The 288,358-nt window shown below is 38.6% G+C and overlaps 5 protein-coding genes across 8 annotated transcripts; 3 read left to right on the top strand and 2 right to left on the bottom strand.

Annotated features, from left to right (window-relative positions):
* The first annotated feature begins 1,904 nt into the window (after positions 1–1,904).
* On the top strand, positions 1,905–89,411 carry RNF128 (ring finger protein 128). 2 transcript variants are annotated; one of them, XM_012751144.3, is made up of 7 exons: positions 1,905–2,544; positions 68,107–68,354; positions 78,786–78,857; positions 81,850–81,932; positions 82,859–82,955; positions 84,069–84,237; positions 87,967–89,411. In XM_012751144.3, exons 1-7 carry the CDS (start codon positions 2,139–2,141, stop codon positions 88,098–88,100), a joined length of 1,209 nt encoding a protein of 402 aa, XP_012606598.1. In that variant the 5' UTR covers positions 1,905–2,138; the 3' UTR covers positions 88,101–89,411. The 2 variants fall into 2 exon arrangements, with proteins under 2 accessions (XP_012606598.1, XP_012606594.1); XM_012751140.2 differs by lacking the exon at positions 1,905–2,544 and adding an exon at positions 36,068–36,786.
* A 5,555-nt stretch (positions 89,412–94,966) lies between these two features.
* On the top strand, positions 94,967–167,875 carry TBC1D8B (TBC1 domain family member 8B). The gene is made up of 21 exons (XM_012751124.2): positions 94,967–95,244; positions 108,616–108,726; positions 111,181–111,299; positions 112,152–112,377; positions 113,440–113,680; positions 116,196–116,403; positions 118,076–118,243; positions 134,453–134,602; positions 135,194–135,344; positions 136,215–136,429; positions 146,438–146,555; positions 148,747–149,032; positions 150,285–150,414; positions 151,298–151,396; positions 156,196–156,264; positions 156,431–156,671; positions 157,419–157,484; positions 159,409–159,492; positions 160,515–160,571; positions 163,880–163,977; positions 165,351–167,875. The coding sequence occupies exons 1-21, from the start codon at positions 95,115–95,117 to the stop codon at positions 165,744–165,746; spliced, it is 3,363 nt and encodes a 1,120-aa protein (XP_012606578.1). The 5' UTR covers positions 94,967–95,114; the 3' UTR covers positions 165,747–167,875.
* A 22,409-nt stretch (positions 167,876–190,284) lies between these two features.
* Positions 190,285–193,532, bottom strand: RIPPLY1 (ripply transcriptional repressor 1). 2 transcript variants are annotated; one of them, XM_012751110.2, is made up of 4 exons: positions 193,317–193,532; positions 192,320–192,395; positions 191,644–191,708; positions 190,285–191,086 (listed from the first exon to the last, which is right to left on the bottom strand). In XM_012751110.2, exons 1-4 carry the CDS (start codon positions 193,448–193,450, stop codon positions 190,837–190,839), a joined length of 525 nt encoding a protein of 174 aa, XP_012606564.2. In that variant the 5' UTR covers positions 193,451–193,532; the 3' UTR covers positions 190,285–190,836. The 2 variants fall into 2 exon arrangements, 1 of the variants encoding a protein (XP_012606564.2); XR_012915949.1 differs by lacking the exons at positions 191,644–191,708; positions 192,320–192,395; positions 193,317–193,532 and adding an exon at positions 191,490–191,569 and having other exon boundaries at positions 190,974–191,086.
* Positions 193,533–217,101: 23,569 nt separating this feature from the next.
* On the top strand, positions 217,102–219,946 carry CLDN2 (claudin 2). The gene has a single exon (XM_075999457.1). It carries the CDS (start codon positions 217,283–217,285, stop codon positions 217,973–217,975), a length of 693 nt encoding a protein of 230 aa, XP_075855572.1. The 5' UTR covers positions 217,102–217,282; the 3' UTR covers positions 217,976–219,946.
* Positions 219,947–228,837: 8,891 nt separating this feature from the next.
* On the bottom strand, positions 228,838–285,049 carry MORC4 (MORC family CW-type zinc finger 4). 2 transcript variants are annotated; one of them, XM_012751072.3, is made up of 17 exons: positions 284,650–285,049; positions 284,459–284,531; positions 277,303–277,435; positions 271,884–272,101; positions 271,011–271,158; positions 267,957–268,089; positions 267,507–267,635; positions 263,602–263,721; positions 261,564–261,664; positions 253,416–253,514; positions 249,680–249,808; positions 248,268–248,336; positions 247,813–247,864; positions 246,253–246,425; positions 232,757–233,450; positions 232,211–232,456; positions 228,838–231,713 (listed from the first exon to the last, which is right to left on the bottom strand). In XM_012751072.3, the coding sequence occupies exons 1-17, from the start codon at positions 284,749–284,751 to the stop codon at positions 231,621–231,623; spliced, it is 2,712 nt and encodes a 903-aa protein (XP_012606526.2). In that variant the 5' UTR covers positions 284,752–285,049; the 3' UTR covers positions 228,838–231,620. The 2 variants fall into 2 exon arrangements, with proteins under 2 accessions (XP_012606526.2, XP_012606517.1); XM_012751063.3 differs by having other exon boundaries at positions 228,839–231,713; positions 232,173–232,456.
* Positions 285,050–288,358: the final 3,309 nt, after the last annotated feature.

Genomic DNA, 288,358 nt, shown 5'->3' on the forward strand with positions numbered 1-288,358 from the left:
TCCATTAATGGAATATTATATATCTAATAAAGCATTATCTACAAAGATTATAGAATAAAATGTAAAATGCTTGAGACGTATAGTAAAATTTTTAAAATTTAAAAATATGTAGCTATAACTGTAAGAAAAAATTTCTACATAAAATAATGAAGTTTTAAAAAAAACAAAATTATTTAACAAAATTTGACTTCTAATGGATTTAGCTAACTTCTCACTAATCTGTTTTTAAACTATTTCATGAGAAGTTTTTCTTTAAGGGGCAATTTAATAACTGGTAGAAAAGGTCAAATCAAATTTCTGTGACTTTACTAATTATTTGAATGTTGACTGCTGATACTGAATTTATCATAAATGACTGTCCATCAGCAATCAGCAAGCTAATGGCTTTGACAATGATATTTATAACAGTAATAGCATTTCTGTTTTCAGTCTGATGATATTCCTTGTCTAGTGAATATCAGCTTTATTATGAGCTTTAAAAACACATCAAAATGGTAGTGTTAATAGCAAAATTATCAACTATTTATGTTTACTCTTAAATAGACCATAAGCTAATACATAAGACCTTTAAAATTTTCAGTTCAATTATATGAATTACTAGGTGATTACTATGTGTAAGATGCTACTAATACCAGGTATTATGGGAGGATACACAGATGAGTAATTAGCAGCTATGATATGATAGAAATGCTCATATTTGTATTATGCATCTGTTGGGATTTATTCAGCCAGTTCTGCTGCTGATTTCCTGAACTCTTCCCCTCTGTCAGGTGGTGGTAACTATTCGTTCCCACTTTCAGGGTCCACCCCAATGCTGATGTCTCAGATGCTTAAGAACAGAAAAGAAGTGGGAGGAAGAAACAACTATTGATCATCTCCATCAACAATGTCTCCTATTTTCTTATTTCCTGTTGTTGTGTCCCCTTGACTCTGGTAGTTCTCCTGATTCCAGACTACGTGCCTTGGACTTTGGACTGCCATTATGCCTGCCTTCCCTTTGACCTGGTGGCTTTCTGCTTCTCTGACGCCTGATGCCTGCTTCTCTAATTTGCTGACTCTTGGCCCAGTCAGACTCCTGATATCTCTGTTTGTCTTGTTCATTCCTCTATTCCTTCACCAGCCCTTGGCACACATTGCAATCTCCCCATCCCAGCAATTCGCCCAGCCCAGTTGGCCCATAGCAATCTGTATCTTAGTGCTGACTCAAAACAGAACTTGGGAGGCAATGAACAAAATTAATCTGTACATTTAAAAGAACTAAAAATAACTCTAAATGTTAAAAATTGAACCTTGATACATCATAGTGAGGTTTAAAAAAAATTAAACCTTGAACAGTCTTTTACAGTATGACACATGGGACATAAAATTAATGGAATGCAGCAACTCATAGGTATCAATCAACAAATATTTGCGTGCCTACCATGGGCAAGGCACTGTACTTGGAAGGAAAATATTTCTAGGCACTAAAGTGTTTACTTTCCAACAAATAAACAAGGTAGCAGAGGATATTCCTTGGGGAGCCTGCTAACCAAAAAAAAAAAAAAAAAAAAAAACCACACACACACACACACACACAAAGAAATTAGAGGGGAAAAGGCGGTAAAATCTGTTAAACTTACAGATCTTAACTTATTCCTAGCCAAACTGGTTGATAGCATATTTCAGCAGGGCTTGGAAAACCAGTTTAGTGTTTTAGATATTTATTCTGAGAGAGGTGACTTTCAGCTTTGTCACGTGGGATTCCCAAGAGTCCAGTTCCTCATTCCAATCCACTCCTTGTTTATGAAAATACATTAGCTACAACAGTAAGAGGAAAAAAATTTCACTGCAGGAAGCCATCCAATCCTGATAAGTTGACATGTAGAATAAAGTTGATGGTGTTATTTATTCCTAAGGTAGTCCTGGTTAAGGGTTGCGTGTGTGTACAGTTGGAGGCGGGGAAGGCAGAGGGAAATGTAGATAACTAAAGTGAAATAGAGCTGATGCATTCAGAGCTTATGTTGCTAGAGGTGAGATCGGTTTCCTACCTGCAACTGAAATTTCAAACTTCTGTTTAGCAGGGACATGAGTGGACAATGGTGACTGATAGTTGGAAATATCAGCAGACATCTTAAATTTTATGCTCAAATGAACGAGCAATGAACCAGGAGAATAAGTCTAGGTTTTTTTGGCTCCTCGTAATCTTTACCTTTTTACTTAAAAGTACAGCATCTTTTTCAATGAACGCTTATGTGACTGTGACTTATCACAATGAAACCAGCAACTACACTACAGTGGAGACATGTGAGTGTGGTGTTTATGGATTAGCCTCACCAGTGGCTAATGCCATGGGGGTGGTAGGCATTCCTAAGAACAGTAACTACCAAGCTTGTGACTACAACACTGAGTTTACTAATACTAAGAAGCCCTGGATTGCGCTGATAGAAAGAGGTAATTGTACATTTTCAGAAAAAATTCAAATAGCAGGCAGAAGAAATGCTGATGCGGTTGTGATTTACAACGCTCCAGAGATTGGCAACCAGACGATACAGATGGCAAATTTTGGTAAGTAATAATGGATTCCCAAAGAGGGTTAATGCCTTTGCTTATCTTAAAATGGTATTTCCATCTAGAATTACTCGAGGATCTGGCAATGAGTTTGTAAAACAATTTTACTTTAAATTTTTTTACCTGGCACTCTTTGGAATTACCTTATTATTATTTGATGTTTTTTCTTAATTTGTCCCAAGGACAATTGCAATTCATGAAGTGGTTCCTATTTTATTTCAAGTTTTCTTAGCGGTATCAGTTTTCTCGGTGTGCTTACATAATTGATTTTTAATAAACTGTGCCTTTACCTCTGAAAATTTAAAAAGAATCTGAATTTCATTATTAATTTGTACTTTTCAGTTTGAGTCATTTTCTCCTGCAAAAGGGATTGTATATATTCAAGTATGTGGAACTGCAAAACTGAGTCATTATTATGATTAAACAGTAGCATATTGTAAATGTATAAAATGTTACGGAAATGAGAATTTGACTCTACTGTGTGCAGGTAAGATCTGAATCTCTTTGCAGGACGAATACATACAAAACTACTTTGCAAGAAATGTTACCCATTGAAAAGGCTATGGCATGTATAACACTATGATTCACATCAAAATTAAAGATTTCCCTTAGAAATGTTTACTAATATCTTATTAAGTAAATAGAATCATCTAATTTATTAACTTTGTAAAGGAATTTACTTCTGAGAATTATTTTATTTTATTTTATTTTGTAAAAAATGACACTTCCCAATTAAATGGTTTTTTAAACCAACGAAGAAGTAGGCTTCTAACCCAAGTTTTCTACACTGTGGGTGGGTAGATGTATTTTTTGCCCCAGACTTAGCCAAAGGGAAAAAAAAGGAGTAATTTCAATCAAGGCAAGAACTGACAGTAAATGAATACTATTTTTTGATAATTGGTGCTATCACCACCAAATCTGGCCTGTAAGAAAAGTCATGCAAATTAAATTAAATAAATTTCAGAATTATAAAAAGGAGAAAATCAAATTTGTGTGAAGATTAGTAGAGTGCTTGGAACATTCCAAGTTGTATACATACAATATGGCAATTCAGTACTAATGTTTGAAAAACAGTCTACTTGTTTCCCTGGGTATTGAAAAAGCAGGTAACACAGTGGTCTTTCAGCAGAACAAAATTACTTGGTAGTACAAAATCCCATTTGCTACCTTTTGTAATACATCCTGGACATTGCTAGAGCTCAGTCACTCAAATATTTTTTATTTTCAAGCTAAGAGCATCTCATAAGCTTTCCCTATATGTTCCTATATATTATATTTTTATAAGTGACTTTTATTTTTGTAGAAAGAAAGCAATGCCACTCTCTGATGAAAATTGAAGATTAGACCTGTTCTAAGGAGTTTCTTTATATTTAAACTTAGAGATCCTGAGTACTATAGGTTTCCTTTTGCTTGTACAATCACTGTCTGCTTATTCACTCTCCGGCTATTTTTAAAGTATAAACATTATCAAACTAAATAGTGGTCCTGTTCTCAAAACTCACTTTGTAACCTATAGCAGGGACCAACATCTAGTGCAGTATACGTGCCCCACCACTGAATTTGAAATATTTACCAAAGATCACTCACAGTAAATCTCTCCAAAAAGTATGTGCGCAGTTACTTGAATATGTGGTTCTGAACAGAATTTTTAAAAGAGGCAGTTAGACTTATCATTCATTATATAACTCCAATATAACCAAAGACACATGATCAAAAACATTTTTAGAACTACAGCACCACCCCTAAAGTAAACAAATACATTAAAATGATAGCATAACAATAACTATAAGAGTTAACATTTATTGGCATTTACTGTATGCTGGGCACTGTTCTAGGGCCTTTATTTTATTTAATTCTATTGTTTTTTAACATTTAATGATCTCAACTCCAAATAATTCAAGTTGTAAGTTTGGACTTTTGCAATTATAAGACCTATCAACTAGTGTGTCATTGAATTTCTTCCTTCCCAGAAATTCCACTTATATAAGAACTAGTCTATGATGTACCTGACAAATACAAGGAAGCAAGGGTGGATATGAAAACTATATGATCAGCTTCTAGATTTTTGAAGACTAAGTCATTATTTTATAACATAAGCCAAAATTTCATTGCTGCCATCTTTTCATTACTGCTTTGTTTTGACACGGAGTGGGGGAACAACTCATCCTCCTATGAAAGCTCTTGGCTTCACTTTCCATCACTACATCTTTACATCTGTTTTTGTTGTTGTTGTTGTTGTTTTTTCTGAGACAAGGTCTCACTCTGTTGCCCAGGCTAGAGTGCCGTGGTGTCAGCCTAGCTCACAGCAACTTCAGACTCCTGGGCTCAAGTGATCCTCCTGCCTCAGCCTCCCGAGTAGCTGGGACTACCAGCACATGCCACCACGCCCAGCTAATTTTTCTACTTTTTGTAGAGACAGGATCTCACTCTTACTTAGGCTGGTCTCAAACTCCTGGCCTCAAATAATCCTCCAGCCTCAGCCTCCCAAAGTGCTAGGATTACAGGCGTGAGCCTCATCTTTTATGATTTCCTAAAAACCACCTTTTCATAAAATTACACTGGAGCCCCCTCAGACCCATGCACCCTTCCACTCTTCCCTGGCTCCCCATACGTCTTTATTCCTTCAGTCCCATTTTCCCATGCTAGGCTTTACTAGCCCTTCCACAATGGTGTGTCTATTTACTTCTTGCTGATGTCAATGCCTTCCAGCTAAACACCACTAGCAACAGACCTGTGGTTTAAAAAGTTAGATTTATTACTTGTTGCAGCAAAGGGAGATTGCATACCATGGAACACCATGGGGCAGCTCAGTAACAGGGTGTTAAAAAGGATTTACGAGCCGGGCACGGTGGCTCACGCCTGTAATCCTAGCACTCTGGGAGGCCGAGGCGGGCAGATTGCTCGAGGTCAGGAGTTCGAAACCAGCCTGACCAAGAGCGAGACCCCGTCTCTACTATAAATAGAAAGAAATCGATTGGCCAACTAATATATATAGAGAAAAAATTAGCATGGTGGCGCATGCCTGTAGTCCTAGCTCCTCGGGAGGCTGAGGCAGGAGGATCACTTGAGCCCAGGAGTTTGAGGTTGCTGTGAGCTGGGCTGACACCACGGCACTCACTCTCTAGCCTGGGCAACAAAGTGAGACTCTGTCTCAAAAAAAAAAAAAAAAAAAAAAAAAAAAAAGGATTTATAGACTTGGGCTTGCTTTAGGTGATTTGTGGGAGGGTTTAAGGAAGTGGGCTGTTGACCAACCATCCTAGTTTCCTTGAGATTGAGGGATTTCCTGGGATGTGGGACTTTCAGTGCTAAAACCAAGAGATTCCTGGGTAAACTGGGACAAGTTGGCCACCCTAGCTAGCTTTGTTCTGAACTTGGATGCTGTCAGGAAGTGAAGGTAATTCTGTGATTGGGTTTCTAAATAAATCTTTTTTATAAGTGGAGAAGCCTACCCCAAGGTCAAAGCTATAATTGGCAAAGAAGGATTAGTTTCTATATTAGCTGGGATAAGGGGATCTTTGGTCATTTCTGTGGCTTGGACACAGTCCATATTTTATCTGTGTTCAGACACTTACCAAGTGGTCTTGTTTTTGTCTTGATCCATCATGGTCATAGAATGGCCCTTTCTAATGTTGATGTTTTCTGAGATAGTTTATGTTCAAACAAGAAAACACCAAGGGTCCAATCCACAGTGCCAGGTCAGGGCCTGAACATCAGGGGCTACTTGTCTCTTTCTCACTGACAATCCACTTTGCCCACTATTTTGCTGCTATGCAAATACCTTCCCTCCCCCATGTCCTTTTACATTTCTGTGCCTCCCCATCTCCTGTAGGCTGCCTTCAAGGGCCCCAATAAGCCTAAGGCATGCTTCTGCACCCCTTTCCTCACATGGTTTCATGATGTAGGTACAGAATGTCCTTACTCCTGGGCCCAGTCTATTTACAGCCTCCCTACTAACAGTATTCTTTTTCTCAAGAGGATAACTTCAGTCTGAGAAGAGCTTCCATTGAGGAGGAATAGTGTATAGCAGGGGTCCTCAAACTTTTTAAACAGAGTGGCCAGTTCACTGTTCCTCAGACCGTTGGAGGGCCGTTGGAGAGTGCAGGGCACATTCCACACATGCGCACTGTGGGCCCTGGACAAGTCGGCTGCTAAGCAGGACAGGCAGCGGGGCAAAAACACCCGGCGGGCTGGATAAATGTCTTCAGCGGGCTGCATGTGGCCCACGGACCGTAGTTTGAGGACGCCTGGTGTTTATCCTAATAATTGGAGGTAAACTTTTAATTCAAAGTTTCCAAATTTTCTGTGTCCAATAGCAATTTCCCAGTTTGCTACTGGACTTCCTCTTTGGGTCATATCCTACAATGGTGAATGTCTACTCACAAACATAAATGCCTATATGTGTGTGTATATATATATTCATATTCTAGCTTACCAATAAGAATAACAAGATTTTGACTTGGCATTTTGATGAGGTTGGAAATAGAAGGATATGCTTACCATGTCCTTAAGTAAGTATGTAACTTCTTAACAATCCTTTTCAAATGCTGTAAAGACAGCAATCCAGTTCTATCCCAGATGTGCAAGAAAAGTCAGGACTCCTGAGCTATCCAAACAGAAAAATTCAGAACATGTTAGGTACTTGCTTGCTAAGCCAACAGTTTTTGAAAGTTAAATATACTGTTGATAAGTAAATTGCCTTAAGAAATGCTTAGATTGGAACATAGTTTATGTCAGCAAAGTCAATAATTTGGGAGGGATTAAATGGTTCTTACTCTCTATCATTTATCTCCGTTTGACTATGTCCAACAAAGTAGATTACAGCGAGGCTTACAGCATTTCAGAACTCCCAAAAGTCACCAATCCCAGAGAAATTAAGTGCATGGAAAGGAAGGGTTTAATCAAAACAGTAAACTCATATGCTTTACAAAAATGTTTTTCTAGAAATGAAAGGAGAAATAAAAACATATTATAAAAATGAAATGAGAAGATAATTTTTAAAACTCTCCAAAAAACTCAGATATAGACATAAAGAAAAGCATAATTCAAGAAAACCAATCAATATCATTTCAGATGAACCTCAAACCGGTCTAGCTTTTTAGAGAAAAGAAATCTTACTGTGTTTATAATCCTTCTGTGGCCTATGATACTCATGGTAAATTCACACTTCTTTCCATGTTTTTATCCAGCCCTGAATCTCCTGGCTCCTGCCTACCACTCTTGATCTCACCTCTAATCTCACCTCCTCTCACTCCTCCCTCTCCCACTCACTGAGCGCTTAACACACTGGGTCCCTTGCAGTCTTTCAATTCCATTAAAGTTTTCCCTGCCCAAGAGCCTGAAAGTAACCCTTGCTACCTCCTTCATCTTCGCTCCCACACACCACATTAAATATAAGGTCCTATTGATTCAACCTTGAAGCATTTCTTAAATCCATCCACTTTTCTACCTCTGCTGCTTCAACCCAAGCCCCGGCCAACATGATCTCCACCTAGACTACTGCAATGGCCTCCCAACTGGCCTCCCTGCTACTCTTGGGGATCTACAGAGTCTGTCTTCCACACAGTAGCCAGAGTGATCCCATGGAAAATGTAATTCAGTTTCAATTAGAATAAAATCTGGGCCTTGAACTCAGGCCTACAAGGCCCTATATGACCAGACCTTATCCTATGCCCTTATCCCCCACATTACTGTGCCTCAACCACTCCGATCTTCTTTTTCTGCTTCCTAACCAAGAGAAACACGTGCAGGATTTTGCATTTTGCTGCCCCCTCCTTCATTTTTTCACATCGGGCTGCCTCCAAACTATAACCATGTCTACTATCACCAGCCTAGTGCAGGCTACTGTCAGCTGTCACACTGACTACTGTGGACAGCCTCCAAACTGGGCTCCCTGCTTCTACTCTTGCTCCCTACCCCATATATTCTCTACACAGCTGCCAGAGCCATCTTCTAAAAATATACATCACTCTCTTCCTCGAAGCCCCCCAGCGACTTTCCATTGTTCTTCAAATAAAATCCAAATTTTACCACGCCTGACGAATTTGTATGATCTGGCCTTTGTCTACCTCTCCAACCTAACAGTCCACTCTCCCTGTCCCTCACAATGCTTCAACCACTCTGACCTTCAGACATTTTCTCCAACACATGAAGCTTTTTCTACATGACACCCTTTCTGCTTGCTTTTCTTCCTTTCACCACAATCACTGTCACACATAATGGGTCCTCTAAATCCCAGTTTAAATGTCTTTTCTTCTAAGGGATCTCCCTTGACCTTATCCGGATAGTTCCCATCAAACCTGTGGCTCGATTTTGTTTGAATCTCTTATAACACGAAATGATTTTGTAATTTGCTTATTATCTGTCTCTCTCACTAGATTGTAAGCTCCAAGAGGACAGAGATGATGTCTGTCGTGCTTGCCATTGTATCCACTGTGCTGAGCATAGCACGCAGTTTTCACTAATTTTTGAATGAATGAAAGTTGTAGGAACTAGAAAGTAATTCCCTTTTATGTATGAAAAGATGGACAAGCTTAAATGAAGTTGATTAGGTGAATTTGGCAAGATAACTGCATTTTTAAATTGTTTTTATTTTTGCTGATATGGATAATAAGTGAATGCATTCTCCTTATAAAAAATACTAAGGATATAATTAAAATCTCCCCTTGACTACCACCTCCAACCTCAGTACCCTTCTAAGGGATAACTATTGCTATGCATTAACTATGTAATTCCATGTCAGTAAATTTAGATTTAAGTTGAATTCATTCTTTTAACTATTGCATAATATTCCACAGTGCACACACACACAATTTATTTAACTACTCCTCTATTAATGGACATTTGATTTGTTTTCAATGCTGCTCCTTTACAAACAGTACTTCAATAACCACAGTTATTACTGATACACAAGAAAACTATTGATATTGATCCTGTCTCACTATTGATGGTGATCTTGCATCTGTCCACCTTGCTGAACTATTAATTTTAATAGTTTGTCCATTGAGTCTTCTAAAGTTTCAAGATAAATGATTATTTTCTCTACAAAGCTTTGCCTCTTCTTTTAGCCTAATTATACCTCTTAATTCTTTCCAATGGTCTTATTCCATTGTCTAAGACTACAATAGCAGTAATAGTGTACATCCTTGACTTGCTCCTGACTTTACCAGAAAGTGCTCCCACTGTTCTACCATTAAGTACGTTATTTGATAGAAGTTTCTAGGAGTTACTCTTTATCAAGTTTCAGGACGTCAGTAAGGCTTTTGAATTTTGTTATTCTTATTGGTAAGCTAGAAAATGCATACATGTTTGTAGATAGATATAGTAATAGATATATTCACCATTGCAGGATATGACCCAAAGGGGAAAGCCAATAGTTTACTGTCAGCTTGGAAAAAATAATAAGGTGGTATATGGAAGCAATAGGTAAAAAGGGACAATTTTGTTTTTTTTTTATTTTTTCAAATATAACTTTATTGATGCCCTACCTAAAATAACTGAAAAAAAAATTCATTGCTTTTACATATGACCCAAAGTTGAGTGTCAAGTTGTAAGGCACAAACAAAATTTTAAAATTTTGACAAATTTGGAAAATTGTTTATTAAAAATAAGATGAAGTACCATAGTGAATAGTAAAGAATAATAAATTTAGAGACAGATATAAAAGTATGAGCAAAAAAAAGACAGGTTTATAAGCAAAATTTGACAATCACATCATATCGCAAGTTAACTAAAGAATGACAAAGTTATTTTAAAAGTTGACAGGATCATGGGATGTACTAGCAAGTATATAACAAGTTAGGTCTGGAAAATAACTCAGCTATGCTTGGAATTCATGAATCTCTTCAAATATCATAAGCCTTTGTATAACCTGGCTTAAAATAACAAGATTTTAATATCTCTTTTGTACTGTCACACAAGTGCCCAAGTATCCCCCCTCCTTTGGGTACAGGCATGTACAAATGTGACTGCATAAGAATGTATGTTTACAAGGGAATCAAGATATAGTACCTCTGGACACTGATTTCCAAAAAAAAAATGGCAAAATGAGTAAATTTACTATGAGCCCTTTATCTCCTTTTTCTCCATTTTAAAATCAAAGACTATTTTGTGAGTCTAAATATGTGCTGTTTGTTCACTAACATATTCTTTCACTCTTGGCCTTTTCCTCCTAAATTTTTGATGTTTTGCTGCTAGGACATTGATTTACCCCAGAATTACTGCTAATTATTAGGAAAGAATGTGTGTGTGTGTGTGTGTGTGTGTGTGTGTGTGTGTGTGTGTGTGTAAATACACACAAAACAATGCCTGAGCAAGATTGTATAAAGTAGGCTACTTCCTCTTAAATACTCTCTCCCTCTCATTTCAGCAATCCTTGGTTCCTAAGTCCTCTTACCCCAGCTACCTCTCTTCCATCATTCAAGCCTACCTTCCCTAAGCAGTAAGGACTTCATATAAATAAATTATATCCATTTCCATCTAAACTTGCAAGTCCTATGTCCTATTGATTTAGAGAAGTGTTAGATATTCAGGAGCTATTTTGATAAAGTGGCCCCTAGGGGTGAGGAGTGTTTTCACTTGTTGCGCCTGGAAACAACACATCTTAAGGGAGAAAAACACTTTCTAATAGGTGATAATGTCAGACCTTGGACAGAACTGTGGAAGAGTGAATTTGAGGAACTTGTATTTCAGAGCATCCCTCATCACATCATGTAAGCAACAACCTATTCTACCTATGCTCAGGACCTGCTTTGAGCACATAAATGTTCAACAGTATGGTAATGTTAATTATAAATTTTTAGATTTTTAGATGTATACTGCATTTTTATCCAAATTTTTAATAATACCGTGTTTCCCCGAAAATAAGAGCAACCCATAAAATAAGCCCTAGCAGGATTTCTAAGCATTTGTGCAATAGAAGCCCTACCCCCAAAATAAGACCCAGTGATGGGCGTGGCTACGCAGCGCATCTGCACAACCCATGCATTTCATCATGGAGCGGTAAAGAAGACGAGCAGCCCTTCTCATCTGCCCCATGAGAGCTCTATTGCTCCACATGAGAGATTGGGGCCAATGGTTCTAAAGGAAATAGAGTCGCAAGAAATTCAGGATGGAATTCCAGGTTTGGAGAGTTATGATGATGTTCCAGAAGAAGATGACTTAACTATATTTGAATAAATATAGATTGTTGTACCATACTTTAAAAAAAATAAGACATCCCCTGAAAATAAGCCCTAGGGTGTCTTCTTGGGGAAAAATAAATATAAGACCCTGTCTTATTTTCGGAGAAACACGGTATATATTCTCAGCATGACCTATCTAATGACTTCATTACGCAATGATAGTGACACGATGTGGTCAAATAAACTAGTCTGTAGCAATAAACAATATATCGACATCACCTTAGTGAAAAGAATAAATAGAAATGAAAATTTGCTTAGTAATTCACCTGCTTTCCATTTATATTTTAAATGACTGTCTTAGTATCATTGCTCATAACAATTGGTGCTCTTTATTTCTTTCAGTATTTTATGTGTTTTTCCTTCCCCTTTATGAAGGCAATTGTTAATAGTAAGTACTCTGTTAGCTAGGTGCTAAGTATTCTTCTAAGTGTAATTATCTCAACAACTCCATGAGTACATAGTGCCAGTATCTCCATTTTATGTGTAAGGAAACTGAGGCACAGAAAGGTTGGTTAACTTCCCCATGGTCGTTCAGCTAGTAAATTTCAAAGCTGAGGTATGAAACCTAATATTCTGACTTCAGGGTTCGTCCTCTTTTTTTTTTTTTTTTCTTGAGACAGAGTCTCACTTTGTTGCCCAGGCTAGAGTGAGTGCCGTGGCATCAGCCTAGCTCACAGCAACCTCAAACTCCTGGGCTCAAGCGATCCTTCTGCCTCAGCCTTCCAAGTAGCTGGGACTACAGGCATGCACCACCATGCCTGGCTAATTTTTTCTATATATATTAGTTGGCCAATTAATTTCTTTCTATTTATAATAGAGACAGGGTCTCGCTCTTACTAAGGCTGGTTTTGAACTCCTGACCTCGAGCAATCCGTCCGCCTCGGCCTCCCAGAGTGCTAGGATTACAGGCGTGAGCCACTGCACCTGGCCCGTCCTCTTAATCAGTACACAACACTGGCTCTCTAGTGAGAAAGACACTATGGAAGGCACTATAAAAAATGGTACGGGCCGGGCGCTGTGGCTCACGCCTGTAATCCTAGCTCTTGGGAGGCCGAGGCGGGCGGATTGCTCAAGGTCAGGAGTTCAAAACCAGCCTGAGCAAGAGCGAGACCCCGTCTCTACTATAAATAGAAAGAAATTAATTGGCCAACTGATATATATATAAAAAAAATTAGCCGGGCATGGTGGCGCATGCCTGTAGTCCCAGCTACTCGGGAGGCTGAGGCAGAAGGATCGCTCGAGCCCAGGAGTTTGAGGTTGCTGTGAGCTAGGCTGACGCCACGGCACTCACTCTAGCCTGGACAACAAAGCGAGACTCTGTCTCAAAAAAAAACCAAAAACAAAAAACAAAAAACAACAACAAAAAAAATGGTACGAAAACATCATCATTGCCCTCAAGGAGGGAAATGTAGACAGGGAAACTAATATTTATACAACTAGTAGAAGGCAGACTATGAAAAGATCTATCATGGATGGGAGTGTTAAGGTTATTGGAGTAGAAGAGGTTAAGAAATTGTGAAGTCTGAGTGTTGGAAGGGTCATCAACACTGATGTTAAAGTTATAGAATATGATAGCAGAGAAGTCAAAGATCAGTGCTGGGAATATAAAAGTGAGAGAGTTATAAAACAGGCAATCAGAAAGTGGGGTATTTCTGTTAAGATTTCAGAGGTTGGTTGGGTGCAGTGGTCTCACACCTGTAATCCCAGCACTTGAGGAGGATTGCTTGAGGCCAGGAGTTCGAGACAAGCCTGGGCAACAAAGCAAGAGCCCACCTCTACAAAAAATTTAAAAATTTAGCCAGGCATGATGGTGTGGCCTCTAGTCCCAGTTACTCAGAAGGCTGAGGCAGGAGGATCACTTCAACCCAGGAGTTTGAGGCTGCGGTAAGCTGTGATCACACCGGTGTATTCCAGCTTGGGCAACAGAGAGAGATCCCATATTTTTTAAAAATGAAATTAAATTAAAAAGAAAAAGATTTCAGAGGTTGAGCAGATTAGGATGATGATGATGTCCCAGAGTATGGTCGTGGTGGAGGGGTAACTACAGTGGAATGGAGACAAAATCCCTGAAGTTAAATCACACTGAAGCCAGAGTGTCGGATGGTAGAAGGACTTGCGGAGGAAAGAATGGCTATGATCCAAATGACAAAGTCTTCAATAAATGTAGGGGAATGACTGAGAAGTTGGTCCATGCCAAACATGGAGGAAGGGGATAGAGGGTAGTAAAACCAAATGCCATGAGTCTCCAAGAAGCGGGGGTTTTATTCATGAGGGTGGGGGGGAGAAGTAGTCTGGAAACAGCAATGTGGGAGTGAAGAGACTCCTTCTACCCTGAAATAAGTGGGGCATGGACAGATGAGCTGCCTCTAATTTCTTTCTATTTTTTAGTAGAGACAGGGTCTCATTCTTGCTCAGGCTGGTTTCAAACTCCTGACCTTGAGCGATCCTCCCGCCTCGGCCTCCCAGAGTGCTAGGATCACAGGCGTGAGCCACCTTGCCCGGCCTAGATGAGGGAATTTTACAAGTTGGGCCTGTGTCATGTAACCAGAGACCTAGAAGACACTGTAGAAACTCTTTGGAGGGCAGCAGTGGAAGAAAATAATGAGCAGCATGGAGAGAGGAATGCAGAAGTGAATATTAACCAAATGGGGCAGTAACTAAGGATGAAATAGATGTGAGGCTAGGTGGCAGTAGGGTAAAAATTTCAAACTAAATTCTGGAATACAGTTGTCTTAGGCAAGTACAGGACTTGGTTTATCAGTGTAAATGGCTGGCACTGTGTATAAAATGTGAGAGAATTATTCACAAGGGAGCAGGCACTCTTGAAGGGGCTGGGAAGGGCAGAGCAGGACAGGTTCGAGATGAAAATATGAAAATTTAAGTCAGAAGGGTTTGTTCCTAGAGCTGTGATTGTGGATCACGGGGATGAAGGAGAAGCGCGTTGATGGTTAGGCAGGGAGCGAGGGTGCAGTGGTGGTTAAATAGGTGCTAAATGACCTGAATCTAAAACTAACCCACCTTAAGGTTCCAAATGGAAGTGCTCTAGAGTCTTAATCCAGGTACAAGTTGGTCTTTGACTTGAGTGTTATCTGGATATCTGGAGGATGCGGCATAAAAATAGGAAATCATTATAAAGAATGAGCACATAGCAAAATTCTTTGGGGCCATTTTAATAATTCAAATGTCTGGGAAATGATCTGTTTTGTTATGACTAATGCTAATTACCTCTCTCTGCATTGAGGAGATTAGGATTTTAGTTAAAAAACTGGTAGAAACTTAGTCAAGGCTTTACGATGTCAAAATTGTGATCATTAAATGCCTGGATACCCTGCATTCCAGAATTGAATGAAATCTACATTTACTTGTGCATATTTTTAGCTTTTCAATGGAAATGCAAATTGAGTCCTTTTCCTCAAAATAGTCAATTCAGTGGAGGATGAGAAGTGTAGAATCAGTCAAATCGGATGTCTGACGTTATTTTACTTCTAAAAACGTGAGCATGGACCAAATAACCATTTTTCAGAAATAATTTTTCAATGGATTTTTTTTAAACCTCATATAGGATGTAGCCAGCATCTAAAGGCTCAGTAACTTTTGTATAGAAATAATATCGGCAGTTGGAGGCTGTGGTTAATTCTGAGAAATTTAGTACCATTTCAATCATACAGACAGGCAAATACTCTTAGAAAATTAGTCTTAACAAAAACCCAGGATGTGAAAAAGACCATATTTACCAAAGGGCTTTGTGAGGACTTCTGAAGGAGAGGAGTAAGTTTCATTTTGCTTAAAGAAAGATGTGTAGTTTGACCATTTCACAAAGAACATATACTTTTCACCTGAAAACCACGGCCCATTGCCTCAACAAGGGCAGACTAAAGAAGGCCTAAAGAGAAATACAAGGGCTCTAACCTGCTGTGCATTACTACATGATACCTCGCCCACCTGGGAGACCTAGGGGCGAAGAGAAACCCTAGGGTATAAAGCCCTCGGGTGTTATTCGTTCTTGTTTACACGTTTATAGCCTGGACCAAGGGTATCTCTGCAGTGGCTAGAAGGCAATCTCTTAAGGAGAGCAAGTTCTGGATAACAGTTGGATTTTCTAACATGGAATAAAAGAAAGTCAAAAAAATGTGGTTCTTTTTTTTTTTTTTAATCTAAACAGCAAGGGTTACACCTGTAATCCTAGCACTCTGGGAGGCTGAGGCGGGTGGACCGTTTGAGGTCAGGAGTTCGAGACCAGCCTGAGCAAGAGCGAGACCCCATCTCCACTAAAAATAGAATGAAATTAATTGGCCAACTAAAAATATATAGAAAAAATTAGCGGGTTATGGTGGGGCATGCCTGTAGTCCCAGCTACTTGGGAGGCTGAGGCAGGAGGATTGCTTGAGCCCAGGAGTTTGAGGTTGCTGTGAGCTAGGCGGACGCCACTCTAGCCCGGGCAACAGGGTGAGACTCTGTCTCAAAAGAAAAAAAAAAAAGCAAGGGTTTACTTATTCACTCAACAGATACTTACTGCCAACTATTTGTCAGACACTGTCCTCCCAAGTTTTACACTTAATAGTTCTATCTCTGAGCCTTCAAGCATGTATGGATTCTACCAGAAGCAGTAGAATATACTAGTGATTCAGAGCATGGGCTTCATAGGGAGACACACCTGGATTTGAATCCCAGATCTTCTGTTGGTTTTCTAGCTGTGTGATCTTGGGCAAGTTACTAAACCACTCTGAATTTAGTCTTCTCATCTCAGTCATCTCATCTATAAAATGGGAATGCTTGTAGTACTACTTTCTAGGGTGGGTGTAAGGATCAAATGTGGTAATGCATATATTAATAAAGAAAGCACTCCTCACAGTGTCTACTTTATAGTAGGTACTAAAAAATACGGTAGTAGGAAGATGATGCTGATAAAGCCATCCCCCTTCTTGGTTTATTCTCCCTCTTCTTCGTTTACCCATGTCTCTTTCTCATGTTAAAATCTTGGACAAAATTTATGTCTTATGAAAAGTATTTTTGATCAGTTTACCTTGATTTTTCCTTTACTTGGCACCTATCCAACACTTAAATACATAGTTTAGGTCATGATAATTTACTGCTTATTTTTATATATTCTTTTGCATTCATTTGTATCATTCCTGGATTCTTAATTATCATAGACGAACAGGTTCATAGACTAAACATAAACAGTTATAAATCTTCCATGTCCTCCAGGAATTCTTTTCAACTAAAATGCTGTCTGGTGGTCATTCATTTACTGCTTAAGCACTTTTGGTGACAGGGAACTCATTATCTCCCAAGATAGTTCAGTTCATTGCTGGACAGCTCCAAGTTTTTAGTAAGTTATTTTTCAAACTATGCCAAAATGAGCCTCCCTCTAACTTTTACACATTCTTCCTAGCTGTGCCTTCCTGAACAAAGTAGGACATTAGACTGTTCACTATTTGAAGTTGTCTTCTATTTACATCATCCAGTCAATTCCCAATCAGTGGTATTCACCTGTTGCCTTTTTGTTTTTCTTTTTACTAAAGGTAGAATTTGAGTTTCAATGATTTTACTACTAAAATATTTTTTTTCTATTGATGGAGTAGGGAAAATTCCTTCTGCTTTTTAGAGAATGACTTTACTTTTTATGTCTTGGAGAAGGATTTGAGGGCCAGTCATCTGTGTAATGTGGTTTTTTTGGGGGGGTCTCAGGAATTCCCCTGCCTAGTAATATTCCTGTCCTTACCAATATGCTGTCCAAAATTTCATCCTTCATTAAAGCAGCATTCCTGTAGGTTTTGAAGGCTATCGGGTCATTGAGTCCCTCTTTAAAAGGAACATGGTCCCTGGTGGTCTAGTGGTTAGGATAAATAAATAAATAAATAGCACAAGATCCTGGGAAAAGTAACATTTAACCTTAACAACAGATATTATAACAGGGATTAATTCATTGATATCACCCTGAGTGTAATACAGGAGACTGGATGAGGTGTGACTTGGAAGCAGTAGTAGACTGCTGGAGACCCAAGGACCTTATTTCATTCATCTCAGTATATATAGCACTTTAAACAGTGACTGATTCATACTAGATTCTCATTAATGAATGAATGAAAGAAAATGAATGAATGAGGCTGGAAAGGGGAGTATCTGCCCCCCCCCAAAAAAAAAACAAATATCACCTATTTCACAATTCTATCTATAGCCATTAGAGTATGGCAGCTCCAGAAATGTTTGTGTTCCTCAGCTTAATGACGCTATGTTGGTTCTTAACAGAGTGTACTTTTTATCTCTGTCTGCTCTCCCTGCAGCTATTTGGTGTCTCATCTTTAGCTGGCAGTTGGGGACATGACTTCTTTGTTAGGCTGCTTCTATATAAAGCTCTGGCAATAGGAACTGTCTAGATTACCACCAGTGATTCACATAGCTACATAGAGTGCTTACACCCACACAGGGTCATGGAGTGAAGAAATCAGATTCCAGTTCAGATCTTATTTCACTGCACAATATTGTGGAATTAGTTAACGTTACTCTGCCACTTATCTATGTAAGCTGTTGGAGATGTAGCAATTTGCATCATACTGTATGAATTTGGGTAGAGTATTAAAAGCCTCATTAATTCCCACCAGTGTTTAAGGTTAAAATATGGGGATAGCATTTAGAGGAGTGAGGAGATGATTAAGTATCTTCAGAGAATTGAAGCTCTTTTTAAGCAGTATATGGAAGCAACTGTTTCCTGCAAATAAACTTTGCCTATTGATTAAAGCAGATCCAGCAGTGCTTCTCTTTGGCAGCATTTTAGTAGCAACTCATTTGTGTTACTGTATTACTTGAAAATAAAATACATTTTGTATTTTGTCAAAACTTTAAGGCCTATCTGACAGCAGATCCCTTAACAATGGGAGAGTATTTTTTAAAATACGCAAAATGCCTATTTTCAGACATACAGAGGAATGTCATCAAAGCTAACAAAGTATAGAAATCTGCTTCAAAGAACAATGTAAACGATTTGAATTAATAGTCCAATTGCTGTTATGCAAATGAGTACTTTCTAAAGCACTAGAAAAACTGGTTTTCTTGTACAAGGTAACTATGCCCAATGCAGAACTTACCTATAACATGAATTTCTTTTATGTTATAAAATAGAGTCCTAGCCTCTCTCCAAAAGAATGAAATATTACTATATTCTATAATTCCAATTATGGAACTTGCCAACTTCAAGCAAGTCTGATTTAATAAAGTTTTACTCTATTTGCAAAATAATTTCATAGTGAAAGTAAAGTTCTATTTTCTTTATTCTGTTTGCTTGGACTTCTAGCTTTCAGACTTCTATGAAGTGTGCTTTCATACTTCTAGCAATGAAAAAAGTTAAATCTAAAAGAATATCCCCATTGTTAATTTGTGGAAATTGTTCAAATTACTAGATGTCCTATAAATACTTCTCTGAAGAAGTAATGTCCACAGCCCATTAATCCTCACTCTGTAAATACCTAAAATGTTGGTAAAGTGGTAAACATCAATAAAACATGTCTCCTTCAAGCAGTAATACCTTATAAATCTGCTACTTTTAGGCTTCCATTTAACTGGCCCTTAAGCAGTAATTACATTTTTAAAACATGAAGTTATGTTGGTTTTGTTTTGTTTTGTTTTACATTCATTTGGGACATTTTTCTGCTCAAACTTCTTATGGGAAACTTTCTATTTCCCTACAGTAAGATCTTGGAGATAGTATACTTTTAAAAAAACGTCTTCCCAAATCACATACCCTATTTGCACTTTAAAGAAAGAAAATATTACTCAGAATAGAAGGATAATTCAAGACTTTTTGCCTCCAGCCAAACAAAATGGCAAAAACAAACAAAAACCCCAATGTCCAAAATTTACCTTCATATAAATTTCAATTATTGCATAAATTGGATTCTGATTTCTGAGAAGCTAAACAATAAAGTACCATGTCCTACTGAAATATGAAAAAATTGATAATCCCAGTTCCTGTAATATGACTATTTTCCATCCCTGAGTCAGTTTCACCCTTGTCTTTGACCTATCCCTAGCATTCATAAAAAAAAGAAAAGCAGTGAAGACACACAAAACAAAGGGCAAATTTCTAGTGCTCCAAGCACTGCTGTTGCACCTGTGATTATTTATTCTGTTAACATAGCGTAAGCAATTATGGATGATGTGTTAGGAAACTCAAAGAACTATAATTTAATTGAGAGTATTGATTTAAATCAGGCTAGAAGAATTTTCAGTTTGATAAAATTAAAACCTTTTTGAGTCTCAGGGGTATGCAAAGCTGATCTGGGTGCCTTAGGGAGATATTCATAAAGAAAATAGCCAACTATATTCTGGCCCAATTTTTTGAATGTCAGTTAGCACTGGGGGGGGGTAGAAAAATTAGTCTCTCTGGGTTCAGCCTGGTTTTGTGATTTGCCCCTTCTGAAGGTATTAGCAGGAATATGTGGTCGACTAAAATGTGGCTGACATGTGCACAATTAATACAATTGAACTGTGTACAATGCCATTTGACAGTGAAGGAAGTTATTGGGAAGATACTTGCTGGATATTTGCTACTTTACCACACTAGATATTGAAAAGTATTTTGAGCCACTAGAAATACATGAATATTTTTTTGCCAAAGAAAACACTGATGCTAATTCCCCATTCTCTTCCATAAGCAAAATACCCATTTGATTTATAGAAATATGTACTTGTTTATAGGAGTAAGCCACAGATTCCTCCCCGCTCCCCTTGGGGGTGGTGGGTGAGAGTGGAAATGCACCTTGCAAACCCTGCAAAAGTCTGGAATTATATCTAACCCTTCACAGATATCCTCTTGTGGATGATAGAATTATTTAGTTGGTTTACATATTTATGGAGAGATCACCTGACAATATGATCATCTTGTTTCATAAAACACAGAGGAGCTCCTAAGCACATAACAAAGTTTTCATTTATTTGGGCCTAGATGTTATTTTATGTCTTTCTTTTGAGACTAGCTAAGTGAGCCAGACTTATCCGTGCCAGAAAGCCTAGTGAATTTATATTTAAGGTTTATTTCTTGCACATCATAGTTACAGTGGGATTCCTTTTCTCAATCCACTGTACAACCAGATGACACAGCATTTTTTTTGTTCCAATCTTATAAAAGAAAGGCCCAGCAGAGGGCACATTGAGCATTTCTATGGCTAATCCAAACACCTCAGCGCTTGTTTCAAGCATATGTAAACAGTAACATGATATATTGGCACCTGAAATCAAATTTCCAATGTTTTCTAACACCAAATGGCAACTTTTTCAACTAAGAGACCACTAAAAACATTCAGCCAAGGTCAGCCAAATAGATTTAAATAAAACAAAAATCAATCTAATTGATTATTTTAAAACTAAGCATCTTGAATGTAAATAAGTTCCCGGAATGAGTAAGATCAGTGAGTCCTTAGATTCTCTTTAGTGGTTACATGCTTGTGAGCATAAGGTGATATGCAGAAGATAAATACACTAAAGTATGCCATTAATTTAATTATTGGCATGAGGCTAGTCCACAGGCAGTGTTTAAATCTCAGGCTAACTTTCTTTGATCACTCAGCATACTTCAGAGTCACTCTTATGGGTCTGAAGAGAATGCAATGCCTCTGTAAAACATAAGATGAAAATGAGCTGAAAAATGCATTTCAAAGCCAACTCCAAATGTCTTGTGATTATCTGCTCTTCTGTATTATCTACATCACTGCTTCCCATCTACTGGTACCTATAATTAAGATCTGACTCAATTCTTTTTTTAAAGACTAATAAATAAACAGCAACCCTGAGAAAACTCCACCTTGCCTTAGGTGGAAAATGAAATTCAATTTAAGAAAAGAAAAAGTTGATTTCAATATCTGAAAAAAAAAAATTCAGTAAGGCAAGGTTATTGTTTGTGTTTTAATATAATTCTTCTGAGAGAAAGATCATTAGAGCTTTGGTAAATGACTACCACTTTAAGTATAAATACCTTCTATTCCTAAACATTTGACAAACTACAATGAACCAGACAGCTACTTATCGCAAGACACAAGTTCCCTTACATTTTCCACTTTTTTTCTTCCTACACATCTAAAATATTACTCAACTCAGCTATGTATTTTCTCATCACAGCATTTAAAATCTTGCTGTTTCCTCTCCTATTTTTTTTTTTTTTACATTTTTTTTTTTTTTTGAGACAGAGTCTCGCTTTGTTGTCCAGGCTAGAGTGAGTGCCGTGGCGTCAGCCTAGCTCACAGCAACCTCAAACTCCTGGGCTCAAGCAATCCTTCTGCCTCAGCCTCCAGAGTAGCTGGGACTACAGGTATGCGCCACCATGCCCGGCTAATTTTTTATATATATATATCAGTTGGCCAATTAATTTCTTTCTATTTATAGTAGAGACGGGGTCTCGCTCTTGCTCAGGGTGGTTTTGAACTCCTGACCTTGAGCAATCCGCCCGCCTCGGCCTCCCAAGAGTCCTCTCCTATTTTAATAACCCTTTGCCACAGTTAATATCATGTATGTTTACATGATACTAAAATAAATAAAAAGTACTAATCGTACAAAGCAACTGATTGTTCTACTTTTAACCATTTGTTTTGGTGTTATGTAGATAAGTCTGACTTTTGACTATCTCCTAATATTTATTCTGTATCTAGGTTCTCCTTCTAAACTACTTTGTGCATTTGAAACAATTCTTTCTATTTGGAAGTGCCAGTCATATGTTCTTCTGTCATTGTATATAATAATTGAAATTATAAGAATTTGGAATGTATAGTATTTAATTCAAATAGGATTTAAGTTTAGTTCCTTGGCTGAACCCAATGCAAAGTAAGGCATTTATGGATAAAATAAAAATTCATCTAAAGAAAAGTTCTTAGGCAGGGGTCCTTGGAGGCATGTAGATGGGACACATGCTATTTTTATGCAATTGAAGTATTCTTAAAGTTATAAGTACATGGATTTAATTTTTTTTAAAAAAATAGATGCATGTAATCCTAGCACTCTGGGAGGCTGAGGCGGGCGGATTGCTCAAGGTCAGGAGTTCGAAACCAGCCTGAGCAAGAGCAAGACCCCGTCTCTACTATAAATAGAAATAAATTAATTGGCCAACTAATATATATATAGAAAAAATTAGCTGGGCATGGTGGCGGATGCCTGTAGTCCCAGCTACTCGGGAGGCTGAGGCAGGAGGATTGCTTGAGCCCAGGAGATTGAGGTTGCTGTGAGCTAGGCTGATGCCACGGCACTCACTCTAGCCTGGGCAACAAAGTGAGACTCTGTCTCAAAAAAATAAAAAATAAAATAATAAAATAGAAGCAAATCTTATCCTAAGTGTTGTAGAGTAAAATACTGTCCAATAGAACATTTTGCAAAGATACAAAATTCTATCTCTGTGTCAAATATGCAGCCACAAGCCACCTGTGGCTATTGGGCACTTGAAATGTGGTTAATGTAACTGAAAAACTGAATTGTTAATTTTTAAAGAATTCAAATAGCCATATAAGGCTATTGGCTACCATATTGAACAGTGCAGCAGTAGATAAATGTTACCATGGGTCATTGGATAAATTTCATGAGGTCCATAAAATTCCTTGAAATTGTGCACAAAAATGTGTGTGTTCATTTATTCTGTACATAGGTTTCATCAAATTTTCAGAGGTAACTCTGACCTTAAGAAGGTTAAGAACCACTATAGCAGAAGCGGAAGTAGTTGCCCCTCTGTGGGTTTTATGCTTCCTGACAACAAAGTTAAAATTAGAAACATGCAGATTTTATTGTGTTTTTTTTTATGTCATAAGAAAACATGCAAATTCCTCAGCAAAAAATAATAATTTCCTAAAGTGAAATTCAAAGAATACATTATAAATGTCCACAACCAACATGTATTCCTCTTTTAAAAAAAACTATTTATTTTAATAAAATGGCAGATTCACATGCAGTTGTAAGAAAGAGAGAGAGCCTGTATGCCCTACACCCAATTTCCCCCAATGGTGTCACCTTGTATAACTATAATACAGTATCACAACCAGGAAATTGACACTGATATGATCCACTCACCTTACTTAGATTTCACTAGTTTTACATGCACTCCTTTGCATGTTCTATGTAATTTTATCACATGTGCAGGTTCATGTGACCACCACCATAGTCAAGATTCAGAAAAATTCCACTGACACAGGGCTCCCTCAAGTTGTCCTTTTGCAGCCACATGCACCTCTGTCCCATATCCCTTTATTAACTTTGGGCAGCCACTAACCTGTTCTCCATTAGTATAATTTTGTCATTTCAAAAATGTTATATTAATGGAATCTTACAATATATAACCTTTAGGAATTGGCTTCTTTCACTCAGTATAATTCTCTGGAAAGTCATCCAGATTGTTGCATATATTAATAAGTCCTTATTGCTAAATGGTATCTCATGGTATGGATGTACCACCGTTTGTTTTATTATTCACTCTTTCAAGGACATTTGGGTGGTTTCCAATTTTTGGCAATCGTGAGTGAAGCTGCTATGAAAATTTGTGAATGGCTTTTTGTGAATGTAACTTTTTTTATTTGTCTGAGATAAAGGCCCATCACTGAAATTGGTGCGTCCTATGCTAGTTTCATGTTCAGTTTTATAAAAAGTTGCCAGACTGTTTTCCAGATTGGCCATGCCATTTTATATTCCCACCAAAAAATGTATGTATGGTGCAGTTTCTCCACATCCTTGCTATCATTTGGTGTTACTACAATTTTTAACATTTTAGCCATTCTAGTAGGTATGCAGTAATATCACATTGTGGTTTTAATTTGCATTTCCCTAATGGCTAACGATGTTGAACATTTTTTTATTTGTTTATTTGCCATCTGTATGTCTTCTTTGGCGAAATATCTATTCATGTCTTTTATAATCAGAAAAATATCCAAATACGAATGGGTTATTTTTTATATAGGAATTTAAGTAATCAGTGGATAATATGGTTTTATAAAAGAAAGAAGTGCTGTTCAACTGGGATTTTTTAAATAGGCTATCTGCCAAGACAGATGCCCTATCAGTAACTCTTACCACAGTGAAGATGCTTTTGCGGAGGACTAGGAAAATAGGATCCAGGAATGACACTTGGCTTTCTGATACCTTGACTATGGAGAGAATTGAGAGAATACACATGAATGAAGAGATCAGAGAACCTTTGGCAAGTATTGGAGTCAGTCATTTCATGAATGCATTTTCTAGCACGTACCTGTAGTGAAGATATTTTATGTCCTTTGTATGCTTTGGATATATTTAGATATAGTTTGTTGCCTTGTTTTAAGAGTCTCAGTTGTATACTCAGCTACACAGAGAGCTGTGTACTTCAGCTCAGGCAGGGCAGTAGAATTACCTGCAGGCGAAACTACTACTCTTCTCAAAAAAGAGCTTGGATCCAAAACCTGCAATGGTAGCCCACTTCCTAATGAATCAAGACCAATTCGTAAAAATGTTATTCAAAGTCAACAAAGCACTAACCTACCTTTTCTGCCCAATTTCCCATGACTCCTTCTTTTGTGCTCTAGCCAAACTGTTCCCCAAATCCACTCTACTCTTTCCTGACTCTGGGCTTTTTGTTCCTTGCTGTATCCTTTGCTGAAATACCTTGCCTCACCATTTGTGCCTATCAAAATCCCACGTATCCCTCAAGGCCCAGGTCAGATGTTACTTTCTCTGTGAAACATCCCCTAATTCCTTGAGTCAGAAGCAAACATTCCTGTCTCTATTCTAGCAAAGGACTTTGTACTCTCTCACAGCACTTACCTACCCGACCACTCTTTTGTTTAAATGTCATGCAATATAATAGCATAGATGAATCTCAAGTGCATTTTGCTGAGTGAAAAAAGTCAGATACAAAAGGCGACATTTATATGAAAATCTGGAAAAGACAAAAGCCAAAGGGAAAGAAAACAGATGAGTGGTTTTGAGGAGTTAAGAGTGGAAGGAGGGTTTGACTATAGGCATACTTGAGGGAGTTTTGGGGGTGATGAAACTATTCTACATCTTGATTGTGGTGGTGGTTACATGACCACATATGTTTGTCAAAATTTATAGAACTATACACTAAAAAGGTGAATTTTACTTTGTGTAAACTAAACTCTAACAAACCAGCGGAAATACCACTAGGCAGCAAACTACACAGCCTGCCCTCGAGTTCTTGTTATGCATTTACTTGCTCTTCAAATGTATTCTAATGTACCAGAGTAAGATCTGGGGCTACAGAGAAGAAAAATATATGATCCCTCCTCTCAAGGAGCTGTCAACAATGAAAGAGATAGGTATGTAAGTAAATAAATGCAGCACCATATAAAGATGTTTTATATGATACAAGTATGTGTAAAATAGAGTGCAGATGTAAAAGAGGCAGAGGTCAGATTGACCTACATTGTTGAGACCTAGAATTCCAAGTTCAGAAATTTACAGTTTATTCAATATGCAATAAGAAGTGACATAATCATAGCTAGGTTTTGTAAAGTATAATCTGGCTGTATTATGAAGGATGATTTGGAATGGGAGAGAGACGAAAGACAGGAAAATCAATTAGAAGGTTATTCACAATAGTTTAAGAAAAAAATTATCACTTCTCTTCTTCATTTGTAGAAAATTGAGATTAGACTATGCATTCAACTAAAGTTTGTATTGCTAATAATCTAGATGCATGTAGGTAAAAACAAAGGGAAGGCCCACAAAATTTTTCTTGATACAATTTAACCCCAGTAGACTGAGATTCTTAATGGAGAGAACTTGTTGAATTCGTCTTATCTTCTCCAGCAACTTTGTAGGACTTTGTAGACAGTAGAAGCTCTAAAACATATTTATTATTCTAATGAATAAATTAGAGAATGGATGAATTTTCTTTTAAATCACTGAAACTCCAAAATAGAAAATTAGAATTCCTTTATGCCCAACGATGGTTATTGCTTACAATTTTGCATATCAGAAATCTCAAAGGGTCAAAGTTGGTAAAAATGTTTTATTCCTAAATCTGTATACTGACTGCAGTGATCAGGTGAGATTAGTCTAGCATTTTTTCCCAAAAAATATTGTTTTATTGAAAGTCCGCTTGATCTTTGCTTGTTCACTGCTACCTAATACATCTTGCAGTGATTGACAAGGGTGAGATTCAATTGAAGAGAAAGCCAGACAACAGCAAGCAGTATAAATCCACTCTTTGGTATAATCTTAAGCAATTGATGATTGTCTCCGCCTTGGAACCTGCAAACTTCTACCTAAAATGCCATACATGGGGCATATTGAAAGCAGTGATTTATACTAAATTAAAGCTGCTTCCTGGAATGTGTGTGCTGAAGAGTTTTCATTCAGCCTTGAATCCAACCAAGAGAAGGCCCTAAACCCAGCAGGGTGCCGTGCCCCAAACACTGCATAAAGCCCAAATATGTGTTCTCATCAGGTCTCTAAACAATTCAACTGTCACCTAAGAAAAACTAAGATATTTAATGAACTGGTGGGATCATTGATGGTAAACTCAATGAACCTCTTCTTCAAGCAAACAGAAGCTTTGGCCTTTCAACTTCTGCCCTCTTTTTTTTCCCTCCTAGACAAGTAAACATTGCTGAACCACTTCATTGCCTCTGATAAAAGAATTTCTATGGCTCTAGGGCTGACAACATCCAGAATATTAAGCCTTCATTGACTTCTGTGTCTGAACCAGTTTACTGTGAAGAACATACGGTATTCTGATTCTATCTGTACCCAGTGTTATGCAGAGATAGCTTAAAAAACAATTGACCAATGTACCTACCCACCCCTCATAATTAGAAGATTGTTAGCTAAGGGAGAAGTGATTTTATGGATGCCAGGGTGTGCTGTGGTTCAATGTATCTGGGCATTTTTTCCTTTTTGATGTTCCCACTAGTATTTTCCCCCATTAAAGTTTCTGTATTTTATACTGCGTGATTTGTGGTGAAGTCAAAAAACAAAGTAATTTTTGTAGCCATAAAACACCTTTCTGTTGGAGGCTTGCTTGTCCCTTGCCTGTTTCCTGCTACCAACATAACCATAACACTTACCTAACTGGTGTGACAAAACTTAATTACAGTGTGAACCCTGAGTGGCAAGCCAGCCAATTTCAGTTGTCGCAACTATGTGCTAGCACCTGGTCACTTATTGCCAGATACTTGTTTGCTCCCAGTTATTGATCGAGTTTGAGTCCCTGGGCAGCTGCAGCTAATCCTAATGCATATAGTTGGCAGCTGTGAATTTGTGACTTTGCCCCTTGGAATACAAAGACTGCCTTTGCCCACACTCATGCAAGCTTTAGCTTCTAAAGGGCAAATCTTAGCCCCAGTAGGTGATTGTAATTACACACTACAACAGAAGGATGTTTATTCTTAAATTGCTTTTTCTGAAGCCCCAGCCTTACTAGAAATTATGAAATTAGGTTCCTATCTTAAAGGAATTGCATTCTGTCTGTAGATTTAAAAAATGTACTGCTCATGTGCATTTCTTAAGAACTTAACTCCTTCCTAATTCACGGAACTGATCCTATGCATGCCTGCCAGGTCCACCTCCTTCTACAACTCTTCTGTTATCTGTCCTAGGCAGTGGCAAGATCATAGATATTTATTTCAGATATACTATCTGATCTGTTTGGTTTTCATTGAATAGAATATTAAATGGTTCAAAATATGTCTATTCAATTTGTTATTATTAGAGGACCTTGCAGAAAACTTGAGCTAAATTGTGTCTATTTCATTACTACTACTGGGGGATCAGATTGCCACTATTATTATTATTATTAGAGTCCCTATTCTGCAGTCGAAAAAGAAGAAATAGAGACTTCCTCAGTGTCACATAATCAGTCAACAGCAAAGGTAAAAATAAGAACAGAGACTAGAATGGGGGAGTTCCATGGATTTAGTCTACAGAGCGGCTTACTTGATCTGATGAATGGAGTGGAAATAAACCTCAAACACGTGGTCATAGTTGTAGAGCACAACTTATTAGAAACATTTTCCTCTCTCATTTTCCCTAAGGAATTGTCTTTTCTTTCTTTTAATAAGATATACATAAATCCTCTTGTGGTTACAGCGTTAATTTTTTTGGAATCTTCATCTTACTGGAATCCTGAAAAGGAAAGATAGGAGACTGTATGAGACCAGATGAGTTTCCCAAGTAGATTTGCCAGATACCACAGCAGGGGATAACGACTACTCATCTCTGTAGTTCCTTCTAGCTCCTCCTCTGCCCAAAATGCGCCCAAGGCCATTCCTGCCGCCATGCCTCAGGCCCTTCCCTCTGTGTCTGAACTAGTTTACCATGAAGAACATAAAGTATTCGGATGCTGTCTGCACCCAAAGTTACATAGAGATAACTTTGGTTTATCCCTCTTTGAAATCACAGCAATCTGTGATCCTCTTAATCACCTCCCCAAACTTAAGATAGCTCATCTGATCCCCCAGTAGTAGTAATGAAACAGACACAATTTAGCTCAAGTTTTCTGCAAGGTCCTCCACCAACACAATTTCTGTGTCAGATTTCATCAGTGGGCATAAAACACTTGTGTTTAGGCACTCCTTTCCATATACTCATGTGAGCAAGCACGTACAACTGACTATGTAGGTATTTATAAATGATTATGAAGCACTTGACCAGATGTACTCTCATAATCTCTGTTATCTAGGATTCCTGGGGTTTCTCAGCAGGACATCAGCACACTCTGGGGAGGGGCTTCATAGTATGCTAACATGTGTTACTGGATGTAGCTGAAGAACACCCATTCTTTCTGCTTTGAAATGATATCCTCCCTATGTATGTACAGAGGTAGCAAAGCAGAATGAAAATAGTATGAAACTTGGAGTCATGCATACTCTTGTGTGAATTCCAACTTTGCCACTTACTAGCCGTGGGACCTTCAGCAAGACACTTTACCTTTCTGAGCCTCATTTTCCTCATCTGAAAAATGGGCATTATAATAGGATATTATTATTTGTTGGGAGAATCAAATGATATAATTAATACATGTAAAGTGCACATAGTAGGTTCTCAATAAATATTTTCTTTGCTACTTCTACTTTTGAAGGTAGTGTTATATAAAGTGGAAAGTGTTATAATAGGAAGAGTATAGTTTTGTAGTTAGACATGGGATCAAATTCCAATTCTGTCATTTGGTTACCATGGGTGACCTAGGCAAGCCACTTAGCCCAAGCCTCAGTTTCTTCTTCTGTAAGATGGAGTATATAATAATTACAGGTAAAAAGTACCTCACCCATAGTAGGCTCTCAATGGTAGCTGTTAATGTTATCAATATGAAAAGACTTCTTAGTTTCAGATATAGCACACCTACTGTCTGCAAAGCCACTCTCTGTAATTCCATCCTTTCTCTGAGTGCATCAAAGCTTTGCTTTTTTTAAAAAAAATCCCCTGTTTTCTAATGGTTGTATACCAACTTGAGCTGACTGAGCTTTCTCTGCATTTGCAAGTGATGTCACATTATTTGGAAGTATGCTGCAGCATCACATTTTGGCTTTCTGTTTTGTTTCGTTTGGCTCTCTCCCTGCACATGCCCACCATTTTCTTTTTGCAACCCATAGAACAGCTGCCTAGAGTGGAGCTTCATTACCGTCCCTTCTCTACGCATTCTCCACACCTGTGTTGTCAACCTGCGTAGCCACAGCCTCGCTTAGATGCCAGGGCACTATTTTTTCCCAGGTTGTGCTTTGCCATTTCTTTAATGGTAAGAAGCCAGATGTGATGTCTCATTTCTTGCAAACATATTAAAGGCTGAGCACTATCGTCCATCTCTATGCCTCTGCAGAAATTCAGTGCGATCAGAAACTTAATCTGCCACAATGGTGCCCTGCTGTTGCTCCTGCAGGATGCTGCTCTGTTTATCAGTTCATCATTAGATTGTGCACTGCTCAGGGCAGCTTTCAGTTCGGTATTGCTGATACAAATATTTGGCAGGGTTAGCCTTTGTGGTAGGATTTGAGGAATTCAAAAAGGCTCCTGGTCCAAATATATCTCCCTCAATGGTCAACAGTGCCTGAAATACATACAAGAAACATTTCACTTGAAATTTCTTTCTTTGGTATAAGGCAATGTTAAAATGTGAATGGCACTTCCCAGAGAGAAGATAGTAAGTCATTATCAGCTATTAATACTTAAGAGTCAGAACTGCATTAGTATCCTGCTGCTGTTTCTAGCTATATGAGCTTAGGCCGGTTGCTAGAATTTTCTCTGAGCCTGTTTTGTCTTCTGTAAAAATGGGGTTAATATTTGACAGTTGTAAGGATTACATGAGATACTGTGTGTAAAGCAAATAGTAACTGTTCAATGAACACTAGCTGTTATCAGCCTTAGGGAGAGCAAAACCTTGAGGAATATATTTAGGACTAGTAAATATGGTTTGTCAGAAATCAGGTGAGGTCTGGTACAGGGGCATTGCTCAGAGCAAAGGTCTGGTGGAGTGGTGATATGGCCAGGCTGTAACATGAAACTCTAAGGGCCTGGAGTTGGAAGAGGAGGGTGGAAGGAAAAGGAAGGACTAAAGTAGGGTCAGACTACACTTACATGAACTTTCCAGTAAGAAAAGTGTAGTCTTACTCAGGAGGTGATGCTCTGTGAAGTAGTCAGCTCTGCCCCTGAAAGTGTTTAAGAAGACACTAGCTGCTGGCTACTTGTCAGGAATATTCTAGTCTACCCTAGGGCTCCTCAAACTTACCTGTATGTTCAAATCACCTGGGGATCTTGTTAACATGCAGGTTTTGATTCAGTCGGTCTGGGTAGGACCTGTGATTCAGCATTTCTAACCAGTTCTCTGATCATGCCAATGCTCCTGACCAACAGACCTCACTCCTTGTATCAAGGCTTTATTGTAATTTGAAAATAACTCACAGTGAGACAAAGGGATATGGTTGGGGAGAGCCAGTGAGTTACCCAGGCAAGTCTCCATAGAGTGGAAGGACTTTGATGCAATCATGATCTACAATCTGGTTCTTAGCTTTGTAAGCTCTGAAATTTGATTGGTAGCATAACCAGAGACTGGGCTCCTGGGAACTGATTCACATTTAACCAAATTCACAGGAGACCAATATGTAAGCCAGAATGCCAATTGATTAATTTATAATGAGAAGTATAACTTCCAAGTGGACCAGATACTAGTGTTTGCTGATCAGCACATTATCTCCCTGTAGACATATTAACATGAGGAGCTAAATGATAATAAGTAGGTTGCTTGGTGAGGATGGACTCAGAGCAAGGGTAGTTCATAGGATGACTTTAATGGCTCATGTTATCAAGCTATGATAGTGTGATAATTCCATTCCACGATTGGGCTAGACTTCCAGAATAGTTTTGCGAATGTTAGCCTCCTCACTAGTCCCTCTGCCACCAGTCTTGTCCTTCTACAATCCAGATGATCTATTTAAGCCCGAATCTGATCATATAATTCATTTGCTCCGCTGACTTCAACATAAATTCACAATTTTAAACTCATTATTATAAAAAGTTAAAAATACTATATACAGAAAAGTTGCAAAAATGTTATGAGGAGCACCCACATAACTACTCTGTAGACTCAATAATTATGATTTTCCCATATTTGCTTTATGTTTGTCAGTGCACACATACATGTGTGTGCATGGATATTGAGTCCACACTCTTAAACATAATTTTCCAAACTCAGATGCAGAGAGAAAGGAACACTTATACACCATTGGTGGGACTGCACACTAGTACAATCTCTATGGAAAGTAGAATGGAGATATCTCAAAGAACTAAATGTAGACCTACCATTTGATCCAGCAATACCACTACTGGGTATTTACCCAAAGGAAAAAAAGCCATTTTATCAAAAAGATACTTGTACTCGAATCTTAATTGTAGTACAATTCACAATAGCAAAGATGTAGAATCAAACCGAGTGCCCATCATGAGTGGATTAATAAAATGGGGTATATGTATACCATGGAGTACTACTCAGCCATAAAAAATGGTGAACTATTACCTTTTGTAACAACCTGGATGGAACTGGAAACCATTCTCCTAAGTGAAGTATCACAAGAATGGAAAACCAAACGTCACATGTACTCACTCTTAAATTGGAACTAATTGGTCAACACTCATGTGCACATTTGGAAGTAAACTTCAATGGAAATCAAGCAGGTGGGGGAGGAGGAGATAAAATCACACCTAACAGGTACAATGCACACAATCTGGTGATGGGCACACTTATAACTTTGATTCAGACTGTACAAAAGCAATTCATGTTGCCAAAACATTTGTGCCCCCATAATATTCTGAAATAAAAAATAAACACAAATTTTCCAAACTCTTCATGTTCTGGCACAACCTACTTGACTAGCTTCATTTCCCTGGGCTCCCCCTTTGCAATTTACATCTCAGCCATACCTAACTACTGAATGCTAACTGTTCGTTGGTGTTTTCATATAATACATTATTGCCTATTCCTGAATATACTTACTCTCTTTGCTTGGGTAACTCTACTAGTTCTTAAAGACTCAGACACACCCATGTTGCCCTAGCACCTATGCTTTTGTCGGTCATAACATTTATTACACAGTACTGTTATTGTCAGTTTACCTCTCTGTTCCACTGGACCGCGAGCTCATTGAAGGCAAGAACTATTTCTTTTGTCTCTATATACCCCTGCCTCTCCAGTGCTTGGACTTAGTTGGTGTTCAGTAATCAGAAAATCCAAAAACAGCGTTATCTGGTTACATCATAACCTCAAAATCAGTATATCTAAAGTGAACTCATCTCTACTCCTACCCGCTCTACACATTCAAAACCCTCCTCTGTAGTCCCTTTTTGAATGCCATCCAGTCTTCTGAGCCAAAAACCTCAGAGCAATTCCTAACTCCTCCCTCTCTTTCATCCCCCAAATCAAATCTTGTTGATTCTACCTGCATAACACATTCCCATTCTGCCCACTTCTCTCATCTCTGCTACTCATGTAGCCCAGGCCACATTCGTCTCTGGAGCACTGCCACCAAGAGATGAGGCTAGGCTCTATCTAGGCTCCCTGCTGCTACTCTTGTCCCCTCTAATCTATTATCCACAGAGAAACCATATTTATCTCTAGGTTTCAGATCTGATTATATTACTCCCTGCTTAAACCCTGATATTACTCATTGTTTTGGGATAAGGTCCAAACTCCCTAGCTTTATCCAAAGGACTCTCAAGAACTGGTCCTTGCATACCTCTCCAACTTTATCTCTTACCATCCTCCTTGTACTCTAAGTTCCAACCATTTTGCATGTACAGGGCCTGTAGTAATGGTAGTTTCCCAACTTTTTCTGTTTCATGTCTCAGTGACTTTCCTTGTGTTGTTTTCTGCCTAGTATGGCTAATCATCTCAAACTCAAGCATGGGTGTAACTTCTTGGAAGCTTTTCCTTACTTCCCAGTCTAGGATAGGTGTCTGTTCTCTATTATCCACTACTACCCTCTTTGCGTACCTCTATCATAATGCTCACTCTAAATACATATGTCACCCTATATTGCAATTATCATTTTACTTGTCTTTCTCATCAAAGCTAATTTATGAGTTTGTGAGAGCAGAGTTTGTCTTATTTGATTTTGTACCCCAATGCTTAGACCATGGCATATAGTAGATGGGCAATAAATGTTTAAGAAACTAATGAATACACATGACTGTCTCTCTGAATTTTATTTTTGTAGATAACTTATAAAGTACCTTTCTTTTGAACACATTGTTTCTTCGAAATATGATATAGTTCATTGTCATTTAAGCAACATTGATTGATTGAATTTTGAGTGTTCTTCACCAGCAAATTCAGACCATTCCTAGAATTGGAGTTGCACCAATTCTTAAGATGGCTGGGCCTACTCATTTCTTTTCCCCTAGGTGATTTTTTATCTCAGAGATTGTCATCAGTATTTCAGGGTACTATGCTATTGGTCCCATATGCCCCACCTTGACTTCTAAAGTCCCTTTTAATACCTAGGGTTCGTATTTCACAAAATTGCCCATTTATTTATATTCTATGTTCTGTTTGGTATATGATGTTAATTTTCCTCTAGGTTTCTCTTGAGCTATAAGAGTAACAAATGCAGAATTGTCCCACGCTTGATCTTTGGGAATAACATTAAGTAAATGTTGGGGCAAGAGTTGAGGGGAGTGTTGCTGGACTAGATAAAGTAGATTATATTTCTTTGAACTGAAAAAGTGGCTAAGACAATATCCTGCACATCATTTTCTATGATTCTTACCTCAAAGTAACAACTTTAGGACTATTTTAGAATTATTGTGTCCCTGAACCTGTTTAATAATAGTATTTAACATAAATTTTATACTCTGCTAAGCATTGTATTAAGTGCTTTACATGTATGAACTCATTTAATCATCTGAACAACTCTAGGGGGTCGCACTATTATTATCCCCCTTTTACAGATGATGAGGAAATTCAGGCACAAAGAAATTTCCCAAGGTCAAAAGTTATTCATAACTGACAGACACTAGGTGTATTAATTCAGCTTAATTCAATGCATATTTATTGAGCACTTAGTAAATGTAATAGTTGACAGGGTAGACAAAACTTGTTTACTCAAGTAAGGATAAATCATAATGCAATAGTGCCATGAGTGAATTGCCTAGGTGGGTCAGGCTGCTTTCAGTTAGTGGGAAATGGAGGAAGATTAAGTAGTTAAGGTGACGCATGGCGCAGGAATATTCGTTTGGGTAAACCTGGTTTGCTGAAGGTGAAGAAAAAAGGCTTGGTTTTGAGGTGTGTGAAAACGGTGATCTTTTTGTGAGGACTAAGATTACTTTTAGAAGAGACATCTGATGCAGTATATTTAGCCCGGGGTGAGGGTGAGAAGGAAATACACAAGTCTGACGCTTGTTAGGTGCAGGAAAGAAGAAAGGTGCCATTTGGAGCCAGTAAAAAGGGGTAACAACGCGGTTTTTCTGCCCTTACTCCTTCTAGAGTATCAGTAAACAGCCTGATTCTACCCACATTCTACCCGCCTACCCAAATTCTCTTGACTACAACTCATACCCTTAGGGTCTGCGCTGTTTGGAAGTCCTGTACTTTCACATTCTGGCACCGTGAGCCCGAAACGCCCTTTAGGCAAATATTAGAGGAGGGAAAGCTGTATGCTTGCAATTCCACACGGAGTCGAATCCTACCAGAAATCTTTTAACGTTCACAGATCCTATAGTTTCTCGCCCGTCCATTTTTTATAAAACGACGCGACACACCTGGCCACCCAGCCTCAGCTCCTACTCTAATGCTTCCCATCCGGTTCCCCTTTTAAGAGGCGGATCCCGCAGTGTCCTTTCCTCCCTCCCAGCCACCTCTACCCCCAGTCAGCGGGGCGGAGCTTCGTGCTAAAGCCCCAGAGCCCGGCGCGGCCGCAGCTGTAGAGGCGAGGACTGGAGCTCGCAGGAGCTGCGTCTGCGGCAGCCTCTCTCCGCTGACGCTACGTGCTTCCTGGCTCCGACCTAGCTCGCGGCGCGCCAGTCTCCGTCCGCTCCCGCCCCACCTGGCGCGCACCTGGTCAAGGCCAGGGTCTTGCCAAGCGTCCGCAGGGCGCGTGCCAAGGGCCGAAGGAACCGCGGAGCTCGCGCGCCATGGGGCCGCCGCCCGGGGCCGGGGTCTCCTGCCGCGGTGGCTGCGGCTCTTCCCGATTGCTGGCGTGGTGCTTCCTGCTGGCACTGAGTCCGCATGCCCCTGGCTCCCGGGGGGCCGAAGCTGTGTGGACCGCGTACCTCAACGTGTCCTGGCGGGTCCCGCACCCCGGAGTGAACCGCACCGTGTGGGAGCTGAGCGAGGAGGGCGTGTACGGCCAGGACTCGCCACTGGAGCCTGTGGCTGGGGTCCTGGTACCGCCCGACGGGCCCGGGGCACTCAACGCCTGTAACCCGCACACGAATTTCACGGTGCCCACGGTTTGGGGAAGCACGGTGCAAGTCTCTTGGTTGGCCCTCATCCAACGCGGCGGGGGCTGCACCTTCGCGGACAAGATCCATCTGGCTTACGAGAGAGGGGCGTCTGGAGCCGTCATCTTCAACTTCCCGGGGACCCGCAATGAGGTCATCCCCATGTCTCACCCGGGTGAGTGCAGCTACTAAATTGCACCCCTCCAAACCTCTACCGAGGCCAGTTTCTCTTATTTTCCTCAGTGCCCTCCTCCCTCTATCCCCTTACCCTGAAAGGAAACGAGTGTCATTTCTGCCCCCACCGAGTGGAGCAGGGTCCTCCCCGAGATTCACTAGGCGCGGTGGGGGTTGGGCGGAAAAAAAAATCGTCCAGAATTTGCCTCTCTGGTGGAAAAGGGTAAGACAAACGGGGGACAGGCGGAGGCTGGCAAATCGAGGACTGTTTGGGCTCTTTGCGTCCTCTTTTCCTGATGTCAAGGGTGCCTCGCCTTGGATTAAGTGGTAGTGGGCATTGGCTTTTATAGGACTGGGAAGAAGATCGCCTGAAAATCCCTTCCTTACTCTGCTGTTTAACAGCCTCAGGCCAGCAGCAGATTTTCCCCTGCTCTCTCCCTGTTTTTCTCTCCGTGTTCCCGAGGTATCAGGTACTAGATTGTGTTACTGTGCCCTGTTAACCTCATTGCAATTTTGGTGGAAACTTTGCTTAGCTCTTGGATTCTTCTCTGCCTGGTGGTCTCAAGTCCCAAGTGACTGTTGGTATCAGTGTTGCCTCTGAAAAATCTGATTTAGGCTATCGAGTTGCAAAACAGGTAACTAACGTTATTGAGAAAGAAGAGGTTTATGCATGAGGCTAGCAAAGGCCTGGACTTTGGGAAAAAATAGTCCAGGTTGTTCTTAAATGTGTGGAACTAGTATGGGGTTACTATTTTCCCCCCTTCAGTTATCTGTACAGAAACCTCCCTATTTGTGATTAGTTATCCATAACTTATGTATATAGTGCCCCCAAGGACAAAGAAAAAAAAAACTGGAGGAAAAGGTAGAGACACGTCAATAGCAGTATAGAGACACATTGAGACACGTCAATAGCAGTATATCGTAGTTGTTAAGAGCTGAAGAGCTGGGCCTCAAGTCAGATCTTGATTCAAATTCCTGCCCCATTGCTTACCAGTCCTGTGACCTTGGGCAACTTATTTGAAGTCTTTGAGTCTGGGTTCTCTCATCAGTCAAATGGGAATGAATAATAAGAAAACTTATCCACAGGTTTGCCTTGGGGATAAAATGAAATGACACCTTGAAGAATTTGGCACAGTATAGTACATCATCTGTTCTCGGGAAAGGTTAGCTGGTAGGATTAGCATTCTAGGAGTCACTGGAGAGATGAATCTGTTTATTTGACTACTAGAGGTTTTCTGTTTTTCTTAAAACAATGTAACTAGTCCTGTCTAGAGAGCACTTGTATTGAGAGGCTGGAGGGTATAATAGAAAGAGCACTGAACTGGAATTTAGGAGATTTGAGTTCTTTTAGTCCCTTCTTTTGCCTCTACCAGCTTTGTAACCTTGTACAAATTATTCATGTGTCAAAAGGTAGTATAGCAGTAGGGGGTGGGAGCCAAGAGCATAGGGTACAGAGACAAATGTGAACTAGATGAACTCTTAAGATCTAGCTCTAAAATGCTGTGGTTCTTAGATTTTATATTGATTAAAGGAGGAACTGTATTTCTCTTGATTGGTAATGCATTGATTAGAATGAAATTACTTTTTTAAAATCAGTTTTCTCAGGTTGAGTGGATGAAATTACTTTTTGAAAGCTAGTCAAAATGAAAAATAAGGACTTTAGCAAATTTTAAAGTCTTTACATTTCAGTTGGCTGTCTAATTGCAAGGGTTTGCCTTTGTCTCCTTCAAAAGAGATTCATTTGCACAAATGATTTTGTAATTAAAGAATTTTCTTTAATTAGAGAGTTCCAATTTAGATCATTTTCATTTTACTTCTGTTAAAAACATTTATCTGATAGTTTTAGGGGACAATAAAATTAACATTTGTTGAGCGCCCACTATGTTCTAAGCACTCTACAAGCACCTCACTTTATTGAGAGGCAATATGGTGTACTAGGAAAAGCGTAAGCATTGTAGTCAAGATTGAGAATCAGATTCTGGATGTACCACATAATAGCTTTGTGTCCTTGGCCAGATTATTTACTGAGTCTCAGATTCCCCAACTGTAAGATGGAGATAATATTTACATTGCTGTGATTATTGAGGATAATATATACCTAGCAGATAATAAACAGTGAGTGATATAATAGTAACCTATGCTAACAAGGTGCAAAAAAAATTAATGTACAAATGTATGATTATCCAACTGTTGATTTGAAGACATGAAGACACTATGAATCCATTTATGGTTGTTGCATTTCAAGATATCATATAGGAATAAAGCCCTAAATATTGATCACTTAATTATACATTCAGAAAAGCATTTAGATATTTTAAAAACTTAATATTATCCAAGATAATGGCTATAGTCAAGTTTACCATTAAACTAGCCAGAAAAGCTAGCAAACTACTTGAAGTATGGAATCACATTTTTTCCCTTGAACTCCTGGAGAAACTACTTTGCATTTCATCCTCATCTGTTATTGAATATTTGTTTGCAAAGTGCTGTATTTGCTTTATTCATTCCTGAGAGTAAGCCTAGTGCTTCATTTTAATCTCTGGTCAGAAAAGACTTATCTTGGATCATAGTGGCAGAGGTAGGACGGGCTTAAATGTTGATTAACTCATTATAAATTGTCATAAATTACACAGAGGCCACCAAATGTGGAAAAGCCATTGCTTTCGTCCTTTGTTTACACAATCTCTCTTCACTCATTCTCAGGGTCCTGCCCTTGGATTGTTTGTCCTTTGTCAGAGCTTGTGCAGAGTGTCCACACTCACCTTTCACAATCCGGTGACCATGAAGATATGTTTGTTTCAAGTAATAGAACTAACTGGTTTAGAACAGTTGCTTTAAAATGTCTTTTTAGGGCCGGGCGCTGTGGCTCACGCCTGTAATCCTAGCTCTTGGGAGGCCGAGGCGGGCGGATTGCTCAAGGTCAGGAGTTCGAAACCAGCCTGAGCAAGAGCGAGACCCCGTCTCTACTATAAATAGAAAGAAATTAATTGGCCAACTGATATATATATAAAAAATTAGCCGGGCATGGTGGCACATGCCTGTAGTCCCAGCTACCCGGGAGGCTGAGGCAGAAGGATCACTCGAGCCCAGGAGTTTGAGGTTGCTGTGAGCTAGGCTGACGCCACGGCACTCACTCTAGCCTGGGCAACAAGGCGAGACTCTGTCTCAAAAAAAAAAAAAAAAAATGTCTTTTTAGTAGAGAGAAACTCCACTATATAAAGAGCAATCAATTAGGAAAATGAGGCTGTTTTTATGTATACCAAAGTTTCACAAAAAGTAGTTGTAGCCTACCATCAACTCATGCAGTTTATTTCTGCCTTTTATTTTGGTTGCAAAGTACTCAGAAAGTCCTGATTCACACAGATTAAATAATTACAAATGACAGATGTTTATTAACAGTTTGCCTTGCTACCTCTGGATATATTTCAGTGAAATTGGTCCAGAAACCTGGAAGGAAATTAGGAGGAAAGTTTGGTTTTAAAGTTTAATTACTATTCGGATTGCTTATCTTAAATATGAAAATCAGATAAGAAGCAGCCAAGTCTTAGTGTGAGCACTAAAGCCATCTAAAATGTAGGATTGTCACGATGAGACACGTAAAGCATGTTCTCACTATTGCGCAACTAACTGTTCTGCTTTCACCAGATGGGCCAGAGCCTTGCCTGCTGTCTAACTGAGCACAGCCCCCCTGGGGTGAAGAGGTGTGTGTACTTGCTTGTACAATTTTCCTTGAGTCAACATGCGCAGGCATACATGCCGGCTACAACCTTCATAATCCGTGACACATTTACAAGAACTTGAAACATATGCAATGCAATGGCAGGAAAAGCATTATTCCTGAGGGCTGTTTAAAAAAAAAAGTGAATGAACCAAGCAGTTTAAGTTAATGATTTGGAGGTCTCCAATGGGATAGTCTGATATATAAAACAGTTGCTTGTGTATATTGTTGAAAGACAGTAGAACAGATTTATTAAGAGGTTGGGCTCTGTCACTTAGTATTTTTAAAATCTTAGGCCAGTCATTTTACTTCTCTAAGTCTCAGTTTTCTCCTATGTAAGGTGGACATAATAAGAAATTTTCCTCCTAAAGTTGCTGGGATTAAATGAGATTATGCAGATAAAGCGTTTAGCACAATGTCTGGCATAGAGGAAGCTTCTATTTTTTAATCATAGTTAAGATAGTTAAATGTATTTTAGAAAATGTAAATTGAATCCCATGTTTATGGAATATAATTGGAAACAAATAGCCTAGAGTACTTCAAAGTCCATGTTACCTGAAATTCCAGTTTGGTCCGTGTAGGAATAGGGTAGGTAGAATGAATTCTTTACAAGAAAAAGTTCTTTTGCCCTCCTATGTTTGGCATTCTTTTTTCAAATAACTGCTTCTCCCTCTAGCTAGCAATCTTCTTTCCATTTACAAAGGACTTTGGAATAATACTTTATACTGATTTTTTTTTTACCACCCAATTCTTTCTCTCCCCTTTTACATTTAGTTTTTATTTTATTTTTTCCCTAGGATGTTGACTTTGAAAAAAAAAAAAAACCTTTTTAGTAAAGAGGTTCAAAAGAGGATGAGAAGAGATTGCCTGGCAATGATTTACCAATGTGAAATACCATTCCCAAATCCACTTTCAAATATGTCCTTCTAGCTATCTCTGTACTACTGTATTTGACCCTGTTGACCATTCCTTTGAAATTCTCCCAGTCTCTTGCTTCTCTTGCCTCTGTTTTGTTTCATTTCTGCTATTTTATTAATTCATTCATCTAACACTTCTCCTTTGCATCCCAGACCTCCAGCACTCCCCTTCTAATAAATAGCTACCACATCCTGTTGATTCTACTTTAAACATTCTCACGTATGTCCCCTTCTCCCTTGCTTTCATTATCTTACTTTCAGCTCCTGTGTCTTCTCATGGGAAAAAATACTTAGCCTTTTGATTGGTCTTCTTGCTTCCAGTTGTTTTCTCTCTGTATGCAGTTTTTCCTCCATTATTGCTACCGTAACACAGCTTTGATCACATACATGCCATTATTTATAAACTTTAGACTACAAAGCTCAGCATGGCATACAACAAGACTCTTAATAATCTGGCCCCAGGCGACTTTCAAAGCTCTTCTCTCATGTTGAACCCTAAACATTCTTTATCTTTTGCCATTAACATTCCTTTGCTTATACTTCTGCTGTTGCCTACACACCCTTTTCTTCCTAGCTCTGCTGGTCAAGAATTCACAGTCCTTCAAAATACAACACAAATGCTGCCTGGTCTTTGAAGCATTTCTTAATTCCTTCTTTTCCTCTTTTCACCACAGCCTACACCCAAAACAGAGTACAGTAATCTCTGTTTGTTTCCATAGCACTTCATCGTATAGTTCTTTCTGCATTTTGCTGGTAGTTATTTGTTTACGTATATTACCTTCCTACTGGACTGTAATCATTTTAATGTTTTGTTAAGCTTTGTATTTCCTATAGGAACCTTTGTGCTATGTGTACTCCCGAAATTTTTGTTGAATTGCATTAAACACCCAAAAACTCTAAGGCCAGAGAATCATAAGATTCACTGGAAAAGTATCTAATGGAAGGGAACTGGAATTCAATTCATTGAGCATTTATCAAATGCCTACTGTCTGTTAGATATTGTGCTTCTTGTCTGACTATACAAAATAATTAAGGTAAAGTCCCTGCCCTCTTAAGCAATGTAGAGTCAGGAGGAAGAGCATGCAGGAATAAGAGCATACAAATTCTTCAAGATTACAGGCTCTCTGATTTCTATGGTGATCACCATTATGGGCCAGTTTTATGGATTTTTAATGGCAAAATGACCTAGGCAGCAAGGAAATAGTGACAAATTAGTTTTTAAATTTTTATATTGAGCTCTCTCTGTGCTTTTTTTTTTATGTTTTAAAAACTATTTATACCAGCATTCAATTTGTGTCTCCAATTAAAATGTTTCCATCGACGGCCAGGAGCGGTGTCTCACGCCTGTAATCCTAGCACTCCGGGAGGCTGAGGCGGGCAGATCGTTTGAGCTCAGGAGTTTAAGACTAGCCTGAGCAAGAGCAAGACCCTGTCTCTACTAAAAAAATAGAAAGAAATTAGCTGGACAACTAAAAATACATAGAAAAAATTAGCCGGGCATGGTGGCGCATGCCTGTAGTCCCAGCCACTCAGGAGACTGAGGCAGAAGAATTGCTTGAGCCCAGGAGTTTGAGGTTGCTGTGAGCTAGGCTGACGCCACGGCACTCTAGCCTGGGCAACAGAGTGAGACTCTATTCAAAAAAAAAAAAAAATGCTTCCATTGAACATGTTGGTGAATATAAAATTTCATAACATAAAATAAAAACCCTTTTTTTTGAAAAGGGGGAAATAGGGCTGGGCACAATGGCTCGTGCCTGTAATCCTAACACTCTGGGAGGCTGAAGTGGGAGGATTGCTTGAGGTCAGGAGTTCCAGAGAAGCCTAAGAGCGAGACCCCATCTCTATAAAAAATAGAAAAATTAGCCAGGTGTGGTAGCATACACCTATAGTCGAAGCACTCAGGAGGCTGAGGCAGGAGGGTCTCTTTAGCCCAGGAATTTGAGGTTGCAGTGAGCTGTGGTGATGCCACTGAATTCTAGCCAATGTGACAGAGTGAGACCCTGCCTCAAAAAAAAAAAAAAAAAAAAAAAAAAGAAGGGGGACATAGAGTCAGCCCTTTGTATCTGTATCTGCATCTGTGGATTCAACTAACCAAGGATTGAAAATGTTTTGGAAAAAAAGTCTACTGAATATGTATAGACTTTTTTCCTTGTCATTATTTCCTAAATAATACAGTATAATAACTATTTACCTAGCATTTACATTGCATTAGGTATTATAAGTAATCTGGAGATGATTTAAAGTGTAGGAGAGAATGGGGGTAGGTAATATGCAAATACTGCAACATTTCTATATAAGGGACTTGTGGATGCATGGGTTTTGGTATCTTTGGGAGGTCCTAAAACCAATTCTCCACAAATTGTTTTCTAAGCATATGAAGAACTTTTTTTCTTCTTAGTCTCTGGAAGATGTGTTATCATATACAGAATGCCACATTTAATCTCTGTTCCCAGTCTTAAATGGAGGAAAGAGAGCAGACTACCAAAGACATTTTCTAAGTTATTTTCCAATTATAAATTATTTATGGGCCAGGCAAGGTGGCTCACACCTGTAATCCCAGCATTTTGGGAGGTCAGGAATTTGAGGCCAGCCTGGGCAACATAGCAAGACCCGATCTCTACAAAAAAATTAAAAATTAAAAAAATTAATTATGCTTCTTGTGGAAAACTTAGAAAACACAGAAAAGTGTAAAACTAAAAATAAAATACCCATAATTCCACTACACAGAGACAGCACCATTAATATTCCTTCTTCTCTCCTTTTCAATGCATAGGCATAAGTTTGTATGTTCCTTTTCTGATAATGGTTAATTTTTCAGGAGTATTAATGTAGTATTAAGAAAATACAAAAAAATTAAAAGAAGACAGAAATCTGTAGTTGTAATCATTTTAGCATTTTGAGGTGTTGTCATTTTATTCTTTAGCTCTGCATATATATTTAAAGAATTGTAATTATATACTCTATATACTCGTTTGTATCCTGCTTTTTATTGTGTTTCCCCATGTAATTAAAAACATAAGAGGGTTCTCTTATAGTTGAAGGTCATGGCCATCGACTGGGGGTTGAGGATTGAGCCTCTCTTCTGTTAGCTACCAGAAAGAAAGTGCAAAAATGTTGATGGGCAGGGGTGTGAATTGGGGCATTTAAAACAAAGATATGCTCCACAAGGGTTTATTGTAAAAATATACTTACTAGCCATAAAAGTGGTCTGATCTAACTTGTATTCATTGCCTGTTGTGGCCTTGGGTCCGTTAAAGGATTTGATCACCATTTGTGCTTTAGTTTCTTTTCTCCCACAGTATTTCCATAGGTGATGTCTTTTTCACAATTGAGGTTTTTACTTGGTTACCCTGTTGCTTTTGGTTAAGTAGCACTTCATTGAGTAAAATAGCTTTTCTTTTATTATATCATGATGGCTACTGAGCTTTAAACTATTTTTGAGGTTTCCCCAACATGTATTTGATAAGGCACCATAAATATTTCCTAGGGATAAATACTTTTTTGTATATGTAAATTTTATGGAAGTATCACATACACACCAAAAAAAGTACATAAATCATTGGTTTATAGCTCAGTGGATTTTCACAAAGTGAACACACCTGTGTAATCAGCGCCCAGTGCAAGAACTAGAATAGTACCAAACTCCAGAAGACCACCTCACATCTCAGTATGAAGAATTTTTGACACAGCACAGTTGTCAACTTTGTCTCTTGAGGGACCTCTGGCATCATGTGATAGTAGCCCAGTCACCTATAGAAACAGTCTTTTTCACTGCAGTGGAGCAGTGTTACAGAGGTAATCCTCAGCTACATACTGTAGGGAGTTATTAGCAAGCACAGTCATCACCATGCACCTTTTGATGCAGTTACTAAGCCAGTTCAGAGTTGCCGCACTATGCTGTGTAACACCTACCTTGGAGCCCTGTGTTCAAAGTGGAACACAAGGGCTCTTTGTTATTATTTCCTGTTCTGTCTTTTTCTTTTTCATCTGTATGTATGACCTTCTGTATGTGATGGTAAGTAGTTACTGCTTGAATTTACCCATAGGCTTAGTACAATATTGATTTCTTACGAAAGGAAAGTTTGGTGATTTATGCTGAGCTGTGAGAAACTGGTTGATGGAGGTTGTTAAGTTCAGAATCTAATTGTGAATTATTTGGTTTTAATACTTGAATGACCAAGTTAGGTACAAATAAGTGATTTCAAGTTAACCCTATTCATTTTGACCTTTTTTGAAAGAAGATGGTACTGGAACTCACTTGTTGATGGAGGTATATGTTTCTCTCTAGATGTTAACTTGTCATTTTGGATAAAATGCTGAAGTGGCTTAGTTAAATGCTGCCTGCAACTAAAAGCACTTTTAGAAAGAAAATACACCATAATGTTAACATTGTTGGTGAATTTATGGGTGATTATTGTTCTCTTTGTTATTATTTTTATGTATTTACTGAAGTTCCTATAGTGAATATGTTTCACATTTATAATCAGGAAAATTAGTTATTTTTAAAAACCCAAAATGTTCCAATAGTGTTGATGAATCATAAAGAAAGCATTAATAATGTGACTAGCTACAAGAACAAAGCATATGTAATTATAGAAATGATTTACAGACTATTATAAGAATTTAAGAATTACTTTGGCTTTTTGAATATATCTAACCCATATGATAGTGTGATCCTTTATTGTTAACACTAAGTGCCTTCTTCAAATATAAAATGGACCTTGAACACTAAAAGAACTTTGAGGACTCACTTTTCCGATTTTAGCATGGAATGTTTCTCTTCTCTTTACCTATTACATCACTATTTGTATTTTTTCTGCCCTCCCCCACATAGAAGGACACATACCTCACCTTTCTTTGTATTTTCGGTTCTTTCCCAGAAGAGGCCTGCTTGTCCCCATTAGCCCCCTTCAGTATCTATTCTGTTCAGTGCTTTTAAGATTAGTGCTAAGTTTAACAGCTTTATGAAGAATTTAATATATTGGTAATTTTCACCCATGAGACACTGGGTTCATCTGATGATGATAGGTTTTGTCATTCTAGAAAAGAGAAGGAAATTTTATTAGAGTAAGGGTAGAGGGGAATCATGGTGTTTTTATTTTATACTTTATTAATAATATACAGAACATACAAGCTCATTAAAATTGAATTACTTGGCTGGGCACAATGGCTCATGCTTGTAATCTTGCACTCTGGGAGGCTAGAGAAACAGGAGGATCTCTTGAGCTGAGGAGTTCGAGACCAGCCTGAGCAAGAGTGAGACCCCTGTCTCTACTAGAAATAGAAAATTTTAGCTGGGCGTAGTAGTGCATGAACCTGTAGTCTCAGCTACTTGGGAGACTGAGGCAGGAGGATCACTTGAGCCTAGGAGTTTGGAGTTGCAGTGAGCTACAATGACACCACTGCACTCTACCCAGGGTGACAGAGACTCTGTCTCAAAAAAATTGAATTACTTGTTTTTAAAATTAGCATTTCCCTTGAAATTATACTCTGATATGTAAAATTTTACCAGTTGGTGGTTTATACAAGAAACTGTCAAATTTAGGGGTTGCTTTGGTACCATTTTTTTTCTTCTTAGAATGCATTTTGTGTCCTACTTTTCTACCCCCTTCCTCTGCCTTTAATAACTTGATTAAGGGCCGGGAGCGGTGGCTCACGCCTGTAATCCTAGCTCTCTGGGAGGCCCAGGCGGGCGGATTGCTCAAGGTCAGGAGTTTGAAACCAGCCTGAGCAAGAGCGAGACCCCGTCTCTACTATAAATAGAAAGAAATTAATTGGCCAACTGATATGTATATAAAAAATTAGCCGGGCATGGTGGCGCATGCCTGTAGTCCCAGCTACTCGGGAGGCTGAGGCAGAAGGATCACTCGAGCCCAGGAGTTTGAGGTTGCTGTGAGCTAGGCTGACGCCACGGCACTCACTCTAGCCTGGACAACAAAGCGAGACTCTGTCTCAAAAATAAATAAATAAATAAATAAATAACTTGATTAATTCTGGTAGAATTAATCTTACACACACACACTCACTCTTTCTCTCTCTCTCTCTCTCTCTCTCTCTCTCTCTCTCTCTCTCTCTCTCTCTCGGATCCTTTCTTCCTTTTAAAAAATTTGGTGTTTCCTTCTATATGATTCCACTTCCATTGAAGTGAAATTAAATATTATAACAAACCAGTACTGTCAATATCTAATGACCTCAAATGTATCTATAACTTCCATAATTTCCACAGAAAGCTCCCATCAACCATGTAATCCTCCTGATTAAATATGCATTTTCTCATGTACCCGTATTCAAGATAAATTTTAAGTGCTTTTTTTTTGTTTTGCCTTAGATATCTTACAGTGATATTGTTTTCTGAAAAGCTTTATTACAAATGTGGGTTAGATATTAATAATTTCTGTTTGCTTTGCAATTTTTAGCCCTCAAAGCATTTTTACATGGAATAATCTATGGGCTCATTTGCAAGCCCAAGCACTATTTAGCAACATTACTATGGGAAAATGTCTTGTCTCTAGTTCCAAAGAACTGGCTTACACATGAACTTTTGAAATATAACCCATTAGTGTTTCTGTTGTGGTTATTGTTCATAATGATAGCCCCATAAAACATAGTTTATTATATTCTTCCCAACTGTGCTGGTTTAGAGAGTTTTCTCCACTTATTCACTTTGTCATGTTGACCAAGGTTCTTCTTCCTCACCTTGACTTATTTTAATAGCATTTGTAATATTCCTAAAAAGTCTTAAAAGAGTATACCTTAATTTTAACTTGTGGCTTAGTTAGCCATCAATATATTTTCAAGTACAGTTGTCCTTTGGTATCCATGGGGAATTGGTTCCAGGACCTTCTGCAAATACCAAAATCCAAGAATGCACAAGTCACTTATATAAAATGTTGCAGTATTTGCATATAACCTATAATCATCCTCCCTATACTTTAACTCATTTCCAGATTACTTGTAATACCCAATATAATATAAATGTTAGATAGTTGTTATTATTTAGGGGAGCAATGACAAGAACATTCATGTACATGTTCAGTACAGACATTTTTTTCCAAATACTTTTGATCCTCAATTGGTTGAATCCATGGATGTAGAACCCACAGATATAGACGGATGACTGTACATCTTTTCTTATTTTAGAGAATTTCAACAGTCACTTGGATGAAGGCTAGAAAAATGTGATTATACTGAGTGAGGTTTTCATTCATAGAACCGTGAACAACCTATTGTATATTGAACACAGTTGTAGGGGCGTTTCAGTCAAATTCTTCTTTTTCACTACCAGCATTTAATTTTGGCAGGAGGGCAGGATGTGTAAGAGAGACTGAAACTGGCCAGTATAAAATCACCAGTCACCTCCTTTAACCCAACTCCCATCCCTCACCCTTTTGCTGCTCCTGTCTGACTAATGCCTTTTGGTTGAACTGGCTAACAAGACAAAAGAATTGACTTACCTTGAGTAATGTAATTACAGGCCAACAAATTATCCTTTGATGGTAAGGAAAGCTACATGATCGCTCTATTTTTATTTCAGACTGTTATACCCAAGGTGAATGTGTTCCATTTGAAACTGGGAGACAGCATATTGCAATGGAAGAACAGGTGTCCTTGAGTCACCTGTTCCAGCTTTACCAATTAATAAATATGTGATCCTGGATCTCATTTATCTTGTTCATAAAAAGGGGGATAACAATGCCTACTTTCTGTGATGTTGTAAATAAAATGTTTGGCATGTGGTGAGTACTTAGTAAATGTTAGTTCTCTTTAAACTTTTAATAACAATTTTATTACTACTAAACATAATGCTTCTCCTTTGGTTATTATAGCTGTTTACCACCACATTGTGAAATATATAATTGTTTCATATATAAAGAAGAAAAAACTGACATCGCTAATGCTATTTTTCTGGGCAGTTCTGAGAAATGCAGGGAGAAATCACATAATCAAGAAACTGAAACATCTATCTTGTCTTCCTTCTCCCTGTGTATTAAACAACAGTAAACCCTTAAAATCAAGGTATTAAGTTCTAACAATGGGAATGGCTTTTGTCCTTTTGCTGGCACAGTGGTAAAGAGAAAGGACTTAGGAATCAGATGGGTTTTGGTATGAATCTCAACTCTCTCATGTAATAGCTTTGTGACCTCAGCCAAATTGATCTAAGATTCAATTTCTTTGCCTGTAAAGTGGGGAATGACAATTGTCTCTACCTTATAGGGTTATTGTGAGGGATAAACTAAATAATACATGTAAAGTGCTTAGTGCATATCCTGGTTCATTAAAAGATGGTTTAATCACTGCCTCACCCTCATCTATAGGCCAGTCTTGTGGACTGGCCATGTGTATCACTGCAGGGCTTCTCAGAACCTCTAATATGCTAAAGAAACCCTATTTAACTTTGTTCAATGAATTTATTTATCTATAGAACCCTTTTGCTCTCCAAATACTTAACATCTGAAATATCATCTGGAAAACGCTGATTCTGATTACCCTGTACTTGACAACTTCTCTCTCCCTTCTGTTTTCTCTCTCTCTCCCTCTCCTACCCCCCTTTAGGCTGGCCTCATCTTTTTAACTGAATCAAAGTTTTGTCAATGTCAGGGAGTGACTAAACCAATAAACTAACATTGATTGCTATGATAAAAACAAAATGTTTTCAACTGTGATGACAAACATTTAGTTTTTGTGTGTGTACTAATATGGTACCTTTTATATCAGGTTAATGTGGCTTCAAAGTGTAGTTACACAGACTAGGTTTATTCTCATTATTGACTTTCAGAAACAATTTATTGTGAAAGGATAAAGACATAAGTGAAACAGGTCCGTGTTTTTTATAATTAGTGTGTAGGCCTTAGTGCAGAAGCTAGTGTTTATAATACTTCATACAGGAGACAATTTAATATACTTAGAGACTAGAATGTTCTTATGAATTTTCTGGTACCTATATGATACCAAAAGTTATGCAGAGGCATACCAAATTATTTTCTCTAATTTGGATGCCTAATGGAATACTAACTAATTGGACTACTGGAGCTTTTGCACCCTTGGGTTTTGTGGCCAGGTCAAAATGAATACCTTCTCTCTAACATAATACTCTTCCTAACTTTAATGATAAATACGGCATTCAACCTAATCCTCCTATTACAAACTATACCTGAAAAGAATACATGGAAAAAGAGGTTTCAATTTCAATAAAAGTTTGAACACCCCTTTATGACCAGCATTTTGCTAGTTGTTGTGGTAGGTGGAGAGGAGTGAACAGGCAATAGATAAGGATAAACAATGATGTGGTTCTCTTTTTCCAAGGAGCTCACATTTTTAGCCTCTATTGCACTTATTTTGGCTAATAATAATGTTTTAGTCTGACACTCAAATATCAATTGAGCTATGATTGGGCCACTGCACTCCAGCCTGGGCAACAGAGCACAACAACCCTGTTTCTAAAAAAGTTTTTAAATTAAATTTAATTTAAAAAATAATAAATAAAGCCTCACAAATATCAATTTAGGTAGGACTTTCAGATCTACACGAAAATGGCACTGTCTAGAATTTGGTAACATTTAGGGTACAGAGTGCATGTATCTTCTACATATTCTTGTACTAGTTCTACCTGGTGTGAAAGGTTGAGAGTAAAGTGTTAAGAGATGGAGTTCATGTCCAGGTTTCATTAAGTCCAGGCAATGGCCTAGTTGTGTACCCATGTGTTTGCCCATGGATACAGCAACAGTTTATTCAGTGGAATTCTCCTTTGCAAGGCTTTACATGATAGCAAATCAGGAACAACAAATACTAGTACAAAAGGATCTCCATAATTTCTAATGTTCATTTGTATTAAGTTTTCTTTCCCAGAAACCCCAAAGTCTCTTAATCATTTACCCTTTTTTTACTGCTCAACAAGCAATCTAATTATTTTTAACCTGTTGTATATATCTTATTAGTTATAGTTGCTTAACCTTCTACCATCAGGTATTCTTATCAGATTCTGAACAGCTCTGGATATTGTGCGATTTATTATCCCAAGGGACTGAATACATTGATGCTATAGTGTTTACTGACTAGTGTTCTTTCCAAAAGTATTAATAAACAGCAGCAGCAAATGTTGAATTTGGTTTCTAGAAACCTTACCACCACAAAACAAAAACTATGACAATAGAAAACATTAGCATAAAATTGATAATATAATTACAGAAACTCTATTTACTAATAACATATATACTATAACTTCTACATGGCCTTGCAATAACATATCTTATTATTTTCTTTTCCTCAGTATCAGCACAAATTTAAGGTTGTGTAGAGACTCAACCTGTTCAGCTGCTTCAACGCTTCTCTTTTATGCCCTCTGAACCTCCAACATAAGTGCCCAAACCATCATTCTCCTAGTGAACCAGGATGAGTGTGTTTTAACTTGAGCCTTAGGCTAAAATGGCATCTGTTCTAACATCTGAATGAATGCAAGTCTGAAACTGAGGTGTAGCCAAGTCCAAGGTTGGAGAGAGATTATTGCCACCATTAGTGCAGCTATGGCAATATGGTGATTTCAACAGAGTCAGCACTGTGGCAGTAAGCATCACACTAAAAAAACCCAAGGTCTATATAGTAGGATTAGTGTTTAACTTTTTATCTGTATATTTATTTGATATGGCCCTGCTATAGGCAGACATATTCTGTCTAGATATGCCATCTTTATATACAGAGAGGAGGTGCACCTTTAGACTCTGTTCACCACAATTATCTTTATTTTATTTTTTTAGAATAGTCAAGTATGGTAGTGAGAAGTGGGCAAAGTAGTAGAACAAGGAGTTCACTACCTTCGGACCAGCCCACAATTATCTTTAAAATGTGAATTTGTTTTCAGATTGAATCAAGATTTAAATAGTATATTTAAAATCGCATTCACCAAAAATTTATTTGACATTTGTTATATGCCAGGCACTGTGCTAGGTGCTATAGATACAGTGATGAAAGACCCAGTCCCTAACCTGAAGAAGTCCAGCGTTTAGTGAAGGACAAGTAAACCAGATGACGTAAGGGAAGTCTGTACTAGATAGTATAAAAGTGAGACATCTAACCCAGATGGGTCAGGATCTTATATAAAAAAGATTAAACTTTATTCTCTAAGTGAAATGGAGCTCTTTAAGGGCCTTTACCAAAAGAATTTTTTCCTTTCAGAAAAATTTTTCTGGTAGCCATGAGGAGAATGAATTGAAGAGCTAGGACTGGTGGCTTGGAGACCAGTTAGGTTGTTAATAGTGATTTAGGTGAAAGATAATGGTGACACTAGAGATAAAAATGTTAATAATAACAGAAAAGGAATGGGACTATTTCTGATGTGGCTAATTATAAAACTTTTCTAGATGAAGTATATCACATACTGATAAAAAACAAAATAATTCTGTTAGAACTTTTCTAAGCATGGTAAAGGATTGGTCTTGATCTAGACAGAGTGACTGGACTACTATCCTGAACTCTTTGGCCTTAACATCAGTGAAACTGTAATCAGACTCTAGCCCAGTATTTTTCAAAGTATGTTCCACAGACCACATGCAGCAAAAATAACCCACAGAACTTGCTAAACCTGCAGATTCCCAAGCCCCACCCCAGACATAATGAATCAGAGAATGGGGCCCAGGAAGCTCAGTGTTTTAACAAGTTTCCCAGATAATTCTCATGCATATTAAAATTTGAGGATCAATGATCTTCTAGCCCAATAGTTCTCAAAATAGGATTTGGGGACGGCTGGTCCCAGAGAGTCTTTTGGAGGTCCATGAGGTCAAAATTATTTTTATAATAATACTTAGACATTATTTGCCTTATTCACTGTGTTGATACTTACACAGATGATATAAAAGCAATGGTGGGTAAAACTGCTGGTACAGGAGCATAAATTAAGACAGGAGCACCAAACTGTATTAATTGTATTTTCTACCTCCATGTACTTACAGGAAAAAGAAAATGCCAGTTTCACTTAAGAATGTCCTTGATGAATCAATAAAAATAATTAATGTTATTAAATATCCTCTCTGTACCTCTCTATATAGTGTGTGTGTGTGTGTGTGTGTGTGTGTGTGTGTGTATTTCTGTGTGATGAAATGGGAAGTAACACAAAGCACTTCTGCAACATACTGAAGTATGATAGTTGTCTGAAGTAAAAACACTTGTATGACTGAGTTGTGAGCTCAACTACCACTTTCTTCAAACAACTTTTAATTTTAAAACCTACTGACAGGCCAGCTTGGTGGCTCACACCTGTAATCCTAACACTGTGGGAGGCCGAGGTGAGAGGATCACTTAAACTCAGGAATTTGAAACCAGCCTGAGCAAGAGCGAGACCCTGTCTCTACTAAAAATAGAAATTAATTGGCCAACTAAAAATATATAGAAAAAATTAGCTGGGCATGGGGGCGCATGCCTGTAGTCCCAGCTACTTGGGACTGGGGCAGAAGGATCACTTGAGCCCAGAGTTTGAGGTTGCTGTGAGCTAGGCTGACGCCATGACACTCTAGCCTGGGCAATAGAGTGAGACTCTGTCTCAAAAACAAATAAAAAAAACCTACTGACAAAAAGCAATTATTTAGATTTAGGTAGTATTTGGAAGACTTTTTCTCAAAAATGAACTAGGTAAGCCTGTCATTTCAAGGAAAACAAATGGATCTATTTGTTGACAATGATACAATTTAAATTTTCAAGCAAAAATTAGAAATTTGAAAAACTTATTCACCACATGAGCTGGATAATTTCCCAATACTTAGACTTTTCTAATGAGATCAGTGGTGATACTAACAATTGATTTTGTTATTGTTTAATCTTGAAATGAGTTACTATATGGAAGATCTGCCTAACTCAGTGAGCGAATATTTTCCAAATGACCAATGCATGATATTACAAAACCATGCATGAATAAAAGACCCATTCAGTGTTGGGGATAGGCCAATGGATTTTCATTTAACCACGTAGAAAGAGTTTATTGATATGGTTTCAAATTCTACCTCACACATAATGTTTAAGAAACTACCACTTGTTGAGTTTTGGTGTAGTATCAAAGAAGAATATCTAAATGATCTGAAAATACTATTAAAACACCCCTCAATTTTCCAATTGTGTATCTGTGTGAGTATAGATTTCCTACATATTCTTCAAACAAAACAACATATCACTACAGGTCTAATGCAGAAGCAGCTATGAAGATGCAGCTATCTTCTATTAAGTCTGACATTAAAGAGGTTTCACAAATGACAGTCAGTACCAGTCTTCCTTATTACATTTTTTGGGGGAAATATAGTTATTTTGAATACAGTTATGTTGATTATATTAACATGTATTTATGATTATTTTAAATAAGCATTTTATAAATTCCTCAGTATTGATTTCTAATATGGTAAATATCAATAGAAATAATCAAGATAAACACAAGTTCTTTGGGATCCTCAATAACTTTATAAGTATAAAAGGGTCTTAAGACCAAAAATTGGAGAATTTCTGATGTAGCCCATGGGTTCTTAATGATATACCAAACATAACTACTAGTGGAAATCAGAATAGTCCAGGCAGGACTAGGTATTTATTTTTGTTGTTGTTTTTGTTTGAGACAAGGTCTTGCTCTGTTGCACAGGCTGGAGTGCAGTGGCGTGATCATAGCTCACTACAGCTTTGACCTCCAGGGCTGAAGCAATCCTCTTGCTTCAGCCTCCTAAGTAGCTGGGACTACAGGTGTGTGCCACCATGCTGGCTAATTTTTTTGTTTTTTGTAGAGACAAGATCTTGCCATATTTCCCAGGCTGGTCTCAAACTCCTGATCTCAAGTAGTCCTCTTACCTTGGCCTCCCAGAGTGTTGGGATTATAGGCATGAGCCACCAGGCCCAGCCAGGACAAGTGTTTTATATAACAATTCTAAGAATTGTTTACCTGTGAGTGTGACATGTCATCTACAAATTATTCATCTGTGACCTTTTGAACAGTGTTGCTTTTCATTTTCTGGTATCTTATATATGTTGTTTCCTGAGGACTCCATTTGCTGGAGACTTTTTGTACTATATCAAGCCTGTGACCCATCTCCCTAATATAGTATTTTATTTTTTTTTTGAGACAGAGTCTCACTTTGTTGCCCAGGCTAGAGTGAGTGCCGTGGCGTCAGCCTGGCTCACAGCAACCTCAGTCTGGCTCACAGCAACCTCAGTCTCCGGGGCTCAGCGATCCTCCTGCCTCAGCCTTCCGAGTAGCTGGGACAGGCATCCGCCACCATGCCCGGCTAATTTTTTGTATATATATTTTTAGTTGATCAATTAATTTATTTCTATTTTTGGTAGAGACGGGGTCTCGCTCAGGCTGGTTTCAAACTCCTGACCTTTAGCAATCCGCCCACCTCGGCCTCCCAAAGTGCTAGGATTACAGGGGTGAGCCACCACGCCCGGCCTCCTATATAGTATTGCCTTTAAAAACTATAGCAAAAGGGCCGGGCGTGGTGTCTCACGCCTGTAATCCTGGCACTGTGGGATTTTGAGGGGAGGATCGCTTGAGCTCAGGAGTTCAAGACTAGCCTGAGCAAGAGTGAGACCCCGTCTCTACTAAAAATAGAAAGAAATTATTTGGACAGCTAAAAATATATAGAAAAAATTAGCTGGGCATGGTGGCGCATGTCTGTAGTCCCAGCTACTCGGGAGGCTGAGACAGAAGGATTGCTTGAGCCCAGGAGTTTGAGGTTGCTGTGAGCTAGGCTGATGCCACGGCACTCTAGCCCGGGCAACAGAGTGAGACTCTGTCTCAAAAAAATTAATTAATTTAAAAAAAACCTACAGCAAAAGTATCTGGGGGTACAGAGAAGAAAGAAAGGCAACTTGCTGTACTACCATGGCTGTATGCCCTCTTTCATTTCTTGGCTTAAAAATTGTAACAATAAAAGGTGATTTTGGTCACCTTCACTGCCACCAACCCCTTACCCAGAAGATGATTTGTAACAATACAGAACATTAGGAACCAGTTCTGTAATCAACAGCTAATCTGTCCTAATGCATATTCTGTAACAGACTAGATTTTAACTAATGGCTAGTTAGTAGGTGTTTTGTCCCTTTGTGTTGCTATAAAGTAATACCTAAGGCTGGGACATTTATAAAGAAAAGAGGTTTATTTGGCTCATGGTTTTGGGCGCTGTACAAGAAGCATGGCGCCAGCCATCTGTTTGGCTTCTGGTGAGGGCCTCATGCCACTACCACTTATGGCAGAAGGTAAAGGAGACCCTGCGTGCAGATGACATGGCAAGAAAGGAGTTATCGAGAGATGGGAGGAGGAGGTTGTCTCAGGCTCTTTTCAACAACCAGTTCTCTCAGGAACTAGGAGTGAGAACACATTCCTGTGAGAATGGCACAAGCCATTCATGAGGAATCCGCCCCCATGACCCCAAACCAACCATTTTCCCCAAATCTTATGTCTTTCTCACATGCAAAATACAGTCATCCCTTCCCAATACTTGTTCCAGCATTAACTTAAAAGTCCAAAGTCTCATCTGAGACTCAAGGCAAGTTCCTTACTACTGTGAGCCTGTAAAATCAAAAACAAATCTTTTACTTCCAAGATACAGTGGTACTTCAGGCATTGGGTAAACACTTCCATTCTAAAAGGGAGACACTGGCCAGAAGAAAGGGGTAACAGGGCCCCATGCAAGTCTGAAACCCAGCAGGGCCGACATTAAATCTTAAAGCTCCCAAATAATCTCCTTTGATGCCATGTTGCACATCCTGGGCAGATGGGTGTAAGGAGTGGGTTCCCAAGGCCTTGGATAGCCCCGTACCAATGGCTTCGCTGGGTGCAGCCCACATAGCTCCTCTCACAGGTGGGAGTCCCATGCCTGCATCTTCTCCAGGCTGAGATTGTACACTGCTGGTGGCTCTGTAATTCTGGGGTCTGGAGGGCAGTGGCCCTGCTCCCACAGGTCTGCCGGGCACTGCCCTAGTAGAGGCCCTCTGTGGTGGCTCTGCCCTTTCAGCAGGCTTCTGCCTGGGCACCCAGGCTTTCTGATACATCCTCTGAAATCTAGATGGAAGCTGCCAAGCCTCCACTATTTTTGAATTCTTAATAAGTTCCAAACTTTCCCTTGTGTTTTTGTCTTTTTCTGAGCCCTCCAAACTCTTCCAAACTCTGCCCGTTACCCAGTTCTTAAGCTGCCTCCACATTTTCAGGTATCTTCATAGCAACAACCTACTCCTCAGTACCAGTTTACTGTCTTAGTCCATTTGTGTTGCTATGAAGGAATACCTGAGGCTAGATAATTTATCTGGCTCATGGGGTTCTCCAGGCTGTACAAGAAACATGGCACCAGCACCTGCTCGGCTTCTGATGAGGGCCTCAGGCTGCTTCCATTCATGGCAGAAGGGGAGGGGTAGCCTGCAGTGCAGATCACATGGCAAGAGAGGAAGTGAGAGAATTGAGGGAGTGCCAGGCTCTTTTCAACAACCAGTTCTCACAGGAACTAAGAGTAAGAACTTATCCAAGAATGGCACCAAGCCATTCAGGTGAGCTCCATCCCCATGACCTAACACCTCCCACTAGGCCCCGCTTCCAACATTGGGGATCAGATTTCAACGCGAGACTTGGTGGGACCAAACCATAGCAGGAAGATAATGACATATTAAAGGGGTATGCAGTACTGATTTGGTCTGGTGCCCAGTGAACCGCAGACATATGTATATATTTCCAGATACTTTTAAGAATGTATTTGTATATTTGCTTCTTTGATGAGTTACAAGGATGGAAGTAAACTACTATGAAGCAGTCAACTTCAGAAACTTAAATTTGGTTCATCTTTGAGAATAATCAAAAGGCAACAAAAAAAGTTGCCACAGCACCTAAATGGACACATAGGTACTAAAGTAATAGGGTATTGGGCAGGTGGGAGGGGGGAGGGGGGCGGGTATATACATACATAATGAGTGAGATGTGCACCATCTGGGGGATGGTCATGCTGGAGACTCAGACTTGTGGGGGGAGGGGGAAAAAGGGCATTTATTGAAGCCTTAAAATCTGTACCCCCATAATATACCGAAATAAAAAAAAAAAAGTTGCCACAAAACAGAACTTTGACAAAAGAGAGGCTAGTTTGGCTTGAAAGTTTAGATAATTTTTTCGTTTGTTTTAAAAAAAATGGTACTTAGGAGTCTTAGTCTGATGAGCTTTGATATCTCTCTTTGAAATAGTTGGCCTTCCCCAGTTTCCCAAAACGTTTGGTCTATAGAAGGCAAACCAAGCCTTTGTAAGCTACTATGGACAAAATGAATATTCAGAAGTCTACTTGAATTGGTTTCAGATTTTCTCATGGAGGAAATGTTTGGTATGTTGGAAATATTTACACCTAGATCTTCATTCTAGATATCAGTGAATCTAGGAGTGCTGTGACCCCCTTTTATCATCAGGATGTTTGGGCAGTATTGAACATGAGCTTAGTTTTAGAAGAGCCACTTTGGCCTTCAGTTGCTGTTATTACTTGTAAGTCACTCATTGTGAATACAGCCCCTTTTCTAATATTAAAAGTAGAATATTGGTTGAAAGAGATACTAAAACAGCTTTCCTTACCTTGTATTTTGTGTTTGAATTGTAAGCTGCTGTAAGTATGCTATTATTATCTTTAGAATGTTTCATATATTGTAAAATGTTTTAGAATTTATTTTACATTTTGACACATTAATATTAAATGTTGGAAAAATTATCCAAGAGCACAAGGTTTACTATATAGTTGGTACTCAATAAATATTTGTTTATTGAATTTGTGCTGACAAATAAATATAATTAGACCAAAACCATAATATTAATATTAGCTCTTGGAAAGAAATGAAAGGGGTTGGCCACCAGCAGGATCTTACATCAAATTTTTAAACAATGTGAATAATAAATGTTTTTCCCCAGTAGTGACTTTATATTAACATTTTAACTGAATAGTATTCATTAATAGTAGTAAGAGTTGCTACAACCTATTTCATTACCTTCATTCCCAAGACAGGTGCATCCCAAAACCTTTTTTCATTGTTAGACATTTGAAATTGGAATCAATATTTCTTCTTCTACTTAATTGCTACGTATTTATAATCTGTCCCTTCTCCTAAAATATTTACATAGCAGTGTGAAAATGTGATAAAACTTGAGCCATGTCATGTTGCTATTAATGATTTTTAAGTAGGAAGCATAAGGATTCCTTGTAGAATTGCAATCTATAACTACTATTAAATATATGTATTAGTGGTGTAAAGATAAGTATTGTTTAAGTTATCCCGGACCCAGGAATTTGTGTTTAAACAACTATAGTCCAGATTAGCTATTCCTGACCATTAAATTGTCAAATATAAAGTAATATAAATACACTGGAATTATAAAAATCACAGCCTTTTCTGCTTTTAAACTCTAAAAAATGTATTTATCAGATATAAGCTTTATGAATAAACCCTCAATTTATCTCTACAAATAAGGCATTTAACTAATAAGTTTTATAGTTTGTCTCAATGATTTTGACTAACAGTCCATGAAAGAAAAGGGTATAAACAGTCTCCCAATTACCTTTGAAACAAAGTGCAGATTTACAGTGATTGAAACCCTGAAAAGACAGCTGTTCTGTGATCAGAGTTTAGGATATTAGTGGTTTGTTGTCTAATTAATGGGCAGTTTTCCTCATCAGACGATTTTAGCAAATTAAAGATTTTTTTTTCTTTGTGAGGGGTTGTTATTTTACAAATTATGAGACATTGAGGGAAAATAATTTTTTATATCGGAAGATATTCTACTGGTATCCATTTGGAATGTGATTTGGAAACTTTTATTCTACTACTGGCCGTGAGAATATATATGCACAATTCCTTTCACTGGCTTAGATCGTATTCTTCCTAGTGGTGAATGGCTAATATATGGAATCATATTTACATGTGCCTAGAGGGCAGGAATGATATTTTATTCCTTTTTATAGCTTCAAGGCCTAGTATAGTGCCTGGCATGTATGTAGATACTCAAAACAACACTTAATGAGGTTAGGAATACTGTCTATCTTCTGTATAACTGGCCCACAAGAAGGTTAATTGAACCATGGCCTTGATCTTATTTAGTACTATGTTTTAATCAGCTGAGCTGTGCAACCCATATTTGGCTTCTTAAGCCTGAGATTTTCCAAAGAAGATAGTTGTTACAGTGAAATTTTGGATAGAAAAATGGAAAGTTCTAAAACTTGTACAGTACTCTGTATATTAGTACATCTACATTGATTTTAAAAATAATTTGTAAGAATGTTTTGAGGAAATAGCAGTAATTTTCAGACTATGGTAAAACTGTTTCCCTTTAATATGTTGTTGTTCTGTAAGAGAATAAACTGATAAGCAAAATTCAACAACATAAAACATATAGATTCAATGATATAGGTTTATCTGTTAATTGGACTTGTCTTCTTGCAAGTCTGAACTCCTGTTTTCAAAGCTCAATTTTTAGGAGCACAGAAGTCCTTTAATATTACAGCACCATTCACAATAGCCAAGATATAGAATCAACGTAAGTGTCCATCAATGGATAAATGAATAAAGAAAATGTGGTATATGAGGTCCGTCTGGAAAGTATCTAGCCGTTGTTAATACAACAAGAACAGTTTGCGCAACATTAATACAACCTGGCAGCCAAGGAGAGTGAACTGGAATGCACATGTGTGAACAATGATGACGTCACTGTACTAGTAAGTGGAGTGCTAGACACCATTGAGTGAGCACGTGTACTGTGTGGCTGTTGCATTCAAAATGACTGAGTGGAGCAACGAATCTGCATCAAATTTGGCATTAAGCTTGAACATTCCTCCACAGAAACTATTTGGATGATTCAGAAGGCTTTCAGGGGTGATGCAATGAGTGCAGCACAAATAAAAGTGTGGCACAAAGGCTTTAAAGATGATTGTGAATCCGTTGAAAGTGATCCACATTCTGGAAGACCTGCAACAACCAGAACACCTGGGAATGTTAAATGTGTACAGGTTAGGTTAAGAGGCGCTAGGAGAACTGTATGAGCTCCCAAGGTGCCTACTTTGAAGGGGAATGAGGCGTCATTGTCCTATGTACTAGGTTTCTTGTATCTTCTTCAATAAATGTCTCTCTTTTTCATATTACATGGCTGGATACTTTATGGAAATACCTCGTAAATATACAGTGGAATATTATTCAACCATAAAAATAATGAAATCCAATCATTTGCAGCAACATGGATGGAACTAGAGGTCATTATGTTAAGTGAAGTAAGCCAGGCACAGAAAGACAAATATTGCATGTTCTCACTCATATGTGGGAGCTAAAAATATGGCTCTCACAGAGGTAAAGAATAGATTGGTGGCTACCAGAGGCTGGAAAGGGAAGAGGGGGGTGATGAAGAGAAGTTGGTTAATGGGTACAAAAATATAGTTAGATAGAAAGAATAAGTTCTAGTATTCCATAGTACAGTAGGGAAATTATAGCTAACAATAATTTATTCTATGTTTCAAAATAACTAGAAGAGAATTGTAATACTCCCAACATAAATAAAAGATAAATGTTTAAGGTAATAGATATTCCAGTTACCCTGATTTGATCATTACACATTGTATAAAGGTATCAAAATATCATATGTACCACCAAAATATGTACAAATATGTTGTGTCAGTTTTTTAAAAAAGAAGTGCTTTGAGTATCTCCAGGAAGGGAATATCAGTATCACACCCTTTCAAATAGGCAAAATATTATATTTTAGTCATCCCTTTGAAAAAATGCTAATCTATACATTTTCCAAATTTTGTTTAAGATGAGAAAAGCTTCTGGCCTGTGTGTGTGTGTGTTAAATGTTCCCTTCACTTTCTATTCTCCAACACACTGGTCATCAGGGAGGTTAAAGATTCAGAATAAATTATGAATATGATCACATCTATATTTTTTATAATAAATGGCTAATTTTACATAATGTTTTGTGATCCTTTACAAAGATCACTTAAAAAGTTATTAATTTTAATTTGAGAGATTTGGGACCAGCTGAAGCATTATAACATCACCTTTCCAATATTTGAAGGATAGAAAAAAGCTTGAGGGAGAAAAAGGCCCAACAAGGCCCGCTTAGCAACAGAAACACTACAATAAGAAAAGATTTTTAATCTGTTTCACCAAGAGAAGTCTGAGTGTTCTTTGGAGTTTCAGAGTATATATCTTATTCTGTGATTTTCAACAGAGTAGCCAGTACAAAAACTTAATTTGGGATTGTATATGAATTGTAACTGGTTTTTAAAAGTAGGTATGAATAAGTGAAAAAAATAAGCAAAGTGAATTTGTTACATGTTATATTTTGAATTGTATGCTACTTATATACTTAAGTTGGGTTTTTATTATTGTTTTTAGGACTATTCAAGAGTATTAGTGTAACGGGGAAAGAGTAGAACAAGAAGTTGCATCGGTAACTTGACTATGAACAATCAGTTGTACTTAAGTTTTGACTCTGTAATGTCCAGTAGTGAACTGGAGCCATCTTTGCTCAGTCAATTGTACCCATTTCTTCCCAACTCCACATTCACATGGCCATGATGGGAGTATTTACACCATGGAAATTGGCACACACTACAAATCAGGGCTTTCTCCAACCTTGAGACCCAGTTGTTAAACATTTACCACTGAACCCCTGAATTACCTATTTAAGTTCCATTTTTACACTTAAATAATAGCTTTAGGTTTCATCGAAGATACAGAACTACTGTAGAATGGTGGTGAAGAACAGAGGCACTAAAGCCAAACCGTCTGGGTTCAAATACCATTTCTGTACTTACTTTCTTGCATTATCCTAGGCAATTTAGTCAGTCTTATCATTAATGGGGGTAGTAGCAATGCCTATCCTATAGGGTTGATGTGAGAATTAAATATGTTAAAGGCCTACTTCATAGGTAAATTTTATCTGGCCACCTCGATTATCCAGATCATAGCCAGGATTCAGGAAGTAAACAAAAATGTCAGTGAGCAAACCATATAAATGTCAGACAGAAGGTACTTGTACTGAAGCCCTCAAGCTCTCTATGGAAGCTTGTCTTACTCTTTCTGTAGACCCAAGCTTGATTGTCTTTTCTGAGCCAATGGTAAATTAGAAGCATAAGATTAGAAAGAAAGAAGAGATGGTGCTAGAAGCAACAAGTTAAGTGAGAAACCCTCCCTTAAAGAAAATTGCCCAATGTGAGAACTCAAAAATAAGCCAAAGTGAATGATTTCTAAGGTCCATTCCAGCTCCAAAAATTTATGACTTTAGTGAAAAATCATTACAGTTTGGAGACAAATAATCTTACTAATTACACTTACTAATTACTACTATTAAATAATGACTTGCAAGATAATCCAGTGTCAATAATAAATCATAAGCAGTATCTCCTAGTTAAGAAAATAGGGCAGTATAGATTACTTTTTTAAAGTGTCCATTCAAAATTATTAAAATTAAGTATTTGTGTTAAGCCTTTTGTTATCTGTAAATTTTACTTACATGGAACATCTAATTCCTTGACAATACCAGATAAAGAAAGGCATTACTGTAGTTAATTAAGAGACTGCCAAGTCAATGCAATAGCAAATAATTAGGTTAAAAATGGGTAAAAGACCTGAATAGACATTTCTCAAAAGAAGACATACAAGTGGCTAAGAGGTATATGAAAAAATGTCAACATCACTAATCATCAGGGTAATGCATATCTAAACTACTATGAGATATCACCTCATCCAAGTTAGAATGCTTATTAAAAAGACAAAAAATAGGCTGGGCGCAGTGGCTCACGCCTGTAATCCTAGCTCTCTGGGAGGCCGAGGCGGGCGGATTGCTCGAGGTCAGGAGTTCAAAACCAGCCTGAGCAAGAGCGAGACCCCGTCTCTACTATAAATAGAAAGAAATTAATTGGCCAACTAATATATATAGAAAAAATTAGCCGGGCATGGTGGCTCATGCCTGTAGTCCCAGCTACTTGGGAGGCTGAGACAGAAGGATCGCTTGAGCCCAGGAGTTTGAGGTTGCTGTGAGCTAGGCTGACGCCACGGCACTCACTCTAGCCTGGGCAACAAAGCGAGACTCTGTCTCAAAAAAAAAAAAAAAAAAAAGACAAAAAATAACAAATGCTGGCAAGGATGCAGAAAAAAGGGAACTCTTCTACACTATTGGTGGGAATGTAAATTAGTACAGCCATTATGGAAAACAGTATGAAGGTTCCTCGAAAAATTAAATACAGAACTACTATATATTCCAGCAATCCCATTACAGGTTATATATCCAAATGAAATGCTGTTCAGCCATGAAATAGAATGAAATCCTGTCATTTGTGGCAACATGTATGAACCTGGAGGACGTTATGTTAAATGAAATAAACCAGGCACAGAAAGACAAACACCACATGATCTCATTTGTATATGGAATCTTAAAAAGTTGATTGCACAGAAGTAGAAAGTAGAATAGTAGTTACTGGAGGCGGGGAAGGTTGGTCAATGAGTACAAAGTTACACCTAGGAAGAATAAATTTTGGTGTTCTGTTACACAGTAGGGTGGCTATAGCAAATAACAATATAATGTATATTTTGAGATAACTACAAGAAAAAATTTTGAATGTTGTCACTACAAAGAAATGAAAAATGTTTAAAGTGATATAGTAATTACCCCATTTAATCATTATCCTATGTATGCATGCATTGACAATCGCATTGTGCCCCATAGATATATACAATTGTTATATGTCAGTTATAGTAATAAATTTTTAAAAAGAGACTGCCTTTGCCCCTAAACAGTTCTTAATTTAGAGAGGGATTAAGGCATGCCGATTGAAATGCAAATCAAAGAAAAGTGCTAGATAGAGGTTAAAAACCAAGTGACGGGAACATTTACTTTCTCACTTGGAACTTGGGAAAACTGTATAGGAGTTTGAGCTGGGACTTGAGTAATACCATAGACAAGCAGAAGAGGGGGAGGAGTGTCAGAGTGGATATAGGGCATTTTAGGCTGAGGGCACAGAATGAACAAAGAGAGTTTTGGCAAGTGAGTGACAATCCCATGTGGCTGGATCTGAGTATTCATGAAATGAGGTATAGTGGAGATATATCAAACTGGCAAGGTCAATTGAGGCCAAATCATATAAGGCTTTAAATGCTAGGCCAAAGAGTCAGAATTTAATGAGTAATAAGGAGCCACTAAAGACTCCTGAGCAAGGGAAGAGGCATGATCCAACCAAGTGGTGGCAAAAGTCAAATAGGAAGATAAACTTTGATGAAAGTTTAAGGGAGGGGGAATACTGGATAGAGGGTGACCAGTTAGGTTACTGAAATAGTTTAAGCAAGGAAATTATGAGGGCCTATATTAAGGCAGCAGAACTAGAAAGAAGGATCTGATAATGGGAGACATCAAGGAAGTAAGTAGCATGTCTATGGCTGACTAGGTGAGCAGTGAGGATTCAAACATGATTCTGAGGTTACTAAACCAGGTAACTAGAAGTGTTTTGATGTCATTAACTGTGTTTGGGAACAGTGGAGGGGGAGCAGTTTTTAGATAGTTGCAAGGGTGTGCAGGGAGATAGATCATAATGCTTAGAAATAGGTTTATTATATGATTAGAAAGTTAATTCAGTAGATTTTTCATAGTTGGACTATATAGCATGTATGAATATGAATTGTGGGGATTGAAACACAGCATTGTTCCTAAGATGTAGACGATGTATACTTCTTGATCATCCTTGTTTTTTAATCTCCATCTGACCACAATGGCCAGTATGTTCCTTGAGTATTCAGCCCTTCCACCCACCTCATATCTTCTGAAAGAATAAAAACTATTTATATTAGTCAAAAAAATACTATAAGGTACATCTGTGATTTTTTAAAAAAATCTTTTAAATTATAAAATATTCCAGAGCCTGATTTTTAGAATTCTCTATGCTTTCAAAGATTTTACAGGTTATAATATCAGAAATGAATGCTAGGTTATATAATTAATCAAAACTTTATAACTACACATTTTCCTGAGAGATGGCTTGTAGAAAAAAGACAGATAATGTCTGTACTTTTAGTACCATAGCTAGAAATTTAAGGCCCCACAATAAGTAGAGAAAAAAAGCCACTCTCTTGAAAAATTACCAATTCTCCAGACACATAAGGGATATTTGGGTTATAAAGTGATACTGGAAGAAGATACAACAGAAGGTATCTACATTTTAGACTTATTCACTCCCCATTGCTTTTGAGATTTTTCACCCATGTAAATGAGAACAGAGTGAGTCATTAACCTCTGTCAAACTGAGTGATCACACATGAGTCAGTAAAGTTATAAAAGGGTTTAACTAAATGGCTATCATATGTAAAAATAGTATCTTTTGGAACTTTAAGCATCTGTGATAATACCCTTTAAATATATTTTTAAATTAATAACTTCAAATAAGGAGACAGCTAGCATATTGTGAGATACTTCTTTTTGGCCTTATCTTTTGAAGACTTTGGCCACAGGGCACCATAAATTTAAGGGATTACTTGGGTAATAATTCTACTATATACATAGCCATTTAAGGTTTATATTCTTAATTTGATCATCGGAAGTGTGACTACTATTTTAATATTGTACTTTTGTGTTTAAATTCTAGTCTAAAGGTCTAGTCTAAGAGTCGTGGGGGTGTGTATTTATTCCAGATTGGAGTTTGATCATTAACCTTGATTAGCACCTGGACCTAATATCAGTGGGCGATTTCTCTGGTTGGCAATACCGTAACATTCAAAGAGCTCTATTCTTTTGCGTAACATTATTGGTCTTAGGTCATATAAACGAGATAGAATATAAACCTTGATAAGCATTGGAAAGGCATGAGCAGCCTGACATTCTCACAACACTGGGAAAGATAATGTTTGTCCTTTATGTTTTTCCACAAAACTTATATATTTGGTGGTAGAGAGGGAGGTATTATAGATATTATTGCTATAGATATAGCAATAAGTTTAGTCTAATTTCAGGCTTGTGTTAATGGACTGAATAGAAACCTCCATTTCTATCAATTCTATGTGTTATCTTCATTGCTAACGTGATCATATCTGTGTAAAACCTTAGAACACCTTGGACAAATTTTATATTGCTTGTGAAGATATAGAAAAATGGCACATCATGATATATATAAAGGTTGTTACTTTTGGGCTTGTAAACATTATTTGTCTCAAATTACTATCCTGATATGTAAATCCTTACACATGTTAGTAATGAGTTCATGCGATAGTCTGTCACTTATATTGGGAAATGTATAGTTAAATATTTCCATATTTCCCAAATCTCAGATTCTCTAGAATGTAAGCCCTATTTTCTACCATCCATAGGGCTTTTTATTTGTCTTTAAGCCAGCCATCATATAAGATGCAAATTGGACCTCAAAGGCAAACATTTTGAATTATAGGTAGTTAACCTGAAGAAGAGGGAGGTATTTGTTATATGTAATAGCTTCCCTATTAAACTATGAGTTCAGTAAGATCAGTAACCAAATCTCATGCATGTATATCCCTACAACTTTTATATATATAGTAGGTGCTCAAAAATGTTAACTTAATGAATATCCTTCCTTTGTCTCATTGAGACTCATTTAAAAGCATTTCAAGAGACTCACTTAATGCATAGAGATTCTTTTAGCAATTGGATTTTTATACTAAGAATGCTTTACCAAACTAAAACTGAATTTATTTTCTTTTACAGGTGCAGGAGACATTGTTGCAATCATGATTGGCAATCTGAAAGGCACAAAAATTCTACAGTCTATTCAAAGAGGCATACAAGTAACAATGGTCATTGAAGTAGGGAAAAAACATGGCCCTTGGGTGAATCACTACTCGATTTTTTTTGTTTCTGTGTCCTTTTTTATTATTACGGCGGCAACCGTGGGCTATTTTATCTTTTATTCTGCTCGAAGATTACGGAATGCAAGAGCTCAAAGCAGGAAGCAGGTTTGTAATGGTCCTTTCTTCCAATTTTAAACTATTTTTACTGCTTTAATTATAGTTTCATTGTCATGCATTTTAATACACTTTACTTGTTAGACAATGATCTGTGCGTACATTTAATGAAATCTGGTAGTTTTTAAAACAATGTCAGCTTTTATCTTCTCAAATCTTTTATTTTCTATATAGGAACTTAATCCTGCCTGATTAAATCTTCTAACACCTCATTAGGGAGCATAGCCAGCATTTAATTATATATGGGTGTAAATACATATGTTCTATTAAATAAACATTTTTTTCTAAATTATAAAAGCATTTCTATTCAATGTAGAAAATTTTGAAATTAGAAGGTACAGAGCAAAAACCCTTCACCTAAAACGTAATATAACAGTATAACTGTAGTTACTGCCAAGGGTAACCACTGTTATTTTACATGTATGTGTATATTTGCATGTGGGGGTTAGGCTCAGAAAAGACTACGGTGGATATCATGGAAGGCAGGTTTACAGCTCTCATCGTGCATGATATAGTGCTAGGCTCCAAACAGGGTCACATATTCATAATTTCTACCATACTATACCATTGTGTAAAAAGGTACAAAGTATAGACAGCAAAAATTCCAAAACATTATTGAACAGGGAAGTGCTGGTGGTTGTAGATGTGGAAGTACTCTTGATTGCTTCTGTTTTCTTCATTGATCCCTTCATCTTTAAACTGTCCCTCACCCCCCTGATATCCTCACTTCTCTCCTTACCCAGCTTAAATTCCATAGTTACTCACATGTATACATCTTCAGTTCCCTTGGCCCTTCTCTCTTTGTTATACTTGCTGGCAAAACCCAACCCTGGTTAAATACTACTTCCCACCTATTCTATGATTACACCTTGCACAGCTGAAGTAGCAGAAAAACATTTATAGGTATCTTGACTGATCACATTTTAAATTTATGACCACAAACTCAGAATGGGCCCTTAATGCTGCCTGGGAATCACAATATGTTTTCTTAGCTATATACACTCCTACACTTTTGTGTTATTCTTTATTCCTCTTTTTTTTCTCACTTCCCATATAAACTCCGTCAGTGAATCCCATTGATTCTACCCTCACTATATACCCAGAACCTGATATTTTTCACCACCTCCATTACTTCCACATTGGTCCAAGTCACTATGATTTCTTACTTCCTCCCCACTTCAGGTATTCTCAACACAACAGGAGAATGGTATGCCACTTCTCCAGAATGCTCAGTAGGGATTTAATGCTTTCAGATGATCTTATAGTAGAGGCAACAGAATAAATTTTTATATGTACTGAGAAGTTTTTGCAAAGGCATTGAAATTTTGGATATTTCATGTGCTGTTTCTCTAATAAGCAAAAAAGAACACAATTTAGGAGGTGGGGGGAGCAGTGAGGATTTCTATATAGCAAGAAAGTTAATTGAATTTAGGAATAGATGAGAAATTGAAATTTTATTATAAAAACTTCATAAAGGTTAGGTACTGTCATATGGTAATAAGTGATGGTTATCTCAGTCCTTAAAGCTAATTGACTTCTGTCCTTCTCCTTAGAGAATCAGCTTATCACATTGGTGACAGGTTCAGCCTGTTACTAGCTATAGTCAAAAGGATGTTTAAAATTCCTGTGCCAGGCCACTCAATAGTTTCACGCTGTGTTAATATTTGACATTTGTATATTGTGCTGTTTTTATCTGTGAGGTTAGAAAGAAATTGGTATCCAGTATGACTAATCAAAGGTTAAACAATGACAAGAGTGTTTGGTTTGCGTATGTTCATGGTGGGGTTTGTGTTTCTGTATTCTCTGTGCTATAATAAACCTATTAACGTGGTGTTAAATCCCATCAGCAAGTAATAAGGTTTATAAAGAACTTTGCCTAGTATTATACAAGGCCAAGCTCTTGTCTCATGTTCATTTAATTTTCATAGTTCATAATATATTTTATGAAAATTAACCTCTGTAGAAATAGTCAAGAATAGCATTAAAACTTCTCATCTATTAGTGAAGGCTTTTAGAAGGGCTATTTATTTTATTACTTAATGGACTATATCTATTTATCCTTTGGGGGTTAAGAGATTAAATATATGACTTATAATCCCTTTTGCTTATAAATATATGAGAGTACTAGAATGTCATAACTTCCTATTTAATTTTAAAAGGTAGATCTTGATGCATATGCTATTTATAACTATCACTAAACATTTACCTGCATTATCTCCATTTTACTGGTAGAAATGGTGATGAAGCTAAGTTATGGAAACTTATCTTCATGAGAATATTAGGAAAAAATTCTAAGCCTAGGTATACTGTTAAAAAACTAATATTAGGAAAAATTAATATATTCAGGAATTCCTTCTGAAGATGATGATACATAGTTTATGATGTCAGGCAAACCGATAACTGTGTAACCATAAATTGTGATGCTTGAATGGTCAGATGAGCCCCCCCAGACGTAGTAGCCTAACATGCCATAGTGTAATAAGTAAGAACATACATCATCTCTCTTTTGGGGGATGGAAAGCTTTTAAATAGGATGAAAAGTATTGGTAGGTTGTGAATAAAAATAGCATATTAGGCATTACAGGTTGGATTTGTATCCCCACTGAGAACAACCCTAAGTTGATACAAGAAAGATTATAGGAAACCTTATGGCATACTCAAACTAAACTACATTTGGAAGTGACCACTATACACTTGACTCTTGCATGGGGTACCAAAGGTTTTTGGTACAGTATGTGCATCCTAACTGTATTCCAGCAGTTAATACTCAATTGCAACAATACATGTGCTGGATTAAACACTGGTCCATCAAACAAAAGAGGGTTCTAGGTGAAATAGGAACTGGCCTAGAGTATTTGGAAAAGCTGAATTTACTTTTAATGAAGAGTGACTTTCAGAAGAAAAGGATTAACTAATGGAAATAGACAATTTGGAAGAAATCATCTTCCAAGAAGAGAGAAAAAATGGGAATCCACTTGGAAAGGTGATAAAAAGGTCACACAGACCCAACACAGAATGCTAGGAATCAACATTGGGAAAGAGAATATATTCTGACACCACAGACTCTATTAACTGTTTTACTTAAAGTGGAGGCCCAAGTAGCCATGGAGTAATGACCTTCCATTTTTAGCTGTGGAAGCTCAGAGAATCTTTGAGATACATACAGATCCCCACACTTATGGAAATTTTTTGAAGAAAATTGCCACTTACAGTGTTGATCTCTGACTGATCTTGACCAAAGGATGGGCCAAAATGAAACTAGCTAGTAAGAATAGAACTAATACTGAACGAGTAAGGGAAATGGCCTTACTGCACAACAGTTAATGGGAACCTAAAACTGTATAATAATGAGTTGAGAAAAATTATTGGCTTTGTCCTCAGCTAACATGGAACATAGAAATGACAGAATCATTGCCACTGATGACAATATTTGTTCATAAAATATCTGGTATATGGGCAAAAGTTATTTCTTCTAGGATAGTTTAATAAATACTGCCATGATACTTCCTGATTTATTTTGTAATCAAACCAAACTATCATAACCATACTGTGATATAGTATAATACTGGTACTGTTGATTCAACTACCTTATATAAATAAATCATATGGTAATCAAATATATTTGGGAAATTGACCCCAAAACTCCTTAGGATGTGATACCAATGGAGAGTGATTGGTCTGAAGAAGAATTAGAATAATTTAGTTCATTATGATATTAAATATAAGTTCTGTGCAAGTTTATCACTAAGTTCAAGTAGCCATAGATCAAGGGGGGGTAGATGGATAATTAAATTGGTATAACAATATAAAGATGTTTGTGATGGTCTTACAGACTGGCTAAATTGTTCCTTTGAGCCTATTTTGCTCCTTGTTGGCTTCTTCAAGTATTAGATATACTTATGTTGTTCTTATGACACCTTTTATATAAATACTGTGCTGACTGTACAGTAACTGTACAGATAGTAACTAACTGTACTAAATACTGTATTAACTGAAGTATTAATATAAGTACTATATTAGCAGTTATTTACTATACTAATGGTTTTATAGTAAAAAGGCTTTGACCAAGGGCAAGGGGCTGGATTGTGAGGAAAGAGGTAACACAACAGATCCAGTTGTTTATTCCTTATATATCCCCAGGGGAAGCATGATTGGCCCTTGGCCAATGCTGGGAGTGTGGCCCTCAAAGTGTTCACTAGCAAAGTATGTTAGTGATTGATGAGTATGTTATGTACATCTAGAGCAATGGACCATGTTATACCAGCTTCTCAGGGTTGCTTTGTACAATAATCAAGATTGATAATATCCTGATTTCACTGTAGGGGTCTTGAGTTTTAAGCAACTTGGCCAATTGCTAGCAGCGGTCTTGAGTTTTAAGCGACTTGACCAATTGCTAGCAGCATATACCTAGTGACCAGCCCTCTTGTCTAAGTCTTACACCCTGGTATTCACATTGGCTCCCTGAGCAGAGATATGCCACACATGTCCCTGTAGTTTATTGCCAGAGGCAGCACTCCTGTGTGCTCTCAGATGAGGAAGGACTAGGTTATGTTAATATCTTAAAATCTGTCCTTGAGCTTAAAGCATTACTAAAAATTATCTGAAATATTTCTGGTTTACATTAGATTTTCTCCACTCTACTAGTACATGAAACTAACTGAAAGATTCATTAGGTATCTATATACTGTACTACTATCAGCATGTACACATTTGTAGTTGGCATGTTTATACATATGTATCTGTTCCTGCCTAAATTTGAGAATACTTCAGGGCCTTTTACAAAACCATGAGAATTTTTGCTCTTATATAAGAAGAGCAGATTAAATTTTTGTCTAAGTGGAATCTAGATTTAGTCTTTCTTCTGACTTCTCACTGAACAAAAGGAAGCTCTTATAATGGGTCTCAGGATTTTTATATATTCGCTTACTCTAATTTTATATTTATATCACTAATTCTTTTTTTCAGCTTTATTAACAAATATTATATATATTCAAGGTGTACAACATGATTTGATATATATTGTGAAATGATTACCATAATCAAATTAATTAGCACATCCATCACTACACATAGTTACCATTGTGTGTATATGTGTGTGTGTTAGGGTATGGTAGGACACTTAAGATATACTCTCTTATCAAATTCAGGAAATTCATGCTATACATCAGATCCCCAAAATACATTCATCTAAAAAATTTGAACTCTCCCAGAATCAAAGTTGGGATCAAAAAATAAATGAATTAAAAATTAAATAAAAATAAAAAAGTTGAACTCATAGAACCAGAGAGCAGAACGGTGGTTGTCAGGGGATGAGGGCAGGTAAGAGAAATGGGGAGATGTTGGTCAAAGGGTACAAACTTGCATTATATCACTAATTCTAAAGGTTTTGATTCTTTCTTTGAAAAAAGTTATAATCTGAGCTATAACCTATCTACTGAGTCAGATTCCCCCGTTTTTCAAGGTTCTTCCTTATAGTGCATATCCTTATACTGCTCATAGTGATAAACTTCATGGGAGTGGTCTGCACTCTTATGTATCCCCTTATTTGTAGTGCTATAGATTTATGAGAAGCTGTTTTATAGCCTGTGCTTCCTCTTACCTGTAAGAATACTTTCATTCAAATATTATGCAAAAAACCCACAAATATTATGTATAAGTTTTATTGAACAAAACAGATTTATTTTTCATATATACCTAAATAGCCACATGGCTCAGACATTGATTTAGTTAATAGGAATATATCTGAGGGGAAAAAATCCACTTACTGTAATTCTTGAATTTTAGTATCTTGTGTTATAAACTCTTAGCCTAATTTTTATGAAAATGTTTATTTGCAAAAGGTGGTGAGTTAAGTACAAGAAAATCTAGTTTGCTTATACCTACACTCCTTTCTTGCTTTTGCACACTCTGCCCTCCATCAAGTAATTAGGTTTGACTGCATAACATACCTGATGTTATTCATGTGGGTTTCAGTTAAGCTAAAAGCTGAACACCCTAGGACCAAACACCATGCTGACAAAACACCAGCCTGAAACATATGTTTTACCTAATGGGATATAAATACTCAAATGAACTAGGTAGAATATCTTTGTGTTCAGTATAATTTTAAAATTGAACACTGTAATAAAGAATAAGAATTGCTTTGACTTTTCATTTTCAGCACCAATAAATTCCCACTCAGAACCAAAAAATATATCTATAGCTGAGATTCTTCAGTGGAGCCATTGTAGCTTTTGATTATTCAGAGTAGTGACAAAGCTTCTGTGGAAAATTGGCCAACAACCAGCTTCTTTTTTCAATTCTACTGCCAAATATTCTTAGACCAGGTATCTCTTAGGATTGGGGGGGGAGAAGGGAAGAGGTGGCTGGTATAATACATTTGTTTTTAAAAATTCCCCAAATCACAGTAAGTAGCCAATGTAGGAAGAATTTTAAAATCAGATAATAGCTGACTTTGAGATTTTTTTTTCTTTTTTCTTCCATTTATCTTCTTCACAAGGAATGTGAGGCCTTTTAAAGGCTTCTTTTCTATTACACAATGGAGGCAGTGTACTATCGTGGAGAGATCATGGGCTTTAAAGCCAGATAGAACCTGGGCTTGAATTGAATCATAGCTCTGCAGCTAACCAGCTGCCTGGACTTTAGTCAAGCTTCTGAACCTTACTTTTCTTGTCTATAAAACTTGGATATTAAAATACCTATTTCACAAGATCATTAATGATTAAACAAGATGACACATGTAAAAGGCTTGGGGTTGACCCCGACACATGGTAGGGGCGCAATAAATATTCTCTAAGCCTGTCTTTTCCCAAATTTAGTGGACTGGAGGCTTTTAATAAGTAAAATACAGAAGTGTCTTGGATGAGAAAACCATGGAAATCTTTTATTTTTTCTAAATTCAGAAAATATTTTTTGAGCACCTACTAGCCACTATGGTAAATTTATTTTAAAATGACTAAGGACCAGTCCTCCAACTATTCACAATCTAGTAGGAGAGAAAGACATGCGAATAATACAGTTACAGAACACGATAAGAGGGGGAAACAATGTGCTATTGGAATTTATAGGGTAGGAGGGAATTCTAATATGGTGGCAAGGCATTGGAAAAATACCCAATGTAATTTATATAACAATGTAGATGGATTATTGAAATTGTTTTTAAGGAATAAAATATAAATTAATGTTTGCATTGAGGCATGCTGTCTTTAAATGTTGAGGTATATCTGGGCACTCAAAAGTTGACTTAATATTGTCCACACATATGTATTTATTATAAACTACTTGGTCCTAATGCTACTCTTATATTTCAGATTTTTAGAGGAAGGAATGCATCTTGGAACTCTTCTATATCCATGTGACAGTGAAATATTTTGAGTACTAATGGCAGTTTTGCAAGTAACTTTCATTCAAGCTCTAAATATAGTTTGTGCTTTTTACCAAAATCACTCGTCTTGCATCAATATTTAAAGAAAATGGCTATTTTCTTTATGTAAGCTCCATAGGAGCTATTTAAAATATCCAAATTTCCTTTTAAACAAATTTTTATTCCAAAGCTGCTTTGTAAAACATTAGTTTATGCTATGCTGCAGCTTTTTAAGATATCTTTTATAATCAAGTCCCTTGCTTAGTATCATCTGGCATCTTGGATTTTGCCCTATATATTTTTTGTATTCTTCTCCCACCACCTTTTTTATGCATTCATCTTAATGTAAGTTCTACTGTTCTCCTGGGCATAGACTCAGACATTACATATAGTTTCCCTTTTGATCCTGTAGAATTTGTTGCTTAAACCTAAATCAGAAGTGCTTTAAAGACAACAAAATGATTGTCAAAGACTTTTCATCAACTACATTACTTACCTCCCCCCCCCCATTTTCTCTTCTTGCTTTATATTTTTTTTCTCATTTGCATTTTTCTCCTCTAGATGCTTAAGTAGCTCATGGGTAGCTCATGGTCTATATGCGAAAAAAGTAGTATAGTTTGGATGGCTAGGCCAGGGCCAGGACCCTGTAGGCATACTGGTTATTCACTGGAAGGATTGCCACAGTTTGACAGATCACAGAATCTAGGAGCTGGAAAAATGTCAAAAGATAGCTGAGTTATGGATAGTTATATTGTAATGGACTCTTGGAATGTGAAGAACAGAGTTCTAGTACTAGCTCTATTATTTAGAGCAGGGATCCTCAAACTTTTTAAATAGGGGGCCACTTCACTGTCCCTTAGACTGTTGGAGGGCCAGACTATAGTTTTAAAAAAAACTATGAACAAATTCCTATGCACACTGCACATATCTTATTTTGAAGTAAAAAAACAGGCAAAGACATCCGTATGTGGCCCACGGGCCGTAGTTTGAGGACAGCTGATTTAGAGGCTGCATGCCCTTTTAGATAAGTTATTTTACTTTTTCAAGCCTCTACTTGCTCATCTTTAAAGTGAGGATATTACCTCCTTCAGGGATTGTTGTGAGGATTAAATGAGATAATAGATACCAAAAATGATTTTAAACTAAACTGTATAAATATAAGGAAGTAATAGTACTAGCTTTCTGCCCAAGCCATAGTCAAAACAGATGGTTACCTTGATGTAACTCTGGTCTTCAGTGGGGCTGACCCTAACGAACTCTGATATTTTGAGCAAGGTATTCTTCTTTGGGCATCAGTTTTCTTATCTGTCAGATTAGATGTCAGGCTACGTGATCCATCGATCTTAAGTATACACTGTCACTCTGTTGTTTACTTATGATGCAAATAACAAAATAGAAGGAAAGATATTTGTGTTCAAAATAAAGTTTAATCATAGAATTTCCTGTTTAGCTCACAGTTACATTCCAAAATACGAGTGAAAGGGCCTCTATTAGCACCTATTTACTTCCTAGGATCTAAGCCTTCATGTTAACTGTTTCTTTTAAGCTTCTTTGCTGGTCAGGTAACAATCTGAGAGGCTTCTGCTGTTCCTGTGACAGCAAATAAATAGTTTGGCATTGAGCCAAATACCTTTCACAAAAGGATATATTGAAGAGACAGATTTGGGGCATTAAGGAGATTCCGCACATACTAATACTTATGGATTATTCCCTTCCAAAATATATTTGCTACAAACATGTATAGACATGTTACAAGTACCTGTTATACTTATTGATGAATGGTAGTTTATATTTTCATTTAATAAACATTTTATTGAGTGTCTACTATGTGCCAGACATTATACTAAATACTTACATTATCTCTAGTTTAAATGTAACTTAAATGTCAGGTGGGGACTGTGATGAGGATGGAAGTACATATAGAGGGATGAAAAATCTGTTTACATTCTCACAATGACTCCTGGTTCTGGGTGCCTGCTTTTTGCTGAATTGCTGCTAAGTTTGTTCATTTTACAGTTCAAAATAGGAAGACTGCTTATCATCTTGCTATGCCGCACTTGCTGTCATTATAGTCTACACAGCATCAACTCAGGTGTTATCCCTTGCCTCTACTTCAATTTAGACATATATTGTATTCACTTGAGGCATTCCTGTATGTAGTAGATTTTAGTGAAGAGGAAGGAAAGATTTATTTGCAGCATCACATTATAACTTAAAATTAAAACCAAATATCTCATATCACCTGAGGCTTTTTTCTACTTGCCAGTTCATCCCACGTAGAGGGTAGTCTCTCATTCACACCTCTCCTTGTAATATTTCCGTCACTCTTGGATTCCTCCCACACCCTAACTTCTCTTCTGACTCAGTGATGCATAATATTTTAGTTCTTATTCCATAAACAGGCCTGGGGCTTGCCTTTGTGTATCCAGACTCATCTAGATATATGCTCAGTGAAACAAACAAACAAAAAAGGCAACCACTGTCAGAATGAAGGCAACTGTGGTTATAAACAGCATTTTCCCCCTAATACCAAACACTGTAAAGGTTGGTATTATCCTCATTTTATAGATGAATAAAAAAGCTCAAAGAAGTAAATGACTTTTTTATTTATTTAGTAAGTGACAAAATCAGATTTTGAACCCAAATTCATTTTTGAATGAAATCCTGTGCACTTTCCACCAAACAAGACATGATTCAAAAAAATTTGGAAAAGATACCTGTTAAGGTCCCCTGAGCTTGAAAATAGGAAGCTTGCTTTGAAAATTCATAGCACCTGAATCCACTTGGAGTAGGGACACATAGCTTTACCATTATGGTTCCAAAGGTTCTGTTTAAAAAAGTAGGAAAACATAATGAATGAAAAGTTTTAGTATTATAATTTGAAAAATCCTGTCTTATATCAAGTAAATGAGATGTTTATTATGGTTAATTAAATCTTATCTTCTGAAATTCATTTATATATTGACTTTTACTTGGTATTTATTAACTCTCTTTACCTTTCTCATCATACTTCTTTTAAAAAAAATAAGTTTCCTAATACTTTCTATTTTTTATTACAGAGGCAATTAAAGGCAGATGCTAAAAAAGCTATTGGAAGGCTTCAGCTACGTACACTGAAACAAGGAGACAAGGTGCATTTATGACTTTTAAATGCTATTTGTTTTAAAAACAATGCTACCAAGCCATTGTTCAAGCCAAATGTTCGTTCCAAGTATGCTTTTCATTGACATTTATAAATCTGATTGACTTCTTAAATCTATTTGATGCTAGAGGTAGGCCCAATAATAGTAAGTCCTAATCGCTGGAACCTGTGAATGTTACCTTATATGGTAGAAAGGATTTTACTGATACAATTAAGTTAAGGATCTTGAGATGGAGAGATTATCCTGGATTATCTGGTTGTGTCCTAAATATAATCGCAGTGTCCCTGTAAGAGGGAGGAAGAAGATTTGACTATGGGTACTGTAAGAGATATGATAAAGGAAGCAAGAGGTTGGAGTGACTCGAGGAAGAGGTCATGAGCTGAGGAATGCAGATAGCCTCTAGAAGCTGGAAACAGTAAGAAAAGGGATTCTCCCCTGAGGCCTCCAAAAGGAGCATAGTACTGCCAACACCTTGATTTTAAACTTCTAATGCCTAGAACAGAAAGAGAATAAGTTGTATTGTTTTAAGCTACTAAGTTATAATAATTTACTACAGGAACAACAAGAAGCTAATACAGTGCTTTGGTACAGCTTTGCTTGAACATCCATTTTCAGATTTAGGACAGTTGAAAAATACTGTTGATAGGTAAAACATGTATCACAAAAAATAGACTTTTGGGGGGAGGGGGGGAAAGGGCATTTTTTGAAACCTTAAAATTTGTACCCCCATAATATGCCAAAATAAAATAAAATATATATATAAAAAAATAAAAAAATATCAAAATGAAGAACACATATATTTAAATATCATTTAATCATAGCACTTTATCCCCCCAAAATAGCTATAGAACTTATTGAAATAAAAAGAGTATACCATTTACAATAGTACCAAAGCCATTAAATACTTACATATAAATCTTACAAAATATGTACAAGATCTGTATGCTCAAAACTGCAAAACACTAATGAAAGAAAGAAATCAAGGAAGACCTAAATAAATGGAAAGATATACCATGTTCATGAGTCAGAATACTCACTGTTGTTAAAATGTCAGTTCCCCCAAAACTAATCTATACATTCAATGCAGCTGCAATTCAGATCCTAGTGGGATCTTTGGTAGAAATTGACAGACTGGTTCTAATATATGGTAAAATCAAAAGAATTAGAATAAATAAAACAATTTTGATAAAGAAGAGCAACTTTGGATGAGTCACACCACCTGATTTGCAGAATTATTTTAAAGCTACAGTAGTCAAGGTAATGTGGTATTGGGAAAGAATAGACTTATAGAGCAATGGAACAAAGAGAGAGTCAAGAAATGGACCCACACATGTATGGTCAATTGAGTTTTGATAAAAGTACAAAGGCAATTCAATGAGGAAAGTATAGCCTTTTCAACAGGGTAGACAGTTTTTGGTTATCCATACACAACAATTGGATATCCATAAGCAAAAAAAAAAGAATCTTTCTCAATCCATTCTTCATACCTTATGTAAAAATTAACTCAATGGATCATAGACCTAAATATAAAACCTAGAACTATGAAATTTTTAGAAGAAATCTTTGTAGAAAAATATTTTCATGACTTGGGTTACACAGATATTTCTTAGATAGGACACCAAAAATAAGTTCATAAAAGAAAAAAATGAGAAATTTGACTTTGTCAAAATTAAGAATTTATGCTCTTTGAAAAACACCATTAAGAGAAGAAAAGACAAGGTACAAACTGGGAGAAAATATTTTTATATCACATATCTGTTAAAGGGCTGTGCCCAGAATATGTAAAGGACTCTCAAAGTTCAACAGTAAGAAAACAATCAACCTAATAAAAATGGGCAAGCAAAACAGACACTTCACCAAAGAAAATATATGAATGGCAAATAAGCACATAAAAAGATGTACAACATAATTAGTCATTAAGGAAATGCAAATTAAAACCACTACACAAATTCATCAGAATGGCTGAAATAAACACAACTGAAAATACCAAGAACTGACCAAAATGTGGAGCAACTGGAATTCTTAGAAATTTGCTGGGGAGAATGCAAAATGGCATGGCCACTTTGAAAAATTGTTCGGCAGTTCTTCATAAGATTAAAAATACACTTAACATAGGACTCAACAATCTTACTACTAGATATTGCCAAAAACTAGAAAGAACCCAAATGCCCTCCAACTGGTAAATGGATAAACTGTGGTACATTGGTATAGTGGTACACTATTTAGCAATAAAAAGGGGGGAACCCTACTGATACATACAACAACATGAACGAGTCTCAAATACATTATATGTATTAAGTGAAAAAAGCCAGACTCAAAGGCTACATAATGCATGATTCCATTTATATGACATTCTGGAAAGGCTAATACTATGGGAATTGAAAACAGATTTGTGGTTGTCAGGGGCTGGGGGTAAGAGGAAGAGTTAACTACAAAGAAGTATGAAGGAATTTGTTGGAGGTAATGGCATAATGGCACTATTCTATATCTTGATTGTGGTGGGGATTAAGTGACTGTATATGTTTGTCAAAAGTTGTAGAACTGTACAACAGAAGTGAATTTTACTGTGTATGAATGCTACCTTATTTATTTATTTATTTATTTATTTATTTATTTATTTATTTATTTATTTATTTTTTTGAGACCAAGAAGCACTCCAATGCTACCTTATTTTTTAAATGAGAAAATATAGCTATACAGCTTGTACAAATGGCATTTTATGAATTCTAAAATCAGGAAAAATAGTTTAAATCTGTACTACATGTTTCTCTATATTCTGTTCCCCTTTCGTTTGACTTTATTCTTTTTTACCATTTTTAAGTCTAAATAATTTTAAATCGTCTATGGAAATTTATGGTTACATACTCATTTAATGATATAATGCTCCTTCTTCCATAGGAATTTATGCTGTTTAAATACATATGTATTCTGATCTTGCTCTGTAGTTAATGCATTTTTTCTTATACTAATTGGCTCTTAGGAAATCGGCCCTGATGGAGATAGTTGTGCTGTGTGTATTGAACTATATAAACCAAATGATTTGGTGCGCATCTTAACCTGCAAGTAAGTTTGATTTTCTTTTATATCATCAATAAGAATAGCTGACCAAAAATGATTGTGCTGGAAGAAAACTATTTTGAATGTTTCCAAATTGATGTAAAGAAAGTGTTTATTTTTAATTTATTTTCATTTAAATATAGAAGAATGCTTTATTTTTTTTATTTATATCCCTGAAATTGGTATAAGTCTAATTGTAATGTGGTAAAATTTGTTCAAAACTAATTCCATAGAAAACTGAGAACCTAGCCAGCACAAGTTATATGTGTTATATGTGTGTGTGTGTGTACATATATATATACATACGCACACTTATATAAGTTAGTACTAGATTATTTAATCATAATGCATTCTAACAATCCCGTTGAAAAAAAATAAAATTATTATGGGCACCTATTTGGAAGTTTTAGTTTTTTAAATTATCCCTTTCCAGAAGGTTGCTCTTCACACTCTTAGCTATTATTACTATATTATTGAGAATGGCTGTGCCATCTAACAGGGAATGACAGGATAATTGTTTAAGATTTGAAATAATGACCAAAGTTTCAGGTCAGGTAGCATCTTAGCCATTTCCAAGTAAATACTGAAAATAGTTTTTTTTTTTTTGAAGCTAGAATAATAAGGTATTCATATTTGAAAGTACTGTATTATCTGCCTTATTATACTTACTTTACTAAGAACACAAAAAAGTGGATTATTTTGGACAAGAAACCTGATAACAAATCTCAGTTCAAAATCATTTGGGAATCAGAAAAATACTGTATTATGAAATTTCCAAATTTTGTTCCTGTGGCTCTTACATTGTATTAATAGTGTGTTTAGAAAAGGCATCTATTCAGAGACTAAGTTACCAGAGTAGCCTGTTAATGTATATTAAGCAAAGTAATGTTGCTATTTCACAACTGATAATTATGTGTTTTTTTCTTCATTAGCCATATTTTCCATAAGACATGTGTTGACCCATGGCTCTTGGAACACCGGACTTGCCCCATGTGCAAATGTGACATACTCAAAGCTTTGGGAATTGAGGTAAACATTGCTATGCTGTTTATATGCAGGATATATGCGTGGGCTTTCAGGAAAGTAACATCCTTATTTTTTAGCTAGTAATGTGCCATACTTACAGTTTATACTTAAAACTGTATTTACATATTTATATCATAGAGACAGTGACGTGCTATCTTAGACCACCTCCATTTTCCTTCTTCCTCCCTCTCTCTCCTCAAATACACTTTTATTTGGTCAGAATTTAAAATGATGAGCATATAAACGACCAACTTGGCATCCTCCTTTCTGTGTTTTTATCTCTTGCTATTGCACAGTGACCAAACTTATAGTTAAATGAGCATGTATTATTTGAGAAAGCAGGCTGGGCACGGTGGCTCACGCCTGTAAGCCTAGCACTCTGGGAGGCCGAGGCAGGAGGATTGCTCAAGGTCAGGAGCCTGCGAGACCCTGTCTCTACTAAAACCAGCCTGCGAGACCCTGTCTCTACTAAAAATAGAAAGAAATTAGCTGGACAACTAAACATATATAGAAAAAATGAGCCGGACATGGTGGCACATGCCTATAGTCCCAGCTACTCAGGAGGCTGAGGCAGAAGGGTTGCTTGAGCCCAGGAAATTGAGGTTGCTGTGAGCTAGGCTGATGCCACGGTACTCTAGCCCAGGCAACAGAGACTGTCTCAAAAAAAAAAAAAATTTGAGAAAGCATAATAAATTATAATTTTATATTTGGTAAATGAAAAAATGGCCTATTTTCAAGATACAACAGAAAGTCAAGCTCAACAAAATCTTCTTGACTTGAGAAGATGTGTAGATGACAGTGATTCTCACTTCCCCTAGGGGATAGCGTGATTTATTTTTAGTGCCTACCTTGTATGAAGTGCTGGCATCACACAAATGAACATGTCAGATGTGAAGGCACTCTGCCTATAGCATCTTTCACCCCATTGGTGGACTCAGTTACTCTAACTGTGCTGACTGGGCCAACAAGAGATTTTTGTAATTATTAGAAGGAATTATAGGTTTAAAACGTTAAACATTGCTCCAATAAGTCACCTATGAAGAAACTCTGTAATGCTATGTCAAGGGAAAGCATGCACTCTGAAATCCTTTTAATTTGTTTAAATGCTTTCCAAAGGTGGATGTTGAAGATGGGTCAATGTCTTTACAAGTCCCTGTACCCAATGAAACTTCTAATAGTGCCTCCTCTCATGAAGAGGATAATCGCAGTGAGACTGCGTCGTCTGGATATGCTTCAGTACAGGGAGCAGATGAACCGCCTCTGGAGGAACACGTGCAATCAGCAAGTAAGCAGCATACTGAGGGTCTGTGAGTGCCCTACAAATGATCCATTGTGGATTGTACGCCCATCCTAGTCGAGTACTCCTGCGTTTTAGTATTTCTGATTCAGCCATTATCACATTCTCCAGGTTTCTTCTACTCAAAATGATGCAATGAAAGATGCACCCTGTTAATATAAACATATTCAAATGTACCTGAAATAGATGAAATGCATCAGAAGTGGGGATTATTCTCAAAAGAAAGATTAGAAAGCTTTTCTCTGATGCATTTAAATATAGGCTTATTAACCACTTACAGAGGCTAAAGAGAAACTTTCAACTTCAGAAGCTATTGTTTATTAAAGATAAATCAGAAATTAAGATAAAGGAGTCCTGAAATAATAAAATAGAATTCAATTTACGAAAACTTGATTTATACATAACTTCTCAGGAACCCATCTCTTGCAAATAGAAAACTGTTTAAGAATGGTATGTGCTGCCACCTGTTGACTATTTACCATGAAATGAACAAATCATTAGAAACTAAAATTGAAATTATTTTCAAAATTCATGTGAATTAGTATTGTACCTTAGTAATTTTATACCAATGGAGAAGTTTTAGGAATTTTGTTACTTCAAAGTCATAACCCCCATAAAAATTACTTTCCCTGTTTTTAACCTCAACCTTTTTCATGGTTTTCTTTTGTTTGTTTGAAGGATTTTTCTCAATCTAATTTTGAGATAACAGGATGAATTGTGAAAGTTTCAGCTTCTTATGACATAAACCTTTGTCCTCTAAAGCCTTATCAGTACCATAGATACCATTTCTGAAGATGTCACGAGGAATACTACTACGCAAAAGCAAACCTTGGTTTCCTTGTAATCTAATCTATAGACATTTCCTTGAGTATAGTCATAAGAATCTTAATCATCTGTGGATTATTCAACCTGTAATAGATAATCATTGTCTTTTTGTGCCAGATGATCTTGTGCTTGCGTAATTGTGTGATAATAGAATTCAGCTAAGGTAGAAGTACAGGATAATTTATTTATTGCCAGTTTAAAAAAAAACCCACAAATTTCAACCTACTCTTTTTGTGTCCTCTTGTTATCATGGGCTGGGTGGTGGACAGAAGGGGTAAGCACAACAGATTTTGCAGAGACTTTGAAAAGCAAGTGAAATGATGTCCATGTTCTTCCTCCTGTATTCTTTATCTGGATGAATGATAGTAACACCCACCCAGGTGCCCCAAACCAGACACTAGGGAGATCCTAGATTCTTCCCTCTTCCCCTTCCTATTGTTTCAACATCTGTTTTTTCAACTCTACTCCCTTAATTTCCAGCCTACATTCAACAGTCATAGTTTGAGCCATTATCTTCTCTCTGCCCATTCCTTCCATTCTTCCTTTCCCAAGAAATTGGAAGAGCTCAATATAACTTCTGTTCCTCCTTTAAAACTCACCCCTCTTTTTGGCTGGGTAGGGTGGCTCATGCCTGTAATCCTAGTACTTTGGGAGGCCAAGGCAGGAAGATTGATTGAGGCCAGGAGTTCAAGACCAGCCCTTTTTAAAGTTCCTTTGGGTAGGGACAGTATCTTAGATTCACTGTTGTCTACCAAGCACCTAGCACAGACTGTCATGTAGTAAATACTCAATTTCCTGTTGAATGAATGACCACTTAGAACAGATTTAATCATGTCTGTGATTATATATTACTAGTTTGGGGATCTTGCATATTGGCCATTGATTTTTATGGTGATTGTAGATTTGCATAACTTTGTAAACCCACAATTAGTTCATGTCTGTGTGTCACATCATTGGGCTAGGTTCTATCAGAACACTGGATTTCAAACTTAAATACTCACTGAGTCACCTGGAGGACTTGTTAAAACAGAGGGGCCACCACCAGAGCTTCTGACTCAGTGGGTCTGAGGTGGGGCCTGAGAATTTTATTTCTAACAAGTTCCCTTGTGATGCTGCTGCTGCTGGTCCAGGGATCACACATTGAGAACCATTGAAAAAAGGCCCTAGGTGTCAACCCTGGCTGCACATTAGAATCACCTCGAGAGATTTAAAATTTACTGATGCCTCGGCTGTACCTCAGGGCAGTTAAATCACAATCCATGAGGGAGTAAGGCCCAGGCACAGGTGTTATTTTTTATTTTAATTTTGAAATAACTTCAGAGTGACAAAAAGTTTCAAATATAGTACAAAGAATGCCCGTATACCCTTTACCCAGCTTCTCCAAATGTTAACATCTTATATGCACAATTATGAAAAGCAGGAAGTTAACCAATAAAATGTCATTAACTAAACTACAGACCTTACTCAAATTTCACCAATTGACTCACTAATGTCCTTCTTCTGTCCAGGATCTCACACTGCATTTTAATTGCCATGTCTTCTTAAAGACCGGTCAGTTAGTTTGTAGAATGTCTCTCAATTTGGGTTTGTCTGCTGTTTCCCAGTGATTAAACTCATTGTCCGTTTCTGGCAAAAACGCCACAGAAATGATGCTGTGCCCCTCTCAGTGCCCCATATTACATCATGAAGCACATGTCTGTGTCTTGTTACTGATGATTCCAACTTTGCTCACTTGGTTAAGTGGTTTCTGCCAGGTTTCTCCCTTTAAAGGTAGTATTTTTTTCCCTTTGTAATTATTGAATAGCTTATACAGAGACACTTGGAGACTATGAAAATATCCTGTTTCTCATCATTCTTCTACCCACTAGTTTTAGCACTCATTGATGTTTCTTGCTTGCAGTAATTATTGTGGAAGTGTTTGCCAAATGGTGATTTTCTATTTCTATCGTTCTTTCTACATTTACTGATTAAGCCTCTAATGTAAGGAAGAGCTATTCCTTCTCCTCCGTTTATTTATTCTATTATTTATTTATTATTAATAGTGTGGGATCATAGGTTTTTTTTCATTCTATAATATAGTCTCATAATTTATCCACTGCTCATATCATCCTAGATTTGATCATTGGGAACTCATTCAAATTGGTTTCTGTGCTCTTTCAACTGCCTTACTTTCTAGTACCACAAGATGTTCTAGGTCTGGGATTGGCCAATTTTTTCTGTAAAGGGCAAGACAGTAAATACTTTAGGCTTTGAAGGCCATAAGTCTCTGTTTCATGCTTTCTTTTTTGGTTCGTTTGTTTTATAACTTTTTAAAACCATGAAAGTCACTTTTAGATATGGTTTGTAGGCTGTAGTTTGATGGCCCCTAGGCTAAAATCTAGGTTAATCTTGTACTCTCCCTGTCCTATCCCTAGAATCAGCCATTCTTTCAGGGGAACTTTTATTAGAAAAATGGTTTTTCAAAACCAAGATCTGGGCACTAGGCACTGTTTATACTCCATTTGGGGCATCCACCCAACTTCCTGGTTGATTTTTAAAAATCTATCTATATGTCTTTGTATATGAAGAGCATTGGTAATTTTTTAAAGTGCCCAGGTGAGTGAAATGTGTAAAAGAAAACGTAACTTTTGCTCTTAAGGAGGCTATACTCTCGGTAGAAATAAGCACACATACGTGATTCAAAAAATAATTATAAATCAAAATGATAATGCCCTATGTGCCTTATGTAATCTTTAGCATAAATAATATAATTACTAAAGGTACAAGGAATTAATATAATAATCAGAGTATAATGAAATTAGATAAGAAAGTCATTTTGGAAATGAGTGTTGAATTTTGTTTTAAAAGAAGAAAGGGGTGACATTATCCTAAAATTGCTGTTTCTTTTTAAAGATGAAAATCTACAGCTGGTAAGCCATGAAGCAAATTCTGTGGCGGTGGATGTTATTCCTCAGGTTGACAACCCAACCTTCGAAGAAGATGAAGCTCCTGATCAAGAGACTGTTGTTCGAGAAATTAAATCATAAAATCTGTGTCAATAGAAAACTTGAACCGTTAATAATAACAGAACTGCCAATCAGGGCCTAGTTTGATATTAATGAACTGGATAAACTTAATAAAATAAGAATGATGCTGAAAGTGCTGAGATGACTAATATTATGCTATAGTTAAATGGCTTAAAATATTTAACCTATTAACTTTTTCCACAAACTCATTATAATGTTTTTCATAGGCAAGTTTCCTCTCAATAGTGATAGCAACATTTTTAAACATTCAAAACTCTCTTCAAGGAGTCACATTTTTCATTTATAACAATTTTCTTATAAAAACATAATTGCTTTTAAAATGTGGAGTAGCTATAATCTATTTTACGGTAGTATCCTAATTAAAAATAATAATACTTTAGCTTGGGCTATATGTGTCAGGGTTTTTCTCCAGGTGCTTATAATGATCTGGAATTGTAATGTAAAAAGCAATGCAAACTTAGGCTAGTACTTCATGAAATGTCTATTTAAGCTACATTCAGTTAATAGAACAAGATTAAAACAAAATATTCATTTTAACTCTTTCTTATTTTTAAAATTAGGCTAATTGTACTTCATGTGAGTGTCTAGTATAATTTATCAGAGAATATGGGCTGAATTGATTGGTATATTAGTGACACCAATTTGATACAAGATTATAGACAAAAAGCTTCCTTACAAAAATACTGTGTAACTATTTCTTAAACTTGTGAGATTTTCAAAAGCACAGTACATAAATTACCAGACTATTTGAAAATGGTAATGACAGAGTAAGTCATACAAAAATTGGTAATTGATCTTTGTGCATGAATTAGTCTACAGCAAATGTCCTGTAAAGTTAGTCTGTAAAAAATGTTTTCCAAACAATGTTGACTTTAAAAATTGAGTTTACATTTGACCTAAATGGGCTAAAATTACATTAGATAAACTAAAATTCTGTCCATATAGCTATGAATTTTGTGAATGCATTTTCTTGCAGTTTGAAAAAGAATGGGGGGGGGGGGAATTCCAGGTGCCTTAATCTAAAGTTTGAAGCTTCATCCACCAAAGTTAATAGATCTATTTAGAAATGCACTTTATTTGTATTCTGCGTGGCTTATCTTTTTCTTTTAGGGTTGTTTTCAGTGCAAATTCCAGCAGAATTTAGGCAAAAACAGAACAGACATGTATTTTTGTTTGCTGAATATAGAATGGATGAAACCATTGCATTCTTGTACACTGATTTGAAATGCTGTAAATATGTCCTGATTTGTACTGATTCTCTTTAAATATAAAATGTAAATAAAATATTCCAATAAAAATGTTTGTGTCTGATATACAGTTTAGCTGTCATATACTAACTTTTCATATATAATATGCCTGGATTTGGGAGAGAAAAATGGTTTATGTAAATAATCAGTGATATATTTGCTCAAGAGAAACTAAAATTTAGTATGATATTTAAATATTTCATTACAGAGAGTGGCTGCCATTGTAATATCACTGAACTTATGATGAATTATTTTAAATGTCAGCAAAGTAAATAATGAGGTTGGCCAGTAATAATATAAGATTAAAAAAAATCTGGATGCCAGTTCATCTTTATACTATCCATGGCATAGGACCTTTTATTACTTTGAAGTTTTCCTTCAGCCTTCTCTTTGGCAATATGATTGTTAGGATGCTGTTAATGAGTTACATGTATCTTTCTTTTGTCAAACACGTTAATACATACATGCTTGGAACACATCAGAACCATGATTGTCAAGCTAGGTACACCTCTTAATGTGGCAATATGCTAGAGGTGTATGTGTCATGCCTATATTCTTGCCCTATATTATTAGAGAGTTAACTTTATTTCAAGTTTTGTGGGGAGCATTTTAAATTTAAAAAAAATTTTTTTTAAAGGCTTTTAATATATGCTGCAAATTTGCTTTCCAGAAAATGTATGCAATTTACATTCCCCCACACAGCAGGCATGTCCCCTTCCCTCCACATACTCCAAGTATTATTATAGGAAAAAAACATTTCTTTTTTGCCAATGTGATCATTGGAAAAATAGTAACTCATTGTTTTAACTTGCATGATTTTGATTTTTAGTGAGACTGAACTTTTTAATGTATTTATTGGCTGGATTTTAACTTCAGCTAAGCTTCATAAGTATGTAGTTATCAGGACTTCCATGTTACCTATAAAAGAAGACTTCTTTCAGAAAATATTTGTTGAGTACCTAAGATGTGCAAGACATTGTAGAGGTTGTCTTAGATCAGTTCCAGGAAGATGGGGCATCTCCTGAACGTAGCTTCTGGAGGGAGCTCCTGCATCCTGCACAGAGGGGAATGAGTCAACCTTTTAAAATTTTTAACAGCCATATTGAAGTATAATTTACATAATTTACCTATTATAAATGTACAGTTGGACAATGTTTAGCAGATGTATAGAGTTGTACAACTATTACCACAGTCCAGTTTTAAAGCACTCCACCCCAAAATATTCCCTCATGCCCATTTGCAGTCAATTCCCATTCCCCATTCCCAGCCCCATGCAACCATCAATTTACTTTCTGTCTCTATAGATTTGCCTGTTCTGGACATTTCATATAAATGGAATCATACAATATGGGGCCTTTTGTGACTGGTTTCTTCCCCTTAGCATAATGTTTTCAAGGTTCCTCCATGTTGTAACATAAATCAGTACTTCATTCCTTTTCATTGCTAACATTCCCTCGTATGGATATTCCACTTTTGGCTATCCATGCATCAGTTAATGAACCCTTGGACCATTCTAACTTTTTGGCCATTATGGATAATGCTGCTATGCACATTCATGGGCAAGTCTGTATAGATAATGTTTTAGATTCTCTTGGGTATAAACCAAGGAGAGGAATTCCATGTCACTTGAGAATTTTCTTCCTGATATTTTGATATTCTTTAGCGTGGGCATCAGACTTTATGCTATTACTCTCACATAATAGTAAAAATATAAGCTGGTTCTTTTAACAGCAGTAGTAGATAATATTTATCTGTCTCTAGGGAGTCGTCAACTTAAGAAGCAGGGGTTTCAGAGTTTATTTGTAAGTTTAGAAGAGCTCAGGTTGTATTACCTTATAAATAAGAATACACATGGTTTCCAGGTCAATCAGTAGAAACATATTTAGAGATACAATTGGAATGCTAGGAACATTCCTTCCCCCCTCCATCTAGTTTCACCTATGAAATATTTTAAGTTCTATAACATCTGGAGACATTTTATCTCAGACTATAACAAATTTTGAGTTATTTACCTTGCTCATTGCTTCTGTTTGGAGTGATTTTTAAAATATTTTTAAACACATTGGAACAAAATAAAATTTAATATACAACATGAGACTTAAAAGAAATTCATGATTATGGTGGCCAATTTGACCTCCAGAGATAAATGTTCATTATCGTCCTACCATCAGAGCTAATTTGGTGAAAATTTTGAAAAACTACCCACTAGTTCTCAACTTTTTTTCCACATAAACACAATTTCATGAATGTGAGGCACAGGCATACCTAGCCTTTGATGGTTAAGAGAGTAATATAGATAAATAGGGTTCAGTATGGATAGTTAGTGGCAATTCCCTTAGCTATAATCCCAGCTGATATCCTGGTTCTCAACCATTGCCTTAGAAAACTTTAATGGGCATGTTCTGATACAAACTTTGAAAAATCAATTCAGCCATGTCAAATTCATTAACAGAACTTATTTTTAAAAATATGCCTATGTGGGTTTTAATGAAAATGTGATTAATCACTCCCCAATTTTTTGTAGAGTTTGATTTTCACATAGCTAATTTACTTTAAATCAGTGCTTCTAAAACTTTAATATACCTACAAATTAGCTGAGGATCTTGTTAAAATGTACATTCTGATTCAGCAGGTCTGGAATGGGGTCTGAGATTTTGAACTTCTAGCAAGCTCCAGGGTGATGCAGATATTGCTGGTCCAGGGTCCACACTTTGAGTAGCAAAGCTTTAAATGGCTGGCCTCTAGCAGTGCTCCACCTGTTTTGAATCTGTTTCTAAACCTGCTGCAGACTGCAAAAACGTGTAAACTAAGCCAGTGACAATTGTTTCAAAAATCAGAAAAATCCTGAGTGACACCAAGCCTCAGCCTTTCCATAGCACAGGGTTTGGAATTTCTATTTGGGGTTTCCTAATACCTTTTCTCATAGGTGTTTGAGGCTCTGATTTAGAAAGCTGAGTTAGCTGGATGACTAACCTTCAGATAAATGAGGTATTATTCACCTCTGCATATTTTATTGGGTCCATAAATAATGTGTTTTTGATAAATTGAAAAGCAAGAATGGAAGCAAACAGATGAGTTGGGAAACTATTATAATAGTATGGCGGGAAAGTGATGTCAGGCTAATCTAAAGCCATAATAGGAGAGTGGGTTGGACTTCTGAAAAAGAAGTAGAGGAGTGTATGTTTATGTGTGTGTGAGAGAGAGAAAGAGCTACACCAGTGGAGGTGGGGGAATAGGGGTGATGAGAAAAAGAAGTCTAAGATTATCCCAAGGTTCTTAGCTTGAGTGTCTTGGTAAACAGCAGTGCTCTGAACTAAGAGAATCTAGCAGGAGAAACAACATTGGGCAAGGGAAATATTGGAAAAATAAGTTTGGCTTTGGTCATGTTGTATAGTGTCATGGTTTGTAGTCAGACAAATCTAGGTGCAAATTCCATCTCTACCATTTATTTAGCTGTATGATCTTAGGTAAGTTACTTCTCTGAGCCTCCTTTTATCTGTAAAGTAAGCATGTAAAAATGTGCAACCTTGTTAATGAAAATTAAGTGGCTATTTATGTACATACACATATAGCACCAGCACAGAACCAGCAATGATATCCAAGGCAGTTTGCAATCCCAGTCCTTTCCTAAGCAATTTACATTAATGTACACAATTGAACATTTTTTTGTTTTCTTTTTAAAAAATTTTTTTCAGCATATTACAGGGGTACAAATGTTTAGGTTATATTTATTGCCTTTTCCCCACCTGAGTCATAGCTTCAAGCATTTCCATCCCCCACACAATTGAACATTGAATAGAGTGGCATGCTCTATTTTTTAAGGTGCTTTCAGAAAAATATTTTTATTTGAAAAGGCTTGAAATAAATTGTTTATGATCAAGTCAAAATTTTACATCATAGAAGTAATTTAATTGGGAAAAAAGTTTTCTTTACATAATCAGTGAAATATTTGTTTACTAAAGCAGGAGCTTTCTAAATACCCTGCTCTGAGCCAAAAGTGAGCCTGATCTTATAATAGGGAGCTTATGGGTATACCTGCATGGAGTTGCAGAGTAAAGAGGTAGAAACGCCATCCAGACTCTGGACAGCCTTTGCCACAACTCTAACCTGTAAGGGTATTGGAAAAAAATGTGGTTTGATGAGGAAGGAAATAAAAAGGGGAAGGAAAGGTGAAAAGAAAGAACACCTCACATCTCTCTACATTTGCTACATTTACTGATGATATTTCATCAGGAAGATGAGAAGATATTATCTGCCTCAGTACTCATTCAAATTGGGATGGCTTTTCCCAAGGATATATTGCAGTCTGGGCTCTGGGATACTGCCTCTTTCCATACTGTCCAAAAAGCTGCCTTGGGACTACTTACTGCCATTTAGTAGAAAGGAATCCCAAATTGCCCCTTTTCTCAAAAGAAAAATCCCTACACGTTATATAGCACATACTTACATCTTTGGAGTATTAAGAGGAAACGTTCCTGCAGGGCAGAGTTCCCTGGCTCCACGACTTTGCATCTGCATGTGCCCCACCCCATATCCACACACACACACATACATATATCTATATATATTTAGCCATATGGCCTTGAGGCTTCATTCTCAAAACAGCTTGCCAAGAGCCCCTTGCTTGCCTCCCGACTCCTTCCTTCCTATAAACCTGTTTTCACTTTTAATGTACTCTTTAATTCCCGTGGACTTTGTTATCGCAATAAAAAGTCCCCCAAATATTTCCTCATAGCGATGTCATGCAAATTATTGACCTTATTCACCTTAGTGTTCAAGCGGCTGCATATCATTGTCAAGATACAAAGAGGTGAAGGCTGCCCTGAAAGGGATATTTTTTCTTAAAAAGAGCTTAAGAAAGAAAAAAATTACTTATAAATTGTTTAGATCCCGAAAGGGAAAGTCAGACAAGATATGTTCTGTGGCTTATTACGGTAAACGGACAGGGGCGGCGGTGGGGGAAGAGAGGGGCGCCCAGTGTGAAGAAAATGCGTGGTTTCTGGAGATTTTATATTCTTCCTATACGAGCAGAAAGAGCTTAATCTAGGCAAGAATTTTGGATTTAGACAAGGAATCATATCACTGCGCGACCTTGGATAAGTCACCTCACTAGTCAGCGCTTTCGTTAATGAATGTGCAAAGTGGGGAAGAAGTCCCCTTCTAAACGCTTGAGGATTATGTGAGATCCACTAAGTATATAGTTGACGCTCATGACATTTTTGTTGCTGCTACTGCTGCTTCCCAGAATGGGCCGTCGTTACTTCCAAATTCCGGAAACTTTGCTTTCCACAATTTAACGTCTTCGACTGTAAAACGACAGGGAGAAGCAACACTTTTATGCCTGGGGTCATTTATTAGAACCAAAGAAAAACGCTTTAAACTTCGGATAGGCAAAACACACTTAACTGGTGGCGGGACCCGCTTTGAAAGCACCCCTACTCAGGTCTTACCCCAGTGTATTGTGGGAAGTGTAGTCCCACGCTCCAGTCGCGCGAGTACAGAAAAGCGAGTAGCAAACTACAACTCCCAAGACGTAAAGAAGCGGGACTGTTTCCCAGTCGGGCGGTAGCGCTGTGGGAGGGAATTGGCAATCTCGCTGCCTACGTGGGAGAGAAGGGAGGGTTGGGGGAAGTGTGGAAAACCTGAACCTGAGCTGCCGCCGCCTGAGGAAGATTTGGTGGGAGAAGTAGAAGGGAAGAAACGGGTTGAGTGTGGGGTAAGGCGGGCACCCACGTCGCTGCTCCCGAGCGGCACAAAGTTCTTCACGATGTGGCTGAAGCCGGAGGAAGTGCTCCTGAAAAATGCGCTGAAGCTGTGGCTGATGGAAAGGTCCAACGACTACTTCGTGCTGCAGCGGCGTCGGGGCTACGAAGAGGAAGGCGGAGGGGGGCTCACAGGTAAGTTTTGCCCACCCCCACCTGTCTCAGGGCCGTGTTCACTGTTACTTAAAAGGTAGCGAGGAAAACAGTTACTCATAGCTACCCGCTGCCCGGTCCTAAACCCTGGGCGGAGGGACTGGGGTTCTTCTCCCGCCACCACCTTTCCGCTACCACCTCCAAGTCCTGAGAGTGCTTCCCTGGACGACCAGTTGCTCTTTGGGTGGGACAGGGGAAGGGAGGAGCGGTTTTTTCTGAGGCAAAGGAAGAAACGGGTACCTGCCCTGTCGCTTCCCATGGGGGGAGGGGGCTGATGACAAGTGTTCAGGTCGCATTTAGACTGGTGAACGGGACCAGTTTGCAGTTGTGGACTTAACTATTTTTCACAAAACCCAGACCGATCATCACCACCCTGGGGAGTTTTATGGGAGGGGAGGGGTTTCGGGAGACGCGGGGATAGCAAGGAGAAAGGGAGGCGCCCCAGTCACATACTGGGAAATAGGCTTCAAAAGAGAGATTAAGGAGGCGGGGAAGGTCTAGGGGCAGGGCTGGGAATTGCTGATCTCTCCCAATTTAGCATCTTTTACTTTGTCTGGAAGTTTTCAATCCTTGGTATCCCTTCTCAGAGGCCATTATAACGTCGTAATAAATTTCTCTTTGAGTGTTTGGCGCTCTCCCTTCATTCAAAGCCGTGATTGTAAGCCAAACCAATTAAATGGGGGTTTAACTCTCCCTGCCTAAACCACCCTGCCCCCAATTCTTAACAAGAACTGTTTCTTGGCTGAGTGTTTAAAGTCTCCAAAGAATGTTATTTTGAGATCATTCGTCTTGGGTAGGGACATTCAAACTTTTGGACGTTGGGGAGACGACTGTTTTTCGTGACAATTTCTGATTTGGTACTGTGCCCTTGAAGTGGTGGACCATGTTTAATTTAGGCAGCGTGATGTAGTGGGAAGAGGAAAGTGTACAATAATAATCTGCATGTTAGTCCCACGCTCATCTCTTATTTGTTGGATGACATTCCTGAAATTCTTTCATTTACTCAACCTTAAGCACCTACTGTGTGCCATTAGCAATTCTCCCGTGCAAAGACAATTAAGATTCAATTATCTGCTTTCTCCGTTCTCACTGTCTGAATAAGTGGGGGAGGGTGGGATAGGGAGAAGGAAGACCGCCTAGGAAAATCGGGTAAATTATTATTAGAACCAAATGACTGACAGGGTGAGTGAAGATTCATGGAGGAGGTTACCTTGCATTTCCTCTTCTGTAAAATGGTGCCAACCTCACAGAGTTGAGAGGATAAAAAGAAACATACTAGACTCCAAATCAATGTATGTTGTTAAAATGGTGATAAACGTGTGCTGTCATTTCTTTTTCAAACCACTCCCAGGGTGGAGAGAATTCTGAGGTTTTAAAGGACATTAAAAAAAATGTTTTTGCAAGACCTGTGATCTTATTCAGCTTCTAAAAAAAGGCCCTCTTGAAAATATGGCAACAAAAATTCCTCTGTTAAACTTGACATTTTGTCATTTTCTGTGCCTAAAAAAAAATTACAAGTGTTATTTTGCAGAAGTCTTTCTATTTAATATATGCAAATATTTTCCAGATTAAAATTTGAGACTCAGTGTTTATAATTACCCAGTGACATAAATTATCCACTTCAGTTCATTGAGAATAGGTCAGGATATATTTAAAATAGATTTTACAGCCGTGTGTTACAGCCTCAGAAATAATCTTATATTTTGACTCCTCCTAATTTTACCTGACCAGAATTTTGATTGATGCTTCTGCCCACATTTACTAGAGAAGTGTATCTCACTTCGTACAACTGTGTTCATGAAAAATAAGAAGGTAAATCAAATTATTGGGAATCAAATCACTATAATGTAGTATTAAATGATTTTTTACTTATTGCATGTTTCCTTTAAATAATAACTCCTCTTTTTGTGTGTTTGATTTTTCATTTGACATGCTTTCTTAAAGCATGGACCAATTTTACCAGTTTCTTATCTCTATCCCACCTGCTCCCCCATTTACCAGTTTCCATATCTCTAGAATAAGAGGAAATTTGTCTAATGAAATAAACCAAGATTTTTACCACACATATATGTTGTGACTAGTGATAGACCTATTGACTTAGAGGTCAATTTATATCACTGCATGATTATTTTACCTGCGGTATAGAAATTACTACATGTAAACTGCCACTGTAATTCCATGTAAATTAGACAAAATGGATCAGAAAGGAGCAAAGAGATGTTTTTAAGGTTTGTTTGGTTCTTTTTGGTCTAGAGCCAAAGTATGTGCTGATTTTCATGGCTGCTCAATTACTGTATTCTTACTTAAAATTGTGAAGCCAAGAGCTTTGCTGTGCTTTACCGCAAATCCACATTTGGATTAATTCTCATAGGAGCTTGACTGTGTGCTATCATAAGCTTGCCTTTGTCCATTTTGTTTGCTAAAATCCAATATTATATGCTATCCCTTTAACAGGTTAGTGTATACATTTTGTTTAATGAAGAAAAGATGACAATCTCAAAATGTTATTGAGTGTACTTTTTTTAAGATTTTGTTTCTCTGCCATGTGATAATTGGCAATAATCACCAGTGGTGTAATTTAGGGGTGGACTTGGTAAAGTTAGTTGACTCTGTTTTTTCTTATAATGGAATAGCAACAAGAGAACTCTAGGATCGGTATAGCAAGAGACCAGTTTGGAAGTTAGAATTCTGAGGTCCCTTTTCTAAATTTTTGAAACTCTTATAGTGGGTATCTGGTAAATTACTGACCATTTGCCTAACTTTATCTTACTTAATTGTCCTGGCTTACAGCAGTAGAATATCTTGTGAAAATTTTTGTTGTACATAAGGCTGTTTTACAGATAAAGTGATTTTCCTTCGTTTAGAGAAGTTAATTCACCTTTCTGAGTATTTACAGTTCCCTTATGTTATCCCTTGCTTCTCCTGGCTGATAAGGGTAATGACTTTTCTGTAGCACTTAAATTTAGCACCTGGTTGTATAGAATTAAGGATAATTTATGCATGTTTGGCTTATTAAGCACAAATCAACAATTTGCTCTACTTGACAGTAAGAACTATTACATGGGTGGAATTATGGGACTGTATTCTATTAAGTACTCTAGTATATGGGATTTAGGAAGATGTGCCAAATCAGGAAGTCTTAATTTAGATGGTTAAGAGTATTTAACTCTTGAATTTTCCGTATCTGATAGTGTAAGCAGGTTCTTGGATGTTGAATTGATAATCTCCTTCAGGAGACATTGTTTTTGTAGTGTATAGAGAGCAAAACTAAGAAATAAAATTTATTAAAGTGGAATCTTAGGCCGGGCGTGGTGGCTCATGCCTGTAATCCTGCCACTCTGGGAGGCCAAGGCGGGCAATCCAGAGTCAGGAGTTCGAAACCAGCCTGAGCAAGAGCGAGACCCCGTCTCTACTATAAATAGAAAAAAATTAATTGGCCAACTAATATATGTGGAAAAAATTAGCCGGGCATGGTGGCACATGCCTGTAGTCCCAGCTACTCGGGAGGCTGAGGCAGGAGGATCCATTGAGCCCAGGAGTTCGAGGTTGCTGTGAGCTAGGCTAACGCCATAGCACTCACTCTAGCCTGGGCAACAAAGTGAGACTCTGTCTCAAAAAAAAAAAAAAAGTGGAATCTTTTTAGACATTTTGTTTCCTTATATCCTCCTTCATCTTGGTACCATTACTTTGAAATTAAAATCATTTATCAAGACTAGAACATGATGACGTTTGAAATAAGCTTTTCATTTCAAAAATATTTGAAATAAGCTTTTAGTTTTATGGTGTTTATATAGACTTCACAAATCACTATGTAAATGATTTTTCATAAACACATAAACAATAAAGTAGCCTTTTTAAAAAACCTTTTAGTGACCATCTCTTGAAAATATAAAGCTTCTCTCCTCTTTTTCCCCACCCTCAACTCAAGGAGTTTAACTCTGAAAGTGTTCGCACTAAGTATTTATCAGCAAAATATTCCTGCATTTCATGCTCACAGAGGAGCCATCTGATAAAAAATTTTGGCCTCCAGGTACCTCTTTACTGATAAGGGGGTATCCAAATGGTGAGCATGACATTTCATTTTAGGTAAGCAAAGATCTACCCACCCCCTACACGTACACATACACAAACATACAAAGTTAATAAATTATCATTTTGGCTTATGAAAAAGAAAATCCCACAGGGAAGCTCTAGGGAGGACAAATCACACTGTGTGATCTCCCTCCCTCCCTGAAACATCTTGAACCCTGTGAAATCAAGTAAAAAATTACCTTTAAAGATCTCTTTGAATGAGAAAGGGCAGCCTTATAGGAAGTTTTGAGAAATGAAGGACGATCAGCGTTACCCCTTTTTCTTGGTAGAAAGTTTATTGCCTGCATACCTTTAAGCTTTGGGCGCTTTTTTAGATACCTGTTGATAAATTCTCTTGCCCTTTCCCCTCCCCTGCTTGCTGCTGGAGCCTTTTGCCTTTTCTTGTGCATTGACTGGAACCCCTACTCCTGTTTGCCTTAGGGCCATGAATCCTCAGGCCTCTAGAGTTAAAGTCCTAATGATGTGCATTGTGTGCAAAGGGTTTTTTGTTTGGTTGGTTTTTTGTGGAGATTTATAATGTAAGTAGAAAATTAATACTTCCTATCATGTGGATTTCATTCTAATGAAAATAAAAACAAGACTAAAATGTTATGACACTGACCATCCTTCATTTCTCTAACCCCCCTGCAAAGTTGCCCTTTCTTGTTCAAAGAGATATTGAAAGGTAATTTTTTACTTTATTTCACAGGGACCAAAATGTTTCAGGGAAGGTAAGGAGCACACAGTGAGATTTGCAGTCCCTGGGTATTGCCCTGTGGGATTTTCTTTTAAATAAACCAACTACAAGCCAACAGCCACAAATATATGACTACATCACCAAGTCCAATGATTCCAGTTGCCCTATTAACCCTGCTTCTTTTATCCTCCTTGATTCTTTGATATTTTTTTGTCTGTATTAAGCTGTAATTGTTTTATAAAGGCTTAGTTTCCCCCATCTGTACAATGGAGATGAAAATATTCTTCCTTACCTCACAGCATTGTTATATGGATCAAATGAGTTTTGAACTTGTGAACAACTACACAAATATTTTACATTTACCTATTAATGAAGGATTAAGATGTTCAGTGCCATTTTTGGTGACTGAAGACCTAAAGGAGCTATATATTTATGCCATTTTTCCTAACAATTACTTTCCCCATGTTTTAGATAGAAATTGATTTGGAGTGGTAATATTGACTATGTCCAATGTGCAGTGATTATCACTGCAAAAGCAAAACACCGATAGTTAATCAATGAAGAATTTTAGTATGATTGTGATTATGCATTTGTGGTTTATAACCAGAATAGTGTACAAGAATTAGAATAATTTATCATGACAGCATTTCCTTTTGATCTATGATTGCCCAAAACCTAGAAGTTCTCAAACAGTGCTTTCACAGGTATAATTAGCATTATTTGTTTTGCTGTATAGTATTGCAGAGTATATATAACTTTGGTTACCTTAGTATTATCTTTCAAAACATAATACTTGAGGAAGAAATAACTCTTCAACTAGTTAAAGCTCATGCTGCTTGTGGACAGTTGTGGAAGGCTCATGGATATAAGGTAAGCTAAAAATAATGATAAAGATAAAAGGCAGCTGGGCCCAGTGACATGCACCTGTTGTTGCTGCTACTCATGAGACTGAGGCAGGAGGAACATTTGAGCCTAGGAGTTCTAGGCCAGCCTGGGCAACATTATGAGACTCTGTCCCTAAAAACTAAAATAATAAAATAAAAGCCATTATAATGTTTGCCACATTGCTGCACAGTTATGACAGATTTTATATTGCCTTTATGTTGAAAGTGTACCCAGTTTTCCACCTTTTGCTACTACTGTATAAGCACAAAAGGTAATAGTGAATCCTAAATGTGATGGTATACAATACATTAATTTAACAGATATTTACTGAATCCCTTTTAAAAACCAGGAACTGTTTTAGGTGTTGGAGATAAAGCAATGAAGAAAACAAAATCCCTATTCTCTTGGGGCTAACATTCTAGTTGGGGGAGGCAAATAAATAATATATGATATGACTGATGGTGATAAACAATATGAAGAAAAATAAGATATCATGATAGAGAGGGGAAGGGTTGGTATATTAGATAAATTGGTCTGGGAAGACCTCTTAAGGTGACCTATGAGCAGAGACTTGAGGTACTAGAGTATATGAGCCAAGGAGATATTTGGGAACAGGGTGAATACAGATTTTTTTCTAGGAAATTTTTGTGAAGGGAAGCAGAGAAATAGGATGGTAGCTGACCCCTGTCCTGAGTGTTTAGTATACAGTGGTGAATAAAACAGAAATAGTTACAGCCTTTACAGAGTTTATAATCTAGTAGGACAGACAGATGATAAATAAGTAAGCAAACAAATATATAATTATGGAGGTAGTGAATAATATCAGCCTGGTTTTGTTGGCTTATAAATTTCCTTGAATTCAGGGGTATTAGAAACCCCCAAAGCAATTTCCCAAGGCCAGTTCTGGCATAAAGTATGCTTATCTGAAGTCCTGTTAAAGATACAAAGATTTCCTAAAAGCAGTGATTAATAATAGGCAGTGTACTGGTGGCAGAATTCCAGCGTGGCATCTGTGAAGCATCTTGCCAAAAACCAGTTTGGGTTGTTTTTGAATTAAATCATCCATCTATGAGCACTAACGATATCTGGGAGGTGGTTTGGTAGGGAGAAGTGGGGAGGACATTCTAAGTGGGAGGAATAATGTGATAGTACAAAAGATGACAGTTGTTGGGGACATAGCAAGGATTCCAGATTCATTTATTTGGAGTTGAAAATATGAGACTCAAGATATAATGCCATAGCAACAAGAAAAAGGTGTAGAAGAGCAAAATCTTCATTATACTAGAGGAAAACCCGAGATGGAGAATTAAAGGGACCTAAGAATTAAACCTTTGGGTTTTTTTTTTGTCTCCACTGCTCTTTCAACCCAAACCACACAGTCTTCTTTTTTCTTTTTCTCCCTTACTACTTAATAATGAAGTGAAGTTTTAAAACAAGGGATAGTCACATTTTCTGATTTTTATTATTATACTAGTTGTCATCTTGTTTTAAACTAACCAAAGTGATGGCCTGGTTTAGTTATTCTAAATAATATTTAAAAGTACTATACTGTATATGAATTTATTCATTTCCTGTCATACTTTTTGCTTTCCACCTAGGAATTCAGGTATTATGTTTTCTTTAATTTTCTGAGGAGTACTCTTTTTGTACATTGGTACATAAGTCTTGAAGAGTAAGAAGTCACTGTAAATAAAGATGGTAACAATTCTCATATTTTTCTGTTTTAATTTTTAGAAATGTAGCTGAGTTTGATAATTCTTCTATTCTTTTTTCCTATAAGATATTGTAATCTGCTGTTTGTGACATTAATTGGTTCCCTAAAAAATTCTAAATACTTTAATGAACAAAGATTTCAGTCAGGGAAGGAAATTAGTGCGTATATATATATATATATATAGATATATATCTATATAGATATATAGATATGTATATAGATATATATCTATATAGATATATATCTATATATATATATATATATATATATAGTTTTCAACTAAATGCTTTTAAAAGAATACACAGAGAGGGAAAACAGAACAGAAGAAGAATTATTTTTATTAACTGTTTTTCAAAGCTCTTACTATAAAGTTGGCAGCTTTCAAAATGCCAACTGTGGCTATTGGATTATTCTAAAATAAGCATTCACAATCTTGTTTTAAGGACTTAGATCTGGTAGCAAAGTAATAGAATCAGAAAAATCCATAACCTCTATTGAGCACACTACTTTCTCTTATTTGAATGTATTTCCTACTAAGTGTATTGGCAGTTTACTAATTAGCTTTTTCATTAACATCTAATGAAGTTGGTATGATAAAAAATTGAATAAAGGTGTACTTATTTGACATGACGAGATACAGAATCTGCTGCAAGGTTCCAGCAGTCATTACTATGGACAAAATTTGTAGTTGAACACTTAGAATAGAAATAAATCTTGTTTGTAATTAGGAAGTTCACTTGCATGACCCTTCTGTAGTTAGAACAGTGTTGTCTTACACAGTGCCCTCAATCTAGTTTACAAATAGAAGGATCCACTTGTCAAACTAAAGTACCCTTTAGTTTGAATACTAAACTAGCACATTGATAATGAGTACCATATACAAGCTAAGGCTGTTTTAATGGTCTTTCCTCCAACACTCCCCTTTGTCCTACTTGTTCATCATTACCATTGACCTAATATAAAAAAGAAATGTTTATCAAATTTACAGGTGTCTAAAAATTGGAAGGGACAATTAATACCATAAATCAGTGTTCTCAGCACTGGCTGCATATTAGATTCAACTGAAGACCTTTTAAAACTAAGGGTCACTGGATTATTTATGGATAAAATGATATAATGTCTGGAATTTAAAATACTCCAGAAGGGACAAATGAAAGAAGTTGAAAAATGTTGATAATTATTGAAGCTAGATGATGACTAAATGGAGTTTCCAATATATTATTCTTTTTTTATATGTTCAAAAAATTTTATAATGCAAAGTTGAGGAAAAGATAGGTTAAAACTCCACATTATTCCAATTTTCAGTTTGGGTTGAAGAGAATCACTATTTTTGAAGATAAATATCAAGATTCTGAAAGATCTGAGCACGGTTGAAATCAGTGAGATAAAATTTAATATGAGTAAAATGTAAACTGCATTTAGGTTTGTTTTTTTTAAATCAGCTGTATGGAATACCTAGGTTGGTACTTGTATTTATGAAACAGGTCAAAGTATTTTTGATAACAAGGTTAATATGATAACATATAGTGGCCCACAAAAGCTAATAATCTTAGACTGCATTAATATTAATAGAACCATGGAGCCCACAACATAAAAAACCTGTCTTTGTTCAGACCATATCTGGTATACAGATTTGAATGACACATTTTAAAAGAAACTTTGACAAATAAATTGTTAAGGAAATGGTAGAAGAAATGAGACCTAGATGATCTCATACAACAAACAGTTGAAAGAACTAGGTATAATGTAAGCTAGGAGAAGAGAATAAATAAGGGGAAACAAGATAACTATAACTATAATATTTGAAGACCCGTCATTTGGAATAGAGTAGATGTTTTGTATTGTCCCGAAGTTGCAAGGAAGTAGCATTGTATTTATCCTAAGAAAGACCTCCCTTTTTCTTTTTTTGGTGAGTAAGAAATAACTTTGGTTTTCTATCTTAATAGTTAAAAGATGCTCATTGTAAAAATTCCAGAAAATACGTATAGATATAAAGAAAAAATAGTAATCACCTATGATCTCACTGCCCAGAGGTAACCACATATAACCAGGACTGGCTACATAATTTGTGGGACCCAGTGTAAGATGATAACGAAGGGCTTCTTGTTCAAAAATTAAGAATTTCAAGACAGTGACAGCGGGATATATAAATCCTTCCATATTTTAGAAAGGACTTTCTAATAAATAGAAATTTCCACTGATGCAATAGGCTGCCTTGGGAGAAGTTAAAACTCTCTGGAATTATTCAAGGAAAAAGGTAGGCTTTCTGTCAGGGATACAATAGAGGAGATAAATGTGCTGTGCATGACTTGTTAGGATATTTTTCATCTCAAGTCTATGGTCTTCTGTCTTTTCCAGCTAAAAAGAGTTGGTTCATAAACGATAATCATCTTCAAAGTACCTATTTTTTAAAATCATAGAATCTTTTTTGTTATCTTGCTATACCATTTAATAAAAAGTATTTCACATCAATTATGGTGGTGAATTTGTTTAAGATGATGGGTGTTACTTGTATGGCAGATGCTACCAAAGTCTCATAGACCTTTACTGGGATTTGGAACATTGGTACCTTACTCAGTTATACTCATTCAAGGATGATTTAAATTTCTTGATATTTTAAAATTTCTTCTTCTGTCATATAGCTGACAATATCTATACTCTTCCCAATTTAGTATAGCTATAAGATTTCCCATGTATAGGCTGATTCATGACCTTGAATGTTCAGGCTGTCAGAAGATGAACCTCTGTGTATATGGAGAAGCAACTCAAAATTGTCTGCTTGTTTTCTTGTACTTTTAGAACCCAGACATTAGCACATATTAATTCCTGAATGACTTGCAGAGACTTTATGATGATTACAGCTTAATGAGCTGAAAGTGTTCCCTAAGTGACTGGAAATGTATTCTAGCAGTGGCTTCCAAATTATTTGTTGCATAGTTTTATATTAACTGCCCGATTTTATACTTACAAAAACTGAACAATTTCCTTTCCATATAGTGTAAGACACTTATAATCTTGTGAACATTTCTGCTGCCAAATGTGGCATTAGGCCCAGCACAGTGACTCAGGCCTATAATCTCAGCACATTGAGAGGCCTAGGTAGGAGGATCACTTGAGACCAGGAGTTAGAGACCAGCCTGAGCCATATATCAAGACCCCATCTCTACAAAAATTTTTAAAAATTAGCTGGGCATGGAGGCACACACCTGTGGTCCCAGCAACTCGGGAGGCTGAGGCAGGATTGCTTAAGCCCAAAAGTTTGAGGTTGCAGTGAGCTATGATGATGCCACTGCACTCTGGCCTAGGCAACAGTGAGACCCTGTCTCAAAAAAGGGTTAATCTGACCTTAATCTTGCCAGTGATTTTGACCACTCCCTACATTCACATTGCTGCTGTTACCTTTACACAGTATCTTTAAAAAGATTTTTTAAAAAGCATATTTTTATCTGTTATTTGCTAAAACTCTCCTGTGTTTAATAAATGCTTTTTATTTGAAACTAATTCCTTAGTTTTGATAATTTTGCCAAGTTATTATATGTTTATTTATATATACACATCTATACACTTCTTTTTTTAAAATCTTTTTTTTTACATGGGTACTTTTTATAATGTCAGGACTTTTAGTGTGCCCATCACCCAAATAGTGTTCATTATACCCAGCAGGTAGGTTTTTACCCCTCCCTTCCTCCCACTACCCTCTTTTTGATTTCCAGTGACCGTTACATCTCTTTGTGCCCATGTGTTTTTTAAAATTTATACACTTTTATTCATTTGATACATTTTTATATGTCTTATACACTTTTTATACATACAAGTGCAGTTTTGTTAAGTCTAGGCTTCTAGTATAACCATCACCCAAATAGTGTACATTGTACCCATTAAGTAACTTTTTATCCCTTCCATCTTCTTACCTTTCTGAGTCTCTAATGTCTATTATTCCATTCTCTGTGTCCATGTGTACACATTATTTAGCTCCTACTTATAAGCAAGAACATGTGGTATTTGACTTTCTTAGTTATTTAAGATAATGGCCTCCAGTTCCATCCATGTTACTGCAAAAGACGTTTTATTCTTTTCTATAGCTGAGCATTAGTAATATTCCATGGTATATATTCCATGGTGTGTGTGTGTGTGTATCACATTTTCTTTATCTAATCATCCCTGATGGACACTTAGGTTGATGACTTTTTAATAGCCATTCTGACTGGCGTAAGGTGGTGTCTCATTGTGGTTTTGACTTGCATTTCTCTGATGATTAGTGATGCTGAGCCTTTTTTTCATATGATTATTACTCTATTCTATTTCTCCACTGGAGATAGTTACCTCTCTTGGTTGTCTTTTGCTACCTAGTACTCTTTTATCTTTATTTTGGGTATTTTTCACACTCCTATCTTCAAATTGAGAACATTCTCCTTTCCTCCATTTCCTGAGTAATTTCAATCACTTTTCTCTAAGGACACTAGATAGTTTGTTTAGCATATGTTTAGCTCTTACTTTTCTTTCTTTATCCTTGACTAAATCTCCAGTTTCTCATAGTCACTACTTCAATGCTGAAATTGATAGTATAATTGTTCCTATTATCCCCAAACTCACCAGTAATTCCCTCATCATTAGTTGAAGTATAATAATCATTTCTTCTGTCTCTTTTCCTCATTCCCATTTTCTATTCCCCGGTATCTCCTCCTTCATAATATTTGTCTGGGTTTCTTCATTTCTGTTTCATAAATAAAATCTTCAACTCATACCCTAACTCTTTTCATATCGGATAACTTCTTCTATAATCTGCACATGTTGTCACTGCCAAAATCTTCTTTCTTGATATTTTGCCCCCACTATCAAAATCCTCTGTCAGATTGCTAATTGATATTATGCTGCATCTGTGACCCCTATTTTTATTTTTTATCTATTCTTGTATTCACTCTCCCACCCTTTCCTTTCATCTGAGTCAAATTTCTCTTTATCTCTTTGTTCTATCTTTTATTCTTCTAATTTATCTCCCTCTATGTTTATAATAACTTCCTACCTCACATCTTCCAACTTACCTATATTCTCATTCAAAGCTCGATTTTTATGCAGGTAACAATAGGAAAAGAGCCAGAAGCCTGATTTATAATTGATTTAAATTTTTCTTAAAAATCTATGTGTTAAATTAAAGGGAAATGCCTGATAAAGCAAAACCAACATTCAGCCAATCAAAGCTTCCAGGAAAGGAAGGATTTCAGCTATCATATTGATATAGTTAAGTCAACAAACTTACTGTGCCTAGCAATATGTTGACAGTTAAGGATACAAACCCAGAGGTAGAGGACGTTGTTATTGTCCTCAAAGAACTAATAAACTAGGTAAGGAGAAAGAATAATATACATGAAGCACTTAGAAAGTAATTATTATAACCAACCTAATAATCAAATGCTAGGTTGTGTGTCCCTAAACCAAAAATCAGAAATCCAAAATGCTCCAAAAGCAGATGTTTTACTCTGTCCTAAGCATTGTTCTAAGTGCTTTATATGTAATAATTCACTTAATTTTTACAACAGCCCTTTGTGGTAGGTTCTGTTATAACCTCTTTATTTTACAAATGAGGATGCAGAAAGGGTAAGTACTTTAACTTGCTCAAGTTGGCACAAGTAAGTGACGAAACCAGGATTCAAACCCAGTTGGTCTCTACTACCAGATCCTACATTCTTATCTCCTATACATACAACCTTATGAAGGAGGTATATAAGTGCTTCAGATACATTATGAGATTTGAACAACTGAAGCTGACTTAACCCTTTTATTGAAAGATAATTATCTCAAACACTACTCACATTGGCATACTGTACTCTCTTCATCCCAAATATATTTTTTCTTTAAGAAAATCACTATAAGAACTCCTTGGGCTCGAACAATTTTTAAATAAATTCATTAGTTTATTATATGAAATGATATTGACTTTATTTATCTTTTATAAAGCCTTTATATCAACAGTCTTTCTATTACACAGGGCTTCTGGTTGGGACTCTGGATTCGGTTTTAGACTCTACTGCTAAAGTAGCTCCATTTCGCATCCTACACCAGACACCAGATTCTCAAGTTTACTTGTCAATTGCATGTGGTAAGTATGATTTTTTAAACATATAATTCAAATTAAATAAGGATACTAAGAAACTGAATGTTTATTTATACTCCCTAGTTGTTCTGAGATTTAGAAACACATTAAATGTGCAAGTTTACTTTGAGAGAATAGCAATACTTCTGTTTATTTAAGAAGGTTACAGATTATTAAGGTTTTTAAAAATCTATTGGTGTGAGGGACTTGAAGCATGTGGTTCAGCAGTGCTGATTCTGATCAGAGTTTGCTCACTGCCACTGCTGTATGTCTCTTTTCTTCAACTTCTGCTTCACCCAACTGTAGGGAAGATGAGAACATCCCCATGAAATGCATTGTTCCGTTTCTAATAACTCAGATGAGGAGAATCTGAAGTTAACTCTGAGCCCAAGACTTAAAAGTTGTCCCCTAAGAAAGTATAAGCCTGAAAAATTAAACCCTTTTTATTCACACATCTATTTTCTCACAAAAGGCAACATATCCTTGAAATATGAAGGAATGTCTTACAAGTAATGCTACATATTCATTCATGCCAGGCTAGTTCAGATGCTTCCACATGTATATAGTGGATAGAAAAGGAATAAGCATAATTCTTTCTAATAAAGCAAATAAAAATAACTTTTAAAAACCCGCATTCATAGTTTGTTACTGTTTTGGTGATGCCATTATAATGTTGGTCTAAATTAGAATCCCAGGTTTCTGGCCTTTTTAATTTTGAAAGACTGCCTTTATCTCTTTCTCTCTTCTCCCCCTCTCTTCTAAAGTGGATATACTCAAAAAAGGAACAAAAGCACATGAATTTGTGGACAGTTCATATGTGTGAACATGCAGCATATAATTAATTTTTTAGCATGTCTGGCTTGTTTTTGTATTTCTCTCTAAATTTCCTTTAGTGTTGCCAGTCTTTTCTCCTGGCTTTCTCAAATTGAATGCAATTTAAATTAAATGAAGATGACATTATACCTGCTGACATGAAAATTCTGTAACCTCACTCTAAATCTGGTTGGTAGAAATTATTTAGAAAAACATGTCCTTTATATGTTAAAAAAGGATGATTATATAACTCATTTCCCTGAATTAACCTGATACAGAAATATAGTTATTACCTACTAATGAAGCTTCCTTATACCTAAAGAATCAAAATAAAGGCCGTAATAGTCCCCATGACTTTTATTTGTGGCTCATTAAAGAAAGTTATTACTCTTGGTATGATTACTTTAGTAACATGAATAAAGTTCTAACTGATTTTTAGGGAAATAGACAATTTTGCAATGCCAATAAATTTTTTAATGTATTGGTTTTCATATATCATAAAACATACTAAGAAGTCAACATGACTGGGCACAGTAATACATACCTATAATCCCAGCTAATTGGGAGGCTGAGGTGGGAGGATTGCTTGAGGCCAGGAATTTGAGAGCAGCCTGGGCAACATAGCAAGACCCTCATCTCTAAAGAAAAAAAGTTAATATATTTCTTTTGGGTGAGATTTATATCATCCATGCTGAGAAGATCTTCAAGGTATGTAAGTAATAGGGGGAAATTGATGATATCAAGATATTCTTCAAGCCAAAGCAAACTAGAGCTAATAATATTTAATCTGACCCTCCACAAGCCACCCAACACTGATTCAGCAGCCACATGGGTTTAACCTTGCTACAGGGTTTCTGAACTCCTTCATGAAAATTTTTAAGCTTACTAGATCTTTTAATTAATGTGGTGACTCTGAGCAAAGGTTCCATGGCTTCCGAAATAAGTAGAGTGAGTGGCCACAATCGAAATACACATTTACACAGCATGCATAGGATTGTCACATGCATGCTGTTTTTAACCACACAGATTATAGAGATGGTATTAACTGTATTATTTGAAGACCAAAGATTGAATTATGTATATGTATATATAATGAGAATTATGTATGTGCACACATATATACATACATACACTGTAGGTACCTATATAGATACATATAGTCATCCCTAGGTATCCATGGGGATCGGTTCCAGCACTCTCCATAGACACCACAATTCATGGATGCTCAAGTCTGTTATATAAAATGGCAAAGTATTTGCATATAACCTATGTGCACCCACCCATATAGTTTAAATAATCTCTAGATTACTTACTGGTACTCTGTATACTCTCTTAAAAAATGCTGGTTACTCTCGAGGCACCAGTTACTGATATCTTGTTTTCAGAATTTTGTATCTTTTTTTCATGAGTTGTATTTACTTTTCTCCCATTTCATTAAATATTTTATTCTTTCTATTTATAATGAGAAATACTGTTCATGCCCACATATAGGGATGAAGTAGAGAATAAATGTAATACCTTTATTCCTTTATGACCATTTTTTAAAGTATATTTTATTTATTTTTGAACTAAGCTTTTAAATATTATATCAAGTGCAGTTTTGATGTGGAATTTTCCTTGATTGGTTTATTTTCTCTTATTATTCAGGAGCCAACAGAGAAGAAATAACCAAGCATTGGGATTGGTTGGAACAAAATATTATGAAGACCTTATCTGTATTTGATTCAAGTGAAGATATTACTAATTTTGTACAAGGAAAGATAAGAGTAAGTGGCATGGATATATTTTGTGGATGGAATACTACAATGTTTGACTCTCTTATATGTGGATCAAAAGTTGCATAGAAGGTCATTGTTTCACTGACACCTTTCACTATTAGTAGAGGCATGTTATGAATGTCAGAATCAATGCTAAAGAAAATTGTGAAGTCAGTGGTTTGTCTTTGGTGCCCTTGTGAGTGCTTTTAGGGACACTTTCATTTCAATATTTCTTGAGTTTTGAGTTTGAATAAACCCTTTGTTCATTCAAAAGAAGATATTTAGCACCTGTATTTGTGGTAGTTCCTTGTGAGGCATTAGTAAAAACCTCAGTACATAACTGGAGAAAATCTGCTCTCCTCTGTCCTAAGAGAATTATGTATGTGCACACATATATACATACATACGCTGTAGGTACCTGTATAGATATATATAGTCATCCCTAGGTATCCATGGAGGATCGGTTCCAGCACTCTCCACAGACACCCAAATCCATGGATGCTCAAGTGTGTTATATAAAATGGCAAAGTATTTGCATATAACCTATGTACAACCACTCATATAGTTTAAATAATCTCTAGATTACTTATAATACCTAATACATTGCCTATGCATCACTTCATATGTGTGGATTCAACATAGTACTCAGTGTGTGGCAAATTCAAGTTTTGTTTTTTGAAACTTTGTGGATTTGTTTTTCCAAATATTTTCAATCCCTGGTTGGTTGAATCCCCAAATGCAGAACCCATGGATACAGAGAGCTAACTGTACAGTTGTATTCAATAATCTGTGTAAATGTACGAGATATAATTTTGTTGGTAGGTGATAATGAATTTTCAGAAAATATTTTTTCTCTTTTAGGGATTAATTGCTGAAGAGGGAAAACATTCTTTTGCAAAAGAAGATGATCCTGAGAAATTCCGAGAAGCCCTTTTGAAATTTGAAAAATGTTTTGGTTTACCAGAGCAAGAGAAGTTAGTGACCTATTATTCGTGCAGTTATTGGAAAGGACGGGTTCCTTGTCAGGGTTGGCTTTATCTTAGCACCAACTTTCTGAGCTTCTATTCTTTTTTATTGGGATCAGAAAGTAAGTGGTTTCTATTGCTTACCATGAGCTTTGAACTTACTGTCTGACCTATCGATTCTGTGGTGGTGTTAGATCATAAATAAAGTAATGGGATTGATATTAAAGATAGCTAAACTGTACACATGAAAGTTCATTTCCTCTAGAGAAAATCTTTTTAAGACTGGTTGTTTAATATAGGAACAATTAGAAGTGTGTATAGAATGCCTTGCATATTATGGGAAGTGAATGAATATTAAATGATGATAGCAATCTGGCATATCACTGCTTTCTATCCCATGTTATAAACTACCTACTTGCTTTAGTCTGTGTTTTTTTTTTTTTTTTTGAGACAGAGTCTCGTTTTATTGCCCAGGCTAGAGTGAGTGCTGTGGCATCAGCCTACCTCACAACAACCTCAATCTTCTGGGCTCAAGTGATCCTACTGCCTCAGCCTCCCGAGTAGCTGGGACTACAGGCATGTGCCACCATGCCCGGCTAAATTTTTTCTATATATATTAGTAGGCCAATTAATTTTTTTATATTTATAGTAGAGGCGGGGGTCTCACTCTTGCTCAGGCTGGTTTCGAACTCCTGACCTGGAGCAATCTGCCCACCTCGGCCTCCCAGAGTGCTAGGATTACAGACATGAGCCACTACGCCCGGCCCGAGTCTGTGTTTTAATCCTTATATTAAGCATATAAATATAGTACCATAGTACCTAATGGCCCATACCTCACTTCGCAGCCACAATGAAGAATCAAACAGTATTATTTATATTTATTTACACATATAAACAGCTTTTATGTCAGTAGTTATATAATTATGTAATTATATAAAGAAACAGATTTAAATATCAAATCAGAATCTTTTTTTAAAAATTCTCTAAAATTATATCTATTCCTAAAATCACCAATCATTGTGTGTTCATGGTGATGCTTCACAATTTTAACAACTCTTGAATTCTAAAGTACTTTAGCTGTTTAGCGCACTTTCAAGTGGTTAATTATTATTTCAAAAGACCTGATTAATGAATATAAATTGGTATTGAGAATTTTCATACCTGCTTATAACTCTTATTTGCAGTAAAACTCATTATCTCCTGGGATGCCATCTCAAAACTTGAAAAGACTTCAAATGTCATACTAACAGAAAGTATTCATGTGTGTTCCCAAGGGGAGAATCACTACTTTTCAATGTTTTTACACATTAACCAAACATACCTTCTTATGGAACAGCTGGCAAACTATGCCATAAGGAGACTTTTTGATAAGGAAACATTTGCTAATGACCCAATCCTTGAGGATCCTCTACAGATTACCAAAAGGTATTCAAAGCTTAATTAATATTTACTTTCTAAAGTATTGTTTGACCATAAGAATGATAGCATTGATTAGCATTAAAAGTTAGCTCTTCTATGTTATATGATAATTTTTCTTCAGAGTTGATCATGGATATGTGTGTTTTTTTGAGTTCATTCATATGCATTTCATAAATAGTATCTTCCTCTCCATGAAATTTAATTCTAGGAAATAGTAGAAGTTAGGTTTGAAAATTATTTTTTGAGATTCAGATAGGACTTTTCCTGGAGTGCTTTTAAAAATGTAGAGACTTTTGTGTCTGACATTAGTCTAACTCTAAATTTCTCTATGAGTAGTCTAGAGAATAATTTCAGATCTGAAATTATTAAAGATGTTATTTATTGTTTTAATAATTTACTGACATCATAATATTTTATGAAGAGGCAAGTTAGTAGAGTCAGTGGAGCATGGGCTTTAGAATGAAAGTAGATCAACCCTTAGACAAGCCATAATCTCTCAGGACCTCAGTTTCCTCATCTATAATTTGTATGTCAGAAGACACTTTGTGAAGAATGAGTAAAACAGGTGTGAAGACACTTTGTAAAATAAAAACTCTAGGTAGATGTTAATCATTATTAGTGCCTACTTCAGAAGTATCTGTCTCATAGCTTTTTTGCTGAAACTGACCAGAGCCCTTTCATCCTGCTCAACACTCAGAACAGTTGACTGAAATGAGCATGCCAAAAAGGGAGGGGTAAAAGAGAGGATCCAGAAATAGCTAGTGAAAGCAGCTTCTGGCAAGGAGGATGACTGTATGGAAAAGTGTAAGAGGAACCTAAGCCAAAGTCCTATGGATAGACCAGAACAAGTGATCCGGAAGGTTGTATGATTACTACATAGCCCTAATTGGATATAGTTGTTCCCCTGGCCTATTCCTAAACCATTCCTAAAATCCATATACATAAGGATTTGTTTGTGAGCCTGCCTGCTTTTCTGGAAATTAGATAAACCAGGTGAATTTTTTACACTTTATTACCAAAATTAGGTCTCAATATGCATGATTTATATAAATAGAACTCTATAAAGATTAAAAATCCTATTTGTGTTATGTTATATTTGGGCATTTGTTTTTGTAGTTAGCTCCTTGATCACCATAACCATAAATTTTTAGCTATTTTATTTTCCTTAAAATACAGTGTAAAAGGCCATCTATCAATGAGTTATTTATTACCAAGTCTATATTTAAATGAGATATAGTAAATTCATTTTTGTGTGCATTTTTAAGAGAGCCTATTGAAAATCATATATATATATGTGCAAAATCTTTTTTTTCTAGTAAATGAAAAAGAATAATAGCTTACTGGGACTTAGTCTCCAAATTGCTTTTTTCTAAAATGGGATATCTTTGTTGCTTCTGCTTATTGTTTTTACAAATATGTATTACTTCTGTAATTTAAACAATACAGAAGCATAATGATGATAGTTAAGTTTAGTGTAATCTTTCCAGGCTTTTTCATGCATGAATTTTAAAATATTTGCAAAAAACATGAATGTGTCTGAATATTCACATATTTTACAATCTGCTTTTTCTCCCCCTACAATAATGTATCATGGACATCTTTTCATTCACATAAGTAGACCTCATCTTTTTAAATGATAACAAAATAACTCACCAAATTACAACTTAAGTGAGGTAAAAACTAACATGGTCATGGTTTCTGTTCATATTTATGAGAATTATTTTGAAAGACATAATGAAATACCACATATTTAAATAGTATATGCAGAAAGGATGAATTTAGTTTTAACGTTGTTGGATTTGAGTTAGAACTTGCATAATTTACTTACTATCCCAGATGGCATTGCTGCTTAGCACAAGTGTTTAGTGCTCCTAGAAAAACTATGCTATTTAAAGCAAGTAAATGGCTTTATTTGCTTTTTATTTCTATATTTATGTATCAGTTAACAAGTCATCTGTATTTATTGACACCTATCTTGTGCCCAGCAATGTGCAAACAGTGTTGTTTTATCGTGCCTCTACTTTGAATTTTTTTAAACATTCAAATTTTTATTTCATTTTTCAGTATTCTCTTTTATGGACTATTCTTCCCCTCTAAATTTTGATGCCATACATTTTCATTATTTTGTTATATTGAATAACTCTCTTGATTTTCTGGTAACCAGATATGAAAATTATTGTCTGCCAAGATTGGTTTTAGCCATACTCACATACTATGAATATATGATAATATAATAGTAGTGTTCCAGCAAATCACCCCTTAACAGATGGTTTGAAGACCTACATCATCTCTAACTTTTGTGCATTTTAATCTACTCATAAAATGAAATCAGAAAAAAAGAACAAACAAAATGAGTTTGTTAGGCATCATTGTGCTTTTTTCTATTTCAGAATTTGTCAAAGAACATAGCATTTAGTGTTTAATCTGGCTGTTTTACAGTGTATTTAGATTAATTGATATAGGCATGTGTACACTTTAAAATTCATTATTTGTGTCTCATCCTTTTTATTACTTCCTACAGAGGTCTAGAAAATCGAGCCCACAGTGAGCAATTTAATGCCTTTTTTAGGCTGCCCACAGAGGAGACGTTGAAAGAAGTACATGAATGTTTCTTATGGGTACCATTCAGCCACTTCAATACTCATGGAAAAATGTGCATCTCAGAAAACTATATCTGCTTTGCTAGCCAAGATGGCAGTCTATGTAGTGTAATCATTCCATTACGAGAGGTAATAAAAATTTGGTTACGTATTAATTTTTAGTTTGAAAATGTTTTTCACAGAGTAAAATGTCCTTTAATTCTATAAATTATTAAAAACTCAATATCAGTATTCCTTTAGTAATTTAAAATAATAATTTTTTAATTTCAATATTATTCTTCAGGGTAAGAGTACTAGCTTCTGAGAAATTATCTGTTTCTTTTAGTGCAGCTTTACAGCTGTTACTGAAAGTGAAAATTTTTAAGTGTTAAAAATTAAAAATTGGGCCGGGCGCGGTGGCTCACGCCTGTAATCCTAGCTCTCTGGGAGGCCGAGGCGGGCGGATTGCTCGAGGTCAGGAGTTCGAAACCAGCCTGAGCAAGAGCGAGACCCCGTCTCTACTATAAATAGAAAGAAATTAATTGGCCAACTAATATATATATACAAAAAATTAGCCGGGCATGGTGGCGAATGCCTGTAGTCCCAGCTACTTGGGAGGCTGAGGCAGGAGGATTGCTTGAGCCAGGAGTTTGAGGTTGCTGTGCGCTAGACTGACGCCACGGCACTCACTCTAGCCTGGGCAATAAAGTGAGACTCTGTCTCAAAAAAAAAAAAAATTAAAAATTGGCCGGGCGAGGTGGCTCACACCTGTAATCCTAGCACTCTGGGAGGCCGAGGCGGGTGGATTGCTCGAGGTCAGGAGTTCGAAACCAGCCTGAGCAAGAGTGAGACCCCATCTCTACGATAAATAGAAAGAAATTAATTGGCCAACTAATATATATATATAAAATTAGCTGGGCATGGTGGCACATGCCTGTAGTCCCAGCTACTTGGGAGGCTGAGGCAGAAGGATTGCTTGAGCCCAGGAGTTTGAGGTTGCTGTGAGCTCTGACGCCACGGCACTCACTCTAGCCTGGGCAACAAGCGAGACTCTGTCTCAAAAAAAAAAAAAAATTAAAAATTGAGAAACAAGATAAGGGCTTAGAATGATGCAGAATGGAGCTTTATCATTCAGATGTTTATGACATGAATACCAAAACTTAGACTCTCACATTTGATGTACTTGGTCAGAAAAGTAGAATTGATAGCTTTTGTATAAGTCAGAAATAAATTGTCAGTATTCATTATAGAATGCTTACATTTGTATTGTCATTTTTAAAGGTGTTACTTAAACCTTTCCCTTGAGAAGTGAAATAACCTGCACTGAGGTTACTTATATATTTGTTGCAACTAGTACACAAAGTCTATTTCTTTTTTTTTTTTTTTTTTTTTTTTTTGAGACAAGGCCTTGCTCTGTTGCCCAGGCATCAGAGTGCACTGTGCAGTGGCATCATCATTACTCACTGAAACCTCAAACTCCTGGGCTCAAGCAATCCTCCTGCCTCAGCCTCCCGAGTAGCTGGGACTACAGGAAGGTGCCACCATGCCTGGCTAATTTTTTTATATTTTTTGTAGAGATGGTGTCTCAATATGTTGCTCAGGCTAGTCTGTAACTCCTGAACTTAAGTGATCCTCCCACCTCAGTCTTCCAAAGTGCTAGGATTACAGATGTGAGCCAGTGCACATGGCCGAAGTCTATTTCTTAATAAGTCATACCATGGACCAAAACTTTTAGCCACACGAGTAGGCCAAACACATTTTACCTGAAAGTATCAACGATAAGGGAAAATACGATTCATTTACATATGTTTTTACCCTCCAGGTCTTAGCTATAGATAAGACAAATGATTCCAGCAAATCTGTCATCATTAGCATCAAAGGAAAAACAGCTTTTCGCTTCAGTGAAGTTAAAGACTTTGAGCAACTGGTGGCAAAACTCAGGCTCAAGTGCGGGGCAGCTTCAACTCAATATCACGATATTAGCACAGAGGTAATTATACAGCCATCAAATCATTTCGAAAAAAAGGTTTGTATTTAATGTTGTCTTTCCTTTTAAAAGGAATTCGTGGTACCTTTTTCTATTTATACTTAGGTTTTATTTTTTAAAAAGACTGAATCTAAGAGATTATATTCTCTAAATTGTATCATAAAGCAGAAGTGACAATTAAGGACTATATCCTTTTTTAGAAATTCATACTTTTTTAAAAAGATTATAACTTGATTTTTTTTACTATATTTGTTGTTTATCATACCTTGTACTTTCATATACATATAAACATACCTTGTACTTTCACATACATTGGCTTTTTAACAAGTCAAACTATATTTGAGAATTCAACAAGGCCTTGAAAAAGGACTCTCCTCGTATTGTTACAGAGCGATAGCAATTTTGAACCAGTCTGAATCTTTTATTTAATATCTTGTACGTCAGCCTTATTTATATAATATAATCTAGCCCAAAGCAAAATAGTGACATATCTTTTTACTAACAAAATATTAGAGAGGGCAAATATTCTTGGCAAAGGATAGTTAAGAGCCTGATTTTGATGTTTAGTATGTCTTCCATGGAAATGTAGACAGATTGAATTCATATGAATTTTCTTCTTCAATGTCCAAGAACCTCATGTTTTAATAGCTAAAACTCATCAAATTATTAATATTTATATTTTAGTTAAAAATTCAAAGAAAAAAATCAGCATTGGCTTTACTGGTTATATTATTTTATTTGGTTTGGAGTATAGAGCCTTTTACCTCTCTCTCCAAAGCAGAGACTAAAAATAATATGCTAAGTCTATTATAATATAGTATTAATAAGACCAATTTTCCCTTTGATAATTAAAAAGCACAATGAAAACATGGAACTAAAAATTTTAGTTTCCAAATACAGAATATTCACATTGCCCATCAAGAATTCTTCTTGCCCCAACTTTATTATCTCTCATTCTCTTTTAGTATGCACCCAGGATATTCCTTAGTTTGATGTGAGGGCCAAATAAAATCTGACCGGTCTTGGTAGTTTCTCAGTGCTCCCATGTTTTTGCGTGTATTACTCTTTTCCTTGTCCTATTCCATTCAAATTCAGTCTGTGTGTTAGTTTTAGTGCTTTATTTATCTTCCTTTTTCTTTTATCTGCTTCTCCAAAACCTGGAGAACTAGCATGTACCTCTAGTAGTTGAGTATGCTCAGTTGTCAAGAAAGGATTTTGTTTCAAAATGAGTTTACCATCTTTCCAGATACCTGTCAGAGTTCTAAGGTTTTCTGGTATCTGTTACCCATTTTTAGGGGTTTTAATAAAGATCTGTACAAAATACCAGTCAGTATACTGGTTTGCTTAGAAATGTATTTTTTAAAAATTGTCATAATGTTCTGTTTTCACTTAAGATTTTTATCTTATCAATGATGAAGAATATTGATAAGATATTCTTATCTGTATATATCTAGCTTTAAGTAATAGTACATTTAAAAAATTAGTATAGAGAAAGCTTTTTAAACAAGGGCTAGTTCTATTTGATTTCTAAGTAACAGAAATTGTAGCTATATTCTTTTATAGCTACACGTGTTATACTGAAACAAAGTACAATTGCATTTGTAATTTTTAAAAATCTGGTGAATGTTGCACAAAACAATACTTTTTAATCTGAATCTCAAAGAGTAAATCAACAAGTCTAAATATGAATGAATATAGGAAGGATATTAGGAAATTTTTCCTGTGAGTATATTAAAAAATGTGATATGAATAACAAATACTCCCCAAAGTAATTGTGCTTATGCATGTGTACTAGTTCTGTCTATTTAAAATAGGCATATATTAAGTTATACTAAAACCTGGGTACATGAACAGATTTTGTAAAATTTTAATCAACTGCCTTGAAAACACATTAATCTTTTACTTTTATTAACACATATGATCAAGAAATATTACTTGATATGGTAATTTTTCAAAACTACTAAATGAAAGAAAAAGTGGGCCTTTTTAGCTTAGTTTTAAGCTAAGTAGCCTAAGAACGGAAAGCACTACTGCACTAAGCACTACTGCAATGTGTTACTTGATGCCTTTATTTTTTTTTTTATTTCAATAGATTTAGGGAGTAAAAGTGTTTTTTGTTACATGGATGAATTGTATAATACTGGAGTCAGGGCTATTAGGGTACCAATCACCAGAATAATGTACATTGTATATGATAGGTAGATTTTTATCCCTCACCCCACCACTCTTCCCCTTCTTAGTTTTCAATGTCCATTACACCACTTTATGACCATATGTATCCCTCATTTAGCTCCCGTTTATAACTGAGAATATGTGATATTTGTTCTTCCATTCCTGAGATATTTCACGTAGGATAGTGGTCTCCAGTTCCATCCAAGTTGCTACAAAAGGCATTATTTCATTCCTTTTTATGGCTCAGTAGTACCCCATGGTTTAAATATGCCACTTTTTTTTTTTTTTTTTTTTTTGAGATAGAGCCTCGCTCTGTCACCTGGATCAGAGTGCCAGGGCATCAGCCTACCTCACAGCAATCTCAAACTTCTGGGCTCAAGTGATCCTCCTACCTCAGCCTCCAGAGTAGCCGGGACTACAGGCGAGTGCCACCACACCTCGCTAATATTTTCTATTTTTAGTAGAGATGGGATCTCGCTTTTGCTCAGGCTGGTCTCAAACTCCTGACCTCAAGTGATCCTCCTGCCTCTGCCTTCCAGAGTGGTAGAATTGCAGGCGAGAGCCACCACACCTGGCCCCCACATTTTTTTTTTAATCCAAGTGCTCATCAGTTGATAGGCACTTAGGTTGATTCCATATCTTTGCAATTGTGAATTGCGCTGCTATAAACATTCTAGTGCAGATATCTTTTTTATAAAATGACTTTCTTTCCTTTCGGTAGATACCCAGTAGTAGTGGGATTGCCGGATCAAATGGTAGGTCTGCTTTTAGTTCTTTGAGGAATCTCCCTACAGTTTTTCATAGCAATTGTACTACTTTACATTCCCACCAACAGTGTATATAAGTATCCCTTTTTCACTGCATCTATGCCAACATCTATTGCTTTTTGACTTTTTATAATAATAATGATCATTCTGACAAGGGTAAAGTGATGTCTTATTGTGGTTTTTTTTTTTTTTTTTTTTTTTTTGAGACAGTCTCACTTTGTTGCCCAGGCTAGAGTGAGTGCTGTGGCATCAGCCTAGTTCACAGAAACCTCAAACTCCTGGGCTCAAGCAATCCTGCTGCCTCAGCCTCCCAAGTAGCTGGGACTACAGGCATGCGCCACCATGCCCAGCTAATTTTTTCTATATATATTAGTTGGCCAATTAATTTCTTTCTATTTATAGTAGAAATGGGGTCTCGCTCTTGCTCAGGTTGGTTTCGAGCTCCTGAACTCAAATGATCCTCCCGCCTCAGCCTCCCAGAGAGCTAGGATTACAGGCATGAGCCACCGTGTCCGGCCTCTCATTGTGGTTTTAATTTGCATTTCTCTGATGATTAGTGATGTTGAGCATATTTTCATATGTTGGCATTTGTCTATTTTCTTTTGAAAAAAATCTGTTGATATCTTTTGCTCACTTTTTGATGGGGTTATTATTTTCTTGCTGACTGAGTATTTTAATAAATTCTGGATATTAGCCCTTTGTCAGATATATACTTTGCAAATATTTTCTTTTATTCTGTAGGTTGTCTATGTATCTGTTGATCATTTCCTTTGCTGTGCAGAAACATTTTAGTTTAATTAAGTTCTATTTATTTTCTTGTTGCTATATTTGCTTTTGGGGTCTTAGTCATAAATTCTTTGCCTAGGCTAATTTCCAAAAAGTTTTTTCCTATATTTCTTCTAGAAAATTTTTTTTTTTTTTGAGATAGAGTCTCACTCTGTCACCCAGCCTAGAGTGAGTGCCATGGCATCAGTCTAGCTCACAGCAACCTCAAACTCCTGGGTTCAAGCAATCCTCCTGCCTCAGCCTCCCGAGTAGCTGGGACTACAGGCATGCGCCACCATGCCCGGCTAATTTTTTGTTTCTATTTTTTTAGTTGCCCGGCTAATTTTTTCTATTTTTTAGTAGAGACAGGATCTCATTCTTGCTCAGGCTGGTCTTGAACTCCTGAGTTCAAGCAATCTTCCCACCTTGGTCTCTCAGAGTGCTAGGATTACAGGCATGAGCCACTGTGCCTGGCCTGTTTTTCTTCCAGAATTTTTATGGTTTCAGGTCTTACATTGAAGTCTTTAATCCATGTTGAGTTAATTTTTTTAAGAAGGGAAGAGAGAGGGATCCAGTTTCATTCTTCTGCATATGGCTATCCAATTTTCCCAGCATCATTTATTGAATAGGGCATCCTTTCCCCAGTGTATATATGTTTTTGCCTGCTTTGTCAAAAATCAATTGGTTGTAGTTATATGGCTTTATTTCTGGGTTCTCTATTCTATTCCATTGGTCTATGTGTCTACCTTTGTACCAGTAACATTGCTGTTTTGATTACTATAGCCTTGTAGTACAATTTGAAATCAGGTAATGTGATGCTTCCAGTGCTGTTCTTTTTGCTTAAGATTGCTTTAAGTTTAGGATTGTTTTTTCTAGATCTGTGAAAAAGGACGCTGGTATTTTGATGGGAATGGCATTGAATCTGTAAATCACTTTGGATAGTATGGACATTTTAATAATATTGATTCTTCCAATCCATGAGCTTGGGATGTTTTTCTATTTGTGTCATCTGTGATTTCTTCCATCAGTGTTTTGTAGTTCTCCTTGTAGAGATCTTTTACCTCCTTGATTATGTGTATTCCTAGGTATTTTATTTTCTTTGTAGCTCTTGTAAACGGTATTGAGTTCTTGATTTGACTCTCAGCTTGACTGTTATTAGTCTATAGAAATGCTACTGATTTGTGTGCATTAATTTTGTAACCTGAGACTTTACTGAATTTATCAATTCTAGGAGTCTTTGGGTAGAGTCTTTAGGGTTTTCTAGATACAAGATCATATCATCAGCAAACAGGGATAGTTTGACATCCTCTTTCCCAATTTGGATACCCTTTATTTCTTTCTCTTGCCTGATTGCTGTGGCTAGGACTTCAGTACTATGTTGAATAGAGGTGGTGACAGTGGGCATCCTTGTTCTAGTTCTTAGGAGGAATGATTTCAACTTTTCTCCATTCTGTATGATGTTGGCTGAAGGTTTGTCATATGTGACTTTTATTACTTTGAGGTATGTTTCTTCTATTCCTAGCTTGTTGAGGGTTTTTATCATGAAAGGGTGCTGGATTTTTCAAGTGCTTTTCTTCTGCATCTATTGAGGTGATCATGTGGCTTTTGTTTTTAATTCTGCTTATGTGGTGAATCACATTTATTTATTTGCATATGTCAAACACTCCTATATCCCTGATCATGGTGAATTATCTTTTTGATGTGTTAATGGATTTTGTATTTTGTTGAAGATTTTTGCATCTATGTCCATGAGGGATATTGGTCTATAGTTTTCTTTTTTGTTATTGTATCCTTTCTTGACTTTGGTATCAATGTGATACTGGCTTAGTAGAAAGAGTTAGGGAGGTTTCCCTCCTTCTCAATGTTATGGAACAATTTCAGCAGGATAAATTCTAGTTCTTCTTTGTAGGTCTGGTGGAATTTGGCTGTGAATTCATCTGGTCTTGAGCTTCTTTTTGCTGGGAGAGTTTTTATTACTGTTTCAATCTTGCTGCTAGTTATTGGTCTGTTCAAGATTTCTCTTTTTTCAAGCTTGGGAGGTTGTGTGTTTCCAAAAATGTATCCATCTCCTCTAGATTTTCTAGTTTGTGTGTGTAGAGGTTTTCATAGTAGTCACAGATGATATTTTATATTTCTGTGGCATCAGTTGTAATGTCTCCTTTTTCATTTCTGATTGAGATTATTTGAATCCTTTCTCTTCTATTTTTGGTTAATCTAGCTACTGGTCTATAGAATTTATCTTTTCAAAGAACCTACTTTTTGTTTTATTGATCCTTTGTATTGCTTTTTTGGTTTCCATTTCATTTAGTTCTGTTCAGATCTCTGCTATTCGTTCTTCTTTCTCTAGTTCCTTAAGGTGTGACATTAAGTTGTTAATTTGTGACCTTTCTTTCTGATGTAGTTGTTAAAGGCAATGAACTTCCCTCTTACCACTGCTTTTTTTTATGTCCTAGAGATTTTGGTAGCTTGTGTCCCTTTTGTCATTTGGTTTGAATAATTTTGATTTCCATCTTGATTTCATCATTGATCCAAGGATTGTTCAATAGCAAGTTGTTTAATTTCCATGTATTTGTAAACTTTTGAGAGTTCCTCTTGGAATTGATTTCTGGTTTTATTCCACTATGGTCTGAGAAGATACATGGTATGGTTTCAGTTTTTTCTAAATTTGCTGAGACTTGTTTTGTGGCCTAACATGATCTGTCTTAAAAATGTCCTATGTACTGATGAGAAGAATATATTTAATATATCCTACAGTTTGGGGGTAAAGTGATCTATAAATGTCTGTTAGGTCCATTTGTTCTGGAGTTCCATGTAAGTCCAGCATTTCTTTGTTGATTTTCTGCCTTGATGATCTGTCTAGTTCTATCAGTAGAGTGTTGAAGTTCCCAGGTATTATGATGTCTCTGTTTATTTCTTTTCTTAGATCTAGTAGAATTCAGTTTATGAAACTGGGAGCTCCTGTGGTAGCTGCATACATATTTAGGGCTACTTAGGTGGTGGCAGCAGGCACTGGGTCTGTGGGTGCTTGCTTTGCTTTGCTCGGGTTCCTTGGTGATGGCAGGAGCACGTGGCACCCACCCACAGGGCATGTGAGAGCTCCCGGCCTCCCCACTCCCTCCTTGACCCAGCAGGAGTAATGGGAGGTGGCAGAAATGGAGCTGGCCCCCAGATAGATGTGGTACTCTGGGGCTGTGTCCTCAGAATGGTCCCATCTGCAGTGTCCAGGGATTGGAAGTCAGTGGAACCCCATTGTGCCTTCTCTCTAGAGTAATGCCACTGTACAGTCTCCAGGCAGTTCTCTGTTTCATTCCAGAGGGATGCTGTGGTGGAGGGGTCCTCCCACATTTCAGATTACAATGTCTGTGGGGAAAGTGTGGAGCCCCAGGGATCTCTCTTCTGTCTCTTCCCCACGTGCAGGTGCCTTTCCAGGATACCTCTTATCCCACCAAGTGGGTTGTCCTGCTTCCCTGTCCTTCACTTTTGGTGCCTCCTGTTGCCTCTCTGTTGATTCCCAACACTCTCTCTTAGACAGGATGATGAAGGTGAGTATCTAATTACCACTTTCAATCCTCTCCATGAAAGCAGCATGTGGAGGGAGGCTGCTTCTAGTCTTCCATCTTTAGTTCCAGAATTTCTATTTGGTTATTTTAAAAGTAATTCCTATCTCTTTATCAATATTCTCTATTTGATGGGAGGTAGTTACTATACTTTCCTTTCTTTATTTAATAGACTTTTTCATATCATCAGCAAAGACTCAGAGTTTGATATCTTCTGCCCCCTTTTGCACGCTCTTAATTCTGCTCTCTTGTCTTACTGCTATAGCAAGGACTTCCAGCACTATATTGAATAGAAGTGGAGATAGTGGGCAACCTTGCCTTGTTCCAGTTCTAAGTGGGAATGCTTTCAGTTTGTCCCCATTCCGTATGATGTTGGCTGTGAGTTTGTCATATATGGCTTATATCATTTTTAGGTAAGCCCCGTCTATGCCTATTTTGTTAAGCATTCTTATCATAAGAGGGAAAATCAATACACACAAATCAGAGGCATTCATATATGCAATAACAGTCAAACTGAGAACCAAATCAAAGACTCAATTCCCTTCACAGTAGCAACAAAGAAAATAAAGTACCTAGGAATATATTTAACTAAGGGGGAAAAAGACCTCTACAGGGAGAACTATGAAACACTGAGGAAGGAAATAGCAGAACACGTAACGTAAACAAGTGGAAAACCATACCATGCTCGTGGGTCAGCAGAATCAACATTGTTAAAATGTCTGTACTACCCAAAGTGATCTACAGAGTCAATGCAATCCCTATTAAAATACCATCATCATTTTTCACAGATATAGAAAAATAATTTTATGCTTCATATGGAACCAGGGAAGACCCTGTATAGCAAAAACAATCCTAGACAATGAAAACAAAATGGGAGGTATCAATTTATCAGATTTCAAACCATACAACAAGGCTATAGTAATTAAAACAGCTTTCCACTGGCACAAGAACAGGGACATGGACCAGTGGAACAGAACAGAGAACCCAGATATGAAACCATCCTCATATAGCCATCTGATCTTTGACAAAGCAGACAAAAACATACACTAGGGAAAAGAATCCTTATTCAATAAATGGTGCTAGGAAAACTGGATAGCCACATGTAGAAGACTGAAATAGGACTCACACCTTTCACCTCTCACAAAAATCAACTCCCATTGGGTAACAGACTTAAACCTAAGGTGTGAAACTATTAGAATTCTAGAGGAAAATGTTGGAAATACTCTTCTAGTATTTCTAGTAATTCATTGGCTTAGGCAAAGAATTTATGAAGAAAACAATCACAGCAACAACAAAAATCAATAAATGGGACTTGATCAAATTAAAAAGCTTCTGCACAGCCAAAGAAACTGTTACGCGAGCAAACAGACAACCTACAGACCGAGAAAAAATTTTCGCAAGCTACACATCCGATAAAGGGCTGATAACTAGAATCTATTTAGAACTCAGGAAAATCAGCAAGGAAAAATCAAACAACCCTTTCAAGAAGTGGGCAAAAGGACATGACCAGAAACTTTTCAAAAGAAGACAGAATAATGGCCAACAAACATATGAAAAAATGCTCAACATCTCTAATCATCAGGGAAATGCAAATCAAAACCACAATGAGATATCACTTATCTCCAGTGAGAAGTGATATTGGCCTGTATAAAAAAGTCCCAAAACAATAAATGTTGGCATGGATGTGGAGAGATAGGAACACTCCTAGACTACTGGTGGGACTGCAAACTAGTGCAAACCTCTGTGGAAAGCAATATGGAGATACCTTAAAGGGATTCAGGTAGATCTCCCATTTGATCCAGCAATCCCATTATTGGGCATCTACCCAAAAGAACAAAAGACACTCTATAAAAAAGACATTTGCACTCAAATGTTTATAGCAGCACAATTCACAATGGCAAAGATGGGGAAACAACCCAAATGCCCATCAATACACAAGTGGATTAATAAAATGTGGTATATGTATACCATGGAGTACTATTCAGCTATAAGAAACAATGGTGATATAGCACCTCTTGTATTTTCCTGGATAGAGATGGAACCCATTCTACTAAGTGAAGTATCCCAAGAATGGAAAAATAAGTACCACATGTACTCACCAGCAAATTGGTTTCACTGATCAACACCTAAGTGGACATATAGGACTAACATTTATCGGGCGTTGGGTAGATGGGAGGAGATAGGAGGGGATGGGTATATACACATATAATGAGTGCCATGCGTACCGTCTGGGGGATGGACACGCTTGAAGCTCTGACTCTGGAGGGGAAGGGGGGCAGGCAACACACATAACCTAAACATTTGTACCCCCATAATATGCTGAAATTAAAAAAAGACTTTATTTTTAGAGCAGTTTTAGGTTTATAGAAAAATTAAACAAAATACAGAGTTCCCATATACTCCTACCCACCCTCTACCCTGCTCACAGTTTCCTCTGTTATTAACATCTTGCGTTGATGTGGTACATTTGTTATGATTGATGAGATGATATTAAGACATTATTATTAACTAAAGTCCAAAGTTTACTTTAGGTTTCATTCTTTGTTATGTACAGTTCTATGGGTTTTTCCAAATGCATAATATCATATATCCATCATTATAGTATCATTCAGAATAGTTTCCCTGCCCTACAAATCTCCTGTCCTCCACTTATTCCTCCCTCCCCTCAACCCCTGGCAACCACTGATCTTTTTACTATCTATAATTTTGCCTTTTCTAGAATGTTATATAGTTGTAATACCATCTGTATTCATTTCGCAGTCACTTCTTTCACTTAGCAATATGCATTTAAGGTTCTTCCATGTCTTTTGTGGTTTGATAGCTCATTTCTTTTTTATTGCTGAAAAATATTCCATTGCCTAGATGTACCACAGTATTTATCCATTCACCTAGTGAAGGACACTTTGTTTGCTTCCAATTTTTGGCAATTAATGAACAAGCTACTATAAACATTCATGTGAAAATTTTTGTGTGGACATATAAGTTTTCAACTCATTTGCATATATATCTAGGAGCACAATGGCTGTATCATATGGTAAGACTATGTTTAAGCTTTGTAAGAAACTGCCAAACCATCTTCCAAAGTGGCTGTCCCATTTTGCATTCCCATCAGCAATGAATGAGATTTGTTGCTCCATATCCTTGTGAGCACTTAGTGTTGTCAATATTTGGGGTTTTAGCCATTTTAATAGGTGTGCAATGTTTAAATTTGCAATTACCTAATGACATATGTTGACCATCTTTCATGTGATTATTTGTCATTTGTATCTTCTTTGGTTAGGTGTCCGTTTAGATCTTTTGCCCACTTTTTATTGGATCCTTTATTTTTTTTTTTTTTTTTTTTTTTTTTGAGACAGAGTCTCGCTTTGTTGCCTAGGCTAGAGTGAGTGCCATGGCGTCAGCCTAGCTCACAGCAACCTCAAACTCCTGGGCTCAAGCGATCCTACTGCCTCAGCCTCCCAAGTAGCTGGGACTACAGGCATTCGCCACCATGCCCGGCTAATTTTTTTTTTATATATATTAGTTGGCCAATTAGTTTCTTTCTATTTATAGTAGAGACGGGGTCTCGCTCTTGCTCAGGCTGGTTTCGAACTCCCGACCTCGAGCAATCCACCCGCCTCAGCCTCCCAGAGAGCTAGGATTACAGGCGTGAGCCACCGCGCCCGGCTGGATCCTTTATTTTTTTAAACATAGTTTCCTTTACTTCTTTGAGTAGTAGACTTATAATAGCTGCTTTAAGTTATTTGTTTATGAAATCTGACAACTGGGCCCCTTCAGGGACATTTTCTTTTTTCTTTCGGCATATTATGGGGGTACAGATTTTAAGGTTTCAATAAATGCCCATTTCCTCCCCCCCCCCCACAAGTCTGAGTCTCCATCATGACCATCCCCCAGATGGTGCACATCTCACTCATTATGTGTGTATATACCCGCCCCCTCCCACCTGCCCAATACCCTATTACTGTAGTACCTATGTGACCACTTAGATGCTGCTCAGTTAATACCAATTTGCTGGTGAGTATATGTGGTGCTTGTTTTTCCATTCTTGGGAAACTTCACTTAATAGTATGGGTTCCAGCTCTAACCAGGAGAATATAAGATGTGCTATATCACCGTTGTTTCTTAGAGCTGAATAGTACTCCATGGTATACATATACCACATTTTATTAATCCATTCTTGGATTGATGGACACTTGGGCTGTTTCCACAGCCTTGCAATTATGAATTGTGCTGCTATAAACATTCGAGTGCAGGTGTCTTTTTTGTAGAGTGTCATTGGATCTTTTGGGTAGATGCCCAGCAATGGGATTGCTGGATCAAATGGTAGAATCACTTGTATTGCTTTAAGATATCTCCATATTGCTTTCTACAGAGGTTGAACTAGTTTGCAGTCCCACCAGCAGTGTAGGAGTGTTCCTCTCTCTCCGCAACCACGCCAGCATTTATTGTTTGGAGATTTTTTGATAAAGGCCATTCTCACTGGGGTTAAGTGATATCTCATTGTGGTTTTGATTTGCATTTCCCTGATGATTAGAGATGTTGAGCATTTTTTCATATGTTTGTTGGCCATTATTCTGTCTTCTTTAGAAAAGTTTCTGTTCAAGTCCTTTGCCCACTTTTTAATGGGGTTATTTGATTTTTTCTTCCTGATTTTCGTGAGTTCTAAGTATATTCTAGTTATCAGTCCCTTATCGGATGCATAGGATGCAAAAATTTTCTCCCATTCTGTAGGTTGTCTGTTTACTTTCATGACTATTTCTTTGGCTGTGCAGAAGCTTTGTAGTTTGATCATGTCCCATTTATTTATTTTTGTTGCTGCTGTGATTGCCTTTGGGGACTTCTTCATAAACTCTTTGCCCAGGCCGATGTCTAGGAGAGTGTTTCCAACTTTTTCCTCTAGAGTTCTAATAGTTTCATACCTTAGGTTTAAGTCGGTTATCCAGCATGAGTTGGTTTTTGTGAGAGGTGAAAGGTGTGGGTCCTGTTTTAGCCTTCTACGGGTGGCTATCCAGTTTTCCCAGCACCATTTATTGAAAAGGGATTCTTTTCCCCAGCGTATGTTTTTGTCTGCTTTGTCAAAGATGAGATGGCTATATGAGGATGGTTTTATATCAGGATTCTCACATCTGTTCCACTGGTCAATATTCCTATTTTTGTGCCAATACCATATTGATTTAATTACTACAGCTTTGTAGTATAGTTTGATATCTGGCATATTAATGCCTCCCATTTTGTTTTTGTTGCCTAGAATTGCTCTTGATATTCGGGGTCTTCTTTGGTTCCATATGAAGCGTAAAATTATTTTTTCTATATCTGTGAAGAATGCTAATGGGATTTTAATAGGAATTGCATTGAATCTGTAGATCAGTTTGGGTAGTATAGACATTTTGATGATATTGAGTCTGCCGATCCACGAGCATGGTATGGATTTCCATCTGTTTACATCCTCTGCTATTTCCTTCCTCAGTGTTTCATAGTTCTCCCTGTAGAGGTCTTTTATGTCCTTGGTTAAGTATATTCCTAGGTACTTTAATTTCTTTGTTGCTATTGTGAAGGGAATTGAGTCTTTGATTTGGTTCTCAATTAGATTGTTGTTGGCGTATATGAATGCCTCTGATTTCTGTGTATTGATTTTGTATCCTGAGACTTTGCTAAATTCATTGATCAGTTCCAGGAGTTTGTTGGTTGAATCTTTGGGGTTTTCTAGATACAATATCATATCATCAGCAAACAATGAAAGTTTGATCTCTTCTGCCCCTATTTGGACACCTTTGATTCCATTTTCCTGTCTGATTGCTGTAGCCAAGACTTCCAGCACTATGTTGAACAGAAGTGGAGATAGTGGGCAGCCTTCTCTGGTTCCAGTTTTAAGTGGGAATGATTTCAGTTTTTCCCCATTGATGTATGATGTTGGCTATGGGTCTGTCATATATGGCTTGTATCATTTTTAGGTATGTCCCTTCTGTGCCTATTTTCTTAAGTGTTCGTATCATGAAAGGGTGTTGAATTTTGTCAAAAGCTTTTTCTGCATCTATTGAAAGAATCATGTGGTCTTTGTTTTTGCTTCTGTTTATGTGGTGAATTGCATTTATAGATTTACGTATGTTGGACCATCCCTGCATCCCTGGGATGAAGCCCACTTGGTCGTGGTGGATTTTTTTGATAAGTGTCTGAATTCGGTTAGCTAAGATTTTGTTGAAAATTTTTGCATCTATATTCATTAGGGATATTGGTCTGTAGTTTTCTTTTTTTGTTGCATCCTCTCCTGGTTTTGGTATCAGAGTAATATTCGCTTCATAAAAGGTGTCAGGGAGATTTCCGTTCTTCTCGATGTTGTGGAATAGTTTCTGCAAGATAGGTACTAGTTCTTCTTTGTAAGTGTGGTAAAATTCGGGTGTGAAGCCATCTGGACCGGGACTTTTCTTTTTAGGGAGATTTTTAATTGCTGTTTCTATTTCAGCTGTTGAGATTGGTCTGTTCAGGGAATCTATTTCTTCCTGGTTGAGCCTAGGGAGGCTGTGTGTTTCTAGAAATTTGTCCATTTCCTCCACATTTTCCAGTTTGTGTGCATAAAGATTTTTGTAGTATTCATAAATTGTATCTTGTATCTCTTTGGGATCAGTTGTGATATCTCCTTTTTTATTCCTGATGGAGCTTATTAGAGATTTCTCTTTTCTGCTTTTCGTTAGCTTAGCCAATGGTGTGTCAATTTTGTTTATTTTTTCAAAGAACCAACTTTTTGTTTTATTAATCTCCTGAATAGCTTCCCTGTTTTCAATTTCGTTTAGTTCTGATTTGATCTTGTTGATTTCACTTCTTCTGCTGGGTTTGGGGTTGGTCTGTTCTTCTTTTTCCAGCTCTTTGAGTCGTTTCATTAGATTGTCTATTTGTGATCTTCTTGTCTTTTGGTTATAGGCATTTATGGAGATAAACTTTCCTCTCAGAACTGCTTTAGCTGTGTCCCAGAGGAGTTGATAACTTGTCTCTCCATTGTCGTTTTCTTCATAGAATTTTTTTATTGCCGTCTTGATTTCTTCATTTATGAAGTAATCATTTAGTAGGAGGTTGTTTAATTTCCACGTTTTTGTGTAGAAATGTGAGTTTCTGTTAGGGTTGATTTCTACTTTTATTCCACTGTGATCTGAGAAGGTACATGGTATGATTTCTATTTTTTAAAATTTCTTGAGATTTACTTTGTGTCCTAGGATATGGTCAATCTTAGAGAATGTCCCGTGAGCTGATGAGAAGAACGTATATTCAGTGGATTTGGGGTAGAATGTTCTGTAGATGTCTGTCAGACCCAATTGTTCTAGAGTTTTGTTTAAGTCCATTATTTCTTTTTTTTTTTTTTTTTTTTTTTTTTTGAGACAGAGTCTCGCTTGTTGACCAGGCTAGAGTGAGTGCCGTGGCGTCAGCCTAGCTCACAGCAACCTCAAACTCCTGGGCTCAAGCAATCCTGCTGCCTCAGCCTCCCAAGTAGCTGGGACTACAGGCATGCGCCACCATGCCCGGCTAATTTTTTTTATATATATATATTAGTTGGCCAATTAATTTCTTTCTATTTATAGTAGAGAGGGGGTCTTGCTCTTGCTCAGGCTGGGTTCGAACTCCTGACCTCGAGCAATCCGCCCGCCTCAGCCTCCCAGAGTGCTAGGATTACAGGCGTGAGCCACCGCGCCCGGCTCGTTATTTCTTTATTAATTTTCTGTTTAGAGGATCTGTCTCGTGCCGTCAGTGGGGTGTTGAAATCTCCGGTGATTATGGAGTTGCTATTAATCCATTTGCTTAGCTCCAGTAAGGTTTGCTTTATGAATCCAGGGACATTTTCTGTTAGTTGCTTTTGTTTTTAAGTTCTTGTTTTTATTTTTAAGCCTGGCTTACTTGGATCACCCCCGAGTCAGTATAATTTAGTGGTTATTCAATGATGGTTCAGAAGATTTCCTTAAATGTCTTATGCCATTAAGTCTTCCATCTTTTTTCCAAGGGAATCTTTGCATGAAAGTATACCTCAAACTTCAAGCAATTTACAAATCAGCTTTAGCTTTCATTTCCTTCTTTCAGAGACAGCCAGAGTTGAGTGACTGGGGCCTTTGTTGCCATTTCTTTCCTGGACATGCTCACAGCCTTGCACCTATGTGCATGCTTCTAGATTCCTAGTAATATGTTGGAGCCTTTCAAAGTTCCATGTGGTCTTCTGGCTTTTCAGGTCTTTGCTTTAAATTTTTAGCTGGGCTCTTGTTTGCCCAGGCTAAAATCATAGCTTTAGGCAGTTGTGATGTTACCAGCAGATTGCTATTTCCTATAATGCCCAGGGAACAGAGCTTTTTTTCACTAAGTTGAGCCGTGAATCAAATCAAATGATAATGACACCCTTGGAACAGAGTTCTCCAGGGATTTGCTAGTTTTTTTTTGTTTGTTTGTTTGTTTTTATTTGCTAGTTTGATCAAAGTATTGACTGTGCTCTGGGGATAGGGCTTTTAATGAAGCTGCAAAAGATATACTGGCTGTCATACTGCTGGCTTTCATGGCTACTACATTTCTGAACTTTGGAGGGAGGGTGGTAAGATGGGAATAGTTAAAAGTTAAAACTCCACAGACTCTGCTGTTCTTACTGAAATTCATTAGTTTTTCTTGAATAGATGCTTTACAGTTTGTTCTGTGCCTTTGGTTAACTTCAGTATTCTGAAATGATTTATTTTGAATGTTTTGCCAGTATTTTGTTGTTTTTGTTGAGGAGCGTGTTCATGGAGGTTCTGAGTTTGCCATTTTAGAAGTCAGTTTTTTGATATCTCTAATTTTGGTAGGAAAACGATGTCTCTCTGAGACATGGCTTCAATATCTGATATGTATATATGTTGTGGTTTATAAACAATAGATAAAACATTAGCACTTTTTTTCTTGCAGAAACTTTTAAGCATACATTTGGGATAATTATATTCTTTCTTTTTCAGCCTGCTATTAGTTCTGATTCTACAGGACCATCTGATAATTTTGAGGTGCAATCTTTGACATGTCAGAAAGAATGCAGTAAAACTGTGAACACTGAAGCCTTAATGACAGTATTTCACCCTCAGAATTTGGAGAATCTTAATTCTAAAATGGTAGGAAAGCAAAATATTTAAATCTATGGACTGAAACTGCTGATGAAAAATTAAAATCTTAAAGTACACTAGAAGGTCCCACAACTGGAAACCCTTCTTTTGAGACTTGAAAAGGTTTTCCAACAAGTACCAATGTGTGACTTATTGGTTCCACTACACACAAGGACTGTTATCAAGAATGAATATAAAATGTAAAAGTTAGACATTGGGGTTTTTTATGGATACATAATAATTGTACATATTTATTGACATTGGGTTTTATTTGCATGGATTTCTAATAATCTATCCTAAAATAGAGGCAATTTGGAGAGAATGATGGTTTAAAGCTTTACTTCCTAAATATAATGCTTTTACCATTTTTATAACAGTTGAGCTAAGAATTATAATAGTAAATTAAGGCTATTATGCTCACATGGGTTTAAGAGATTTTTGTGATGACAAGGGTCCAGTGTCACCCTGTGTGAATATTGATTTTCATTTTCTATGTTCTTGATTTCCATAGATGTTGCTTTAGGGTAAAGAGGATAGACAAGTTATTTTAAAGAAGTTAATTTCTCGTCAGGTTTAGTTGCTTTGATTTTTCTGTTACAGTTGAAAGAAAAGATGAAGGAACAGTCATGGAACATCCTATTTGCAGAATGTGGGCGTGGTGTTAGCATGTTTCGGACCAAAAGGACTCGAGATCTGGTTGTTAGAGGGATTCCAGAGACTTTAAGAGGAGAGCTCTGGATGCTTTTTTCAGGTATTACATTTATTCACTTTATTCATTTTTTTTTTTTTTTTTTTTTTTTTTTTTTGAGACAGAGTCTCGCTTTGTTGTCCAGGCTAGAGTGAGTGCCGTGGCGTCAGCCTAGCTCACAGCAACCTCAAACTCCTGGGTTTGAGTGATCCTTCTGCCTCAGCCTCCCGAGTAGCTGGGACTACAGGCATGCGCCACTATGCCCGGCTAATTTTTTATATATATATCAGTTGGCCAATTAATTTCTTTCTATTTTATAGTAGAGACGGGGTCTCGCTCTTGCTCAGGCTGGTTTTGAACTCCTGACCTTGAGCAATCCGCCCGCCTCGGCCTCCCAAGAGCTAGGATTACAGGCGTGAGCCACAGCGCCCGGCCCACTTTATTCATTTAACAGACAGTACACTAAGTCAATGGCAAAGAATTACAAAAATGGCTAGGACAAAGTCTCATTCATCTTGAGTTCAGACTAGTCAAAGAGAGAGGTAAGTAATTATGTGTACTTGTCTATATATCCACACATCCAGTATCTGAGAAGATTAGTTTATTAGACAAGATATGTGTAATGTGAGGAAAATCTCTATCTCTAGTATCAAAGCAAAATTGAGGGGGAGAACAGCTCATGAAAATGTTATTCTGTTGAATAAGATTAGTACCTTGATGTTATAGATTCTATTGTAAAGCTCTTTTCTTTATATGTTTTTTGCCCCCATTTCATTACCAAGTTTATTCTTTTCTGTTGTGCTCAGATATCACTTGAGCATAAAGCTAAATTTCAAGGTAATGAAATCCAATTCTTCATGTATATATGCAAATAGTAGCTGTATTATTAATATATTCCTCTTCTGTTGTATGTTAATGCCATCATCTTCACAGGTGCTGTTAATGACATGGCTACTAATCCTGGCTATTATGCAGAAGTGGTTGAGCAGTCCTTAGGGACCTCCAACTTGGCTACTGACGAAATTGAACGTGATTTGCGTCGCTCTCTGCCTGAGCACCCAGCCTTTCAAAGTGACACTGGTATATCTGCTCTGAGGCGGGTACTTACTGCTTATGCATACAGGAATCCCAAAATTGGATACTGCCAGGTATGACTTCACTATGAATCCAATTGTGCACATGTTCCAAATGATAAAATCACATCAATTCAGCTCTACTAATTTGGAAATTGTGATAAGGACAGAGGTTGGGGTGAGGTTAATAACAAATTGTATTAATGTAAGTAGGATGATAGTGGGAATATAGGAGACTTGATATTTCATTTTTTTTTCATTTACTAAATGTTTATTGAATTCCTACTTGTAAAATATACTATTTTAGGTACTTAAGGCTATAAAAAGATGTATCAGATAAGGATCCTGACCTTAAAAGTATAGAGACTAGTAGGTGTTAAAGCATATTCATTTGGAAACTGAAAAACAAGTGAGACAAACTTAGAGAAATGTAAGTCCTGTCAGGATTATAATAAAGAGAAATTATTTTCATCTGGGAGAATAGAGAAGGCTTTGTGGAAGAGGTAGCATTTGCAGGTTTTAAAAATTGGTGACATATGAGATGGACATATGAAGATGAAGGAAATATTTGAAGATGGAAGGAAATATTTTTTAAGCAAATATTGAGTTTCTTTCTACATTGGTACTTATGACAAGTTTGCATATCCAGGATGCTTTCTTAAAGATGCATCATAAGCTATTTCATTTCAGTGAATGTAAGTGTTTGACAGAGAAACACCTTTGGAAATGACTGTTGAGACCATGTTATTACATGTTTCTTTCTGTATTGGTACTTATTATGACAAGTTTACATATCCAGCTTTAAAAGGCAAATGTAAGCATGCTTTCTTAAAGATGCATCATAAGCTGTTTTCTTTCAATGAATGAAAGTGTTTGACGGAGAAAACCCCTTTGGAAGCAAACACTGAGAATATGTTGTTATAACGTGTTTCTTAATGTAAGCATGCTTTCTTAAAGATGCATCATAAGTTGTTTTCTTTCAATGAATGAAAGTGTTTGACAGAGAAACACCTTTGGGAGCAAAAGTTGAGAACATTTTATGTAAAAAAATAAAAAATAAGAGAATTCTAGGAGAAGGGATCAGTGTAACCCAACACAGATAGAAGTAAATGTAGAATGTATATAGTACTATGTTCTGTTTAGTAGAAGTGTATATAGTAGAAATGTATATAGTACTATGTTCTGTTTAGTAGAAGTGTAGGGTGAATGAAGCAAAGTAGTTGGAGAAAAAAATCAATAAGGTAGATTGGGATAGGTCAGGAATTTGAATTTTATTATGTAGGCAGTGGAGCAGTGGAGGAATCATTGGAAAAAAATATTTAGGAGCAAAGTGTATTAAGCAGATTTAATGCCGAGTGCCAGACAGTATTACTTCAATATTCTACTACTTTTATATTAAAGCAGTAACATAAAACAATTTGTCATAAATATGCTTTAAGTCCTTAAAACCAAAATTTTAAAGTTTCACAATGTTGCCAGATTCTCAGTTTCAGAGTTTTTCAACATGAGAGGTAAATTTTAAATTGTATCACTGTCTTGCAAGTTGTTCTAACTCTAGGGTAGGCTAGACTGCTAACACAAACAAATAGGTAATAGCTGAAACAACAGAAGTCTGTTTCTTAAAGAAGCAGAGGAAAGTGAGTGTTCAGGTTGGTAAACAGCTCTTCTCCATGAAATTATTCAGAGACTTAGGCTGTAGGCTAACAGCAGACTTTGTTATCTTCAAAACAAGGCTTCCAAGGTACGTTTTCATTGCCACTAGCACTCAGGAACAGGGAGAGAGCATGGAGAAACTATTATGGAAGATTTTATGGGCAAGGCCTGACAAGAGTACGTATCACTTCAGCCACATTCTATTGGAAGGTCTTAGTTGTGTGGATATACATATTCACAGGGAAGTCTGTGAAATGTTGTGTGGCTGAGCAGACATATGTGCAGCCATTATAGAAGAGGGGGAGATTGAATTATGGTAGATAGATAGCACTCTGTATTGGACATTCATTTATAATGGGTTGAGCACCCATAATGATTACATATCAATAGTCTCTATACATTGAAACTTATCAATAGAGATTTTTTTGAAAAACAATTTAAATGAGTGGACCATTTAAATTGCAAGTATTTTTAGCATATTTTAGAATCTCTGAAAGGTACAAAAGAATCGTAATGGATCTTTTCTCAAGGAGCTTACCTTCAGAGAGCCTATGATGTTATCTATTATATATACAGTAGTTTAAAGATAGTTTCTAAGTAGGTTTTGACTTGATTTTGACTTCTAAAAGATGAGAGCAAAGTTAGAAACATGGAGGACAGTAACAAAGTTATTCCGAGTTAAGGTACCTATGAACAATACCATTCAAGTGAGAGTAAGCCTGCCTTAGAGATAAGACTGGCTAGGTTCATAATGGAATCAAAAAATAAATAAATAAGTGTGTGGGACGGAATCATGGAGAATTTTTTATAAAGCCTGGGAAAAGAATTTGAATGTAATATGATAAGCAAGTTTTATTGCTTTTGATCAAAAACCCATGTGAGACATAAAGACACATTGTGGCTGGTTAGCTTGCTTACCTGTCTTTCTGTCTATCTGTCTTTATCTATCATCTATCTATGTTGAGATAAAATTCATGCACCAAAAATTTTACCCTTTTAGTAGTTTTCAGTGTATTCACAAAGTTGGCAAACCTTCACCACTATCTAATTCCAGAACATGTTCATTACCCCAAAAAGAGGACCTATATATGCCTAACCCGAGCAATCACTAATCTACTTTCTATCTCTGTGAATATGCCTATTATGGATATTTTATCTAAATGGAATGACATGTGGTCTTTTATGTCTGCCTTCTTTCACTCAGCATATTGTTTTCAAAGTTCCGTACTTCATTTTTTCTTATGGTTGAATAATATTCAATTGTATGAATATACTACATTTTGTTAAACTATTCAACAGCTGATAGGCATTTGAGTTGTTTTCATATTTTGGCTGTTATGAATAATTCTGCTGTGAGTATTTGTGTACAAGTTTTTGTGTGGACATTAGTTTTGATTTTGTAGATATATATGTACCTTGAAGTGAAATTGCTGGGTTATGTGATAATTCTATGTTTAACAATTTGGGGCACTGCCAAGCTATTTTCCAAAGAGACTGTACCATTTTACACATTCCCAGCAGCAATGTATGAGTGTTGCAATTTCTCCATATCCTTGACAACAATGCTTCCTATTGTCTCTCTTTGATTGCAGCTATCTCAGTACATGTGAAAGGTGCTTTGGCACCCTTGCTGAAAAACATTGACAATAAATGTTAGGGTTTATTTCTGGACTCTCAATTATATCCCATTGATTTATATTTCTACCCTTATGCCAGTACCACACTATCTTGATTACTGTAGCTATGTAGTAAGTTTTGAAATCAGGAAGTATGAGTGCTTTAACTTTGTTCCTCTTTTGTAAGATTGTTTTGGCTCTTTTGGGTCCCTTGCATTTCCATATGGATTTTAGGATCAGCTTGTCAATTTCTTAAAAACAGAGAAAAAATGCCAGCTGAAATTTTGATAGTTATTGCATTGAATCTGTATATCAACTTAGGGGGTATTGTATATAAACAATATTAACTCTTCCAATCCATGAGCACAGATGTTTTTCCTTTGAGTATTTTAATCTTTTTAATATTATCATATATGGAATTATTTTCTCAATTTCATTTTTGGGTCATTTGTTGCCAGTATATAGAAATACAGTTGATATTTTTGTATATTGATCTTGTATCCTGTAACCTTGCTGAACATATTCATTCTAGATTTTTTGTGGATTCCTTTGGGTTTTTTCTATATACAAAATCATGGAACCTGAACAATGTTACTTTTACTTCTTCCATTCCAATCTAGATGCCTTTTTTTCTTGCCTAATTGACCTGGCTAGAACCTTCAGTACAATGTCGAATAGAAGTAGTGAGAATGCATATCTCTACCTTTTTATTTATCTTAGAGGTAGCAATCAGTCTTTCATCATGAAGTATTAATATAATATTAGCTGTGGGGTTGTTGTAAATTCTCTTTATCAGGTTGAGGAGGTTCCCTTATAGTCCTAGTTTTGTTGAGTGTTCTTATCATGAAACATTGTTGGATTTTGTCAAATGATTTTTCTATGTTCATTAAGATGATCATGTGATTTTCTCCTTTATTTTAATAACATAGTATAATACATTGACTGATATGTTGATTAATACATTTCCATATGTTGAACCACTTTTGCATTCCCAAAATAAATCCCACATGGTCTTTTGAGATCTTCAGTTTGCTAGTATTTTGTTGAGGATTTTTATATTTATATTCATAAGATATATTGATATATAGTTTTCTTGTGATATCCTTGTCTAGTTTTAGGCATCATGGTTTCTTAGAATAAGTCGGGTAGTGCTTCCTCATCTCCTATTTTTTTTAAAAGTTTATGAAGGATTAATGGTAATTCTTATTTAAATGTTTTTGCTAGAATTTTCCAGTGAAGCTATTTCCCCCCTTCTCCTCTCCACCCCCCTCCTCCTCCTCCCCTCTCCCCCTCCTCCCCCTCCGAGTTTTGTTTACATGGGTGTATTGCATAGTGGTGACATCTGGGCTTATAGTTTAGCCATTACCTGAATTGTGTACATTCTACCCATTAAGTAATTTCTTATCCCTTACCACCTTCCCACCCTTCTGAGTCTCCAATGTCTGTCATTCTACTGTCTGTGCCCATGTATACACATTATTTAGCTGCCACTTATAAGTGAAAACGTGTGGTATTTGACTTTCTATTTCTGAGTTATTTCACTTAAGATAATGGCCTCCATTTCCATTCATGTAGTTGCAAAATACATGATTTCATTATTTTCTATGGCTAAGTAGTATTCCATGGTATACATTCCATGGTGTGTATATGTGTGTGTATGTGTGTCGCATTTTCTTTATCCAGTCATCCCTTGATTGACACTTAAATTGATTCTATATCTTTGCTATTGTGAATTGTGCTATGAATAAACATTTTAGTGCAGGTGTCTCTTTGATATAATGGTTTATTTTCCTTTGTGTAGATACCCAGTAGTGGGATTGGTGGATTGAATGGTAGTTCTACGTTTAGTTCTTTGAGAAATCTCCATACTGTTTCCCATAGAAGTTGTACAAATTTACATTCCCACCACCAGTTTATAAGCATTCCATTTTCCTCCTCATCCATGCCAATATCTGTTATTTTTTTTACTTTTTAATAGTAGCCATTCTCACTGGTATCACATTGTGGTTTCGATTTGCATTTATTTCTGTGATGATTAATGATGGCGAGCATTTTGTCATATGTTTTTTGCCATTTGTATATCTTCTTTTAAAAAATGTCTGTTCATGTCCTTTGCCCACTTTTATTTTTTCATGAAACAATTTCAGAAGATAGTTTGCCCACTTTTTAATGGGGTTATTTGGGATGTTTTTTGTAGAGTTGTTTGAGTTGCTTGTAGATTCTGGATATTACTTCTCTGTCAAATGCATAGTTAGCAAGTATTTTTTCCCATTGTGTAGGTTGTCTGTTCACTCTGTTGATTATTTCTTTTGTTGTGCAGAAGCTTTTCAGTTTAAGTCCCATTTGTCTGTTTTTATTGCATTTTTGTTTTTGTCATGACCAGCCACTGGCAACAAGCTGAAATAGTCAGCCAAGTCCCCCGCCCCGGCAGTCTGTGCTCAGGTTGTGAAATTGCTCCAGGTTGCAAAACTCCCTGCTAGGAACAAAAACCATGGCTCCCAGGCCACACCCCTCCCAGTCTGTCCTTTGGAGTGATGGAATGCCTACCTACTGAGGCATGAGCCCACACCACACTTCTCAGTTCTGGCCATGAGGGTTCCTCCCTTACTCAAGATTAGAGTGAAGCTGAGGCGGGCGGATTGCTCAAGGTCAGGAGTTTGAAACTAGCCTGAACAAGAGCGAGACCCCGTCTCTACTATAAATAGAAAGAAATTGATTGACCAATATATAGAGAAAAAAAAAAATTAGCCGGGCATGGTGGCACATGCCTGTAGTCCCAGCTACTTGGGAGGCTGAGGCAGCAGGATTGCTTGAGCCCAGGAGTTTGAGGTTGCTGTGAGCTAGGCTGATGCCACGGCACTCACTCTAGCCTAGGCAACAAAGCGAGACTGAGTCTCAAAAAAAAAAAAAAAAAGATTAGAGTGGGGAGTAGCAAATCTCAGTTTGGAGCGTCTCCCAGCCAGTGACTGTGGTCTGTGTTGGCTGGCAGATTTCTACACAGCCCCATATGAGTTAGGATCAGAATGGCTTCCTTATATTGGTGCATGGTCTGGGAGCACATTGCAAAGTACTTCTGATGCCGCCCCTTCTCACTGACTCCCCACTGTCCCGAAAGTCAGATCCAGCGCTTGGTAGGGTCAAGGAGCTCCCCCTGGCCTACATTGCCCAACTCCCCAGTGGGAACCTGCATTGAGAAGACAGACTTGCAATTTTCTGCTGAATCTGCAGTGTGGGCTGCTGCCTGCAGTATTTTTCAAAGTATCCAAAGTTTCTTTCATTTTTTTGTTGAGCTCCCGTGTTCCTTCTTGGATAAAAGTTCACAGTGTGAATCTCTACACACTATTTTGCTGTCTCCAAGTAGGTGAGGCATGCTAACAAAGCCTCTACCATCTTGGATAAAAAACCATCTGTTCTTAGAGTTTTCTTTCTGGGAAGTTTTTTTAAAATATTACTAATTCAATCTCTTGTTACAGAATTATTCAGATCGTTGTATTTCTTCTTCTTCTTCTTTTTTTTTTTTTTGAGATGAAGTCTTGCTCTGTTGCCCAGGCTGGAGTGCAGTGGCATGATCATAGCTCACTGCAGCATTGAACTCCTGGGCTCAAGTGATCCTCCTGCCTCAGCCTCCTGAGTAGTTAGGACTACAGGTATGGACCACCATGCCTGGCTAATATTGTTTTCTTATTTTTTGTAGAGATGGGATCTCACTACATTGCCTAGGCTTGTCTTAAACTCCTAGCCTCAAGCGATCCTCCCCCGTCAGCCTCCCAAAGTGCTAGGATTACAGGTGTGAGCCACTGTACCCAGCTAGATTTTTCTATTTCCTCTTGAGTTAGTCTCAGTAATTTGTGCTTTTTAGAAACTTGTCCATTTTATCTAGGTTATCTAATTTATTGGCATACAATTGTTCATCATATTCCCTTATAATCCTTTGTTTCTGTAAGGTTGATAGTAATGTTCTCTGTTTCCTGATTGTAATAATCTGAGTTCCTTCTCTCACTCTTGTTCTTACATGTTCTTGCTCTCACTCTCTGGTTCTTGCTCTCTTTGGTTTTTTTTTTATCTTTTTGGCTAGGCTAGCTAAAGATGTTTTAATGTTTTTGGTCCTTTTTTAAAAAAAAAAATCTTTTCAAAGAACCAAACTTTGGTTTTGTTGATTTTCTCTATTTCTATTCTCTGTCATTTTCTGCTTGTGCAGAGCCTCAAGATTAGCCAGAGGTGAAGGCTTAGGTCTTTTCTGTCCTTTTCTAAGCATACATACAGCTATGAGTATGCATAAAACTGTATGCTTATAGATGGCCTTCTAGGTTTCCAGGAATGTGTCAAGGTTTTTCAAAACCCCCAGCTTTGCTTTTAACCCTTTGTCAGCATATTCTTTGGCACAGCTGCTATCCACCTCCTCGGATAGCCACGTGTTCAACAACTGCCTCTTTTTTCAACAAACACTCCTGGGGACAAGGCTGTTTACACTAGATGAACTCTGTGTCAGGTCAAATAAAGACAGCCTTGTGGGAGGAGTCTTCCAGGGAATCACCAGATGGGTCATATCATGAGACAATTCTCTGGGAATGGGGCTTTGAAGGAGCTCCAACCCCATTCTGTTCCCTCTGGTGGTTGCTAGGTTACTAGTTTTCACCATGATGACTGAGTGTTGTTCCCCTGAAACTGGGAGGGGGAATGGGAATGGGGCAATTTAAATTGCCACAGAGCTCACTGTTCTTGCTGAGAATCAGTCATTTTCTTATATAAATGCTACTTGAATTGCTGTAAGCTCTTGGTTAATTTCCAGAGTTATGAAAAAATTGATTCTGATGATTTTTTTCTTTTTTCTTAACCCAATTCTGATGATTTTTAACAGTGTTCTTGTTGCTTTTATAGAGGAGAGCATTTTTGAAAGTCCTTACACTGCTATTTTCACTATATCCCTTTCATTATGGATTATTGCACAGGAAAGTGATGGATTAAAACCAAGGTTGAAATCAAACATTGTTCCAGAGATGGCAAGGAATTGACATACTTAATATACAAATCTATAAGAAAGGTGTTAAAGTATAAAAATAAGCAATGGACATGAAAGGACTAGTCACAGAAGAGAAAATATGAATTGATAATAAAACCTGAAAAAGAAAGTTCAACCTCAAAGAAATTCAAATTAAAACAGTGAGATACCATTTTCACTATCAAATCAACAAAGATGATTATAATTATTAAAATTCTCAATATTGGCAAAGGTGCAGTGAAATAAACATTCAAACACTATTGGTCCAAAATATAAATTGGTACTGTCTTTCTGGAATTTAATTTGGCAATAATATCAAGTCTTTAAAAAAATATCCTTTTGACCAAATAATTTGATGTCTAGATATGTATCCTGAGAAAATAGTATAACATTTGGATGAAGATTTATATACAAAGATATCCATTGCAGTGTTATATATTAATATAATAGTAAAAAATTAGAATTAACCTAAATGTCCAACAATAGTGTCACAGTTGAGTTCACATCTGGACTTTGAAGTATTTCCCCAGTTCTTGGGGTCCTGGCTTGGAGGAATGGCAAGCTTTGGCCCATGAAATGGAGAGAGGTGACAGACACTCAGCAAGTATGTGTGAAGAATTTATTGTAAGGAAAGTTTAAGGGTGCAAAGCCAAAGTACATTTCCTGAGGGAAAATGGACTATCTCCACAAGTGGAGAAGACACTGTCTACTTCTGTGTTTTTCCTTTTATATGTTAGGTTTAGGTAAAGATTAGTTATAACTATTCATAACTATATGTCCCTGTTTGGGGGACTGGATTCTTTCTATGTTTGGACATGACTTAAAAGTTACGTTCCAGTAATTCTTTCTAGTATATGTATGATGGGGAAAGTTCCATAACCGTTTACAGTGTTTTTTCATTCCCTGGTGGTCAGTGTTTCATGGCCTAATTACCCCATTCTTTAAGACTGAAATAACTGTTCCCTTTTTTGTTTTTTATGCAACCATTTCCTCCTTATTGGTTTTCTATAACTGCTTTCTCCTTTCTGTTTTTCTGATTTCCATTACCTCTCACTTGTTTTTCTGTCCCTAACAATAGTGGAATGGTTAAATAATTTATATTATATCCATCTTAGATTATTTTACAATCATTAAAAATACTGTTTTAAAAGAATATTTAATGGCACCAAATATGAACAATATAGTGTTAAGTGAAAAAATATTTAGTATATAATTTTATACGCATTTTAGAAGGAGAAATCTAAAAGACGTTTTATAAGAAACTCTAGGATATGAAAAAAAATTGGATGTAGCAGATAATAGGATTTCTAACATGATCAAAATTAGAATAGGTAAGAATTCTACTTGATATGGGAAAGACAATGTTTAGTTTTGAACATAATTGAGAATGATGGACATTGAAAGGCTATTTTTCTATGGGTAGTTGGAAATACAGATGAAGTTTGTTTTCTCCAGTTTTAGTATGTTCTTAAAAATTATGTGGGTTTTTCTCAGATTTGTGGTAATTAAAGTTTTTGACCCATTGAAATTAGTCTAAATTAGAAAGATTTTACTTACTGTGTTGTATATTCATGATATTACTGCTTCATACTGCTTCATTTTCCTTGAATGTTGCTGTATAAAATAATTGATTATCAAATGTTAGCCTGACTTCACCTTATTTTGCTCTGGAGTGGCTCAGAATTCTCATGTTTCCACTGTTACTTATACTTACTATTCTCAGTTCTTATTACTGTTGAAAACTACTGTGTTTGAAGAAGTATAGTTATTACCTGATTAATATTGACTTTTTAAATTTTTTTCTATGAATTTTAGGCAATGAACATTTTGACTTCAATGCTACTTCTATATGCAAAAGAAGAAGAAGCTTTTTGGCTTCTGGTTGCTGTATGTGAACGAATGTTGCCCGATTATTTTAATCGTCGAATCATTGGTAAAACAAACAAACAAACAAAACATACTTTTAAACATACACATAGATACAAACACATATTTCTTTTCTAAATAATTTCAGTGTCTCTTGTCTATCCAATCACTAATCAAATAGAAGAACTAATGATTAGGTTATTAAGTATGAAATGTCCAATTTCCTTAAGTACTAAATTTGACAGTTGATATCTCTGACATTTCACTTTGACACTTCTTGTTTTAATTTTATCATGAAGGTACATCCCCAGTCTTGCAAACACACAGTTTAGCTTGTGATTATCTTTCAAATTTTTTTTAGAGTAATGTTTGTGAAACCATGAATCAGTAAAAAATTTGTGAATAAGTAAAAAATTTTCAAATATGAGTTCCATCGTGGAACCAATGTAGCACAGACAGCTCAAAATATCAACGAAGTGTTTTGGAAGGATGTGGCTAATGATGGTTTGAGAAGTTATGTTCTGGTGATTTTCTTCTTGAAAATGAGCCATGTGGGCAACCTGAGACCAAAGTGGGTAATGAACAGCTGAAAGCTGTAGTGGAAGCGAATCCATCTCAGCCTACATGTGAATTAGCAGCAAGGTTTGATGTTGAACCATTTGAAACAAATCAGCAAGGTAAAGAAGTTGGATAGATGAGTTCAACATGAATTTAACAAGCGTCAGAAGAGAAACTGTCTCAAAGCCTGCCTTTCTTTCCTATCACGACATAAAGGCAAACCGTTTCTACACTGTAGTGTTATGTGTGATGAAAAATGGATTATTTTTTATAATCACAAGCATTCAGCACAATGGTTGGATAAAGATGAAGTACCTAAACAGAGTCCAAAACCGAATAGTCATCAAAAAAAGCCAATTTTGTCTGTTTGTTGGTCCAGTGCTGGTATTATCCACTATAGCTTCATGAAACCTGGTTGGTCAATTACAGTGGATGTCTGCTGCAAGCAATTGGACAAAATGATGAGGTTGCTTGCGATTAATAAGCCAAGATTGGTCGATAGAGACAGGCCAATCCTCTTGTAAGACAGCACTCAACCACATATTGCACAAACAACGCTGCTCAAACTATAGAAGATGGACTTGGAAACTCTCTGTCATCCACAGTATTCACCAGACCTTGCACCAACTGACTACCAGTTCTAGGCTTTGGACCACTTCTTACAAGGAAAAATATTCAGTTCTCAACAAGCTGTGGAAAACACCTTTCATGATTTCATTGCTACTTGCTCTCCACGCTTCTTGGCTGCTGATATAAACAAGCTACCGTTAAGATGGAAAAACCGCGTTGATAGGCACATACTTTGATTAATTGTACTTCTTCTTGTTTGAGATATAATAAACTATACTTTTGATTTGAAATTGGACATTTCATATTTAATGACCTAATAGGTTATAATATACAATGCAGGCAATTTCAAAATGTCACATTCACTGATGTTCTCAAAGTAAGAGCTTTTTGTACTGAATGTATAGTTGTAAAGATTATTTAATATGTTGCTTTTTAAATAAAATACCTGGTCTATTTATTAATAAAATGGAAATGTTAAGTTTATAGTCTCGGAAACAAGAGTAATTTGAAGTATCTAGAGCTACCAGGGAATTTTAATAGTTTTCTTGATGGGAGAGAGATTTTAATCAGCTTAAAATCTCCACATTTATATGAATTATTTAGATATTTGCAAGGTTTGAAAGAAGGACAAATTCTTATTCTAATTGTATAATATTTTCTCCAGTCATCAAATATTTATAGGCCTGTGATCTGTTGCCTTAAAACTCATGGATGGTCTCTCCTTTGTACCCTCATAAGCTTTCAGTGTTGTGGCTAGATCATTGATTGTACTGTCATTTGTTATTGTTATTGGTGTGTTTATCTTAAGTTCTAGATATTAAATTCTCTGAAGGTGAGACCATTTTATTAATTGGTATATCTCTTATAGTACCTACTACAGGTCTCTGCATATAATAAAGACTCAAATAACTCTTCAAATGAGTTTGAATTGTGTTTCTCAAGTCCTTCTAAATATGTGACACTCTACCAGCAGACAGAGGGATGCATGAAAAATAGAAAAGGCACTGAAGGAGTTCATAATTTAAGGGAGAGGGATGAGATATATCAGCATGCTAATAGACGTGGGGAGGTATTGAAAACAAGTCCTTTTGAAAGATGTTTACTGTTAAACTTCTTTTGATATTCTCTAGGTGCCTTGGTGGATCAGGCAGTCTTTGAAGAACTTATCAGGGATCACCTCCCTCAGTTGACAGAACACATGACTGATATGACATTCTTTTCCTCAGTTTCTCTCTCATGGTTTCTCACACTTTTTATTAGTGTGCTACCTATTGAAAGTGCAGTGAATGTAGTGGACTGTTTCTTCTATGATGGAATAAAGGCCATTTTGCAACTGGGATTGGCAATACTTGACTATAATTTAGACAAACTGCTGACTTGTAAAGATGATGCTGAAGCCGTGACAACTTTAAACAGGTATTGTAAGAATCATAACATTTAAATCTGGAGAGGATCTGGGAGATTATGTTGTTCAGTTCCCTTATTTTTCAGAGGAAACTGTGCCCTAGAAACGTCAGTTTGCCCAAGGTCACAAACTAGTTGAATGAAAGAGCTAAGCCTAAAGTCCAGTCCTCTGTCTCCAAATAGAATATAACCAAAGTAAATCATTACTTTGAGGTGAACCATTAGGTTATATACATATTTACACTAATATTGTTGATTCAGTATGCTGAGACTTTCTATAGCGTCTCTGTGTAAAAGTAATTTGAGTAGGGGAAAAAGTAGTCGATAATGTTAAATATCCGGGGGGGCGGGGGGAAATGTTCTGCTTCCCATGTGGTTTTAGTCAGGGAAGTTGAATTTTATTTTCTTTTTTTAAAAATAAATTTATTTTTAATTATGGGTATATAACAGTTATATATATTTATGGGGCACATGTGATGTTTTGATACAGACATGCAATGCATAATAATCAAATTAGGGTAAGTGGAATATCCATCAACCTCAAGCATTTATCATTTGTTTGTGTTAGGAACATTCCAATTCTCCTTATTTATTTTAAAGTATACCATAACTTATTGTTGACTATAGTCACTTTGTTGTGTTACCAAATATTGTTCATTCTGTCTAACTGGTTTTTTGTACCTATTAACTATCCCCACTTTATCCCCTCTCCCCAGGGTAGGGGAACTTTATTTTCCTAGTGGCTTTTGTATGAATGCTCTTTTGTATTGGAGCACGTGTGTTCTGTGTGTGTGTATGCGTGTGCACATGTTTGTATATGTTGAATGAATATTTGAATGGGCAACTATATAATGCTACATCAAATCCCATTATGTACACAGTAAAATACACATGCCTCACTCTGGCATTCAGAACTCTGTGATAAGTCCTCAATGTACCTTTCTTCACTTATTTCCTATTATGTGCCTCTATATATCCTGTATTCCATTCTTACTGGGCTATGTGGTATATGCTGAGTACTCTCTGAGCCTATTTGCTTCCTTCATGCTCTCCTCCCCCATCCCAAAATGATTTCTTCACCATCCCATTCCCCACCACCCATTTCCTCCCAATTCCCAACCATCTACGAATTCCACTTCTTCATAAGACCTTCCCTTGTCCTCTTAGTTGAAATTAACCTCTAACCAGGGAGAAATTAACTGTCATTTTCTCTGCGTTAATAATTTTAGTTCACTAATTCTTGTATTACTATCACTTTGGATAGGTTCTTTGACAATGTCACTAATAAGGATAGCCCATTGCCTTCAAGTGTTCAGCAGGGTTCAAATGTGAGTGATGAAAAAAGCAGTCATATTAGAGTGGATATTACAGATTTGATTAGAGAGTCAAATGAGGTAAGTATTTTTATACCATAAATATATTACATAGCATATTTAAAATGATTGATACTATAGTTATATCTCTAGTAGTATATTAAGAGTAAGATAATAATACAAAGATACAATTTAAAATGCAACTTCACTTTAAAAATGAAGTTGTGGGCCGGGCGCGGTGGCTCACGCTTGTAATCCTAGCACTCTGGGAGGCCGAGGCGGGCGGATTGCTCAAGGTCAGGAGTTCAAAACCAGCCTGAGCGAGACCCCGTCTCTACTATAAAAATAGAAAGAAATTAATTGGCCAACTAATATATATATATAAAAAATTAGCCGGGCATGGTGGCTCATGCCTGTAGTCCCAGCAACTCGGGAGGCTGAGGCAGTAGGATTGCTTAAGCCCAGGAGTTTGAGGTTGCTGTGAGCTAGGCTGACGCCACGGCACTCACTCTAGCCTAGGCAAGAAAGCGAGACTCTGTCTCAAAAAAAAAAAAAAAAATGAAGTTGTGAACTAATCCTAGGTTGTATAACCTCCTCTGTCCCAATTTGCTTTTTATTAACTAAAACTAAATTTACTTGCTTTCACAAATAATGACCACTTTTAAATATCTCTCACTGTGTAAAAAGGTGAATTATTTTCTCTTCTTATTAATCTCAGAGACTAAGAATTTTACCAATGTTCTTGTACTTAGTCTAGACACTTAGTATGTGGAATTATCTCCAATGAATATATATGAAAACTGAAACATGGGAGGTGAAAATTCACAAAATCACTGAACAAGTCAGGAAAATAGCTAGAAATGGAACCAAGGCCTCCAAGAATTGAGTCTGATGAATTGAATTGTAAGAGGAGAAGTGGATATTTATTATAAATGAGTATCCACTGAAATTGTATTTCTTGCAGAAATATGGTAATATTCGCTATGAAGATATACACAGTTTGCGCTGTCGAAATAGGCTGTATGTGATACAGACCCTAGAGGAAACAACAAAGCAGAATGTGGTGAGTATGCACCCACTGGCGTAAAGGCAGGTGGAGTAACTTTTTTTTTCTTTAATTTTCTTTAGAAATTATTCTGTGTGAATAAAATGAAAAGGGCTAAACTTTTGAGCCAGATTCTTGCCAAGGTTTAGTTTATTGTAAAGTTTTTGAGAGGAAATAAATTATTTTCTTCTGGTTGAATTATGTTGCTTTCTCCAACATGTTTTGTGTTATTTGACCTTCAATAGCCCTGCAATACACTATTGAATGCTATGATGTAGGCATTTAAGCATAACGTTTGTGATGTGCTGCATCAATAAGAACAGATGATCTATGTAGTAATCAATGCTGCTAAAAATATTATCCTTGGACACCTAAGGTAAAGTGAAAAAGGATATAAAATAGTGTGTTTTAAGTACTTGCCTTTTTAGTATTTGGATGTCTCTTTAAGAAGCTGTTAATATTGGTTGCCTCTGCTGAGTGGGAAAATAGATTGCTGGTCAGAATGAAGAGGGTTTTACTTTGCTTTTTATATTCTTCTATGCCGTTTGAGCTTTTATCATGAGTGTATGTTGTTTTTGTAAACCTACTTACTTAAAGGCCAGGTCCTCAGAGATACAAATCTGGGAACATTAACATTTCTGAAGATTCCAGGTTTAGATTTCAATTAAATAATTCAGAGATGTTACTGTGACATAGTTAGCATAGGAGCCCCCTTGTTTTAGTTTTTCTGTATATTAACCTAAAAAAATTACTGAAGCAGAGCATGTCCATTTTCAATAATGCAAGCATTACAAAAAATGTAAAATGTAAAGGTTCCCTACCCTAGGAGTAACCATCTTAAAATAATTTGGCATATATCCTTCCAGATCATTTTTCTATGTGTCTGCACACATAAATGTATATGGATGAGCATATAGTCTTTGAAATGAGATTGTACCAGTCACTTTGTTCTGTAACTTTTTTTACTCAGAAATATGTCATAGTCATTATGTATCAGTACATATAGATCTGCCTCACTCTTCTTAATGCACCATAGTATAGATATCCTATATTTATTTAACTATTCCCTGTTAATATACAGTTAATATGTCCCTCCTTTTTCTCTCCTCTTACAAATAATACTTTATGTAAACATCTTTGTACATATAGTCTTTGTAAAAGTATTTCTGTAAGATAGATTCCAGGAGGTGGAAGCTGGGTAAAGGGTATGCCCATTTAAAATTTGACAGGTTGTGCCAAATTATCCTCCACAAGATATGTACTAAATTGTAATCCAACCAACAATGTATAAGAATGCCCTTTTCCCCACACTGTCACTAACACCAGATATTAAAAATATTTGGTTTGTGCCAATTTGATAGATAAAAAAATCAAATCTCATTTTGCTGATTGTATATTTTTCTTCTTTTGAGACAGGGGCTCTCTCTGTCACCCAGGCTAGAGTGCAGTGGCACAAATCATAGCTCACTGCAACTTCAAACTCCTGGGCTCAAGCAATTCTCCTGCCTCAGCCTCCTGAGTAGCTGGGACTACAGGCACGCGCCACCACATCTGGCTAATTTTTCTATTTTTTTGTAGAGATGTCATCTAACTCTTGCTCAGGCTGGTCTCGAACTCCTGGCCTCAAGCAATCCTTCCACCTCAGCCTCCCAGAGTGCTAGCATTACAGGCGTGAGCCACTGCACCCGGCCATTGATCATAAATGTTCATTAGCCTTTTTCATTTCTTCTGCATTGCCTGGTCATAGCCTTTGCCCATTTTTTCTATGAGATTGTCTTTTTCTTATTGATTTTTTTTTTTTTTTGAGACAGAGTCTCGCTTTGTTGCCTAGGCTAGAGTGAGTGTCGTAGCATCAGCCTAGCTCACAGCAACCTCAAACTCCTGGGCTCAAGCAATCCTCCTGCCTCAGCCTCCTGAGTAGCTAGGACTACAAGCATGCGCCACCATGCCCGGCTAATTTTTTCTATATATATTAGTTGGCCAATTAATTTCTTTCTATTTATAGTAGAGACGGGGTCTCGCTCTTGTTCAGGCTAGTTTCGAACTCCTGACCTTGAGCAATCCGCCTGCCTCAGCCTCCCAGAGAGCTAGGATTACAGGCATGAGCCACCGCACCTGGCCAGAAGCTCTTTGAATATTTGTGGTATTAATTCTTTGTCAGTTATATTTGTGGCCTAATATTTCCCCCTAGTCTTGCTGTTTCTTTCATTTTCTTCATGTTATCTTTCAGAGTAATACAAGTTACAAATTTTTATGTAGTTGAGTCTACTCTTTTTTCTTTCATAGTGTCTGGGTTTCATATCAAACTTAGCAAGGCTTTCCCTATTTAAAATTATATAAATTATAAAAATGCTTTCTATAGTACTAGTATTGCTTTTTTTAACATTTAGAACTTTGATACATCTAAAGTATATTTTTTATTTATGATGTGAGACAGGGTTCTAAATTATTTTTTTCCAACCAAAATCACCCATTGTCTTAAAACCATTTATTAAATAATCTATTCTTACTATATTTTTTTAAGATGCTAAATTCTTATATACATGGGCTTTATTTCTGGACTTGTTTTGTTTACTACAACAGTATTACACTGTTTTAATTACTGTAGCTTTGTCCATTTTGAAATCTGACAAGGCTGTTAAAATTCCTTTTTAATATCCATTTTAGTGATCTGTCTTTTTGAATGTCCTTTAGTAAGCATTTATAATTTTCATCATGTAGGTCTTATACATTTCTTATTGAATCTCTTTTACACCTATGTATTTTATGGTTTTGCTGCTAATATGAATGAGATCATTTTTCCTTTACATTTTCTAATTGTTGCTGTGTATGTAAAAGCTATTGATGTGAGTTTGTTGCTTTTCTGAGTGGCCACGTTACTGACTGCCATTAATTGTAGTATTTTTTCCGTTTACTTTCTCAAGTTTTCTGAATAGACAGGCATATCATTTCCAGTCTTAGAATTTTTACTCTTCCTAGTATTTATATCTCTTTTCTTTTTTTGTGTGTTAAATTGCATTAGATAGGATCTTCAGAGAGGTATAGAAGAACAACAATAGAAACAGGTTTTCCTTGTCTTATTCCTGAATTTAATAGGAATGCCTCTAGTATATTGTAGTTAATTTCTGAAAGATGTCCTTTATCAAAGTAAGGAAATTTTATTCAGTTTCTAGGTTAAGAGGTTTGGGACATTTTTTTTAAAATCAAGATTGAGTGTTAACTTTGATCAAATGACTTTTCTATATCTTGAGATTATATGTTTTTCTACTTTATTAATTTAAATTTTATTAAAGAATTCCTTATATTAGACTTGTATTCTTTTTATTTTTTTTATTTTTTTTATTTTTGAGACAGAGTCTCACTTTGTTGTCCAGGCTAGAGTGAGTGCCGTGGCGTCAGCCTAGCTCACAGCAACCTCAAACTCCTGGGCTCAAGCAATCCTCCTGCCTCAGCCTCCCGAGTAGCTGGGACTACAGGCATGCGCCACCATGCCCGGCTAATTTTCTATATATATATCAGTTGGCCAATTAATTTCTTTCTATTTATAGTAGAGACGGGGTCTCGCTCTTGCTCAGGCTGGTTTTGAACTCCTGACCTTGAGCAATCCGCCCGCCTCGGCCTCCCAAGAGCTAGGATTACAGGCGTGAGCCACAGCGCCCGGCCTTAGACTTGTATTCTTGAAATGAATTCTATTCAGTCATTTATCCTAATCCTATTTTAGAGGTATTTAATCCTATTTAGATTTGTTATTCTTTGAATATTCTGCTTTAATAATTTTGCCAAATGGATTCTTTGTATCTTTGTTAAAATGACATTGGTGTTTTCTTCAAATTATCTGTTACCTGAAGGTTTGAGAAAACAAGCTGGTAAAGCCATCTTGATCTGGTGTCTTTGGGTTTGTTGCCTTGAAAATCTGTGATTTCCTTTTCAGTTCTGTCTATTCAAATTTTTTTGCTTTTCTGAGTCAATTTTGGTCATTTATATTTTCTTATGGAATTAACTATTTTGTTTAGATTTATACACACACACCACACACACACACACACACACACATATATATAGGTATAAAGCTTATGGAATTCATTCAACAAATATTTAATGATTCTGTCTATGTCCTGGGTACTTCTAATGATCTCTTCAGCCATGCTTATATTATCCTTTTCTTCTCAATGAAGTTTGTGATTTCTTTTATCTCGCTTGACAGAGATTTGTCTATTTTACTTATTTTTTCAATTAACCAACTCTTCTACTTATTAAATTTACTGTATTTTTTAAAAAGTTTCTCCTGTTTAATTAATTCTAGCTTTTCTTTACCTTGCTTTTAAATTTCTTAAATACCATAATGATTGTACTGTTAGTGCCTATTCTTCATAGAGTAGGATGAAATCACATATTTTCTAAGCTTATTACTTCTTGGGTTATGTTTTTTGACACAGAGAGGAAATGTATATCTGCCATTGCCTTTGAAGTATTTAATGACAACCCCTCATGATGACTTGACACATTGCTTATGTGACAAGAGAGACTTAGAATGAAATGAATGCTGTTACTTATATTTATAGACATTAAGTGGCTGTCCTTTGGTGGTGATTTCTGGGTATGAAGAGATGAATGTTGAAGTATGTATCAGAGTAGAATTGAACTGTAGTCTATGTACAGCTTTTTAAAAGGGTAAAAATAGATGCTCTTACCTTAATTATTCCTTTAAAAAGTTAAAAGAAAATATTTTCTTCTGTCAGAGGGAGACCCTAGTGGATTCAAAGAGAATTTCTATACCAAAGTGTTAAATTCTAAATTGTTTTTAATATTTTTAACAGTTGCGTGTTGTATCACAAGATGTGAAATTGAGCCTTCATGAATTGGATGAACTTTATGTCATCTTTAAGGTACTGCTGTTCTTTAAATAAAAAATAATACCCTTTTAGCAGAATTGTATCACAACCACTCTTAAATATTTTATCTTTATTTTAGCATATGTGTTTTTTTTTAAAAAATCTTCCAAAATTACTTTTCTGATTTAATGACTTTCTCTTTTTTATTTGTTTTTAATAGAAAGAGCTATTTTTATCTTGTTATTGGTGTTTGAGTTGTCCGGTATTGAAGCACCATGACCCCAGTCTGCCATATTTGGAACAGTATCAGATTGACTGCCAGCAGTTCAGAGCGTTGTATCACTTGCTGAGTCCCTGGGCTTATTCTGCAAACAGAGATTCACTAGCTTTATGGACATTCAGATTGTTGGATGAAAACTCTGACTGCCTTATAAACTTCAAAGAATTCTCCTCTGCAATTGGTAAGATGATGTCCAATAATTTTTAAGCAAAAAATAAAGGTGCTCCTATAAATATTTAGTACTGCCTATTATTTGCCAGTTTAGTCAGATTATATCCCTGGGTTACATTATTTCCAGCTTTAGTAATAAATGGACCTTTTCCTGTGTTTGTTGCTAAATCTAAGTATATTGATCACATTTTGCCCCAAATCTTAAATATGGATGTTTTAAGAGTTAACACAAATGAAGAGAATATCTAGATTTCCCCACACTCATAGGCATGGATGCTATAGAAAGACTTTCCCCTTCAGTAAAAATCCAACCACATGGCCTAGAAAAGTGGCAGAGAAATACTCAACAAATAAGTTGTACCTACAAATAGTCAATATGTTATACCTGTAGATATCGTTCCTTTGCTTTTCCAGATACCACAGCATGCTTTCTTATCAGGGATTGATTGCTCCTTAAGAGCATTTCTCTCCTCAAATGAGGTAGAAGGCCTCATTCGAAAGAAAAAAACAATCTGAGTTGGGGGAAAGGAGATGGACAGGATAGCATTTTATCCCTTTGGTAAAGAGTATTCTGCTTATATATTTAAAAAAGAGAATCTGACTAACGGAGTGGTTGTTTAACTGTTAACTTAAGTAACAGAAGGTTTCTGAATTCTAATTTCTGGCTAATATTTTTATCTTAATTAATTTCTGTTGCTGGAATTGGTTGAATGTTCTTTGGATACATGATTATTTGCAATTGAATTTCATTGAACAGACATAATGTACAATGGAAGTTTTACTGAGAAGCTCAAGCTGCTTTTTAAGCTTCATATTCCTCCAGGTAAGAGTTTAACAGTCTTTAATGATGTACGGGAGGAATTGATTCCATTTTAAAAAGTATTACAGCTATTCCATTTTAACATAATTTTCAATCTGATGCAAGGTCACTGCTTCATTGTGGTCCTCAAATCATATTACCACTACTTTTGCTGATATAGATGCAGTGAAATCTATGAAAGAGATTCTGTGTAACAGATGAGTCTTTAACTTTCCTTCCTGTTAGTGGCCATTCAATTTAATGATAAATAGTTTGTATATAAGAATTACATATCATTTGAATATGACATGTAATTTGAATATGATACATAATTTGAATATTGGTATACTGTTCCTTTTTTTTTTTTTTTTTTTGAGACAGAGTCTCACTCTATTGCCCAGGTTAGAGTGCCGTGGCATCAGCCTAGCTCACATCAACCTCAAACTCTTGCGATCCTTCTGCCTCAGCCTCCCAAGTAGCTGGAACTACAGGCATGTGCCACCATGTCCGGCTAATTTTACCATCAGCCTAGCTCACATCAACCTCAAACTCAAGCGATCCTTCTGCCTCAGCCTCCCAAGTAGCTGGAACTACAGGCATGTGCCACCATGTCCGGCTAATTTTTTCTATATATTTTTAGTTGACCAATTAATTTCTTTCTATTTTTAGAAGAGACAGGGTCTCGCTGTTGCTCAGGCTGGTTTCGAACTCCTGACCTTGAGCGATCCTCCTGCCTCGGCCTCCCAGAGTGCTAGGATTACAGGCATGAGCCACCACGCCCGGCCTGAATTTTTGTTGTTATTAGGATAGAAATTAACTTTAGACAAACTGCCAAACTTGTAAAATTCTATAAATTATTCAGAAAAATGGGACCAGTCAGCAGGGATATTAAATATTTGGAAAAGGAAGCAAAATAAAAGCTATCATTTATTGTGTACTTGCTCTGTCAAGACAATTACTTTAAATGCATTCTTTTATTTAATCTTCCCAATATCCCTAAAAACTGGTATTATCCTTCCAATTTTTTGATAAGGAAACTGAAAGTTGGAAATATTAAATTATTTGCTCAAGATCACATAGCTAATAAATTGCATAGCTGGGATTCAAACTGAGGTCTAGCTCATTCCAAGGTTCGTGTTTCTTTCTATTTTACCATACCCTCAAAGTTACCACACCATTCTAGTTTAGTTTTTTCCCCACTGACCTTAAGAGGCTGCCTTTCAAAGGCCTGAGCCCTACTTTGAGAAAACAGGCGTTCAACTGAAGGAATATTGCAAAAAGCACCTTTTAGCTGAGGTAGGGTAATTTACAGAAACAAACAGCACTTCATTTGTCTAAAGCTACATACACATGGGATCCCTTTTAAACTCAGGATAGCCAGGAAACATTATTTACCAGACCAACAGGCTAAAACCATCTTTAAACCTTCACACATTCAAATCACAAACACAACATTAAAAACAAAAAACAAACCATTTAATAATTTAAATTATAAAAGTTTACATTGTCAAGTCAGGTTGCTGTTAGAATGTTTAATATTGTCATTGAATATGCTTTTAATAGATTAAAAATAGGAAAAACATGTATTAAAGCACAGGTAGACAGTAAAACAGTGTACTCAACTTCATTTTTCTTATTGAGGAAGCTTAAATGGCAGAAGTCACATTTTCAGAAATTTTCAAATGCTACATTTTCTTATTTCAACTTGTAATTGCTCTTGGAAAATAATTAAAAGACATGTGGGAGAATAATAAAACTCAAAGTGTTCAAGCACTTTTTGTCATTTACTATACAGTAGAGTAGTACCCCTTCCACATTTCTTCACTTATGTCTCTCTTATCCAGAAATCCTTGGTTTAACTCCCTGTTCCCAAATTTACCTGACCCATTATGAACCCCATCTCTGTAGCTCATTGTTACTAAATATAATTTGGGTTATATGTTTTCAGCTTACACTGAAGTGAAATCTAAGGACCCTTCAAAAGGAGATGAACTTTCCAAGGAAGAATTACTTTATTTCAGTCAACTCCACGGTAAATATCTGTTTTAAAGTTTAACTGTTTTGATGATTAGTCACCCATAGAGATCTTCCTGGCTTAGATATTCTTTACCTAACTACTACTAGTAAAATTTGGGTTCATTTTACCTTATACATTTACACTACAATAGTACTTAGCATAGTTCATAAATATTGGACTGATTAACCAAATTCACTTTAGGGCTTTGATTTATAAAATTTCTTATTTTTTGGAAAAATCAAAAAGAAAATGTATTTTGTTTCTAAGTATGTTGTAGAAATTTCTGAAAGTTATCAGACCATTTTCATGCCTGATAAAATACAGTGAAGACAATAGAATCTTTGATGATTAAAGGTCATGGATATTATTCAAATAGTGAATACTCATTATAAATCACTGTAGGTGTAGGAAACAGGGATGAATCTGTCACCAAGACATAATTTAAGTGATATGAGCTTATTTTATGTCTTTTGCTTCATTTTCATAAATATGCAATGTCTTATAAAGGGATAAGTCCTGATTAATGTATGTTGTGCTTACTATATGTTAAAGCGTTTTGAACATTAGGTTTGAAGACACTGCACAAATCACCTAGTAAAGTCCCTTCATTTTATAGATAAAGGCACTAAGGCCCAGGGAGAAGTGACTTCTGCAAGGTTTCACAATGAGTTATTGCCACAATCAGGACTTGTAGCTCAGTCTTCTGACTTCCAATGTGTTTTTATTTTCCTGATAATAAAAGTAATATAATTTTATTTGAAGAAAGTCACAACGAAGAAAATACTACCCAGAAATAAATACTTAATATTTTGTTTACTTCTATTTTTTTTAATATGGATTTTCCCCCAGTGTTCTTTTTACTAAGAAAGTTCTTGAGTACTTTGTCTTCTAATGATAGGAGGTCAGGTCAGCTAAAATTGGTTTGCTGAATTGAAGAAAATAACATGCTTTTATTATTATTGAAGTAAAATATTATTTCACTTTCAAATATATTTGTTCTATATTTTACAAAATACAATTACCCTCTTTTCCTCTAGTTTCCAAGCCTGCAAATGAGAAGGAAGCAGAATCAGTAAAAAACAGCCCTGAAAAAGGTACTATGATCTAGGGATATAATTTAGTTTATTAAGTTATTGTTTTGTGAATAAGGATAATTACAAAGGAGAAAAAAGTGAATTCTTTTTAAAGGCTATTGGTTTGTCATGAGAGCTTTTTAAGTTCCTTTGTGTTAATTTAATAATTTATTCTTTTTTCTCTTGATTCTTAAGTCTTAGAAGTTATAGAAAATGTAATAGTAAATGACCTATATTCATTTAATTTTTTATTTTTAAGTATTTTTAATTATAAAAGTAATAGATAATTCTTATAAAAGAAATTCAGATAGTGCGTAGTCCTTCTATCTTCACCCAACCCCACCCAGAAGTAAAGGCTGAAAATATTTTTGTCTATATCCTTTCCAGACCTGTCTCTATGTATATGTAAACATATGTAGACATCTCTTTTTTTAAAAAAAGAAAGAAACATTTCATAATATTGTTCTGTAATTTGCTTTTTTGATTTTATAATATATCATAGACATCTTTTCGTATCAGTATATTTGGATCTACCTTATTCTTTTTAATAGGTACAGAATATTTCATTGTTTGGTTGTACCATAATTTATTTCAGTAACTAGCCCAATACTGGTGGGCATTTAGGTTGTTTCCAATTATTTTTTTTTCCTTTGTTCCATATTATTTTTTACCAACCAAAGTCTCTTACCACAAAGAACCACAGTCAAGGCACAAAGGTAAGAGGAGGAGAGTCTGGACAAAGTCCTTTTGAGGTGGTAAGAGGAACTGAATAAATTGTAGTTTCTTGTCTCAGTCTTCTGTGAAGATTACCCAAAGAGCAGATAATTCAAATCATTTTAGTTTGGTTTGGCATGCATCACTTTACCTTTTATGACAATATATGTACCCTAAAGTCGTTTATTTTGGCCTAGCATTAAAACGACTTACATTCTCTGAAAAGGGGAATGGCAAAGGGTGAAGGATAGCAACAAATACGCAGAAGTCTGGCTCTTGTGTTCTAAGCCAGATGCACACAGGCCAAAGGAAGTTGCCTTTCTGGCCCCTCCGTACACACACCACCCTCTTCTACCCTGTCCTCAGGGTGAGAAAAACTCCATTACCTTTCTTGCTTTCTGTCTCGGATACCTTCGCCAGATAACAAGACTGACAACTTGGGAGTAGCTACTTAGTAACACATTCTTTAAGGCCAGGGCTTTGGATAGAAATACCTTTCTCTTTCCTCTGATACCTGACTCTCTTTTCCAAGTTCTTTTGGGGAAACAGTGAAAGGGTGGATGTGTCTTGCAAGATCTTCTCCACCTTGCCTCTGGAGAGGAGCAAAGTGACTGACTTCTTAGAGACAACCAACTGTAAGGAGGCAGGCAATAGCCAACTTTGCTGAAGGCTGAGGCAAGGACTTGGGTTCTCCTCTGCCTTCTTCTCACCCTCTCCTCCCCACCTTCCCACCCCTGGCCAATCCTACTCATGGCAAACTTACCCTGGGAATAGAAGACGAAAGAAACCTCCTTCCCTTCATTGGTCTCTAGTAATCTTTTCCTTTAGTTCCCTTCCCTGACCTTCTTTCTGATTTTCTGATGCCCATTCTCTGCCCTCAGAAAAACTCCTCAACTTCTAGACCCATGAGAGCAACTGTCATTTATATTTCTTCAATCTAGAGGTATACAGACCCCTGTGATCTACCTGAAGAAACAAGACTATTCTGAGTCAAAGAATCCCCTGAAAAGATGTACAGGGGTTTGTTTCCTCCTCTTTAAGCAAGTCAGAACCTCACAGATTTTTTAATTCTGGAAAAGCCTTTCCTTCCTTCCCAACCCATCCTTGTGCAATAGAAGACCTGACGGACTTCATGGGAGACAACCCCCTGGGAACAGCTTCCCACCCTGACAATCAGGAGGGAGACACAGCTATGCTCTCTCATCACAGCCCAGTCCTAACTACTCCGCACAAACCATCCTAGAAACCGAGGCATTTCTCCACGATGATTCAGGACTGGAACCAGACAGACATGAAGACGTTCCAGCAGGACATAGGAAGGAAGGCCCATAGCATTTGACCCTGCCTCACCCCAGTTATTCCCACGTCCCAACCTGTCACTCCCAATCTGTCAGGGGCCTGATGGTAAGCGGTGCAGCATTCTTCCGACCAGCCTGGATGCCTGGGTAGAAGAGGGGCCAAAGTTTCTCAGTAAAAGTATCATTGAAAGTGTAGATATGAGAGCGATCTGTGACATTGTAAAAGGACAGTGTGCCGGCCTCCAATTATTTTTAATGCAAACTGTACTGCAAAAAAAATTATACTTACATTTTAGGATAATTTTACAAATATTTCTTTAGGATAGGATAAATTCATAGAAGTGTAGGAGTGCTGGATCAAATAGTATGCACATTTAATATTTTGATAGAAGCTATCAAATTTGCTCTTCAGAAGCCTATCATTCATTTTATATTTTTGGATAACATTGAGTTGAAAGAAATAATCAGTTGCTGAAAATCTTTGTTTTCTTTTTTTAAGAGACAGGGTCTCTCTCTGTTGCCCAGGCTAGAGTGCATTGGCATGATCATAGCTCACTGCAACCTAAAACTTTTGGGCTTAAGCAATCCTCCTGCCTCAGCCTCCTGAGTAGTTGGGACTAAAGGCACCTGCCACCATGCCAGTCTAATTCTTTTTATTTTTTGTAGAGCTGGGGTCTCGTTATGTTACCCAGGCTGGTCTTGAACTCCTGGGTTGAAGCAGTCCTCCTGCCTTGGCCTCCCAAAGTTCTGAGATTACAGGCATGAGACACTGTGCCTGGCCTTAAAGATCTATTTAAATATAACAACTTCTCCAGTATTTCCACCCAGTTTTCAAAGTATCTTAAATAATTATTTAAAAAGTCATGTTAATGTCATCTTGATTAAGCTCTTTAAAGCAATGAGTAAATAGTGTTTTGAATTTTTTAAAAAGAGCCACTATGGACGACTTTAGTATAGTATCTGCATATTAAGAGGATAACGTAGAAGTTTTTTTAAACTTAGTTGTATTTATGAGAATGACTACATGGAATTTGCATTGTCAAGTCAGGGTGTGCTGTTTTAATCTAAATAGGTCCTTTCTCCCTCTCTCCCCATACCTCCCCTAGTCCCCAGCCTTCCCAAAGTCAAAGTTTTAGTCTAAATGGAAATGAGGAAAGTACTATAAGAGCCAGTGCATGACATAAAAGGTAAAATCAGATCATTTCCTAGGAAGCTTATATCTAAGTGAAATATCTTTCAATCATAACTATTCTTTTTGAGATTTGGGAAAATATAGTTGGCTGTTCATTACGAAATGGTTTTACTCCTCTCATTCAGGCAAAGGAAAAATTGATATTCAAGCATATCTAAGTCAATGGCAAGATGAGCTTTTGAAAAAAGAAGAAAACATTAAGGATTTACCAAGAATGAATCAGGTATAGTGTTTTCAAAGAGAAAGTTCTAGGTTCTTGCTTTTTTTTGCATGAGTATCAGTATAACCAACTCTAAAACAGCTAGTGTGCTATTAAAAAATAGTTAAATAATCTATGTATCATCTCTGTAAGTTTCAAATGAGTACAAAAGAGTGGGAACAAATTTTTAATGATATTTTACTTTAAACACTTAAAGGCATCTAGTGTTTCAGATAATTCCTCTGCTATGACATTTGTACCTATAGAACAAAATGTATGTATAATGTATTTCCAGCTTTGTTGGAAATGTTCATTTATTCAGTAAACATTTTTTTAGTGCCAACTAGATGCCAAGCTCAGTGCTAGGTACTAGGAACAAGAAATTACTGAGATAAGTCAGAACCCTAGTTCCTAATAATCTTATATTTGAACCTGCTCAGGCAACACTAATAAACTACTATTGACACAATTTTAAATTCATCTCTTTCTTATATATTATCCAGTCAGAATATGTTCTTATTTTTTTTTTTTTAGTTAAAATCTGGTTGGTACAGATACTAAGGGATCCCAAGAACTTTACCAGAATGAGAAGTGTCAAATAACTTAGTATTTCTCAATAGACTATGTAATTTGACTATTGAATAAGTACTTTTTAAAATGAGTCAGTATGATATATTTATTCTAAAATTATGGAAGAAAGAAATAAAATTTAAACATTTGTTTTATATTATTATGAGTTGTACCCTTTGTATTTGCTTTTTGTTTACAGACAAACTTTTCTGGTAGGATGATTGACTTATAGGACTCTTGTGTTGGAATCACTTTTTAAAATTGACAGATAACTTCCTGGAATGTCTATGGATTATCTAGTGGCAATTAACAGAAAAAGCAGTTTGTGTCTCCACTTAGGCCCCACCTAAGCCTTTAAAAAGACACATGTCCAAATGTGTTCTATGGAGCTATCTTGTACTACTAGATAGGTCCCAGGTCATTTTTTCCCTAAATTTAATCCATCCTAGCTGAGCTACCCATTCAAATCATTTGAGATCAAGTGGAATTCATTCTTAATCATTTTGTTAAGATTGGTTAATGAATTAATGATTTACACGTACAGAAATATAGGGCTTTGCCTAATTAAAAGTACCCCCTCACATTGAAGTAATGCTGGCAGGCACTGCTATTAGGCAATAAATGAGAGGACTTAAATTTTCTTCCGTGGTTCATACTCATCTTTCTAGAACGAAGATTTATTTGGAGACTAATCATCAGTTCTTACAACATCTAGGGTGAAGGTTATATGGTACAAATTCTATATGGAAGACTAATCACTTCTTAATTCTCTTTATATTCGCTAAGTCTAATATTCAAATGTGATATTTCCAACTTGTGTCTTCTAGTCACAATTTATTCAGTTTTCAAAGACCCTCTATAACTTATTTCATGAGGACCCTGAAGAAGAGTCATTATATCAAGCCATTGCTGTCGTAACCAGCCTTTTGCTTAGAATGGAAGAAGTTGGAAGAAAACTGCATAGCCCTACATCATCAGCCAAAGGATTCTCTGGTACAGTCTGTGCTTCTGGAGGACCCAGTGAGAGGGAAACAGAGAGCCACTTGGAGAAAGATCCCTCCTCTCCTAAGGCAGAACCTCAGTGGTCATTTGCATTTGAACAGATTCTTGCATCTCTCTTGAATGAACCAGTTTTGGTGAGGTTTTTTGAGAAACCCATAGATCTAAAAGCCAAGCTAGAAAATGCAAAAACCTCTCAGTTAAGGTCTAGAACCAAGATGTAAATCTCTTAAAAGGAATTACTTATCATAGACAAGTTTACCAAGATTCCTATAGCTATCAGCTTGATTCCTGGGAGTAGGGCTCAGGGATTTATCTTGTTATCAATGTGTTTAAAGGCAAAAAAAAAAATTCAGAAGCACAATGCATCATTCCTTTATGATAATCTCAAATTTTGATACTCTCAAATACAAATATACTTTTTTATATTTCACAAGATATGCAATATCAGGGGAGTATGCAAATGCTACCACCAGAGGGCACCAGCATATCACTTTTAGTAAGGAAATTACTAGATTGTTTTGCTTTTTATATATGAATTACTGATGATTTTGAAAAGATGGTGTTATGTTTGAGTGTTAGTAATGCTGTTATGTCATATCAAGAAACCCTTCTTTCCAAATTGTCTCAGTCCTATTAGAATGCTTTAGAAAACTGGGCTCTTAGTTTAGAGCCTTAATTATCTAGATTGGGACCATTTAGGACACTCATTTTCAAGTTATTTAACAAAAATACTGTTAAGTTTTTAAAGTTAATCTCATTCAGTCTTCTAGTGATGATTTTTTAAGTAACTTATGCATTCTTCCTACCTGAGTGGTTCAGAAGCTACTAACTCAACGCTGCTAACTCTGATACTGATAAAAGCAAATTAAGAACTCTAAACTCTGGCCTGATATAAGGAAAAGTAATATTGGATTTGGATTAAAAGTTGGATAAAGTCAGCCTTCTCAGAAGAGTTAAGAAACAGTTCAATTAACTGTATAGGTATCTCATTAGACTGAGAAATTATGAGGAAATTCTCTGAGAACTGCTGTTTGTGGCATTTTTCTCAGACTAGCTTATGTCTGCTTTGGTTCTAGCTTAAGGTTTTAGATTTTCACCAGTCATGTTTTAATTTACATTAGATAGTAAAGAATAGTTACACTAAGACTTAATTGTGTTAGTCTGGGAAGCACATCAAGTGTATTTGTGTGTAATGATTGCCAAGGTCAGGTATGGAATTGCTGACGTCTATCTAAAAAGTTTTGACTATCTGATTTAGATGTGTAATTTCTATATATTTTATGCTGCTTTCACTTTAGTCATTACAATGACAGTCCATGTAGAGATAATGGGTTTTATTAGCACTTTAACAAAGCAACCACACTTGTCCACTTCCATGCTATTTCTGACAAGAACAATTTATTAATCAGTTGACTTAGGAAGTTGGAGGAGAAATCATCCATTGGCACTTCTTTCTTCACAAGAGACTTTGGTCTCAAGCCATTTGACTTGTCTAGATGTGAAACAATGGAGGGACAGACCACCTTAGAGTGATCCAAGAAGTCTGCCTTTCTGGGAGAGAATTGGTACAGTCAGCCTTTGGCAAGAATCCACTGTGAACAAAGCCTAACACAGACGCTTCATCATCATAGAATATGTTACTTTCAGAAAAGTTAAAGAATTTTCAAGTTGAATCTTTGAAACTTTCATAAATTGAGTTTAGCTAAACAATATTAGTGTCTTTTAAATGATTTGATCAAGCTTGTCTTTTCAAGGAAATTACCACTTAAAGAGACAGTTGGTAAATAAGCATCCATGCTTTTGCTCCAAAAGATTTGCTGAAATATGTCCACATTTTAAAGTTTAATTAATAGTTTATATGAAAACTATCACACATCTGCTATTATGTAATGTTTATTAAATTACACTACAGTAGCTCTAGAAAGACACACAGTCTGTGCTTGTATACAAAAGCACTTCTATACACACTTGGTTGAATATTTTGCCAATTGTATTTACAAAGGAAGATACTTTCTTAAGAGCATATGTTATTAATATTTGATATGGTTTTAAAGTCAGAATAGTGAAGATTATTATTATATTTTAGCCTAGATTAATTAAAATTGAATAGATTCTTGAGTTGCAAAAAGATTGTAAATGCAAAATAAAAAGACAAACATTTATTTTCTGAGTCTGCAGGAGAAACAAGCTGAATATTATAGTTTTATAGCTACTGTTTTGTTAAGCAAATGGGTTGTTCTTAACATTAAAATCTTATGTAATTGTTTCAAACTGAACCAGTGCATTATACCTTATATGTTAAATTAAATATGTTATGTTTATTGTCTTTATAAAAATAAATATTATAAATCTATATTAAATGTGAAAAATAGTTTACTTTAAAATGTGAATATTATTTACTATGATGTCTTTTTATTTATACTTAATAGCACTTGAAGACTTCCCTCCTGTATTAGTTAGGATTCAGTTGCAGAGAACAAAATTCACTCTAATTATTTCAGGCAGAAAAAGATTTATTATTGGATATTAAGTGGCTTACATAATTATCAGGAGGACTGACTAAACTGAGCTTTCAAGAACAACATTCAAAGCCATACCACTACCAGGCCACCAAAGGAGTCACTAACTCTTCAATGATTAGAAAACTGCTACTTCCTACTGCCATAATAAAAAGCCATCACTACTGCTGCTACCTCTCGAACCATGCTCCATCTGCTGTGATTTATATCATCAGCAAAATAGATACCATGCACCCTTGCCTCTCAGCACCCACAAGCTAGTGACTAAATTGCAATAGAACAGCCAGACATCTTCACAAGCATGTTTAACAGCAGGAATTGCAAAAGCATAGCCTCCACCTCGCTTCTGTCATTCATATCTCACATTTATGCATCTAATTGGTCTATTATAAATCCAGAATCCTAGTTGCAAAGGAATCTGGGAAATGTACTTTTAGCTTTTTAGCCTCTGCAGTACAGGAAGTTGTACTAAGAGGGTGGAAACCACATTGAACAGTGTGTTTGTTTTCTATTGCTGCATAACAAATTACAACACTCATTTATTATCTCACCATTTCAATGAGTCAGGACTCTGGGCTCAACTTAGCTGGGTCCTCTTCTTAGTATCTCACAAGGCTCCAACCAAGGCATCAGTTGGGCTGGTTCTCATGTAGAAGCTCAACTAAGGAAGAATCTACTTCCAAGCTCACTCAGGCTGTTTGCAGAATTCCTTTCCTTAGGGTTGTAGGTCTGGGAGCACCAGCTTATTGCTGGTAGTCAGCTGGAGGCCACCCTCAGCTTCGCGAGGCTTCACTCAGTTCCTAGCAGCTGCCCTCAGCTTCTACAGGCCGCCCACAGTTCCTTGCCACACAGGCTTCCCCCAAATGGCCACTTCATCAAGCCAGCAAGGAGAGTCTAGAGCAAGTCTGCTAGCAAGGCAGTGTTTTGTATAATGTATCACAGCAGTGACATCCCATCCCCTTTGCCGTGTTGTGTTGGTTAAAAGAAAGTCACAGGTCCTGCCTACACTCAAGGGGAGAGGATTATACAAAGGCATGAACATCAGGAGGCAGAGATAATAGGGGGAAGCTCCATAGAGTCTGTCCACGACAAGCACCATTCCATGTTACTCACCTTTTTTGCCATGCAACACACTTCTAATCCCATACTTCTAAATAACTGCTGATAGCAACAGAAGCATGATCCCAACTGTTATAAATCTCCCTCATACAAAAGTGCACTAATATTCTCTGCTAAGGAAAGATCCAAGTTTCCATCAGTTACTTGGCTCTATCGATGAGTGATGTTGACTCCTAATTCAGTCTCAAGCCCATATTGATATCCTGTAATATGTGGACTAAATTACAAAGTCAATTACCATCAACTCACCTTATATAAAACAGTAGGGGAAAAGTAGGGAAATAGATTATTATATACCTAAAAGAGACAAGGGAAGATGATGGGTAACTACTAAGTCTTCATTTCTGCAACTGGTCACATGGCTATAGTTATATTTTGGGTTTTTTCTATTATACAATAAAATTTTTGGTGCATGTTTCTAAGAATTTTATAATAACACAAGTATACTTGTAACCATCACAACAATTAGAACACAGAATAATTTCATAATCCTAAAAAGACTCCTTCACGCTATCCCTTTATAGTCACACCCTAACAACCACTGATCAGTTCTCTGCCCACCATATAAAAGACCAGATGTTTGCTTTCCCAGCATCCCCGCCCCTTGCAGCCATGTGACAAGAAATGGTTAATCAGAATCTTCTGCCTGGAATTTCTCAGTCTATAGGAACTAGGAGGGAAAGTGAAGAATACAGTACATTCTGGTGGCAGTAGTGGCATCTTCACATCAACACTGTAGTTCTACGATAGGATTTAGAGTGCTTTTGAATGCCCAGACTTTCTTTATCCCCCACTTCTAGGAGGAGTTGCTTAGTGGTTCTATGAGCCGAACAGTCCAATAAACATTTCCCTCTTTTCCTTTATCAGCTAGAATATTTTTTGGCTTTAAAGTAAGATAGATACATGTAACACTGGGGGCCCTGTAGCACTGGATCCCTCAAGGCAAGGCAAATTATTCCAGTACCTATATTCATAGGCACATAATCGCCACATGAAGCACATTTTATCCTTTATCTCACATTATGCTGCAATTCCTATTTCTGTCATCAGAACTACATGTTTCTCCCATCCCAGAAGCATCAAGTAATAGATTCCCTAGCTCCTAATTCTACTTGTCTTCCCTTGCAGGTAATGTCTTTTTTTATGACCGCTTTTAAGATTTTGATGTTTCCAATGTTCTGCAGTTTATAAATTATCTAGCGTTTTAAAAAATCCTGTTTGGGATTAATGATTAAATTTTGATAATCAACTATCATTCTCCAAGACCTATCTACCTTCTTCACAGGCCAAACAGGCAAGTTAAATGAGAATGTGATAGCAATCACCCCCACCTCCCATACACAAACACATTCTTCAAATCTTTGGTGCATACTCATCTCTGATTTCCCTAGGGATATGATATTGACAGATTCAGTAAATTCTACTTGGCCCTTTTTACCATAAGTAGTTCTTACTACCCTGGTCAAGGAACAAATGTATATCTGTCAGTTGCTGATTGTGGCTATTTCAAGTATGCATTCATGGACTAAGAAATAACCACATTATGTATTTGTAGATCCAGTAAACCTATTCTAGATGGATTTAGATAAAACTGTGTCCCTTGATTCCATAAGCCCTGACTCTCAGTAGTGGAGGATCATTGTGTTCTAACCCCCTCCAGTCTCCCCTAGGGATGAATGTGAACTCAGAGTCAGTGTCCCATAATCTCTGAAAGTGTATTTCTAATTTCTCAGTGCATAGTAACCCAGTAAATGGCCACAGACTCCTCTGGCCAAAAAGAGAAAGGAAAGCTAGAAAGAAAATTTACAACACATACTTTACGGTATTGCAGACTCCTTTCTCAAGGGTAACTGACTTTCCCTGTGAAGGCCTCTGGGTGTGTGAACAGACTCAGATCTGCAAATTGGGTGAAAGGCCATAAATCTACATCATAATGATTCAAATTAGGTCTCTGTTCACCAGACATTGAAATATTTTGGCTATATAAATCAAGTAAGAATTAGCAGGCTGCTCATTTGTTTTAATCTAAGAGACCTGAGGAATAATTAACCACTATCATACTTTTCAGCAGGTCAAAACATTCAAGATTACTTCTCTGGCCACATTATTATATTCACCATGCTCAACACATCTCTGGTCATTAAGTGTTAACACTTGTTCTTTGCCATTCTAGGTTCCCATTATTCTCACTGAAATTAGCAAGTTCTTGTCAATGATAGCATGAACTAAGAAATTAAGAAGACTTAACAATTAATAGTTAAAATGTCCATACTACCCAAAGTGATCTACAGATTCAATGCAATTCCTATCAAAATACCAATGACATCCTTCAGAGAAATAGAAAAAAAATCCTAAAATTTGTATGGAACTACAAAAGACCCCAAATAGACAAAGCAATCCTGAGCAAAAACAACAAAACCGGAGACATTGCACTACCTGACTTCAAAATATACTACAATGTTATAGTAACCAAAACAACATGATACTGGCATAAAAACAGACACATACGCCAATGAAATAGAATAGAGAACACAGAAATAAATCCACATATTTACAGCCAACTGATTTTTGGCAAAGGTGCCAAGAACATCCAATAGGGAAAGAAAACAGTCTTTTAAATAAATGATGCTGGGAAAACTGGATATCCATATGCAAAAGAATAAAACTAGAACCCTCTCTCTTGCCATGTGCAAAATCAGCTCAAAATGGATTAAAGATTTACATGTAAGACCTGAAATTATGAAACTACTAGAAGAAAACATGGGGAAAAGACTTCAGGACATTGGTCTGGGCAAAGATTTTATGAATAACACTCAAAAGCACAAACAACAAAAGGAAAAATAAACAAATGGGATTATATCAAACTAACAAAGGAAACAATCAGAACAAAGAGACAACCTGCAGAATAGGAGAAAATATCTGCAAACCATTCATCTGGCAAGAGATTAATATCTAGAATATACCAGGGAATCAACAGCAAAAAATGATGTAATTTTAAAAATGGGCAAATATGCTGAATAGACATTTCTCTAAAGAAGATATATAAAATGGCCAACAGATATACAAAAATATGTTCAGCATCCCTTATTGTCAGGGACATGAAAATTAAAACCACAATGAATTATCATCTCAGCCCAGTTAGAATGGCTGTTATCAAAAAGCAAAACATAAGAAAGCTGGCAAGGATGTGGAGAAAAGGGAATGCTTATACACTGTTGGTGGGAATGTAAATTAGTACAGCCACTATGGAAAACAGTATGAAGTTTCCTTTAAAAACTAAAAATAGAACTAACATATGATCCAGCAATCCCACTATTGGGTATATATTCAAAGGAAAGGAAATCAGTATGTCCAAGAGATATCTGTGCTCCCATGTTTATTTCAGTACTGAAATCAACCAGGGGAGGGGAGGAGGAGGGGAGGGGAAAAACTCACCTAATGGGTACAATGAACACAATGTGGGTGATGGGCACACCTATAGTCCGAACTCAAGCGTTACAAAAACAACCCATGTAACCTAAAACATTTGTACCCCTTAATATTTTGAAATAAAAAACCCCAAAAGATATAGAATTGACCTATGTGTCCATCAACAGACAAGTGAATAAAGAAAATGTGATATTTCTACACAACTGAATACTATTCAGCCATAAAAAAGAATGAAATCCTGTCATTCATGGCAAGATGGATGAGTCTGGAGGACGTTATGTTAAGCGAAATAAGCCAGGCACAGAAAGACAAATACCACATGTTTTCACTCATATAAAAACTAAAAAAAATTTGATCTCATAGAAGCAGAGAGTAGAATAGTGATTGCTAGAGGCTGGGAAGGGTAGGGAGGACTGGAGGTACAGAGAGATTGGTTAATGGATGCAAAATTATAGCTAGGTATGAGGAATAAGTTCTAGTGTTCTGTAACACTTTGGTGTGACCATAGTTAACAATACTTTATTGCTGCAGTCCCAAGTCCCCAGCCCCGACCAATGGCCTGTTAGGGACCAGGTGCAGAGCTCCACCCCGACACCTATCCGTGGAAAAATTGTTTTCCATGCAACCAGTCCCTGGTGCCAAAAAGGTTGGGGACTGCTGCTTTATTGTATATTTTCCAATAGCTTCAAGAGAGGATGTTGAACATTCCCAGAACACAAAAACGAAATATTTAGCGTGGTGAATATGCTGATTTAATCATCCCCCATTGTATACATGTATCAAAATATCACACTGTACTCCATAAATATGTACAGTTATTATGTGTCAACAATAATAGGAAAAAATTATATAAATGGAATCCTACAGCTATGATATGTATTATTTTGTGTTTGGCTTCTTTCACTCAACATTATGATTTTGGTAATCATTTATGTAGCATATCAGTAGTTTGTTCCCTTGTATTGTGGTGTGGTATTTCATTGTATGGATATATTTAAACATTTTTAATCCATTCTACTGTTGGTGGAAATTTGGGTTGTTTCCAGTTTGGGAATATTAAAAATAATGTGGCCATGAACATTCTTATATTTGTCTTTTGATGCCCATATTTATGCATTATGAGTGGATATATATTTATATACCTAGAAGTGGAATTACTACATGAATAGGTTATGTATATGTTCAGTTTTGATAGAATACCACTCAACAGTGTTCCAAGTGGTTGTACCAATTAATACTTCAATCAGTCATAAATAAGAGTTCTGGTAGACCTGTATCCTCACTAACACTTGGTATTGTCTGTCTTTTCTCATCTTAGCCATTCTGGTGAGTGTATAATGGTATCTCATTACAATTTTAACTTACATTTCCCTAATCATATTTTTATTTTTTTAATTTTAAATTTAATTTTTTTTTTTTTTTGAGACAGAGTCTCGCTTTGTTGCCCAGGCTAGAGTGCCGTGGCGTCAGCCTAGCTCACAGCAACCTCAAACTCCTGGGCTCGAGCAATTCTTCTGCCTCAGACTCCCGAGTAGCTGGGACCACAGGCATGTGCCACCATGCCCGGCTAATTTTTTCTATGTATATTAGTTGGCCAATTAATTTCTTTCTATTTTTAGTAGAGACGGGGTCTTGCTCTTGCTCAGGCTGGTTTTGAACTCCCGACCTCAAGCAATCCGCCCGCCTCAGCCTCCCAGAGTGCTAGGATTACAGGCGTGAGCCACCGTGCCCGGCCCCTAATCATTTTTTAAAACAAACTTTATTGAGATATAACTTACATGCAATTAATGTACTCATTTAAAGTGTACATTTTGATGGGTTTGACAAATTTATATACCTGTGTAACCAACCACACCACAGTCAAGATATAGAACATTTCTACCACCCTAAAACATTCCCTTGTTCTTCAACTAGGTCAACCTCTCCTACCCCCATCCAGGCAACTTCTCATCTGCTTTCTGTCATCATAGATGTATTTTTACCAGAGTTTCATAAAAATTGAGTTGTACACTGTTCCCTTTTCTGTCTGCCATTTCTGCAACATAATGTTTGTGAAATTCACCCATACCTACATCAGAAGTTTACTCCTTTTAGCATTCCATTATTACGAATATACAACAATTTGGATATCCACTCACCTGTTGACTGTCATTTGGGTTGTACCCAGTTTGGGGCTATTATGAATAATGTTGTTAGGAAGATTTGCTTATAAGTCTTTGTGTAAACAAATTTTCATTTTTCTAGGGTAAATATTTGAGAATGGGATTGATGGGACATATAAGTATATTTTTAATTTCATGTTTTTAACTTCCAAATTGTTTTCCAGATTAACTGAACCATTTTGCATTCCCACCAGCAATATATGAGAGCTCCAATTGCTTCACATTCTTACTAGCACTTGACATTTTAAGTTTTTAACCTTTTTTATTTTGGCCATTCTAGAGGGTGTATAGAGTATTTCATATTGCAGGGGTTTTTTGTTTTGTTTTTGTTTTGAGACAGAGTCTCACTCTGTTACCCAGGCTAGAGTGCCATGGTGTCAGCCTAACTCACAGCAACTTCAAACTCCTATGCTCAAACAATCCTTCTGCCTCAGCCTCCCGAGTAGCTGGGACTACAGGCATGCACCATCATGCCTGGCTAATATTTTCTGTATATTTTTAGTTGTCCAGCTAATTTCTTTCTATTTTTAGTAGAGACGGGGTCTCGCTCTTGCTCAGGCTGGTCTCGAACTCCTGACCTTGAGCGATCCTCCCACCTCGGCCTCCCAGAGTGCTAGGATTACAAGTGTGAGCCACTGCACCCAGCCTCATATTGTAGTTTTAATTTGCATTTCACTTGTGACTAATGAAGTTCAGTATCACTTAATGTATTTAGGGACCATTCTTATATTGTCTTTGGTGAAGAGTCTGTTGAAATCTTTCACCGATTAAAAAATCTAAATCAGTTTTATTGAGTTATAATTCACATATAATAAAATTTACCAATATTAAACAGCTTGAGGAGTTTGAAAAAATTATACACTTGTATAACCACCCTCCAATCAAGATACAGAACATTTCCATCAGCCCAGAAAGTTCCCTCAGGCCCCTTTGAGGTGATTGCCTCCCTCCACCACTGGCCCTTGGCAATACTGATCTACCTTCTATCACTATAGTTTTGGCTTTTCTAAAATTTCATACAAATTGAATCATAGAGTATGTAGCATTTTTTATAAGATTTCATTTTAATTTTTATATACTTTTTCAACAGCTTTATTGAGATACAACTTAGGAACTATGAAATTTACCCATTTTTGAATGTAAAATCTGATGATTTTTAGTAAATTTGCAGAGTTTTACAGCCATCACCACAATACAATTTTAGAACATTTCCTTCACTCCAAAGAGAGTTCTCAATCCCCATTCCCACTCCCAGCCCAAGTAACCACTAATCTACTGTCTATCTCTGCTGATTTGCCTTTTCTGTACATTTAGTAAAAACAGAATCATGCATTTGGTCTTTGTGTCTAGCTACTTATAATTTTTTGGAAGTTCATTTATGTCATAGCCAAGATTGAGCAGTTAGTTTTGGTTTCTTTAATTGCTGAGTTGTATTTCATTGTATGGATATATCACAATCTCTATATTCATGCAACAATTGATGAACATTTGGATTGTTTCCACCTTTTTGCTATTATCAATAATGTTGCCATGAACTTTCATGGTACAAGTTTTGGTGTGGATATCTTTTAATTTCTCTTGGGTATATACCTAAGAGTGGGATTGTTGGGTCATATGGTAACACTATGTTTACCATTTTGAGGACTTGTCAAATTATTTCCAAAGTGGCTGCACCATCTTCCATCCCTACCAGCAGTGTCTGAGGTTTCCATTTTCTCTACATCCTCGCCAACACTTGTTATTTTCTGTCTTTTTATTGTAGCCATGTAGTAGGTGTCTAGTGATATCTCATTGTAGTTTTAATGTGTATTTCCCTCATGTCTAATGATGTTGAGCATCTTTTTATGTTCTGAATAGCTGTTATAGGATGAATTGTGTCCCTCCTCAAGTTTATATGTTGAAGTCCCAACTCTCAGTACCTCAGAATATGACTAATTGGAGATAAGACCTTTAAAGAGGTGATTAAGTTAAAATGAGGCCATTAGAGTGAGGCCTTAATGCAATATAAATGATGTTCGTATAAGAAGAGAAAGCGACACCAGGGTTGTGTATGTACAGAGAGACAACCATGTGAAGAGGCACCAGGAAGATGGTCATCCACAAGCCAACAAGAGAGGCCTCAGAATGAAATCAACACTGCTGACACCTTGACTTTGGCCTTGCAGCCTCCAGAATGGTAAGAAAATAAGTTTCTCTTGTTTAAGCCACCGAGTCTGTGGTGTTTTGTTATGGTAGCCCTAACAACTGAATATAGCTAATGACGTTGAACATCTTTTCATGTGCTTATTTACCATGTATACATCCTCTTTGGAGAAATGTTTGTTCATGTCTTTTGCCTATGTTCTAATTGAATTGTTGTGGTTTTTTTTATTGCTGGGTTTTGAAAGTTCTTTTTATATTCTAGATATGAGTCCTTTGTCAGCTATGTAGTTTGCAGATATTTTCTCCCAGTCTGTAGAGACTTTTCATCTAATTCACAGGATCTTTCTCAGAGAACAAGTTTTTAATTTTAATGAGGTCTGATTTATCAATTTTTCCTGTATCGTATTGTGACATTGGTGTCAAGTCTAAGAATTATTTGCCTAGACGTAGATACCACAGATTTTCTGCTATAGTTTTCTGTAAAAGTTTTGTGCTTTTACATTTTGCACTTGTCTGTGATCCATTTTGAGTTAACTTTTGTATAAGGTGTGAGATTTAGGTCAAAGTTCACTTTTTTTTTTTTTTTTTTTTTGCCTCTGCCTGTCTCATTGTTCAAGCACCAGTTTGAGAAGGCTATCTTTCTCCATAGAATTGCTTTTACAACTTTGACAAAAATCAATTTGGCATATCTGTATGGGTGTATTCATCTTCATTTTTTGAAGATATTTTCCCTGAATATCGTGTTCTACATTATATTTTTGGTTTTGTTTTTTGTTTTCCAGCACTTTGACAAGATCATTCCATTGTCTTTGGCTTTTATTGGTTCTGTTAAGCTGTCACTTTTACTGTTGCTATTTTGAGATTAATAAGTCTTCTTTTTCCTCTGACTGCTTTAACCCTTAACTTACAAGTCTAAAAACAATGTAAGGGCCAGGCGTGGTGGCTCATGCCTGTAATCCTAGTACCCTGGGAGGCCGAGGCGGGAGGATCACTTGAGATCAGAAGTTTGAGACCAGCCTGAGCAAGAGCGAGACCCTGTCTCTACTAAAAATAGAAAAAAATTGGCCTGGCATGGTGGCGCATGTCTGTAGTCCCAGCTACTCGAGAGGCTGAGGCAGGAGGATCACTTGATACCAAGAGTTTGAGGTTGCTGTGAGCTATGATCATGCCATTGCACTCTAGCCTGGGCAAAAGAGTGAGAGTCTGTCTCAATCAATCAATCAGTTAATCAAAACAATGCTCCATATAAGGAACATTTGGATAAAAGAGAAAATAAAGTACAATCACATCCAACATTGCCACACTGATACAACCACAGTTTTGTGCTTTTCGATACTATTTTCCATAAGCATTTTTAAGGTGATTAATTCTCTAATCCTTTTCCTATTTCTCTCTCTTTTAGTCCTATTCTCTTCTATCTGGTTTCAGTTGTGGTATCTTCAACTGCATGCAATTTTATTGGATTCACAAAAATAGATATAAGGAAGCATTGCAAACATCTACATTTATGATTCTTACCTTCTATTGAGATAAGAGCAATATTTTCTATTAACTCCTCATGGGACTACATATGGTTTTGCATATATCTAAGAGGGGAGGGATATGCAAAAAGTTAATAATACATTACATAAAGATTAGTATTTTCACCCTTCTCTTTCTTAAAAATAAATAGAAACTGTCCTACCTTTGATCATTTTATTTTTATTCTCATGACTCTATTCATTTTACCTTTTATGCTTCAGCAAACATTTTGGTCAGTTGGGATTTCTCCTATCATTTTTAGTGTTGTTTTTGTGCCTATGGTGATTCTTTTATGGATTATTTGTTCAGTTTTGCGACCATTTTGGAGAAAAAGTTGAAAATTTTTCCAATACCTTTTTTGAGTTTAAGTAGTAAGAATCCTTAAAGTGGTTTCTAGGGGGAAAAATCCATTTTCCTAGCATGCTGAGTGCCTCCAGAGTGACATAATATGTTCATTTTACTCAAATGAGGAGGCAGCCTAGCTTTGGAGAAATAACATGAACTGCAGATTTTGTAAGCCACTGCCAGTGGCAACCACCAAATGTCACCACTCCCACTAATTCAAGCAAATCTACTGCTCCCATATTCACCGTTTCACATGCAGAGCCTCTTGCACAGCTTCTCCAAATTGATTAAGAAACGGTGTATCCAGGGAAGGTGGGCAGACAAAGAAAAACTGAAATATTTCAGCTACCTCTAGAAGTGAAGCCATGCACTTTAGCTTCTCTAGCAAATGACCTGAATAGCTTTTATACCACACCACCAAAGCTTTCTCCCAGAAATTTCTGGGGCTTGTATCTGGGTTTTGAAAGGCAGACTATTATGCTGAAGCTGTTTTTACAGTACTTATTAAAACACAACTTTATATAACATTTCACGGTTTTCAGAGTAGTTTTATTAATATCATATAACTATTCGCTGGAAACTCATTGCCAACAAACCTGTGAGGTTGATAGGCTAAATATTGTCCCCATTTTAGAGATGAGGATATTAAATCACTTGTCCAAGTTATTACAGATAATAAATGACACAACCTGAACAAGTACCTGAGTTAGATCTCCTGATGCCTGGTGCCCTTTCCTTCCCACCAACACTAAACTTCCCCATCTCAGAAAACACTAAATATCCATTAATGAAATCTGCTAAGTTGACAAAGAATGGATTTTTATTTTAAGTCTTTCTTACTCATGGAAATTGTCAACAATTTTCTAAGAATGTTTTGGTAAATAAACAAGTTTCCATGATTGTGTTTGAGCCAGGAACTTTTCACTGTTCGCCCAAGGCAAAGCCCCTACTCCCAGGCTAACAATTTCACTATTATTCAGACTCCTGGGTGTCCATGACAGTGTCCATGAGAGCTACACACCACTGGAAGCTCAATATGGAATATGAATTTGAATTGAATGTATTCTGCAAGTCCTCAGAAATCTGTGGTGTTAGAGTAGGAGACTAGGAGACAGGGCTGAGACCGGATGCAGGTGCTTGAAGATCAAGATCAGGTGCAGGTGTTAAAATAAACAACTCAAACAGAAGTTAACTAGAGGGGCTGATAAAGCACATAAGAACCGGCCTCAACCTGCTTGTCAGCTATTGCTGACACCTTCCATGAACTTTGGCTAATTACAATATCATTTACTGCAGCAGTCCCCAACCTTTTTGGCACCAGGGACTGTTACCATGGGAAGACAATTTTTCCACAGACCAGAGTGGGGGAAGGGGGCATGGTTTGGGGATGATTCAAATGCATTGCATTTATTGGGCACTTTATTTCTATTATTATTATTATTACATTGTAATATATAATGAAATAATTATACAACTCACCATAGGTTGGGGACCTCTACTTTACAATGTGGTTTTAAAATTTCTCTCTCTGCCCTTGAAATCACCATGACAGTTCTGAAAGCACCATATAAAGCAGGGGTCCTCAAACTTTTTAAACCGGGGGCCAGTTCACTGTCCCTCAGACCGTTGGAGGGCCTTTGGAGAGTGCGGCACACGTTCCACACATGCGCACTGTGGGCCCTGGACCAGTCGGCTGCTAAGCAGGACAGGCAGCGGCAGCACAAATCAAAAACACCTGGCGGGCCGGATAAATGTCTTCAGCGGGCTGCATGTGGCCCGTGGGCTGTAATTTGAGGACGCCTGATATAATGTATGAAAAGGGGGGGGCACTTATTTCTGGGAATTACAACGCAAATTTTTAGTAAAAGCCAACCCCTTTGGCCTTGAATATTCCTCCTTTCAATTAATAAGACTATAAAAGATCTAAGACCACTTCCTCTCAGTGCAGCTGCTCTTTTCCAGCCTGCCCACATTCTTTCCTGAGAGTGTACTTTCATTTTCAATAAAGGTTTTGTTTGTTTGGCTTATGTAGTGCATCCCGAAGTTCTCTTCTGTGGGGAACACTGAGAACTTGGAAAAAACCCCACTCAGAGGCCAGTGACAGTGGAAGGTGGGGAAACTGAACATGCGTGTCCTTTATGCCCAGCATAGACATACACTGGAACAAAAGTCTGACCCTGGGCAAATTTTCCTAGGTGTTGTGGGTTCAAGGGGAAATTTTCATGCTTGAATCCTACCACTTACCCTTCTTCGCCTCAAGACTTCCCACTAAGGAAGCTATATGGACAAGGGGCAATAGAAGAGTAAGCAAAATATTTATTAAATATTAATGAAAGCTTGATTTGAGAATTCAGCATAGGCTTGGTAACCACGTCCTCCTCTCTATCTTTCTGTTGCTGGGTTCTCTGGTTAAAAAATATGGATTGGAAAATGCGGCTTAAGCTACTCTGTCCCCTCTGAATCTGAGAAGCTTAAGTCTTAAGAACAAATGTGGCATGACCTAATCATCCAGCACTAAGTGCGACCAACTATACTGTTACAGATGTGTGTCATTTTTTACTGTCATGGCCCTGCTCACTGGTGAGATATGGCCCAATGATTGATTTCAGACCAATCAGATTAGAAACTCCCATACAAGAAGATAAAACAAGGGGGTATATCAAGTGCCCCAATTTATAGGAGGAAGTATTATCTCTCCACCATGGACCAAGGCTAAAACATGGAGAGAGAATTAAAAATGTTCCATTTCCGTAATATTAGAGGCAAGTACACTCACCATTCTACATATGTCTATTGCGGGAAGGGGTTGATTTCAATGCTGGCTCCCTCTCTTGGGTTGCCATGGTGATTAGAGAGTAAAGAACAAGTGACAGCAGAAAGAGAAATTCAGTGCCACCCAGAGATCCAATGTTCCAGGAGGAAGTAACAAGATTCCCTTCTAAGCAGAGCCAAGCTTGCCAGTGCTTCAGTGTCGCATGGGGGCTAGGGATGAAGTGTTTGGGCTCAATGGCTTGTTATCTCAGCGGGGCTCGTGTTGTTGCCAGTGTGTTAGAACGAGAGGAGACAGCCTCTGGTCCTGACAGTTAAGCCTGCATTCTCTGCTCCCACAGTCACGTCAAGTGACACTGAGAGCTTTGAGTTATTATGAGACTGCTTCCTTCAGTGCCTACAAACAGATGCTGCCATCAGGACCCATGCTGATGATACACATCAACACCTCCCAATCTTTGTGGTGACCAGGGACAAGGTTGCCCTTCTGAGCCCCCGATGGTTATGTCCAACAGGAGACGAGTGGCTAAATCAAGCTGGCTGTGAGTACAGGACAGCAGCTAATTCCTCAGCCATGCAATAATGTTCACCTCTCCACAAACCTGTCATCTAACCTTTAATTGTGTTCTTGGTATGTTTTGGAGATATAGCTGTTTTGGGTCACCAGTCCCAGCAACATGCTGCCGCTTCTTTTAGGTGAGGAATCATAGCTTGATAATTTACTTGGCCTCAGTAGAAGCAGGAAGTTGGTTGTCAGACTGCAGTGATGTAGTCTTCGAAAGTTAGCCATGCTCAAGGCGGGCGGATCGCTCAAGGTTAGGAGTTTGAGACCAGCCTGAGCAAGAGCGAGACCCCATCTCTACTAAAAATAATTGGCCAACTCAAAATATATAGAAAAAATTAGCCGGGCATGGTGGCACATGCCTGTAGTCCCAGCTACTCGGGAGGCTGAGGCAGCAGGATCGCTTGAGCCCAGGAGTTTGAGGTTGCTGTGAGCTAGGCTGATGCCATGGCACTCTAGCCCAGGCAACAGAGTGAGACTCTGTCTCCAAAAAAAAAAAAAAAAAGTTAGCCATGCTGGGCATAGTGGCTCACACCTGGGATCCTAGCAATTTGGGAGGCTGAGGTGGGAGGATTGCTTGAGGCCAGGAGTTCAAGACCAGCCTAAGAAAGATAGCAAGACTCCCTGTGTTTACAAAAAAGAAAGAAAGAAAAAATTAGCCGGGCATGGTGGCACGTGCCTGTAGTCTCAGCTACTCAGGAGGTTAAGACAGGAGGATCGCTTGAGCCTGAGAGTTTGAGGCTGCAGTAAGCTCTGATCATGTAACTGTGCTCCAGCCTGGACAACAGAAAGAGACCCTGTCTCAAGAGAAAAAAAAAAAAAAAGTAAGCCAAGTCCTGGGTTACAGGTGCTTCACATTTAGCCAGAGCTCAAGGCCCTGGACATTCGCAGGGGCTGGTGGAAAGTATTAAACTCAATCAACATCAAGGTTCTAGGGTCTAGTCCTGACTCCTACACTGACTTACTGTGCAACCCCAAGCAAGTCAGCTCCCTTGTCATCATCTTCAATTTCCTTATTGAAAAATAAGGCCTGTAATCCTAGCACTCTGGGAGGCCGAGGCGGGTGGATTGCTCAAGGTCGGGAGTTCGAAACCAGCCTGAGCAAGACCCCGTCTCTACTAAAAATAGAAAGAAATTAATTGACCAACTAAAAGTATATATACAAAAAATTAGCCGGGCATGGTGGTGCGTGCCTGTAGTCCCAGCTACTCGGGAGGCTGAGGCAGGAGGATCGCTTGAGCCCAGGAGTTTGAGGTTGCTGTGAGCTAGGCTGACGCCACAGCACTCACTCTAGCCTGGGCAACAAAGTGAGACTCAGTCTCAAAAAAACCCCAAAAAACCAAACAAACAGAAAAATAAGAATATATCTCTGGGAGTATTAAAAGATTCAAGTGAGGTCATGGATGTAAAGTTGCTCGAAAATGCAGAAGGAACATACCACCTCTGTAAAGCCAGCTTCTATTCCTAAGATATTAAAGGACAAAATATGTGCAGTCCAAGATTCTTGAAAGTGTACATGGAGAAAACCAAGTACCTTCGCTCACGTCTTGCCCACAAGCCTGAGGAGACCCTGTTGACGGGGCCTCCCTTGGGGCAAGATATCAGGCTTGGGGGCACCAGGGACCTACCAGAGCTAGATGGGAATGGCAAGGGAGTCAACGATGTGATGACTAATAACATAGCATGTTTCAAAAATGAATCATTAGATGTATATATATTTATATGTACATATGTACTACAGATAGTGTCTATATATAAATATATATGTAAATATATTTCCATATATTGTGTGTATATAAATATAAATGCACGCATATATCACATCTATAATATGCCAAGTACTCTGCTGAGGCCTTTACATGCATTATCTCATTTAATGCTTATAATAACCTTGTAAAATTGGTATTATTATCATTCCTGTTTTACAGATGAAGAAACTAAGGCTTAGAGACTAATTTTCTCGTGGTCACTTAGCTAGCAAGGAATAGAACCAGTATTTGAACCCAGGTTCAATTTAACTCCAGAGCCTGTCCCCATAACCACCAGGCACTAAAAACTGCTGGCCATAGAATCCTCTGGGCGGATGGAGTTCCTGATCCCGCGCCTAGCGCTGTGGGTTTAGAGCTCAGCCGCTAGAGGGCGCCGCGTCTCCTGCTGTTAACGGGCAGCTGTGGATTCGCTTGGGACGTGGAGCTGGCTGTTCTCTCCTTGGGGTGTCGGATTTCTGGAAGTCAGAACCAGCCTGACTCCAGCTGGTTCTTCCGCTCGCCCTCAGCCTCTTTTAGCTCACACTTGGCCCCAGGCCTCAGGTGTCACAACGATGTGGACAGAAATGCCTTTGTAGGACAGTTTATACACTTCCTTTCCCTGTGGGCTGAAGCCAGGGCAGCTGCCTGCCCTGACAGGCTTTCGGGGCTTCTCTGGGGGAAGGAGGAGGGGACCAGGAGGAGCCTAGTAAGGAAGAGCCAGGACTTTGTCATATACTGTCCCGGTTCTCCCCCAGCTTCCCCACTTGCTGGTTGTGTGACTAACAGATCACTTCACCTCTTTGAGCCCCAGTCTCTTATCTGTATACAGGAGGATTGCCATTCCCCACCCCTTGCCCCGTTGGGGACAAAGTGTGCGCGGAGGGGAGCACAGGAGCGCAGTACTTGGGACACCACGGGAGAGCTCAGAGTTCCTCCCCAGTTTCAGCCAGAGTGACACATGCCCAGCCCCGGCCCCTTCCATTCCGAGGCAGCCCAGCACTGAGGAGCAGGAACAAAATTCCCTCAGCAGCCCCTCACTTCCGCTCGCCCTATGCTCCCAGCCCAGGTTCTGTGAGAGGCTGCCACTGCCAGGCAGGAGGCCCCTAAATGTCCTTCCCTCAGTGACACCTTTCAGAGGTCCTCAGCTTTTCCTGGCCCCTGGCCCAGAGTTCTTCATATCCTCTGACTCACTTCCCTCCAGCCAGAACTTAAACCTCTTCTCCCTCACCCTCCCACAGATTTAAGCCTTTACTTAAATCTGTCGATTCACCCTCTGAAAGCACAAGGGCTCTGGAGTCAGGCGGACCTGAATCCCGCTTTTGCCACTTGCTATCGGTGTAACCTTGGACAACTCGTCTCTCAAATCTTGGCTCAATTGTGTGACCTTGAGCAGATTCTCGAACCTAAGTTTCTTCATCTATAAAACAAGGGTAATAACAGTACTTATGTTTTAGGGTTGCTGTAAGGATTCGATGAGGTAATATGTGTAAAGGGCCTGGCATTTAGAACGGGCCACAGATCACCAACTGTGTGATTTGGGGCAAGACTTTTTTAAAAAATGAAAACTTCTCTAAGCCTCAGTTTCCCTAACTGTACCTATCCCTCAGGGTTGTTGCATTAAAAGAGTTAATTAGTGTAAGATTCCTAGCCCTGCACCCAATCCATAGTAAGAATTAAACACTTATTGGGTAGGCCAGATGTGGTGGCTCACGCCTGTAATCCTAGCACTCTGGGAGGCTGAGGCGGGAGGATTGCTCAAGGTCAGGAGTTCGAAACCAGCCTGAGGAAGAGTGAGATCCCGTCTCTACAAAAAATAGAAAGAAATTAATTGGCCAACTGAAAATATAGAAAAACTTAGCTGAGCATGGTGGCACATGCCTGTGGTCCCAGCTACTCGGGAGGCTGAGGCAGGAGGATTGCTTGAGCCCAGGAGTTTGAGGTTGCTGTGAGCTAGGCTGACGCCACGGCACTCTAGCCCAGGTGACGCAGTGAGACTCTGTCTCAAAAAAAAAAAAAAAAGACTCTTATCTTCCTAGTTATCCTGTTGCCTACTCTACTTTGGACAGAGGAAAGCCCCCTCTGCCATCCCAGTGGATGTGACCACTTCTTACTCACCACTCACACTGTGCCTCTGTGGCCATCTAGTGGGCACACAGTTTTGTCTTCTTTCCTCCCCAGTCCCCTGTTGTAAAATGGTGGCCTGACTTCACTGTTCTGACCAGTCAGGGGCCTGGCGTGGGTTCCTGTCTCTTTGGTTTACCGTCAGCTGGCAAGGCTTGTAGAAACCTCCATGCAAATGTGCAAACCCGGGTACAAAAGCCTGCCTAACTCTTAGTTTTCTCATTCATAAGTGGGGCTAATAGTTGTGCCCATCTCTAGGATTATTGTGACTACAGTACCATGCAAGGCGATGAGCGTAACATGAGTAGCAAGTGCCTGGCAAAGAGTGGGTGTTGTAGCTACCACTTACTCACCCTTTGCTGGTTTCTGTACCAGGGTTTGTGCACTTCCGTGGAGGCTGCTGCAAGCCTTGCCGACTGGGGGTAACCCAAAAACCCAGAAACCAAAACCAGGTTCCTAATGGGTCAAAACAGTGAACTCAGGTCACCTAACAACCTTGTTTGGGAGGAGGATTGGCCACCATTTTAAAACAGGGAACCAGGGACCGGGCATGGTGGCTCACGCCTGTAATCCTAGCACTCTGGGAGGCCGAGGCAGGAGGATCACTCAGGGTCAGGAGTTCGAGACCAGCCAGGGCAAAAGCGAGACCCCGTCTCTACTACAAATAGAAACAAATTATCTGGACAACTAAAAATATAGAAAAAATTAGCCGGGCATGGTGGCACATGCCTGTAGTCCCAGCTACCCGGGAGGCTGAGGCAGAAGGATCGCTTGAGCCTAGGAGTTTGAGGTTGCTGTGAGCTAGGCTGATGCCACGGCACTCTAGCGCGGGCAACAGAGTGAGACTCTGTCTCAAAAAAAACCAAACAACAAAAAACAGGGAACCAGGGAGGAAAGGAGACGACATATCTACCCACTAGACAGTCACGCGGTACTGGTGCCAGGAGGGGGTGCAAGGTGGGGGTTGGCAACACCTGCTGGGTAGGGCATGGTGCTTTCTATGTCCAGAGGCAGAGGAGAATAGGCAGCTATTTTAATGAGCATGTGCTGTGTGGGGTGGAGGCGTGATATAATAAAGAACCACAGAGGTTGCAGTGAAACGGTTAAGAGCAGAGAGCTGACCTTGACACTGAGGAGGTAGGCCTATGAATACAGCCAAGCATGTGGCAGATATGGAATTTGAACCCAGGTATTTCTGCTTCCAAAGCCCATGCTCTTAATCATTACAAAATTAATGCCTGGTACATAGTAAGTGCCCAATAAAAATTTGTTTAATGAAGGAATTTATACTACTGCCTGTTTCTGGAAGCTTTTCTCCCTCCATCTCTTGCGTGCCTATCTTTCAAGGCCCAGCTCAAATGCAGCCTCACCCTAGCAACATGCCCTCTCACCGTTGCCGTTGGGTGGGGGAAACAAGAGGAAATCAGTGCTGGGCCACTGAGATGGGACAGCTAGGTCGAGCTGGAGGAAGGACTCTGAGTTTTGCAGAGAGATTTTTCTCCTGAATTTGTGCACTAGAGTTGAAGCTGGTACAAGGATTGGATACATCGGTGACAAAGTAACTCACACTGGGCTCTGATTAGTCAGAACAGTGTATTCCAGTCACTTAGCAACCACGTATGGGGAGGAGGATTGGAAGCCATTTCAGGACAAGGGACTGAGAGGAAAGTCAGACAAAATGTCTGCCCAGTAAACAGCCCCACAGGCGTAGTGAGGGGGAGGGATTGGGAAGTGAGAAGATCTCATTCTGAGTTAAGAATTACTGCTCCAAGGTCATTAAATCCCTGGGGATTTAGGGATTTGTAATTCTATGCTATATAATACCTTAAAACCAAGGATATTGGGATTCCAAGGATTTTAAATCCCTATCACCTATGGTATAAGGATTGGAGCAAGTTTGCAAAGATGAAATGCTGGCAGCTTAGGACCCCAAACAAGGATTTTAAACAGAACACTGGACATTTTAAAGTACGAATTAATCCCCCCTTCGACTTCAGATCAATCCAGGTTTAACACTTGGGACGGTGGTTTCCAAGTTGTCTTTCTCACAATCCGGGCCGGTACCTCACAGAAGGGGGTGGAGAGAGTTGGTTTAAGGCAAAGAGGTCACCAGGGTAGGAATTCTGGGCCCCCTATTGTGGCTTCCACCAGGGTGGCTCCATTTTTATTTGATTTGTATATTGGGCTTCTGCATGTAATTCAAAAAGATGAGTTTTCTGGCTAAAGCACAAAAAACTAAGTTTTAAAACCTCTGTCCTAGGAAAAAAGGGACCTAAAACCTGTGAGCTACCATTCGAATGTAAAGAGTGGTCCAGGAAGCCACACTTGACCTCTGTTTTTTGTTTTGTTTGGGTTTGTCGTTGTTCTTGTTTGTTTGTTTTTAATGAGAACAGACACCACAAAAGCCCATCAAATGGTGCCAGGGAGATCAAGAGGAGATGACTGATTAATCAGTCGTTAGTTGGCTAAATAAATCATTAGCTGACTCTAGCCTATATGCTCATTTCTTTTATAAAGTCGATAATAGCAGCTACTATGACTACTATTACTATGCGTAGTGTTTATTGAGTGCTTTTATGACATGCCAGGGGCTATGCTAAGTACTTTACATATATTAATTCATTGAATTGTCACAACCACCCTGAGAGGAAGTATCATTATTAATCCCGTTTTACAGATGCAGAAACTGAGGCTCACAGTGGCTAAGTAACTGGCCCAGGGTCATACAGCTGGGCCTATGGTATGGTATAGGCCCAGCTATATGGTAAATATGGTAAATTCCACTTTACTTACCAGCAGAAACAGCATGGACTAACGGACTTAAAATAGTCAAAGGTCCACTGCCTGGCAGCCTTAATTAAGGAACAAGGTTACATTTTGACCAATAGATGGCACCAGCGCATGGGTTTGGTGGCCTACTCACGGCTGTGTCCAATTCAGGGAAGTCCCAGCTAGGGCTCAGAACTGTGAGGCAACTTCTCTCAAGTTGGGGAGATGAGGGAAAGAAAGATGGCCATTTTGCTTCTGAATAAGATGGTATTACCCTGTCCCCTTTGTAGCTAAGCTGGGAAGGCGACAAGTGGGGAGACAGTGGTAGTTCTACCAAGAGCTGCTTTAAGAAGACCTGTGAATCTTTTCTCTTTCAACATTTTCTGAGCACCTCCTTTGTGCCAGGCAGGGCGCCATGTTTGATGAAGTCATACGGGAATACCAAACGCGGCCCCATCTCCCTGCACAGGAAGGAGGCAGGTGCCATGGTAGGGGAGGCACTGGTGGCATGGGGCCACCCACACCAGACTTGGGGAGCTGGGGGTGCCTGAGCTAGTTCTGTTGGCTGCATGGGAGTTTACCAGGCATGCAAAAGTGGGAAGGCGTTCCAGACAGAGGTTTAAAGCCACAGGGATGTCAGAAATCATGCCACATGCAAGGGTATGCGGTGTAAGTTTCGAGTGTTGAGAGATGAGTCTGGCGACAGGCACAAAACAGACTGTTGGAAGTCTAGCCAGGCGTCCTCAAACCACGGCCCGCGGGCCACATACGGGCGTTTTCGCCCGTTTGTTTTTTTACTTCAAAATAAGATATGTGCAGTGTGCATAGGAATCTGTTCATAATTTTTTTTAAACTACAGTCCGGCCCTCCAACGGTCTGAGGGACAGTGAACTGGCCCCCTGTTTAAAAAGTTTGAGGACCCCTGGTCTAGGATATCAAGTTAAGGACTTGATTTATGAATACCCAGCACTGTATGTGTGTACACATGCATTTTTCTGGGTAGAGAAGCCATAGATTCTCAAGGGGGTCTGTGACAAAAAAATAAAGTCCGACTATTGGTGAGGCAAGGGCACAACATGGTGTAATCGGTGGTCAGTGTGGAGGGTGAGTTACAAGGGGCATGCTGGGAACAAGATAATCAGTTGGAGAGTAATTGGGGCAGGGTCAGCATGAGGGTCTGAGCTGTTGAGGAATTGAAGAGATGAGATTGTTAGGACTCAGCAGCCCCCTTTTCACATGCACACAATCTTCTCTGAGGCTCAAATGAGGCTGTACCTCTCACCTTGCCCCAACTCCCATTCTTTACTCTCAACATTCAAGCTGCCCTTTGGGAGCCTTTTTGTTCCTTTTCCAAGCTGTCCTTGAAGTTTAATCAAGTGTGATTTCACACGTTAATGGAAAGGACCTGGCCCCATGCTGGGCCCTGCAACCCCCATGGAGAAAAATCTGTGGACTGACCTCAGGTAGAGCAATGAATTGGCCTTGACCTGGTCTCTGACCCTCTGCCCACGGCTTCACAACATGGGCAGAGTTCAGTTAGGAAATCAGCACAGTTCCAAGAAAAAGGCAAACATCCAGTTTATTTTTCCTCTGATTCATCTTACGCCAACACACAGACTACAGTGGACAGTAGGTGAAACAGGGGGCGGGCCCCCAGAGTGGCCTGATTCTGCAGATGGCCCCTTCCCTTCCTGCTAGACCCATGAGAAAGGCACCCCGGCTTTTCTTGGCTCTGGTATTGGTGTTTCTGGAGGCGAAGCCAGAGGTCGGGCATTACATGGGGAGACGGGACCACACGGCCACCTGGGAAGGCTGCAGAGCCCAAAGGCCCGAAGGGGTGACTGCTTCCCCCTGCGAGGGCATGCCCTGTCCTGCTCTGCTTCCTGGGGGCTTCAGAAACCAGGTCTTCCCCCTTCTAGAGCTCCTAGGACCCTCCCGCTGTCAACACAACAGCAGCCCAGACAATGAGATGCCAGAGGCCTGGGCTCACAGGCCAGTCAGGGTGAGCTGGGCAGCTTGAGGACCCAATTTTTCATCCAGAAAGCTGTTCCCGGAGACTCCTGGCTGATCGATGCCCATGGAAACCTGCCAGGCGTACTGCTGCCTCAGTTCGGACAGGGCAGGGGCAGGGAAGGGGGATGAGCTGTGGCCTTGTGTGGTGTGGACCCAGGTACCCTGGCACACTCTTCTGGCCCCTTTTCATCTGCCTCCTCTTTCTCCTCTTCTTCTTCCTCCTCGTCTTCGCTGTCTGAGTCCTCATACAGGTTGATGGTGGCCTGGACAGGGAAGTTCTGCAGTAAGATCTCCCCGTCACTGTACAAGTAGTCAAAGGAGCGGGATTTAGGCCAGAAGAGCCTGTGGACAGAGAAGAGACATGGGCCTAACTTAGACGAGGCCTCATGTGTGCAGAGGAGCCAGTAGGGCCAGGAACAAAGCTGGCCCCTCAACCCAGCTGCAGTAATGAGGTCAGAAGGAAAGAAAGGGCAAGCTTTGTAACAGAACCTTCTGAATTGTTACAAATAGCCCCAGGCAGGCAGGTGACCCCTGGTGGGCCTATAGCTGTCGGGGTGCCCCAGCCCCAGCACCTCTCAATTTTGGCCCTGAACCCCCCCTCGCCCACCTCCCAGCCCACCCCAGGAGGCTTCTAGCCAAGCATTCGTCAGCTCTGTTGTCCCATCTCCTTCTAAGGATTCCTTCACTGTCCCAACCACAAGGCCTCATTCTTGGGGGTCATGACACTGCTTCCAGGGAAAGCAACCTTGGCCAGGTCCCTTAACCTCTCTGGGTTTCAGTTTTCTCCTCTGTGAACAGCAATCATAGCAGTGCCTCCCTTCTGCGCCACAAGACTGTTAGGAGGATCCAAAGAGCTAACGGACTCATGTCAGATTTGGAGCTTGGTGCCAGAAGCTTACCTGACAGGGTGATGGAACTCGGAGTCAGCCTTGGTGACCTCCGCAGCTGTTGCCCCACCAGCCGCCTGTCCAAAGCAAAAGCTAGCATGTGGCTCAAAGTACACGGCCAGATAACCTCCTCCTCCATATCAGAGGTTGCAAACCCACAGGCAAGACGATCTAGAAGATACCTTACACATCTCTGGGGTCCACCTGCCCCCCCCAACACCCACTTCACAACAGGGGGGTCTCTCTTGGTTCTGTTTGAAAAACAAGTGGACAGAGTCCTGGGGGTTGTTTGCTTTCTGCCCCTGTTCCAACACCTGCTTGGAGACTGGCCAGGGGACAGAGTTCTACTGGAGCAGCAAAGATTCAGGGAGGGGGTGGGAGAGCACGAGGGCAATGTGCCAAGAGGCTGAGAGTCGAGAAGCAGTGCCCCACGCTGGCTGTGGGGCCCAAATCCCCTGCCCACTGTGAGCCTCAACCTCTTCATCTTCCCAATTGCCACGGAAACCTCAGATGCGCCCTCCTCCCAGGGCTGCAGTGGGAATCGAATATCAGCAAAGCTGTGAGGATGCTTTCCCAGATCTGCAGCCCTGGATTGAGGTCGAGGGGCTCTCTGGGAAGGGACCTGATCAGTGTGAATGCATGTGGCTGCATGTCCATGTGAATATGTGTCACCTGGGCGCGAACTCACCAAATCCACCAGCTTCCTCACCTGCCTTGGAGGGTCATTTGTGGAGGACAGCCAGGGCCTCCAGTGACAAGCTCCTCTAGGACAAAGAGGAGAGAGGTCAGTCCATGGAGGAAGGGACTGAAACATGGCCCCCTGAGATAATAAAAGAGGGCTCCCCAAGGCCTGGCTCAAGTGCCATCTGCTCCAGGAAGCCTTTCCCAAGGCCCCTGAGCCCAGGCCAGGCCAGATGCCCCTCCTCTCGGGCTCGGCCATGTTATCATTACTCTTATCACCCTGTTTTGTAATTGTCTGTTTACTTGTCTTTGGGCTCCTTAAGCTCAAAGATATGTTTGATCCGTATCTGGATCCCCAACACCTAGCACAATGTCCGCACACAGTAGCTGTTTCAGTCAATGTTTGTTGAAGGTTAAACGTTTGGAGGAATGAATGGGAGTGAGGCAGAAAATGTCTTGCCTCCTACATGTGGCTTTAAGAAGTAGAGCTCAGAGGCCTACCATCTTCCCGGGCTGGGGAAAAGGGCCAGAAATATTCCTGCACCTACTGTGTCCCCACTGGACTTGGAGGGGCAGTAAACGAGCAAATGGGAACATGATGGTGTCTGGAAAAAAGCAATGCCCCAGTCAAGGGCCTCTTTAGACTTTGGCCCTCTTCCCCCACACCCTCACCGCTGCAGTCCAGGTCATGTTAAGCCCAGGTTCCATGGCATTCTCCTTGTGTTGCCTCAGTGGGCTCAGCAGCCTGGCACAGGAGGGACTGGCTGCTTGGCCTTCAGCTTTGGCAATGCTTACTGTCCCCAAGTCCCCTCCTGCCACCCAGAGAGGTCACTGAGGTGAAAAGCCAGTGAGATATTCCAGCCAGAAATGTAAACGGAGGGCTACGAGGCCACTGTTTTCCCCCTTCACAGCGAAAAAGCATGCTCTGAAAGCCTCATGTCACTTCCTCTCCCAGGAAGCCCTCAAGCCTCAGTTCAGGCTGCCAAAGACCAAGTTCCACTTACCTTTCACTCCCGTCCACTTCTTGTCCAGAGGAGAGCAGGGGCGTTGGGCTAAATAGGCCAGGGAGTGCCAGGGGGGCTTGCGCGAGGGCCAGGGCTGGGCCGGGGGTGACAGCGGTATGAGTGGCAGAGTCCATCCTTAGGGGGCCAAGGCCAGGCAGGCTGTGGGGTCTCCTATTTCCCAGAACCTTCCACACTCTTTTGGCCTTTTCTGGGAGACCCTTTTATAAGCCCTGGCTGGACTCATAAATTATTCAGGGAGTACAAGGGTGGGGGGACTTGGGCGGGGAGATGAAGATGTAGGGAAGGGGGTCAGGGAGGGGGAGCTGGGTTCCTGGGTGTGAAATCTCTCCCAGTTGAATCAACAGGGTGTCAGTGGGAGGCGAGGGGTTTGCTTTAACTCCAAGTCAGAAAGAAAAACACAGAAGGGACAAATTGCACACCATTTGTGTGAATTCCCCAGGCAGTAGCAAGGCCCAAGGGGGGAAGGAGGGGAGCTCATTAGCACCCGACACTACAGAGTTATCAGGGACACAGGGCTGGACGGACAGGCCTTTGGCAAAGCCAGTTCCCAGAAAGGAGAGACAGCTGACCCCACTAAGGAGAGCGAAGGACTCACAGGTTATTTCAGTTCAAACCCCAAATAGGTTTGCAGGGCTGGCCCTGATGTAAGATGGCCGCCATTAAGCTCATCATCCGGGTTAGGGAAAAAAAGGGGTTCTGGGTAGAGTAGGCCCAGTTGCTTGTGGGGCCAACCTCGAGTCTTTCTGCAGTGCTCCCCCCACCCCTTACTGGTCAGTTCCTTTGCAAAAGTGCCCTCTCCAGCCTCAGCAGGAAGTGGTCCGGTGGAGGAGAGCAGGCAGGCTTCCTAGGGTCTCCAGGGCAGATCCCAAATCTCACAGTTCAGCTTCCATCTCGGGAGCCAGGGTGCTGGGGACAGGCAGAGTTCTATTGGGCCACTAAGCTGCTGAAGGACCTTCCCCAGCCCCAGGCCTCAGTTGAGAGACCACGGTGCTGGCCCAGTGGTCCCAAAGGGCCCTGCTGGTCAGAACACTCCTGGTGGGGGCTGAGTAAATGGGTACTGACCCCAGGCGAGCCCAGAGGCTTGAGCACAGTCCTCGGCCTTAGCCAGCATTCTGGGCCTTGGCCAAAAAGCTTCCAGTTACAATCACTGGCAGGTGTCTCACGCTTTAGAGGTCTCGAAACTGTTCCTCCTGACCTCAGTGTCCAGCGCCAGCACAGATTTAGCTTCTTGGACATTCATCACAGCGTGATTTGTAATCATCAAAAATTAGAAACAACCCCAATGTCCAATAATAGGACATCAGTGACATTAATTAATCCTTGCACCTGAATACTAAGCAAGTGCTCACAATCATGTTCTAGGAAGTCTAATTGTTAACCCTGAAAGTGAAAAAAAAAAAATCAGATGCTAAAATAGTAGGAATCATTTAAAGGTTCCTCTTTTCTCTGTTCACATAACCCCCAACCTCTGCCCCACTTCAAATTCCAGCCCCGCCATGTCCTTTGCAGGAAAGAAAAATTGCAAATGACCTAAATGTCTCACTTTTAAAAGCTGAATAAATAAATCGTTGAGCGGCTACACAATTTCATATTAAATTTGGCATGGTAGGAGAATGAGGGAAAAGTTAAGATATCGAAGAGTGGAAAAAAAAGTAAGCCTCTGAAATATTACTTAGAGGACGATCCCATTTTGGTAAGAAAAAAAGTGTAGAATGTTCAGTATGCTGAGAAAAAAAGACTGGTGAGAAGAAAGAATGTTACAGTTGTCATTTCTGGGAGTAAGAATAGGGTGGATTTTGACTTCTTTATGCTTTTCAGAATCTTCTAAAAAGTTCCACAATGAACTGATATTATGTATTTGAGCAATAAAAAGTAAAGATACATAAAAATAAAAAGAAACAAAGGAAGAAGTGCTTATCTGAGGAGGAGAGAAAACTCTGGAGGAAATGACAACCACTTTCAAATATCTGAAGATTAGACTGCAATGAGATTATACTTGTTCTGGGTGACTTCAAAGGGCAGGCCCCGAGCTCCATGGCTGGAAGCTACAGGGAGACACATTTTGGCTCAATCAAAGGAAAACTTTCTAACAGCTCAGCCACCACCTAACCTGAGGGCCTGGCACCTCACTGGCCCTCAATAAACAGAGGTTTATTATATGAGGTGAAATGAGTTCAGTGGAATGTGCTGTCTTGGACTGGGGCGAGTTCTCTGTCCCTGAATTTTGTAAGTACAGGCTGGATCTTGGATCCTAAAGAGGGAAATCTTGGCGGCCAAGGGAGGGTTGCTGGAGAGCCTGGGCTTCTATCGGCCTCTGAGAGTTCTGGCTAAATTTATCATCAGGAAATGAGAGTTGGCTTGTACTGCCTCACTGGCTAAAATGAGGACTGAGGCCGAGAGAAGGAGCCATGCTGAAGAGACCGGGTTGCAAGGGGATGGCATGTAAAGGACAAAGCACAAAATCTGTTGTCACACTCTAGGATCTTTTTGACCTCTAGTTGGCCTCTGAGAATAGGTAGGAGGGAGGAGGGAAGGGTCAAAGAGGCAGTCATTCCTCCTGAGCGCCCGGGCTCAGCTCAACCAGACTCAGGCCTGCCACCCGTCATGCCACCTCCCAACTTGAACTTGTGTTCCTTCAGTCACTCTGCACGATGGCAGCTATCCAGTCCCTTCACTCCCCTGAGCAGCCGGCCACAGGGTTCCCCTTGCACCCAGCTTCCAGCACAGTCCTGGAGCCCAGGGAGCCACCTTCTTTCCGTCCTGTCTCTGTGGCTCTTTGTTCAACGCTCTGTCTTGCTACCTCCTAATTAATCATTGCCTTGGCCTCATTCAGCGCGTGGGGGACGAAGCCACTGGCCCCTGTTGTTGGCCTCTCCCCGGCCTGCAGGGGTCGCTGTTCTTTACACTCCGCACGGAACAGGAATAAGCTAGTCAGCAAGCAGCAGAAAAGGTGTGCGCCAACCGAAATGGAGAGCTTCCTGTCAGGGCAGTTCAGATGTCACTTCTGTTTCCCCTGACAGCCCTAGAGTGCTTCTGGATTTGCCAGACCTTTCTGTGTCTGGGCCAGACACCCTGCATTGCCTACAAGGGGATGGGCCAGGAAGGGGTAAGTGCTGTGGACCCTGCCTCGGGACACTTGCAGCCCAGTGAGGGAGACAAGACTCACTCCACCTCAGCTGCAGCGGGTCCCATCAGCCATCCTTGAGCAGCGTGTTCCCCTGTCAAGGCCCCAGCTCCAGCCTCCATATTATTTCTCTGGGCCACATTCCAAGCTTCCTTCAGTTCCCGACATGCTCCCGCCCCACCCCTCTCCCTTAACGGAACAACCTCTCCTCCTACTTCCCTGAGAAAACAGAGGCCTTCAAGCATGAATTACCTCAGTGCCCTGCCCCACCCCCCAAAAATTGGCCTCTCCGACTTCCTTTCCCTCTAACCCTCCCTTCTCAGGGGACAAGATGCCCCTTTGGTTAAAGGCTAATCCCTTCTCCTGGGCCTTGGACTCATCCACCCTCCCTTTCTGGGCCCTTCCTCCAGACATTCGTTATGCTTCTCCAGGCCAGTTCAGCTTCTCTCTACCCACTCTTTCTCTTCTGATTATAGAACCCCAGTCTCTGTTATCCCCAAAAATAAGCACCCTCCCTTCCCAGACGCGTTCTCTTGCTCCCCTAATTTGCTCTTTCCCTGATCTTTCTCTCTCCCCTCTCTCCTTCCTTCTCTCTTTTCTTTTCTTTTTTTTTTCTTTTCCCTCAAATGTGTTGAACATAGTCTACATGCTAGACTTTCACTTTCCCCAGCTTCCCATTTAACACCTCAACCAACTGCAATTTGGCCCCAGCCCCATTAGCTCAGTAGAAGGGCACTGCCAAAGGTCACCAATGAACTCCTAATTGCCAAATTCGATGACCTCCCTGAACCCTGGGTGGCAAAAGACACTATTGGCCAAGTCCTCATTTCTGAAACTCTCCGTCCTCTTTCAGCCGCCATCAGCACTCTTTCCTGGCTTTCCTCCTGCCTCCGGAACCCTTCCTTGTGGTCCCTTTTACTGGCCTCTCTTCCTCTGTCCGGTCCTCAAGTCAGCGGTTCTCAAATTACAGTCCGCAGATCAGGCTGATATGCAGGGATGTTTTCAATGGGTTATGGCAAAAACGAACAAAACTGTGCTAGGAGAGTTTTTCCATAAGCTCAATTTATTCAGTTATAAAGGACTGTCCTTCATTCTGAGATTATGCCCTTTCTGGTTTTTGGTAGTAAAATAGTCACTCTTTTTCAAAGTGATGGTGAGGATGGATGTTTGTTTCTTTCCTTACTGTTCCTACTTGGCAAAATACAATGTTGGTTTCCCCGTGTCAGTCTCATAAATGTTTATTGCATGAATGAAAGAAAAAGAGTTGTGTTTCCTGATGAAAATTTCCTGATGGGTGTCTCAAACTCATTCCAAAACCAAAATGCTTTTTCTCCTCTACAAACCTGCTCTGTACCTCCCTCGGTGACCAGCATCATAGTGACCCAGTTACTCAAGCTAAAAACACCAGCCACGGAACCCTGTTGACTGTAATCTCCACCATTTCTCACCTTTGCCTCCTCCATGCTCCCCACTCTCCTTCTCGTCTTCAATTCTGGCCTCATCTGTCCTGTCTCACCTATGTTCCCTAAACGGCTTCCTGATATGTCCCCCTGTCCTTGACTTAGCCTTACCAATCCATTCTCCTTGAAGCTGCCCCAAGTGAGCTTTCTAGAACACATAGCTGACTGTGGTCTTCTGCTTATGAACTTCTAGTGCCTATAGGAAATACCCCAAATCTTTTGTGTGACATTTGAAGCCCTTTGCTATCTGAACCCTGACTCTCTGCGGTCTCCTGTTTCCAAAGGCTTTCCATGCGCGTCCACTTCGAGCCCCCTCCCCACTTCACCCCCCCCTCCGGCTTCTAGCTCCAGACTGTGAACAGGCCATTCACGTGTAGTCTTCCCAGGGCTTGGGGACTCTAAAGGTCTAATCCCACCCTGTGTGAGGTTTACCACAAATGAAGGAAAATCAAGGTCACACTTGGGGCAGTGTTTTTCAAACTGTGGGCCACACACTATCAATGGCAGCACTTAAAATCAGTTTTGTAGGTTGCAACCAGCATTTGAGAAAATGAATGGCAAATATAAGAGCGGATCACACGTGGTAAGGATATGAATTGTTCCGTGAAGCTTTTGTTTTCGTCATATGAATATATCTATACAATGTTTCTATATAAAGCCATGCAAAGGCATGTACTGGGTTGTGGTATAAAGTGTATTTCCTTTTTTCTTTTTTGAGACAGAGTCTCACTCTGTTGCCCATGCTAGAGTGCTGTGGCATCAGCCTAGCTCACAGCAACCTCAAACTTCCTGGGCTCAAGATCCTCCTGCCTCAGCCTCCCCAGTAGATGGGACTACAGACAAGTGCCACCATGCCCGGCTAATTTTTTCTATGTATTTTTAGTTGTTCAGCTAATTTCTTTCTATTTTTATAGTAGAGACAGGGGTCTCACTCTTGCTCAGGCTGGTTTCAAACTCCTGACCTTGATCGATCTGCCTGCCTCAGCCTCCCAGAGTGCTAGGATTACAGGTGTGAGCCACCACACCCTGCCTAAAGTGTATTTCCTATTCTGGGTCACAGTCAAAACATTTGATGGCAGTAAAGGGGTTAGTGCAGATGTTACCCTGTGCTCCGTTTAGCTAGTGCTGTTCAGGTCACAGTCCCTAACTCTCAAAATGTTTCTAGTCTCTCTGAGGGGTGCAACAAAGGTTAGGAGGAGATGGGATAATGCCAGAAAGACTTCCTGGAGGAGGGGGAGATGGAGCTGCGCTGGGTTTATGGAGGCAGAGAGAAGGGGGAAATGTCATTCGGGCAGGGAGAAGTGGTGCAGAGGCAGATAATAAGAGTAGAGAACATTTGTTAAACATTTATGGGCCAGGCATTGTTCTAAGCACTCTGTGTGGATTAAGTCTCGCAAACAACTCCATGAGGAAGATACTATTCAAAGCTTCAGTTTTATAGATGAGACAAAGTAACTGGCCCAAGATCACGGAGCTAAAAGTCACAAGGCTAGGATTTGAACTCGGGTAGCCTCTGTGCTCCTAAGCACCTCCCTGCCCTGCGCTGGGGGCCGATGTGGAGAGGTGGCTGTGCAGGATGGGCCAGCAGGCAGCGGAGGGAGCAGGACCTGGAATGGCAAGTCGAAAGCCCCAGCAACAGGTTCTGAGCTCACCTTCGGGAAGGAGCTCTTATCCTTTCCCTCCAGCCTCTGCCTTGTGAGCTAGGGCCCCTGGGGCTGGGGACAGGAAGCCTAAGTGCCCAGTGAGGGTGCCAGGGGGAGGCCAGAAACAAGGCAGGGCCTGCTCTGAGGGAGAAGGAAGGGAGAATTTTCTCTCCCTGACCCACGCCTGCCCCCAAAGCAAAAATAGCAAATGGTGCCTGGGGCCTCTGTCCTCAAGTCCAAATGTCCCAAATGTGCCAAATCTTGGACCCAGCCCCTTGGGTTCCTGGGACAGGGGGTCTCCTCTGGAGAACAGTTTGTTGCTGGGTCAGCTCTTCTCCTGCACCCTTTGCCGCTCGGCCTGCCATTTGAGCCAGGGCTCAATGTGGCCCATGTGGCGTGGGCTCTCCTGGCAGAGCCTCTAGCAGCTCCCCATTTGCTTCTCATTTGGACGGCAGAGGCCTAGAAAAACAAAGCTCTGGGGAAGGAGGAGGGCGGGAGGGAGGGTGCCTGGAAAGGTCACCCCCAGCCGAGCTTCTTCCCTTGCCTTTCGGTCCACCCAGCTCCACCCCCCGGCCCATTGGCCACCCTGTCCAGCCCCTCTTCTCTGATGCAGCCTCCTTTTCCAGCCTGGCCTGAGGTCTTGGGGAGATGGAGTTGGTGCTGAATTCTCAGCAGTGCGGTCTTTCCTCTGTCTTTTTAATCTTAGTGTCCTGGCTGATAAGCAACTGGTACCTAGGACATTGGTAACTAGTGGCAGTTCCCTTCCTGGGAGGTGGACCCTGACAAACTCTTTTTTTTTTTTTAAGACAGAGTCTCACTCTGTTGCCCAGGCTAGAGTGCCATGGCATCAGCCTAGCTCACAGCAACCTCAAACTCCTGGGCTCAAGTGATCCTCCTGCCTCAGCCTCCCAAGTAGTTGGGACTACAGGCACGCAACACCATGCCCAGCTAATTTTTTCTGTATATTTTTAGTTGTCCAGCGAATTTCTTTCTATTTTTAGTAGAGACAGGGTCTCACTCTTGCTCAGGCTGGTCTCAAACTCCTGACCTCAAGCAATCCTCCCGCCTTGGCCTCCCAGAGTGCTAGGATTACAGGCGTGAGCCACCACACCCGGCCCCTGACAAACTCTTAACAACAACAACAATAAAAAAAGAATAGCTCACATTTATTGAATGCTTACTGTGTGCCAGGCGCTGTGCTAAGCACTTGATTGCTTTATTATTTTATTTACTCCTTATAAAAACCCTAGGAGATAGGATTATTGCTCCCATTGAAAGATGAGCAGAAAACTGAGGCATGGAGAAGTAAGTGATTTGCCAGGATGAAATAGCTATTGAGAGGTCTGGCTACCACTGCAGCAAATAGCACAGACCATTCTCATTTAATGCCTTAAGGTAGAAAAGCTTGGGCCCTACAGCTGGCTGTGGGTGTTTGGGATAAGAATGTTCCCTACCTTGCAGGGCTGCAGCGAAGATTGAATGAAATAGTGCATAGATTTTGCTTCAAGCCTGACGACTATTTAGCACTGGGTAGATACTGGCTCCTTCGTTTTGAGTATACAGTGGTTATTCAGAGCACAGGCTCTGTAAGCAGGCCTGGCTTGGAATCCTTCCTTGGTCGTTTCCCTCCAGGTGACCTTGGGTGAGTTAATCAATTTCTCAGAGCCTCAATTTCCTGGGGATGAAAATAATAGGCTCACAGGACTAGAGTGAGGATGGAATGAAATACTATCTTGTACATGGGTGTTAGTTCTTTCTGTTCCACACACTTTCGGGGGTTTTTTGAGTACTTGGATGGATTCAGCTTCCTAAAACCCAGCTTCCATCCCGTTCACACACCTGCATTGGCAGCCCATGACTGATGGGGATAAGTCAGGTGTTCACAGATTTTCCCTATACCCCCAGCCTCCACCTCTGGCTACACCCAGCTCTCCCTGCCACTTCCAGCAGGCCTGTTACTATACTGTCCCTGCAAGTGATCGTCTCCACCCCCCTGCCCAAGTCTACAATTCCTTCTCTCTCCCCCATGCCACCAATTCTGCCTCTCCTTTTCAGGTCCTCCTTGAACCCACACTTACTGCAGGGAGCCTCCAAGCCATGCTAACATCGGCCTCCTTCCCCAAGCCTCTGATTTGAGCTCCCCTCCCGTGTAGGGGTGCCAGCCTTCTTTTCAGTCACTTTTTCAGATGGGACGCAAGCCTCTCTATTGGGGTGATCCAGGAAGGGACTGTGGCCTAGTCATGTCTCCTCCCTCCCATCAGCGCTTGGCATGGGACTGGGGACACAGCAGGTGTCACGGAATGGTATTTGACACAGGTCGTTGCTGAGAAGACTAACAGATTTAGTCTGGCAGGGCCTTGGGGCTCCCGGGTAGGGTGGCAAACAACCCTGACAGGTGCATGGGCCAGGATGGGATTCTCTGTTAGTATTATCTTTTGGCCTTGTAAGGCAGAGCATCCAAGATCCCAGGATGGGAATGGCTTTAGAGGGTAGCTGTTGGCTGGGACAGCTCATGACCAAGGTAGGTCAGGAGTAGGAAGTGGCACAGCAGAAATCCTTGAGGGAAGGAACCTAGGGATTCTCATTCCCAGGTACCTCCTCTCTTGACCTGACATTTCTAATTATGATTACATTTTCATCTCCACACTCTACAGACCGCTCCCCTCCTCTTCCAGCCTCAACCTAGACCAGCAGCCCTAAAAATGTGGACCAAAGGCCCCTAAGATTCAGGGGATTCAGTCAAAACTTTCATGATCATACTAAGACACTATTTTTTTTGTTTGTTTGTTTGTTTGTTTTGATGTGTTGATGTTTGCACTGAAGGAGCAAAAAGCAATGGTGGGTAAAAGTGCAGGTGCCTTAGCAAGGACCAAGGCAGTGGCACTACATTTTATTCATGTCACTCTTTTTAGCGCCAATGTATTCCTGGTAGAAGAAATGTCAGCTTCTCTTAAGAATGTCCCGATGAAAAAGTAAAAATTATTAACTTCTTGTATTCAATATCAACCCTTTGAGTATGCGGTCTTCATAATCTGTGTAAGAAAATAGGAAGGGTATATAAAGCACTTCTGCATACTGAGGTATGATGATTGTCATGAGGAAAAGCACCTGTGCAATTGAATTACAAGCTAAACTACCCAATTTTTCATGGAACACTTTTTTTTTTAACTTGAAAGAATGATTGACAGGCAAATTATGGTTATTCAAACTTGGGTAGTTGGCCAGTATTTTGTTAAAAATGAACACAATCATCCTGTCACCTCAAGGAAAAGAACTGATGATACTGTTTGTTATCAATGGTAAAATTTAAGCTTTCAAGTAAAAAACACAATTTTGGAAAACCTATATCTGCCACTGTGAGCTTGAGTGGCTTCCTAGTACCCTATAGACCTTTCTGAAAAGATTATTAATAATAGTAATGAATGTGATTTTTTAATATTGTATAATCAAAACTGAGTCAACAATCGGAAGATCTACATAACCAGGTAGACTGATATTTTCCAAATAACTAATGCATGCTGTTACAAAATCACTCATGGTTAATAGAGCCACTCAAAGTGCAAGGTAGACCAATGGATTTTAACGTAACAGAGTACAAAAGGTTCCCTGATATGCTTTCAGATTGAACATAGCAAATAAACATTAAGAAACTACCACTCCTGAAGTTTAGATGTAGTTATCAAGAAGAATCCCCACACAATTTATTAGTTTGCTATTGCTGCCATAACAAATTAGCACAAACTTAACAACTTAATGTTATACAACACCCATTTATTATCTCACAGTTATATAGGTCAGAAGTCCAGGTGGGTTCACCTGTTTTCTCTGCTTAGGGTCTCACAGGGTGAAGTTGTCAGCGGAACTGGGCTCTTATCTGGAGGCCCTGGAGAAAAATTCCCTTCTGAGCTTACCCAGGTTGTTAGCAGAACCCATTTCCTTCAGGGTGTGGGTCCGAGGCCCCATCGCCTTGTGCCTATCATCCAAAGGCTGCTCTCTGCTTCTAGAAGCTACCCCCATGGCCTCCTTTATTTTCCAACCATCAATGGCATGTCAAGTACTTCTCACACTTTGCATCTGACTTCCTTTTCTGCCACCAGAAAACCCTCTTTTAAAGGACTGCTATGATTGGACTAGGCCCACCTGGGTAATTTCCCTTTGCCAGATAACTAACATAATCATGGGAGTGATCGCTTATCATAAACACTCACTCTCAAAGGGGAGGGCATTTCTCTACATTTGGGGGTCATTCTTAGAATTCTGCCTAAAAGACCATCAAGTACCGCCTTTCTCTAACTCCCTATCTTTGTGAGGCTGGATTTTCTTCATATACTTCAGTCTTACTGCAACAGCGGGAATGCAAGAGCGTAAATGAGAACTCAGCTGCCTTTTGTTTAACCAGATACTAAAGAGAATTGTGAAAATCTAATATAATGCCACTTTCTTGCCATTTTTCGTTTTAAAAAAGATAGCTATTTTTCATAAATAACTATTTTATCATGTCATGGGTTTATAACTGTGATTTTAAATTAATAAATGAATAGTTTTAAAATGTATCAATTTTGATTTCAAATGTTAAATGTCAATAGATATAACCCATAAAAATAAAAAACCCTGGAATCCTCAATAATTTTTTTTTTTTTTGAGACAGAGTCTCACTTTGTTGTCCAGGCTAGAGTGAGTGCCGTGGCATCAGCCTTGCTCACAGCAACCTCAAACTACTGGGGTCAAGCGATCCTCCTGCCTCAGCCTCCCAAGTAGTTGGGACTACAGGCATGCGCCACCATTTCCGGCTAATTTTTTCTATATATTTTTAGTTGGCCAATTAATTTCTTTCTATTTATAGTAGAGACGGGGTCTCGCTCTTGCTCAGGCTGGTTTCGAACTCCTAACCTCGAGCAATCCGCCCACCTTGGCCTCCCAGAGCTCAATAATTTTTAAACTAATGCCTTTTATTTATTTATTTTAAAATTCACACAGATGTCTTTTTAATATTCTGTGCGACAAAATGTGGACAAACGCAAAAAAAATTCACTCTTTTTGGTGTGCAGCTCCCTGAATTTTGATGAATGCATAGTTATGGAACAACCATTAGAATGTAACACTCCAAATAATTCCCTTGTGCCACATCATTGTATTCAACCACTTCCCCCACCCAACCCCTGGCAACCACTAATACGTTCTCTATCTCTATAGTTTTGTCATTTTGAGTATGTCATATAAATGGAACATACAGTAATCAGCTTTTTGAGTCTGGCTCTTTAACTCAGCATAATATATGTTTGAGCTTCATCCATGTGGTTGTGCATGTCAATTGTACATTCCACTTTCTATTGTGGAGTAGTATTCCATTGTACAGACATACCACATTTTGTTTCTCCATTCACTAGTTGAAAGAGATTTGGGTCATTTCCTAAATAATCTTTAAGAGTGTAAAGTGGTCCTGAGACCAAACATGTTGAGACCCATTGACATAGAATCTTCTTTTCCTCAGAGCTCTTCCCTCTTTGGTACTTCAACCAGTGCAATTTCAAAATTTAAAAACAATGAGGGGAAATTGACATGTGGTTGCAAAACTTTTCATTTTGCAATTAAGGTCATTAAAAAAAATTGTGCCCTAACAAATATTAATACTACTACTTCTTATTTTGCAAAAGAAACTTTAACACTAACTATTCAAAGAATACACTCAGAATTACATAGTCCTTTAAATTGAATAAACTTTAACCCTTTGCATTCGGATGTTGAGTGTGACTCGACACGGTTAGCAAAAATTATAGAGATTAAAATTACTCTTTGAATGTATCAATAATTTGAAATATTAAAAAATCCAAATAAATAAGTTTGTATGAAAAGAAACTCCAGTTTTTTATTCTACTGCCACGCTTTGTAAAATCTGGGGTATTTAAAAAATTAAATCCCAAGTAGAATAAAGGAATCGAGAAAAAAGCAAGCGAGTGCAAAGGGTTAAATAACTCAAAAATCTTGATACATGGACCTTAGTTTCCCTTTATTAGTGATTCCTTCACCACGCCCTTTCTTCCTTCTTAAAAGTCTTTGCATTGGTCCTTGGGAACCACTAGCTCCACATCTCTCCTCCTAGATCTTCTTATCCATCTCCTCGCAAACCTTTATTCTCTCTTTCCTGCCAGATGTGCCTTCATGAGCCCTTCTCTTGCCCCCCCTCCCAGAATTCCCTTACAGCATCATTGTGTCTTTCCTTCTTCTTCTCCCAGACTCCTCCCTTCCCTGACTGATCTAGTGTTTCCCTTCTCACCACATTCTCTTCTCAGTCCAATTCCATCAATTCAGTGGTACAACTGCTATGTGCTTATCACTGTATTAGCGTAGTGTACAGGGATGAAAACGACAAATGAAAGACAAGCTCCCCAAGGAGGATTCATAGTCCCATGGGGGAGAAGAAACAACAAATACAACCCAGGCCAACTTGCCGGGGGGATAACAAGGGTGACAAAATGCTTTGGGAGCACACAGTAGGAACATCCAACTGAGGGGCATCAAGAATCAGGGAAGCAATGCCTAAGCTAAGAGCTGAAAGTGAAGGAGTTTTTCAGACAAAGCCAGCTGAAGGTAGGCTGGGCTCAGGGTCCAGAAAGAGTTCTAAGCAGAAGGAATAGGACTTGTAAAGGCCTAGAAGGGAGGGAGAGCATAGTAGGTTTGAGAAATTGAAAGGGAGACAATGGGGAATATAACAAGTGAGTAGCACAAAATCAGTTGGGAGAGCTAGGTGGGGGCCAAAGCATGCACAGCTACTGTGTAGAAAATGGACTGTAGGATGCCAAGAGGACAAGGAGAAACATACGAAGGCTGTTGCAGTGTCTAGGGGAAGGATGGTGGCAAGGGAGGTGGAAATGGAAACCAGTGGATGGATGGAAGAGCTATATTTTGGAGGTAGAATTGTAAGGACTTACAGGTCAGATGAGACAGGGTGGGGAGGGTCAGAGAAAAAGAAGAGTGAAATTAAGGCTAACTCTGAGGTTTCTGGCTTAAACAATTGGTTTTCTCAAATACAGAAGACTGAGGGAGGATTGGTTTTCGTTCAAAAGGGAATCAAGGATACAGTTTTGGACATGTTGCATTTGAGATGACTTTGAGCTATCCAAATGGAGATGCTAGTATATAGAGGTGTGAAGTTCACAGAAGTCTGTGCTGGAAATGATGATTTGGAAGTCATCAGATTATACAGGGTAATTGAACGCATGGAGGATAAATGAGACTTCCAGAGTGGAGATGTGGAGTGAGAAAAGAGGAACCTAGGTCAGGCTCCTGAGAAATATCCATATTGCAGAGGAGGCAATGAAGACGAACCCAGAGCGACAGAAGGAAAACCAGGGATGCATTATATCACAAGGGTCAAGAAGACAAAGCATTTCAAGAAGGGCAAAGTTATCTAGGGAACTGAAAGCTGCATAGAGGTTGTGGAAGTTAAGGACTAGAATGTGGCCATTGGATTTGGTTATTGGTGACCATGAAAAGAACTTGGTCTGGTGGAATAGTGAGGATGAAATGTTACTAAGCCTCTTTCTGCCCTAGACCCTAACTCCTTCTCCCAGAGTCCTCTCATCCCTGCCCCCTTTCCCCCAGCATTTCTCATTGCTCCTTCTAGACTCCTCTTTTCATAGCAACATCTCCTCCCTGTCCTTCAAGACCTTGCTTTATACAGAGCTCTCTTAGATTTTCTTCCTCAAAGACCCATCTCCTACCTCTTTTCCTGTTCTCTTCCCTCGCCCATCTCTACCCAGACCTTTATTTTCTTCCCTTTCTTCTCTCACCATTCACTCCTCTCCTAAACCAAATACTGACTTTCTCAGCCTGCTATTCTTTCCTCTCTTCTTTCAGACCCTCCATCCCCTCATGTATCTAGGCTCTCTGGATCGCAGCAGGGGTCTTAGCAGAATGATTATTAAGGAGCCTCCCAGGCTCAACACTGAGGAGTCATAGTCTTTGGCATGATTCCACCAGGATCTGATAGTGCCGACTTATAGGAAACACAGTGTTAGAACCCAGTCCTTGAATGATTGCCAATCTGGTAACCACATCCTGCCAACACAGTCCCCTCATCCGCCCTGGCACCTGCCCCTAAGATTCTGCCTTTTCCTATCCTCAATTGCACAGAATCATTGTGAGCTGATAAGGTGCTTCTCTACTACCTTACATTCTAATATCTTGCATTCAACCAGCATTTTCTAACTTGTCAAAATACTTTTGCATTCATTAGCCCAGCCTTGGGAAGTTGGCTGAGTGAAGCCTGGAAAAAGAAGATAGAGAGACTTGCCCTTAGCCTGGTATCCCTCCCACCCCTTTAGCCTTGCTTGCTTTTGTCCCCAAAGATGCCCCAGGCCTGAGCCCAGGCATGGCTGCACTTTAAGCCTGTCCCAGCCTGCCAAGGGGGAGTACCCTTGAGAGACCCCTGCTCAGGAGCACTGCCAAGGGATCAGTGCAAGGTAGGGATGGGCCACCTTGGGAAGGAAGATGATTTCTGATTTTCTTCACTCAGTTCACCCTAAAGCAACAAATCTGACTTTTTGCCTTGATATTACTTGAAAAAGGGAGTTGAGCATAATGATTAAGAGGCAGGCCCCAGAGTTGGTCAGGTTTGATATGCAGGCCTGGCTCTGCTCTGCACTAGCTCAGTGTAACAATGGATAGGAAAGCCCTCAGCATGGTGCCTGGCACTTAGAAAGTGTTCGATGAATAGTGGCCACTAGCTTTATCATTTTTACATGGGAATCCTTGGGAGGGAGTCAGTGTGGTACATTGGAAAGTTTACTGTAGACATCTAGAGACATAGATTCTAGGTCTAACTATTACTACTCAACTTGGGATGTCAGGTAATTCATTCTTTTCATCTCATTGGGTTAGGTTTCCTCATCTGGAAATAGTAATAGGTGCCCTACTTTTGGAATATGTTGTATTAGCCTTTAAAGCATGCATATTCATTGACCTAGCAATTCTATTCCTAGGAATTTGTCAGTATTATGTACAAAGATGCTAGGGTATGGTAGTGAAAAAATTAAAGTAAATTTGTTTGGTAGTTGGTGGTTAAATGAATCATATTTTATGTGATAGAATGCAGTTCAGCCATAAGAGAATGATGTAGCTGTTTTTTAATAGACATGGTCCATGACACATTGTTTAGCCATGACAGAAGGTTAAATAACTGTAGGTATAGTATAATTCAATTTTATAAAAAATATTTCTACTGATGTCTTCTACAGTACATCAGAATGTTACCAATGATTATTTCTGGCCGGTAGCACTGTGAGGACGTCTAGTTTCTTCTTTGTACTTCGTTCATTTTCTGACTTCTTTTCAATAGCATCTAGTATTTTTCTACTCAGGAAAAATACAGGGAAGCTTTTATTCCATTTGCGGAGGAAAGCCTGTCACCTCACTCCATTCCACAGTACTTTCGCACTCCATTCCACAGTACTTTCGAGAGGCTTAAATGACATAGTGTATGGTACTGCTGTCTGTGGTAAAAAGGGGAGGCTGCCGTTATGAGGGCCACCTCATTTCCACTTGTAGGACCTGCTCTTGAGCTCACGGAGTCTAAATCTATAGTACACATGTCCACCCTTGAGCCTTGGGAGCAACCTTGGTGTGGGGTAGGGCTGGGGGCTTGCAGGAGAACCAAGCTGGGTAGAAGAGCCCCAGGCTGCTTGGGCACTGGCTCACCAGGGCTGTGTTTATGAGGCTTACTCCATGCTGGGCCTCAGGGCGGCTAGCCAGGGACACCTAATGGGCATAACAGAGCCCCCTCCTCTCCCCACCCTCAAAGCTGGAATGTTCTGAATTCCACCTCGGGCCAAACCCCCCTCCCCATGAGGCCTCCCCTGGGTTCACAGAGGTCACCACACAAAAGCCCAGCTGGAGTTTTTGACAGAAAAAAAAACACAAAACCCACCAAATCTTTTTTTTTTTTTTTTTAAGTACCTCAATCTTTCCCAGCCTCCAGGGGTTTAATTCGGATCTGTAATAAGTCTCTGACCCAAGGCTCAGATTTGCAGATGGATTTTGCAAAGCTGTGGTTAACAATTAGAAATCCTTTATCACCTCAGGCTGTGGCCCCTTGCACTTCACTCCCCTCTCTCAGGATCCCTTCCTCCATCTTCAGGGGCATCTCCCCCTCCAAGGCTCTGCAAAAGAACGGCTCTGTAAGTATCTCCATCTTGATTTAGTCGCTGCCTTTTGAGTTCACCTATGTGAGCACTCTTCCTTCCTAGTTGCTATCAGTTCACCCCATGGTGGAGCCAGGCTGGGCTGCCTTGGGTTCTGAGTAAAGGGTATGGGGAGGGAAAATTCTGGTGGCACTTAGGTTGGTGGTATTTGCTTCCTCAATGCTATCAAAAAGGTTCCCATCTTCAAAACTACGGGGCCAAAGGAAGCACTCTCCAAATCAGATCATTTCTGGCTGGAGCTTTTGGGGGCCAAAGGATGGAGATAAAAATGGAACAAAAAGGAGCTAAGTTTACCCCTCTGCCTAACTGGCCTGGAGTGGGCCTGGCAGGGATCCTCCCTCACAGCCAGCTCCACTGCCCTCATCGGCATGGAGGCTCAGAGAGGCAGCAGAAGGTAGGATCCTGAGTGAAGTCTTAAAGTCTTCCCTTGAAGCCCTGGAATGGCTCTCCCTCACCGCCCTGAAAGTCTGTCATTAGAAATTCCTGCTTTGGGCTGAGGCATTAGTCTCTTCAAGTGCCCGCCTTGAAAATGGAGTTGGAATTCCATACTCACAGCACTTCCGGGAGGGCAGATTGGAGGTGATTTTTGTTTTCCAAATTCTGCCTTTCTGTGTTTTCCAGTGTTCTAAAGTGAGGATGTTTTAGTTTGATGATTAGGACAAAAATAAACTTTTAAAAACTATTAGAAAATCTCTCAATTCAGTTGCAGTTCCCTGAGTTGTCATCAATCAACTGATGTAGAAGGAAAAGTAAACTGCTCCAAGGACAAACTTTCCAGAAAGTAGGGCCTCAAGGAAATGGCTTTGCCAGCTACTAAGGCCTCTGGCAGCTGGGGGTGAGGTTCAGAGAAGGGGGTAAGTGTCTTAGGGTCCTCTGAGGGGCGGTGAGATCGAAGGATGGAGAAATGAGGCTGACTGACAGAAGAGGATTGTGGTGATCCCCATCACCCTCAGGAGGCCACATTAGGACCTTCCTTGAGCCTGATAACCCTAAATGTTCTGTCCCATGTAGTCTTATGAGGGTGCCCCCAAAGAAGAGGTACCATGCACAAGATTCTTGCAGCAAGAGACTTGGAGAGTAGCAGAGCAAGTGCCCAGGCAGGAAGGGGTTAAGTCAGGAGCGGCTGTCAATCTTGACCTTCCTAATCCTCTCCTACAGCTCCAATCCCTCCCCTAAGAAAGATTAGGTAAGTATCCTAAATGAAACCTTCTTGCCCGGCCCTGGGCAAAAAGGTTTCTTTGGCCCCATGCCCAAAAGACAAATTCAGCTGGCAAGGCCTAGAGTTTTCTGTACCTTCAGAGCACCCAGCACTTGGCTTCTAGGAGGATCCCTCAAAAAGAGGTTTCTTTTAAAGCTGCCTGCTTGTAATAACAACTCTTCAGTCTTCTGTATTTGTCAAAATGGTTTCCTGTCCCCATTACCTTGCTTGAGATTCAAAACTTTGGAGATGAGCAAAGTGGGGCCTAGAGAAGTTAGGGGACTTCCTCAACCAGTTTCTGGGCACAACTCAGGCCAGGACCCTTCATCTCAACCCTGTCTGTCCTCACCTCAACTGCTCATCAAACAAAATCCTGGCTGAATCTAGCCTGGCTTACCACCCAACCATCTGTCTATCCGTCTTCCTGACCTTGGCTGAAAGCTAACCCCCATGGGGCCATTTCTGCCATTCGAATAAGCTCCAACAGCTTGTAAGAACAAGTTGTTATTCCTTTCCAGCTATGCCAAGTGAGATTCTCTAGAGATTTCAAGCCTCAGTGATGGCATTTTCTTGACCCTGCCCTCCCACTGCCCCAAAATACTTTCCTATTTACTCTTTCTGAGTCAGGACTGGCTTTGTGGAGAGATTTACCTCTTGGGGACACTGTTGATTTCCATAAGAAACTTAAGCTTGGCTCTTCTGCTGCCATCCCAGGAAGGCTGAAGCAGGAGCTGAACTTCTCTGGGAGGTAGTAGGTCTTCCCCTTGAAAACCTCAAGGTATCTCACCCACTCTCACTGAAAGCCCAGATAGGAGGGACAATGGAACCATATTTAACCCGGCCTGGGTGGGAAGTGGAGAGGGTCCAAGGACAGTTGTAAGGAGAGGATGAGTTGAATGACTAGCAATTATCCAAGTGAATGGTGGATGGTGGAATAGCATACTTAAGGGCTTAGAGACAGAGAGAAAGGCAAATTCAGAGAAATTCAAGTGCTTAAGTATGGCTGGAGTGTGTGTGTGTGTGTGTGTGTGTGTGTGTGTGTGTGTGTGTGTGTGTGTGTTTGTACAGAAGCATAAAGCATGAGGCTGGAGGTTAATGGGAGAGATGAAGCTGCAAAGAAAGGCAGGGGTTAGACAATGGAGGGCTCTCCTGGTTTCCTGGGCTGGGGAGTTTGAACTTCATCCTGAAAGCGCTTAAGAGCTCCTAAAGTTTTTGAAGCATAGTAAAGGGTGAGGTGCTAGTCATGATATGATTTCCACTTTAGAAAAGACCCTTAACTATTGGATGAAAAATTGATTGAAGAAGTGGGGCAGAAGTGGAATTAAAAAGACCAATTTGAGGTGCCTATGAGATTTCCAAACAGACAAGAGATGATGGTTGCATGGTTTGAACTAAGGTTTAGACAGTAGAGATAAAAAGAAGTGGATGGATTCATGATATATTTTGAAGATAGATCTGATGGGATTTCATAATTAATTATATGTCAACAATAGGTAAGGAATCCAGGTGACTAACTTGAGTTATTAGATGGGTGATGGCCCTATTGAGATAGGGGACATTGGATGAGGAATACTTTGAGGGTGGGGAGATAAGAGGGTAGATGCTTTCAGCTTTACAAATGTTTAATTTAAGGTGTCATTAAAACATTCAGGTGGGGGCATTCCAAATGCAACTGACTGTACATAAATAGAGTTCAGGAGAGAGATCTGTGGCAGAGGTACAAATTTAGGAGTGACTGGCATAGAGACGGAGTGGATGAGATCACCCATGGAGAATGTTAAGAATAAAAACAGTAGTCTAGGCCGGGCGCGGTGGCTCATGTCTGTAATCCTAGCACTTTGGGAGGCCGAGGCGGGCGGATTGCTCAAGGTCAGGAGTTCGAAACCAGCCTGAGCGAGACCCCGTCTCTACCAAAAATAGAAAGAAATTAATTGACCAACTAAAAAATATATATACAAAAAACTAGCCAGGCATGGTGGCACATGCCTGTAGTCCCAGCTACTCGGGAGGCTGAGGCAGGAGGATCGCTTGAGCCCAGGAGATTGAGGTTGCTGTGAGCGAGGCTGACGCCATGGCACTCACTCTAGCCTGGGCAACAAAGTGAGACTCTGTCTCAAAAAAAAAAAAACAAAAAACAAAAAAAAAAAACCAGTAGTCTATAAGTCTAGGTGAAACCATAAGAGAGCAGGAATAGTCAGATTTAAACAGTGGGCAGAAGAAAAGGAACTTATAAAGCAGACCTAGAAGACTCATTTTGAAAGGTGAGAAAAACAGAGTGGTGTTACAGAAAACAAGGAAGAAGATAGTTTTAGGAAGGAGAAGGACAAGGTGAGATGACAAATATGACCATTGGATTTTGAAACAAGGAAATATCGGATAACTTTGGTGAGAATATTTTCTGTCAAGAGCTAATGACAGAAGCCAGATTGGAGAGGGCCAAGCAGTGAGTGGAAGGGTGAAGAAGTGGAGACATTAATATTGATGGCTGTTTAAGAATCATGGCTGCAAAGAGAATGATCAAGATAAGCTAATAGCTGCACAAGGAGGAGGTAGGGTAGGGAGCTCAAAAGGAATGGTAAATATTTGAAGTAGTCATCAGGAGGATGCTTCCCAGGGGAAGAAGGATTGCCAAGCAGCACTGAAGGCCTCATTGAGCTGCTCAGTCGCTATCAGGATAGGTACAACTGTGCCCAGGTTAGCAATAAGAAAACCAATGCAGCGAGAAGACTTGTTCAGTGTCACAGCTGATAAGTGACAGAGCTGAGATTCAAACTAGATCTCCTGCCTTACCTGTCATCAAATGTTTATTGGCTCCTGCTCTGCACTGTTTTGCATTGGCTTTGGCATTGTCATATCCAATGCTGATGAATGCTATTAACAACCATATGCCCAATGCTGAGGAGGCACAATAGAAGTTTAATATAAGTTTTTCAACCTCAAATTGTTTAGAATTTGATTAAAGAGACAAGGTATTCAACAAAGGTCTTGTGCCTTGCACAGTGCTCTACCCAAAGTAGGAGTTCAAAAAATGTCTTCTTGGGGCTGGGTGCAGTGGCTCATGCCTGTAATCCTAGCACTCTGGGAGGCTGAGGCAGGAGGATCTTTTGAGGTCAGCAGTTCGAGAACAACCTGAACAAGAGCGAGATCCCATCTCTACTAAAAATAGAAAGAAATTAGCTGGACAACTAAAAATATATATAGAAAAAATTAGCCAGGCATGGTGGCACACACCTATAGTCCCAGGTACTCAGGAGGCTGAGGCAGGAGGATCGCTTGAGCCCAGGAGTTTGAGGTTGCTGTGAGCTAGGCTGATACCATGGCACTCTAGCCCGGGCGACAGAGTGAGACTCTGTCTCAAAAAAAAAAAAATCTTCTTAATGAATGAATAAAAGTGGTAAAGAGGTTTTGAGGGGCTCTATATGACTAGCAGATAAGGACTTTTTAAATGAGTCAATGACATTTCAGTGTAAGAGTCATTGAAGTGCCACCCAGTATATATAATGGTGTAACTCTTCTTGCACTGGCACACACATTTATTCATTCTCTCTCTCTCTCTCTCTCTCTCTCTCTCTCTCTCTCTCTCTCTTTCTCTCTCTCTCTCTCTCTCGCTCTCTCCCTTCTTCCTCTGATCCCCTGTCCCTCTTTCAATCTTCTTTCACCCAACCAGTGTTCATTGCACCCACCAGGTAGGTTTTGCCCCTTCCTTCCTCCCCTCTCCACCCTGCTTGATTTCCACTGAGTTTTACTTCCCTCTGTGCATATGTGTGCTCATCAGTTCATTCCAATTTAATAGAACATATGGTGCTCATTTCTCCACTCTTGAAATACTTCACTTAGGAGAATGGTCTCTAGTTTCTTTGCCCTTTTATTCATCCATTAAGAAGACATTTTTTGAACTCCTGCTCTGGGTAGAGCACTGTGCAAGGCACATGAGATACAGAGATAAATAAGATATACTACCTGCACTCTTGTAGCTCACAGACCAATGGGGCAGAATAAGGGTTTAAACAGGAAATTGAAATATAGTGCAAAAATTACTCTCTCTACCTCAGTTTCCTCATCTCTACAATAAGGATTATTAGTACCTACCACAAAAAACTTGTTGTGATGATTAAATGAATTAAAATATGTAAAGTGCTTATAATGGTCACATAAGAAACACTATATGTGTTACTATTATTGTTGTTATTAATACTGTGATGGAAGTAAATAAACACGAGATACTGGAAGAACATAGAGGAGGAGCACTTGACCCAGGCTAGAATAAAAGACATCTGAGCTGAGTCCTAAAGAATGAGAAAGCACTAAACAAAGGAAGAACAATGCAGGTCATTCCGCAAAGAACAATCTGTGCTCACATTTGGGAGCAAAAGACCACATGACATGACTGAAGAACCGAAAATAAATTAGTTCAGCGAGAATATAGAGTACAAGGAGGGAATGGCAAGAGACTAAGCTCGAGAGGTCATGGAGTACAGGCAAGTTTGGACTTTATCCTTTAGCTGAAGAGAAGCCATTGGAATGTTTTATGTACAGTGGTGACTTGATCAGATTAATGTGTTGAAAGATTACCTTGATGACAGTGTGGAGGAGGCAAGATTAGAAGTAAGACCAGTTAGGAAGCTGTTGCTATAGTTCAGGTGAGAGAGAAAGATGAAACCTTGAACTAGGGAAGTAGCAGTGGAGACAGAGAGCCATGGATTCAAGAAAGACTCAACAGGTAGAATTGGTGGGACACAGTGATTGTAGGATGTGGGCATAAGTGCAAGAAAGGTGTCAAGGATTACTTCCTGGATTTTGGTCCAGCACAAGGGGCATCATTCAGTGACCGCAGGAAACCCAAGGAAGAATCGTTTGGGGAGAGGTGCAATGGGCGAGGTGATGGGTAAGTATTCTTTGGACATGTCAAATCCAAGGTGCCTATGAGATTTCCATGTGGACATTTTGACTAAGTGATTGCTCTGCCAGTCTTGGAAGCTTAGGAAGGTGTATGCTGGAAATTCAGATTTGGAAGAGCCAGCGGATAGATGGGTAGTAGATTAGGTAATGGGGGAAAATGAGTTTGCTAAGGGACAGAATGTTGATTGAGAGAAGGATGGAATTCTGAGGAATACTCACATGTAAGAGATGAGTAGGGAAAGAGAAATCTTGAAGAAGACTAAAATGGAATTGCCAGATTGCAGTGGGTTGAAAAATTAGTGGGTTGGAGGGTCTTGTAGAGGATGGGGACAAGGGTGTGCCCTTGACTCTTAGTGTCCTGAACCTTGGCAAGAGTGGGGGCTCCCAGAACATTGCAAAATTCTGTACAGCTCTGAGATTCCAAAAGATTGGCTCAGATGCATGCCTGCCTCATACAAAGCCCTCTATTCTAGAGCAGCCTCCCTTTCTCCTGTCTGCCCTAGTGCCCCTTATACATGGCTCAGGGAATTTCAGGGCTCCCTCCAGGCCCTGGAACAACCTTTTTGCTCTGGAGTACTCCCTCATCATTTGAGAGGTTGACGATGGATGGGGGCATCCATTAAGAGACCGGATAGGAAATGTCTGGGTGTGTTATACATGCAGGAGGTCTTAGGCTAGCCTACATAGGGGAATTTGGGCAGGGCTGGGAGGAGCTGAACTCTCAGAGTGTGAACAGAATGCTTTTTTACCCACCTACTCCAGTGTGCCCTGGAGTAGATTTTCATCCTGGGCACTACTCTCTAGCCCCTTGGAGATTCAAGAGGCCTCTAACAAACTGGAGTCCAAGGCTATATTCTAGGGCCTGTTCCTCCTGATCCAGTCCCCTGGAGTTTGGCCTCAGTCTGCAATTGAGGGGCCCTGTGGCACTGTTCCTTGGCAACGTGTTACGCGGAAGGCCTTAGACACTAGCAGTTGAGTTAACACAGCCACCACAACCGCCACTGCCATCACCACCTTCCTGGAAAGTAGCCACCTGTCTAGCCCTTGGCTTTGTCTAGCTGCCAACATAAGGCATGTGCCTACGCAGGAGGCGATGACATTTTGGCTCCACTTTCAAAGTTTTTTTTCCCCCTTTCTCGTGTGTTATTTCTAAAGATAACAAAGGTCAAAAGGCATCCAGCATTTTCTGGTTTCTCATAAGCTTCTGGTCAATATTTAATCTGGTTTATGGATTTTTTTTTAGGTCTTCTAGATGCCTTCTTGAGCCTGCTTGTGGCCACCCACAGACACTTGTAAGGAGGAGAGAAGTCAGCTTGGCAGAATTACTCTGAAATGAGGGATTAGAAGCCGGGATCTGTGGAGCAAGAACTGCAGCCAGAAGAAGGAGCGGGCCCTGAAGACGCTTCTACTGAGAGGTCTGCCATGGCCTCTCTTGGCCTTCAACTTGTCGGCTACATCCTAGGCCTTCTGGGGCTGTTGGGCACACTGGTTGCCATGTTGCTCCCCAGTTGGCGAACGAGTTCTTACGTTGGTGCCAGCATTGTGACGGCAGTCGGCTTTTCCAAGGGCCTCTGGATGGAGTGTGCCACCCACAGCACAGGCATCACCCAGTGTGACATCTACAGCACCCTTCTAGGCCTGCCCGCTGACATCCAGGCTGCCCAGGCCATGATGGTGACATCCAGTGCAATCTCCTCGCTGGCCTGCATTATCTCTGTGGTGGGCATGAGGTGCACAGTCTTCTGCCAGGAATCCAGGGCCAAAGACAGAGTGGCGGTAGTAGGCGGAGTCTTCTTCATCCTTGGAGGTCTCCTGGGCTTCATTCCTGTTGCCTGGAATCTTCATGGGATCCTGCGGGACTTCTACTCACCACTGGTGCCTGACAGCATGAAATTTGAGATCGGAGAAGCTCTTTACTTGGGCATTATTTCTTCCCTGTTCTCCTTGGTGGCTGGAATCATCCTCTGCTTTTCCTGTCCATCCCAGAGAAATCGCTCCAACTACTACGATGCCTACCAAGCCCAGCCTCTTGCCACTAGGAGCTCTCCCAGGCCTGGTCAGCCTCCCAAAGCCAAGAGTGAATTCAACTCCTACAGTCTGACCGGGTATGTGTGAAGAACCAGGGGCCAGAGCTGGGGGTGGCTGGGGCTGTGGAAACCAGTGGACAGGCCCCTGGGGCCACAGGTGAGGGACACGGCCACTGGATCATGTCAGAAAGTGCTGCTGAGGATAGACTGACTTTGGCCACTGGATTGAGCAAAGGCAGAAATGGGAGCTAGTGTGACAGCATGCAGGTTGAATTGCCTGCAGGATGCTCACCAAGCCAGCCTTTCTGTTTCCCTCACCTTGCTCTCCCCCTGCCCTGAGTCCCCAACCCTAAACTTGAAACCAGAGCCCCTACCTTTAGCCAGGCCCCAGAGGCTCCCTTCTGCCCTTTGGTTTACCTGGGAAACCATCCCCAAACCCACTAATCATCCCGGGGACTTACTCTCTTTGATCAAAGAAAGACCCTCTCCCTCTGGCTGAGGTTGCTCTTAGCTTGTTGCTGGGGGATGGGGGGGAGAAGTGGTGGCTTTTATGGGCATGGCTCGAACCTCCTTCTCAAGCCTCCCTCCAAAGAAACTGATTGGTCAGTAATGGGCTGTAGAACCTCCATCCCACTCTTGTTATGACTCCACAGTGTCCAGACTGGTTTGTGCATGAACTGAAATAAAACCATCCCACGGTATCCAGGGAACAGAAGGCAACTGGGTGCAGGATGTGAGGATGGGTAGGCAGCTTGGGACCAAAAAGAGACCAGAACCATTTCCCAGGGCACTTCCCAGAATTCCCTCACGACTGTGGGCCAGGGACAGAGGCTACGGCTTGAGGAACTCACGAGGAAAGAAGATCTGGTGGAAAGCTCAGGTGGCAGCAGACTTTGACTCCTCTGAGAAACTGCCTCAGAAGCTGCAGCCCCAACTTCTGCTAAGGCCCCTGCCTTCCTCTGGGGCACCTGACCTGCCTCCTGGCCTCCTCCACAAGGCTAAGGGCCCTAGACAATGGTTGCCTTAAGAACAGTGAGCCAGTTTTTCTAGTGATAGTCCTTGGCTGGGGGATAACGGCATGGAAGTGTGTGGTACTGAGGAAGATACCACTCCCCAATGCTGGCCAAGGAAGAATAAGAACTTTGTAATCTAAAAAGCTGGGTGGACATCTGTGGTGGCTCCAGTGGTGTTTCTACTGTGCCAGAGACAGGCAGCCCCCCAGAGAGTCTTCAGGCTGAATGGAAAATCAGCCCCAAAGCCTGAGGTCAGGCCCCTGGGGGCTACCCACAGAGTACTACAGAGCCTCTGGGAGACCACAGCACCCGGCGGCCCTGGCCTGTTCTCCCCACCTCCGTCAGAAGATATTCCAGAAATGCTAGAGGGCAACCAAGGGCTCCAGCGTGGCACATCCCTGCCCAAGGTGCTATGACCATGGTCCGAGTGATGTCTGAGCTGAGATTGCAGTTGAGGTGGGGGATTAGAGAACAGTTCCCAGGCAGATAGTGCTACCTGTAAAGTCTGAAAATGCTCCATTTTTCCATGTAGTGGGAGCAGGTGTCATAAGCCAAAGACATTTTCCCTCACCAGCCTAGGCATGACCAGCTTCTGAAAAACTCCAGGACCCCTCCCCAAACCTCAGTGCCAGCAGAAGGGGCCCATTCATTGTCTCTAACGTGCTTTTCATGTTTCCACCTTCTTGCCTGTGTTCCAGCTGTTCTCCCAACCTGGAAGGCCCTCTCCCCTTAGCAAAGTCCTCCTCATGCTTGGAGAACTTGCTTGGTGTCACCTCCTTCATTGAGCCTTCTCTAACCACTCCGTTCCTCTCCTCCCCCTCCCTCCTCCAACCCTCAATGTATAAATCCCTTCTTGATGTTTATCATTCACAATTTTTGATTGATAGTTATTGATAGTTATCTTTTCATGTGTGTATCTGATCTCACAAGTACACTGTTAACTCTTGGAGGGCAGAGACCACATCTTAGACATCTCTGTATCCCCCAGACTATCTGTAACAGTGCTGGGCACACAGTAGGAGATCAATAAACACTTGTTGATTGTGTCTGTTTTGTTGATTAAAAGGGGCCCAGGCAGGTGTGATTGGAGGGATTTGGGCTAAGGGGAAGGGAGGGTGGAAGCTGGCCTTTCTCCCCACAGGATGCATAGAAAATTCTAGACTTTACTGGAAACAGAAAGCATGACAACTCCCCTCCCCACAAAATGCTACCTCTTTATCTTAACCAGGGCTCTTCTCTTTTCCAAACAATTATTTCATTTATTTGCTAAATGATTATGTATGTATTCCTTTCTTTCTCTGAACCACTACTATGAGGAAGATGAATGAGTTCTGATCATGTCCATTGGGCAGATGGGGAAACTAAAGCCCACACAAGTGAAGAAATTTTTCCAGGGCCACACAGCTGGTGTTAGTACCCCAGTCTCCTGACTCCCAAAGTAAGACCCTGCTGATTCAATATTACGGCCAACAGGAAGAGCCTTCCAGAGGTCCCAAAGCTGCACGAGGAAAATAACTATGGCCAGCCAGGTAACAGTGAGGGGACAGGCTCTCCTGGTCTTCCATGAGGGTGATCTGGGAGAGCAGGACCAATTCATCAAGTGCACCACCTAGAACCGCCCCTCCTGCCATGCTGGCCAGCGTGGGCCCAGTTAGCTGCCTTACCAGGGGGATGCCAGGCTTACTACATTTGATTAAGACATAATATCTAAGTTCAAATTCTCCTAACTCTGGGGGTGTGGAGTTTAGGAGGCCAATGATTTGGCCCTGTTCTAACTATTCCCTTCGGCCTATTGAGCAAGAAAAGCTTTGCTCTAGTTTCCTAGAAATGTTCCTGAGTACTGCCGGGGTCCAAGGCAAACATCTTTCAGCTCACCGCGTTACCTTCTCTCATAAAATAATTTAGATTAGCCATAGACCTAGGAAATAGTGAAGGCCGTTGTGTTTGTGCCCCAGCCTCATGGCTCTCATTGGGAATTAACAAAGCCTCGTTCATAAGGGTGTTAGCTGTGGCAACAGTGACAATAATGGGGCCTTGCAAGATTCAGCTTAACCAGGCCCTACACCTAGAGGGTCTCAGCACATAGGAACTTATTAAATCAGACACTACCCTTGCACTTCCTTGGTGCAGACGCTAGAACCTCAGTATTCAAGCCAATTTAGAGGGAATGGCAGCAGGTGGGAATAAGGACTGAGAGAGGGCTCTCTGGAAAGAAACTTAACAAGAGGTCATGTCTCTGGTCTGACACCAGGAATCCCGGAGCCCTTGACTGGAAGCCACTGGAGGTTGGAAGACAGGGTTGCCTTGCTGACCCCTAGAGCTCTGGTAACCCACTGCTGGGTGATCATTAGTGGGAGCGGAAAGACTGAAGTGGGCAGCAGTATAGTGTGGGCTCTGATGACTACCACCTGGCAGCCAAAGCACTTTCAGATCCACCAATTTCACTGTATCCTCCAAATACCCCAATGAAGCAGGTCTTTTACAGGGGACAAAATGGAGGCCCAGAGTAGTTGGTAAAATCCTCCAAGTCAGAGTGTCAGAGTGTGAGCATAAGCTTGGAAACTCTTCCCACAACATTGTGGGTCCAGGATTCCGGTCTCAGAAAATATATGAAGGCCCATCGCTCTTCATACTCCTGCAGCCTCTGTGTCCCTGTCTGCCACTGGAATATGAGGGCCTTTGAGAAAAACAGGGCACAGAGCTTCTCTTCCTCTTAGGATGAGGCTGGCCTGGGGGATCCTTCTACTTTTGTTAATCTGGGTAGTTTCAAGGGAAGGAGTAGGAGTTAGAAGTTTATCCTCAACTAGAAAAACCAGGGAACACCTGACAAAGAGCAACTATTCCCTTTGTCTGGTTGAGCAAGAAAAGGTTTGCTCTAGTTTCCTAGAAATCTTCCTGAGTCCTGCCTGGGTTCAAGGTGAACACCTTTCAGCTCACCCCATTACCTTCCCTCATAAAGTAATTTAGATTAGCCATAGACCTAGGGGATAGTGAAGGCCATTGTGTTTGCACCCCGGCCTCATGGCTCCGACCCTTGCACAAGGAGAGATGTTTCTGCCCTCCCTCGTTCCTTTGATAATAATGTGACTCATGCTTTTTACCCCCTGGAGCCCTGGTAACCCACTGCTAGGTGATCATTAGTGGGGGCGGAAAGACTGAAACTGGCTTCTTAGTGGAAAGGCGAGTTCCAAGTTTCCGAGAGACCTTCATCCAGCCAGTCAAACGGCCATTACAATAGCCACCTGCCAGCCAGCCAACCCATACTAACTGAACTCTTACTCTGTGTCAGGCAACATGCTAAGGGCTTTGAGGCTGACAAGAGTGAACAAGGTAAAGTCTGTACCTTGTAGGAGTTGACAGCTGATCTAGGGGAGATAAGACATGCATACCTAACTGCGGTACAAGGCAGAATATGCACTGTCTATGAGAGAGAGGGGGAAAGTGACGTTAAAATAGGGGTGTCAGCGGCTGAGGAAAGGAGTGTAAGTCCCCTTAAGTTCCAATCCATATGAAATGAGGGCCTGGCACTAATTGAGCTTCTAGGGGAAGGATGATTGAAAGGAACTGCCTTCTGAAACTGAAGGACTATGGGAAATTGAGAAATATGGTGGAGGGCTGTACTAAGGAGGTAACAGGGATATACTGCACATCTAACCCAGAATCCTTTTGAGTTTGCCTTACAGGACTCCTAAGTGGCTCTAAGACAGAGAGTGACACAGGGGCTCAGTCTCTCCTCCCACATCTCCTTCCCTTGGGCAGGTCTCCAGAACTCGCTGAGGGCAGCAGAGGCAGTGCCCATCCAGGTAGCCGGGGGCCTCCTGGCTCTGGCCTGGAGGAGAATCATAGGCGTGGGAGAAGGAGAGGGAGAGTAGGGCCTAGTGCTAAAAGGCAAGCAAATGAGGCCTTGCAGGGTCAACTGTTCCCTCCCACTCAGCCTTGGGTCCTTGGACAAGTGATTCTTTCGTGCCTGCAGCTGCCCACTCAGGGACACAAAGGTCCCAGGTTGGGAAGCACATGTGCTCCTCAGCTGGCTGAAGACTGGCTTTCGCCCAGACTGGTCTCCTTGCCCAAGCGGTTCCTGGCTTTGATGAGAAATTCTGTTATCTCAAGAGGAAAAAGAACCTCAAACAGGAAGTCCAGCAGGTTATCTCTCTCTTCTGCCCTAAGAGGTGGCTCACTATATGCTGTGATGTGATCACTGATAAAATATTAACAGGCCGTTATCAGACACAGTGATAGAGGCTGTAATCTGACCACCTCCTCCCACCCATAACCCACCACTTTCCTGGGAATTGCAGCTCAGGGATACCTAGTTAACTCTCACCTACAATTCCCTGCTCCAGGCCTCAATGCTCCTGAAGACAAGCAGGAAGCCACCTTGCAACGGCACATCATCAGGTCCCTTTTAGGAGGGAGCTGTTGCTATCCTGTCCTCCTTGAAGTCCCATTCTTCCAGAAAGGTAGCCACCTTCTGGTGACTTTGAAGAACTTTGTTTGCAAATACTTATGACTTTGTGGAGGTAACACTGAGAATGCTCACATGCTTTTAAAAAGGTAGCAGCGAGTACAATGGGATGTGAAATGAGCTGCCAAATGAGTAGTGTGGCAGGCAACCCAGCATTTGAGTGGTTGCTCCTATTCTCCAATAGCACTTTCAAAGTCTAATATTTGACAAAGTTCTGTGGGGGAGAAAGGCCAGTTACACCAAAGGTACAAAGAGAATATGCTCTTTGCAGCCTCTTCACCTGAATTTGTTTCTGGAATTACCCAATGGGATGCAAGACGATGGATCAGCATCCCCACAAGGGATGTCTGATGCTATTGTGAAGATCCTTCTCCCTTGGTTTAAAGGCATGGAATGCCTTGATTTAAAAGCAAGTATGTTTTCTGGGAAGAGAAAGACATTCAGCCACAGGTCAGATATTAACACCAGAATTTGCCCCAGTTTCTCAGTTTAGCCCTAAAAGGAGCCAGAAGAGGAATCCAATGACTTTTAAAAATAGAACAATTCAGAGAAAATGGACTTGGGAATTTAGGGGATCAGAGGACTTTCCTGAATAACACACTTTTCAACTAAATGATTAAAAAATGGAGATGAGGTAGAAATCAAGAAAAAGGCAGACAGGATGAGAAAGGTGTGCCATCTTCCTCTTAGCAATTTCAGAGGCACCTCATATGGTTAATTTTACTCCTCTGTGTGTAATAATAAACCAATATGTTCTCAAGTGTCACTTTTTCCCCAAGAGACTTGTCCAACTCAGCACTGTCTGGGGAGGGGAGGAGTCAAGGCAGCCAGCGAGAACGAACACCCATGGGCAGAGGACAACAAGTCCAGGACCTCCTGGAGTGTAAGAATAGGATCTTGATGACTGCTTTGTTATCAGGAAAGCTGCCAAGCAACAGCCCTAAGTGAAAAACCCAGTCAAGAGGAAATGAATTTCCACGTTCTTTGGAGGGATATTTGTTACATAAGTGAACAATTTCCTGATCATGAGGGCAGTTAAACATTGTGTGGGTTCATGGAACTTTCTTCCTTGGAAATTCCTATTAATGTGGGCTAGTTTTAGCATTTTCCCATAAAAAGGAAGAAGAGGAGACTAATAATTTTCAAGACAGGCAATACGGTGTAATCAGCAGAGAGCTTGGCCTCTGGAGTTGGACACATCTGGGTTTGGATTTTGCCTCCGCACTCTCTAACTGGGTGGCCTTGGGAAAACCACTTCAATTCTCTACACTTTAGTTTTCTCATCTATAAAATGAGGATGACACCTGCCTCTCAGTGTGGTCATGGTGTACAGTAGGTCCTAACAAATGGTTAACTGTTATTACCTAAGTATATTTATTGGTGATCTAAAGGGTAGGGTCAAAGTCACACCAAAATATATATCTTTGAAGGATGGGGGCAGACAACAAAGTATATTTTATATAACAGATTTGAATCTATGTTAGCAAGGGATAGTCTTTCCCAGGCCAAAACGTCTCAATATTCTTCCCAAATGTCTAAATACCTTGAAGACCTCAGATAGGCTCCCGCTCATAAGATTCTGCTAACAGAAACCAGGGGAAAAGCAGACTTGAGACGCTGGAGAGGAAAGAGATGGTGGTGATGGCTCTTTTACCTTCATCCAGACCTGTGGAAATCTGGGGTAGAACAGAACCATGATTACCCAGGTCCCATTGCTAGAGGAAAAAAAAAAGCCCAGTCTAAGGCAACTACAGACGGGGTGGGGTTAATGTTCCAAATTCAGGGACCATTGGGGAGATTTCAATAGCCACTTTCTACTGTTAAGCAGATTTAGTATAGGCTCCATTATGTTCCTTATACTTCAAATTGGATAATTTACTCTTGGGTATTCCTATATTTGCCCCTACTCACTTCTGTAACTTTGCTTACCTGGGAAACCCTACTCACACAACTCCACCTTCCAGTTTCCAGGGCCTATCTGGAAGACCAAACCTCCTGGGAACACTTTCCTGAGCCTCTGCCGAAAGTCATCTTGCCTGCCCCTGACCACACAATGGGCAGATTTATAGAAAGTATTTGGTATGCAGAGAGTATCCAAAACATTTCCACTATTTTATCTAAAAGTGGGTTGGGGATTTCTGGTGATGAACACCAAAACTTTGGGCTTAGGGATGGAGGCGAGTAACAAAATAAATTGCTTTTGCAGATTTTATTTTTCGTTAGAAAATGAATGCTATTTATGTCTCAATGACTAAAGCTTTCATATACACAAGACTATCTGATTCAGCTCTTTTTTCAATTATTTAGTTTATTAATCCAAACATCTGCCTTACATTTTGATTTGGAAAGTAGTTCCTGAATGTCCTCTCTCTGCTTAATATGTCATGAGTTAGGGATGTCCTTGTCATGAAGCATAAGTCATTCTTTTGGGAAAATTACACTTGACTTAGCCTGAGCACACACCAGCACTCCTGAGTAGACCCCCATGTTTCACCCCTAATAAAATACTACAGAAAAGGGTTTTAATTCATAGTACAGAATCCTAAAGAATTCTACCTGGAAAATTGCATGTGAGAACTAAGAGCTTGCTAATTAAGCCTCTGCTTAGATTAACCCTTAGCTCAGATGATTTGCAATCACTGAACCTGGATAAGCAAATCTTCTTGTCCCCTGGGGCCACAAGGTGTTTGGCCTAGTCCTCTGGCAGTGCCCATTCGTTCATCTGACAAGCATGTACTGACCTCTTAACACGTGCCCAGAACTTGTTTCCTTGAGACTTGTTTTGTCTGTCCTCTTTCTTCTCTTGACATAAACTATCAACACTCTCAGAAAAAGTGAACAGAAGCCTTCTCAGAATTTTTTCTCCTTTTAGTTTTCACTCTCAAAATCTGGTCTCTACAGCCTTCTCTTGGTTATATTTTGTCGTTCTCAGTATTTAAAAATTGCATGTGGCTCATGCCCATAATCCCAGCACTTTGGGAGGCAAAGGCAGGAGGATCGCTTGAGGCCAAGAGTTTGAGCCAGCCTGGAAAACAGAACGAGAACCCCCCTCTACAAAAAATGCACGCTAGGGAGCCTCCTTTAGATAATATTCAGAATATGTGTAGTAAGGATTGGCTATATTCCCTTTCTCCTTTGGTAGCCTTTTTATCTATTCATATCAAAGATCAGCTAAAGAGAAACAATAGGCCACTGCAGCTCACAATGATGGCCCCTTATAACCTGTAGCATGTATTGTCTCAGTATTTCATTTCCCAAGTTTAATGTCCAGGATTCTTATATCCCTCACTCATACTGTATTTATCCAACCACTTCTATAAACAACGCAGTGTTTTAGGCTCCAGAGGTAGATGAAGATATGAACAAAACACACTTCCCATCGTTTACTCATTCATTAACAATCAATTGTTGGATACTTACTATATCCCAGGTACTATGATAAGCTCTAGAATAAAGTGGCTGGCAAAAACATGCATGACCCTTCCCCCTCATGGAACTTATTAGTGAAGGAGGCAGACAGAAAGCACGTGTGTTGCATTTATCACTGTATATCATATAGCACATAGTAGGTAGCCAATAAATACCTGTTAAGTGCAGGTAAATGACCAAATATATAACTATAAATTGTGAAAAGTGCTATGAATTGAAGAAAACAGGAAACAGTGAAAGAATGAAAGGGTAGATAGAGACAAAAGGCTGCCAGGGAAGGCCTGTCTGAGGAAGGGACACTTACACCAAGACCTGAAGGATGATGATAGTCAGCCATGTCAAGACTAGAGATAGGAGCACTACAGAGGAGGGAGCAGTATGGGTAAGGAGTGTTCTGCAGTCAGGTGCAGTGGCTCATGCCTGTAATCCTAGCACTCTGGGAGGCCAAGACTGGAGGATCACTTGAGCTCAGGAGTTCGAGGCCAGCCTGAGCAAGGCCGAGACGAGATCTCTACAAAAAAATAGAAAAATTAGCTGGGTGCCATGGTGTGTACCTGTAGTACCAGCTACTTGGGAGGCTGAAGCAGGAGGATTGCTTGAGTCCAGGAGTTTGAGGCTACAGTGAGCTATGATGATGCGCCACTGCATTCTAGCCCAGACAATAGAGTGAGACTCTGTCTAAAAAAAAAAAAAAAAAGTGTTCCAAGAGTAGCAACAGAAGGGGTAAAGGCTCTGAGGTAAGTAAGAGCTTGACATGTTTCAGTAGGAAAACCACAGTGAGCCAGGGGGAAAATGGTATATGATTAAGAGTCGCATGAGACAAAGTAGAAGTAGGCAGGGGCCTTGTAGGATGTTGGATTTTATTTTAAGAGCAATGAAAAGTCATTTAAGGGCTTTAAACAGAGGTATCACATGATCTGATTTGTATTATTTTAAAAAATCACTGTCTGTAGTTATATGGCAATTGTGAGAACAAGAGTGAGTACAAGGACTCCATTAGGAGTTATAAAAATCCAGGGGAGATGATGGCAGTTTGGACTTTGAAGATAGAACTGACAGACTTGTTGACAGGCTGGATGTGGGGGAGAGAAAAGGAAAATTAAGGATGACTTCCAGGTTTCTAGCTTAAGCAACTGGGTGGGTGGAGGTGCCATTTTCTAAGACAAGTAAAACTGGGGAGCGGGAGGGACAGTCCCATGATATGTCACTGTTTATTTTTAACATGTTTTATTTGAAATGCTAGTGAGACATGTAAGTGTAAATGTCAAGCAGGCAGTTGAATATCTGAACCTGGAGTTTTCTAATAGGGAAGACGGTACAAGGAAGTTTGTGATAAGAGCCTTACAAATGACAAAACCTAAGTGTTGAAAGAGAAATATCATGTTTAGCTGAGTTAATCAGAGGAATTTGCAGAAAAAAGTTGGCATTTGAGCCAAAGGAAAGATGATGAGGGAAAACATTCCAGGCAAAGGGAATGAAATGGTAAATGTGAAAGAGAAAAAATATATATGTTTTTAAATCTTCTGTGGAGACAGGGGGTCTCACTATGTTGCCCAGGATGGTCTCAACAGCTCCTCCCACCCCAACTTCACAAAGTGCTGGGATTATAGGCATGAGCCACCATGCCCAGCAGAAAATCTTAAGATGTGTTCAGAAACTGAAAAATAATTTAGTTTGGATGGAATGTGGCTTGTGCTTGGAATGTTGCAAAATGAGTCTAGAAAGGGAGGTTGAAGCCAGATCATAAAGGCCTATGCACACCATGATGAGGAATTTGTATGGCATTTGGTGGGCAATTGGGAACACTAGCAAGTCTTTGAGCAGAGGCATAACCTGATGAAATTGTTAAGCACAACTTAGTGATGTGGACTAAGATGGATTAAGAAGGGAGAATAGGAGGGAGGGAGGCCATGAGGCCATTTAATTTAAATAATTTAACACAATGACTACCACACTAGAAAAAAATTTTTTTTCCTTGGGCCCACTGTGTTTTATCATGAAAATAGAATAAAACTTCAAAAACAAAATGATCCTTCCTAATTTAATGAAAAATTTATTTTTTATTGTTTTCTGTGAGTTATATGCAATTAAATTGTCAATATTAATTGTAACAATAAGAACATCAACAAGTAAGATTTTCATTAACCAACTGCAGGGTTTTGCCCAGGGGGCCACCCATCACATAACATGTATGCTACAGTATGGTAGTGTGAGCTGCCTGCACACCAGGTGGCTCCCAAAGTAAAGAGAAGTATGAGTTACATATGCTTCACGAGGCCCTGGGCTCAAAACTAGAATGAGTTAAATACAATTCACATGGCAGTCTATGTGTTCAATTTAAATAATTTTATTTAAATGATCAAGGCGTGAGGTAATAAGGATGTAAATGTTGATAATGGCAATAGAAACTTAAAAGGCAAATGTGAGAGATATTTGGAAGGAGAATTATGATTATGTTAACCTAACAGGAAAGCTAGGAGGAGACACCTGCTTTTTTCTTCTCAATGTCTTTTGCCTCCACACTAGATCATAAACTGGAAAGGCTGGGAGACACTTTTCAACTTTCCGCAGTGGTATTTAACACTAGTCAAAGAGACCTCACGCTGGTATGGTTTCATAGTAAATAGGTAACAAAGAGGTAGCTCTGGTATTGAAGTGAATGGACTCACACAGGTAGCTGGTGCTTGTACAAGCAGTGTGGGGTCAGCACCACAGGCTGAGAGTAAGCACTACCAAAGGTAAGTTAAATTTCTTCCACCTTTTTCCTTTTAAAGACTAACTGCCTCTTCTTTCTACTCTGCCCCCTTGCTCATTCAACGCTCACTCATGCAGGCTGAACCTTCAGTGCTCTGAAGTTTTCTCTCCACCAGACTCCCATCCACATTATTCATCTCTGTGCACAGTTCCACCCTCACGGACCCCATCTGATAAACAAGCATCACCGAGAGAATGGCTGAATATGCTCCCCTTCTCTCAGTAGTATTTACATTTAGAAAATTGGGGCCTTGACTATCGTAATCCAAATGTCTTAACAAGAAAATTAATCATGTGACAAGCTAGAGCTGGGGGAGGTGGAGCGTAATGGGGTAGGGGATATTGTTAAGTACTCATTCTGATGGTGAAGCCTGGCTCTGGCCTCCCCTTATTCCTGCAGTCTCACTGGGGTATCTATGATGGACCTCCTTTCAAAGGAGGTAAAGTACGTTTGGGAAAGTCTCTGGAGTACCTCTGCAAAGGAGAGACAGAATGACTATCCGAAACATTTCCTCTGGACTAGCTAGTCCTTTTACCATTGCTTGATCCCACCTGCCTTTTATTGTTTCTCCTCTGCTTCCTATTTTTTACTGTTGGTATATTTTTATGTGTTAATTGTTCAACGTCTTTTGAAGAGTACCTTGAACTCGTTGGAGAGTATGTGCTACATAAAAATAATAAAGCAATGAATAAATAAAATGTCTCCTTTTATAAGAGTATAAGTTATACTATTTCTGATAGTATGATGTCTACCCCTCACTATCCTAGCCTGAAAAGGCAAGTAGGTGTATTCTGAGGGACATCAGAGAGACAATCTTGCTCTAAAATACTTCCACTATACCTGAAATTCTACAATTTTATGATACATATTTTCAAAATTTAAGCCTTGAAGTTTTTCCCCCCAAGAATCCCTTATTAAAATGCAAATGCCAAGGGGGGTGGGTAGTAGATGGGTCATGATTTAACCTTAGTTCCCTTTACATTACCCCACCACTCCTACCAAATGCATTTTTCACATTCCAAATTTTCCTGAGCCTTTGTTTATGCTGTTCTTCCAGAGGTAATGCTAACGGTAACATAAATTACAAATATAACATTACCTTATATTTTCACAAGTCTCTCATTTGATGTCCAAATCCAAGCCTACTCAATATTTTTTAAAACAATTTATTTTTTCCAATGTAAGAAGAACAACAAGTTTATTAGAGAAAATTTGAAAAAGGCAGGAAGATAGGAAGAAGAAAAAAACATCAACCATAGTCCTACCACCTAAAGAACACTCCTTAAAACAGTGTGGTCATGCTCATTCTTTAAACCTCAATTTAGGTCCTATTTCTGGTGTGATGCCTTCCTTGAAATTCCCCTGATCCAAGATCTCCTCTGTCATGTTTGTACCACTCTTTGTACATATCAGACATTTCCGTGTATAGTTAACTTGGTACATGTTCTATATTTCCAACTAGATTGCTAGATCTTTGAAGGCTGAAACCATTGAATTACACTTCTTGGCTTATCCCAAAACACCTGGTACATTGGACCCAGTATTTGCTGACTGATTTAACCTAAATGAATACAAACCATTTCAGAAAGGATATGAAATAGGCCAAGTATCTAGGTCATGAAAATTATAGCTTTTGGGTCACCTAGCTTGGTGACTATTGCTTTTCTGTTCCTAGACTCTTGAAAGCCTATTTAACTGGCCTCTTTCTCCATACCAAAACTGAGTAAGAAACAGACTGATTAAGAGCCAGGATTTACATGAAGAATCTCTATATAAGGCATAAAGGTGAGAGAGAGAGAGGGAGGTGTGGGGGGGGGGTCGGAGAAGAGAAGAGAAGAGAAGAGAAGAGAAGAGAAGAGAAGAGAAGAGAAGAGAAGAGAAGAGAAGAGAAGAGAAGAGAAGAGAAGAGAAGAGAAGAGAAGAGAAGAGAAGAGAAGAGAAGAGAAGAGAAGAGGAGGGTAGAGGAGGGTAGAGAAGAGAAGGTACAGAAGAGTCTATAGAGTCTGGTGCTCAGTCCAGAATGTGATTTGCCTCCAGCACTGTGTACAGGATCCCATCCACTTGTTCTGAGTCATACCCGATCTCTCGAAGCTCCAAGTGAGGGAGGACAGAAGTAAGGAGATAGCTGACGTGGATACGCAGCCGCGTAAGCTGTGCCAAAGCCCTGTATGATGGAGTGAGGGGGCAGGAGAAGAGATGACATGAAGTCATTAGCCAACAGAATAAAATGAAGCCCCTTCATATTGGGCCTATATCTCTCAACAATTATGTTTCCATTAGCTGGAAAGAAAGAAGAAAGCACAATGCCACCAAGCACAGGGAGACTGTCTGTAGCTTTCTAAGAAGTAATTACTCAGTCCTTGGTGGCCTATGAATTAAGGCTTCCTCCCTTGTCTAACAGTAACATAAATTACAAATATAACATTACCTTATATTTTCACAAGTCTCTCATTTGATATCCAAATCCAAGCCTACTCGATATTTTTTTAAAACAATTTATTTTTTCCAATGTAAGAAGAACAAGAAGTTTATTAGAGAAAATAATAGTAACTAGTAACTGGGGGTCCTAAGGGATGATTCCCATTAGCACTCACAAGCTGATAACTAAACCCTAGTAATTAACCTTTCTAGGTCATCTCCCTCTGGGGTCCGATAGGAGACCTGAGCCTTCTGCAGCATTTCCAGGTGTGTCTCTGTCTCCTTCAGTTTCTCTTTTAATTCTTGCTTTTCCTCTTTGGTTCTTTCTAGCTCAGCTTTCAGAATCTGGAATTCAGCTTGGCGATAACCCATGTGTTTCTTGCTCCAATATAAGCCTTCCGTCTCCTGTGTACTGTAGGTCACCAATTCATGTTGGACTTTCTTGAATTCAGAATGCCAGTGATTCCTCTCCTGTTCTAACTCCTCCACCTGCAGGCCAAGAAACAGAAATTCAATGACCCCACACACTACTGACAGCTAAAGAGACTGCCAAAAACTCTTCTTAATATAATCACCCTGTGATTCCACTATACATACTCCTTTACTTATGGACCTTTTGAATCCCGAAATATGGGAAAGAAGCCTATTATGGTTCATCCCATCTGAAATACACCACAGAATAGTTCAATGAACTGTTTAAAGGCCTCACAACATGAAATCATTAGAGCCCCAATGTCCCAGTCCCTTGGTTACAATGATCTCTTATCCCCAGTAAGGTATTGCCTTAACCTTTTGCTGCAACAAATTCCTTTCGGCCAAAACACGTTCCAATTTTTCTGTAGTTCTCTTCAATTCTTCCAGCTCTCTCTGGTTCTCCACCTTCGATGTATTACGACCTCCACTCTCCTCATAGCCTCTTCCTTTCTCTCCAATGGCTGCAGCAGGGACTGCAGCAGAGGCCACAGAAGAATAAGGCCCTGGGTTCCAGGACTCAACTGCTTTTCGCCTCTCAGCAAGATCCTCTCTGTTAAAAGGGATAAGCTGAATGGGAGCTCCTGAATCTTTAACACCTTTGGCAACACCGACAATAGCTACAAAAGGTCCCTTGTTCACTTCTTCTTTGTTTATGTTTGTGCTACCTCTGTTAGATTCTTCTGCTACTAATCTTGGCATCTGATCTTCTAATTCTTCAGGAAGCAAGGACCCTTGGTGTTGGTCTTGGGCCCCTGGATACAGAACTGGAACATCCCTACTCTGACCTGTACTCTTGTTTGCTTCTGGGTATTCTGGGAAAAGGTACGGTGGTGTACTTCTCTCAGAACTGGATTTATCATGGCTGTTCTCCCCTTCTGGGTAGGCAACAGCTGCCTCTACCCTCTTGTAAGGACCAGGCATGGAATAATTTAAAGGAGGTATTATCAGCTCATTCTGCAGCCTTCTTCGTTTCTCCGCAGGTTCCTCGCCTAGGAGCCATTTGTACTTACTGCAAGAAGAGGAAATTAAATTGTAAGCTATCACAATACAGGCTAATTACATTCTTAGCCTATGGAACCCCTCCTAAAATTTCCCATATTAAAATTGCCTCTAGATGTTACCCACAGATCATTTCAGGTTAGGAATAAAACTTTACCCCCAAGCCTCAACCCCTTTGCTCATGCAATTGGCTGAGTTAGCAACTGATGTTAAGGGAGAGGTGAAGTTGATAGGTGTGTAGGGGGCCAGCATCTGGATATAGCAGGACTAGGTTTACCTTGATAAGAATTCTAAAAATAAGATTCAAATCAACCCGAGTTAGATGTTTCCTAAATGTGCAAGTAAAGGAAGACAAACAACACACACACAAAATCCCCTAATTTAAGAATGAGATTAAAAGGTCATAAAAAGTCTAGTGGAGTATGCAGAGAATAGAGCCAGCTTGTTAATTTTACAGCGTCACAAAAATTTTCCAGTATCAAGGACTTAAATACACACTTTTTATATTGCAGCACAGCACCATACAATTCCTTTGCCAGCCTGCTGGATTGTGGCTATTGCCCATTATTCACTTGTAAAAGTTAATTAAAACACAGGGCCCTAGTCAGAAACAAAGAAAGTAAATTGGCCAATTTAAGTCATTTCCCTTTGTGACCAAAGAACTCCCAGGGCTCAGGCACAAGCCGGCACTCTCTCTGTTCTTCAGGATAGCCCAGGGTGATGGCCTCAAATCACCTTCCATTTTTGGCTGCTATATGCACTAATGGTTGAAGGAACTAACAAAATAACTGTCACCAGAGAAATCCATAGGCAATTTTATATTACACAGTAGGATGGGAACCCTATTTTAACCTTATAACTAACTATTCTGCCCTCTCTCTGGATAACAAAGAAATTTCAAGGTAAAAATCAACTTTCAAACTTTCAATGAGAAAGAGTCAGGCATATTAGTAGCCCCCTCATAGTACCTCAAGCTGTCCGTATTTCTCTGCAATTTCTGAGAAGACAAATCAAACCTTAACTTCTTATAATGCCCCATGTGTCCTTCAGAAATACAACTGGTCTGAACAACGTGTTGTGTTGGCCTCAGGAGAAAAGCAAAAGGACTTAGGGGCTAGGTAAGAACAAATATATTCATCTTTAAACGTGTATAAGGGCACTATAGATAGTCCATTTAGCTGTGGTACCAAGGAAGATAGTAAAACAATAAGTTGGCAGTTATGAAAGAAAGGGATATAATACTAGATATCAACAACAAAGTTTTATGAAAGGCAATTAAAGTCATATTATTTGCCTTCTCTTCATTTTCCCACCTCTGAGGGTTCTGTCCTTAACTATCTTCTCTTCCGGCCCTGTATTTCTTCTCTTTGGTAATCTCATACAAACTTTTGGCTACAACCTCTGGACAACAATTCCCACTTTCTCCCAAGCCCTGACTTCCAGTACTAAATTTCTAACTGCCTGTCAACACATTTCTTCCTGGAGGTCCACTGGTATCTCAAACTCGGTATGTATAGAGCCAATCTTTCAATTTGCCCTTCAAATACGCTCCCTCTCCTGTTTCCTATATGTGTTACAACACCAGCAAACTGTTAGTAATTTTTATACAGTTTTATATAGTAATTTTATATGTTATCAATAGTCAAATTTAAGCTCTCATTATCTCTCCTGGACTATTGCAATGGCTTCCTCCACTCTCTGTCTCCCCTTCTCTCACCTCCAGATCACTCACTGCCAAGTTAATTTTCCTAAAAGCATTGCTCTGATTATGGTACTCTTTGATTTGAAATGTATTGCTCTCCAAAAATAAAAGCTCATATGTCTTAGCTTGGCATTCAAACTTTTCCATGTGAAAACATAGGAAACATTTATTGAGCACTTACTGTGTGCCAGACAGCATGGGACATGCTTAATGCGTACTGTCTCATCTAATTCTCCCAATAACCCTGAAGTAGGTGGCATTAATATATCCACTATTTTAAGAGGATGCTCAGGAAGTGGTTAAGTAACATGTCAATATAGCTAGTAAGGGCCGGGCGCGGTGGCTCACGCTTGTAATCCTAGCACTCTGGGAGGCCGAGGCGGGCGGATTGCTCAAGGTCAGGAGTTCAAAACCAGCCTGAGCGAGACCCCATCTCTACTATAAAAAATAGAAAGAAATTAATTGGCCAACTAATATATATATATATAAATTAGCCGGGCATGGTGGCTCGTGCCTGTAGTCCCAGCAACTCGGGAGGCTGAGGCAGTAGGATTGCTTAAGCCCAGGAGTTTGAGGTTGCTGTGAGCTAGGCTGACGCCATGGCACTCACTCTAACCTAGGCAAGAAAGCGAGACTCTGTCTCAAAAAAAAAAAAAAAAATATATATATATATATATAGCTAGTAAGTAGCAGAGCTGGGACATAATTTAACCCTAGCTTTATCTCTCATTATTCCCTTCACAAACACCAAACTAGATGCCCTATGATTTCTTATGATGCTCCTTTTGACTGGAATCCCCTTCTCTTCCCTAACACTGCATGTCTAAATTCCTATAGCACTTCAGCACTCTCTTATGACATGCATCACTTTGTACCCTATGTGTGTGTGTGTGTGTCTTAAAGCGCCTTATAAAAGTATAAGGTCCTTGACAGAAGGCAGCTTAACTAACTGCTAGATGAGGATGAGGAAACAAAATGTTCACGTAAGAGACAATCAAAAAAGAAGCATTATGTGAATGAGAGAAAATAAGCAGATTTTACTTATTGGTTCTATACTTCTCCAGAGAGTCTGGCTCTTCCCTCTAACAGCCGATTCTCAGACCAGATTTGTACTCACTCATTTAGTAAAGATTAATTAGGAGTTCTCCATAATAGGAATTCTTTTTCCAACTACATAGTTTCTTCTCATTTCTTTTTGCTCTGTCATATTCCTCCACTGTCTGTCACTTTATAGGTGGATTTTGAATTTTCTTTTAGGTATTTTACATTTTCTCAAAACATACACGTATACCATGCTTCTGCTCCTTCAAAATGCTTTTTGAGAGGTTTCTATATTTGACCATATCAGTTTAGTATTTCACTAACCAAGACAGAGAATGTTGTACTCAAATTAGGATATTTCATTATTTTTTTACTCACTCATTCCACAGATGTTGTCTGCTATGTTTAAGTCATGAATAAGGACCAAAAAACATGGTCCGTTTTACAGTGCATATATACTTCATATGATACATTTTTAAACATCTTTGTTGAAATAAAATGACAAAGTGTACAATTCAGTGGTTTTAGTATCCTCACAGAGTTGTGTAACCATCACCACAATCTGTTTAGAAAATTTGCATCATCCTTAAAGAAACCTGCTACCCATTAGTAGTCACTTTCTATGCCTCCACATACCTCTCTATGCAACCACTAATCTACTTTCTGTCCCTATAGATTTGCCTATTCTAGGCATTTCATATAAATGTAATCATGGAATATGTAGTCTTCTGTATCTGCCTTCTTTCCCTTAATATAATGTTTACAAGGTTCATCCACATTGTAGCATGTTATCAGTATTTCATTCCTTTCTATAGTTGAATAATATTCCATTGTACAGATACACCACATTTTACTTACCCATTCATCAGCTGATGGACATTTAGGTTGCTTCCACTTTTTGACTACTGTGAATAATGCTGCTATAAACATTTGTATACAAGTTTTTATATGAATATATGTTTTTAGTTTTCTTGGGTATAATATTAGTAGTGGAATTACTGGATCATGCAGTAACTGTTTAATGTTTTGTGAACTGCCAGACTGTTTTCCAAAGCAGCTGTAACACTTTGCGTTTATACCAGCCATGCACGAGGGTTCCAATTTTGCCACATCCTCATTGGAACTGTTTATTGTCCATCTTTTTGATTACAGCCATCCTAGTGGGTGTAAAATAGCAGCTGTGATTTGCATTTCCTTAATGGCTAGTGATGTTGAGTATCTTTTCATGTACTTATTGGTCATTTGTTTATTTTCTATAATGATGTTTTTAGACAGATCCTTTATTTTTTCTTAAAAAATATTTTCTATTTTATTTTTTATTTTCTTTTTTTTCACACATCATCATCTTATGTTTCTAAATAGACAGATCCTTTATATATTTTTAATAGGGTTGTCTTTTTATTAGTGAGTTGTAATAGTTTCTATATATTCTAGATACTGATCCCTTATCAAATCTAATATTTTCAAAGTTATTCTCCCATCCTGTGGGTGGTCTTTTCATTTTCTTGATAGTGTCCTTTGTAGCTCTAACATTTTTAATTTTTATGCAGGCCAATTTAACTCTTTTTTTTTTTTTTTGAGATAGGGTCTTGCTCTGTTGCCCAGCTTAGAGCATAGTGGTTATCATCATAGCTTACTGCAAATTTAAACTCCTGGGCTCAAGTGATCTACCCACCTCAGCCTCCCAAAGTGCTAGGATTATAGGCATGAGCCACTAACTATGGCTGGCCCAAGATATGACCCCTTAGTGTCATATCTAAGAAACTACAGCATAATCCAAGGTCACAAAGATATACTCCCATGTTTTCTCTAAGATTTTTATAGTTCTATTTCTTACATTTAGATCTGTAAGTCATTTGGAGTTAAATTTTGTGTATAGAGTGAAGTGGGGACTCAATTTTATTTTATTGCATGTGGATATCCAGTTGTCCCGGTACCATTTACTCAAAAGACTTTTCTTGAGCCAGGCATGGGTGACTCACATCTGTAATACTAGCGACAGGAGGATGAGGTACAGGGATCAATTGAGGCCAGGAGTTCAAGACCAACCTAGGCAACATAGCGAGATCTTGTCTGAAAAAAAAAAATTTAGCTGGGTGTGGTGTTGCACACCTGCACATCTGTCATCCCAGCTATTCAGAGGGCTGGGGCGGGAGGATCCCTTGAGCCTAGGAGTTTGACACTGCAGTGAGCTATGATCATGCTACTACACTCCAGCCTAAGAGACAAAGCAAGACCCTATCACTAAAAAAAAAAAAAAAAAAAAAGAGAGAGAGAGAGAAAAAAAAGTCTGTTCTTTTCCCCATTGACTTGTTGCCTTGGCACTTTTGCAAAAAATCCAGTGACTAAAAATATACTGGTATGTTTCTTGACTGTTCCATTGATGTGTATGTTCATTCCTTATACCAATACTATACTGTCTTGATTACTGTAGGGAAGTATATAAGTCCTCCAACTTTCTTCTCCTTCAAAATTGTTTTGACTATTCTACATCCCTGATATTTTCATATAAATTTTAGGGTCAGGTTGTTGATTACTACAGAAAAGCCAACTGGTATTTTGATAGGGACTGTATCAAATCTGTAAATCAATTTAGGAGTACTGCCATTTTAACAATATTAAATCTTCTGATCCACAAAGATGAACCATCTTTCCATTTACTTAGGTCACCTATAATTTCCTTCAACAATATTTTGTAGTTTTCAGTATAAGTCTTTTTTGTACTTCTATTAAATTTATTCTGAAATATTTTATTTTTGATGCTATTATAAATGGAATTGTTTAATTGTTTTCTTAATTTTTGTTGTTCTTTTCAAGGAACCAACTTCTGGTGTTATTGATTTTCTCTATTTTTTCCCTATCTTCTTATTTTATTTCCATTCTAATCTTTATTGTTTCCTGCCTTCTGCTTGCTTTGAGTTTGCTCTGGTTTTTGTAGTTTTTTAAAGTAGGAGCTGACATCTTTCTTCAATTTTAATGTAAGCATTTATGAATACAATTTTCCCTCTGAGTACTTCTTCAGCTTCATCCCATAAGTCTTGGTATATTTTATTTTCATTCTTTCAAGATATTTTCTAATTCCCCTTGTGATGTTTTTCTTTTGCACACTTGTTATTTTGAAGTGTATCATTTAATTTCCATGTATTTGTGAATTTCCCAAATTTCCTTAGGTTGTTGATTTCTAATTTAATTCTACTGTGCTTGAATAATATCCTTGTATGATAACAACCCTTTTAAATTCATTGAGAGTTGTTTTATGGCCTAACATATGGTCTATCCTGGGGAATATTGTACGTGCACTTGAGAAGAGTATGCATCATGCTGTTGTTGGGTGAAGTTTTTTTCCATGTAAGTCAGGTCTACTTAGTGTTTTTCAAGTCTTTTATTTCCTTGTTGATCTTCTGCCAAGTTATCATATCCATTAGTAAAAATGGAGTATTTAAGTCTCATTGTTGAATTGTCTACTTCTGTCTTCAATTCTACTTGCTTTTGCTTTGTATATTTTGGGGGCTCTGTAGTTAGGCCCATATGTTAAGTTATTATATCTTCCTGATGGACTTTATCATTATGAAATATCCCTCTTTATATCTAATAACACTTTTTTGTTTAAAAGTCTATTTTTTCTAATATTAATATAACCATCCCAGCTCTCTTACGGCTGCTGTTTGCATAGTATATCTTTTTCCACCCTTTAACTTTCAACCTATTTGTATCTCTGAATCTAAAGTACGTTTCCTATAAATATTAATAGCATATCTGGATATTTAAAACAAATCCAATCTGATATCTGTCTTTTGATTGGATTGTTTAATCTAGCCACATTTTATGTTATTGATATGGTAGAATTTATATCTGTTATCTACTTTTTTAAATTTTCTACATATTTCATGTCTTTGTTTCCCTTCTTTACTGTTCCTTCATTTTATGTTATGTGGTTATTCTCTAGTATAACATTTACAAATCTAATATACTGCTGTAACTATTACTTTATGCAATGTTACATCTTTTGAGGAAGCCAAGAGAAGAAAGCAGAGCAAGTACATATTTATATAGTTTCCTGTATTAACCTTCTTATTTATCATTTTTTATTGTCTTCATTTATAACTGTGGGTCTGAGTTACTCTCTGGTATCATTTCCTTACTCCAATAGAGCTTTGCTCCCATCGACCTCCTTTGTGCTGCTATTGCCAAATAGTTTACATTTGTATATAAGGCCACTGATAAATGATATACATATATGTAATTATGCACAAATATGCATTGCTTACATAATTATTCTTTAAATCAGTTAAGAACAGAAAGAAAAAATGTGCTAATATACTGTCCTTCATAATGAATTACATAGTTACCTTTATAAGCACTCATTGCTTTTTTATGTGAATTCAGATTACTGTCCGAAATCACTTGTTTTCACCCTAAGGAACTTTCCTTAGTATTTCTTGTAAGGAAGGTCTGTTAGCAACAAATTCTGTCAGCTTTTGCTTATCTGGAAATGTGTTTATTTTACCTTCACTTCCTAAGGACAGTTTTACCGAATTTAAGATTCTTAGTTGACAGTCTTTCATTCAGTACTTTGAATATGTCATCCCACTGCCTTCTGGTTTCCATTGTTTCTGGTGAGAATGCAGCTTTTAATCGTATTGGGGTTCTCTTATACATGATAAATCATTTTCTCTTTCTGGTTTTAAGATCTCTTCGCCTTTCAATAATTTCCCTATGGTGTGTTTGGCTGTGAATCTCTCTGCATTTATCCTATTTTGAGTTTGTTGAGCTTCTTAGATGTGTAGATTAATGTTTTTCATCAATTCTGAAAAGTTTCAGCATAATTTCTTTGAATATTCTTTTTGCCTCTTTTTTTCTCTCGCTCTCCACCTTATACTCCTCTTATACATATTTTGGTGTACTTGATGGCAATCCATATTTCTGAGTCTCTGTTCATTTTTCCTCATTTTTTCCTGCTCTGTTCTTCAGATTGCATAATCTGTCATTGATCTGTCTTCAAGTTTGCTGATTCTTTCTTTTTCCAACTCTAATGTACTGTTGAGTCCCTTTGAAGAATTTATGTTGGTTATTGTACTTTTTGCCCCCAGAATTCCCATTTGGTTCTTTTTGTAATTTCTGTCCCTTTATTGATATTCTCAAGATACTGTCATCATACCTCCTTTAATTCTTCGGACATGGTCTCCTTTAGTTATTTGAACATATTTATAATGGCTGCTTTGAAATCTTTGATAAATTCAATATCTGGGTCTCTTCAAGAGTAGTTTCTATTGCCTGCTTCCCCCCACCCCCATGTATAGGTCACATTTTGCTGTTTCTTTGCATGTCTCATAACTTTTTGTTGACATCTAGACATTTTATTAGATAATATATAGATAGAGAATATAGATTATATAGTACAATATAGTATAGCAATTCTAGATACTGATTCCCCCTCCCTGGGACACTGATTTTGTTGTTTGCTTGGTTGTTTATTTAGTGACTTGGCTAAATTGACTCCATGAAGTCTACTTCCTCTGTAATGTGCAGCCTCTGATGCCCTTACTCAGATTTTTTTCTTGATTTTATTTTTTTACCTGGTAATATAGGGTTTATCCCTGGTTCAGCATAGGCCACTTACTGGTTAAAGATTGTGCTTAAGCCCCATCAGCCAGTTAGACTTTTACCCCTTACCATTAGATGCTTATGTGGCTTGGAGGCTACTATCAAATTTCAAGGAATTTGTTTCTGCCCCATATTCAGCCAGGTACTAATAGCTTGGATTTTCCCTTTCAATCACCCCTGAGAGGGCACAGCCTTGAGCATGGACATAATTTTCCACATTACCACAGATGTGTGCAGTTTTATTTTTAAGCCTGGCTTCTCAGGAGTTGCCCCTGGTGAGAGTAGCTTATTGTTCACCAAGTGTTTGGTCAGAGGTTGTGCTCACGTCCCTAGTGCCAGTGAGGCTCCCGCTTTTTGTTGCTTGATCTGTATACAGCTTGGGGACTGCTTTCAAGTCCAACTTATGTCCTGCTCCAATTGCTTCTGAGTGGGTATAGCCTTGTGTTTATGAACATCCTTCCAGATATCCACGATTGATTATAATCCCAGGAACACTCTTCCTGACTTTATTTCCCTGATTCTCTGTTACCAAACTTCTGATTGCTTGGCCATTTTGTTTGCTGCAACTTGTATCATAGACTTATGAGCACACTGTTAATTGTTTTCCACTAAGATTTCCATTATTTTTTACAATGCCCTTAAGCATGAAATTCTTCATGTTCTGTTCCACATGAAGTCAGGCCCTTCAGGTAGAGCTGTGGAGTTCTTCATTCTTAAGGACCCCTCTCTCTCTAAGCAGATCCTCTGGAACACCCTACAAGAGCTGGAGACAAGGACAGTGGCACACTTATCCCAGAGTGAAATCTCTTCCTTATGAATGGGTGCTGGTGTAGTTTATGGCTTGCTTCATCCAGCATAAACTTCTGACCTATGATCGAGTTCAGGCTGGAGCAATAGGAGCATAGTATTGCTGGCTTGCTGTTCTTGGGTGAGTACTTCTACACTATAAGTGAGTGCTGCTCTTGGGCTGTGTGGGGGAAGAGATGGCTGTGTAGGAGAAGAGTCTTCTTGGGTCTACCTGGAATAGAGCTTCTACAAAGAAGAACTGGAGTAGATGAGAAAAGCAGACACTTACTCCTCCTGGGTAAAACCATAGTTCTAGATAGGGACCTAGGGAAAGAGGGAGTCCTCATTTTCTTGACCACACCCACCTAGATTAGAACTTCCTTGAGTAGTTTTCACAGAACAGAGTTTGGAGGTGGGTAGGAGCAGGTTCGTGGTTCAAATGCCACTGACTCTCTTGTTCTTTCTGAGATTTAGTAGATTTTATTGAATGAATATTTCTCTATTTTCTGTGTGCCTCCAGGACAATTTCCAGAAGCTTTGATTTAAAAAAATTGTTTTTCAAGTTAAATGGCTATTAGTTGGTGAGAGTCCACTGTGCTCCTAATTTTTCCATTCTAGAAGTCATGTTCCCAGATCATATTTTTAAATGTTAATACTGGCTCCTGAATTAACCATATTCATTTGTAATATTATTCTTCTATTTCTACCCCTTGTTTGTTAAACATTCCTTTAAATGTATTAGAATTATATCCTCTTCCTTCACCATTACAATGTAATTCAGATTTTTTTTTTTTTGGTTATCCTTTGAAAACATGAACTAATTAGCCTTTGATATATAGCTTAACTCAAAATATCTAAATATCCAAATAAATTACAGCTACTAATTCTTGCCTTTGTCCATATGCTTTTGGTTACTTTAAATCTTATTTTGTATAAGAAAACTAGCATGTAAAGGGGATACTCATATAATAAAAGTTTGACTAAGTTCCTTCATCTTTTATCCTATTACTACCCTAGAAACAATATCTTTCATATAGTAAGCATTCACATACAGTCATGTATAGCTTAATGATGAGGATACATTCTGAGAAATGAATCATTAGGTGATTCTGTCATTTGGTGATTATCATAGTCTACTTATATAAACCTAGATGGTACAGCCTACAATATACTTAGGCTATATGGTATTTCCTATTGTTCTTAGGCTACAAACCTGTACAACATATAATTATAGCACAATGGTAAGTTATTTGTATATAAAACATAGAAAAATGTTTAGATATGTACAATAAAAATGTGGTATTGTAATCTTATGGGACTATCATTGTACATGTGGTCTGTTGTTGACTAAAACATTGTTATGTGGTCTATGACTATGTATGTGGAATGAATGAACAGAAAGGGATTATTTCCTTTAAGAGAAATAAGCTGCCTTCCCCTAAAAGGTTATGCCTGCTTATATACTGACTGAACCTGTTCTTTATTGGAGGTAATCTCCTCCCCTTCCTAGATTTGTGAGACTCACAAAGCAGTTGCCAGTAACACTTCTGGAGCCCCTGCTAACTTACCCCACTAGAACTTCCTAAAGTTTTCTTGGATAGTGTAGGCTTTATTTTATCTGAAGTTAGTAAGCCAACTACAAGACCCAAGGATCCTTATCAGCATCAGGTTTTGATAATAACAAAGTAGATCTTTATAACTCTTAATTAAACCTATTACTCCATTAACAATGTTTTATCAGAAACCCTGTATATTTTACTAAACTCTTGATCAACTCCATTTTCCCCCATAAAAAGGCAGACTCTCCTCAGTCAAACTGAACCCCTATATATGTGTAGCCTGAAATGACACAATTATCATTTACTGACCTTACATAACACATATGACATTAGCCTCAACTGTCATGTATCTTGTATCACTATCTCTTTCTCTTGAAAGAATTTTATTCTCAATAAATTAAAACTACACAAGAATGGTCAAGGTACTTTACCTGTCCTCTACAGCCAAAACCTCACTCTTGACATACAATCCACACTCCTACAATCATACCAATAAAGACTGATAAAGTATGCCACCCAATGGATGTTCTATTGTACTGCACTCATAAAATATGTTCATAAATTAGCACTTGTAATCCTCAAGTGAGGTTACCAAAAAACACTAGAGAGTTATAAAAGAAACATTGGGAAAAAAAGGAAAAGTGATGATCATAGTAGGAAAAGGATAGTAGTCTTCAAGAGTGATGACACCTGAAACTCCAGTGGTAATGATAATATATGAGCATCTCCAGATCAAGGTGGAAAGGTAACAATGCTTCAAAAACACCTAGCATTTACTGTGCACCCTTCCCAACCTGTAATGGAAGTTGAAAAAGTATGGATGGGAACTGGGTAGAATTAGGCTCAAGCTCCTGAGACTAAGATTAGACTCTATTTCTTACTCTCTTGCTACACAATTTAATCTTAGAAATTACTCCTTCAATATGGTTCAAATTCAACTATTACTTATTGAGTACCTACTATATTCCACGGCACTGTTCTAGATGATTTCATACAAATTCTCATTTAACTCTTTTAGAGCTTTATTAGTTCTGCTCCTAAAAGCTTACTTCTTGGGACTTTTGCTTATGTCCAGGGGGTCAGGGGATTTTCCAATATCCATGGGGCTTAATTGTGGAAGATCACAGAATAGGGGACTTGCACATCTCTAGAGTTGTTTATCTACATGAGAGCCCAAAAAGATCAACCTAAGAAGCAAGAAACAGGGAGAAAATAGGTAACATTGGGGAAAGGAAACAAACTAGGAGTCATTTTACTCTATTATGTATTCTATTGACTATCCTAGAATATATTAACAAGATATCCAAACTGCAAAGTATCACTGAAAAGTTCACATCCCACCATATAATAGTCACATTACTAATGAATGCAAAAGTTTCTACTTAGAAAGCAACTGTGTGCTTGTCCCATGGCTTGGCACTACCAGAGTGAGAAGCACAGTAGAGAGGAGAAAGCAAGGAGTCATAATTAGAAGTACTGGGTTCAGTCCCGTGGCAGTATAGGTACAGTCATATCTTTCAGCTCTTTAAATGCTCCTGGTATTTAAGAAAAGGAACAGCTAGGCTCCTTCTTGTTATGAAGACTCACAAAATGACATTGATGAGGTGGCTAGAAGATGAACAAGTAAAGCCCAAGACTAAATATATACTCATAATTTACTCTAGGAAATAATAAACGATAAAGCTTACCCAATGGCACAAATTTCTAATAGTTATTTTTATGTGTGGCCAACATGTGCTAGGCCTATGAGTCCCGAGACAACTTCAATATCCACAAATTTAAGAAAAAGAACAATGTTTATCTATGTAACATTATCTTATTTGTATAGTATTTTATGTTTTTCAAAGAGTTATGCCCGTTATTTCGCTTTCACAATTCTCTACAAAATGTGAACATAATACATAAAAGAGTATCAGCAAATAATCACCTCAAAAAAATATACAGACTTGACACAGCAATTGTAACATTGAAAAGTTGGGGATATATGCAACACACAATTCTATCGACCTAAAATTTTGTTTCTCCTTCTAAATATAGACATGGTACAACATACCAATTTACTCTACAGGAAAATAGACCTTGAGGCTTACAGTTGACAAGAGACTATGTTTTCTAGTCACCTGGAAAACTGAAAAACACTGGAATCCAGAGGCGTAAGTTGAAGAGGTGATCTGCTTTCTTCTCTAATGGCTGGAAGCACATTAGGGCTATCAATTTCCTCATATCCAGTTGCCATGTAATTCAATCCAGCCATATCTTGAATAGTAGGGATCTTTGGTGGATTACTGAATACCTAGAAAAGAAAGAAATAATTTATAAAAATCTCCAATTCAAACTAAATGTCAAAGGATGAGTCAATCCTTTTGATGCTAGGAAAGAATGCTTGGGCAAATAAAAAGAAACTGTTTCCTACACAAAACAAACAGCGCGCAATAATGTACACTAGAACACTGAACCCAGGCAGGTTCAGTTATCAACCTTATCAGCAGGACACCAAACAGACCTCCCCCACCTCACTTATTGGCTCCTAGAGTCATCCCACCCCCAACATAAACCCAGGCCCCCTTAATCACTGTCTAATTCTCTCTTGTGACCCAGTTTAAGGCTGACAGCTTTCACTCCTCTGACATCTGTGATAATGGTTGGGGTGGAGGGAAAAAGCATTGCAGCAAGTGTCTGTTCTGGTTTTGGAGAAATGCATGCAAGAGACTAACACATATTCATAGTACACACACACAGTCATGCAGCTGGATCTTGTGGGAGAGCCAGCTTATGAAGATGGTATGAATGATAAAGGTGAGGGGACATACAGGGGAGGTAAACTGAATGAGGAGAGGGCAGTCCTAGGAAATCTCCCAATCTCTACATCAGACTATGAAGCCAAAACATTAGGGTATGAAACCTGATTATTTATATGCCTGGGTCTTGGCAGGATATCAGAAGAAGAATTAGTATTCAATCACCTCTATCCTCACCAGTCTGACCTACCCTGATTGAGTGGGTGGAAGGTGAATCTAACATGCGACTAGCAGATCTCTCTGGGAAAGAGTGGGTCAAGAGGGAAATCATGCAGAAAGGCAAGGTTGGGTAGGGAAGACATATGGGTGCTATGGTGGCTGTCAGGAAAGGAGAGTCCCTGAAAGGACGGCCAACCTTATTGCACCCTGCAGCGTCCGGAGCTGGGCAACCATGTCCGAGAGACAGTGCTCCTGAAAATTCAAAACAGCAGAGAGTCTTTATAAAGCCAGCCAGCCTGAAAGCAGGGATCGGGAGGGGCACAAAGAACCACCCCTTCTTCCCAAGAAGGAGGAGAAAGAAATCACCTGTGAATCCTGGAAGAAAAGAGACAGGAAAACCAGACACTCAACAGGAGCAGCCTATGTGAGGATGGAACACAACCCTGAATATTCTGTGACACTAAATGTGACATTCACACTGTCCAGAGTCAGTACTGAATCCAAATATGGAAAATAAATGATTTGACTCTTCTATTTTTCAGTGATCTGAACATCAGTAACACTGGATCAAAGCAAAAGCAAAAGATCCAATGAAACAAGGACCACCAGAAGAAATGGTTTGTTTTTTCTACGCAGCTTTCAAGATTGCTGCTTCCTTCAACCTGTGTCCTCTGTTGGGGAAAATTTTGTGTGAGAAAAGGAAGGCTGTGCACTGTCTCTCACCTGGTGATTTTCATTTTCTATAGGCATCTTCTTCTTCTCAACAGTTTGATCTCTAGGAGAAGATAAAAGTGCTATTTAGTTTACTCGTGAAACTTCTCAGTTTGAAATGGATTACCAATTGTAGATTTAGGTTATAATGTTCCTTCCAAATTAGAAATACTGTGAGCCTCATTGAGTGACTAAGGGTGAGATTTTCAGTGCCCCACCAAAGAGCAGAGGGAGGGAGGAAAGAGGGGGAGGGGGAGAGAGACTAAAGATAATCACTAGTTGAGATGTTCAAGAGATGGTTAGAAGGAATAAAGAATTAGGAGAGCAGAGAGGTGAGGAGGGAAATCACTAGGAAATAAAAATCATAAATAAATAAAAATCTCTCTTCTCAAAACTCCTATCCTATTTAGGAAGGGTCAAGCTCCTCTACTGTATGATATAGTAGCACCATCTCATGTATACTCAACTGTTTCTTAGCTTTGCTCAAGTACAGGTCTTCATCAATGAGTTCTTGTTCCTCTGGAACAGAGCATCTCCTGCAGTACAGAGAAGACATCATCTTTTGGAAGCAAAACGTGTCCTTTGCTTTTACCCTTTTCTTTCCTTACAAATATGACAGGCAGGTTAACAACCGTCTAATGTTACAGAGTTCGGATTCCATCCATGTTACAAAACCTTGTTATATGTAAATCATGAGGAAGAGAATTTTAGGAGTAAAAACTGAGGGGAATACTAAAAAATTTATTCAATGGTCAAAAGTAATCCTAGAAACAAACAAAATTAATAACAATTGGAAACTATGCTACAACCATTTTATAAGGAGGTACAGTGGCCTGGAAAGCTGTATCTCCTGGACTAAGTATAAACAGACAGGAGATAAAGTATTCAAAACTGACACTTCCAAGTACTCAGTTCCATATTCTAATCACGCAATCCCATTTACTCTCCATAGAAAGGCAGCTAGGCATATCTGGAGACTAGGAGAGAATGTCTTACATATTATGGACCTAGATTTTCATCTATTTAATTTCCCCCATTTTAGGCATTTCTACCCTAAAATGTATATCCATTTTAGCACCTTTTTTCTATCAGCATTTATCCTGCAGAAAAAGAATTTTAAGAAAGTCACAGCTGAATTAAAGTCAAATGACTTATTATTATAAAACTTTATGACTACTGAGTCAAATAAAAAAACTATTATATTAAAGTCAATGCCCATGGATATGTCAGGCACTATTTAGATGTTGGATGTTGCATATGGTATATTAGGAAGACAAACACATAAACAAACAGCACTGAATGTACAATAGTTTCTACTGTATAATTGATTCCATAGACATATGAAGAAAATTATTGATCCAATCTGGAATATAAATACTTTTTTCTCAAAGAGTTTACAATCTCACAAAGAACCAAAGCATACCTATATGAAAAACAACTAAAAATACAAAGCAGTATGTGAACAAACATCAAGTATCAAATACCATAGGAAATGAGAGTAAAATCACTATAAACCATGGTCAACAGAAAAAACATCACACAAAAGACTTAAGCTCCCTAGGTGGATATGATTGGCTACACAGACAGATATGATTTGCTACACAGACAGTCATTGCAAGCAACAGGAAAATGCTATCAAAGTCATCGAGGAGAGAGTAAGCATGGCATGTGTGGGGAAGTGAAGCTACAGGCCGGGCTCAAGTATAGGGTTTGTGTTTAAGATGCAATGAAATATAAAGCTGGATAGGTCAGGGGCCAGTTAGCATTAAGGGTTTGAATTCCAGGCTGAAGGGTGTGGACTTGAGATGAAAAATGTTTTAGAAAATAGAGACAAATCAGGAGTTACATTCAAGCATAATACTGAGTCCTGGAACCTTACCTGTACTTTGGATGGGAATTATAATAACAAAACCATCTTGTAGGTAATGAAGACGGATCAACGTTGCCAGGAAGCTTCCTCCATTTAAGACACTCATCACACTGTACCCATGTCTGGTCAGGAATCTTCCTGAATGAAGGAAAACAGAAGTGTGACTGTATCCCAGCTTTGTGCTTTGTCTTAATTAGAAAGGTGTAGCCTAAAAATAAAAGAACCTAATTATATATATATATATATATATATATATATATATATATATATATATATATAATGTGTTAAAAATGTTATAGTCTAGGTGCCTAAAATGTATATATTTTGAACTAAACAGATAAAAATAATAATAGAACTAAATCAGATATGGATATGAAAAATAACAAGTATTAACATGGTGAGCTGCCATTATTTATAGAGGTCAATATTTATCCTGGAATCTCTTGCTCTAAGCAAACAATAGGATAATTTTAACTCTAAAATTTATTAACTTGGAAAAATATTTTTATATATGTTACTTTATTACCAAGAAATAAAACCCATAGAACTATTTTATTTGCTTCTATCTAATCATGTAACAAGTTTAAAATGCATTTATGGGAGTCATTGAAACATTGTCATTAAAACGTCTCCCCCATTTCCCTGCAGAGACTCCCTATTTCTCTTTACTTTTTGCTCTCTCAAAAAAACCTTTGTTTATAATATTTACTTTTTTTCTCTTTTTTGAGACAAGGTCTCTTGCTCTTTTGCCCAGGCTAGAGTACAGTAGTGTCATCATAGCTCACTGCAGCCTCAAAGTCCTGGGCTCAAGTGGAGTAGCTGAGACTACAGGCGTGCACTACCATGCCAAGCTAGTTTTTCTTATTTTTGTAGAGATGGGAGTTTCTCTATGTTGCATTGGCTGGTCTCAAACCCCTGGCCTCAAGCAATCCTCCCACCTTGGCCTCCCAAAGCGCTGGGATTACAGGCATGAGCTACCACACTCTGCCTTGTTCATAATATTTCAATCAAAATTGTACTAGTTTGATATTCCCAAAGTTAATCTTAAAAAGTAATATAAATTGGATTAAATTTCATAACTAAAAATGGTGGCTCCAGACCAACAACTGGGTTAAAAATGATTAAGATAAAACTCTTCTAGAGTTCAACTCTTAAAATGCATACCCACTCCCATTCCCCACCCCAGACAACATAACCCAGTCACATACACCTTAGAGTGAATTTGTTTCTCTGTGAAAAAAAGATGGCCTTTTTTTGGTAGAAGTAGTCCATACCTAAAGTGTAAAAGGCAGGCTGAAGTGGGAAGAGGGAGACTAGAGAAAAGGTACACAAAGCAGGTAAAGGGGTACCTTGGCCAATTTCACTAATATTATTTTTTAGCCTAGGATGGGTTTTGTATATGCTACATTTATTCTGCTCTTATTACTAGATATCTCAATAGAGGGGTGTGGTTCTTTTAGGTCTTAGTTTTAATAATTTTCTTGTGATCTTAAATAGTGCTTTTTTCTAAAGATAAAAGTAATATAAGCTCACTATGGAAAAACTAGAAAATACAGAAAGATATGCAGAAAAAATAAAAGAAACTCATAATTTTACCACTCAAATACAATACCCTCTTCTTTAATAAAACTCTGTTTTAACAGAAATTAAAAAGTTTATGAATATTTTTGGATGTACAGCTTCCCATCTCCTAGCTCCAGGCTGCTCCAGCCTTGCAACCTCTAAGCTTTAAGCTCAGGTCTGACCTCTGGTGTCTACATATTTCTAGACAGCCACCGTTTTACTTAGAGCCAGAGCCAGCAACAAGCAGCTTCAGTACTAGCGGCAGGGGAGAGGAAAGGTCATTATTAGCTTTGGTTCTACATACATATGCACAGAAGTCTCTTGCAAATGCCAGTATTATACTCTTAGTGAGAAGCACACTGCCATGCAGACCATGGTAGATCCTTCAATCCAGGCAGATAAAAGAAGCTTTTAACTCATGCTTACAGTAAATAGGTAGTTGAAGAGGCTATACTATTTAATATATTCCCTTCATTGCATCCCTTGAGAAGGATATAGCAGTTAAGAATTAGGTTTGGGGAACCTGATTGGCTATATTTGAACCTTGGCTCTACCACTTCCTACTTGTCTAAACTTGGGCAAGTTCCTTAGTTTTCAATGTATCAGTATCTACATCTACAAAGAAGTAATAATAGTATCTATTTCATAGGGTTGTTGTGATGATTAAATTACTACACATAAAGAACTTAGCATAATGCCTGGTATATAGGTACTCAAGAAATATTAATAATAACCATGATTACAATTCTTCCTCCAGTACACACACTTTCTCACGGTATGTAAACATCTGTTTCACTGCATTAATCATTGCTAATCTGAAAAGCAAAAAAATGGCATGATCTTAATTTGCATTTCTTTGAAAACCATAGAGGACAGACATGGAACTGAGATCTTTAGAATAAGAAGATGTTGATATACATACAGCCATAAGGTTGCATTTGAAACAAAATTTTATATCATACCTTTGTCTGATTTCTATTTTAAAAAACCAGTTGGTTACCCTAAAATGAACTTTTAACACTCGAATCTTTGTCTTGAGAGCGGTGTAACTGACTATATATGTGTTCTTATACAATCTAGCCTCTGTAGAATGCTCCTTTTCTGACTTACTGAGGTATGTCATCCTGTTCTGTGTGTAATTCCCTGTCTTAGATTTGATAAATTCTATCTTTTCTATAAAATTTTAGGTTCTTTATTTCTACTCTCAAATAGTGAATATTGTTGGAACAGTCCCAACAATGTTCATTAAAAATAAAGGGAATACAATGTCTGAACACCTACTTTATGCCAGGTACTGTGCTAAAAATGTTATGTCACCTAATTTAATATTAGGTGAAGTAATTTACTAAGCCAAGCACACCCAACTATTAAGAAACAGATCCAGATTTTCAACCCAGGAGTGTCTGATTTAAATGGCCATTATCTTCCACTATATATCATACTGTCTGTACTAAACTGACAGTACTAATCTCTTTACATTTATGATCCAAACCACACAACTGTTAAACCAGAATGAAGAGGTTTAGAGAATGATGCAATTAGTGCCTATGAGTTCCTATCTTTAAGTTAATTAAACTTCCAGATGTGAAAAGCGCCATCTTACCCTGGTTCCTTCCATTTGATTTATGGACATTACCTCTGACACTTTTTTTGTTTGTTTTTGAGACAGAGTCTCACTCTGCTGCCTGGGCTAGAGTGCTGTGGCGTCAGCCTAGCTTACGGCAACCTCAAACTCCGGGGCTCAAGCAATCCTTCTGCCTCAGCCTCCCGAGTAGCTAGGACAACAGGCATGAGCCATCATGCTCAACTAATTTTTTCTATATATACTTTTAGTTGTCCAGCTAATTTCTTTCTATTTTTAATAGAGACAGGGGTCTCGCTCCCGCCTCGGCCTCCCAGAGAGCTAGGATTATAGGCGTGAGCCACTGCGCCCGGCCTCTTTTTTTTTTTTTAATAGCCAACACACATTTTTATGATTCTTTTCTTTTAATTTCAAGATATTAAGGGGGTACAAATTTTTTTTTATAAGAATACCTTGTATAACACTTAAGTTGGGGCTTTTAGTGTACCTGCCACCAGAATAGCGTTCACTGTACCCAATAAGTAAGTTTCTAATAATTGGGAGCTAAACAATGGGCACACACAGGCCCTGGTACTTTCATCTTCTATATTAATTACTCACGGTATTGGTCTGGCTATGGCTGAGGCTTCAAAATTCTCTTGAGATGTTTTTTCCTTCCAGTAAGCATTGAGCTTCTGGGCAAGGGCATTTATTGTCAACCTGAAAGAAAATGCAAGAAGTATGTCAAAGTTCAGCACTTAGGGAACAATGTTTCAATCTTTAGGAAGCTCCCATTTAAGAGAAACCAACAATTTAGTAAATTTGGTATAGTTTTGAACACCTACACTTTAAGAAACTAAGACGGGAATCCACGGCCTTTGAAAACTACATGTCGAAATGATAAAAGTCATAATGTTGAATAGTCACTTCGATTGAAAAGATGAAATGGTCACAAGTACTAAAAAGTAGAGTTCTACAAATATTCCAGGCTTGCTGAATCATGGAGGGAGTAGATAAGTTGACATCACAGACTATGACAGAGGACCAAACTGCAAAGCTAGGACTGGGCCAAATACTGATAGGTTGATTGTCAAATGACTGCAGGTAAATAATTCAGGAATAAGATGAAGGTCAAAAGATCAAATACTGCACCCTATCTATTATAAATAAAATAATAACTTCAATTTGTCTCTATAGTTTCTCTTCATCCAAAAGCTGATCAAAGCAGTTAAAGTACCAATGGACAACAAACACTCTGCAACATTCTTATTGCACAGCTGTTGCTGGCTCTTGCTCTTTCTCCTTTACCTCCCTTCCCAAATGAACTACAGTAGACCCAGGGTCAACAACAAATTTAATTTGTAAAAGTCAAAGCCTAAATTTTACTTGTAAAAACTGCCAACTTTCTAATTACTAATTCCTATTTAATTCTACAACCCAGGATTACAACTGAATGTAGAGCTATACACATCTGGAATACTATAAACTTAGAATTTAGAAATTTTTTTGAGACAGGGTCTCACTTTGTTGCCCAAACATGAGGGTAATGTCATGATCATAACTCACTGCAACCTCAAACTCCTGAACTCAAGTGATCCTTCTACCTCAGCCTCCCGAGTACCTGGTACTACAGGCACACACCACCATGCTCAGCTCATTTTTCTATTTTTTTGTAGAGAGAGGTCTCACTATGCTGCTCAGACTGATCTGGAACTCCTGGCCTCAAGCAATCCTCCTGCCTTGGTCTACCAAAGTACTAGGATTATAGGCATGAGCCACCATGCTTAGCCAAGAATTTAGAATTTTTAAAATTTCTTAACCTCCTAGATTATTCCGCAAGAATTCTGTAGAGCTCTTCTCTTTTTAACAGGAACTCTTCCTTTCCTCTACCTTACTTATATTAAATTAGATTCTCACTACATAGAAAAGAATAATCATATATGAGCTCCTCTATAAACTACTATTCCCCTTCAATCTGCCAATGTTCCTACCTCTATGTTTAATGTTTATATCCTTCCCTCAAGTCAGATAAAGAACTTTTCTTTGTTTTCTCTTAAACTCTACTTTAAAAAGAAGTAAGTTATATGGGCTTCTGGGAAGATGGCAAAATATGAGGCATGTGGAATCTGTCTCCTTACCTAGATAACAATTGCACTGGCAAAATCTGCTTAATGTCACTATTTTGGAACTCTGGGGTTGATTGAAGGCTTGCAACTTCCAAGGGAAGGCTTAGATGCTAATTTGTGGTGAATAATTTTGATCAATTTCAGTTTTTAGCCCAGTAGCAGCTACCCATCTCCTAACCCTGTGCCAGGCAGCCCTGCATGTGTTCCAAAAGCAGCTTGTAGGAGCTAGGATGGGCAAAAGGGATATTGTGCTCCAAATATTGTAGATTTGTGCTCTGATCACTGATTGCTGCTTCTGATCACAGAAGTGCAGACAAAAAGGCAAGCAGCCATTGTATACCTCCCCGCTGTTTTAAGCTGCTTCTTCTCCAGTTGAAATGAATCCAGGGGATTCAAAGGCCTGGAACCTTTTTTGTCCTCCTTCATTTCTCTCTTTTTTTTGCCTTTTGAGAGCCATACATAAAGACTAGCACATTCAAAAGCAATCACATATATGGGGAAAGTTAGAAAGTCAGTATGAATGCCCAGGGAAAGAAGCAGGCTCAGAAAAGAAGTGAGAAGATCTTAAGTTTACTTCTCAGGTTGATCCTCAACACAGAGATAGCCTACAACAATAAAATAAAAGCACAACGAAAAAATAGCAACCCCTGAGAAAGGAGGAGAATCTGATTTCCAGAGTTACCATATTATTAGATTCAAAGGTCCAGTTTTCAACAAAAAAAATCACAAGGGATACAAAAGAAACAGGAAAATATGGCCCATTCAAAGGAAAAAAAGAAACCTTCCCTGAGAAAGACCTGATAATAGGATCTACTAGACAAAGACTTTAAAATAACTATCTTAAAGGTGCTCAAAGAACTAAAAATGTGTAGAAAATCAAGAAAACAATGCATGACAAAGTAAAAATATCAATAAAGAGATAGATAACCTAGAAAGAAACCAAAGGGAAAGTCTGGAGCTGAAAAGTATAAAAATGGAAATGAAAAAAACACTATAGGAATTCCAAGGGAGATTTGATCAGGCAGAACAAACAATCAGTGAACTGGAAGATAAGAAATGGAAATTATTGAGTCTGAGGTACAGAAAGAATAAAAATCGAAAGTGAATAGAGACTGAGGAACCTATGGGACACCATTAATGGTCCAACTTATGCATTGTGGAGTCCCAGAAAGAGAAGAGAGAAAAGACAGAGAGAACACTTAAAGAAGTAATGGCTAAAAACTTCCCAAATTTGACAAAAGACATGAATGTAAACATCCGAGAAGCTCAACAAACTCCAAGTAGAATGAATTCAGACACATTGTTATCAGAACCAAGACACATTATAATCAAACTGTCAAAAGCCAAAGACAAAGAGAAAAATCTTGAAAGCAGCAAGAGAGAAGCAATGTATCACATTCAAGGGATCCTTGGAGTTTGTAACTCCACTTTTTGCTTTCTACATGATGTAAGAAAATACATTTAAAAGAAAAAAATATGAGTCTAAAAGCTAGTATTATGGTAACTTTAGTCTGTAATGCTACCTTTGTTTTCTACATAATTTAAGAGACTCATAAATTAAAAATTACTCATGATTTTAGACACACAATATATAAAGATGTAATTTTGTGACATCAACAACTGAAAGGTGGTGATGGAGCTGTTAAGCTATTAAAGGAACAGAATTTTTGTATGTATTGGAAATTAAGTTGGCAAAAATTCAAATTAGAGTGTCATAACTTAAGGATGTTAAATGTAATTCCCATCATAACTACAAAGAAAATAGCTATAAAATATATACAAAAAGAAATGAAAAAAGAATTTAACTGTTTTGCTACAAAAAAATCAAGTAAGCATAAGACAACAATGTAGGAAATGACAGACAAAAAAGCTTTAAGATACATAATAAATAACTAGCAAAATGACAAAACTCTCCTTATCAGTAATTACTTTAATACAAATGTATTAAGCCCAGATTCACAAAGATGTGATATAATGAAAAGGAATGTAGCAGATTTTGGTATCTGGAAGTGGAGTGCTACTATAATAAATATTTATTAACAAAAATATGTAAGTGGCTTTGGAACTGGCAATTAGTAGAGGCTGGAAGAATTGAGGACGGTGACAGAAAAAGCCTAAGTTGCCTTGAACAGACTGTTAGTAGAAATACAGATGTTAAACACTTCACTGGTGATGGCTCAGAAAGAAGTGACAAGCATGGTAGAGAAAACACAAATTGCCTTAGAGAATACTCAAATCATTGTGAACAGACTACTGGTAGAAATATGGATGTTAAAGATATTGCTAGTGAAGGCTCAAAAGGAAATGAGGAGCATGTTTATTGGAAAACTTGAGAGAAGGTGATCCTTGTTACATAATGGCAGAAAGCTTAGCAGAACTGTGTCCTACAGTTATGTCAAAAGCAGAACTTGTAAATGATGCAACTGGATATTTAGCTGAGATCTCCAGTTAAAGTGTTACAGGTGTGGACTGGTGTCTTCTTGCTGCTTATGTAAAATGAAAGAGGAGAGATAAATTGAGGGAGGAATCATTAAAGAAAAAGGAACTAGGACTTGATGGTTTGAGAAATTCTCAGCCCCTCCAGATTATAAAAGATGCTAAAATTTAGGAAAGCATGCTCTAGGGAAAAAGAGACAGTGATATTGGACAACCTTTTGCTAATATCTTGGAAAAATCTAAAGGTCAGAGTATTCAGTCACAGAAAAGGATCTTTGAAAAGATTAAGCATGTGACTCACAGATCTCCATAGCTAACTAAGCTGAAGCCAAGAATGATATAGAATTATCTAGGAAAGACCTGTCAAATCCCTCTTGTTGGATGGTGTGAATATCCATTATATACATGGGAGACCTACAAAGTTCTTAGAATGGCACAATAACATAAAAACTTCTAGCTTGGACTGAAAGAAATGGAAAGAACATAAAATGAAAGAATGCTGTTGGACCTTCAAAATTCTACAGTAAGAAAAAAACTGGATGATGAAACTACTCCACTGCAAATACATGAAAAAAGAAAGATGACTTTGAGGATGAAACTGTAACTGCAGAGGGCAAAGCCTCAAGACTATAGGGTAGAGGCCTTGAAATTTAATGGAATTTGACTGGCTGGATTTTGAAATTGCTTGGACTTATGACTCCATTTTCTCTCCCATTGGAGATAACTAGAATATATATAACTAGTATTCTATGCCTGTCCCACCACTGTATTTTAGCTGTTAAAAATAAAAGACATATCCACAGATGGAGAAAAATTTTGCTCCAAGATGCATCATGAATATGTTAACATAAATATGTTAGGTTACACAGCAAAGAGTAATTAAGTAAATAAGGTTACTCATCAGCTGACCTAAGATAACAAAATTATCCTGAATTATCCAATGTAATCACAAGGGTCCTCAAAAGTGGAAAAATGAAACAAAAGAGTTAGAATCACAGAAGGAGATGTGATGATAGAAGCAAGGTCATTGGAATGACGCAACGTGAGGACTTAACCCATCATTGCTGACTTTGAAGTTGAAGGAAGAGGGCCATGGACCAAAGAAAGCTGGCAGCCTCTAAAAGTTGGAAAAGGCAAGGAAATAGATTCTTCCCTAGAGGCTTTAGAAAGAAATGCAGCCCTGTAAACACCTAGATTTTAGCCCAATGAGATCAGTGTCAGACTTCTGACCTACAGAACCCTAAGATAATAAATAAGTGTTGTTTTAAGCCACCAATCTTATGGTAATTTGTTATAACATAAATAGAAGAAAAACTTCTATTGTTTTTAGATAGCAGTTGAATATCATTGTATTTCCCTCAAAAATGTAAAATATCTCATGGCTCCCCTATGATTTCATAAGGTGTAGCTCAGCACATAGTTCAGGCAGCAGTGGTTCTAGGACAGGGGTCAGCAAACTATAGCCCGGGGCCCAAATCTAGACTGCTGCCTGTTTTTGTAAACAAAATTGTATTGGACACAGCCACACTCATTCCTTTACTTATTGTCTATGGCTGCTTTCATACTACAACAGAATTGAGTAGTTGTAACAAAGACCATATGGCCCACAAAGCCTAAAATATTTGCTTTCTGGCCCTTTTCAGAAAAAGTTTGTCAACCTCTGCTCCAGGATATGGTCCTACTCTCCCTATCTAACTTGCTTTGCCTTCACTGCAGTTACATCCCATTATCCCCACTCCCCATATTCTTACCATTCTGAGTTTCTCTTACTACTTTAGTTCATGCTACAATTCCATCCTGGGATTCCTTTCTCTTTCTTATAAATGTTGTATGTTTAAGGCACATCTCAATTCTTACCTTCTACCTAAAATCTTCCCTATCTATTCTATCGGGGCATTTTTCCTATACCATACCACTTAGGTTTTGATTGATCAAACAGACATTTTATTGTTCTCTAAATTGTTCATACATGGGACAATCTCTTATTAGAAACAAATTGTAAGCTCCTCAGAGACAGCAACTATGTCTTGAATTTCTCTGGAAAATTCGACAAAACCTAGACACTGTGTTATATACCAGTGGAGAGCACAGTTAATATGTGTTGATTGTATTTAAGCTGAAGTTCACTCTAAAAATGTTTTAAGTTTGAGCCCTGAGAGTTGTAGCTGAAATATGACATCCACAACTGCTAAAAGTGATATTACACATGATTTATTTGTAGACATTCTAGCAGTATGATGGCTGGTATCTCTGATATCATTTGCAGTTTTAATACCTATAATACTCATAGAATGAGTTTGTGATAGCAGACAATCTTCTCTAATCCCTCCCTCAAATTCCTATATTTTTAAATCTGAACACCTTTTCATTTTATGAAAAATAAATTCAGTAAAAAAAGGGCAACGGTGGTAGAACTGGGACAAGAGTTATGCAAATTTATTGTGCTCAAAAGACTGTATGCAGGATAGTATACTAGCGCTCCATATTTAATAAAACATGTAGTAGACACTAAGCTACTTAAACGAGAAATCCTGTATGTTTAACTGAATAAATCTATTGTCTAAAGACTATCTCTATTTGGATCCACTGCAATGACCTCAAACCCATCATACCCAAACTAGACATCTAATGCCTCTAAAATTTAAAGGGTAGATTTGAGGTGGGGTGGAGAGGGTGGCAAAGATGAGATAAAAAGATATTAAATAATTTTTAATATCTAAGATTTGAATTTCATAAATCTGTACTATTTAGATAATCTTCAGAAATTCACTATTCCTTTCACTCACAACTACTTGGTTCTGAGACTTTTGTCAAACTAATGTCATTCCTACGTTTTAATTCTTAAGAGTCTAGTCCTAGTCAAAGATTTCTATTATGAACGAGACTCATATTTAAATAACCATTTTACTTAGATTGAGGGCAGACGGTTGCCATAACCACTTAGCTTGAATGACCAACAACCAATTACCCTGAAATTACTTTGGGGTTGCCACTCAAATAGTTGTCTCCTTGTCAAACACTAAAACTAAAATTTTTATGATTCCAGATAAATTAAGGCACAAAAGTTAACTTTATTACAGTTTGGGGCAAAAAAGAGAGATATTTGGGAAATTACTTTTCTCCCACTCTAAGAAGAAAAATGCTACTGAGACTTCAAGGAAAATGAGAACAAATGTCCTCATGCCTCCTTTCTCCATATTCCCCAAACACTCCTTGCCCTATTGTGCCCTTTCATATACTTCCCTCTTCTTAGAATGTCCTTCCTCTATTTGTCTATCTAGAAAACTCCAACTTTTCCTTCAAGTTCAACCTCACATATAATTTGTTTTGTGAAGCCTTCCTTGACTCCCCTATGCATGTTTAAAGGTTCTCCCCCCTTTGCATATATCCCTCATTAAAGCAATTATTTTACAGGTATTTAAGTTTCTTATTTGTATACACCTCATTACACTTGTTCATAGACATCAAGGACTTTTATTTTTCATCCTTATGTCCCTAGTACTTGGCACATAGAAGCTATGTCATAATGCTTAATGAAAGAAAGACCCATCCCTCCCCAAAAGTTTTAAAACAAACTATTCTCACCTAGCTTTAACAACCCCTTTCTGTCTCCTAAAAATATCTCTACTGGTTCAGCCTAAATGTCAAGTTAATTTCTAATTATTACCTGTCTGTCCTCCCCATTAAATCTAGATGCTTCCATGAAAGCATAACCTCTGGTCTGGAATATGGCACTACTCTAACCATCTAACTTACTTTGTCTTCACTCCAGTGACATTCCATTATCCCCACTCCCCAAATCCCCACTCTATAAATCTGTCCACTGGCTTCAAAATATTTTTTTAGAACAAACTTCAAACTGCTTTCTTCCTTCAACATACTCAATAACTTCAGATCCATTCATCTCTTTTCATTAAGATCAATTCCAAGGCTCTTCGTTTCACCAGAAATATTTTACCAAATGACTCCCACAGGCTTTCCATAATTTCTAAAGGTAAGGCTTATCTCAGCTAGACTCCATATATCAAGCATCAGTAAGCTTTAATTTTAAAATGAAATAATCTTATCTCTATTTTTAGAATATAGATTTGAAGTAATTCTCAGTCAACTTATCTAACTGGTTTTTTAAAGATAGTTTTAGAGATTTTAGAGAATAGAATCATATCTGACAAACTATCAGAAGCACCTTAGGTTGGAAGTGACTCACCGGTACTCCTTAGTGTACTCAAAGTCTTGTTTGTTGTAGGCAGGTTTTAGGAAATTGCACTCAATGACTCCAATTACTCCCACACCTTCTCCACAAGTTGGCTTAGAAGAAAAATATTAATTGCAACACTTACATTACTGTTGACTGCGTGGAGGCATTTCCTTTTGATTCCAAACAATAATAGAAAGATTACATAATGTTTATGGGTAAGAAAAGGCTATCAAGATCTAGGGAAACATTGATAATATACTTCAATAGACTGTAACTATTACACTGAACTGGAAACTCTGACAAATTCTAGGGCAGAGATTTTTAAACTATGATCCATAGAGCCCTAGGATCCTTCGGGGATTAAATAACCATTTCTGTTTCACCCACACTACCTCCACTTTAATCTGCTTTATATTCCAGGATTGCCATAAGATTTCATTTGAATAATTATACTGCTAAAAAAAAATCAAGGTTATAAATTACTGTTCTAAAGAAATGAAATAAAAACTCATCTGAAAAAAACGTAAGGATGCTATGTGATCATCACATTGTATAAATTAAAATAAGCAATATTTCCATATACATAAGGCCACCAAACAACTACAAAATAGATTTGCAGTGATCATTAATTACAAGTTGATTTGAGAAGTTTTTGGATTTAAAATCATTTTTTTAAATTCTTTAATGGAAGAAACTAGCACACAAACACGAGTTATCTAAAGATGCTATAACAAGGAAATACAAGATAGGTTGAAAATTAGCTATCCTGAGCTTTATATAACTGTCCTACTATGTAACATAAAGCAGTTTACCATTCTTTGTTCTTTATTAATCTTTTTTTTTTTTTTTTTTTTTTTGAGACAGAGTCTCACTTTGTTGCCTAGGCTAGAGTGTGTGCCGTGGCGTCAGCCTAGCTCACAGCAACCTCAGACTCCTGGGCTCAAGCGATCCTTCTGTCTCAGCCTCCCAAGTAGCTGGGACTACAGGCATGCGCCACCATGCCCGGCTAATTTTTTCTATATATTAGTTGGCCAATTAGTTTCTTTCTATTTATAGTAGAGACGGGGTCTCGCTCTTGCTCAGGCTGGTTTTGAACTCCCGACCTCGAGCAATCCGCCCGCCTCGGCCTCCCAGAGAGCTAGGATTACAGGCGTGAGCCACCGCGCCCGGCCTGTTCTTTATTAATCTTATCTGTAAAGTAGGAATGAAAACGATACTTGTGAAAATTACTACTTTAAATAATCATTAAAATATTAAAGACAATGATAACATTTATATAGTTTGGTTTTAAAAATATTTTCAATGCCCAGAGGAAAGACCATGGAAGAACACAGCTGGAAGGCAGCAATATAAAAGCCAAGAGGAGAGGCCTTAGAAGAAATCAAACCTAATAACACACCTTGACCTTGGACTTCCAGCCTCCAGATCTGGGAGAAAATAAATTTCTATTGTTTCAGCCATCCAAAATAATAATAAAAATAATAAAAAATATTTTCACATAACTTATCCCAGTTAAATCTCTCAACCCTGTAAGCTTTGAGGTAGGTTAAACAGGTAATATTATTATTGCTGTTTCCCTTTTACAGGTAAGGAAATCGAGCTTCAGATAAATTAAATGACTTATCCAAGGTTACACAGCTTATACATGGAAAATTCAGGACCCAAATCCTGGTCTTTAACCACTAAATTTTATTCACCTTCTACTATGCCTTATTGTCTCCCCAAGAAAATAGACAAAGCTACCTAAAACACTAATAGGCTGGTATACATGGTAAAGTTGCTGGTGTTCTAAATCTACCTCTTATTAACAGCTACTTAGAAAATGCATTTAGTAAAGTTCCTGGGTTAACATCTGTGAAGAATGAGAGGAAGAAAGAATTTTTCAACACAAGACAGCTCACTGGTAACACAGAGTTCCAGGATCAGAATTCAACAATCATCATAAGATGGGAGCAGAAGCCATTAATGAGCCTATCCCCTTCACAAATTTTAAATTATCTTCCTATTCTTTTTAGCCTCCTATGACAAAGAAATATTAACTACTCACCTTCACCTGGCATCCCACCTTCTCAAAAGACTTTATGAGTCGGTTGTTATGATACATCATTATTCCAAACTGGTTACTATTCTTGCAAGAGAATCCAAAAGTGATTCTCACTTGCTTATTCTGAGGAGAAAATCATTAAGGAGACAAATACACAACAGGAGCTTCAGCAGACAAAGTTTTGTACTATATTATAGCAAAAAAAAAAAAAAAATCAAACACCAATGGATGTAAATTGGTGCAACCTTTCTAGAAAGCATTTTAAAACTCTGTAGCAACAGCTTTAAGAATATTCTTAACCTTTGACTAAGTAATTCTCTTTTAAGGAATTTAGCCTACAGAAACAGGGGAGCCCACAAAGGTTTGTGAGTTACAGAGATTTTCCAATTATTATAATAGCACGAAAAACATAAATCATTAACATGTTTGACATAAAGGAATGATTAAATAAATGTTGGTATATTCACATGGTTTACTATGGCAGTTCTTAAAATTACGTCCTTGAAAAAATATTTGAGAACATTAGGAAATGCTCAGATTATAATAACAAACATTATCTAATATATATATGTATATATACACACATGTAGAAAACACTATGAAAATATACCAAAATATCATCAGTGATTAAAAATTCATAAATAATCACAAAACATCTTAATCCTTGCTAGTTGCTCCATTTGCTGCTAGGGCTTACAGGTTCTTATCAGAGTTAGAAATGGTACAGTATGAATCTGCATGATTATATGCAACAAAGTTAAGTTCTGCTAACCATACAAAACATAATGAAAACAAAAGTAGCAAAAACAAAATCATTTTCAAAGATAAAGGACAATGAATAGTCCTGTAGTAATGTATTTTGTGAAAAGAATAAGCTTGGATAGATGAAATTAAGAAATTAATTATTATAAGTAAAACATGAATACAGATGGGTTTTTAACAAGTCCTACTCAATTTAAAAACCAACGTAAAAGCAGGCGCGGTGGCTCACGCCTGTAATCCTAGCTCTCTGGGAGGCCAAGGCGGGTGTATCGTTTGAGCTCAGGAGTTTGAAACCAGCCTGAGCAAGAGCGAGACCCCGTCTCTACTATAAATAGAAAAAAATTAATTGGCCAACTAATATATAGAGAAAAAATTAGCCGGGCATGGTGGTACATGCCTGTAGTCCCAGCTACTCGGGAGGCTGAGGCAGCAGGATTGCTTGAGCCCAGGATATTGAGGTTGCTGTGAGCTAGGCTAACACCACGGCACTCACTCTAGCCTGGGCAACAAAGTGAGACTCTGTCTCAATAAAAGAAAAAATAAAAACCAACATAAGTGAGAAAGATAAACGTGAGACAGAGAAACTGAGATTTTCATTAAAACAATTACTAAGAAACCTTCATGGCCAAATGAGTTGAATGAAAAGTTACTTTTATTACTTATTCAAAAAATGATCTTCATTACCCCTCTAAATGACAAGTTACTGGCATCAAAACCATATGACAAATGGGCCAGTATGATACAACGGCATGATACAAGTGAGTACATAACATAGTAATGGTTGGCTCAGAACATACAATGTTCTGGGCTCCAGAGGCTCGAAGCAAATCTCAAATAAGACCTATTCCAACACAAACACAAAACAAAACTCCCCCATATAAACAAAACAAAATTCCATACCACAAAATTAACTTTTTTTTTTTTTTTTTTGAGACAGAGTCTCACTCTGTTGCTCTGGCTAGAACGCAGTAGCATCATCGCAGGTCGCTGCAACCTCAAACTCCTAGGCTCAAGCAATTCTCCTGCCTCAGCCTTCATAGTAGCTGGGACTAAAGGCATGCACCCCATCATGCTCAGCTAATTTTTCCAGTTTTTTGTAGAGACGGGGTCTCATTCTTGCTTTGGCTGGTCTCAAACTCCTGGCCTCAAGCAGTCCTCCAGCCTTGGCCTTTCAAAGTGCTAGGATTACAGGTGTGAGCCACCATGTCTAGCCTGTACACTTCTAAAATTCCAAATTATGGGGTAGGGATACACTGGAGTAGGAGAGTCCCCAAATTAGTATAAGGAGAGCGAGCAAAGTAAAAAGAAGAGGCCTTTGATAATTGAGAAATAAGTTATCACCAATGATCTTGTTCCCCGATGACCTTGGGGGAAATTTTATTCAGAGTTTCATTCTACTCGTGCCTATAGTAAATCTGTTTGGTTTAATGAAATGAGACTGACAAGAGCTGAGGTACATATAGAATGTATGCAGAGGAGTTGCCCTGACAGAAACCCACAAAAGAAGTTATAGACAGAAATATGTTATATCCTAAAATAGTAGTTAGTTGTAAAGCACTTCTTTAGATTGGCTCTGTTAAACCTACAACAGTAACATCCTAACCGACATACAGTGATAGTACAACTAATGTACCTACAGATGCTAACAATGCTAGCTCTGGTTCTATTAACTTGGGTTTGTTTAGGACTTTAAAAGAGTTTCCTAGTAGACAAGATATGTGTTCCCCAAAAGGAGAAAACTGATCTGCTCATGAGTAAAAACTACATGGCTTTTAAAAAGGGGAGCAACAATTTCTCATTTTTGGTCAGAAAAAGAAAGACAAAGCAAGCTACACAGTGCCTTTGATAAAGCAAGCAGAGTGTAAACATGATTCACTCTGGTTTCTTGGGCCAAGAGTGGTGCCTTAGCTACTAGGAAATAAATTAAAAGAACATTTCTTCATAACTGCATGAGTTCTCAGCCTTTCAAAGATATTTTGCCCAAAAAACCATCAACAAAGATGCACCTAATTTCCATAGTTCATCTTAAGATTTTCTCTCGTATGTGAAATCCATTCCCAATGCAATTGAGGGTAGAAGTGAAAACGAGTAATAGCTCCTCTAAATAGTAGCTGCCATTATGAAAAGTACTAGGAATTCTATGTGAAACCTGTTGAAGATTATCTCACCCTAGGAAATCAACCTTTAATTGTCACTCTCCTAACGTCAATCAATGTAAGTCTAGACCTGTTACAACAAAAATCACACTATATCCAAAAGATTAACAAGTTCTAGTCAACATTTTGCTTATTTCAATCAACATAATATATTTAAAAATTCCAGTATAAACTAAATGATATGGATTGTTCCTTATGGCAGAGATTCTCAAACCTGGCTGCTCATTAGAATCAGCTGAGGATTTAAAAATAAATAAATATTTTTTATTATTAAAAAAAAAAGGATTTTAGGCAGGGCATGGCAGCTTGTGCCTACAATCTCAGCACTTTGGGAGGCCAAGGTAGAAGGACTGCTTGAGGCCAGGAGTTTGAGACCAGCCTGAGCAAAAGTGAGACTATCTCTCCAAAAAAAAAAAAAAGATTGGCTGGGCAAGGTGGCACGCATCAATAGTCCCAGCACTTTGGGAGGCAGAGGCCAGAAGAGGACTTGAGGCCAGTAGTTCAAGTTCAAGACCAGCCTGAGCAACACAGTGAGACATGCTGCCCCCCTCCCTAGGACCCCATCCCTACAGAAAAATTAGCCGTGCATTGTGGCACGCACCTGTAGTCATCCCAGCTACTTGGAGGCTGAGGCAGGAGGATCCCTTGAGCCCAGGAGTTTGAGTTTGCAATGAGCTATTATGACGCCAAGGCACTCTACCCAGGGCAACAGAGCAAGACTCTGTCTCAAAAAAAAAAAAAAATATTCAGAATCTACTGAATAAGAATCTCTAAAATCTCAGGACTCTATATTATTTTAACAGTTTCCAGGTGATTTCCAATAAAACAGGTATATAGATTAACATTTAAGAATTTAAGAAATACGTCCTTAGTGTACACCATAATAGGATTTGTACTGTAACACACATTTTGTAATTGGAGAAGCAAAGTTTTTATTTTTCTGTGTCAACCTGAAATGAAAAGGTCAATTTCATGTAGTTGCAAGGATACTGTGGAGGTAGGTTTATATATATCATATCCTACATTGGCCAGGCTCTTGGCAATTATCTGGGTAGTCACCTTCTTTTGACGCAGAAAAATTTTCATTCGTGGCTTCATGTATAGAATACCACAAAATGCCTATGGAACAGTGAAGGGAAAGTTATTATGTGAAATGCCAATTCTACTGACATCCCCATAAAACACTGCTAGCAACTGATGTCTATTCTGGGCAAAGATTTGGCTCAGTTTCTAAACCTTGTTACTCTATGTCAACTACCACACTGAAGTGCTGCTGACTATATTAGTTAAACTTTTCAGTAGGGACAGTGAAAAGGAATCCTATCAGAAGGTTAAAAGGTTGTCATCTTTATATAACTAAAATGAGATCCTGTTCTATAATACCTTTATGTTATAAGAAATCTTACCTCTCATTGTTGAAGATAAACCACTCTTACTTACCCGTAAAGAATATTCTGTTTCTGGTAGCTCAGAGGTAATACCACCAGTCTCTTTTTCTTCTGTGTCAAAGTCTGATACCAGGATGTCATATTGATCTGTGTCAAAGTCCAACTCAGACTTTCCATCTTTATTTCTGGGTAAAAGAGACAAGGACCAATCTAACAAAACTGGCTCCAAAGGACAAAAAATACACGAGGAACCCAAGAGAAAAGAAACAGGCTGGGCACAGTGGCTCACGCCTGTAACCCTACCACTCTAGGAGGCCGAGGCGGGCAGATCATTTGAGCTCAGGAGTTTGAGACCAGCCTGAGCAAGAGTGAGACCTCATCTCTACTAAAAAAATAGAAAAGAAATTAGCTGGACAACTAAAAACATATAGAAAAAATTAGCCAGGCATGGTGGTATGTGCTTGTAGTCCCAGCTACTTGGGAGGCTGAGGCAGAGGATCGCTTGAGCACAGGAATTTGAGGTTGCTGTGAGCTAGGCTAACACCACAGTACTCTAGCACAGGCAACACGGCAAGACTCAAAAAATAAAAAAAAATTTAAAAAAAGAAAGAATATGAACCAAAACTCAGGTATCTATTTCTTTCTGTGACTACCAATGCAAAGGAACTACAAACTACTTAGTTTGAGGATCACACAATATTTAAAGGTATTTCCATTCTAAACAAATTTACTATGTTTCATAGAGGTGATGATGCGAAGTTCATAAGGAAAGAAACAGAAAGAATGTGGAAAGTCTGTGATCTGATAAATCAAATGGAAGTCAGCTATCCTCAAAGCAGGATCTTAAAATAGATCCTAACTTTTCTCGGTACTGTTAAGTAAGTCACTCAAGATCACTTTTCCCCACTGAATAAATAGATGAATTAAAACCTGCTTCTATTAACTTCAGACTAATAAGATACCATGATTTCCCTAAATCTAATTTTATTTCTAGAAGGAAAAAAAATGTTATAAAAACAGCATATATTTACTAGTACTCTAGAATATTATTTATAGAATTATCACTTAAATATAATAACACTAATATTCCTTTCATAAGGACCTTTCATTCTTCCCATAATCTTTTTGGGCCACTTAGCTTTGGTCCATTCCAAGACCCTGAGCTATATCATTAACCACTGACAGGGGAAAAAGGTAAGAACCATCTTTGTTCCTGGAAAAAAACTCAAAAACAAATGATGGATTTTAGAGAAAATATATGTATCAGAACAATAGTTCCCAAAATTTGTTCTGTGAAACAGTAGTCCCTCAAGATACTCTTAAATAAGAAATAAATAAAAGTTGTATGATTAAATAAAATTGAGAAATAATTCTTACCCTCAGAGTCACCTCATGCTCCAGCGATACCTCCCCCTCATCGTTCAGGCGTAAGCTCAGAGCTGCTGTGTTTAAAATGTACTTCCTTTTTCAGGGCTGGACCAGAGTCACTATGGTATATATAGCCTTATGAAGCCCATGTCACTGTACAATATTAATAACATATTCTGGATTTTCCAGGATAATCCTGATTCTTACTACTTCACCCCGCCCTAATGCATAAACCCTAAGGTTCCTTGTCCTCCTTGTCCCTGTCCTTGACCTTCCCCCCATCTAAGAAAAAGAAGTCTGAAGAAATATGTTTAAAAATTGGGAAATACTACATACTATACTGCCCTCTTAAATACTTTTAATGCACATTAGTATATATATTAAAGTCTCTGAGAAGTCCTAGAATAAAACAGCATGGTAAACTTTGTTTAAACCAGCTTGTCCCAAATTTATTTGACCATGCAATCTTTTATTTATACAGGTTGAGTATCTTTTACCTGAAACACTTAGGACCAGATGTGCTTTAGGTTTGGGACTTTTTGTGGATTTTGGAATATGTGCATTATACTTACTGGTTGAGCATCTATAATCAGAAAATCGAAAACTGAAATGCTCCAATGAGGATTTCCTTTGAGCTGTTGTTTTGACACTCAAAAAGTTTCATATTTTGCAGCATTTTGGATTTTAGATTTTCAGATTAGGGGTACTCAACTGGAAATACCTCAGGAAAATGATCCTTTGTAATACAAATTATATTACTTGAGGTTTCCTCAGTAGGACACAGGGAAGATCTAAATTACCAATGTGTGAGCCATTATACATTTTTTCCTTTTTAATTGTAAGTACAGTACTCTCTATATAAATGGGGTCTCACCATGTTGCCCAGGCTGGACTCAAAGTCCTGGGCTCAAGCAATCCTCCCACCTCAGCCTCCTGAGTAGCCGGGACTACAGGTGTGCATCAGCTTACCAGCACTATTTTTATGTGAGTTTTACCCAGCTAAGAAATGAGACTAAATACTTGACCCAAGGAGAAAAGGAAGAATGAATATATCTGACAATCTGTTGTATTAAACATACCAGTAATACATCTATTTTATATTAAAGGTTTTTAGGTTTTGGTGTTTAGGTTTTAATCCACTCTTAAATGTATTCCATTCCACATGCCAAGATTAAACAAATGGCATATTATAGAGTATTTCTAGATTGTTTTATTAGTTCTAAAGACATGATCTTAGGCCAATCTCATTATAGTCAAAATTCATTTGCATCAAAGATTTTTCTACTTCTAATCCAGCTACTCTGAAAGCACTAATACAGAGGTCCTAATTTTTTATAGATCATGTTATTCATTGTTACTCTTAATTTCTCTTTCTCATACTTCATTTTCATTGTCAAATAGGTAAAATAACTATCATTTACCAATCTCAAAACAATGCCTATGAATATTAAATAGATATTTATAAAGGACTGAGTATCTTAGAATAATGTTGAACTGTCCTATTTACAGCAATAGCCTCAGGATATATGTTTCCACCTTAAATGTGCCACATTTTACCAATAAGAAGCATTATTTCAAACATAACTGTGGTTCTAAGAGAAAGTTATGGAAAGGTATACAATGAGATAGAAATATGTATCAAAATTCATCTACTCTGCTTCTCTAGAAAGACTTATTACAATGTGCTTCATCATACTACCTTTCCTTATTAGACTCTCTCATCCTTGGAATACTATACCTGCGGATGTTCCAAATGAGAACACGAGTGCCTTTTTTGCCTGGGATGGCATCAAACTGGGATAGCAGGTCATTTTCACTGTTGAAAATTGAATAGTTCAAGATGGCTTCTAGGCTGGGCAAGGAATCCTCAGTAACAATCATTTTTTGTAAAACCAAATATAGTCAAAGAAAAATTAGTATTGTAGGATATTATCGAGTATGAAGATCTGTTGGGTTGCATGTTTAGACAAAACTACGGACATAAAGCATGGGCATTATTGCTGGGAAGAAAGGAGAGGGGGAAAATGGAGAAAGGTTATAGAGACAAACACCCAAATCAGTTACCCCTGAAGAGTATAGCTTCAAAGATACAATGCAAACAAAGACCTATATTTAAGACAAAGATCAAAGTCTGAATTTTTAAACTCTTTGGAAGCAATGAGTTCAAACCTTGTTGCCATATTGTTCCAGTGAAGACAACCTGGTGTCTAACAGAAAAAACTATACATTATTAGTTATAGTGAAATGAGCTGTTTTATCAGATAAGCTGATAAATAATATGCTTCTAGGAATATGAATGCCGACATAGCTACCCTTAGGGGGGAAAAGGGGAAGGCCCTGGGAACTTTACCATGGGCGGGGGAGAGAGATATACGATATAGATCAAATAGCATGACAGTGAAAATTTCAATATAACAAAAGTGTTTCTAAGCTTCTGTCAATGACCCGCTTATTTTTCAAATATTTAATAGAGGACAATTCCAGTTCAATTTAAGACATTTGAATACCTTGTTATGAAAATTTTTGATAGCTAGATTTGACCTGAAGTGGTTCCTATCAAAATAGATTAGACTAATTTTTAACCAACATTCTCCATTTCCAGAAAGGATATTGTTTTGCTGGTTGAATGGAACTATTGGTACAATAACTGCCTGGGCCTGGACACATTCCAGATAGGTCTGTGACAGGAGTCCAACAGTGAGGGTACCCCCATTCTTGGTGAAGACAAGAGCGTCCTTTCCTAGCCGCATGGAGCCTGATTTGAAACCATTACCAAAGACCCCGATGGGACACTGGCTCTTCCGTATTTCTTTATCTGTAAAGCCAAAGCTGTAATTACAAAAGAAAAAAGAAATCAGGAAAAAAGAAATCAGAAAGGTAAAAAGCATCCTAAGATAGGTGACAAACAGAATGTTTGGCTTACAAATAAAGAACACTTGTAAAAAGTCTCTCCTGTTTTATTTCTTTTGGTATTTCTGGGAAAAACTATTAAGTTAAAAACATAGGAAATTACTATGGGGTAACGAGACTGATTTTCCTGTGTGGTTTGTGTGTACATAAATAGTTCCACTATGTTAGAGTCACACTTTGTAAATGTAAAGACGGCGCCTTTTCACTGGCTAACAGAGAGCTGGAGGTAGCCTTGGGCAGCTGCCTTTCTTGTCTAGATAAAACGGCTCTGATTGCTAGAAGTTAGGGTAAGGTGAAAAAAAGTACTTATCCTGAGAGGGTAACAAAAGTACCAGATGGTGGCACTGGTCAGAGGTACTAGACTAGGCAACTCCTAAACTGGTTATATCATCCTCCAGAAATCTGAAAGTCAGGGATCATATATCTTGACAATTTCAACTCTCCACTCAAAGGATAACCCTTCCAATTCTTATGCTCTGTTCCATCTGCTGGGACAGTTCATTGGAATAGAACCAAGGGATAAAAATAGGTAGTTCTGCCTCTGAATATCTGCAAACAGCTGCAGTATAACGTCTCTCTTGTTCTATTAAGGGCCTATCACTGAGTCACCTCAACAATCTCTGCAGTCCCTTATGATCAGCTTAATGTGGGAGCCAGAACCTTTCCTTTTCTTATATTTTCTATATAGATACACACCAAAATAACAGAACCTAAAAAAATTAAAGACATCAAATCTAGAAGATGATTATCTTCCTCTTATATAGTCCCTCACCACTGATAAAACTAATGTTAAGGATTGTTTCTCTCCAGGTTGACTAATTTTACAATGCTATATACTACCATTCGTTTGATATATATTTAAATTGAGCGTTTATTATATGCCATGCATTGTACTAAGCACTTAAAAGAGACATTGCGCATGATTCTTGCCTTCACGCTTTATAGTTTGAGGAATTATTTCACATATAACAGATTATATGCTTCTCAACATCAATAAAATAGATACTCTATAGGCCATGACTTAGCAGCCTGGTCTTGGCTTCTATTCTTTTCAGCAGAGTGGACCATGTGTCTGAGTTCTACTTCTTAAAGGTTGTACTTTTGTGTTTTCTCTCTAAGAAAGGAGGCCATCCTTTAATTTTCTATTTCAAAGTGTTATACAATAATACCATGTTTTCCCAGTGTAGATACTTTATAGGAACTCTGTGTATCCCACCAGTAAGTCTAATGACAGAGAAAGGTAATTTCCAGGGCAGTGATCCTTTGAAAAAACCAGAAGAACATTGAGATTATGCTGTTTATGGACCTTAGTATTCTAGGAAATAGACTTATAAGTTGGTAAGATTCAGGCATTCTCATTCCTCTTGTGGAAGAATTTGCTAGAAGAAAACAGGGTTGATATGAGGATTAAATTATATACTACATGTAAAACATATTAATTATAAAGTAGTATTCAAATTTTAATTTTAAACTAACTCTGGAAGTCATTCTGAGAATTGTCATGTGCTATCCCCTACTCCTACTTCAGATTTAATGTCACATATAAAATGCAGGCCTCCTCATAAATTATAATAGTAATCTTACCTATCATTTGAAATGAATTTGTATGGCTAATTGGACCTAAACTTTCTCTAATACCACAAAAGCTTCAATTAGATGGTCAAGGGAAAGTGGTAAAAATAGGGAAATAATATTAATCCCTTAATTTCCTGGCCTCTTCTACCACACATCACCTCTTTTTTCCTTTTTAAGTATAAACCTTCATTGTGTTACTTACTTTGGGGAGACCAAATGACAGTATAAGGCTAAGAAGATAAGTAGTAGGGCAGGGCCAGGACCAGAATGGAAAAGAATAAGAATAGTGAGAAGAGAGGAGCTGGAAGCTCTAGGTTTTTTTGGTTATTGTTATGTTACACTTAACTCTTCCTATGTGCTTTTTTATTCTACCTAAGTTCCCATGTTAGGTATTCTATTTAACTGCAAATATGCATAATGAATGCCAGATACCAATCAAATAATCACCTAATTTAAAAGCCCTCACCATACATAGTAATAGACTTGTATTTTATATAATTTGATATAGCTCAATAGTTTTCCACAGAGCTATCGTGGCTTAGACGAGTGGTTTCTCTTCACTAAGTCAGTCCTGTTCTATCCTCTCCTGTAAAATACAACACTGTTTACCCACCAAAGGGGCTTGGATACCACCTCTTTGAGTGGAATCCAAGAATACAGCAGTTTGCTCTTGTGTACCTTAAAATGTCAAGAATCTAGAGAGGTAAATTTAAATTGGGACTCTGATCAATGAAACAAACCTTAGCAAAATCCATGGACATATAAGGGCAGGCACGGCTGTTTCCTAGATATAGTGGTGATATAATACATAATATAAGAGAATGGAAGACTGCTAAATAAACTGTTATTCTCTGGATGTTGTTTTAGAAGAATAGACCTACTAGGAAATGCACTTCTGAGCACAGGTAACAAAGACCTTCAATCTATGGCTCTGTGGCTACTGTTAATCCTCAACCTTTGAAAGAGATTTTCTACCTTGCTGAAAAAAGTCAGCTAAATATATAGACTAGCTGATTCAAACTCTATCCCCAGAAGCTAAATAAAATTAGTTGTGGACTGTAAAGGAATTTGTTGATAGGGTTTTCCTTTTTAATTTGATTTGCATGAGATTACATGTTTATGGAAGAAACTGTTGCTGCATTTACACAACTATTTTTTTTTTTTTAAGGCTGGTCAACTGGAGCAGTGGGAGTGGAGAAGGAACAAAGGAATCTGTAACTGGTTGTGATCAATTAGTTGTAAACACCACTGCACTCGGACCAACCTACACAACTTTTTTATCAGCCTGAAAATAGAAAAGAGTAGTATGAAGAGTTGGAAAATGGAAACAGAGTAACAACAAATGTTAGGGGTCAAATGGAATTTCTGTAGGCTCAACAATTTTGTATAATTACTTCTATTATTTTTTCCAAATACAAAAGTAATATGCCCACAAATGAAAAACAGAAAAATTAATATACCTAGTAATAATTTTCAAAGCTACCTTTAAAGTTCAATTATTTAAAAAGAAATTGTGATAAGTGGAATCCTTAGTTAGAAGTTAGGATTAGACTAAATGTTCTCTTTTAAATCAATGATATCTTCCTGCTGATTCAAGTTAAGATACAATTGCAAATAAAATACAGTACATATATTATTAATACTACATTAAAGACTCATTACAATAATTTTCTAAAATTAATTTTTAAATATGATGAACTTCCCAGTTCAAATTGGTGGGAAACATTTGGTATGGTAAAGGAAATGCAAGTTTCTGTTTCTTTTGCTCCTTGGGGAGAGAACAAAAGTTTCAATGGATGATACTAATCCTTCATATTTCAACTGCAATGTCATTTCTTCAGGGTACCCTTTTTTTGAGAATAGATTAGATCCCTCTGTTATATGCTCTCAAAGAAACTGTGCTCTTCCTTCATAGCATTTACCACTGGATAGGATAGCCTATTTAGTTATATTACTAGTAAATTCTTTTCTTTCTCACTAAACTGTCATCCATTTGAGAACAAGGATCATGTTTGGTTTACCACTTTCTCTCTAGTGCCTTGTACACAGGTACTCAGTAAGAATTTGTTGAATGAATAAATGAATGAATTTGTAACAAAAATTATTGAAATTATTTTGAAACCAACCTCCTCCTCCCTCCTACCTTATAACTACTAACTTTCACAGATGTAGTTCCATAAACAAAATGGAAGGTAATCAGATTTGCTGGGCCCACTATTTGACACCCATGTCAGTGGGATAAGGTGTAGTGGGAAGGCGTCATTAAGAAGATATGCAATTTTAGGAGGAAAAAAACTAGTATGTACAGAATTAGGTATAAATATTTTTGTTCCATCCATCTAGAATTCTGTTTTTCTTAATACATAATATTAACTTTAGGAGATAAAACTGATGGTGTAAGTTGAAAAATAAGGCCAATTCTCTACCTTCACCAACATACTAGTCATATTCTTGTCTCACTTCTAGAGGCTTTCCCAAAATAGTCTTCTAATTAGGAGGGTCTGAGACAAGGTAAACAAACTTCTGAGTGGTAAAACATAACCACTCAGTTCGCCCAAATTTCATTTTTTTTGATGGATCAAAGCTATTTCCCTATAAAACAGGGCTACTGATTTAGAATACCTACAAGGAGACTAACCAAATCAATTGGTTTTCCATTTTTACAGTTCTGAGCCCTTTCCCTCCTCCACAGCAACCCCCAATGTTATTCGTGCTTCACGCACTCTAGCGCAGGAAGCCACATGGAGAGTAATCAACCTCATCTGCTACAAATAGAGTAGGAAGGAGTTGAAGAAACACTCATCTTTCACTGAGTGATATGTGAAGACATTATACTATAAACTTATATTCTCAATTCACCCTTTTAAATTAATTAAATGAATTGAGTGGCAATAGAAATCTACCACCAGCAGCAACAGTTAGAATTTCCTAACTTTCCAATTCTACTGCAAAACCTTCAAAGATTATGTGTGTGAATGCCTTCTATTTATCTTTCACGTGGCTTGATTATACCTAGATACCTTCATGGTCTAATTCACAAATCATCCCAACTCAAATGCTTCTGATTTATGAGTGAGTTTAGGTTAATATAAATCAGAGAAGGTCTCAGACCAGTGAAGGCCTTCAGGTCTTTATTCTTGTTCTCTTTGCCTGAACTCTCATTCCTTGCTCCCTGTCCCTTTATCTAATTAAATTCTACTCACCCTTAGATCTTAGCTTATATATCATTTCATATAGGAGGCTTTTCCTAACCTCTGTGATCAGATTGGGTTCCCCTGTTGACTCATCCCATGTATCCTATACTTTCCTATCATTATGCTTATAGCTTTTTATTGATTACATGCTTAATTGTCTGAATTTCCAGCTAGGTTGTAAATTCTGTGAGGGCAGGAATAGTGTTTATTTTATAACTAGTGCCCTGACACATAAGAGATGCTTAATAAATATAAGTTGAATAAATAAAGGGAAAGCAAAATATTAAAGAAAACTATTAAGCCTTAAATAGGGTTCATGAACTCAAGATAAGAAAATGAAGACATTTTTACCTGAGCATTCGGTGTAGTTTATGAGGTGTCATCCCACATCCATCATCAGTAAAGGTCAAACAAGATTTACTCTTGACCTCCTCAACATCTATAAAGACCGTCCTGGCCGATACATCTGGATCTACAGCATTATCTGCAAAAGTAGAAATCTGTGATATTAGATCCTTTTTTTTTCAATATTCTATCAAAATCTCTAGTTCAGTGCCTCTAAGACATAGAAACTATCCTTTATTCACCTCACTTGGATGTCCCAGAAGGTGAGCATGGAGCATTAATGGTAGTGCACTTACTGAATTACAGAGAACAGATATAATGGCAGATGGGGTTACAAAGCTGATTTCCAGATTTCATATCACTGATGTGCAATCTGCCATTCTATCTTCAAACTTCAGGGTCTGTGGGAAAAGTATTCCCATATACAAAGCATTTTGCTCCATTTTTGTCTTATTACTTCTTTTTTGTTTATTTGTTTTGAGACAAGATTGCTGGTTAGAGTGTGGTGGTGTGATCACAGCTCACTGCAACCTCAAACTCCTGGGCTCAAGCGATCCTCCTGCCCCAGCCTCCTCAGTAGCTGGGACTATAGGCACACACCACCACGCCCAGCTAATTTTTTCTATTTTTAGTAAAGATAGTGTCTCACTCTTATTAAGGCTGGTCTCGAACTCCTGACTTCAAGCAATCCTCCAGCCTCAGCCTCTCAGAGTGCTAGGATAACAGGCATGAGCCATAGTGCCTGGCCACATCTCATTCCTCCTTATCTTTTAGCCACTTTACTCATGAACACATACAGTAAAGGGTAGCTACTGAGAAAAGTTGAACCAGCAATTTTAGTAAAAGTAGATGCATATTACATAGATTATAGTTTGTGATAATTTTATTTTCTACTTTTTTACTTCATCTCCTCTATTAAAGAACACAGATATTATCACCATTCCTGTTTATAGCCTAAGAGGCATTGAAAGAGAGGTTAAAATCAAAACATTTAATTTCCTTTCTAGATCTCAGGGATGGTAGCAAGCATACTTAGAAGGAGTGATTTTTGCTTAGGTATTTTGTAATAGTCTTAAAGGTGAGGCAGGCTGTCCATCCCTTATGAAACGAAGACCATAGAATTAAAGCAGAAAAAATATATAGAAAGGTTCACAATTCCTTCTGAATTATGTCTTCACAATGGGTTAATTACTTAAGATTCCAAAGACATCAAATATAGTCATATTCTAACTTATGCACCATGTCCACAACTCCAGGGATGCCACTGCCTAGTGGCCACATCCTTTTGCCACAGGCACCAATTTACTGTCAATCACTAACACCTGTGGCTCACTGGTCCCAGTGGAAGAACAGTCTGTACAATCTGTTGGCTACATTCCTTAATCATGCCTGTCTCTTTAAGGAAGACAGAATCCTTCTCTTCCACCCCCTTCCCTTTTCCTGACATTCTATACTGTTTTCCTGATGCCACATAACTGGGCTGAGAGAGCCAGGTGGTGTCCTGGTTGTATATACATCCCATTACTACTGATCAAATCATGGCATTTCTCCACTGAGAACATCCCTTACAATCAACAGAAGTATTACACATATTCAAAACATTCATCTTTTACAATACAATTAACAGTATCAGTTACAACCGCTTGTATGTGTGGGATGTCCATCAAATAAAACAAGACACAGATTAATTTCAAGGGCCACAATGGTGTTGTCAGAGTCATTGATAAAACTGTCACTGATTATAACCTGTACAAGTCTTAACAGCAGTATAGCATCACTTAACTCTCAGAAGGGAGTTAAGAGGTCTAATATAGTCAATTTTTTTTTCACAGAAGGTCCCAAAGGAAAGTTTATTTTATATGGGTAGCAGCCACTTCTTCTGCTTTCATTATTATTTTTAAGGGACAAATAATAATTGTACATATTAATGGGTACAGTGTGATATTCTGATACATGTAGACAATGTCAAATCAGTATAATTAGCATATATATTACTTTAATCATTTATCATTTCTTTTGTTGGGAACATTCAAATTCTACTCTTCTGGCTATTTGAAAGGACACAGTAAATTGTCTTTAATTATATTCACCCTACAGTGCTATAGAACATTAGAACTCATTTCTCCTATCTAGTTTTGTATCCATTAACCAACCTCTGGCTATTCCCCTCCCCTTACCTTTCCCAGTCTCTAGTAACTACTCTTCTACTCTCTACTATAACTTTTTTAGCTTCCACATATTAGTACAGGCAGTATTTGTCATTCTGTGCCTGGCTTATTTCACTTAACATAATGTCCTCCAAACTTATCCATGTTGCTATGAATGACAGGATTTCATTCTTTTTATGGCTGAATAGTATTCCATTGTGTATATATACACCACGTTTTCTTTATCCAGTCATCTGTTGATGGATAATATAGTCAATCTTTAAGGACCAGGTGGAGCGTAAGGCCTGTGGAATATGGCAAGACAAATGGGCTAACTTTTGGCAGGAGTTACAAGTCTGGCATGCAATGGCAGCTTTATCAGAAATATAGTTCTTTACTTTGTTGAGAGGCAGGATTTTTTTTTCTGTAACTGACAGAAGGATTCAGCATTGTATAGCTGCATACATCACTTCAAGAAATTTTACTTGGCAAGCAGGCCCTGAATTGTGTTGGGATTTATCAATCCCACCTACTGGCAGACAGGCAAAGTCATTGTGACTGATATAAACTGTCAACTAACTGGACATCATTTACACATTTAAAACTTTGGACATAGAGGAATTTTTTCTAACACTTTATGGACATTCACATTTCAAACATGTCACACATATCAACTGCAATTACACATTTATACAACAGTACATTCAATAAATCAGCTGGAAGGCCTTTTGCAAAATCATTTTAACTCTTTTCCTCTTTACTACAAGTTTTACCCAAACTTTCCTAGGTACGTTTTTATAGGAACACAGCGAAGAGATTTAACACAGGCACTTCAGGAATTATAAGGTAGCTGCCAGGAGCAGCTAGATATTTTAGCTCCTTGGCTGGAAGCTCTTGGAATATAGGGGGGAGGGGACATGCAAGAGGCCGGGTCAGCTAGAGCAGCAAGGAAAAAGAGATCAGTGATGGGCACCAGCAACCACAGTTTTGTACTTACTTTTGGTTTTCCGTGGCCTTTACTTGGCCTCAACAAATGAAATTATACTAATAAGGTCGGCCTCAACATATGAAATTATGATAATAAGGGACCAATCTGGCAGCTGGTTTCAATCCTACTTCTTGCTACTTAACCCTCCAAAAATTTACCAACATGTAGCATATGCTATCAGATCCCAGGAAATCTATTTTTTTCCCCTAGCCCAGTCCACCCAGCCTAGGAACAGAAAGGACAATGAGATAACCCTTCCTTATCTCCCCTCACCCACCACTCAGGTGAGAGCTGCACTGTCAGATCCTGGAGTATCTTCATCCCCTGACCTGGCTGCACAATCCCACATGCTACCAGATCCTAGTGAGTCCTGGGATCCTAGTTAGGGGGTCCTCTCCTAATCTGGCCTGTTCTATTCCTTAGTGGGAGACCCTTATCTCTACTTTCACCTTGCCAGCCACTTGGGCAAAAGCATGGGAAACCAGATCCTGGAGAATCTTATCTTTATCCCTTAGTCTAGTCCATTTGACCCCCTGTCTTCTAAAAAAGCATTGTAACTGATGCCTCAGACCTCATCAGAACCTGGGAATCAATGAGAAACTATTCCACATCAGCCTCCCAGTCAGTCTCCTGGAGGATAGGATGGCAAGTGGGAAGACAAGGGCTTTGAGGTAGCACTTCACAAGCTTCTTATCCTTTTCTGTTCCAGTAGGATCACAAGGCTCCCATCCTCACCTGATCTCAGAGGACAGCCTATTTGGGCCAAGCAGTTGTCCTACTGGCATCCTACAAGTTATCTAAAAGTATTCTTGCCTAAAATCAAGGTCATTGAAGGAGCTCAGGAAATTTCACCCCAAAATATGACTCCTTGCTATAAAGAATATTTTGAATTAAAGGCCATTCAAGATAAAAAAAAGCATTGGAGGGGGCTTTCCTTCTATCTGCATAAACTGGACTGACCTGATCAAAAGATCAAAGGGGTAACTGACTTCCCTTCCTCTCCCTGTTATCTCACTGTATTGCAGGAAAGAAGATCAAGAATGCAACCAGACCTGGCAGAAATCATTTAAATATAATACCTATCTCTCAGGTTAATTGAATTTGCAAAGAGAATCATTTACAAGTCGATCTGTTTCTCCCATCCATTCATCCTCCCTCATACCACTGACTGCTCCTAAACAGAATTATCTGTACTTCTCATCTCCCCCTCCTCTCCAAAAGGACAGGTATAAAAAATATGAACTTCATGTGGATATTGAGTAATCACTCTGTAATTCTGTATGGTAGAGTTTACCTTTCAAGGAACATTTTTGGGGGGAGAAAGGAAAGGGGAAATTTCCCCTCACCCCCACATCATCAACCTCCCTCACAGGTCTATTCTTTTTCCTCTGTTCCACATCCCCCCACATATACACAGCACTGAAATGACCACAAGTTTGAAATTTAAAAGTCATTTTTTTTCTCTCTCCCATACTCTATACATCCCTTATGCTTTCTCATACCTTGCTTTTTCTATTCCCATTGTAATGCTCTTAATAAATAAATGCTCTTAGTAAACTCTTACAGAGTTTATTTCTTTCTCATCTGGATTATTGTGATAATCTCCTAATAGTCCTTCAAATCCAGGTCTCTGTCTCCTGCAATTCATCTTATACACTGCTACAAGATTAACTTTCTGGAAGCCCAGCTCTGATCATGACATTCCCCTGCTCAGAAAACTTTGGACTAAAAGGCCAAATACCAGAGCCTGCCAGTCACATCCTGATCCCAGATCACCTTTTTAACCTCATTTCCTACTTGGTACTTGGAGTGAAAAAAACCCATGTTTTAGTCCTGGATCTGCCACTTACTACACATGTAACCTTGGAAAAGTCAATTAAATTCTCTGAACCTCTGTATCATCATCTGCAGGATGAAAAAAATAATGATACTGTTTACCTCAATGGCCAAGTTAAAAAGGTATTTGTGAAAGTTCTTTGTAAACTTTCTAAGTACCTACAGATTTTACTATTTGTGAACTCTTTGCTCTAATTAAACTCAACCATTCAGTGTTCTTCATGCCTTTGTTCATGCAGTTGTCCCTTTTGCCTGGAATGCCCCCCCCCATCCACATGTCCCAATCCTTCAAATCTCAGCTCAAATGTCACCTCCTCCACAAAGCCTTTCCTAACCCTCCTCTTCCTGATAAACTGGAAGTCATTCCTCCTTCCTCTAAACTCCCAGAGCACTTGTTTATATCTTTGTTGATATATCACTTCCTATTTTGTTGTTATACAAAACATAAACCTTCTGTACATATTTTATCTCCCCTAGTAGAAGAATGAATCTGTGTTGTATTCATTTTTGTACCTACTACAGTGGACTTGCACACAATGGGTGCTCAATAAATATTTACTGAATGAATGATTCACTCAAAAATTAATGCCCAAGTAGAAAAAAACTATTCAAGGAAAACCCAAAATGCAAGCTTTGGATTACCAGTTAACACTCTGCTCTCCCTTTTCCCTATTATTAACATTATCACAAATAGCTGTGGTTTGATTTTAAAATCTGTATACATGTGTGCATGCATGTGTATGTATAATACACATACACACTCGCACTCATATTGGACGTCTTAGGCCAGGCTTAGGCTCTTCAAGGTAATGCTTAAGTCAGAAATCACATATATTCAAAATTACAAATTGAAAACTCATTAAATCACCTATAAAATAAATTAAGCACAGGTACAGGTGGCTTTACACAGTTCAAAGGTGAGGGAACAATACATTTGTCTCCCATCCCCCACTATGTAAATTGTTGCTTTTTCCTCTTTAGGTCTGTCTTTTTTTAAAAAATTAAAGCACATAGATTGTATTATACTCTGCAGCGATTTGCCTGAGGCATAGTGCCAAACCTTAAACATACAGTCCCCTTTCTCTAGGATTCAAAACACATCAAAACCACTTTTCCTGCACCTTCTAGTAAACCATCATCTTGTAAAGTATTAGGTGTTATAGTCAAACTAATTATCAAAGTTCTCCATCGCCCTTTCAAAATAATTCTCCTATCTACTGCTGCCCGCTCGCTGACTTCTTGCCGAAGACAACTCTCATGGCATGGCCACAGTGACGGCTTAAGTAAGGACTAGCGCTCATTTGGAGAGCTTTGAAACCATTTTCGAGATTTAGTTCTGTGCTACTTTGCCCCATAAATATTTTTTCCTCCTTTCAATTTTCTTAGCATTTACAACGTGCTCTGTATGCTGCTGCATTTTGTGCAGGACTGCTTTTCTTCTTTGCTTTCCACATAGCATTTAGCACACTACTGCAAAAGCTGGTGTACTTGGCTTCAAAAGATCAACCGAAAATGCTTTAAAAGCAAACACCGGTGGAGCGAGAGGTTAAGTCCTCAGTATTCATTCCAGCGGTGTGAGGGCGCTCGTGGACCACGGATCCAGCCCTCCGCAGTCGCGAGGAGCCAAATGCACTCGTGTCATCTCTTAAGAGATGTCCCATCATTCCTAGACTTTCTTGTCTCAAAAGTTAAAGAACTCCGTTTTCCAGATCCTAAGCTCTAACGCGGTCCCCAGGACCTTACCCAGTGATCTAACAGTGGCCTTTTGCTAGCTGGGCATCCTCCGTTGGTCGCCAGCCCCCGCGGAGCCCAGCTGCCTCGGGGCCAGGTATTTTTATGCATTTCCTTTTGATTATTAACTAAGTTATCCTAAAGTGCCCAGGACATCACGAGCCAGAGAGAACAAGCACACAGGGGTCCTGACCCCTCAGACACACCTTGTTTCCCCAGCTTTATTCTCGGAACCTCGAGAGAACCTGGCGAGAGAGCTATCCCCCTCCTCCGCCTGCGGAGCTGCAGCCGGTCCCGAGGCCCCCACCCCGGCCCCGGCCCCGGCCCCGGCCCCGGCCCCGGCCCCGGCCCCGGCCCCGGCCCGCCCCCGCGCGGCTCGGCGCATTCCTCTCGCGTCCGCGGCACCACGCTGGCACCGCTGCCTCGGGCGATCGCGGCCGGGCCCGCCCTCGCCACTCACCTAGCAGCTCCGCGATGGCACTGAAGGGTCGCGTGTGGCTGCTGGAGTTGCTCTGTAGGTAGCGGGGGCTCATCTGGGGGCGAGAGAAGGTCCCGTCCCGCGTGAGGCCTCGGCGCGCCGGGCCCTCCCCGCGCGCCCCCAGGAGCCCCCAGGCCCGCGCGCGCGTCCGCCCCCTCGGGCCCCCGACCTACCGTGCTCAAGCGGATTCCGAAGGCCTGCGGGCCGCCGCCCTGCCGGGACAGCCCGCAGCCGGGCGAGCCAGGGCCCCCGAGGGCCCCTCGGTACAGGAACATTTTTTTGGCCGCCACGATGATCCTTTGCTGCTGCCGGACTCCTCGCCCGGCCGTCCCGGACTAGCCCTCACTCACTCCCTCTCGCAGCTGGCAGCGGCCGTCCGGGACTGGCCCTCGCTCGCTCCCACTCGCAGCTGGCGGAGGCGGGGCGCGCTCCAGCCACCTGTCCCGGGCGGGAGGGGTGAGGCCGGCTGAGCCGAGCGGCGGCCCCGCCCTGTCAGCACCTCTCCCGACCCACCGACTGCCTGGGCTGCCTCAGGGCCGTACAGAAATATGGCGACCTCCTGACAGACGCTCCTTGATCCCCGCCCCTAATTAATTCTTGGCGTTTGCCATAGGCCAGACCGCCGAGCGGGAAAGCGCGAGGGGGGGCGCGTGGGGAGGGGCGGGAATGAGGCAAGAGGAGGGAAGAGCGTGTGTGGGATTTCTGGAACGGAGTTGCACTGAGGCTGCATGACTAACGGGCAGGATAAGACAAGTCTTTCAAGTTCTGAAGGCTACAGTTTTGCTATCTGGGAAGATAGCAGATTCCCGTGATGGGAAAGTATTCTGACTGAAATGCTTCCAGAAGCACCTAGAACTTTCTAGAAGGCAATTGGCAAACTATCTCCAAAGTCTCGCAGGATTGCAGGGAGGCTGTTTGTAAAGACATTGGATTCACTTAAATACTGCCAACTAGGGGACTGGTTAAGTGCTAGCATATCCATAAAGCAAAATACTATGCAATTCTTAAAGGCCATATCTGTAGATAAATATTTATTGATGTAGAAAAATATTCATGAAGGAATTAAGGAAATGGGAGAGTATGATATATTGCGTCACATGTGATACCTTTTTATTGGAAAAAGTATGTGCACATATATATGCAGATGCACATATATATATACATATGTATGTGTATATATACACACACAATAAAAAATGTGTATATACACACACAATAAAAAATACTTGGTATATACCAAGATGATATCTCTAGGTCTAGAATTATGTATTTTCCTTTTTCTCTTATCTGTTATCTTCTAATATTTATATTATAAACATACATTGATTACAGGAAAATAGATTTTTAATTTTTAAAACATATGACATTTTATGACATGGATGAACCATAATTTATTTGATCATTCTTCTATGATAATTTAGGTTGTCTTCAATTTTTTTATTTTGACAATGCAAAAATTGCTGCCTCAGACAATCTCATGTACAGGTCATTAATTTCTGGTACTGTTATTTCTACAGAATAAATTCCAAAACATGAGATTGCTGTGTCTAACAGCATGTGCATGGCCTAAATGGAATAAATACTGTAAAATGAAGAGGATTTGCCCTCCCACCAACAGTCAGCTATTTTGCCATGTTCATAGCACTAAATGGTTCCAACCTTTTAACTTTGTGCAAGCCTTTTGAATAAAAAATATTATCTCCTTGTTTTAATTTGCATTTCCCTGACTGAATATCTTTTCAAATGTTAATTGTATATATGCATCTCCTTTTCTATAGATGACTATTTATATCCTTTGAGCATCATTTTTCCTGTATTGAGTCCTTTGCATTTGTCTTTTCTTTAGTTATCTTTTTTTAATTTTTAAAAATATAGGCCGGGCGTGGTGGCTCACGCCTGTAATCCTAGCACTCTGGGAGGCCCAGGCGGGTGGATTGCTCGAGGTCAGGAGTTCGAAACCAGCCTGAGCAAGAGCGAGACCCCGTCTCTACTATAAATAGAAAGAAATTAATTGGCCAACTAATATATATAGAAAAAAAAAAAAAACTAGCCAGGCATGGTGGTGCATACCTGTAGTCCCAGCTACTTGGGAGGCTGAGGCAGCAGGATTGCTTGAGCCCAGGAGTGTGAGGTTGCTGTGAGCTAGGCTGACACCATGGCACTCACTCTAGCCTGGGCAACAAAGCGAGACTCTGTCTCAAAAAAAAAAAAAAAAAAAACAGAGAGAACAATATAATGAATCCCCATTTACTTATTACTCAGATGCAGTAATTAACAAGACTTCCATACCTGCTGCAATGGACTTAACATTTGTGGGCTCCCAAAATTCATAGATTGAAATCCTGCCCCCTAATAAGATAGTATTAATATTAGAAGATGAAGCCTTTTGGAGGTAAATAGCCCAGTGAACGTGAAGCCCTTAAGAATGGGATTAGAGCTATATCAAAGGGACCCCAAAGAGCTCTCAACCTCTTTCTGCCACATGAGGACACAAGGAGTAGCAAGCAGTCTTTAGCCAGAAAGAAAGACCCTACCAGAACCTAACCATGCTGGCTGGCATCCTGATCTCAGACTTCCAGCCTCCAGAACTGTGAGGAACAAATTTCTGGTGTTTAACACATTGACTGCTACACTAGAAAAGAAATTATTTTCCTTGGGGCCACAGTGTTTTATTACAAAAATAGAATTGAAAACAAAACGACAGTAAAGAAATTAAGTGAGGTGGGGTTAATCAGGGATGATTTGCAAAGGAGGTAAGTTCATGCACTAGGTTTGAAACTACTGATGAATATGGATTAACAGAGCAAAGAAAGAGTTTTCACATGTGTAGGAATGATAAATTCTGAAATCAGGGGGCTATTTCCTGGAAATGGTCAGGTGGATGGGAATGAGGTAAACAGGAGATGACAATCATTTGTAAGGGTTTATTTCTTAAACACGGTGGTAAATGAATGGGTGTTCAGCATACTATTCTGTGTACTTTGTATATGTGAATATTTCATGATAAAATATTTTAAAAAGAGACAGAAATTGGTCTTTCCAGATGGTGGAACTGTAGTAAGCAGGACATCGAAGCAGGGACAATATTCTGGAGATGTTTCAACCAGAACCCTCATGTCTGGATGGAGCACTCAGAGTCTTCCTCAGAGTGATCAGCTGCCATTTCTCCCTCCCTAAGCAGAGTGCATTTTGAAAGCCTTCTTAGGCTCTCACTCTTATTTGACTCAAGGCTCAGGACCTCTAGAAATACCCATTTCCTGCCTTCTTCTAAGATGTGCTCGTGGGGTCCGTCCGTCTTGCTTGCTGACACTGAATGCCACTCTAAGTCTCAGCATGTTTGCTACTTGTGGGATTTGGTGTTTAAACAAAAGCTTTGTGCCCTCCCAAGTGATTGGTCTCCTGACTGGCAGCTGAGGTCTGTGGGCCACCTCCAAGGCCCTCTCCAGCTCCCCAAGGCAGAGGCAACCCTGAGGGGCCAAGAGAGCTGCTGAGGTTCAGGGCTTGGCCTCCCCCAGGCCTTGCGGCCACTGCATGACAATAAACAAAAGCAGCAAATGAATCCATGCAAATCCCATCACTGTGGCTCCACAGGGCCATAAAAAAGCCTTAACTTGACATGCATCACCATCAAACGGGGCTTTAGCAGCAGCTGGCACTTTTGTGAAGGAGGATCCCAGTGAACAGATCCTGTCAGTTGGCACAGCCTGGGTGCCAGTTGTGACACCCCGGGTTTTGCTGCAAAATGAGGTGCAGGGAAGTGCTTCGGCAGGGTGTGGTGGAACCCTCCGAGAACCCCAGCATGCCTCTGTCTGGGGCCAGAACTTTAGACCTCCAGGCCAGCCTCGCCCTGGGTCTTAGGCGCTGCACCGTTTACATTATCTT

This window comes from Microcebus murinus, chromosome X (assembly GCF_040939455.1).
Source record: "Microcebus murinus isolate Inina chromosome X, M.murinus_Inina_mat1.0, whole genome shotgun sequence".
In the NCBI taxonomy this organism is placed as follows: domain Eukaryota; kingdom Metazoa; phylum Chordata; class Mammalia; order Primates; family Cheirogaleidae; genus Microcebus; species Microcebus murinus.

Excerpts from the sequence above, each read along its gene's own strand:
- RNF128 (XM_012751140.2), top strand. The coding sequence starts at position 36,303 with ATGGGGCCGCCGCCCGGGGCCGGGGTCTCCTGCCGCGGTGGCTGCGGC. Across the intron at positions 36,787-68,106 it reads CATCCCCATGTCTCACCCGG|GTGCAGGAGACATTGTTGCA; the intron begins GTGAGTGCAGCT and ends TTTCTTTTACAG. Across the intron at positions 78,858-81,849 it reads CACTGAAACAAGGAGACAAG|GAAATCGGCCCTGATGGAGA; the intron begins GTGCATTTATGA and ends ATTGGCTCTTAG.
- TBC1D8B (XM_012751124.2), top strand. The coding sequence starts at position 95,115 with ATGTGGCTGAAGCCGGAGGAAGTGCTCCTGAAAAATGCGCTGAAGCTG. Across the intron at positions 111,300-112,151 it reads TTGTACAAGGAAAGATAAGA|GGATTAATTGCTGAAGAGGG; the intron begins GTAAGTGGCATG and ends TTTCTCTTTTAG. Across the intron at positions 159,493-160,514 it reads TTATTTCAGTCAACTCCACG|TTTCCAAGCCTGCAAATGAG; the intron begins GTAAATATCTGT and ends CTTTTCCTCTAG.
- RIPPLY1 (XM_012751110.2), bottom strand. The coding sequence starts at position 193,450 with ATGGACTCTGCCACTCATACCGCTGTCACCCCCGGCCCAGCCCTGGCC. Across the intron at positions 192,396-193,316 it reads GAAGTGGACGGGAGTGAAAG|AGGAGCTTGTCACTGGAGGC; the intron begins GTAAGTGGAACT and ends TCTTTGTCCTAG. Across the intron at positions 191,709-192,319 it reads TGAGGAAGCTGGTGGATTTG|GCGGCTGGTGGGGCAACAGC; the intron begins GTGAGTTCGCGC and ends TGCTTTGGACAG.
- CLDN2 (XM_075999457.1), top strand. The coding sequence starts at position 217,283 with ATGGCCTCTCTTGGCCTTCAACTTGTCGGCTACATCCTAGGCCTTCTG.
- MORC4 (XM_012751063.3), bottom strand. The coding sequence starts at position 284,751 with ATGTTCCTGTACCGAGGGGCCCTCGGGGGCCCTGGCTCGCCCGGCTGC. Across the intron at positions 233,451-246,252 it reads AGTGTTTTTCAGTTTTCCAG|TAAGTACAAATGGCTCCTAG; the intron begins GTGACTAGAAAA and ends CTCTTCTTGCAG. Across the intron at positions 232,457-232,756 it reads GGAATTTGTTGCAGCAAAAG|GTGGAGGAGTTAGAACAGGA; the intron begins GTTAAGGCAATA and ends CTTGGCCTGCAG.